The following is a 239,625-nucleotide window of genomic DNA, read 5'->3' on the forward strand; positions in this document are numbered from 1 at the left end:
GACAGTGAGGGGCATGAGGGTCAATGGAAGCTGCAGTAATGGCATATTATTTGCTGCCTTGCAGCAGCCCCTCAGCCCAAGGCTGAGGCTGGCTCATGGGGTTGTCTCTCCCTGTCCACTTACTCCCTGCCTTCATGGGGAGTTCATCCAAGCTGATGACTTTTGAGCTATTTTGTTTATGAGCTATGCCTGGCTCAGGACATACTCTTGGCTCTATGCTCAGAGATATCTCCTGGCAGTGCTTAGGGGACCCTATGGTGCCGGGGATTAAACCAGGGTTCACTTCAAGCAAGGTAAGTGCCTTTCTTACTGAAGTATGTCTGCAGCCATCAAACTAATGGCTTTTAGAGAGAATCTGTGCATATTATTTTCCAGAGATCTATTTCCTTTTTCTTATTTTTCCCTTTGATAGAATTTTATTTTTTTATTTAATTTTTATTTTGATCATAGTGGTTTACATATTGTTGACAATATTTTAGGTACATATTTATAGAATTTTATTTTTAATAATTCTTATTAAAATAATCAAGATTCAGTTGAATTTTAGACATATAAATATCAATACCAATTCCACCACCAGTGGCAACTTTTCTCCATAAATTTCCCCAATACTCCACTCCCCTCCATTACTGCCCCCTGACATTGTGAAGTTTGGTGATTTCACTTTTTTATATAGAATCTTTTTTATATAGTAATATTTTATTTAATAACACATGAAATAGAAATATATAGCATTTGATCTAAAAAAGTAAAAGTGTAACACTGCTTTAACATCTTCAATAATATTTTTAATCTTTATTTAAACACCTTGATTACAAATATGATTGTAGTTGGGTTTCAGTCATGTAAAGAACACCCCCCTTCACCGGTGCAACATTTCCACCACCAATATCCCAAATCTCCCTCCTCCCCACCCCACCCCCACCTACTCTAGACAGGCTTTCCACTTCCCTCATTTATTCACATTGTTATGATAGTTCTCAATTTAGTTATTTCTCTAACTGCATTTATCATTCTTTGTGGTGAGCTTCATGTTGTGAGCTGGACCTTCCAGCCCTGCTCTCTTTTGTCTCTGAGAATTATTGCAAAAATGTTTTTTATTTTTCTTAAAACCCATAGATGAGTGAGATTATTCTGCGTCTATCTCTCTCCCTCTGACTTATTTCACTTAGCATAATAGATTTCATGTACATCCATGTATAGGAAAATTTCATGACTTCATCTTTCCTGATGGCTGCATAATATTCCATTGTATATTAGTACTACAGTTTCTTTAGCCATTCATCTGTTGAAGGGCATCCTGATTGTTTCCAGAGTCTGGCTACTGTAAATAGCACTGTAATGAATATAGATGTGAGGAAGGGATTTTTTCTATTTTCAATGCAGACTACTTTCTGGAACTCCACATGCTTAGACCCAACCACCAACTAGACATCATGACTTAGGTGTGAACTGAGTTTGTCAAATCCACATGACCCCCATCTTATTCCAGTATTCAGTCATTACAATGCCAATGCCAAGTGGACTAGCATGCTGCACATACAAATATATATGTGCATAGAAACCTGCAAAAACCCTGAGATGCCAATTTATACAAATATTGGTTTTAGGGGCAAGAGAGATAGTATCACTAGGTATGGCCCTCCAAACAAACAAATCCCCTTTCAAAATAAAATAATAATTTATAATAGTATTTTGTCTATTTGTTTTGGAATATACATGACATTTTTTTTTTTTGGTTTTTGGGTCACACCCAGCAGTGCTCAGGGGTTACTCCTGGCTCCATGCTCAGAAATTGCTCCTGGCAGGCACGGGGGACCATATGGGACGCCGGGATTTGAACCGATGACCTTCTGCATGAAAGGCAAACGCCTTACCTCCATGCTATCTCTCCGGCCCTATACATGACATTTTTATAGTGACTGATTTAAAACGACCAAAACCTGAACAGTAATAAGAGGTCCCAACCCAGGTCAGACTGTGGTTCAATTCCTGGCATCCTATATGATCCCCCAAGCCTGCCAGGAGTGATTTCTGAGCACAGAGCCAGAAGTAACTCCTGAGTGCCACAGGGTGTGACCCAAAAAAACAACAAAAAATGTCCTGTCAAGCAGTAAAATATTGTCATTGATCTTGGCCATTCTTGCTTTCTAATTTAAATATTGAAACCTTTAACATACCCTCTGAACACTGCTGCACCACTTTCTCAAACGTTTGGGGTGTATGTCCTATAGTCACTTAGTTTAAAATGTTTTGATTTTTTTATGATTTCTTTTTGGACCTTCAATTACTTTGCTTTGTACTGAATTGTGTTCTCCCACGCAATTCATATATATGTTGTGGCCTTAGCCCCAATAACTGCATTTGGAGACAAAGCATTAAAAAGGTAACTAAGTTTTATAATTAAGGTTGATTTTTTTGTTTGTTTGTTTTCGGGCCACACCCAGTGATGCTCCGGAGTTACTCCTGGCTGTACACTCAGAAATCACGCCTGGGTTGGCTGTGTGCAAGGCAAACACCCTACTGCTGGCCCCTTGACAGGACATTTTATGTCATATTTTTTTTTGCAAAAGTGAGTGTGTGACTGTTATATGTGGCTCAAAAAGATTATACTACATAAAGTATTACTGGGAAAACAGGGATGTCACAATTATATGGTGAAATATGGTATCTAAGAAATAGGAAAAGGTAAGTAAATTAAACACAAGATCATAAAAATGGAGGAAGTAGGGCCGGGCGGTGGCGCAAGAGGTAAGGTGTCTGCCTTGCCTGCGCTAGCCTTGGATGGACCGCGGTTCGATCCCCCGGTGTCCCATATGGTCCCCCAAGCCAGGAGCAACTTCTGAGCGCATAGCCAGGAGTAACCCCTGAGCGTCAATGGGTGTGGCCCAAAAACCAAAAAAAAAACAAAATAAAAAAAATGGAGGAAGTAAAATATAAGAACAGAAATCAAGAGACTAGAAGGGCTGGAGAGATAGCACAGCGGTAGGGTGTTTGCCTTGCATGCAGCTGACCCGAGAGGGATCCAGTTTGATTCCCGGCATCCCATATTGTCCCCCAGCCTGCCAGGGGTCATTTCTAAGTGCATAGCCAGGAGTAACCCCTGAGCACTACCGGGTGTGGCCCAATACCCAATAAATCAATAAATAAAGTTAAAAAAAGAAATCAAGAGACTAGAAAGGGGAGAGATAATAGAGTATCTGAACCAAAGCTGATTTTGTGGAACCTGGGGAGACAACTGAAGAAGCTGAAGAACACACTTCGTATACAAGAGTCCCAGGGTCGCATGTTTCCACAAGCTCTGCTAATAAGTTCCTAAGCATCACAAGGTGTGTTCTACAAAAGGAAAAAAAAGATTATTTTTGGGAAAAGACCTATATTGCTGACAAATCAATAGAAAAATAGATGAAGGTCATAGGGTGAAGATACAAATAACCAGCATTCCATGCTGTAAAAAATGTTTGCATTGCTCTGCTCCACTGTTTTCACTGAGGTACTGTGATTTACACTCTTGTTAATGACATATTTCTGTGCATATCATTCCAATACCATACCAGTATACCCATCTTCCTCCCCCAGAATCCTCAGTGCTCCACCACTTCACTGTTATGACAGATCTATTTAGAATTTTTTCTGAAATTGAAAGGTTTGAAGTGGGCTTTTGATTTTGTCAAGAAGCAAAAAAAAAAAAGAGTATTAAGCTTCTTTATACCATTTCAGCTTTCAAAAGGCTTAACAGGTACACTCTACTTTCAGATAGTAGGGGCCACTTGTATTTAGAATAAGAAAGAAACAATAGATCCATCTAGAAGGAAAAGGGTAAGTAATAAATAGCATGATGAGCTTTGTGCCAGTAAATTCATAAAATGTGACACAAGAAGAAAAATTCGAGTATCTGAGGAGTTCTGTATCAATTAAAGAAAGAGAACTAATAAAAACTTTTTTTTAATAAAAACTTTTCCCAGAGAGAACTCATGGTCAGATTCTAGTGTATTAAACATTTAAGGAGGAAACTTTAAGTCTTACACAAGATTGCTCCAGGGAGTGAGCAGGAGGCTGTTAGTGTCCAGCCCTTGCAGGCTAGAGGAATGTGTGCAGTGTGCTTAGGTTCTACTCAAGAAACTGGAGATATATCAGGTAAGGCACATACTTTGCAAGGGGCAGACCAGAGTTCGAGACCTGGCACCACATTGGGTCCCAAGCCCCACTAGAATCGATTCCTGAGCTCAGAGTCAGCTGTGGCCCCAAACACAAGCCAATTTCCCTTAAAAAGGAGCGTGTATCGGGAGAGCCCATAGCAAAGGTCTGAGAAGTCTCAGGAGCCCAGTAAAGAGGGGAGGCAGCAAGTGCTGCCTAGGAGATGAGAGCTCCAAACTTCCCTGAATATTCCAAGGACAACATGGGTGAAAACTGTGAAATGATGGAACACAACCCAAGACGGGTGTCAAAAGGTAGGAGAGGGGGTTGAAGTAAAGCAAATAGGTCAGAAGGATTCATGGACAGAAAGAGTTGAAAACCTGCAATAAAATCTCAAAACAGTGGGAGGGTGAGCAGGCTTCCATCTCTGGTATCTCATATGGCTTCCTGAGCACTGCCAGGAATGAGCCCTGAGCCTAGAGCCAGAACTGAGCAAAGCTAGGTGTGGCCCCCAAACACCTCTCCTGTTTCCAGGAAGCTCATATCCCCAATTGTGTCCAGGAAGCTAAATACTCTAGAGGAAAATGCCAAGAAAATGGAATAGAATTGTAAAAATAATACCTGAGCAAAATGAGAAATATAAGAAAGAGACAGAAATAATATGAGGAGGAACCAAACAAATATCCATAATCAAATCAAGGAAATAATGTGATACAATAGAGCAGATGAGCAATATGAGGAGAGGGAAGAGAGAAGGCAGCCTATGCCCCCTTAGACTTCAGTTGTTCAAGGATTCAGGGATAGCCCGCCTAGAACAGTGTCTGGGAGAAAGTGAAGAGTCTGGTTTCCAGGTCCACTATGCTGGCTTTGTGTCCAGAAGGGGGTTAAGTGCAGTGAGTGTAGGAAAGTGATATCTCAGCTGTCCTACTAATAGCCATCTCCCCTCAAAGGACCAATGTGCTACAGAATTGAACATAATTGCAAGCAATAACTCACCAGATGCTGTAATTCGAAAATGTCAAATTCACTTGACTCAAGCATGCAGCTTTTCATGGTCTTTCTCTCTTGGTCTCCTTGGCTCCTCAGTTCCTGCATTGCACTAGCAATGTAGTGAATATATTGTGAAGTAAATTGTAAGTCCATTCTCATGAATGTACCATAAAGCAAGTGCCATTGTGTAGAGAAGGATCCAATATTTTTCTTGTGGGGCTGGGGGTGGTAATCTAGAGGGGAGAGCTCTTACCTTGCATGTGCTGACCCAGGTGCAAACCTCAGAACCCCATAAGGTCCCCTGAGCTCCTTAACTGTCAAGTGTGGCCCCCCAAATAAAAATATTTGTTAGTTATTATAAGGGGACTCTCAAGCACTTCTCAGGAGGTCTGGAGACCTCATCGGTGATTCTAGTCCTCTGGGCAGGAGAGTGGATGAGAGGGCCTGAGGATGTGATGCTGCTTGTACCCTGCAGTGCTGGGGCCTCCAGAACTGCACCAGGTGGAGCTATGGGGACCATGTGGTGCTGGGAACTAAAGAGGCCAGGTCCATGTCTGAACTGCTTCTTACTACACTGCATTGGCTCAGAGAAATGTGTGTGTGTGTGTGTGTGTGTGTGTGTGTGTGTGTGTGTGTATACCCACAAATGCAGAAAACTCTGTGAATGACAGGTTTCAGTCTCCATAGTGCTTTCTTTGTTTTTATTGCTGCTGGTGGGAAGGCCATACTTGATAGTGCTCAGGGCCTATTCCTTGCTCTGTGCCCATAGTGATCCCAGGTAAACACATGCAGTAATGGGAATTCAGAAGAGGGTCAGCAGGATGCCAGGGAAGGATTCATTCCTGGGGCTCTCTCTTATTCTCAGCTTGCTCCCTTATGATAGTCACTCTCACAGTTGGTCCTTGGTTCTGTCTTTTAATCATAAGAAATTGTTTTCTTTCTCTGTGTTTGATGTTGAATCAGGACCAGTTAGTGGTGGAGGATACAAAAAAATAGAAAACAACAGCTTTCTGAGAACAGTCATGGGGTGTATCAAACATATGGCCTCCTTTTTCTCTTGGAAGTATCTAGAAAAGGCCCTCCACAGGACTCTTCAAGGTTATCATGAAGAGCCTGGAAAAGGACAAAGATTGCCTGACCATGTCACAAGGCTCATACCATTCTTCAAGGACCCATTGCCCAGTGACACTGGCCCAAATGACCTCAAGATAGAAATCCCTCCTCAGCCCATGGCCTTAAAATACTAAGTAAGTTGCTTTTTCAGGAAGCCCTGTGTAAGTCCTCTCAAACCTGAATGTTGGATGGTTGTCTAGCCCTATGAAGCCATACCTTCTCAGGTTCTTAGACCCTGAATATACTCCTTTTCCCCCTGCAACAACTCTTCTCTCTTGAGTAATTAGCCTTCACATAGTCAGCACCCAAACTTGGCCACAGAATTCCGCAAATTCACATAGCCAGCCTGGAGCCAGCCACGGCAATCTGGCAAGCTGACCTTTTTCCTGAATCTGTCTCAAGGTGAATGTGTTTATTTCTAAACTAGGGAATAAAAGAGATAAGACAGAATGTTTGTGAAAACAAAGGAGCATTTAACCTTCACACTAGACTAAACTGATTAGCTAAGACTTCAGTCCTTTTCTTGAAATTTTAAAAAATGCAAACTTAAAATGTATGTAAGTCTTCATTTTAAATTAGTTGCTTATATAATTGAATTTTGAAAAAAAATCTAAAGACACTAAAAATTTTGTTAATAATACTCTTACTTTGTTCAAATAATCTTGCAACTGAAGAAAATAGTCTCACTGACTTTGAGTGAGTAATTTGACCATGAAAACACAACTAGCAATGAAGAAAACTAAGAACAGAGAACAAAAATTTAGTATAAAAATACAAACATCTAGAAAAATCTTCATTTTGAAGGGAGGAGTGGGTAAAGAATAAGGGAAAATGTATGTGTATAAAAATGGTGAGGAAGACAGAAAGATAAAAAGATGTGACATATTTCTTGAACTGCTAAGAATTATTCTGTGCTTTCTTTCATCATCGGGCACTGAAGCATCTGAAGAAATCAATATCTAGGTTATGAGGCAGCTGCTTTCTCAATACTTTGGTTACTAGAGCAACTTGTTGATAGATTAGACAACCTTTCTCATTACTTACCCTTTCCTAGCGAGGCGCTAGTCCAGCACTAACTTCCCGCAGGTACACCATGTAGCGCCCACACATCACCACAGTACTTTCCACTCTGTTCATTGGTGCATGGGATTGGCAGGGATGTGGAGAGGGTCAGCAGCTGGACAAAGGAGGAAACAGTGTGAGTGTCCTGTTGGGAGGAGGTCAGCGGAAGGGGTATTTTTCTGCCCAGGTCATCTCTTCTGTTCTTAGTTCTCACTGCATCTTTGTCTAGCAGGGAGAGGCTAGCTGAATTTGGTGCCCCAATTTCCACAGAAATGGGAAAAGGTATGGACGGTGGGAAATTGGAAGTAACTATCCCCTCTTGCTTCTTCTGATAATGTCTTTTTCCCTTTTGGTCTATGTTTTGTCCCAAATCTTAATAACTCATTTTCATGCTTTGTATGTTTGATGTTGAACCAAGTGAAATTAAAGACGTGGGAGGGGAGAAGGAAGACACCCTTTGAGAAGGATCCAAGGACTCCTCTACCCTTTAGAGAGGAATAAACAAGGCTCGTAAGATTCCCATACAGAACTTGCAGAAGGCTTATTATACTACCAGGTCATAAGGAACAGACTGCCATCTTCCAGGGAGCCACTAACTATGGATGCCAGCTCAGATACTTCTAGACAACTCCCTGCTTTGTCAGAATTATAAAATTTTTAAAATAATTTTGTTTTATTGAAGACATTGTGGTTTATAAAGTCCTTCGTAGTTGGTTTTCAGACAAATGAATCATGGTCAATCCCACCACCATTGTCTACCTCCCTCCACAAATGTTCCCCAAGTACATCCCATACACCCCATACACCCCCTCAGCCTGACAGTATAATAAACCCATTTTAAGTTTAGATTGTTAATATTTGGGTTTCTTGATTCCATATTGTTGCCTTTGGCTTGGATAGTCTGTACTTTTTTTTTAAATCTATCAATGCACCTGAGACCACTTGGTCCCTGGCACCCATCCTTTTATATTTGTGTTTCTCCTCTTCCACTCAGTTTCTTTCCTTCTCCTCACTACACTCTGGAGCCAAGGTGTTCGAGACAACTCCCATTTAGACCATTGTGTTTTTTCATGTAGTATTCTAAATACCACATATAGGTAATATTATTCTGTATACCTATACCACATATAGGTAATATTATCCTTCTTCTGGCTTACTTTATTTAACATAATATCTTCCAGTTCTAACCATGTTGCTGCAAATTGAATGACCGAATCATTCCTTACAGCTGTGCAGTATTCCGTTGTATATATGTATCATATCTTCATGATCCACTCATCGGTTGTTGGAACAACAGTAAGTTTTAATTGACTTTCCCAACCAGCCTTACCTACAGCCCTGACCTCAAGATAAGCATTTGTCATATGTTTCTGAGTCTGTCATCTCCTTCGGTAGCTAGTCTTGAATCGAATACTCCCTCTCACATCAATTCTTTTTTTTTAATTTTTTATTTTGAATTATGAGAACAAAAGATGCAAAGAAAGAGGACAAGGTAAAGTTACAGTGGAAGGACAATCACCCATAACATAATTCTCAGAAGAAGTCCCCTTGCTGAGATCTTAACTTTGAACTTTCAGCCAAAGAACATTAAGATAAATAAAACAGAATCCATGTACAATTACTTTGTCCCTCAAGTCCCCAGATTGTAACACATTATAATATTTCTTAACATCACACAAGGCAATCTAAAGCCATAAAATTTACGTAACTCCTTAAACATTAGAGGCATACTATTTTTTTTTTTTTGGTTTTTGGGCCACACCCGGTAACGCTCAGGGGTTACTCCTGGCTATGCGCTCAGAAGTTGCTCCTGGCTTGGGGGACCATATGGGACGCCGGGGGATCGAACCGCGGTCCGTCCAAGGCCAGCGCAGGCAAGGCAGGCACCTTACCTCTTGCGCCACCGCCCGGCCCCAGGCATACTATTTTTTACATTTCCATGTACATGCATATTAGCTTAAGTTAACCTCAAATTTTAAGTGGTTTTTTTAAGGAGCAGAGTCAAAGGAGCACAGTAACAACGGCGTTAGAGTGGCAATTGTTGTTTGCATAGGCCCACCAAAATATGAGAGGCATGGAAAGGAATATCCTTGGCCTAAATACAAAGAGATCCTACCCCTGAAGTTTCCTGGCATAAGACCAACTCTAGGCTTCAGGCAAGTTATCGTCCAATCCAAGACATTGTCCATAGTGCCAACACACTTTTCACACAGTCTCTGTTGTTGGTATCATGTTTCTGTATTAAAGATCCTGGAATCTGCATATCCTACATTGAAGTCATGATGTGGAGCGTCTTCTCGTTTCACCTCACCATTAAAGGGCAATGCAGGAAGCCCTGTCCTGTAAGCAGGTTGTTGTTGTTAAGTCTTCTCAGTGTTAAGGGAAGTCTCTTTTGAGCAGGTCGATGTCTGAGCAGTGGTAGGGTCTTCTGTGGTAGAGGATTGCTTCCAGATGATGTTATAAACAAACCTCACAATTAAGGGGCAATACAGCAAGCCCTGTCCAGTAAGCAGGTCATTGTTCTTCACATCAATTCTTGTCTCTGAGAGAATGGCCTTTGGGTGACTAGCACCTGCACTTGGGCTCAGCAGCAGTTCTGTGGTCACTTCTGATTCTCAGGCATGGTAACAAGAAAGGGGATTTTGTGAACTGTGAAAGGCTGAAGCCAGATCAGAGTCTGAAGTAGCAACCAAGATATTCAGACACTCGAGCTTAACTGGTTAGCAAATAGCACAGGCTGATTTGTTCTGGAGACCCAAGCAATAGAGTATGTGTATGTGTTTAGAGGTCTATAACAATCTTAGAGTTTAGGAGTCCCTTAGCTAAAAGTTTGGGGACTTCAATCCATTGCATGATCCTATACCTCTAGAAGAGACCAGTTAGAAGCTTTATTACTTTGTGCTTCTCCTAAAAGCAGTCTCCTTTGAGAGGCATTCTTTTCAGCATCTTTCCATGCACCCTGTTTCATTCATGGTATATATGCATTGTGACTTTTAAAGTTGGTTGTAAGTTCAGCGTTTTGGAGAGGTTTCTTTCCTGTCTAGTGGCATCATGTGTTGTCTGTTGTTCTTTTCTGTTTGTTTTTGGGCTACACCCTGCAGCACTCAGAGGTTATTCTTGGCTCTGCACTCAGAAATCACTCCTGGCAGGCTCAGGGGACCATATAGAATGCTGAGGATTGAATCCAGGTCTGTCCCAGATCAGTCGCATGCACGGCAAATTCCCTACTGCTGTGCTATTACTCCAGCCCCCACGTGTTGTCTGTTCTAAGAAGAAAGTTCTGAAAAGCAGAAAGCTGCCCTGGCTTACTGTGAAAGAGCCTCAGAGTTTCTTCCTTTGCTTAGGCAGATCTCCTGAGTCCATTGCTTTACCCCCTCCCACAAATGCTGAAGGAAGAAAGTGGAGATAAGTGGACATATCTAAAATAAAGTGCTCTGCAGGTCAGACAGCAGGTGCTTACAGAGATCCCACCATGTCCTCAGGTGACTACCTTCCCATTTCCACCTCATTTTTCTGACAGTAAAAGGGAGATGCTGCTTCTCTCAACAGAGAACTTGCATTTGGAGGAGGATAAAGAGCACTTTCAGGAGAGGCTCCTGGCATAACTCACTCAGGCAGAAGAAACTTACTGGTATAGGATTCTTGGGGTGGGAACTTGGAGAAGGAACAGGCATTGATCCTAGTAAAAACTTTCCTTTTCCATAATTTTATTTGCCTTAATGCAGCTCACCCAAGTCCACTTACCTGAAAAGTATATATTATTATCACAATTATTATCATTGAGAAGATGGCTTTGCACTGACAGAGGGTAATTTCGCTGTCTATTTCATTCTAGATTGACTCCTGGCATCAGCTGTGATTCTTGGAATTAGGAGGTTTAAAGAACTCACAGAACCTAGTAACAGTGTATTGGGAGAAAGGCAAAATTGGGGGTAACAAATTGATTACCCTGATTGACATGTCTCAAGAAGTGAGTGCATGGATTTGATTGAGGAAGTTTTGTGCTCTTGTAGTTATGGTTGGAAAGTTTATTTTTTGGGGGGCACACTCCACTCCAGTGGCACTCCGGAGTTATTCCTGGCTTTGCATTCAGAAATCTTTCCTGGCAGGCTTGGGAGGACCATATGGGATGCTGGGGATTAAACCTGGGTCTGACCCTGGTAGTCTGCATGCAAGGCAAGTGCCTTACCACTGTGCTATTGCTCCAGCCCCTAGAAAGTATAATTCTTTTAATAACTACACTTCAGTGAAGATTTCTCTCCCTTGAAAAGATATACCATGATAAGACAATAAAACAGCAGGAATCTATACATTTTAAGGTCGAATTATAAACATTCAATTTCCAAAACATATATGTTTTTATGTGTTCAGAGTGATAGTATAGTAGATAAGGCACTTATCTTTCATATGGCCAAACCTGGGATTGATCCAGCACCACTATGGTCCCCTGGCACTGCCAGAATTACCCTGAGCATTGCTGAGTGTGGATCAATTCCCTCAAATATCTTTCTGATTCATCTATATCAGTTCATAGGAAGCTTCCTCATTTTTTTTGTAAATAAAGTTTTATTTAAGTCACCACCCTGCGTGCAGTTTTCATCATCCTTCACTCTGGGATGCCTAGAGAGAGCAGAGCAGGTTTTCAGGCAGGGGTGGAGATGTGGGGAGGGCAGCACATGTAGCCCCGCAGAACAAACAGCTGCTCCCTGAGTGGCTGCCGCATCCTGAGGTCTGTTACTCTTTGGTCACAGCGTGAAGAGCTCCCAGTCTTGTCCAAGAACTCTCTTTGAAATGACCAGTAAGCTTCCTCATTTTTTAAAAGCAGCTATGTATAAATGATGAACCAACAATTATTTTTTTTGTTTTTAGCCTCCATCTGCCAATGCTTAGGGGTTACTCCTGGCTCTGCACTCAGAAATTACTGTTGGTGGGGCTCCCACCTTCCCACCACTGTTTTGTCAACCTATTTGAATTAGCAATAAAATATTCAATAAATGGAGGCATCTTGTTTTAGATTTATAATTTCATCTTTTAAGGGAGGCTACACCTGGCTGTGATCAGAGCTTACTCATGGTTCTGTGTTCAGAAACTATTCCTAGTAGGTTTGGGGGACCATATGGGGTGCCTGATTTTGAGCCCAGGTTGGCTGAGTGTTAAGGCAATTGCCCTACCTTATATAGCATCTCTCCTGTCCCTATATAATTTCTTTTTTCTTTCTTTCTTTCTTTCTTTCTTTCTTTCTTTCTTTCTTTCTTTCTTTCTTTCTTTCTTTCTTTCTTTCTTTCTTTCTTTCTTTCTTTCTTTCTTTCTTTCTTTCTTTCTTTCTTTCTTTCTTTCCTTTCTTTCTCTCTCTCTTTCTCTCTCTCTTTCTCTCTCTCTTTCTCTCTCTCTTTCTTTCTTTCTTTCTTTCTTTCTTTCTTTCTTTCTTTCTTTCTTTCTTTCTTTCTTTCTTTCTTTCTTTCTTTCTTTCTTTCTTTCTTTCTTTCTTTCTTTCTTTCTTTCTTTCTTTCTTTCTTTCTTTCTTTCTCTCTCTCTCTCTCTCTCTCTCTCTCTCTCTCTCTTTCTTTCTTTCTTTCTTTCTTTCTTTCTTTCTTTCTTTCTCTTCCTTCTTTCTTTCTTTCTTTCTTTCTTTCTTTCTTTCTTTCTTTCTTTCTTTCTTTCTTTCTTTCTTTCTTTCTTTCTTTCTTTCTTTCTTTCTTTCTTTCTTTCTTTCTTTCTTTCTTTCTTTCTTTCTTTCTTTCTTTCTTTCTTTCTTTCTTTCTTTCTTTCTTTCTTTCTTTCTTTCCTTTCTTTCACTTTGGGCCACACCAGTGATGCTTAGGGCTTATGACTATGCGCTCATAAATTGTTCTTGGCTTGGGGGACTATATGAGATGCAGGGGGATCAAACCACAGTCTGTCCTGGGTCAGAGCATGCAAGGCAAATTCCCTACCTCTGTGCCATTGCTCTGCCCCCATAATTTCTTCTTATTGATGAGACTGAACATCTTAGTATGGCATTTCTTTCTTTCTTTTTCTTTTTTTTTTTGGTTTTTGGGCCACACCCGGCGTTGCTCAGGGGTTACTCCTGGCTGTCTGCTCAGAAATAGCTCCTGGCAGGCACGGGGGACCATATGGAACACCGGGATTCGAACCAACCACCTTTGGTCCTGGATCGGCTGTTTGCAAGGCAAACGCCGCTGTGCTATCTCTCCGGGCCCCGGCATTTCTTTTATTTAAAGTATCTATTCATGTCTCTGTTTATAAAATTTGAGCAAAATAAATCAGACACAAAATATTTCATCCTGTAGAATGTTATTTATTTGAGGCCAGAGTGATTACAGAGTATAAGCAGAGCCAGAATTAAGTCCTGAGTACTGTCAAGTGTGGCCCCCAAGCAACAAACAATATATTGATTTATATTGCAATGGAGGGGCATTGGAGTCCTTGGGGGAAGGAGGTGGGTACACTGGTGAAGGGCATTATATTGGAGTTTTGATGTGCATAGGAAGCCATCATTAAGAGTATTATAAATCGGGGCCGGGTAGGTGGCGCTGGAGGTAAGGTGTCTGCCTTGCAAGCGCTAGCCAAGGAAGGACCGCGGTTCGATCCCCCGGCGTCCCATATGGTCACCCCAAGCCAGGGGCGATTTCTGAGCACATAGCCAGGAGTAACCCCTGAGCGTCAAACGGGTGTGGCCCAAAAACCAAAAAAAAAAAAAAAAGAGTATTATAAATCAAAGAACCTCAATAAATAAAAAGTTAACAGATAAAATGCTATTAATTTATAAAGTTCAAAACACAAATAGGACTCATCTTCACTGCTAAAGTCAGAATAAATTTAGTTATTTGTTTTAACAGTTTAGTTTATTTAAAGAGCATGTATCACACAGTTGACATAATTGACCATAATACATCATTTCCATGTAAGTTAGAGTAAAATTAATAAAAATAATAAGAAGAAAAGAGAGGAAAATAAAAGAAGAAAAAGAGAATAGAGCAACAAGAAAATTTGTGAAAATCATTGTATTTCATAATGAGGTTATTAAGTCATTGTCAGAAAGCTTTAGTAAGCTCTTGTTGCTAGCTGATCATTCTGCTAGTTCTTTTGTTTCTGAACATTAAGTGGCTTCAGATACACATTGGCATCTAAATTATGATAGCGTTAAACAAAAGTGGGCTTGTCATGCCCTCCATGATTTCCAGCACTATTGCTGATATAGTGGCTTTTGTGGGGCATGGTTTGGCTGCCAGTGCTTCAAGAAGTATTGGGAAGGTGCCCACACTCACTATCCATCCATCTACCACTCCAGGGCTTTATAATTAATAACTAATGCAACACTTACTAAACCTTCTGCCATTGTATTAATGACTTCATTGGTGATACAATAACTTCCACAAATGTGCTTGATACTGTGCTTTTTCCTTTTTCTTTCTTTCTTTTTTTTTTGGGGGGGGGTCATTCCCAGTGGCCTTGTGGGTTACTCCTGACTCTGCCCTCAAAAATCGCTCCTGGCTGTCTTGAGGGACCATATGAGATGCCAGGATTTAAACCACTGTCCATTCTGGATTGACTGCGTACAGGCAAATGCCCTACTGCTGTGCTATCTCTCTGGCCCCTCTTTTTCTTTTTAAATTTCCTTTCTTCTCTTCCTTTTTCTTGTTTATTTCTATTTTAAAGTAACTTTGCTTTAAAGTAAGTTATGCTAAAATAAATAAAGTGACTTATGTTGAGTGAAATAAGTCAGAGGAAAGAGATAGACACAGAATAGTCTCACTCTGTTGGAGACTGTTTGGCATAACTAAAAGCCCTTTATACTAAAATCAAAATGGAGTCTCTGAAAGTCTGAGCAAAAGTGCCTACGTGACAATTAGCAGGAGCTGCCAGCCTGAGCAGCTAGCAAATGTGGCCTTTGCCCTTGGACCTAAAGAAAAGGGGAGTCACTGCATACCTCAGAGCTGGGGGAGTCGACCACAGGCACCAAGATGTTCCCATAAAGATAGAGGCTGGTGGGCCTAGGCAGAGATTAGATCTTATACTTTGTTGCTCTAACACGGTATAGGCCTCATGATTGATGAATGCCAGCTTCGTGATGTACAACCTTGTTCATTTTGAAAAAACAAGATGTGCCTGTGGAAAGTTACAATTATTCCAAGAATGCCTTGCCCCTTTCTCTTTGTTTGGCCTGACTATAAAAGGCTTGCCCCCTCCCAGAATAAACGGACTCTTGATCGGAGCTTTTCACCTTGAGTCTCTTTATCTTCCCAGCCCCTCTTTTCTTTCAGGCCAGAATCCTCTTCGTGACTCGGGAATAACTGTTGTGGTCTCCAGCCTGGACGAGGTCTCTGGGGGGCCGCATCACTCATCTATGGGATTTAAGAAAAATAAAAGACATCATTTTAATAATACCCAGACACCATAGTGATGAAGTCTAGAAGGAATGACCCATGATATGAGGCTTACCACAAAGAGTGGTGAGTGCAGTTAGAGAAATAACTACACTAACAACTATCATGACAATGGTAGTAAGTGAGATAAATAAAATGCTTGTCTTGAATACATGCAGGGGGTGGGGGAGGAGGGAGATAACAGGGAACTGGTGGTGGAAGGTTGCACCGGTATGGGGGGTATTCTTTTTATAACTGAAACCCATCTACAAACATGTTTGTAATATGGTGCTTAAATAAAGATATTATAAAAATAAAAAATAAGGATGATGAGAATACATTATCCACCCACATAAAAATAAAATAACTTTGCTTTCACTTATCTGGAAAAAAATGTATTATGGTCAACTATGTCAACAATGTGATACATTTTCTTTAAATAAAGTAAAAAAGCACACATTCAGCCCAGTGAACTGTCTCTCCTGCCCTAATCTGATTTCATTTAAAAATTGAAATATTCAGGGCCAGGAAGTTGGCGCTAGAGGCAAGGTGTCTGCTTTGCAAGCGCTAGCTTAGGACAGACCGCAGTTCAATCCCCCAGTCCCATATGGTCCCCCCAAGCCAGGGGCGATTTCTGAGCACATAGCCAGGAGTAACCCCTGAGTGTCAAACGGGTATGGCACAAAAAACAAAAAACAAAAAAGTAAAAAAAATTGAAATATTTCCCAGACATACAACCAATTAATCTTTGATAAAGGGGCAAGGAAAGCCTCTTCAACAAGTGGTGCTGGGACAACTTGGTCAGCCACATGTAAAAAAGTGAACTTGGACCTCCATCTAACACCATGCACAAAGGTCAAATCCAAGTTGATTAAAGTCCATATCAGATCCTGAACCATAATGTATATAGAAGAACACTTAGGTAAAATACTCCATGACATTGAGACTAAAGGCATCTTCAAGGAGGAAACAACACTGTCAGAAGAAGTGGAAACAGAGATAAACAATTGGGACTATATTAAGCTGAGAAGCTTCTGCACCTGAAAGGAAATAGTGACTAGGATACAAAGGCCACCAAAGACTTGGAGAAATTATTCCCCAATATCCATCAGATAAGGGGCTAATATCTAAGATATACAAGGTACTAATAGACTTAACAAGAAAAAAATCTAATCCCATCAAAAAATGGGGAGAAGAAATGAACACTTTGTCAAAGAAGAAACACAAATGGCCAAAAGACACATGGAAAAATGCTCCACATCACTAATCATCAGGGAGATGCAAATCAAAACAACAATGAGGTACCATTTCACATCACAGAGATTGGCACACATCACAAAGAACAAGAATAATCAGTGCTGGAGGGGATGTGGGGAGAAAGGAATTCTCATTCACTGCTGATGGGAATGCCGTCTAGTCAAGTCTTTATGGAAAACAATATGGAGATTCCTAAAAAAAACCTGGAAATTGAGATCACATACGATCCAGCTATACCTCTCCTAGGTGTATGTATGTATATATATATACATATATACACATATATACAGATATATGTGTATATGTGTGTGTATATATATATCTTAGGAGCACAAAAAAACAACACAAAAATGCCTTCTGCACACCTATATTTATTGCAGTGCTACTTACAATAGCCAGAATCTGGAAACAACTCAGAAACAGAGTGGCTAAAGATGAGATTGGGTGCATTCAGGTTGGTATCAGAATGGCTAAAGAAACTATGGTATATATACACAGTGAAATACTGTGCAGCTATCAGGAAAAAAGAAGTCATAAAATTTTCCTATACACAGATGGACATGGAAACTATTATGCTGAGTGAAATAAGTCAGAGAGAGATAGACACAGAACAGTGTCAGTCATCTGTCGGATATAAGAAAAATAAAAGACATTATTGTATTAACACCCAGAGACAATAGAATAAGGGCTGGAAGAACTGACCCATAATTTGAAGCTTACCACAAAGAGTGGTGAGTTCAGTAAGAGAAATAACTACACTAACAACTATCATGACAATGGTAGTAAGTGAGAGATATAGAATGCCTGTCTTGAATATAGGTAGGGGGTGGGGGAGGAGGGAGATGGGTGGCATAGGTGGTGGGGATATTGCACTGGTAAAAGGGGGTTGTTCTTTCTTATAACTGAAAGCCATCTACAAACATGTTTGTAATCATGCTTAATCATAATAGTGTTTAAATAAAACATTATTAAAAATAAAAATTGAAATATTTTAATATGATTTATGTAACATGGTTACAGTAGTGTTAATGTTAATGATTTTGATGTACAGTCATCCTGTATCTCACCACCACCAAATCTCACCAATGTTCCTAGATCACCTCTTATCCACCTGTTCATGATCCCCCCTTCCCCTGACTGCTTGGTAACTTCAGGTTTGTAACCTAGGGCTAAGAATTGTCAACATTCAATACTGAGTCCTTATTTTTCTTCTTATATTATGGGTGAGATCATTCAATCTTTGTTCTCCCACTAACTCACTTTACTTAGTGTCCTCCAGTTCAAACCAAGTTGCAGCTAACTATAAGATTTTATCTTTTCTTATGGCTGCATAGTATTACATTATGTATATATGCCATAGTTTCTTTATTCATTCATCTTTTATTGGATATTTGGATTTCTCCCATATTATACTAAAATAAAGATAGAAATGCAATATCTTTGGGAATTAATTTTTGTGTGTTTTGGAGTGAGATGCCAAGAAGTGTAGTTGTTGGATAATATAGCATCTCTAGTTTTGCTTTTTTGCCACACCCAGCTGTGCTCAGGGATTATTCTTGAGTGTGCACTTTGGGATCATTCCTGGCAGTGCTCAGGGAATCATAGAGGGTGCTAGGGATCAAACCTGGGTCAGTTGCATACAAGGTAAGCTCCATAACCTCTGTACTATCTATCACTTGGACCATTCCAGTCTTGCTTTTTGAGGTCTCTTGCTACTTTCCAGAATTTAGTCCATTTTGAGTCTATTTCTGTATATGAGCTTAGAGAGTGCTATGCTTTAATTCTCTCTCTCTCTCACTCTCTCTGTTTATGTTGCACCCAGCAGTGCTCAGGGCTTATTTCTGATTCTTTGTTAAGGATCACAATTGGTGGTGCTGGGTAGACCATATACAGTGCTAAGGATTGGATTGGGGTTGACCATGTGCAAGACAAGTACTGTACCCCTGTAACCCTCTGGGACCTACGGTTGTCTTTTGGCTTGATTCTAGTGGAACTCAGGGCTTACTCCTGGTTCTGTGCTCAGGCACTACTGGCAGGCTTGAAGGACCTTATGGGGTGCTGAGGATTGAATTCAAGTTGGCTGTGTGCAAAAAGTACCTTACCTTCTGTACTATCTCTCTTTTCCCCAAGCTCCTAAAATTATATTCTTTTGTATTTAGCTTTCCAGTTTTACCAGCCCCACCTGTGAAGGCGACCAGTTTGCATCAGTTTGAGATTAACTGTGTTTATGGAATGATGAGCAGCGCTTTAGGGAGCCTGCTCTCCAGAGGGCAGCTGTTTGAGCGTGAGCTGCTTATTAACCTCCTGAGCTGAACCCACATCATCTTGTGTGTGAAATACTGGCTCACTGGGGCTTGGGTCCGCCCGGAACACGCACCTACCATCCGAGGCTCAGTCCCTGGGTGGCTAGAGATACCTATTTGGTGTGTTCTTGCATCATCCTCTCCAGTGTTTCTCACTTACTCACACTTGCTGTTCTTCCCTGAAGTCCCATCAATGGTCCCTGAGGAGGTCAGGAGAGATGAAGTAGAGGTAGTGCCTCTGAGCTCCCTTGAAAGTTGGGGATGATAACAGGGCCCCAGAGCAGTGAGCAGCCCCCAGTGCAAAAAGCAGCACAGGTGAGTGACTCCCTGGGACGGAGTGGAGACTGCAAAGCAAATGTAGCTGTCTGTGCCTCTGGAAATCAACACCTAAAGGTAGCCCTGTCCTGTGTGGGCACAGTTGAAGGTGTCCAGTGTCGTCGATGGCTGGTTGCTTAGGTGGCATCTCCTCCAGCAGCAAAGTCACTCAAGAGAGCCTAAGCTTGGGGATTCTGGGGGTCTGGAGTTCCCTGTCACTTTCTTTTTTTTATTCACTGGGAAAAGAAAGGCTGGAAAGGAAGGTGGTTGGAGAAGGGCTCTGTGGGGCATCCTAGGGTCTGTTCCGTCCAAATACTGTTGAAGCAAGACATAGATCCGTGGGACCTCTGGGTGCTCTGCTCCCTGTCACTTTCTATGGGCCAAGGACTGTAGCTGTAGGTGGGCTCCATAGCCTGGGTCTGAAGCAGGACCCTGACAAGCAGGCTTCCTTGAGGCGGGCAGGCCTGGGCTGGGAGGCAGGCAGCTCAGCATCCCATTAGTTGTATTAAACTTCATTCCTAGCTTTTAGGGCACCAGGGATTCAGCACAGGTGTACCCCAACAACAGGCATGTGTGTGGCCTGTACTTCTTGACAGAGCCACATGCCCAGGCCCCTAAGACAATCTTACAAAGAAGTCAAACTGATGAATAAGACACTGAGAAAAGTTCTCATGCACACACATGTATGCATGCATGCACATGGTGAGGGTTCTGTATCCTTGTCAAGATATAATTTTCTCCAGATTTCACTATGGAAAAGTCACAGAATATACTGACCAATTTTTCCTAAACTGCTCCTGATCTTAAGTATACCTAATCAGTGTTCCAACAAATCTTCTTGTCCACATATATGTATGGCTGTGTGAAATGTCCAGAATGAGTTTAAGGAGTGGCTGGGAACAACTGTACACCTTAAGAAAAGTCGTCAAGTTCAGTGTGCCTTTCCTTTGGAATGCCAGGCTCCATCTCTCTAGCCCTGGCTCTATGTTGGAAATGGTCTGCTTCCCTCAGGGTTATCAAATAGTGTTGTCCATTTTTTTTTGGTTTTTGGGTCACACCCAGCAGCTCTCAGGGGTTCCTCCTGACTCTACACTCAGAAATCGCTCCTAGCAGGCTCGGGGGACCATACGGGATGCCGGGATTCGAACCACTGACCTTCTGCATGCAAGGCAAACACCTTACCTCCATGCTATCTCTCTGGCCCTGTCTATTTTTAATCTCTTTATTCCAGCCTGGGAACAGACACAGAGAGGGAAGCTACCAAGGCAGAGGGCAGGTAGCTGGGCCCTGGTGAGTTTCTGATGAGTGGTCATTCACCTTCAAGGCTAAATCACTCATCTTCCACAATGATTTGTAACTCGTTGACTGTGTAATAAGTATCGATTCTCCTCTGGTTTTGTCTATTGATCTGTCAGAATATAGTCATACTAGCACTATATTTCTCTTTTTATTTAATTAATTTTTTGCCATATGCGGCAGTGCTCAGTATTTACTCAATGATTTACTCAATGATCACTCATGTTGGGACTTGGACCATATGTGGTTCCAGGGATGGAACCCAGGTCAGCTGCATGCAAGGCAAGTGCCCTGCCTGCTGTACTATCCTTTGGATGCCACATTTCTCTTTTTAAAAGAATGTTTGCTGAAAATAAATTTCAAGCCAATAATAGCAAGATTTTTGGAGATAAAGTGATAGCAGAACTCTGACTTCTGATCACAGTGCCTGCCAACCCAGCATCAACAAGGGCAAGGCCTGTGGCTATTGCATAAGCCACAAAAGCAGATGATCCACACACAGTGGTCTGGTATAAGGATACAAGAAGGGAAAGATGAAGAACAAATCACCTCAAACCTTGGAATTTCCATTAAGAAAGTAAAGTGCTGATATTTGTAGTGAGGACTGCTGTGGGTTGAGCTGTGTCCCCTCCCAGTGTCTGTTCTTGGAAGCTTATTTTGCAATAGAGTGTAATAATATAATTTAGATAAAAGAGGAGGCCCCGCTGGGTTTGGTGGCCCTGAGCCCAATGACTTCTATCCTTGTGGAGAGAGGGATACAAGACAGAGAAACACATGCAATCAAAACAGCAGGATGTTGACCAAGGCTGACTCTGCAGGCTAGGGAAAGCCCAGAACTCTGGCCCCAAGCAGGATCTAGAAGAGGCAGAGAGAGATCTTCTCCATAACCTTCAAGGAGGGGGTATGCCTTGGAGATGCCTCAGTTTGGGTCTGTAGCCTCAGAAATGAAAGGCTGTATCCTTATTGCTTAAGTTCCCAGGTTGTGTCAATGTGTCAGAAGGCCAGAGAAAATGAAGACAGATGAGCCAAATTTGCTCTCATGTGCTTTATAGATGGTCCCTTCCTTTTTCTTTATGTGTGTGAGTGCATGTGCACATGTATGCAGAATGACTGGGGAGGGCACACCTGAGAGTGCTCAAGACTTATTCCTGGCTGTTTTTGAGTACACACCCAATCTGTGTGCTTGGGGCCATCACGTGGTGCTGGAGAAGAGCCCTATACAAGGGAAGTAACTTAAGCATATAGTGCTTTCTCAGAAAACACTAATTCCCCATTTCATTACTTCTTTGACTCATTGGTGATGTAAAATGTGACTGTGAATATAGTTCAGCAGCAGAAGCCTCTTCCAGAAAGAAAAAAAGAAAAGTATGTGATCTTATTTCTAAAGAATCTGAAGCTTTAAAATATATGGCATAATCTGTCTAATTTATTTACTTAGTTCATAAATGATCAACAAATATGTTTCAATTTTTCTAATTTTTGATGCATTCACCACTTTGGTTGTGTCATTGTGGGACAGGTGCTTTCATTAGATGCTTGTCTACAGGTCTATTTCCTTTGGTTGTCTTTGCTTCTACTGACATTGAACATAATGAAAATTGAAATATGTAGCTGTTTTACACTCATATATTACAGTATGTTACTGCTAATATCTTTATCACATTACATGATGATTTTGTTTGTGGATAGATCATCGAGATTTTTTTCTTGGGGCTGAAGAGATAGCTCAATAGGTTGAGCACATGTTTTGCATGTAGAAGTCCAGGTCCCCAGAACCACATGGTCCTCTGAGTACTGCAGGCATGAGCCCTGAGCACCATAGGGTGTTACCCCTAAAAACAAACAAAAATATTTATTATCTGAGCAGCACTGAAGTATATAAAACTGTATTGCTCAGTATAGTCACTATACTCCACAAAATATTCATTTCTAGTTGCAAGTTTTTACCCTTTCACATTTCTTTTTGTATAATAATAATTTTTATTTTGACTAAAGTGAATTACATATCTTTCACAGTAATATTTTAGGTACATAGTGACAATGAATCAGGGGAATTCCCACCACCAAAGTTGTTCTCCCTCCACCCCGTTTCCTTTCACATTTCTTTAATTCCCCACTTGCCATTTTCCAGTAATCCTCATTCTATTTTTCTTTTCTACAAATTGGGCTTTCCACATAAGTGATCTCATACAGAACTTGTTATTCTCTGAACTATCCCACTTAGCACAATGCTCTCAAAGGCCCACTGATATTTGCACCCATGACAAATATTATTTCTTTCATGGTGCCAACAATACTCCATCATTTATATTTCCTATATCTTCTGTTCCCTTTCATCCATAAACATACATATAGGTTGTCCCAGAGCATAGCTATTCTGAATAATGCTGCAGTGAACATGGAGGGATCATAATATCTCAAGATATTGTTTTGTTAAAGACATATAAACTGTTGATAATCTGCTAGTTCTAATTCTAGTTTCCTCTTTTCCTTCCATTCCTTTTGCTCCCTCCCATTTCCTCTCTCTTCCTTTCCCTCTCTCTTCCCTTTATTCTCTCTTCCTTTTCCACTCCCTTTCCTTCTCTCTGCTGATATTGTTGCAATGCCCAGGTGCCACCCACATTCTTGGTTGTGGTGTCTGTATTCTGGTTATAGTGTTGAATATGCAACCATGATTCTTGCAGGGGGTCATATACTTTAGTTGTGGTGCCCACACACTCCAGGCTGTGGTGTGACTGGAAATGGCTTCTAGTGCCAGGTATCATAGACAATGAAGCTACCAGTCAGGATCAGGAGAGTAGTCAGGATTGATCAGCCCATGTGGGATCAAATGGTTGACCTCTCTCCTGCAAGGCAGGTACTTTATCCATAAAATATCTTCCAGCTTGATTTTTAAAAATTGATTGAGATTCTGTAACTACTATACTGTTAATGATAGTTTCTCATACATAGAGTCCAATACCATATTCATCACTAGTGTTCAACCCCTCTCTTTGAAGGACACAAACGTCCCTTTCTTTCAACCCCAAACCATCAACTCACTTGTATGCATCAGTTCTCCCATAATGTTCCCTTGGCCTTTTATTACTACCTACCTTGATGTGTATCTTTAAGTCCCACATATGAGTGAGAGCATTCTCCATCAGGCCCTCTCCTTCTGACTGACTTCACTCAACAAATCTTCTCTAGTCTATCATGTTGCAGCAAGTGCATTGGTTGTGTTCCTTCTTAGAGCTATCTAGTATCCCATTGTGCATATATACCACAGCTTTTTGACATGTTCATCCCTATGTGCCAACCCAATTTTTAATCATATCTATGCTACTTTCCACAGAGGCTGGACAAATTTACATTAACAGCAAAGAGTTCCAGGGATGCCCATTTCTGCACATCCTCCTCAGCACTCTCTAACTGCCATTCTAATAGATGTGAGGTGAAATCTTTTTGTGGGTTGGTTTTGCATTTCTCTAATTAGTGATGTGGAGCATCTTTTCTTGTTCCTACTGCAATTTGGATTTTTTTTGGAAAATGTCTCTTCACTTCTTCAGCCCATTTTATTTTGGGGAGGGGAGGGTCTGACCACATCAACTGTGCTCAGGGTCTATTCCGGCTTCAGTGTGCATGGGCACTCCCAGTGGTGTTTGGAGGGCCTTTTGTTTTTGTCTTCTTCAACATTTGAAAATAAAAAATATTTTAGGGCTGGAGCAATAGCACAGGGAAGGGTGCTTGCTTTGCAAGTGATTGATCCATGTTCTATCCCCAGTAGGGAATAGGTCCCATATGGTCTCCTGTACACCACCAGGAGTAATTCCCAAGTGCAGAGCCAAGAGTATCCCCTAAGAATAGCCAGGTGTTGTCCAAAAACCTAAACATAACTTGTAGTTTTTATTCTAAAAACTTTAATTTCCTTGATTAAGTTTATTCTTAAGTACTTTTTTATTATTTTTATGCTATTGTAAATGAAATCATCGTCTTGATTTCTTTCAGTATTTGTATTGGAGAAATGGTGTAGGAGTGGCAAGTGGCAGTCCCTGATTTGATCCCCAGACCATATATATTTCCCTGAAAACCATCAGGAGTAACTTCTGAGTATGGACCAAAGAGTGACCCCCAGGCACAACCAGGTTTGATTCAAACTTCCTTCAAAAATAAAATATTTTATTGCTCAGTTAAAAATGTAACGCCATAGACTGGGAGGTGGTGGAGCAGTTACGACTCATGCCTAGCGTCCACCCAACTAGAGTTCCATTTCTGGCACTGCATGGTCTCCTAAGTACTGTCTGGTGTAGTTATGGAGACTCCAAGCATGGTCTGGTGTGGCCCTGGAGACGCCAGCACCGCATCCTTGCACCCTTGCCCTAGACAGGTGGTGGAGATGTACAGGTGGGTTCTCTGGGCCTCCTAGATAGACCCAGCTTGGGAGTATCTCCAAAAATGATTAATTTCTGCATATGAAATGGATATGCTGCAACTTTGCTGAATGTATTGATCGATTAGCTCAAATAGCCCTTTAGTTGAGGATTTAGGATTTATTATACATAAGATGATATTTGTGAATAACCAGTTTTCCTTAATGCAAGTCTTCTCAAACTTCAAAAAATTAAAAAGGGAATACTCTCAAATTTATTTTATGAACTTAATAAAACACACATAAAAGCCAGACAAGGACACCACAAGAAAAGTAAACTATAGACCAATGTGTCTGATGGATATTAATGCAAAAATTCAGAGCAAATAGTTAACAAAAATGAGCTCAGAAGGAAATAGTACTACTAATATTAATATTACTATACTGCTATTATAAGTGGGCTGCATTTTTGGGCAGCAAGATTGGTCCAACTTATGAAGTCCACAAATGTAGTGTACTCCATTAATAGAAAGAAATAAAAACCTGATCATCTCAGTAGGCTCAAGAAAATCATGAAGCAAACACATCACCCTTCCATAATAAAGAACTTTAACACAGTAGTTTTTTGTTTGTTTTTGGGCCACACCTGGCTACACTTAGGGGTGTGGCTCTGAGCTCAGAAATCAATCCTGGCAGGCTCGGGGGACCATATGGGATGTCGAGAATTAAACTTTGGTTCATCCTGAGTCAGCTGTGTGCTAGGCAAATGCCCTACTGCTGTGCTATCTCTCCGGTCCCTTAACACATTAGGAAGAGAAGGAACAGACCTTGGCATAATCCACATTTTATACAACAATTCTGCACAGAATCATAGGCACTCCATATGGTCCCCTGAGTCTTCCAGGAAGAACTAGAAGTCTCAAACATTTCTGGGTGTGCTCCCCAAAAACAACAACAAAAAATGAAAAAGATGGGGCCGGGCGGTGGCGCTGGAGGTAAGGTGCCTGCCTTGCCTGCGCTAGCCTAGGACGGACCGCGGTTCGATCCCCCGGCGTCCCATATGGTCCCCCAAGAAGCCAGGAGCAACTTCTGAGCGCATAGCCAGGAGTAACCCCTGAGCGTCACAGGGTGTGGCCCAAAAACCAAAAAAAAAAAAATGAAAAAGATTAAAAATAAACAGTCCATGGTACTCCCAAAGTACATCATCCTCAGGGCACCTTCTTATACTTCAAACGTTAAGGCATTTTAAGTGAAAGCATTGTGAATATATCTTACATATCTAAACAACAATTCAACTTAATAGTCACTTTGTCCTTTTACTTTCTGCACATTATATCTGGAAACTATTTTTTAAACGATCAATGATTATTTAAATTTATTTATGCTGATTTTGATAGAAAATATCCAGTTAGTAATGACTGGTTGTTAAACATTATCTATTTTTTTCTGAATCTGTTGAAACAAACCTTTTTTTTCTCTTTTCTTTTTGTTTTAGAAGGTAGAGGAGTTTAGTGGGAAGTAGAGAAAGGACAAGAAATTCCTCATGTGGGGAGGAACTTAGTGTAAGACAAAGTTGTCTTTTATTTTCTCAACATGATGAATGGCACTGATTGTTTATCTAATATAAAACTGACCTTTCATTCTTCGGATAAATCCATTCCATCATGGTTATCCTCATTATGTATTGTTGCATTACTTTTCCTTTCTTTCTTTTTTGTTCTTTTCCTTTCTTTCTTTTCTTTTCTTTTCTTTTTTTTTTGGCCCATACCTGGTGAAGCTCATGGGTTACTCTTGGCTATGAGCTCAGAAATTGCTCCTGGCTTGGGGAACCATATGGGACACTGGGGGATCAAACCGTGGTCTGTTTTAGGTTAGCACGTGCAAGGCAAATGGCCTACCACTTGCACCACCTCTCTGGCCCAACATTAATTTTATTTTTGGTTTTTGGGTCACACTCGGCAACACTCAGGGGTTATTCCTGGCTCTATGCTCAGAAATCACTCCTGGCAGGCTGGGGAACCATATGGGATGCTGGGATTCAAACCACTGACCTTCTGCATGCAAGGCAAATGCATTACCTCCATGCTATATCTCTGGCCCCTGTTTTTTTTTTTTTTTTTTTTTTGAGTCACACCCAGCATCGCTCGGGGGTTACTCCTGGCTCTATGCTCAGAAATCGCTCCTGGCAGGCTCAGGGGACCGTATGGGATACTGGGTTTTGAACCAATGATCTTTTGCATAAAAGGCAAACGCTTTACCTCCATGCTATCTCTCCGGCCCCACATTAAATTTTTTTTGTGGTTTTTGGGTTACACCCGGCAGTGCTCAGGGGTTATTCCTGACTCCAGGCTCAGAAATCGCTCCTGGCAGGCACGGGGGACCATATGGGACGCGGGGATTCAAACCGATGACCTCCTGCATGAAAGGCAAATGCCTTACCTCCATGCTATCTCTCCGGCCCCACATTAAATTTTTTAACATTGAATTTTTTGTGTGTGTAACTATGTGAAGCATGTTGGTCTTTAGTTTGTTTTCATTGCAGCCCCATCATATGGTATTTGGTGGTATGTTGTGCTGTCTTCATGAAATGATTTGGAATGTGGCTGGCTTCTCTATTTTTGGGAAAAAAATTGATGGTATTGGTATGGTTAGCCCAGAAATATGTGAATTTTCTCTAGAAAGTCCATGTGTACCTACTGCTTTCCATTCCACTGCTTTCTTAGGTTTGACTGGCTTCTTCCCCTTGGTAATTGGTGTCATTCAAGGAATTTTTCCATTTCATCTAAATTGTCAAATTTATTCACATGTTGGGGCTGGCGAGGTGGCACTAGAGGTAAGGTGTCTGCCTTGCAAGCGCTAACCAAGGAAAGACCGTGGTTCGATCCCCCGGCGTCCCATATGGTCACCCCAAGCCAGGGGCGATTTCTGAGCACTTAGCCAGGAGTAACCCCTGAGCATCAAACAGGTGTGGTCTCAAAAACAAAAAAAAAACAAAAAACAAACAAAAAAAAACAAACAAAAAAACAAAATTTATTCACATGTTAGTCTTCATATCCTTGGTTACTCTTTCTTTTTTTTTGGGGGGGGTCATACCTAGCAGTACTCATGAGTTACTCCTGTCTCTGTACTCAGAAATTGCTCCTGGTGGGCTTGGGAGATCATATGGGATGCTGGGGATAGAACCTGGGTTGGTGGCAAGCAAGACAAATGTCCTATCAGCTGTGCTAGCACTCCAGACCCCCTGGTTACTCTTTTTAATTTTTTTTTGTTTTGGGGACACACACTCAGTGGCTCTCAGTGTTACTTCTGGTTATGAGCTCAGAAATCACTCCTGGCAGGCTCGGGGGACCATATAGGATGCTGGGGATTGAACCAGGGTCCGTCCTGGGTCAGCTTCATGCAAGGCAAACACCCTACCACTATGCTATCTCTCTGGCTCCACTTTAGATATATTTTATTGGTATTAAATTCTTTGTTTCATGAATTTTTTCCATTTATCTTTTTTATATTTTATTAATACCTTCTATTTTCATTATTTATTTGCTAGTACATAGTTAAATTTTAATTTATTTCTCATTCTATGTTTTTGATTTTCTGCATTTTGTTTCTATTACTTTTTTTCCGTTTAAATTTTATAGCTTAGGTAACATACTGAAAATTACATTGTATTTTTTGCTCTATTGTTGATTTTTGGGTGGGCCATACATGGTGCTCAGGGATCACTCCTTACAGTGCTAAGGGGCCATATGTGGTGCTGGGGATGAAACCAGAGTTGGCCACATGCAAGGCTACTCCCTCAACTATGTCTTTAACCTCAGCTCCAACACTCTTTTTTTTTCTTTGGTTTTTGGGTCACACCCGGCAGTGCTCAGGAGTTACTTCTGGCTCTACACTCAGAATTGCCCCCGGCAGGCTTGGGGGACCATATGGGATGCCGGAATTCGAACCACCAACCTTCTGTGTCTAAGGCAAATGCCTTACCGCTGTGCTATCTCTCCGGCCCCACCTCCAACACTTTTAAGGAAAAAATTCAACTGTTTATCTTTGTTAAATCATCTATTGCTCCTTCAGAATCTGTGAGTTTTGTTTTGTGTTTGAGGTTATTTGTGGTACATACAGACTTTGGCTAATGTTTTTTTTTCATGGCAGTCTTTTTATGTTTTGGGGCCACACCTTACAGTGCTCAGGGGATATTCTTGGTTCTGTGCTGAGGAGTGATCCCTGATGATGCTTGAGGGACCATATAGGTGCTGGGGATTTGAACCAGGATTGCACCTGTGGCAACCTGCCATTGCCAAGTCAAGTGCCTGACTTTCTGTGCTCTCCTTCTTGCCCATAACCTGCCTTCTTGGCTTCTGCACCTTCTCCCACCTCAGTCATCTTCACAAGCAAGAACTCCAAATCCACATCCCAAGCCCTTTCACAAACCGAAACTCCAAATTTGAGTCTCCTCTCACTTTGAGTTGGGCCTTACAGGTGCCGATTTCTGTGCTTGGATCCATGCAGCTTGGGAATGACACCTCAGTGTCCCAGTTTTTCCTGGAAGGGCTGACTGACAAGGAGGAATGGAGGCCCTTGCTCTTCATCATCTTTCTGCTGATCTACCTGGTGGCAGTGGTTGGGAACTTGAGTATTTTTGGCCTTATTGTCATTGACTCGCGACTCCACACTCCCATGTACTTCTTCTTGGCCAACCTCTCATTGCTGGACTCTGCCTACATCTCCAATACGGTGCCCCAGGTACTGGCACATCTGCTGGTGTCAGTGCGGACCATTCCCTATAGGTCGTGCCTTACCCAGATATTCTTCCACCACTTTCTAGCACCTTGGGAGTGCTTCCTGCTCACAGCCATGGCCTATGATCGCTATGCAGCCATCTGTCAGCCCCTGCACTATCTAGTCCTCATGGGCCGCAGAACCCGACTGGCCCTGGGCTCACTCTCCTGTCTGCTTGCCTTGGCCAATGCCCTCACCCACACCATCCTGGCATCGTTCCTCAAGTTCTGCAGGTCACACTTCATCACACACTTCTTCTGTGATCTCCCTCCACTGCTCAAACTCTCCTGCTCCAGTACATATGCTAATGAGCGTGCCTTGTTCTTCTTCAGTTTTCTGGTGGCCCTGGCACCCTGTGCTCTGGTTGTCATCTCCTACATTCACGTTGTGGTTGCTGTGCTCAGAATTCGATCTGCTGAGGGCCGAAGGAAAGCCTTTTCCACCTGCGGGGCTCACCTCACCATGGTCTGTATTTTCTACATCACTTCAGTCCTCTGCTACATTCTTCCAAGTTCTGCGTACTCCCGTGTGCGAGACCGGCTGCTGTCAGTGCTCTTCGTGGTCCTCACTCCCATGCTCAACCCCATCATCTATAGCATGCGAAACAAAGATGTAAAGAGGGCTTTGCTCAAGGTGCTTGGGAAAGAAAGTATTGCTTAGGCATGAGACATCCTTTTTACGCTGGGGAAGGCACATATTTGATGTTTTGTCGAAGATTTCATCAACTTGTTCCATTTTCTGAATTGTTTTTCCCCAGTCTAGCAAAAATTATACATTTCTCTTGCATATTTAGTTTGTAATTCATTTTTTTTTCTATTTGTGTAAGTAAGCCTGGTAGTTAGGGGTCAGGAGATAGATCATGGCGCTTTCCAAGCACCAGATAGATAGGTCCCAAGTTTTGTCTCTGGTGCTACCGCGTGAGCAGATATCCATCCTGGGAACTCCTATTTGTACCCGAAGACTCTGCAAATTATAACCCTCTGAATTGCAACTAACTTGTAGTTACACTGCAGCCAGGAGCATGCTAGTACTACAACCAAATTAGCATGTGTGCAAGCACTTTAACTAAAGGAATGAAACTCTCAGCAACACCACAAGCAGGTGCATGTACAATACAAGTGTCACTGCACCGTCACCACAGAGGGCAGACTATCAGTTTGTGCAGTTACAGAACCCTGTCAAGATGACCGAAATAAAAACCTCCTCAATTCCCCCACCCACCCTAGGAAAGCCATTATCTCATGGTTTCTTTTCAGCTTCCTTTAGAACAAAAATATATGTGCATATATACTTATTTCTCCTAGTTTTGTTTTTGGGTCACATCTGGGGGTGCTCATGGTCTATTCCTGACTCAGTGCTCAGGTTTCTGTCCCAGTGGTGTTTGGGGGACCTTGTAGTACTAGGGTTCGAACCTGTGTTTCTTGTATGCAAAGCATGTGCACTAACCCTTCAAGCCATCTCCATGGCCCTGTATGGTACATCTTTGTCCATATATTTCTTTTTACTACATATATGTATGCATATGACAGTGTATATATAGTGCATCACATTATATTTTCTGGTTCCTGGGATGTAACTTAGTCCCTCACACATTTCAATTATATAGTCTACCACTGAGCCACATTCCCGATCTCATTACATATAGTTGTTTTAAAAAATCAAATCGGACCATTTCTGCTTTTTATTGAAGCATTTCAACTATTAATAATGACCATGATTAGTAATTCTAGTTAAGTTTAATTCCACTACCCTGCTATTTTCTGTTGTTCCACGTATTTTGTGGGTTTTTCCCTCTCTACTCACTTCTTTAGAGCAAAGTTTTAGAATTTCATTTCATTTCCACTTTACCTATTTTTAGAGCTAGGCCAGGACATCTAATGTTAATCTTATCTTATTACATATCCCCTTAAAATAATTAAAAGTAACTTCAATATAATGTAATAAACATTACAATACACCCTCTGTACTCAGGGGTCATTTTGGTTTGAGACACTATATGGTACTAAGAATTAGATCAAATGCGAGTCAACCACAAGGTAAGTGCTTTATACCTGAACTATCTACCTAGTGTGTTCATGTATATTTAAGGTATAAAACAATTTTTAAATTTAATATATAGATGACCAAAAGCTCCAGGAAAAGTTCTTGCCATTATTAATGATCAGAGAATTGCAAATTAAGACTATAATGACTCAGTAGAGTGCCTGCTTTATGTCGTGTGTGAACCCTTAAGTTCAAGCTCCAGTTCCACAACTCATTGCAGAGTGTAATTCCTGGCACTCTTGATGTGATCCTTGAGCTACACGTGTATCCCCTGCACACCACAACTTAGTGTACAAACACCACAAACAATTGCCAGCCCTCCACACTGCAGCCAAATGTAAGCCACTTGGATGCTGCAACAAAAAATGTAGAAATGGAAAAAAATAATGAGCTGTTACCACATACCTAGTAGAAATGTTATTATCAATAAGGCTAAGTAAGTGTTGGTGAGGACTTAGAGAAAGGGGACGTTTGTGTGATTTGGTGGTAACATAAATTGGTGTAACCACTATAGAAAGTTGTAGGACCCGGAGGGAGGTTGACACTAGTGGTAGAATGGGCCCCTATTAATTGTATATCTGAAATTCAACTATGAAGGACTCTGTAGATCACAATTGTTTCAATAAAATAAAATAAAAAAGAAAGTTGTAGGATCCTAAAACAATAGAAAAACCATGGGAGCCATCAAGTCTACCAGTGGGGTTTCTGTGCAAAGAAACTAAAAAACTAACTTGAAAAAACTAAAACACTAACTAACCTGTGGTAATAGTAACATTGCTTATGATAGCTAAGATGTAGAAAGAACTAAGATGTAGAAAGTATTCATAAACAGGGAAATGGGTAATATATACATGCATGTGCAAAACTGAACATTATTTAGCCTCCCAAAGAAGGCTTTCTTGGAATTTTCAACAATGTGGATGGACTGTGAAGGTAAGTGAAATGACTCAGAGGAAATAAAAAAAAATCTAAGGATCTCACTTAGATGTGAAATCCAAACAATCAAATAAAACCACAAAAATTAAAAAAAAATAATAACTGAGCTCTAAGCATACAGAGCTTGATGACCATCAGTGGTTGTCAGAGTGGAGTTAGGGGAGACACCAGAAAGTGAAGAAGGGTTGGTAAGGAAACTCCCACTAAGCTAAGGTATGTCTTATAATATATTACGGGGATTGTAGTTAGCAAGATTTGATTGTCAGCTTGAAAATTGCTGAGACAGGGCCTGGAGAGATAGCACAGTGGTGTTTGCCTTGCAAGCAGCCCAGCCAGGACCTAAGGTGTTTGGTTCGAATCCCGGTGTCCCATATGGTCCCCCGTGCCTGCCAGGAGCTATTTCTGAGCAGACAGCCAGGAGTAACCCCTGAGCAACACCGGGTGTGGCCAAAAAACCAAAAAAAAAAAAAAAAAAAAGAAAAGAAAATTGCTGAGACAGTAGATCATAATAGGTTCCACCACAGAAAAAATATTTATAACTATGTACTAGTAGATGTTGAATAGACTAATTTTGCTTGATATTTCTCAATGTAAAAAATATCAAATAATGATGTTGTAACCTCATAGTCACGTCATATTATAGGTATATTATATATAAATAAAAGAAGGAAAACTAAGTTGGATTCATAATGAATGTCTAATTCTGTATGCTTATTTCTTAATATTCTAACATATACTTACTGTAAATTATTCATAAGCTGCATAGATATTAGACACTTTTCAAGGCAGTCTGGCACTAATGATTATGAACTCATTCATTCTATTCTCTTTATTTTAATTTTTAAACTTTGGGCTGGAGAGATAGCACAGCGGTAGGGTGTTTGCCTTGCAAGTGGTCAACCCAGGGCGAATTCTGGTTTGATTTTCCGCATCCCATATGGTCCCCAGGCCTGCCAGTGACGATTTCTGAGTGCAGAGCCAGGAGTAACCCTTGAGTGCCGCTGGGTGTGGCCCAAAGACCAATCAATTAATTAATCAATCAATCAATAAGGCTTTTGAAAAAAATTTTGGGGTCACACCAGGTGGAGCCCAGGGATTACTCCTGGCTCTGTGCTCAGAAATCACCCCTGAAAGGCTTGGGGGACCATATGGGATGCCAGGAATAGAACCAGGTTCATTCCAGGTTGGTCTCATGCAAAGCAAATGCCCTACTGCTGTGCTATCTCTCTGCGCCCCCCATTCATTGTATTCTTCTATGTTGTCTCGAAATATATATGACCTTCATTAATAACATATTTTAAAAAAAGAATTATACCATGCACCGAATAACTTGTGTACAATTCTTAGCCCATGAATTCCATGTTTCTGGCATTTGTAAAATTTTCACTGTTTTTTTTGTCTTCTATGTGTTCATTTGGGGGGGGGGTTTGGATGATATTCCAGCACTTCTCAGGGGTTACTCCTAGCTCTGTGCTCTGAAATCGTTCCTGGCAGGCTCGGGGGACCATATGGGATGCCAAGGATTGAACCCGGGACTGTTCCATGTTGGCTTCATGCAAGGCAAATGCCCTGCCACTGTGCTATCACTCGGGCCCCCATGTGTTCATTTCTAAGTTACTTTCTTTTTTTAATTATCTTTATTTAAACACCGTGATTATAAACACGATTGCAGTTGTGTAATTACAGTCATGTAAAGAACACCCCCTTCACCAGCACAAGATTCCCACCACCAATTTCCCAGATCTCCTCCTCCCCACCCCACCCACACCTGTACTCGAGACAGGCTTTCTACTTCCCTCATTCATTCACATTGTTAGGATAGTTCTCAGTGTAGTTATTTCTCTAACTGCACTCATCACTCTATGTGGTGAGCTTCATGTCATGAACTGCACCTACCAGCCCTCATCTCTCTTGTCTCTGAGATACTGATAAAATGTCTTTCATTTTTCTTAAAACCCATAGATGAGTGAAACTATTCTGAATCTTTATCCCTCTGACTTATTTCACTCAGCATAATAGATTCCATGTACATCCTAGTATAGGAAAATTTCATGACTTCATCTCTCCTGACGACTGCATAGTATTCCATTGTGTATATGTACCACAGTTTCTTTAGCCACTCATCTGTTGAAGGGCATCTTGGTTGTTTCCAGAGTCTGGCTATTGTAAATAGTGCTGCAATGAATATAGGTGTGAGGAAGGGATTTTTGTATTGTATTTTTGTGTTCCTTGGGTATCTAAGTTACTTTTCTAAATAAAGTTAGCTTTATTTTAATTTAATTTTTATGCTGTTTTTTGGTTTTTAACACACCTGGCAATGATCAGGGGTTACTTCTGATGGTGCTCTGGGGAACAAAAGGGATGTCAGGGTTGAACTCAGGTCGGCCATGTGCAAAGGAAGTACCTTTTCCACTGTAGAAGTGCCCTCCTCACTGTGGAAGTGTCCTCCCCATTGTGCTATTCCTACAGCCCTTAGTTTACTTTTTTACTTACTATATTTTCCTTGCTTGTCTTTTGTTTTATTTAGGTGTTTTTCCTAAACACCTAGATAAGAGAGCTAACGATATTTGTTGTAATTAGACATCGAGTATTTTTGTTTCTGAAATTTGTATCTTTTTTCTGCTGTCTAGAAACAATATTTTCCTGATTGTCAAATTGTTTTTATAGCATTTTCTGCCAGAGATAAGTTGAACATTTCTTTATACTATGACACTGACCATTGTTTCTTTTGTTTCAGAGATTTGCATGAAACTAAAACTTGAAGAGCAAATATGGATTATGGATCAACTTTAAGAGCAAACAGAAGGAGCCAGAGTGATAGCAGAGCAGGCTAGGCACTTATCTTGCACAGGCCATCCTGTGTTCGATCTCTGGCACCCTATGTGGCCTTCCGAGCACACCGAGGATTTGATCCTTGAGCACCACCGGAAAAACAAAACAGAAAAACAGGGCCAAAGAGCTGTACAGGAGTGTAGGTGGTTTTCTTGCATGTGGCCTAGCCCAGTTCAATCTCTAGCACCACATATATTCCCTGGATCCTCATCAGGAGTGATTCCCAAGCAAGCACAGAGCCAGGAATAACTCCTAAGCCTTTCTAGGTGTTCTTTCACATCCTCCCTCTTCCTTTCCAAAGGGGTGTGGCTTGTGGTGGAGCACCTGGGTTCTACCCCCAGCTCTGCAATAAATAAATATATGAAGAGAAAAATAAACATACTTTTTTTGCAATCTATCTTGAGAAAAACAACTATTCACACAAAAGACATACAGAATTGTTTTAAAATTACTTTATTTAGGGAGAATAGCACGGAGGTAGAGCGTTTGCCTTGCATGCAGAAGGATGGTGATTCGAATCCCGGCATCCCATATGATCCCCCAGGCCTGCCAGGAACGATTTCTGAGCACAGAGCCAGGAGGAACCCCTGAGCGCTGCCAGATGTGATCCAAAATCCAAAAATAAAATAAAATTACTTTTTTTTTGGCTTTTTCGGGCCACACCCGTTTGATGCTCAGGGGTTACTCCTGGCTAAGCACTCAGAAATTGCCCCTGGCTTGGGGGGACCATGTGGGACTCAGGGGGATCAAACCGAGGTCCTTCCTTGGCTAGCACTTGCAAGGCAGACACCTTACCTCTAGCGCCACCTCGCCAAAATAAAATTACTTTATTTAAACACTATGGTTACAAATTTGTTCATAATATAGTTGTTTCCCCCCTCCCCAGGTACAAAGTTGTTCATGATTGAATTTCACTCATACAATGTTCAGTACCATTCACTAGTGCACATTTCCTGCCACCAAAGTCCCTGATTCCCTCTTGCCCTCCCACTCCCCTGCCTATGGAGCAGACATTTTTCTTCTTTCTCTTTTTTCCATTTTAGATACTGTGTTTTGCCTTGTTGTTATTGAAGAGGTATCATACATGTTGCTTTATCTACTTTCAGCATCCAGTTCTTGTTCAGAGTGAACATTTCTAATTATCATTGTCATAGTGATCTCTTTGCCCTAGCTGCACTCCCCCACTATTTGTGGCAAGCTTCCTACCATGGACTGGTTCTCCTGGTCCTTATCTCTATTGTCTATGGATAATATTATTATACTATCATTTTTTATATACCACTAAAAAGTCTGATCATTTTATGTCTATCTCTCATCCTCTGACTCATTTCATTCAACATAATACTCTCCATATCCATCCATGTTTAAGCAAATTTCATGACTTCATTTTTTTCCTAACACCTGAATAGTATTCCATTGTGTAGCTATACCATAGTTTCTTTAGCCACTTGTGTTCCTTGAGCACTTGGGTTTTTTCCAGATTCTGGTTATTTTGAATCGTGCTACGATGAACATAGGAATGCAGAAAGATGCTCTGCATGATGTTTTTGGTTATATTCCTAGGAGTGGTAATGATGGGTTATATGGAAGCTCAATTTCTAGTTTTTTTATTATATATAATTTTTATTTTGTCCATATTGGCTTACATATCTTTCACAGTAGTATCTTAGGTACATATTAACATTGAATCAGGGAAATTTCCATCACCAAATTTGTCCTCCCTCCACCCCTATTCCCATCCTGCATCCCATTTCCCCTACTCTCAGCCCCCGGGCTGCTAGAGTAAGTGGTCCCCTCTATGTTTAGCTTACTACATAGTGATCATATATATGTTTGGTCCTGTTACCCTCCCTTATTTCCCCCTCTATTTGAGAGGTGGAACTAGATAGTTCAACTTATGTGGTTTTGTTTGAAGAAGAGAAAAGCAATAAAGTGGGGTAAAAATGAAATAAGCCGAAAATGGGTGTAATCTTTCTAGAGACTCTCAACCTCAGTTTGAGAGAGGACAGGAGAAAAGGAGTTGAAATACCACAACAATACAAAAAGAAATATCAAATAAATATCCAATGAGCACTACAGCACTGAAGGCAAGCACCATATAATTGTCTCGGTCCTGAAATCGAACCATGCCAGAGCACAAAAAAGGAAGAGAAAGATAAAATAACATAAAATAAAATTGAGACATCAACTTCAATATCTACACCAAAACAAAGAAGTCCCAAAATATAAAAATAAAATAAATAAATAAAAAAGATTATTTTGTGCCTTTTTTCCTGCATAGGCATAGTACATATTGGGATTGACTGTAGACTCCTTGTCTGTTCATTTACTCTTCCCTCGTTGCTTTTGTGGTGTATGGAAGACTTCTGCTTCGTCATGGGCAATAAAATCAGGTCTCTGTAATTAAAGATCTTGGTAGCTGCACAGGTCAAGGAATGGAGCTTATGATGAAGTCTTTCTTTGTGGTTCTAGGAGTTCTGTTCCTTCCGTGTCGATTTAATCTGTCTTCTGTAGTTGGTGGTCATGGTCATTGTGCTGCTCCTAGGATGGAGACTGGGATAGAGTCTTTCGTTATGTTTCCAGGAGACCTGTTCGGTTGTGATTGTCTCAGTCAGATCTCTGGAATTAGAGATCTTGTTTGTTGTACAGATTGTAGACCAAAACCTAGGCTAGAGCTTTTTATTGGTCCCAGGATGCATACTGTCCAGTCATGGTTGTAACAACCAATCATCTGTAGACAGCGATCTTGGCTTGTGCACAGATCAGAGGGTAACTTGTCTTCTGATTTTGTCTTATCGTTGGCTGGTGAGGTAGAACAACCTGCTCTGACACCAACTGCTCTGACACCAACATGTGCCAGTTCTAAAATGTTACGCTGACAATGAGGAAATGGGAACAACTTGATCTAAGAGCAGGTTGTTCTATTTCACCAGCCAACGAAAATTTCTTTTTTTTTTGAGGAATGTTCACATTGTCTTCCAAAAAGGTTTGACTAGTTGACATTCCCACCAGCAATGAATGAGAGTCCCTTCCTGAGACATCTGAGTGCATCTGAGACAGCACTGGTCGTTCTTGTTCTTTGTGATGTGTACCAGTGTCTGTAGTGTGAGATGATATCTCATTGTTGTTCTGATTTGCTTCTCCTTGATGATTTATGATCTGAAGCATTTTTTCATGTGCCCTTGGCCATATGAATTTTTTTTCGTTTTTGGGTCACACAAGGCAGTGCTCAGGGGCCACTCGCTCCTGGCAGGCTCAGGGCACCATCCTTCTGCATGCAAGGTCCTACCTCCATGCTATTTCTCCAGCCCCAGATATATGATTTTTGTCTTGTTTTGTTTTGGGGCCACACCCAGTGACTCTGAGGGGTCACTCTTGGCTATGCGCTCAGAAATCGCCTCTGGCTTGGGGGACCATATGGGACACCAGGAGATCGAACTGCAGTCCATCCTAGATTAGATTGTACAAGGCAAACGCCCTACTGCCTGCACCACTGCTCTGGCCAGCCATATGATTTTCTTCTTTGAGGAAATATTTGTTCATTTCTTCTTTCCATTTTTGCATGGGGTTATATTTTTTTGCTAAGCTCTACCAGTACATTGTATATCTTAGAAATTAATTCTTTTTTCAGATGGATATTGGGTTAATCATTTCTTCCCTTTCATGGGTGGTATTTTTATTTCAGTCACCATTTCTTCGAGGTGCACATGCTTCTTAGTTTAATATAGTCCCATTTGTTTATCTTTGCTACCACTTGCTTGAACAGTGGTGTTTCATCCTTAAAGATGCTTTTAGCTTCAATGTCATGGAGTGTTCTGCCTAAGTTTTCCTCTATGTACCTTATGGTTTCAGGTCTGATATCAATGTCTTTAATCCATTTTGATTTGACCTTTGTGCATAGTATTAAAGAAAGGTCTGAGTTTAATTTTTTGCAAGTAGTTGATCAGTTTCCCTAATACCACTTATTGAAGAGACTTTCCTTGACCCATTTTATATTTTTTGTCCTTTTATCAAAGATTAATTGCTAGGGGCTAGAGAGATAGCACAGCAGTAGGGCTTTAACCTTGCACACAGCCAACACAGGATGGACCTAGGTTCTATTCCTGACATTCTATATGGTCCCCCGAGCAATTTCTGAGTGCAAAGTCTGGAGTAACCCCTGAGCACCACCGGGTGTGGCCCCCAAAGAGATTAATTGCTTATAGACCTTAGGGTCAGTCACAATATTTAAGTCTATTCCATTAATCTGTCTCTATTCCAGTAATAATCTAATATCATGCTGTTTTCATGACTACTATTTTATAGTACATTTTTTTTGTTTTTGTTTTGTTTTATACTATCTTTATTTAAGCACCAGGATTACAAACATTTTTTTTTTGGTTTTTGGGTTACATCTGGCAGCGCTCAGGGGTTACTCCTGGCTTTATGCTCAGAAATCGCCCCTGGCAGGCACAGGGGATCATATGAAATGCCCGGATTCGAACTTCATCCTTCTGCATGAAAGGCAAATGCCTTACCTCCATGCTATCTCTCCAGCCCTTACAAACATTTTTTTGTTTGTTTTTTGGGCCACACCCGGCAGTGCTCAGGAGTGACTTCTGGCTGTCTGCTCAGAAATAGCTCCTGGCAGGCACGGGGGACCATATGGGACACTGGGATTCGAACCAACCACCTTTGGTCCTGGATCGGCTGCTTGCAAGGCAAACGCCGCTGTGCTATCTCTCCGGGCCCCCTACAAACATTTTTGTAGTTGGGTTTCAGTTATAAAAATACCCACCTCCCTTCACCAGTGCAACATTCCCACCACCGATGTTCCCCTTCTGCCTCCTCCCCAACATCCTGCCTGTATTCGAGACAGGGCATACTACTTCTCTCACTACCATTGTCATGGTAGTTGTTAGTGTAATTATTTTTCTACTGCACTCACCACTCTTTGTGGTAAGCTTCATATCATGGGCCAGTCCTTCCAGCCCTCATCTCTATTGCCTCCAGACATTATTACCATATTGTCTTTTTTTTTTTAGGTCACACCCATCAGTGCTCAGGGGTTACTCCTGGCTCCAAGCTCAGAAATTGCTCCTAGCAGGCACGAGGGATCATATGGGATGCCGAGATTTGAACCAATGACCTTCTGCATGAAAGGAAAATGCCTTACCTCCATGCTATCTCTCTGGCCCCACCATATTGTCTTTTATTTTTTTTTAAATCCAACAGATGAGTGAGACTATTCTGTGTCTATCTTATTTCCCTCTCCTGACTTATTTCACTCAACATAATAGTTTCCATGTCAATCCATGTATAGGAAACTTTCTTGACTTCATTTTATTTCTGACTGCTGCATAGTATTCCATTGTGTATATGTACCACAGTTTCTTTAGCCACTCATCTGTTGTCAGGCATCTGGGTTGTTTTAAGATTCTGGCTATTGTATAGTAGTTTGAAGTTGATGAAAGTGATGCTTCTTTTCTTCTTCTTCTTCTTCTTCTTCTTCTTCTTCTTCTTCTTCTTCTTCTTCTTCTTCTTCTTCTTCTTCTTGTTCTTCTTCTTCTTCTTCTTCTTCTTCTTCTTCTTCTTCTTCTTGTTCTTCTTCTTCTTCTTCTTCTTGTTCTTCTTCTTCTTCTTCTTCTTCTTCTTCTTCTTCTTCTTCTTCTTCTTCTTCTTCTTCTTCTTCTTCTTCTTCTTCTTCTTCTTCTCCTTCTCCTTCTCCTCCACCTCCTCCTTATTCTTTTCTTCTTCTCCTTCCTTTCTTCTTCTCTTCTTTTTCTTCTCTTCTTTTCTCCTTCTTCTCTTCTTCAACTTCTTTCTTCTTCCTTCTTTCTTCTACTTCCTTTTCCTTCATTCTTCTTTTACTTCTAAGAATTGCTTTAGGTATTTGTGGTTCATTGCTCCATATGAACTTCAGAAGTGTTTGAAAAATGTAATGAGTATTCTTATATGTATTGCATTAAATCTGTACAATACTTTGTAGAGTATTGACATGATAATACCCAAGCCATGAGCAGGGTATATATATCTACATTTCGTTGTGTCCTCTTTTATGTATTAAATCATTGTTTTGTAATATTTTTGTATAGATCTTTAACCTCTTTAGTTAAATGCCACTCCCCCCATACACTTTAAAAGCAGATTACCTGGGACCTGTCCTCTGGAGTGTCCTTCTGGGGGACTCAGCACCAGCATGGGAACAGCTACTGGGCTGGCCCCATCCTCACCTCTTTCATCTCCAAGTGTCCCAGGAACAATCTTGAGGTGCTCTGACTCTGGAGGGCAATAGGTGACCCCATGTCTGCTGGCCTGCAGGGTGTTGTTCTTTTTGTGTCTGGCCAGGGTATGGCCCTCTAATTTGGGGCTCAGTTCAGGGGATTGGGGCTGCTCATCAGACACGCACATGCAGGCCTTCTCTTCCCTGTGCCCCTAGGCTGTAGGGAGGGGGCTCTGACAGACAACCCACTGCAGCTTAGCAAGCCCCAAGTCTTCCACGTAGCAGCTTTAACTAACCCACATCCTTGTCACCTTCAATACTAAGCATGAAGTGAACTTGAGAGAGGCTGCTTCAATTCCATGCCTGGACCTGGGCTAGGGGCTGTGGTTATAGGAGGGAGGTCCTGGGGGCACATTCTTACTGTGTTTAAAAGCCATTGCAAATAAACATAGCAATAAAATCATGTCGTTTTCCAAAATTGACTCCTGGCCTCTAGGGGTGGGGAGTGGGGCTTCAAGGGGTTCTGCCCCAGCTCTGCTTCAGCATGCCAGGGGCCTTCCGTCTGGAACTGCCTGGCTCTGAAGAGGCACACCAGTAGGGCGATTGTGAGAAATCCTGGTCAATCTCACAACTTTGTACATTCCTGGACATGTTCTCGCACCTCAGACTATGCTGAGACTCAGGACCCTGCACCACATGTCTGTATCCTTGCTCGGCCGTGTCTATTTGCAGCAGGTGGGCTGAAGGTCCAGTGCACTTCTCAGCCTGGATGACTTGTCAGTGAGACAGTCAGGCATTCCTGGAGAAGTGTCCTGTCCCCAAGACTTGGAAGAGCTGTTTCTGTGCCAGGGAAGGAGAGCAGGCACTGATGCTCAAGGCCATTTGTGTCAGTACTTTGAATCAAACTACACGATGACAAGTGAATTGGACTAACATGAAATTCAAATTTGCTACATTGCAGCAAAGCATTTAGGTATGTAGGGTGACAATGGTGTTCCATTTATAGTTCTAGAAGAAAATGTAGAGGAACTTTATTTTTATTTTTGAATAAAGATGCTTTTATTATTATTATTATTATTATTATTATTATAATTTTTGGTTTGGGGGCCATACCTGGCAACGCTCAGGGGGTTACTCCTGGCTCTGGGCTGAGAAACCGCTCCTGGTAGGGTTGAGGGACCATATAGGTTGCTGGGAATCGAACCCAGGTTGTCTATGTGCAAGGCAGGCACCCTACCACTGTGCTATTGCTCCTGCACTAGAAAGATCCTTTTAAAACAAATTTTAATTCAAAGAACTGTGATTTACAAAGTGATTGATAGTTGACTTTTAGGCATAAGAACAGCAATCCCTCCCGGTATCAACTCCCTCCACCAGTGCTACCTTACTAAACCCCACCCTTCTGCCTGCCAATTTGACAGGCACATTACAAAATTCTGTGGTTGCAGCTTAGATCTCATGTGGAGGAAGACTTTCTGGAGCCTCTTAAAGGGATCTTGAGAACCAACTGCATGTTTTGGTGAGAGAGTGACCACTGAAAGCATGGTTCTCAACACTGAGCTAAGACAAGCACAATTTGTCCCAAAACACACCTTCATTTCCACCATGCTTATCCCTAGTCATGGGCAAAAAGATGTTTCTTTTCCAACATGGCATGTATTATCATTATGAACATAGGGCATGGAGTACAGTATAAGCAGAGGGGAAATTAGGAAACTTTTCACCAATTGCTGAACAAAACTTTTAATTAGTTCCCAAATGAAGCATTTTGCTCAAGTTTTTAATAATCCTGTCCAATTCCCTGTAGGGCCTTGTTTGCTGGGAAAGCATGTTAATTGGCTCTTCTCTTTATGTAGTTAGGAGGTTTGATGAAGTCTCTGGAGTCAGTAAACCTTAAGCTGGCACAGTCCTATGGGTATCTGGACTGTGAGGCTCTTTACCAAAGCCAATCTCTGTAAATCTCCCAAACTGGGCTAGCCCTGCTGAACTCTGGGGCTCTTACCTCATCAGCATTTCCCTATGGTCCTAGGAACTATCTTGGGCTCCCCTTTCACAGACCCTGCATCTCTCACAAACATAGAACAGTGTGGGGCCTTACTCCACAGGCCAGTGATGCTGTGCAGGTCAAGGCCTTGGTGGCAGAGGGTCAGAGAGGACCTGAGGGTATCGTGTCAGGTCCATGCAATGCCTAGTAGGCATAATATGTGGTCACTAAAGCTGAACCAGGCAAAGGATGGGGGTCAGCAAGGCTTGACCTTATGCACATCTCTCTCGGCTGCCCTGTGGGCTGCAAGCCAACACATCCTCTGGCTGTCCACTCTGTTTATCCCAACAGCCATGCATCCCTAAAAGTCATATGGGTCAAGGTTAGACCTCACAGGCAGCTGGGGTTGCAAACATGTCCTTGTCATCAAGAGATCTTAAGCAGCTCCACAGCCTGGCTCCTTTTGCCCTCCATGAATATCCTAGACCTTCCCTACAGCACCTGAGGCCAGCTTGACATCATGCACAGGACTGGGGTGGGAGAAGTATCTGCACCCGTGAAGGGAGGGACTGGGCTTGCCTCTTCATGCTACTTCTCTTGCTACTTCTTCATGCTACTTCTCATGGTCCTTGCTCAGGGCTTCTACTGGGTCCAGGACTCTGGGTTGAAGACCTGGTAGGAAGTGGCAGATAGACCCTTAACCCAGATGTCTGAAATGTTCCACTTTCCTCAGCCTAAAATCATGCATGGGGTGGGGGGCACTGAGGAAGTGGGGTGGTAGGCCTGCAGTCTCCACCCAAAGGAACCTTGCCCAATACCTCCACTTCCCCTTCCTCATGCTTCCGATTAGGTACTCAGAGGTTCTTACCTAAGTGGCCCAAAGCCTACCTTCTTCTTCCGAATGCACTGGCCCCTTTCCAGCCAGAGTGTGGGTCTACCTCTGCCATGCCTGGCTGTCCTAACACCCTTCTAGGCCTCATCATGCCCACTGGGCCGAGTAACCCTACTTATGGGGAGGTTAGTAGGCTCCTACCCCTTCTGTAGCCTGACTCTGCCTCTCTGTTCTCTGAATTCTCACCTGAGCACTTACCACCCCAGGTGTGTGAGGGTCTCCACCAGCTATATCCCGGAGATCAGGCAGAGCCAGCTGTACCCTGCTCTACATGTATGGGTAGAACCCATGTTTCCTGGCCCCATTCCTACTTCATGAGACTGATGCCCTCTCTTTCTGTCTCTGAGTGCAGTCGTGTGTGCCTGTGTGCATGTATGTGTGTGTACATGTGTGTAGGGTTGTCAGGTTTGGCACAGTGCTTAAGCCTTCCTGTGGGCCTCTCAGCAGCACTCATAACACATTTTCCCACCATGAGAGGTAACACCGGGACATCACAGCTGCCTTTGAAGAGGATAGAGAAACAGCCTGAATGGGGAGCATGCACTACCCACGGGGACTGTCAGAACATAGCAGAGCCAACCCAGACATTTTCATGTTCCCAAGCTGTTTTATTGAGACAATGCCATACTTCTCTACAGGAGCAGGGCCAGCTTCAGGGCAAGCCATTTCTGCACACCCACCTAACCTTGTGGGGTTTGGAACATAGGCAATGACTTAGGAGGCGAGAGCAGTCAGCATTGCTGAGGAGCAAGTTGGGATAATGAATGTGTGTGGTTATTGGAGACACAGTTTAATGCTTGGGGCTTGAACTCCAGAAGCCAGAGGAGTTAATAGATTCAACCTCTAGAGAGAGGCTATTGACCAGTGATGCATCTTCCCATCAGAGATCCAATGCCCCTTTTAAGAATCCTTTAATAGCATTGGAGTGCTCAGGTTTGGTGAGGGGGCATTACTCCTTTGAAATGAATACATTACAATGAGACTCTTGGAAAATCTGTAACATTGCAATAAAAATGGGAAAATTATTGTGTGAGGTTTTGGTTATGGTGTCACACTAGGAAGTACTCAGGGATTAGTCCTAGCTCTGCACTCAGGGATCACTCCTGGTGAGGTTTCAGGGGACCTTATGGGGTGCTAGGGATTGAATTCATTTTTTTTGGGTTTTTGGGCCACACCCGGCGGTGCTCAGGGGTTACTCCTGGCTGTCTGCTCAGAAATAGCTCCTGGTAGGCATGGGGGACCATATGGGACACCGGGATTCGAATCAACCACCTTAGGTCTTGGATCGGCTGCTTGCAAGGCAAACGCCGCTGTGCTATTTCTCCGGGCCCGACTGAATTTATTTTAATAGCATGCAAGACTGTACTATGGTTCTGGCCTTCACATGTGTTTGGTTGCCTATCTCTCCTATCCCCCACTCATTGGTGAGCCCCACGAGGGCAGGGCTGGGTCTCAGGCTTTGGTTCATGCCTGCTGCTTGGGCACTTGCTCCTTGCTGGAACTATTGTTCCCTGCTAAGTGCCCTGCTGAAGAACAGTCTGGACTCAGGGTCCATCTAGCTTCAGGGGGGAATCATCATACCTAACCTGTCCTCCAACTTTCAAGGACCTCTCTGTCCATTTGTGGCTGCAATTAGCCACTGAGGACTGCTGCTGGAGTAACAAACTCACCCTCCATCTGCCTCCAAGGATGCTTTTAGTACCGAGTGGGGGTGAGCATTGGTGATTGGCTTGAACCAATGTACTGGGCTGTGTACCCCGGCTGCCCAGAGCCAGCCACCCTTGAAATGACAAAGAGAGGGAAACAAAGAAGGTTCTGCTGGCCCAAAGGTGCAAGGGGTGCTGGGGAGATACCTGAGGGAGGTGGTAGCCAGATGACGGGGAGTTACCAGGACTTGGTCTGAGGCTGGGCTCCATTTTGTCTCTGGTACTTCAGAGGAGATTTAGTGTTGCTCCTCTCACCTCGTTCACCTCTCACATCACCTTGTTTTATCCCCTGTTCCTGTGTACGCCTCAGTCCCTGACAGTGGGTCTAGGAAGGAACAACAGACCATTCTCCGACACCCTACAACTGTACTTGCTAGGCCTTCAGATTCGCTCCTCTTTTGCATTCAGAGGGTGAGGCCAGGTGTACAGTGAGTGGGCACGACTTCCCCTTTACCTGGCAGCAGACTTCTGCCACTCTTGGCTGTGGCTTGCCAGAAGTCTGTGAAGGGCACCTTTGACCTCCTTGTTCCTTAGGCTGTAGATCATGGGGTAGAGCATGGGAGTGACATTGGTGTAGATGAGGGACACGACCTTGTCCTGTTCCGGAGTGTAGCAAGACTTGGGCCGAATGTAGATGAAGATGGCACAGCCGTAGTGCAGCAGGGAGACAAGCAGGTGGCCGGCACAGGTGGAGAAGGCTTTGCTTCTGCCCTCAGCCGACTGGATGCGGAGGATGGCTGCAATGATGAAGGCATAAGAGAGCAAGATCAGTAGGAAGGGAATGAGCAGGATGAGCAGGCAGACAAGGAACACTGCAATCTCGTTGGCCCGTGTGTCAGAGCAGGCCAGGAAGAGCACAGCCGGGATGTCACAGAAGAAGTGGTTGATCTCGCGGGAGTGACAGAAGGGAAGGAGGAAGATGAGTGTGGTCAGGGTGAGAGAGAGTGCAAAACCGCTGATACAGGCCAGAGCCAGCATGGTCAGACACAGGGGCCTGGTGATGATGAGTGTGTAGCGCAGTGGGTTGCAGATGGCCACAAAGCGATCATAGGCCATGACGGCCAGAAGGAAGCACTCAGCACCACCTAGGGCAATGAAGAGGTGCATCTGCAGTGCGCAGCCCAGGAAGGGGATCCGCTGGCTACTGGCCAGGAAGTTGGCAAGCATGTTGGGGACAATGACCAGTATATAGCAGATTTCAATGGCTGACAGGTTGCGAAGGAAGAAATACATGGGGGTCTGCAGGCAGGAGTCCACCAGGGTGATGAGTACAATGGTAGTGTGGCCTGCAAGGGTGATGAGATGCATGAGGAGGAAGAGCCCGAAGAAGAAGAATTTCAGATCAGCCAGCTCCCTAAAGCCCAGGATAATGAACTCAGAGCTTAGGCTATAGTTTTGGGACCACAGGGCCATTGTGTTTTCTGCTTTCTAGAATGCCTGAGTTGAGGATCAGTTTTCTAGTGAGTTTCCAAGGCCGGTATTCTTGAAGAATACAGAACCAAGTGCTCACCCTAAATCTTGAGAACACTGAACAACAGTATAAAAGGAAATTACACACAGATTTGAACCCTTGCAATGTAAGATGTGTGAGTTTCTGTGCCAGCAGTACCCATCCAGAATCCCTCATTAGCACTGAGGACCATTGTGATCTTGGTGGTTCTGGGCATAGACACTCCCTTCACACTCACACACACTTAACACATACAAATATACACTCACAATGCACCTAGACCAAAATGCACCCACTGTCCCTCCCCCACTCACAGGTTCATAATACTCTTACAGACATGCAAACACATAGTCAGATATGCCCTCCCACACATACCCAGCATATGTTCACACACATACACAGACACATATGAATGCACACATGTACAGAGTCCACTCACATGTGTATCATAGAAGTTCCACACACATTAAAAAGCTGAAATAAAATCACAGTACCAAAACCAAGTCCCTTTGATTTTTCCTGAAAACATATGTCTGGGAGATTTTTGGTCAGCACACATGGGCTTCCTCTCTCCACCAACTCTGATGATGCTGAGGAGCACTAGCAAAGCAATAGGTTGAGTCCAGAAACTGAAGCAAAGAGCATGGATCCCAGGCTTGCACAGTCACATGTGCCTTCTATAGGGCCTGCTTCTATTTCTCGACCCTGTCAGTATGCAGAGGTATGCCCTGGAGGTGGCCAGTGCCCATTGAAGGCTCTGCTAACTCTTTTCAGTCAGGGCCCTAGATCAGCCTTCTAGCCAGGTTACCTGGCAGGTGGGTCAGTGCACAAAGCTTGTCAGGTGCTACCCGTTGCAGATGCTGCAGTTCTAGAGAAGCCAGGATGGAGTAGCTGCACAGGTGCAGGGCAGTGGTTATTGGCCAACAGGCCCAAGCTGGCGGCAAAGCTTCCCCAGAACCACAGGGAGCAGCCCTCAGATGGATTTCCTGATGGCTGTTAGGAAAAGGTGTCCTTGGAGGAGCTGCTGCATCCTGTCCCCAGCATTAAGTAGCCGGGAAGGCAGGTCTGGGAGAGCCCTTGAGGAGAGCGGGCGAAGGCTGTCCCTGTGGTCCACTCACCAAGGGGAGTACCTTTCCTGGGTCACACAATTGGGTAGTAACTGAATCAAATCAAGGTGCAATTACTGGTGTTTTCTTTGCCAAAAATGCAGGCTTGGCTTTGAGAGGGTTAGTTGGCTCCAACCTATTGAAGCCACAGTCCCCACTGTGGAGTCTCCATGAGTCAGTGGCCTCAGCTGAGGTCTTGGCAAGCAGCCATCCTGCCTGGCCTAGGAGGAGACTCAAAGAAGCAATGGAGCAGGGGCCAGAGCAATAGCAGAGTGGATAGGACATTTGCCTTGCACGCTGCAGACCCTTTCATTCTCCGGCATCCCATATGGACTCCCGAGACAGCTAGGAGTTATTTCTGAGCAAAGAGCCAGGAATAAACCCTAAGCACTGCTGGGTGTGGTCCCCCAAAAAGAGGCAAAGGAGCCTCAGAGGGCTGGAGTGGCCTCTTAAGCCTCCAAACCCCCTCACTGAGATTCTGTGCTTTGTCACACTGAGGGGTGAGCATGCTCTGGAGTTGCTAATTTCTAGGATCAAATTCTGAGTGCTCAGAGGTGCCTACCCTGAACCTGCCCTTCTGTGGACACTGTCCTTTCCCACTATCAGCACCTTGGACTTGTGATTCCTTTTCACTTACTGCCTCCCTCTTTCTTCTACAGACTCAGACTTGTCCCATCCAGCTGGATGGTCACTTGGTGCTCCCTAGATCTTGCATCACACAATCCCTTCCCTATGGCAAGACTTCTTGTTTCCAAGATCTTGGGGTCAGGGATAAAGTGGTCTCAACAGTTTGGGAGTTATGTCATCTAATTTGTGGTGGGGGTGGCCTTGGGATTTGGGTTTTACCTGCATGTTCTGTCCCAGGTCTCTCATCTTTGGAGGAGATGGTGAAGACTCAGAGGCCACCTTACTCCCTACTTCTCTCTGGGCATACAAAGACTTAGGGACCTGGATCAGCATCTTTGGATTGTCTTGAAGCAACACAGGAATAGAAATTATGGGGGATCCAAGATCCATTGATGTGTTGTTTACAGTAGTATTTTTCAATTTTTTTGTATAAGAAGGCTTTATTTTTCTTTCCCTTAAATATGTTTCCTGGTTTTGCACTCAGGAATCACTTCTGATGGTGCTTGGAGGACCATATAGTATGCTGGAGATCAAAACTGGGTCAACTGGGTGCAAGGCAAGCCCCTATTATCACTCCAGCCCCTATAGGCCTTGTTTTGGAAGGCCAAGTTAGCTCCTCCAGGTCCCCATTAACATGGTCCACCAGCATTGCTTCCCTCATTCTTGGAGTCTCAGCAGCTGCCTTAGCTGGAGAACACTACTGTTGTTTTAATATAAAGAGTCCTAGTGTTTGTGTGGGGATAGTGAGGCTTTTCTTGGCTAGGCCCAGCTTCTGCAGCCCCTACTGCCTGGTGGGTCTAAAGGTTGCAGGGTGATGCAGAAAAATTCACAAAGCAGGCAGATGAAGTTTCAGGAGCCAGCCAGCTTTATTTAACAGTCTTCTCGTAACAGTAATTGTGGTTGTTTTTTCTTTGAAAATTTTTTTATTAATTTATTTCTCATTTTTGGGCCACTCCTGGCAATGCTCAAGGGTTATTCCTGGTTCTCCACTCAGGAATCACTCTTGGTGGTGCTCTGGTGGATTATATAGGATGTATTCCATACTTCCTTTATTGCCACCCTGGTGCACCCCATTACTGGGAGTGGATTACATATTAAAGACTATGGCAGAAAATGAGAAGATTAAAGAAAATATTACCAAAGATGTGAGATTAGGTGAAATAAGTCCTTGAAGATATTGATGAAATAAAAACTAAACACAATAGCAAAATAACTTTGAACCAAAGAAGGAAAAAAGCCTGTTGTCAAAGCAGAGCCAGATTTTTTTAAATTCACATAGCTATATAGAATATGACAAAGGATCGCTTTTCAGCCTTTTGGCTAAGATCAAGTGAGGAATATGACAAAGGAGAAATGTAATTATTGAAAAACTTCCCAAGTGTAACACAAATACACATGCTAGAGATGGGAATCTCCTCTTCCCTATAGTACAATAAATGAAAGAATAAACAGAAAAAATGAAACACTAAAACTACTTGAAAAATAGTAAAAGAACTTTTTTCCTTTTAATACTCTTGAAAATATTTTTCAGGTGCTGTTAGGTTATACCTTATTTTACCTAAAACAAAGATCATCTCTGGTTTCTTTGTATCTTTTGTTTACAACTGGGTTTTATACAAAACAAAGATTTTTTTTGATGGATTAAAATAATTGTCAGCTTTATTCAAGGGAAACCTTTTCATGAAAAAATTAATTTTCCGAGCCCAGAGAGATAGCACAGCGGTATTTGCCTTGCAAGCAGCCGATCCAGGACCTAAGGTGGTTGGTTCGAATCCTGGTGTCCCATATGGTCCCCTGTGCCTGCCAGGAGCTATTTCTGAGCAGACAGCCAGGAGTAACCCTTGAGCACCACTGGGTGTGGCCCAAAAGCAAAAAAAAATAATTTTCTGTAAGAATTAAAACTTTAGCTACTACCTGCTTATCATTAATAATTTCTTGTCAGAAATGAACCTTGTATCAAGAACCAAGGTCAAAGGACTGTACTTTGTTTTGAGTAATATTTTTTTTTAATTTTTAATTATGAGAACAAAGATGCAAAGAAAGAGGACAAGGTAAAGTTACAGTGGAAGGACAATCACCCATAAACAGAATTCTCAGTAGTCCTATTGCTGATATCTTAACTTTGAACTTTCAGCCAAAGAACATTAAGAAAAATAAAACAGAACCCAGGTGCAATTACTTTGTCTATCAAGTCCTCAGATTATAGTACATAATATTTCTTAGCAGCACACAAAGCAATCTAAAGACATAAAGCTTATGTAACTCCTTAAACATTGAAGGCAAAGTACTTTTTACATTTCCATGCACATGCATATTAGTTTAAATGAATCTCACAAGTTTAAGTGGGTTGTTTTTCTTAAGGATTAGAGTCAAAGGAGCATAGTAAAAACGGTGTTAGAGTGGCAATTATTGTTTGCATAGGCCCACCAAAATATGAGGGATATGGAAAGGAAAAGCCTTGGCCTAAATACAAGGAGACCCTACCCCTGAAGTTTCCTGGCATAAGACCAACTCTAGGCTCCAGGCAAACTAGTTTGACCAATCCAGGTCATTGTCTGTAGTGCCAATACACTTTTATTTTTCACACAGTCTCTGTTGTTGGTATCATGTTTCTGTATTAAAGATCCTGGAATCTGCATATCCTATATTGCAGTCAGGATGGTGCAGAGCGTCCTCTCGTTTCACCTCACAATTAAATGGCAATGCAGAGAACCCTGTCCTGTAAGCAGGTCGTTGTTATTGTCAAGTCTTCTTAGTGTTAAGGGAAGTCTCTTTTGATCAGGTCAATATCAGAGCCATGGTAGGGTCTTCCCTGGCAGAGGATTGCTTCCAGGTGTTGTTATAAGAAAACCTTGGATGTTTCGTAGATAGCTTCCCTGGTTCAGGGGTGAATGGAGGATGCCCATTCTTCTGAGGCCTGTGCCAGGTCATTATATCAATGTTCAGGGTGTAAGGTCCCATTGCACTACAAGACTTATGTGTTCCAATCTCTATTAGATAAGAACTTATTTATATGTATAGCATTTTCCCACTTTAATGTGCCTATGCAAACAAGGAACAATGGCACATGGCATTATCGGCGCATATGGGGGCCATAAGAACAAGTCCAACAATCCCCATGACATGGTTCAATCATAAGCATTAAACTGAGGGACTCTTCCACCAAAATTCCTTATTGAACAGCACACAAAGAGAAGACAAGATAAAAAGTGGGTAGAATCGTCACAGTAGAAGAATATTTAGAAAGAGTTATATCTGTTAAAGAAAATACACATAAAATATTCAAAAGACTTATGTGTCCATTTTATGACTTTTGAAACAGTTGGGGGTTGTTAAATTCAATGCACGACTTTGGTCTGTGATTAGAATTGTGTAGTACTGAAGTTAAAAAGGGTAAATGTGGGGTACAGATAGTTGGGGATGAGAGAGTTAAGGAGTAATAATGAGCTTTGTAGGGGTGTGCGAAAGGGCCGACTTTGTTGGGGCAGGAGGTCGGTCTTGGTGCCTAACAAATTGAAGAACTGAGGGTAAAGAGGGTTAATTAAGGGGGAGATAACGAATCCCGTTTGGGAGATGAGGGAGTAGAAGGGGCTCTGGTGTGGAGGAGGGGAAATATATCAGAGTGGCTATATACATTGTATAGATGAATTGTTTATTGATTAGGCTTGGCAGTCAGAGAGGAGCACTGTATAGGAAGTCACGTCTACATATAAACTGATTTTACAGACCTATTTGAATATTATCCTCCAAATCTAGGGAATTCCATTTTTTCCCTAGAAACAGTTGAGAATTAAGAATATTTTTGGGGGCCGGGAAGGTGGCGCTAGAGGTAAGGTAGAGTCTGCCTTGCAAGCACTAGCCTAGGACGGACCGCGGTTTGATCCCCCAGCATCCCATATGGTCCCCCCAAGCCAGGAGCGACTTCTGAGCGCATAGCCAGGAGTAACCCCTGAGCATCAAACGGGTGTGGCCCAAAAACCAAAAAAAAAAAAAAAAAAAGAATATTTTTGGCTGTTGTTAAAAAGTATAAATGTCGTTGCGCCTGCACACTTTTGAAAATGAATACTACCCTTTCCTTCCTGGGAGCCATGCCGGGAGGTTCTGCCAGCATGGCGTCTGGCAGCCCTCCGCCATGCCAAAGGCTGCTTTAACCAGGTCTAGGAAGGGGGTGCGGGACATGGGTCACCCTAACACCCCCCCTACCTCCTTCTTCCGGTACTCCAGGGCTTTGCCTGACCACATGGCGGAGCAAACCAGTGAGGATCCAAGCCTCTACTAGGGAAGACCTACCACCACTTTGGCAGTGACTTACTCCAAAGAGTGCTCCCAACACCCAGATGATTCAGCAACAGTCTGCATGCAGGGCAGATCGCTCCACATTTAATGGTATGCTGAAACTAGAGGATGCTCCACATCAGCCTGACATCGATGAAAGTAATGTACAGAATTCAGAGTCTTTAAATATAAGAATCTGATACCAACAACAGCTAAAGTGTGAAAAAGTTTCACTGAGAATGACTGGAGTTGGACGGACTGGTTTGCCTGGAACCCAGAGTCTGTCTTATGCCAATAAACTGAGGTGAGGCCTTTTTAGTAATCAGGTCAAGGATTTTTTTCCATTTTCCCCATTTTTCTGGACCTATGCAAACAACGGCGATTGCTACTATCATACCTTTACTTTTTTTTTCCTTTAAGGAAAAAAATACAACTTACTAAACTTAAAATCAATTGTAGTAGAATGCCTGCCTCAAATACAGGCAGGGGATGGGAAGGGGTAGGGGGTAATGTTACACTGGTGAAGGGGGGTGTTCTGGTTATGACTGTAACCCAAATATGATCATGTTACTTAAAAATGTATTCAAAAAAATGAATGAGGGGACTGGAAAACCTGTCTAGAGTACAGGTGGGATAGAGGGATATTTGGGACATTGGTGGTGGGAATGTTGCACTGGAGATGGGAGGTGTTATTTATATGACTGAAACCTAATCACAATCATATTTGTAATCAAGATGTTTAAATAAATAAAAATATAAAAATATATTAAGAAAAAGAAAATGAATACTAGGAAGAAAAGAACTCCTGAATGGGGTCCAGTATGCATAGGAGAGGGATTTCTCTTCCCCACCCTCCCCCCAGAACCCGATTTACCAGGTGTGGCCCTGAAGACAACTCTGGCGTGGGGGGATCTCAGTCCCCTGGACTAACTGGTCAGCCCAGGGGGCCTATGGCTAGCTGTCCTGCCCAGAGCCCCCAACATACCAGTCGAAGACACCCAGAAGTCCTGGCATGTTGAGCCTTCTGAGCCCAGCCCCAGCCTCTGTAGTTTGTGTATGCAAAGGGGAGGGATTTCTCTCCCCCACCTCCCCTCGGGGCCCTATTTACCAGGCGTGGTCATGAAGACCACTCTGGCGTGGGGGGAATCTCAGTCCCCTTGACTAAGTGGTCAGCCTAGGGGGCCTATGGCTAACTGTCCTGCCCAGAGCCCCCAACGTATCAGCTGAAGAGAAACAGAAGAGCTGGCATGTGGAATCTTCTGGGTGTAGCCTAAAACAAAGATTTTTTTAAAGCTATGTGTGTGTGTGACACTCAGTGGTGCCCAAGGGTTACTCCTGGCTCTGTGCTCAGAAATCGCTCTTGGCAGAGACCATATGGGATGCTGGGATTCGAACCACCATCTGTCCTGAATCAGCTGTGTGCAAGGCAATTGTCCTACTTCTGTGCTACATCTCCGGCCCCAAATCAAAAATTGTCTTATATGTAAACCTGGGTGGGACATACTCAGGATAGCCTGAGATATCTTCTCTTACTATGTTCTTACTGTCCCACCTGAGGATGGTCTCTGGAAGGCAGCTCAGGGGAGATATGAGGTAGAAAACTGCAAAACTGTTTTATCCTCAGCCTGGTTTGGATTATTTCATGCAAAACCCTGATTCAGACTGGTTCATTTGGGATTAGAGATACAGTGTGTGAGGTGATTTTACAAGGTGCCAAATCACAGAAGAGAAAAAACAATTTAGTGATTATATAAAAGTAAACACGAGGGGAGTAGAAAGATAGCATAGTGGGTAGAGTGTTTGCCTTGCACGCAGCCAACCCAGGTTCCATGATCAGCATCCCATATGATTCCACAAGTCTGCCAATAGTAATTTCTGAGTGCAGAGCCAGGAGAGCCAGGGACCCAAATGTCCCTGTATGTGGCCACAAAAAGAAAAGTAAACATAATAAAAGAAGCCAGAAAGCATCCATGATGATCTGAATGACAGACAGAAGATTTTGTTTCTGACAATACCAACAACCAAGATAAAAATATGTTATAAGACATACAACAGGAAAATTGAAGATTACTATTTTGGAAACAAAGACAGAGCTTTGTTTTTGTAGGTCAGATTAGCAAACCTATGAATAATTTATCCCATTTGGAGAAGTGGTGTCCAAGGAAAGTGAGCAAAGTGAGGGTAGTGTTTGGGCAGCACTGTCCCATGAAAACATGCACTGTGAGTGAGGTACTTGCCTTGCATGCTACCGACCAGGGTTCAATAACCCAGGGCCTCATACACTGAAGGCACATGCTTTATTGCTGAGCTGTTCCTCACCCTTGTGTACTTCTATTTTGACATACCATTCTGTTTATATTTTAATTGAGATTGTAATAATTCAATCTATTAAATGATCAATGATTAATACTGATACTGCTGTCCTTTGATATAAAGATAGTAAAGAGTTGTATATACTGACCATGTTCTCTTTGCTGTTCCTCAGTAACAGTTGATGGCGTTTAATATATTAGTTCATATATGTTACTTGAGAGCCTGCTCTGTACCAATCAGGGTGGAAGAGTCACTTGGGAGACATCATTGTCTTTTATCCAGAGGCTATAGTTCCTGTGTTTGAATAGTGATGCTTCTGGAGTTCCCTATTGAAATAGGAGGGTCAGTGTGGAAAATTTCTACAGGGAATCCAAAAGATGATCTCATGTGTCTCCAGAAAAAAAAAGGGACCTCGAGTCCCCATGCCAGACAATACTGATGTTCCCAGTTTCCCAATCCAAAGGTTAAGGAACCCCAGGCAGGAGCCCCTGAGACAGTGGTGGAGGAGAGTGGCCTCTCAGGGCAGAGGGTAGCATTATAATGTTATGTGCATGAAACCCTACTGTGAACAGCACTACAAAGCATGATGCTCAAATAAGTCAACAAACAATTGTTTAAAAAGAAAACAATCTAGGGGCTGGAGTGACCGTACAGCATGCAGAGTGCCTGCCTTCTATATGACTAACCTGGGTTCAATTCCTGACACCATATATGGCTCCCTAAACTGTGTCATGAGTGATCTCTGAGCACAGAGATAGGAATAAGCCCTGAGCACCACTATGTCTGGTCAAAAAAAAAAATGAGGCCCAGTAATGGGCCTCAGCAAGTGGTAGAACATCTGTCATATAGGTATAAGGCCATGAATTCTATCCCTGGCATGAACTCACGTTGTATAGTGATGCATCTAGTGGTACCAGTATATGATCTATGCTACACTGCAACCACAGTGGGGCCTTTCCCCCTTGAAACCATTACAATAACAGCAACAGTAACAAAAGAAGAAGGGGAAATGAATAAGCCACTTTCACCTCTCCTCTGCCAACTGTCTCTCACATCCACTTCCTCCTCCCCATAGTCCCAGTATATTGCTACCTAATGTGCAGGGAAGCCAACCTTCACATTCCATTTGGATGACTTAGTAAATATGGAGAGAAATGCATTTCCCAGATCTTCCTTGGCCATCTGGTGTTTAGTTCATCATGAATAAATCTCCCAGGTCTGCAAGGACATGTTCCTGGAGCTGAAAGTTTTTTGTGGAATTGTGAGTGATGTATTATTAAAGTATAATCATTTGAAGATCTTTTGAGGATCAGCATCTGTAACTAGAGGCCCTGCATAAACACCCAATTTGCAGCAAGTTTAGTGTGATATGCCTTTCCTGGTTCTGGATGTTGCCACGGACCTGCATGGAAATCAGTGGTAGGAGCAAGTCTGGCCCCTCAAAGGTCCAGAGGAGCAGGGCTTGTGACCCTGGCCTTCAGTCATTGTCATGCATGTTAGGTACCCAGTAACTGGTACTTTCTACCACAAGAGCATCTCCACCTGTGCCCTGGTGGGAGTACAGGGACAAAGCTTTGGTACTTTGCCCAGTGCCTTGGGCACTGAGGTGTGGGGTGCCTGAGGCAGAAACTCCCAACAGAGGCAGTATGGAACTGCTTGAATAGCTGTTCTACCACTGAATAATGCTGCATTACCATACCCTGCTATAGAGGCTCTATTTAGGTGCTCACCCTAAATCTCATAACTGGAATGAGAGGGAGTTCAGATTGCCTCTCTGACGCTCTGTTTGTCTCCAGCGCAAGTACAGCCCCCAGTCAATCTGGCTTTAGTCTTCATCTGGAGTTGACTCTTGTCAGCTAGTAGAGGAAACTGGGGGCTTGGCTCAAGTTGCTTATCTTATCTCCTAGAGACTCCCAGGGAAGCTGTGGACAAGGACTGAAGTCCTGTGAGTTGACAAGCTACATTTGTGTCAGGAGGCCACATTACCACCATAGCTGCATGCAAGATCACCTCAGCAACATGGTGCTGTGAACCTCTACTTGTCTCCAAGCTTATTTGCTTTTTCTAGGTTTCTCTCTGCTAGTAAGGCCAGCAGCAGTGGCCCCAAATCATTTCTCACCTCCACAAACCAGTTGTAAATTGGGCAGTGGGGATCAGTTTCCTGAGCCATATAGCTCAGGGACAAGTGCTGTGTATATTGCAGTACCACCCAGCTGGAGTCAATCTGAGTCAGCTTGGTTCTGGGTGTCCTCTCCTCATTAGCTCTCTTGACATCAGTGAGACCCCACCAGGGGCAGTGGGGACACAGTCAATGGTTGCAGGGGGGAACAGTTTCAGTGCCTCCCCACCAAGTACTTGGCCAGCTTGTTCCCAAAGGGATGTCCTTTGCACTTGTTCCAGGTGGACCTCAGAATCTGGGGACCAACTAGGCTGGAAATGATGCCAGATATGGAGTAGTCCAATTTAGCCTGTGCTCCTGGGGGAGAAGGCCTCTGGCATGGCTTCTGTCTGCTGCTGCAGCTGCTCAGAAAGCACCCGAGGAAAAGTGCTTAGTGAGCAGATATCCTTTGGTTATCCAAATACCTCTGACCACTGTCATCTTTCAGGTGTCAGATTCCAAGACCATTCCAAAGCTCCCTCCCTAGGACCTTGTTTATACTGACCCAGTGCCTTGGCATGGGGCTGCACCAAAAGTCAGGCTTTAGGTGAGTGATTGCATCTGGGTTGTTTCAGCACAGTTGACACTGCATGGGGTGTTCCAAAAACCCTTACTAATCTCCTGCAATTGAAACCCCAGAAGGTGGAGTGGGGTTGTCATTCAGAAGTGGAAGGGGCTCTCTGGTTTCTGGCACCATCACCAGAAGGGGCCTGTAGCTTTGGAGGTGTGGAGGGAACGTCTTAAAGGCCATGGGGTTGGGGATGTCTCTGCCACACAGGTGCTCTGGAGTGCAATGAGACCCTTTTCCTGCATCTCCAGATTCTGTACCAGGGCAGAGGCAGAAACCTTCAGGTGGGTGGCTAAAAAATGATCTTTCCAAGTGACTGACTGTCCTGTGTTCTTTGTGGGTGCTCTTCAAAGTGCCTCCCCCACCTTTGAGGGTCACATGGCCTTACCAGGTACAGAATATATGAGTACAATCCAGAGATCACAAGGCTCCAAGGCCACCACCTTGGCAGCCTTGCACATGCGAGTTGGCCCTCAGAGGGCAGCAGGCACCCTGTCTGTGATGCCTAATCTAGAGGGAAGAACTCTGGCCTGGCCTTAAGGACCTGGGGCCTCTAGCCACCTATTCTATGCACAGAGCAAATGGACTGATGCTCAGTCCTGTATTGTCCCCAGGAAAGGGCATTTGTAGGCATGCTGCCTATATTATGAGCAGGCTTTGTGGGTGAAGACGGGATAGCAGGACTTACTCAGGGCTCAAGGGTGAACTTGAGAGGGGAGGGCTGCTTCTCTTCTGGCCATGGGGCCCTTCATTTATCAAGCAGCTGCAAAACTGTTTCTGTCTCTTTCTGTTCTCTCCTGTTCTGTTGTATGGAGAAAGTCAAAGGTCCCTGGAAATGGTTGTTTTCCTCAAAGCTAGAGGTCATCAACAATGTGTTGAGCTTGTGAAATCCACTTTCTAAACTACACTAAGTCTCCAGGTCTGTGGCAGGCCCTGAGAATTCAAAGCTTTGTTGAGCCTCGAAAGACAGATGTCCTGGTCCTTGAAGCCCACTGGCAAGGCTCTAGCAGCACATCTGCTGGTGGTGGCCAAGAGGAACAAGAGGTGGATCAGTTAGTCCTTTCTACTCAGGTACTTCAATCTGTCTTTGCACCTGAGATTGAAAGGCTCAGATTCTCTTGCCCAGGTGCATGTGAACTGCATATGCCTCTGTTTCTTCTCTTTCTACTCCTCTTCTTCCATTGGTCAATTCCTATTTATTCTTTCTGTGGCCCTGAGATTTCCTTTCCTCCCTGATTGGCCTTGGTGAACACCTCTTTTCAGTGCACTCACTGGCTCAAGATTCCCTTTCCAGAATATACTTCATGACACAGGGTGTTTAAATGCCCCTCTGCTTTGCTATCACTCTCATCAGACTGGGAGCCCTGTAAGCAGGCACTGTGTCCAGGAGGTTGCTGGTAGGAACCTTGCCAGAGACTGAATTCTTCGGCTTTCAAACATGAGTGTAGAGAAGAGCAAATGGCACAGATGGCGTGAAAGACATTGCATAGGAAGATCGGTGCCAACATCAGCTTCTGTGCTGGAATGTTGGAATCATGGTAAGGAGACATGACCAGACACTGGGCACTGCTAGCACATGGGGGTTCCAATGACAGGGAACCAAATCTCTGGTGAACATCTAAGTTCATAACAGTAATAAAGACAGTAGAGCAGAAAATGGCCTGCACTTAGGGGAGTGTGCAAATGGGAGTTCGACCTTGACAAGTGTTTGAGGGCTAGCAAAGGATCTGATAGGACGAACATCTGGAGGTTTTCCTAACTGGGAGCAGAAAGAAGCAAGCTAGCCACACCAATATTTCATATCTTACCATTTAGCAGAGGCAGTCATCCAGACCCTGTCACTCAAAGAGAAACCCCCCAGAAAAACCTAACAGTACTGAAGAGTCACGTTCTCTAGGTTGAACTTTGATTCCCATCGAGCTCCCAGACAGGAAAGGCATTTCCCATTCCCCTGTCCAATTAGGACAGGGGGGAATCATTTCAGTTGTAGAGATCTGCAGGAAATAATTCACACAGTGAAGAGGTACAAGAATAGATTCAGGAAATCCAGTGCTCAAGCAAGGAATTCAAACCACAAAAGCTTTCTGCTCCTAAGATGGAGTGCAGCTTAGTGGAAGAAGACTGAAGAATGAGCCCCAGCCTTCCCCAGACCCTTGCTTTTATTGACAAGAATCAGGTCCCACCCCAGGGTGGGAGAAGAACACCAAGTAAGGAATGATCCAATATACTATCACCAGGTCACACCCTAGGGTGGAGCACAATTATTGATTAGGGTAGGATCAGTAACCCAACATCTGAGTATCTCATGTCCCTGCCCACAGTGCCTTTGGGGTTAGAGGAAGCACAAAAACACCAAGTAGGGCTGTGGTCAGGTCTCTTCTGGATTTCCTGGCAGTTGACCATTCCCACTTCATCTCTTCCTGGAAAACTTAGGAGCTGTAGGCTTCAGTTCCACATTCAGGGTAACAAGTTCCACAAAGGGTCAAATGGAATTATGCTAAAGCTAAATTGGGCACCATGCTTGATCTTCTTCTCCTCAGTAGAATATACCTTGTTATGGATAAAAATCTTGCTCACCAATTTATTTGGTAAATCCCTGATATTCAGTGAGGTGGTTTGTGGGTGCACACATTCCAGGGTGCTTTTGGGCTTAGTATTCATAGCATATAGTATTGAGAAAAACTATCTACTAAAAACAAAACCATTATAATATATAGTATTCACAGAATTGAGAATAATATATATTAAAACCAAAACCTTAAGAGCTTTTGGGAAAATATTCTGGGGGCCATGAAAATGGGGATACAGTTATTTCAGTAGTTTTCCAAACCAAGTAATGAGGTGGAGTGCATTTAGCTTGCCCTCTGTGCTGCTGTTCAGAGAACTTGGGGGTGATTTGGAAAACAGCCATGCCCGAAGACATTGGCACTCTCTGCTTTTTGGCTGGCCCCATGGACTGTGCTCATAAGGCTCTTGTACCCCTGAAACCTTCATGAAGATAGGAGAACCTAGGAAAAAGGAGGGGGTTCTCCTCAAAGGCGATTGGTACAGAGTAGTTATGTTCTTTATTTAGAATGGAATGTATTTCGAAGACCTTTCTTTTTCTAGCTGTAGAGTTTTTTTCAATTTTTTTTTCAATTTTGGGAAAACAGAAAATATGCCTTGTTATGGATCAAAATCTTGCTCACCAATTTATTTGGTGATTCCCTGATATTCAGTGAGGTGGCATGTGGGTGCAGTGGGCATTTGGGGAGGAAATTGAGTTTAGATAAAATCCTGACTATTGTTTGTACCTCTCTAGAATGGGATTAGTGCCTTTATGAGTAGAGACATCAGAAGGGTCAAGACTTTATCTCTTTCCCTCCAGCTGTCCCTCTACCATGTGCCATTTAGGGCATTAGAAGAAGGTTGTGAATAGAAACTTTCACCATGAACCAAGAATGCCTTAATTTGGCCTTCTCTCCTCAATAACCTGAAAAATAAATGCCTGTTATTAAGTTATGCAATGTGTAATATTTGTCCTAACAGCCAGACTAAGAGATCTACTTTGACTTCCTATGACATAGGACCTATATCATCATGATATCTTGATGCATCTATGCCACAGAAATACTGAGCTATATACACAGTATATTTTGTACAAGAATACTTGCTCAATTACCATGTAGGCACACCCTGGTTTCTTTTGTGTTTTATTGGGGGGGGGCACATTCAGTGGGTTACTCCTGGCTCTGAGCTTAGAAATCGCTCCTGGCAGGCTCAAGGGACCATATGGGATGACAGGAATCAAACCTGGGTCTGTCCCGGGCAGACTATGTGCAAGGCAAACGTCTTAACGCTGTGCTCTCTCTCTGGCCCTGACATCCTGGTCTTTTCTTTAAAAATGAAACCTAAGTGTCTGTCATTTTAAGTAAATCACACTACTTCCAAGATCGGAATATGCTGTAACAAAGGCCAACACTACTTTATATGCCTCTTATTCTTCTGGAACTATGTCCCCAGACATTGAGACACATTCCTTTGATGAGGATGATGGAAACACAAGGTGGGAACCACAAGACTTCTTATGTCCCAGGGCCAAATCAGCCCATTGCTGTTTTTGTACATTGTCAGCTAAAGCCAGTACATGCCCATATCTGCATTTTTGGGCCTTCACAAAAGCCAGTCATTAGAGGGAGAAACTAAAATGTCATGAGGTTAAAGGTGAGGATAAAGGAGAGGAGTAAAAACTGGGAAAATAATACCACCTGCCCCAGAGAACCAGACAGTGATGGGGCCAGTTAAATAGGCTGGAAGCTTCCTCTGGGAAATAAATGTGTGCCGCAGAATGAAATGCCCAGAATGCAGCCCAGGCCACTGTGAGGGGATGTTGGTGCAATAGAGCACTCTGGCATCCAGCTACCTTCACCTGGTCCCAGGTGGGTATGTACCTTTAGTGTAATGTAATGGATTGTCAGGCAGTAAATACTCTGTGACACACCATCTGACAACTAGAAGCCTCTACTGGGCCATCTGCTTAAAGTGATTCGGGAGTGGAGAAGGTCGTCAGGAGAGTTGTGCAGGTCAGGGCTCTCAGTAGAATGGCCACTCAAGACCTCTAGCCTCTGGTGCACTTCTCCAACATCACAGCTAAAGGCAAGACTTTCCAGCACAGACAGCCAGGCTGACCTAGACCTTGGGCACTTGTGATAGACAGTCTAAGGGGTATGGAAACCTTATGACAGCTCCTAAGAATATAATTTACCAAGGACAAAGAACACGAAGGTTGAGAGTAATGAAGAGAATGAAATAGATAAGTTTTATTGTCAGAAAATGACACATTTTCTATTTTTCTCTGAGACATTTCAAGTTTACATAAGGGAAGAAAAATCACTCATAGTATCATTAAAAAAATCAATGGGCTATAATCATGTTTGTAATCACGGTGTTTAAATAAAGATAAAAAAAATCAATGGGGACTAGAGAGATAGAACAAGGATTAAGATGCTTGCCTTGCATGAGGCTGACCCCATTTCAATTCTCAATACCATATAGCCCCTCCACTCCCAAGAACAGTCCGGCATCACTCCTGAGCACAGTGGCAGAAATAGCTTCTGAGAATGGCCAGTTGTGCTTCCCCACCCAATCTCAGGTTTGGAGTGTAAAGTATTTGACGTCCAAGTACAAGGCCCTGGTATGGTCCTGGTGGTCCATTAGCACTGCCAGAAATAGCCCAAAAATTAGCAAATAACTAAATACAATCTTATAATAAAGTGACAAATCTGTTTTCCAGTATCACTTTCAGAAGAAACCACATTAAGTAATAATACATTTTGAATAATAGAGAAATAAGCAAAGACAAATGGAAAAAATAATTTCTGTAAATATTAAGCTCAGTTTAGAGAAAAAAAATATATTCTGACAAGTTTAAGGAGAAAGTGATTAATTAGTGGGGTGTGCTATGTGAGATTTTCTGACTGGTGGGCAAGCTGAGGAGGCAAGCCTCATCTCTTTGGACCTTATTATAGGCCTTTGTAGTTAGAGGTTGATTGCACACTTGTTCTCTCTAAACCGCTGTTTTCATCATTGCTGGTTTCTTTAAGTTATAATGGATAGTCGCAGCTTTGTGTTGTCCCCCTTCCACTTCATTTGAACACTTCTCCTCGTTATATGCTGGTACCTATGGTGTTTGGAGTTTCTACCCTTTTGACCCTTGTATTTGTTCATTGAGTAGCTATATGTAACTGTGGTATCTATTCTATATACATTAAATAAGTGCTATCATTTTGTATCTATCTTTTTTCTTCTGGCTTACTTCTTTTAATGTAATATTTTCTAGATCCATCCATGTTGCTGCAAAATCCATAATTGTATCGTTTCTAACTGCTATGAAGTATTTCATTGTGTATACATACCACATCTTCATGATAAACTCATCTGTTATTGGGCATTGAGATTGGTTCCAAATTTTGACTATTGTGCTGAGAGCTGCAATAAATAGTGGAGTGTATACATACTTTGGGATAAATATCCTTCCTTTTTGGGGATAGATACCCAGGAGTGCGATTGCCAGGTCATATGGCAGCTCAATTCTGAGTTTCCTAAGTACCCTCCATACTATTTTCCATAGGGTAAAACCCCCCAAAATTTAAATTGAATCACCATGAGATAGTTACAAAGTTGTTCATTATTTAGTTTCAGTCATACAATGTCCAATACCCAGTTCATATTTCTTGCCAACAATGTCCCAGTTTCCCTTGCACCTCTATAGCCTACATCTATGGCAGACGTTTTTCTTTTCTCCCTCTTACTTTTTCCTTTTAGGCACTGTGGTTTGCAGTACTGTTACTAAAAAGGTTTCGTGCATACCACTTTACATTCTTTCAGCACCCAGTACTTGTCCAGAATTATCAATTACGTCATTGTCATAGTGGTTCCTTCTGTTCCCTAACTGCTCTCCCCATTTGTGTGGCAAGCTTCCTGCCATGGACTAGTTCTTCTGATCCTTGTCTTTATTGTCTCTGGATACTATTTTTATACTATCCTTTATTTTTCATATCTCGCAAATGAGTGAAATTATTCTGTCTATCCCTCTCCCTCTGACTCAGTTTGCTCAGCTTAATACTCTTCATCAATGTATAAGCAAATTTCTTTTTTATCAATATATTTAAGTATCATGATTACAAACATGTTTATAGTTGGGTTTCTCAGTCATAAAAAAGTACACTCCCCTGTCACCAGTAGAACCTTCCCATCACCAAAGCCCCCATCTCCCTCCTTCTCCAACCTCTGACTTTGAGCAGGCATTCTACTTCTCTCACTCATTACCATTGTCATGATAGTTGTTGGTGTAATTATTTCTCTGTGCTTACCAATTTTTTTTGTGTGTGTGCTCACCAATTTTTGTGGTAAGTTTCTTATCATGGGCTGGTCCTTTCAAACCTCCTCTCTATTGTCTCTAGGTATTATTATTATTATTATTATTATTATTATTATTATTATGGTTTTTGGGCCACACTTGGCGGTGCTCAGGTGTTACTCCTGGCTATCTGCTCAGAAATAGCTCCTGGCAGGCACGGGGACCATATGGGTCGCTGGGATTCAAACCAAGCACCTTAGGTCCTGGGTCGGCTGCTTGCAAGGCAAACGCTGCTATGCTATCTCTCTGGCCCCAGTCTCTAGGTATTATTACCATAATATCTTTTTTCTTAAATCCCACAAACGATTGAGACTATTCTGTCTTTTTCTCTCCCTCTGACTCATTTCACTCAGAATAATAGTTTCCATGTCCATCCATGTATAGGAAAATTTCATGACTTCATTTTTCCTGGCAGCTGCATAGTATTCCATTGTATATATGTACTACAGTTTCTTAGCCACTCATCTCTTGTTGGACATCTGGGCTGTTTCTAGATTCCTGCTATTATAAATAGAGTTGTAATAGGCTATAGAGGGCATTTCTGTATTGCATTTTTGTGTTCCTGAGGTATATTCCTAGGAGTGGTATAGCTGGATCATATGGTATCTCAATTTCCAGTTTTTTTTTTGTGTGTGGTTTTTGGGTCACACCCGGCAGTGCTCAGGGGTTATTCCTGGCTCCAGGCTCAGAAATTGCTCCTGGCAGGCACGAGGGACCATATGGGACGCCAGGATTTGAACCGATGACCTCCTGCATGAAAGGCAAACACCTTACCTCCATGCTATCTCTCTGGCCCCAATTTCCAGTTTTTTTGAATAATCTCCATATTGTTTTCCATAAAGGCTGGACTAGACAGCATTCCCACCAGCAGTGAATGAGAGTTCTTTTTTCCCCACATCCCCTCCATCACTGATAGATCTTGTACTTTGTGATGTGTGTCAGTCTCTGTGGCGTGAGATGGTACCTCATTATTGTTTTGATTTGCATCTCCCTGATGATTAGTGATTGTTGTTTTAATATAAAATAAAATGTCTAAAGTTCACGTTTTGGGTAAGGCCTCCCTGGGCATGGCACCTGTAGCCATGTCAGTGGACGGCTCTGAAGATTGCAGGATAGTGGCAAATATATTAATTCACAAGGAGTCAGTTAAAGTTTCATTGGAGACAGCTTCGTTTATTCTATGGCCCTATGCACTATGTGCAGGTTCTGTGCCATGTCTACCTAACTCATCTCTTTCTCTCATGAGTTCTCTTTGTCTCCATTTCTGCTGTTCTCCAAGCTTCCTTGCTGCTTTTCCTCACCCTTAGGCAACACCTTTTGTTTTTTATTCAAAACCTCACACCCCTCCCAGGTGTAGGTGGGTCTAACCAATCCAGGGCATTAGGGGAGGGGTTCCTTACAAGTGATGTGGAACATTTTTTCATGTATTTTTTGGCCATCTGTATTTGTTCTTTGAGGAAGTGTCTTCATTTCTTCTCGCCATTTTGTGATGGGGTTAGATGTTTTTTGTTGTTGTTAAGTTCTGTCAGTACCTTATATATCTTAGATGTTAGCCCCTTATCAGATTATTATTGGGTGAATAGTTTCTCCCATTCTGCGGATGGCCTTTGTATCCTAGTCACTGTTTCCTTTGAGATGTAGAAGCTTCTCAGCTTAATGTAGCCCATCTCTCTCTCTCTCTCTCTCTCTCTCTCTCTCTCTCTCTCTCTCTCTCTCTCTCTCTCTCTCTCTCTCTCTCGTTTTTTGGGTCACACCCGGCAGTGCTCAGGGGTTACTCCTGGCTCTATGCTCAGAAGTCACTCCTGGCAGGCTCAGGGAACCATATGCGATGCCGGAATTCAAACCACCGACCTTCTGCATGCAAGGCAAATGCCTTACCTCTATGCTATCTCTCCAGCCCCTTGTTTATCTCTTAAGCAAATTTCTTTTTTTATTGTAAGAATTTATTCAAGAGACAAAATTGATTAACATAATGAGGTAAACTAATATAACATAATATAGTGACATAACATAACATATAATATAATTGATATAATAATAATACATGTAAGTCAAAGAGTTTCTGATTAAAAACACAATTTGCAAATTTCTTTTTTTAAAGCAAATTTCTTAACTTCATTTTTTTCTAACAGCTATGTTGTGTAGATGTACCACAAGTTTTTAAATCCACACATCTGTTTTAGGAACTAGGTTGTTTTTATATTTTGTATTTCAGCTATTGTAAATAGTGCTGCAATGAACAGAGAGTGCAGGTGCCTTTTCTGCATTATGTTTTTGGGCCCTTAGGTTATATTTACAGGAGAAGTATTGCTGGGTCATAATAGAAATTCAATTTCAGTTTTTTGAGGAATGTTCATATTGTTTTCCAAGTTGGACCACTTGATATTCCCACTACCAGTGAATGAGAATTCTATTCTCCCTACATCTGAGACAGCATTGGTTCTTTTTTGATGTGTGCCAGTTTCTGTGGTGCCAGTTTTTTCCTTGTTTTTTTGGGCCACACCTGATGACGCTCAGGGTTTATTCCTGGCTATGCACTCAGAAATTGATCTTGGCTTGGGGGATCATATGGGACACTGGAGGATCGCACCATGGTCTGTCCTAGGTCAGCCACTTGCAAGGCAAACACCCTACCACTGTACCACAGCTCCAGCCACTGTGGTGCCATTTTTTTTGTGGTGCCAGTTTTTGTAGTGTGAGGTGATATCACATTGTTGGTTTGAGTTATCATGTTTATTAATAATTTGAAGCACCTTTTTTTTTTTTGGTTTTTCGGGCCACACCCGTTTGATGCTCAGGGGTTACTCCTGGCTAAGCGCTCAGAAATTGCCGCTGGCTTGGGGAGACCATATGGGACACTGGGGGATCAAACCACTGTCCTTCCTTGGCTAGCACTTGCAAGGCAGACACTTACCTCTAGCGCCACCTCGCCGGCTCCTGAAGCACTTTTTCATGTGCCTTTTGGCCATTTATATTTCTTCTTTGAGGAAGTTTCTGTTCATATCTTCTCCGCATATTTTGATGGGGTTGGGTTCTTTTTTTTTTTGTAAAGTCCAACCAGTACCTTACCTTATTTATCTTTATTTTAATCCTTATCAGATGAGTGTTGAGTAAACAATTTCTCCCAATGCATGGAAAGTCTTTGTATACAGGTCATTATTTACATTGATGTGCAGAAGCTTATTAGTTTAATGTAGTCTCATTATTTGATTTTTTCTTTTACTTGCTTGGTCAGTAATGTGTCTTCTTTGAAGATGTCTTTAACTTCAATGTCATGGAGAGTTCTTTTTTTAAAATAAATTTTTCCTGTATTTAAGCACGATGGTTACATACATGATTGTAGTTGGATTTCAGTCATAAAAAATCCCTGGGCTAGAGTGGTGGTGTGGAGCAGTAAGGCATCTGACTTGCTGGTGCTAGCCTAGGATGTACTGTGGTTTGATTCCCCATATGGTCCCCCAAGCCAGGAGTGATTTCTGAGGGCATAGGCATAGCCAGGAGTAACCCCTGAGTGTCACTGGATGTGGCCAAAAACCACAAACAAACGAACACCCCCTTCACCAGTGCAATCTTCCCACCATCAATGCTTCCCATCTCCCTCCTTCCCCACCCCCATATTCAAGACAGGCATTCTACTTCTCTCACTCATTAACATTGTCATGATAGCGTAGTCATCTCTCTAACTAAACTCACCACTTTATGTGGTGAGCTTCACATTGAGAGCCAGTCCTTCCAGCCCTCATCTCTGTTTTTTTCTGGGCATTATTACAATAATGTCTTTTGTTTTTCTTAAAATCCATAGATGAGTGAAACTATTTTGGGTCTATCTCTCTCCCTCTGACTTATTTCACTCAGCATAATAAATTCCATGTAGTGGCCAGAGAGATAGCATAGATGCAGAAGGACAGTGGTTCAAATTCTGGCATCTCATATAGTCCCCTGAGCCTGCCAGGAGCATTTCTGAGCATAGAGTCAGGAGTAACCCCTGAGTACTGCTGGCTGTGACCCCCCTCAAAAAAATAAATTCCATGTACATCCATCTATAGGAAAATTTCGTAACTTCATCTCTCCTGACGGTTGCATAATTTTCCATTGTGTATATGTACCACAGTTTCTTTGACCATTCATCTGCTGAAGGGCATGTTGGTTGTTTCCACAGTGGCTATTGTAAATAGTGCTGCAATGAATATAGGTCTGAGAAAGGCATTTTGTATTGTGTTTTTGTGTTCCTAGGGTATATTCCTAAGAGTGGTATAGCTGAATCATATGAGAGCTCAATTTCCAGTCTTTTGAGGAATCATGGAGAGTTCTTTCTAAGTTTTCCTCTATGTACCTTTTGGATTCAGTCTGATATCAAGTTCTTTGATCCATTTTGATTTGACTTCAGTGCATTGTGTTAGAAAGAGTTCTGAGTTTATATTTTGGCATATAGCTGACCAATTTTTTAGCACCACTTGTTGAAGAGGCTTTCTTTGCTTTACTTCATATTTATTGCTCCTTTATTAAAGATTAATTAATCGTGTGCTTGTAGGTCTATCTCAGGTTATTCAAGTCTATTCCATTGATCTGAGGGTCTGACTTTATTCAAATACCATGCTGTTTTAATTATTACCAATTTATAGAACAAAGTTGGGGAAAGTTATATTTTCCATCTTCTTTTCCCTCAAGGATGATTTAGTTATTCATGGAGGTTTATTATTCCTTATAAATTTCATGAATGTTTGATTTATTTGAAAAGTGTCACGAGTATCCTTATTCTTATCAAAATATGCAATGCTTTGGAAGTATTGCCATTTTAATGTTAATCCTCCCAACCCATGAGTAAGGAATATGATTCTATTTCCTCATGTCCTCTTTCATTTCTTGAACCAGTGTTTCCTAGTTTTTTTTTTAATATAAATTACTTTATTCAAGGACCATGTATTACATAGTTGCTCATACACATTTGTTCCAAGACCAGTCCCACCACCATTATAAAATTCCCTCTACCATTATTCTTGGATTCCCACCCATTCTCAAACCTACCAATTTGGCAGGCACAAAGTCAAGTGTTTTATATTGCTTGTTTACAGGTAAGTGATAATGAACTATTTTTAAAGGATAGTAATAAGAACACTTGTGAAAATTAATGTATCTTGCAATGGAGTCATTATCAGAAGCTTTGCTAAGTGAATTGTTTTTTTTTTTTGCTTGTTTTTTTGTTTTTGTTTTTGGTTTTTGGGTCACACCCGGCAGCGCTCAGGAGTTACTCCTGGTTCTATGCTCAGAAATCGCTCCTGGGGGGCCCGGCAGTGGCGCTAGAGGTAAGGTGCCTGCCTTGCCTGCGCTAGCCTAGGACGGACCGCGGTTCGATCCCCCGGCGTCCCATATGGTCCCCCAAGCCAGGAGCGACTTCTGAGCGCATAGCCAGGAGTAACCCCTGAGCGTCAAATGGGTGTGGCCCAAAACCCAAAAAAAAAAAAAAAAAAAAAAAAGAAATCGCTCCTGGTAGGCTTGGGGGACCATACGGGATGCCGAGATTCAAACCAATGACCTTCTGCATGAAAGGCAAATGCCTTACCTTCATGCTATCTCTCTGGCCCCTGTTAAGTGAATTGTTGTTAGTTGATTTGCTGCTACTTGCTTTACTTTTGAACATTAGGTGGCTTTGAATCCATGTTGATATCTAAATTGTGTATTCTTCCTCCTGGGATAAGGAATGACATTATTGAAAATAATCAGCCATGCAGTCGAAGAATTCCAAGCTCTGTGGCTGATATTGCAACTTTTCTGTGATGTGGTTTTGTTTGCCAGGACTTCAGAAGTATGACGTGGCAGGGGGAGGGTCCTACATTCACTCCAAAAAAGTCCTGGAGTTTTGGTCAGTTTGGTATCTTTGCACAGATCAGTGGTTCAGTGGTGAAGCTGGATCATTGTTAAAGTGGTGGTTGTTGGTAGTGATTGCAGCTGGTGTGGCTTCGGCAGGGTGGGGATTTGGCTGACCCTTTTCTCCCGAGATTGCTGTTTTTAGCTGCACAACCGGTGCACCCATGAGGTTTTATAGCTTTTTAGGCATCTCTTTCAGAATAGAGTGAATCTATAGAGCTGCTCGAATGCAGACATGCTGACTGCATTTGCATGGGTTGGTCTGTAATTATCTTTGTTTAGATCTTTCACCTCTTTCTTAGTTAAGTTGATTCCAAGATTCTTGATTTTTCTGAGGGACAACTGTGAAAAGGATTGATTTTTAATACCTCTTTCTTCTCTCCCATTATTTGTATATAGGAAAGCTATGGACTTTCGCATGTTAATTTTGTAGTCTGCCACTTTGCTATAAAATCCATTGTTTCTAGAAGCTATTTTGTATAGTCCTTAGTATTTTCTAAATATAATATCATGTCATTCTCAAATAGTGAGAACTTGACTTCTTCCTTTCTTATCTGGATGCCCTTGGTATATTTTACTTATCTATGATAAGTATTCAAGAGTTATATTGAATAGAAGTAGTGAGGGTGGGCAATTCTGTCTGTGCCAGATATTAGAGGGAAAGCTTTTAGATTCTTTTCCCTGTTGAGTATAATATTTGCTGTGGGCTTCTGGTAAATTGCTTTGATTATATTAAGAAATGTACCTTCAGTTCTCATCTTGTTGAGAGTTTTTGTCATGAGAGTGTGCTGAACCTTATAAAATGTTTTCTCTGCATCTATTGATATTATCCCATGATTTTTATATTTTCTTTTATTGACATGATGTATTATGTTGATTGACTTGTGTAGCTTAACTCACTCTTGATTTCTTGGATTAAATACTACTTGTCATACAGGAATATGACCTTTTTGATGAATTATTGGATTATAGTTGATAGTGTTTTGTTGAGGATCTTTGAATTTGTTTTCATCAAGGATATTAGCATGTAATTTCCTTTTTTGGGTGGTGTCTCTATCTGCTTTGGTATCAGGGTAATGTTGGTTTCATAGAAACAGTTTGGGAGTGTTTCTTTTTCTCCAGTTTCCTGGAAAATCATGAAAAGGATTGTCAGTAGGTCCAATCTAAAGGTTTTTAATAATTTACTAGTGAACCCATATAGGCATTTGGCATTTAGAAAGACTTCATTGCCATTTCAATTTCCTTGGTAGTTATAGGTCTGGTCAGTTATTCCAAATCATCTTGGCTCAACCTTGGGAGTTTTATAGGCATCCAAGAATTTATTCATTTATTCTAAATTTTCTTGTTTAATGGCATAGATTCCCAAATTAATTTCTGTTTATCATTTTAATTCCTGTGGTATTTTTTATTATGTCCTTTTTATTTAATTTTTAATATCTTTTTATTTAAGTAACATGATTATAGTTGGGTTACAGTCACAAACAGAACACCCCCCTTCACCTGTGTAACATTCCCCCCTCCCAATGCTCCCCTCCCATGATGTCCTTTTTATTTATACTTTAATATATTAGGGTTCTCTTTCTTTATGAATCTAGTAGTTTATCAAACTTGTTTATTTTTCAAAGAACCAGCTCTTGGTTTCATTGACGTTTTGGATTTTTTTTTTATTTCTAGTTCACTAATTTCCTCCCTAAATTTTATTGTTTTATTGTTTTTTTCTTCTTGCTTGTGCTTGAAACATTTTTGGTCATTTTTCAATGTCTTAAACTGTGCAATTAAGTTATTTATGTGAGCCCTTTCTTCCTTCTGGACAAAAGCTTATAGAGCTGTCAACTTTCCACTAAAGACTGCTTTTGCTCTGTCTCACAAATTTTGATAGCTCATGTTCTCATTATCATTTTTTCTCAGGAATATTTGGATTCCTCTTTGTTTGCTCTTTGACCCACTTGTTCAGCAATGAGCTGTTTAATTTCCAGGTATTAGAGTTAATTCTCAAGTTTTGTTTGTAATTTGCTTCTATTTTAAGTGCATCATGGCCTAAAAATATAGTTGATGCAATTTCTATCCTCTTGATTTTATGGAGGCATGTTTTGTAGGTCAGCAGGTAATCTATCTTGGAGAATGTCCCATGCACATTGGAGAAGAATATGTATTCAGCTCTTTGGGGATGAAAAGCCCTAAGTGTATATGAATACCCTTTCTTCCATTTCTTACTTCAAAGTTAGTATTTACTTGCTGAGTTTTATCTTGCTTAATAGATCTATCAAGAAATGATAGAGTGATGTTGAAGTCTTCAACTACTTTTATGTTGTTATGGATGACTTTCTTCAAGTCTATTAACAGTTGCTTAAGTATTTCTGCTGACACCTCATTGAGTGCATGTATGTATAGGAGTGTGATTTATTCATCATGTGCATATCCCTTGATTACTAAGAAATTACCCTTTTTGACTTTTATAACCTTTTTGACCCTGAAGTATATATCATCTAATATTAGTATGTCCACCACAACCTTTTTAAGGAAGTTCTTTGCTGAGGGGTTGTCTCCAACCTTTGATTTTGAGTTTGTGTTTACTCTGAACAGGCAAATGTGTTTCTTTCAGGTAGCAGAATGTTGGCATCAATTTTCTAATCCATTTTACCCCACAGTGTTTCTTAACTGGTTAACTCAATTCATTGTTGTATTATTGTTGTAAAATTTTATTTTACAATGTAAAATATTATTGTTGTAAAATTTTGAGTCATATTTTTGTAGAGTTTTGTGTGTTTGTGGCCTTTCCTTGTTTAAAGTACTCATTTCAGTTACTTTATTTTTGTTTTATTTTATTTTATTTTGGGGGGGTTGGGGGGGTCACACCCAGCAGCGCTCAGGGGATACTCCTAGCTCTATGCACAGAAATTGCCTCTGGCAGGTTCCAGGGACCATATGAAAGAACCATCGTTCTTCTGCATGCAAGGCAAATGCCTTACCTCCATGCTATCTCTCCAGCCCCCATTTCAGTTACTTTAAAGTTGGTGTTGACTACCTCTTCTCCGGGCTCCTTGTCATTCCCTAGCAGGAGATATCTGACGCTGACCCGCCGACCCCTCAAAAAAGAAAAAAAAAGAAAAAAGAAAAAGAAAAAGTAAAGTTGGTGTTTAGTCTATAAAGTTCCCGAGCTATTGTTTATCTGTGAAACTGTGTGTCCTTTCTTCAAATATGAATGACAGTCTGGATAGGTAAGATATTTTTGGTGTTGTGTTAATTTCGTTTTTTTTTTTTTTTCACTACCACACCAATGTCTTCAGCTTGGATGTTTGCCTTTGGTAAATCTGCTGTAAAACTTAAAGATGCTCCTTTGTATGTAATTTACTTCTTTGATCTTGCTGCTTTCAGTATTCTATCTTTGAAATGTATGTGTCCTGAAGTATTTTTATTTGGATCTTTTTTTATTTGGTACCCATTGGGTCTCCAGGATGTGGGTACATGTGCTCTCAATTTCTGGAAACTTAGCAATGATATCTTTTACTGTTGCTTCTTTTTTTAATAGGGATTTTCTTCCTTGCTTTCTGGGACCCCAATGATACTTAAGTTGCTCCTTTTATGCTCACTCCCAAAGTTTTCTTATTAGTTGTTCATTTATTTTAGAATTCTTTTCCATATTTTGTTCTTGTCTGGAGGCGTTATGTACCTTATTTTAGAACTCACTGTATCCTCAGCAGCTATTATTCTGCTGTTGAAGTATTCCAGTGAGTTTTTCATTTGCCTACCAAGGTTATCAGTTCTATCATGTTATTTAAGTTCTCTCATTTTTGCTCTCATATACTCGTGTTTTATTGACTGTTTCATTGTTTCTTTGAATTCCTTGAATACTCTAAACATTTTCTCTCTAAAGTCTCTGGGGGGCCGCAGTCCTTATCACACAGGTCATATAACTGGTTGATAGAGTGGTTGGGTCTTCAGGGTGAATATCTTCACTCACTGAACATGATGAGGTTCTACACTACGTTCTCATTGTGTCCTTTGCAGTCTGGTGGTGTTTCTTGTGTTGTTGTGTACCTGAGTGATTAGACAAAAAGTATAGCTGTGGAGTAAAGTAGCTGTGTACCTCTTAGGCCTGCTTACCTGGGGTGAAATGGTACTTCTGAATCCCAAAGAGGACTCTGATCCTACTTCAGTTTTTTTTTTTTGGCCACACATGGTAATGCTCAAGGGTTACTCCTGGCTATGCACTTAGAAATTGCTCCTGGTTTGGGGGACCATGTGGGAAGTCGGGGGATCGAACCGCTGTCCATCCTAGGCTAGCTTGCAAAAAGCAGATGCCTTACTGCTATGCACCCACTGCTCTGGTCCAATTTGCCTCAGTTTTTTGGGACTATGTCCTTTGTAAGTTTTTATAAGAGTAGAGATTGGAGCTAAGATTAAGTTGATTTTGCTCTTTTGCATACCGACATTTAGATGTTCCAAAATTGTTGAAGAGCTATGAATGGATTGTAAAATTTTTAACTTTTAGTTAGCTTCTGGTCTTATAGAGATTTTCTTAAATACATAAAAAGTGGAGAAAAGAGAACAAAACACTGTCTCAGCCTTTGCATATTGATTGTGTTAGTACCCTCTCTCAATGTTTAACCATCTATTAGCAATTCTTTTTTGGATTGGACTATACTCAGTGATGTTAGGGCTTAATTCTGGTTTTGCATCCAGGGATCATTCCTGGGGGTGCTTAGGGGACTATATGGGCACTGGGGGTTGAACTAGGGTCAATCATTTGCCAGTCAAACACCACACATACTATGCTATTACTCTGACACAAAACTATCCCTAAATAGTAGTTGAAAAATAAAGTTGATAGTATTCTCAGATACTGAGTAAGCATACACCCCTGGGTATGTATATAACAGTCTAGACACCCTATTTAAAGGACTTCCTCTAAGTAAATATCCTCCAAGTAACTTTCCTTCAGTGTTGGATTACTGGTCCTAATCAATATTCATACTCTACCCTACGGTGTGATCTGGTGATGAGATTATTGGATTATTCCCTACTTGGTATTCCTCTAGCACCCTAGGATGTGGCCTAGTTCTTGTCAATAAAGTGAGGGGTCTGAGGAAGGCAGGTGCTCATTTTTTGATCTTCCTCCACTAAGCTACATTCCTTTTTAGGAGCAAAAAGCTTGTGTGGTTGGATTCCTGGCTTGAGTGCTAGATTTCCTGAACCCATTCTTGTACCTTTTCACTATGATGATTATTTTCTGCATAAATATTTTCTTCTAGATCTGCTTCTCACCAGATCCTCATTTTAGAAGCCTGGGTTCCTCTAGCAGATGTCACCCAAACTTGGACCTGAAACTGTAATAGGAAATCAATCAAACAGGGACTCTCTGCCACTGACTGGTGAGATGTATTTTTCATTGCTTCTCAGGTGGATTTCACCATTCTGACCTTTTAAGTTTACAACTCTTTGGTTCAAAGGTGATGTCATTTGCTTTGGTTGAAGGACTCTGGCTTCTCCTCACACTAATTGCAGTAGTGGTGTCTTTCCTTACTTTTTTTTCATTTTGTATGTATCATGAGAATCAAAAAATTTAAGCAGAATTCTCTAGCCTCTCATTAAAATTTGTTGAGGCATGGGCTTATTATTCTAGCCTTGTGTTGAAAGTTTAGGTAGCACATTCTAGTCATTATGAAAGGCCAGTGAACCCGAATATTATAAAGGCATTTATGGGTGTCACATATAGGCAAAACCAAAGCCCTGAAGTTGGTGTTCTGTCCCCACCCTTTTACTGGGGCTATGCTTGTAGAGCCTCTAGCAGTTTCTCTTGGGGATATTGGCTTACAAAGCGAAACTAATTATATTGAAATGTCCCAATAAGAAGGCTGATCTGTAGGATTCTCTCCCATCCACCCTCCACCTCAGCCTTTTAGAGAGTGTGGAACTAATCTGCCTCCCCCACAAGGGATAATTCTTAGGGAAACTAGTAATAACTCAGAATCAGAAATGAATTCTCCCCATAAGGAAAATAATCAAATTTTAAACTATGAAGGTTTGAATATGAATTACCTCAGTAGTTTTAAGAAAGTGTGCCCAGAATATGGTTCTCCTTCTCTGTTTTGTGTTGATTACGTTGGTACCTGGACCCAACAGGACTTTAGCACTGTAGCAAAGATCTGTTTGAGTGCTTCTCAATATTTACAATAGGAGATGTGGTTTACTGAGAATTATAAGAGTAAAATTAATAGTATAGATCAGTTTTGAAGGAGAGTTGCAGGAGTCAAGTTATCTTATAAAATGCTGATAGGGAAAGGACAGTACATAGAAGTAAATAGACAGGCAAGACTTAAAGCTTGTCAGGGAGCTTATATTGATGGCTTGGGAAAAGATTGACTCAGATACTGAGTTCAAGTGTATCTATACAAAGATTATGCAGCTATGAAGCCATATGCAGAATTTGTGGTGAAATTGACAGATGCAATTAAAAGGCAGGCTAGAAATACAGAAATTCAAAATCTTTTGACAAAAACCTTAGCCTTTCACAATGCCAATGAATATTGTTGGGCTATCTTATGCCTAATTTTGAAGAAAGAAGATGTCATGGAATTGATTTCTACTTGCTTGTAGAAATTCTGGGACTTACACTTATCCTCCTCTGCCTCCCACCACTGCACCTATAACAACATACACTGTTCAGAGGCAAACTCCTGGAAATCAGAACATTGGCTTTCACCCAAGGAAACCACCTGGTCCTTGCCCTAGGAGTGGAAAGGAATTTCATTGGGAAGTAAGTGACTGTCTTTCAGTACTTAAATATCTCTCTAGAAAGTGGAGGAGAGGTCCAAAGCATATCTCGCAAGATCAGGTCATATGCTTTAAGTGTGGCAATATGGGGCATTCACGAAAACAATGCAAGTCACAGCCTCTTTTTGTATCCACTTAAGGACCCGCCCACTCGGAACCAAGACTTAATCAATCTGTCTTGGGAAACTAAGTCAGGGGCCAGTCCCTGGACCTTTAAAATCAGGAACCTTTTCATCAATGATTCAGCTTCCCAGCCCACACCAAGAGAACTCCACAATTTAAGCTATTAAAGCCTGCAATTCAGTAAGCTGAGGTTTAGACATTCCCTGCCCAGATGACTTGACCCTCCTTCTAGCTCAATGCCCTTATAAGATTAGGTCTGGCATAACAGGCCATTCCCTCAAGAGACTGTGGCAGTGATTTTAGGAAGAAGCAGTTTAATGCTCAAAGGAATAGTAATACACCTGGGGATTATAGATTCTGACCACTTAGGGAAAATAGTAGTTCTTGTTTCAGTACCCACAGTCTGGACCTTAAAGAAAGGTGAAAATATAGCTCAAATTTTATTACTTTCTTATGTTGTGCCTGGAAAAATCAGATCAGGAAAGGAGGCTTCGAAAGTACTAGTCCTGAGGACTCTCCATTTATAATTTTTACTGCTAAGCTTAAAGAAAAAAATCCAATATTAACTCTTGGAATTCAGGGCAGAAAAAAATTTAAAGGTATGTTTGATTTGGGGGCAGAAGTGTCTGTGGTGTCTTTAAGAGATTGGCCCCAAAATTGGGTCTTACAAAAAATTCAAAACAGTTTTGGAGGGATAGGAAGGATCTTGCCTCCAAATTCTGTTAGCCAGAACTAGGTATTTGGAGTGCATAGAACTGGAAAATCAACAGGCAATATTAATGGCTTATGTAGCTCTGGTTTCTTTTAACCGATGGGGATGTGATTTGCATAAGCAATGGGAGCAGAATATTACATCCCTCGCATAAACACCCTAAGTACGTTAATTAGAGGTTCTTAATTGGGGCCACTGGGTTAAAACACCCAGGACTATTCCCATTGAATGGAAATTCAATGTTCCTATCTGGATTTCCCAGTGTTCCATCACAGCACTACATTAGAGGTGCTTAGAAACTTAGCCAATGAACAGTTGAGGCTGGGACATATTGAAATCCCTGTTCTAATTGGAAATCTCCAGTATTTATTATTAAGAAACCTTCAAGTATCTGGAGAATTTTAACTAATTAAGGTCTGTAAATTATCAGATGGTTTTGAAGGGAAAGATGCAAAATAGCTTACCTTCACTGGTAGCCATTCCAAGAAACTAGCCGTTGATAGCAATTGACTTAAATGACTATTTTAATAATATGTCTATACATCCAAAGATTTGCCTTTTTCAGTTCCTTCTCTTAATAACAGGGTCCCTATGCAATGATTTCAATTGATGGTTTTGCTTCAGGGCATGGCAAATTCACTGTGTCAATATTTTGTTGATGCCGTTTTACGCCCAGCTGGTAAAAAGTTTCCCCATGGATGACATCTTACTGTAGGCTCAGACTCACAATGAATTGCAATGTGTTGATGAATTTGTTGTCAGCTGCTTTCAGGGTTCTGGTTTAGCAATAGCTAAAGAGGGGCCAGAGTGATGGCACAGCAGTAGGGTGTTTGCCTTGCACGCGACCAACCCTGGATGAAGCCTGGTTTGATTCCCAGCATCCCATATGGTCCCCCGAGCCTGCCAGGTGCAATTTCTGAGTGCAGAGCCAGGAGTGACTCCTTAGTGCCACTGGGTGTGGTCCAAAACCAACCAACCAAAAAAAAAACCCCCAAAATAATAGCCAAAGAAAAACTACAGACATTACCTACATTTCAATACTTGGGCTTTTTTTTTTTTTTGGTTTTTGGGCCACACCCATTTGAGGCTCAGGGGTTACTCCTGGCTATGCCCTCAGAAATCGCCCCTGGCTTGGGGGGACCATATGGGACACTGGGGATCGAACCGTGGTCCATCCTACGCTAGTGCTTGCAAGGCAGACATCTTACCTCTAGTGCCACCTTCCCGGCCCCAATACTTGGGCTTTGTATCAGAGTGTACTTCAGTGCATCTTCAAAAGATTTCTATTTATCAGAAAAATCTAAGGACTCTTAATGACTTTTAAAAATTCTTATGGGATATAAATCGAATCCATCCTACCCTTGGAATTCCAAACTCAGAACTTATCAACTTATTTAGTACTTTAGAAGGAATTCTGGATTTAAATGGCCCCAGATGTTTAACATAGAAGGCCCAACTGGAACTAGATTTTGTGGGGGGTTTTGGGTCACACCCAGCAGTGCTCAGGGGTCACTCCTGGCTCCATGCTCAGAAATTGCTCCTGGCAGGCACGGGGGACAAGAATTAGATATTTAATGGATCATCACCAAAAGTCCTATCTTTTCAGGTTCATACATGGAGAGAAGTCATGGCTTTTAATTTTTGCAATCTGTCATTCCCCTACAAGTACTATTGCTCAGCTGTCTGGGCCTCTAGAATGAGTTTACGTACACAACAAGCAACCTCACACGTTTGTGTCCTATTTGGAATTGATCTCTGCACTTATCAAGGCATGACTCAGAACAATTTCCTTGTTAGGTTTTGATCATGAAATAATACTGCTGGTGATTCCAAGAAAGGAAATAGAATGTATATACCTTTCAGTGAGCCCCATTCAATGAGCACTATCTGATTTTTCAGGAGAAGTTTCCTCCCATTATCCTGCTGGAAAGGTCTGGGACTTCTTTTAAGAGGATACAGTTTGTGATATCATTCCCTATACCTCTGCTCCTCCCCTATACCTGACACCCCCACAGTGTTTTACATTGGCAGGTCGTCATCAGGAAAAGCCGGTATTACTGGCCCTTCTCTGCTCACAATAGTGCATACTAATTGTAAGTCTGCTCAACAAGTGAAACTTGATACTTTAAATTATCACATGTTTCAGAGCCATGCAAAGTAGTAAGCAATTCAGCTTATGTAGTAGGATTGTTCCCAGGCATAATTGCCTCTTTAAAAGCTCATAACCAAGTTGTTCATAATTTACTGCAGCAATTACAAGACCTTCTGCAAAAACATTCTGAGCCAATATTTATCACTCACATAAGATCCCACTCTGATCTCCCAGGGCTGATGGCTTCAGTGAATGAAACTGCTGATCATCTGGACATGCCAATATTTAAGTCACCTGCAGAATAACATGCAGTTCTTTATATAAATTCCCATCCTTTGTATGTCAACTACCATATTCCATGGAAGCAAGCCAAACAAATAGTAGATACATATACCATTTGTGCACCCTTGAATAAAAGAATATATATATATAGCTGGGGCCAACCCCCAAGGTTACACACTAATGAATTGTGGCAAATGGATATTACACATGTTGATTTTTCCCCAAAGAAACCCCTATCTTCATGTGGTAGATACATATTCCCATTTTGTATGGGGACTTCCAACAACTTCAGAAGGAGCTAAAGCAGTTATCACCTTCGTACTGCAGTGCTTCTATTCTTGATGGAGGATCTTCTTCAGGACTTGAACAAAGCTGATATACAGAATAGACATATAGGGGCCGGAGCAGTGGTGCTAGACGTAAGGTGTCTGCCTTGCAAGCGCTAGCCCAGGACAGACAGCGATTTGATCCCCTGGCGTCCCATATGGTCCCCCCAAGCCAGGAGCGATTTCTGAGAGCAACACTGCTGGATTTGCTGCAGACAGCCCATTGCTTTGAATGCGGGACTTGGGCAGCACCATTGGCATGTGAACTGCTCATTGTCTTCTCCAGTGGCTCATCTACATAAAGGTCTCATGCTGTATGTCATCACTCTGGCTGCTGCTACTGTTGAAGTCACTCAAATCTTTGAACTGCTAGTCATCTTCAAAGAAGAAGGCAGGCACACCATTGTTGCTGATGTGTTCTCTGTGGTCAATTTTTACCACTTTATTTCACCATAAACTCTTGCTCACAACCGGTTTTGGCTATTGAGAGATCCTTGGATCTGTGAATGCTGCGAGCCATTTTTTCAGACTCCACAAGACTATGTTACTGACTGCAGTTGGGATCCGGAATTTATCTACTCTTCTCAGATTATCTCAAAAGACTTAGGGGACATGTATACCCTCTTTGTACAATTCTTTTTCTTTTTGGTTCTTTGTACACTTTTTAAGTGTATCTCTGTAATATGTATATGCTCTATGGTGTATTATGCTTTCCACTTTTTATTTAGATTTGCTGATAGAAATTCTTAGAAGAGAGTAGAGATAGTACCCATGAAGTCTTTGTGCTTTTGATAGAAATTGGAGGAATTGTTGATTTATTAGCTTCCCTTTAGGCCCCAATAATATTCTATGGTACCATTCCTTTTGCATAGGTGCATTAAAATCGGAAAATATTAGAAACTAAGAGGAGTTATTATCCATTAGGAATGAGGACTCAGTAACTTTTTGCTACAGGCCTTTTGTTCAGGTCTTCCACCTGAACATTTGCCTTGGTGACTTGACTTGTACATCAGATGTTTACCCCTGAACCTTGGGTCCAACACAGTTCTCTGCACCTATACCAGGAATCAATCGTCTACCAGTACAGACCCTGGATCTTCACCAACTGGCCACAGTCTGGTCTCTCCTCTCAATATCTAGAATAATTCTGGAGATCAGAGTCTTTCCTAACCCTGAAAAGGGATATAACAGACCCCCTTCTAACAGGACACTTCTACAGAGGATGAGCGGTACAAGGCCACATTCTGGCTCATCATTTTGATTTGACCTTTGCATCTTTACATTATACAAGCCTAGGTAACCCTGTATTATAGGGAAACATTAAAGGCAGGTTGGCTTAGGAAAATTGGAGATAGTCTAGGTGTGAATGAAACTATCTTGTCACTTACTTGCCCCAGGATAGGCTAACCCACTAACCTACATAAAAAATGTGTTTGAGGAGAACCTTTCCTGGGATCTTGAAGAAAGATTATGAAGTTAAACAAATCAGTGTTCCTGGAGTCTATAGATGGTCTTAAAGCAGGATACTTCATGGGATACCCTGTTTTTAGGCCCAAAGTTTTTCTTTATATTTTTCCAACTTTTGCTGCACCTATGCAAAATATTGCCAACCTTTATCTTTATCTTCAGAGGCATGTGCCCTAATCTTAGAATTATGGGATGTAAATTATTTTGCTTTTCTATAAAGTCAATTAGGGGGAAATGTTGGATTACTGGTCCTACCCTAATCAACATTCATATTCCACCCTAGGGTATGATCTGGTGATGGGATTGTTGAATTATTCACTACTTAGTATTCCTCTACCACCCTATATGTAACCTGGTTCTTGTCAATAAAAGCAGGGGTCTGAGGAAGGTAGGCGCTCATTCTTTGGTCTTCCTTCACTTAGCTGCATTCCTTCTTAGGAGCAGAAAGATTGTGTGGTTGAATTCCTTGCTTGAGTGCTGGGTTTCCTGAACCTGTTCTTGTACTTTTTCAGTGTGTGGATTATGTCCTTCGTCAATATTTGCTTCCAGACCTGTGTCTCGCCAGATCCTCATTTTGGAGTCCTGGGTTCTACAATCATTTTTTTTGGTCCTTGGGTCACACCCAGCAGTGCTCAGGGGTTACTCCTGGCTCAGAAATCTCTCCTGGCATGCTCAGGGGACCATATGGGAGGCCAGGATTCGAACCAATGACCTTCTGCATGAAAAGCAAATGCCTTACCTCCATGCTATCTCTTCGGCCCCTCTACAATCATTTCAGGCACATTTGTTATGGTGTTGTGAAAGTTGTTATATTTTCTTTCCAAGAGACAGTGTCTTGTTGGTTTTTCACAAGGAACATCCTCTTGCTAAGCTGCTTATATGCCTTATGAGAGTTCTGAGTTAGGTGAAACAAAAGCCAGGCTGGTGCTACAGCACAGTGGTTAGGGTGTTTGTTTGCCTTGCACACTGCCCACCTGTGTTTGATCTCTGGCACCTCAGATCATTCCCTGAACACGGCCAGAAGGGATTTCTTAGCACAGAGCCAGAAGTGATACCTGAGCATACTCACCCTCCCCAAAGCCAGTACCTTATGACAGTCCTTCAGGGATGCTCATAAGGCCTGAATAGACAGAAAGAATTCCTTGCAATGAAAGTGAAATCTACCTCTTAAACAGAATGTAGGCTGGGAATGTAAACTTTCATCTTTAAAACTGCTACTGCACTAAAATGAAATGGCATGGATTGCCTCTGTGTTTAAGTGGATTGTTTCTAAATTCAAAAACTCTTGGTTGCTTGAAATGTTTGACTCTGAGTTCTGAAAACACTTTCTGATTATTTTTACAAAATTTATTTAAGTTTCTGGAAGGCAGGGTAGAATCTTAAAGCTTTTACTTCTGCTATTTTTAATAATGTCTCTCTTGATATTTCTACTTTAGTTCCATTCTTTCTTTCTCACTAATTCTTATCTTTCTCATTATATATTTCTTTTTTCTTTCTCTATCACTTTCTTTTTTTTTTAATTTTTTATTTGTAATTATGAGAACAAGGATGCAAAGAAAGAGGACAAGGTAAAGTTACAGTGGAAGGACAATACATAACATAATTCTCAGAAGTCCCCTTGCTGATATCCCAACTTTGAAATTTCATCCAAAGAACATTAAGATTGTAACACACTATAATATTTCTTAACAGCACACAAGGCAATCTAAAGCCATAAAACTTACATAACTCCTTAAACATTACAGGCATAGCATTTTTTTTTACATTTCCATATTCATGCATATTAGCTTAAGTTGACCTCAAATCTTAACTGGGTTCTTTTTAAGGATTAGAGTCAAAGGAGCACAGCAAAAATGGTGTTAGAGTGGCAATTGTTGTTTGCATAGGCCCACCAAAATATGAGGGACATGGAAAGAAATAACCTTGGCCTAAATACAAAAAGACCCGACCCCTGAAGGTTCCTGGCACAAGACCAACTCTAGGCTCCAGGCAAGCTAGATCGTCCAATCCAAGACATTGTCTGTAGTGCCAACACACTTATATTTTTCACACAGTCTCTGTTGTTGGTATCAAGCTTCTGTATTTAAGATCCTGGAATCTGTATATCCAACATTGAAGTCAGGATGTGGAGCGTCCTCTGGTTTCACCTTACAATCAAAGGGCAATGCAGGGAGCCCTGTCCTGTAAGCAAATCGTTGTTGTTGTTAAGTCTTCTCAGTGTTAATGGAAGTCTCTTTTGAGCAGGACAATGTCTGAGCAGTGTAGAGTCTTCCTTGGTAGAGGATTGCTTCCAGGTGATGCTATAGACCAGCCTGGATGTTTTGTGGATGGCTTCCCTGGTTCAGGGGAATGTCCTTTCTTCTGAGGTCTGTGCCAGGTCGTTATGTCAATGTTCAGGGTGTAAGGTCCCTTTGCACTATAAGATTAGTCTGTACCAATCTCTATTAGATAGGATCTTATTTATATGTATAGTATTTTCCCATTTTAATGTGCCTATGCAAAAAAGGAGCAATGCCACGTGGTGTTCTTGGCCCATAAGGGGGTGATAAGAACAATTATGGTTCAATCATAAGCATTAATCTGGGGGACTCTTTCTCTAAGATTCCTTGTTAAACAGCTCAAAAAGAGAAGAAGAAAAGCGGTTAGAATCGTCACTATATAAGACAACATTTAGTAAGAATTATAGCTGTCAGAGAAAAAAACCCAAAATATTCTAAAGAAATACGTGTCCATTTTATGTATCTTGAAACAGTTTGGGGTTGTTACACACAATGCACGGCTTTGGTCTGTGATAACGCTTGTACACTACTGATTACAAAGAGTAATGTAGATTAGAGATGTTTGGGGGGGATAGAGAGTAAAGGAATAAAAAAGAGCTTTGTAGGGATGTGGGAAAGGGCACGATACATAATAAAGATTCTGGATACGAAAAAAGTAACATAACAGTAGGAATACACTTAATATATGAAGTATATTCTGCAGTTCTGCAGTTTTGGGATGCAAAGGGCGGGATTTCTCCCCCGCCTCCCCCCAGGGCCCGATTAACCAGGCGTGGCCCTGAAGACCCACCAGGTTTGGGGGGATCTTGGCCCCCTGGACTAGGAGTTCAGCCCAGGGGACCTGTGGCTAGCTGTCCTGCCCAGAGCCCCCCACATACCAGTCAAACACCCAGAAATCCTGGCATGTGGAGTGGTCTGAGCCCAGCCGTGCCTCTGCAGTTTTGGGATGCAAAGGGCGGGATTTCTCCCCCGCCTCCCCCCAGGGCCCGATTAGCCAGGCGTGGCCCTGAAGACCCACCAGGTTTGGGGGGATCTTGGCCCCCTGGACTAGGAGTTCAGCCCAGGGGACCTGTGGCTAGCTGTCCTGCCCAGAGCCCCCCACATACCAGTCAAACACCCAGAAATCCTGGCATGTGGAGTGGTCTGAGCCCAGCCGTGCCTCTGCAGTTTTGGGATGCAAAGGGCGGGATTTCTCCCCCGCCTCCCCCCAGGGCCCGATTAGCCAGGCGTGGCCCTGAAGACCCACCAGGTTTGGGGGGATCTTGGCCCCCTGGACTAGGAGTTCAGCCCAGGGGACCTGTGGCTAGCTGTCCTGCCCAGAGCCCCTCACATACCAGTCAAACACCCAGAAATCCTGGCATGTGGAGTGGTCTCTCTCTATCACTTTCTATATTGCCTTTTCTTTTCCCTACTCTGGTTTCTCTCTCTCTCTCTCTCTCTCTCTCTCTCTCTCTCTCTCTCTCTCTCTCTCTCTCTCTCTCTCTCCTATTTTTACTATTTCTCCTACTCTTTTGCCTATATTTTTTTCCTCTGCCCCCACAATCTTTCCTTTTGTCTACTTTAGTTTATTTGTCTCTCTGCCTCTGTCTTTGTCTCTTTCACACATGATTCTTCACTTTGCCTAATCCGGTTTCTCTCTTATATCCTTTTTGCCTACTTTCCTCTCTCTCCCATATCCTCCCTTTTAGCCATATGTGTTTCTATTCTCTGCTTGTGTCTCTATTTTGTCTCAGTCTCTGTTGTCTCTCTCCCTCTGTCCTTCTACTAAGGTCACTGTCTTTGCATATTCAGGTTTCTCTTTGTCTTTCTAACCCTGTCTCTGTTAGTTTTGTTGTTTGTTGTATTGCTTTTGTTTGTGGGGGGCACATCTAGCCTAGTTCAGTGCTGATTCCTGGTAATGTACTGAAGGTTCATTCCCAGTGGGATTGGATGCCTGTAAGGAAATCATAAGTCAGCCACATGTATGGCAAGAGCCTTATGGTAATATTTCTCTGACCCCATCTACCTCTTTCTCTGTGTAGCTCGGTACTTCTCTGTGTCTAGTCTGGTTTCATGCTTTCTCTCTTCCAGTTTCTTACTCTAACTGACCTACCCTTTGCTTAACCTGTTTATGTTTGTCTCTGTCTCTTGTCTCCACCCACCAAAAACTATATCTTGCCCATTATGGTTACACACACACACACACAACCTTTCACTTTGCCACTGTGATATCTCTCTGTCACCCACCTAAAAGCAATCATTGCCATTTCTTAATATAATCACTCTCACAAAACACACATGATCATTCAACGTCCAAGTGATTACTTCCACTCTCTTACATGCATATAAGCATAGACAAACAATTCTTTCTTTTATGTATTCTAGTTTCTTTCTCACTTGACCTCTATAACTGTGTGTATGTCAAGCTGAGTGCCTCTGCTTTCCTGCATCTTTCTGATACAAACACACTTAAACACAGTATTCCCTTTCACCTGGTAGAAGTTATTTATCTGACTTTGACCCTCTCTCTCATTCTCTCCTCCCCCCTCTCTCTCTCACACACACATACACCTGTACACAAAGTGCTTCGTTTTCCCTACTCTGGTTTTTATTGATTCTACTTTCCCTGACTAGCTTTCTGCTGCTGTGTGTATTGGTTTCTCTTAGTGGATCTTCCTCTTTTGGTCTCTCAGAATCTGACTTATCTGTCTCCCCTACCCTGTTTCTGTTCTCCCTGTTCTCAGTTCTCTCTCTCTCATTCCCTCTCACACACATATACTCCTCCACACATACTCCCCAAATACACAACACTGAATAGTCTGCAAGATATGGGACTCAGTTTACATTGCAACTCGCCTACTTACCCATAGAAAGAGATTTTGTGCCTGTGATTTGAGAGACTTCCATGGCTCTGGCAGATAATGGCCTCTTCCAGGAAAGCCATGAAAGCCAGCTTTTGGGTCACTGGTGGGACGACTGGGCAGGGAGTTTCCATCCCGAGCTCATCCTTTCCTTCTCTGGTTTATCCAGTGTCATTAAGCAGCCAACTCACTATGCTCATCAGTTTGACCAAGGGGCTATAACTTTTCCTCAGCGTGGTCACCAGCTCCTTGCCTCACTAAATAGTGTCATCCAGTGGTGGGGCTTTGCGTCACTTCTACTACGTCGTGGCACACACACTGTGTATGGTCGCTTCTGCTGGGAAGGGTCATGAGTGTTCTTCAATCTCATCACACATGAGAACCCATTCCGGAAACCACCAAACCAATTCAGGAATTACATCCTTTAGATCCTGTCCCTCTGTGGGCCCTATGGAGAGTTCAGTGCCTTCGGGTCCCTGCCTTAAACTCCAAGGCTGCTAGTTAGTTCACTGTCCCTCCCCAGGATCTGCACCCCATACCACCACCCCCCTGAGCACAGTTCCCACAGTTGTGCCTTCAGTCATCCTAGATGCAGGAAGGAATCTGCCACACCTTCACAAAAGGGGTGTGTGAGCCCCATGACTCATGGGTTTGACTCCTCGTGAGCAAGGATCATAACTAGAGGAGGTGAAGTGTGAGCCCTAGGCAATGTCTGTAGAGAGCAGCATAGCAGCATCACAATAAAATAGCGCAGATCAGCCCTGGGGAGCTCGAATATAAGCCCTGCGACTCAAGCAGTGCCAGCCACAGCAAGCACTCAACTGTGAAATGTGTATGTGTGTGGGTGCTCCTTGGGCCATCCCACTGCCTACTTTTAAGGGCCAGGAAGAGTGGGAGGGTGTTGTGTGTGTGTGTGTGGAGTTGTTACTGGACACCACAGGGCACAGCAGTCCCTCAGGACCCAAGTATTTCCGCGACACCCCACGCTGCTCCATCTTTCTCCCCACTGGGGACAGGAAGATGCAGGGAGGTGGGGGAAGAATCCAGTGTGGAGTGTGATGGTGCAGTGAGTGTGAGAGAAAACGTCTGATGGGGCGGGAGATGGGAGACAGCACAGGGCCAGACAGAGACTGCCTCATAAAAAAAGGTGGTCAGTGTTGGGGTTGAAACAGGGCCAAGGGTCGCCCCAAGAGCGTCAGTGTGCTTGGAGGCCCTGTTGCATGCTGGGATTTCTTTGTTTCGGAAGACATGAGAGTCTATGAGCCTTTGGAAAGAGGAGCAGGCTCGTAGGCACACCTTTATTGGGGGTGCGGAACATGGCCAGGCCATCTGAACCGTGGAGCAACGGCAAAGCAACTGCCAGTCTGCGTCCAGGCCAACGATGTGCATTCCCTGACAGGAGAGACCACTGTGCCCCAATCATTAGCCATCAAGTGCACCCCCAGAATGAGACACCTGCATCCCAACTAACAGCCAACCCACGCCCACGACCAAGTTTGATCCCAGGAATGCAAGGGTGGTTTAACATCCATAAATCAGTCAACATAATACACCATATCAACAAAAAGAAAAATAAAAATCATATGATCATATCAATAGATGCAGAGAAAGCATTCTATAAGGTCCAACACCCATTCTTGATAAAAACCCTCATCAAGACGGGAATGAACGAACTATACTCAATATAGTCAAGGCCATCTACCAAAAGCCAATGGCAAATATTATTCTCAATGGAGATAAACTAAAAAGCCTTTCCTCTAAAATCTGTTATAAGACAAGGCTGCCCTCTCTCACTACTCCTATTCAAAATAGTACTGGAAGTACTTGCCTTAGCTATTAGGCAAGAAGAAGATATCAAGGGCATCCAAGATAAGAAAGGATTAAGGCAAGCTCTCAATGTTTGCAGATGACATGATACTATATTTAGAAAACCATAAAGACTCTACCAAAAAGCTTCTAGAAACGATATATTTATATAGCAAAGTTATTAATTATTAATTAACACACGCATGTCAATGATGTTCTTATACACTAATAACGATAGAGAAGAAATGGGCATCAAAAAAACCAATCCCATTCCCATTAGTGACACACAGCTCAAATATCTTGGAGTCAACTAAACTAAAGAGGTGAAGGTCCTATACAAAGAAAACAACAAAAGAGAGGACACAAGGAAATGGAGACACATTCCCTGCTAATGGATTGGCAGAACTAATATCATTAAAATGGCAATGCTGCCCAAAGCTTTGTACAGATTCAGTGAAATGTCTCTAAAATAACCATGACATTCTTCAAATTCAAATTCTTCTGAAATTCACTTGGGACAATAAACAGCCGCAGTACCTAAATCAATCCTTGGGGGGAAATATGGGAGGCATTACTTTCCCTGATTTTAAATTGTATCATAAAGCAATAGTTATCAAAACGGCATGTATTGGAATAAAGACAGATCCTCAGATCAGTGGAGTAGACTTGAGATTTCAGAGAAAATTTCCCCAGCATACAATCAACTAATCTTTGATAAAGAGGCAAGAAATGCAAAATGGAGCAAGGAAAGCCTCTTCAGCAAGTGCTGTTGGCACAACTGGTTGGCCACTTGCAAAAAACCAAATTCAGACCCCCATCTAACACCATGCACAAAGGTCAAATCCAAATGGATTGAAGACCTTGATATCAGGCCTGAAACCATAAGATATGTAGAACAACGAACAACACGTAGATAAACCAGGCCATGGCATTGAGACTAAAGGCATCTTCGAGGAGGAGACAGCACTCTCCAAACAAGTGAAAGCAGAGATAAACAGATGGGACTATATTAAGCTGAGAAGCTTCTGCATCTCAAAGGAAATAGTGCCTAGGATACAAGAGCCACCCACTGAGTGGGAGAAACTATTCACCCAATACCCCTCAGATAAGGGGCTAATCTCCAAAATATACAAGGCACTAACAGAACTTTAGAAGAAAAAAAATCTAATTCCATCAAAAAATGGGGAGAAGAAAAGAACAGAGACTTCCTCAAAGAAGAAATACAAATGGCCAAAAGACACATGAAAAAATGCTCCACATCACTAATCATCAGGGAGATGAAATCAAAACAACAATGAGGTACCATCTCACACCACAGAGACTGGCACACATCACAAAGACCAAGAACAGTCAGTGCTGGCGAGGATGTGGAGAGAAAGGAACTCTCATTCACTGCTGGTGAGAATGCCATCTAGTCCAGCCTTTATGGTAAACAATATGGAGATTTCTCAAAAAATCTGGAAATTGGGGCTGGAATGGTGGCGCAGGGCATAAGGTGTCTGCCTTGCATGCACTAGCCTAGGACAGACTGCAGTTCAGTCCCCTGGCGTCCCAGATGGTAATCAAGCCAGGAGTGATTTCTGAGCACATAGCCAGGAGTAACCCCTGAGCGTCACCGGGTATGGCTGAAAAACAAAAACAGGAAAGAAAATAAAACCCTGGGCATTGAGCTTCATATGATCCAGCTATACCATTCCTAGGGATATACCCTAAGAACACAAAAATACAATTCAAAAATCACTTCCTCACACCTATATATACCTCAGTGCTATTTACAATAGCTGGACTCTGGAAAGAACCAAAATGCCCTTCAACAGATGAATGTCTAGAGAACCGGTGGTACAAATACACAATGGAATATTATATAGCCGTTAGGAGAGATGAAGTCATGAAATTTTCCTATACGTGGATGTACGTGGAATCTATTATGATGAGTGAAATAAGTCAGAGGGAGAGAGATAGACACAGAATAGTCTCATTTATCTATGCGTTTTAAGAAAAGTTAAGGACATTATGGTAATAATTCCCAGAGACAATAAAGAGGAGGGCCGGAAGGACCTGCTCACAAGATGAAGCTCACCACAAAGAGTAGTGGTGCAGTTAGGGAAAAAAAACTACACTAACAAATATAATGACAATCTTAATGAGTGAGAAAAGTAGAATGCCTGTCTCAAATACAGGTAGGGGTTGTGGGAGGAGGGAGATGGAGGCATTGGTGGTAGGAATGTTGCACTGGTGAAGGGGGTATTCTTTTTGTGACTGAAATCCAACTATAGTTATGTTTGTAATCACGCTGTTTAAATAAAGATATTTAAAAAAAGGAAAGGAGCCTCCCAGGTGTTCGTGCAGAGCCAATCGGTGGGCAGGAAGCCAGGCGAAGTCGTGTGAGCAGGCTCCAAGGGGCGGGGCCAGGAGCTTGTGGCTCCCCGGGAGGAACCCCTCGACTTCTCAGGTCGCTGCCATGCAGGCCCCGGATGGCAACCGTGGTGCGCACCCTGAGAGAGGTGGCCGTGGTAGATGCAGACGTCCCAGGCAGGCATGCACTGGTGGTGGGGCCACGTCTGCCTCCAATGTGGAGACGACGACCACTGGTAGTGCGGCCACTTCTGCCTCCAATGTGGCCGAGGGCGCAGTAGGCCACAGAGCGGGAGCCAGGCCCTGCACGAGCGGAAGCCGCCCTGTCGTAGAGGGCCACGGACTACAGGCCCAGCAGGCCTCGTCGGCCCAAGGGACAGGCAACCACGTCATGGAGTTGTATCCTGAAAGCCAGGGGTTGAAGCGGGCCTGCTGCGTTGAGGTGCAGGGCGGGGGGGGGGGGTCGCTGATTGGGTGGGGGGAGTCCTGGCCTGAGGAACTGGTGGGAAGGCACCGAGGGCTCAGAGGTGATGGGGCCTTGAGGACCCGAGGGAGGTGCGGCCCAAGAGATAGCAACAGACGAGGCAGGCCCAGAGGGGACCAGTGAATCGGCGCCCAGAGGCCATGCCTGCAGCCAACAGGGGGCCCTGGAATGGAGGCACGAGGGTGGGTGGGGTACAACAAGGGTCCGATATTCCTGGTGTGGGTTTCCACTGCCTGGTAGCTCTTTAACCTGGCCGCAGCATCATATATCTGCCATTCCTGCCCCACCTAAATTCTCAACTGGTGCAGCACTACTTGAGCATGATATCCCAGACCCACCGCGGGCCCGTTCACCTGGACTTTGTCATCTCCGGCTGTGACCTGCTTATGTAAGTGCCAGCTGCACAATGGCTGGCGGGGGCGCCCTGGTTGGGGGATGTCCTGGCCTAAGAAGCAAGTGTCCGGATCCACCTCGGTACCGAAGTTTCACTTCCCTCCCCTCCCCTTTCTTCCCCTCCCCTTCTCTCCCTTCATTCTCACTTGCAGAAAAGTGCACTACGCAGATGCTCACCTCCTGCGAGTCTCCGCTCCCGCCCTGTTCATGCTGGTGACCGACATAGTGCAGACCCTGCCGCATTTTGTCAGGCCCTCTCCAGGCAAAAGGGCTTAGCCGCCTCTCCTAGGATTGCTTCTTATGTCCCTGAAATCTTCTGGGGGTGTTCAGCCTTGCAGCCCGTGGTTCACTCTAATCCATATTTGATGTGGCCTTGAGACTTGGAGAGAAAATAAAGTTGAACTCAAGTCAGGGTCGCATCTCTGTGTGTTTTCTCACCGTGTTTCTGTCCCTCTCTCCCTCTTCTTTCCTCTCTTTCTTCTCCTCTTTCTCTCTCTCCCTCTTCCCCCCTTCTCTAGCTCTCCTTCTCTGTGTCTCTCACTTACTTTGGATTTCTACACATCTCTCTCCCCCATCCTGTCCCTGTTCTAGGTTCTCTCTCTCATTCTCTCTCACACACATATACCCCCTCCACAATACCACCCACAAATTCTCAACACTGAATAGTCTGCAAGGTATGGGACTCAGTTTGCATTGCAACTCGTCTACTTACTCACAAAGAGACATTCTGTGCCTATGATTTGAGAGACCTCCCTGGCTCTGGCAGATAATGGCCTTTTCCAGGAAAGCCATGGAATCCAACTTTCGGGTCACTGGCGGGACGCCTGGGCAGGGAGTTTCCATCCCGAGCTCATCCTTTCCTTCTCTGGCTTACCCAGTGTCAATAAGCAGCCAACTCACTATGCTCATCAGTTTGACCAAGGGGCTGTAACTTTTCCTCAGCGTGGTCACCAGCTCCTTGCCTCACTAAATAGTGTCATTCAGTGGTGGGGTTTTGCGTCACTTCTACTACGTCGTGGCACACACACTGTGTATGGTCGCTTCTGCTGGGAAGGGTCATGAGTGTTCTTCAATCTCATCACACTTGAGAACCCATTCCGGAAACCACCAAACCAATTCAGAAAGGACATCCTTAAGATCCTGTCCCTCTGTGGGCCCTATGGAGAGTTCAGTGCCTTCGGGTCCCTGCCTTAAACCCCAAGGCTGCTAGTTAGTTCACCTTCCCTCCCCATGCCACCACCACCTGAGCACCGTTCCCCCAGGTGTGCCTTCAGTCATCCCTGGCACAGCAAGGAATCTCCCACAGCCACACAGCCAGGGTCTTGTGAGCCCCATCACTCATGGGTTTGACTCCTCGTGAGCGCAGATGGTAACTGGAGGAGGTGGAGTGTGAGCCCCAGGCGATGGCCCCAGCAATCAGAAAGCAACGTAGCAGCATCACAATAAAAGAGCTCGTGTATAAGCCCTGCAACTCAAGCAGTGCCAGCCACAGTGAGCACTCAACCGAGAAATGTGTATGTGTGTGTGAGGGGGGGGGTTCACCTCGGGCCATCCCACTGCCTACATTGAATGGCCAGAAAGATTGGGAGAGTGCAGTGTGTGTGTGTGTGTGTGTGTGTGTGGTGTGTGGTGTGTGTGTGTGTGTGTGGTGTGTGAGATATGCCCCAAGTATCTTGAGCCATCCTGCTGCCTACAAAGAAGAGCCAGGAAGACTGGGAGGTTGCGGTGTGTGTGTGTCTGTGTGTGTGTGTGTGTGTGTGTGTGTGTGTGTGTGTGTGTGGTGTGTAGAGTTGCTACTGGGCACCACAGGGCACAGCACTCCCTCAGGACCCAACAAGTATTTCTCGACACCCCACCCACGCCATCTTTCTCCTCAATGGGGACAGAAAGACACAAAGAGATAGGGGAAGAAGCCCGAGTGGAGTGTGATGGTGCACGTGAGTGTGAGAGAAAACGTCTGACGGGGGTGTGTGGATGTGGCAGGCAACACAGGGCTAGACAGGACTGCCTCAAAAAGGGGTGGTCATGACCTGGAGAGATAGCATGGAGGTAGGGCGTTTGCCTTGCCTACAGAAGGACTGTGGTTGGAATCCTGGCATCCTATATGGTCCCCCGAGCCTGCCAGGAGCAATGTCTGAGAGTAGAGCCAGGATCAACCCCTGAGCGCTGCCGGGTGTGAACCCCCCCAAAATGGGGTGACCGGTGTTGGGGCCGAAACTGGGCCAAGGGTCGCCCCAAGAGGGTCAGTGTGCTTGGGAGCCCTGTTGCATGCTGGGATTTCTTTGTTTGGGAAGCCATGATTGTCCATGAGTCTTTGGAAAGAGGGGCAGGCTCATGGGCACACCTTTATTAGTGGGGTGCACAACATGACCCAGGGCATCTGCAGCATGGGGCAATGGCAAAGCAACTATTCCCTGCCAGTCTGTGCCCCAAGCAACAGCCAACGGTGTGTGTACCCTGCCAGGAGAGACCGCTGTGCTCCCACCATTTGCCATCGAGTGCACCCCCCAGAAAGAGACACCTGTGTCCCAACTAACGGCCAACCCACACCCCTCGCTCCATACCAGAGACCCCTGGGTTCTAGGCCGTCAGAACCGTGGTGGTCCCAACCTGCTCCCCTATCTTGATAGAAGGCCGTGGGCTCGGCCACATTTGCAGTACAGAGGGATGCACGGCTGGCCCTCCTCTTGAGCACTGCAGGAGGAGGAATCCCTGTGAAAGGAACGCTCGCCATTGCCAGGGAGGCTGGTGGGAGAGCACACACACTATAGCACGGGCGCTTTGAGGGAGGGCCCTTGCTCAGGGCTGCTCTCCCGTGGTGGGACTGGAGCTGGTGGAGGCAGGACTGCAAGTGAAGGCAGAGGAAGGAGTCGCACAGGCGCAGTGGGGTAGCTGCCCAAGACACGCAGCTGTGCGAGAGGCGGTTGGTGGTGCAGCACACCGCAAGGGGCATCCTGGGTGTCCACGCAGAGCCAATCGGTGTGCGGGAAGCCAGGTGCTGGCAAGTAAACAGGCGCCAAGCGGCGGGGCCGGGAGCTTGTGACTCCCCCTAAGGAACCTCTCGCCTTCTCAGTTCGCTGCCATGCAGGCTCAGGTGTGGTGCGCACCCCACAAAAAGTAGACACAGACATCATAGGAGGCCTCCACTCGTGGTGGGGCTACGTCTGTCTTTTATGAGCTTGGAGGTTATTGAGGGTGGCGTAGGCCATGGAGCCGGAGCCAGACCCTGCAGGCACGGAAGCCTCCCAGTCGTGATAGGCCACATACTGCAGGCCCAGCAGGTCTCGTCAGCCGAAGTGATGGGCCACCATACCTTGGTGTTGTATTCTGGCAGCTGGGGGCTGAAGCGGGGCCTGCATGGAGGGACCTAGGGGTATCGACGGTGGGGGTTGGGGGGGCTCCCTAGAGCCCAGGCCTAAGGAAATTATTTTGGACAGCCTGAATGAGGCGGTGGGGCAATTGAGGGCCCAAGCGAGTTGTGGTTATGGGCAATGGCTGCAGACTAGTCAGCGCCCAGAGGGGGCAGTGAATTGGCACCTAGAGGCCATGGCCACAGCCACCTGTGGGCCCTGGAGTGGAGGCACTGGAGGCACAGCGAGGGTCCAAGCTTGCTGGCGTGGATTTCCCCTGCGTAGTAGTTCCTTAACCTGGCTGTAGCACCCTGTCCTGCCATTCCTGCCCTACCTGAATTCCCAGATGGTGCTGCGCTACTTGAGCTTGATCTTCCAGACCCACCATGGGCTCGTGCACCTGGACTTTGGCATCTCCTGAGTGAACTTCTTGTGTAAGTGCCAGCTGCACAATGGCTGGTGGGGGTGCCCTGGTTGGGGGTAGTGACTTGCCTGAGGATTGAGTGTCTGGATCCACCTCGGTGCCGAAGCTTCGCTTCCCTCCTCCCCATTCGTTCTCTCTTGCAGACAAATGCACTGTGCAGACGCTGACCTCCTGTGAGTCTCAGCCGCCACCTTGCTCAATCAGCTGACCGACTTGGTACAGACCATGCAGCACTTAGAATTTCCTGCTGGAGTCAGTCCCCCTCTTGGCAAAGGGGCTTAGCCGTATATCCCCAGGATTGCTTCCTATGGCCCTGATATCTTCTGGGGGTGGTGTTCAGCCTTGCAGCCCCTGCTTCATCTAACCCCATATTTGATGTGACCTTCAGTCTTGGAGACAAAATAAAGTCTAACTCATGTTCAGGGTCGCATCAGTTTGTTTCTCTCTGTGTCTGTCTCTCTCCCTCTTCCTCTCCTTTTCCTCTCTTCCTTCTCCTCCCTCTCTCTTTCTCCCCTCCTTCTCTAGCTCTCCCTCTCTGTGTCTCTCACTTGCTCTGGATTTCTAATACCTCTCTTCGGGCCAGATGGGAGGTGCCATGAGTAGGCAGGTCCAAAGCAGCAACCCAAATTCAATGCCTTGTGTTTGGGCTCTCAGCCAAAGACTCCCTTGGCCTTTGGTTTAGATGTTTGCCTCCCTCCGAAGGAATAAAGTTTTTTAAGTTTAGACTCCATTTTTTTTCCCAAGGTAATTTTTTCTGGAGTCTATGGCTGGGTACATTTCTGTAAAAGCACTAACTTTTGTACAGCCCAGCCAGGATTAAGGGTTGAGGCCTGGAAATAACTCTGGCCAACATGTCAGGCTTCCTGATTGCCTAGTTATCAGGGCCACCTCTTGTGAATCTTGTTCCACAAGCTCCTGGAGACACAGCTAGGCTCTTCTCATGGCAGATTACAGACTAGCCCTTCAGTAATCCCTGTGCTTCAGGAGATTGTCCTCCCCACCTCCACCTCACACCAGGGGCAGTTACTGGCCATGTTTCAAAAGAATATTAAAACATGGTTTTCAAGACCTGATCCAGCACTCCAGACTTAGCAAGGAATCATGTGCATTCCCAGGAGTCCTTGTTTTTGATCAAAGAGAAGTGGTGGTGGCAGGTGGGCTCCTGGGGCCCAATGGAGAGAGGGTAGGCACAGTAGTGCGATGCTGGGGTGGGAAATATAAGGGAAATTTTATGTGTGCTGGCACTGTTTCTGCACTCTACCACCCCCAGACTCCCCATAGCACAGGGTGTGCTCTCCGTGGCCTGAGGATTGGGTAGTCAGGTGCCTCTGGGAGTGAAGGAATGAGCTTCAGAGAGACCAAGAAACCTTCCTCCAGCTACTTCCAGTTCTGCTGGTTCAGCCATGGCCTCCTGCCATCCTCAGAACCACCAGTTAGAAGCTGTACTTGGTTGGGCTAGTGATCTCTCCTCCTGTCCACAGCTTGGGGGGCACTCTTGTGATTAGTTAGTGTGACCCCCCAACCCCCCCCAAAATAAAATAAAATAAAATAAAACAAAAATAAAGTAATTCCTTCCCTTTGGCCTTAATCTACTTCCAGACCCCGAAAGACCAGCAGGCCTCCAGAGAGTCTGAGAATCACAGGACTGTTTCTGGGACACAGGGAGAAGAGCTGAATGTGGTGATAGGCCGTGAGAGCTGTCCCCACGATGGTGCTGAGTCCCTCAACAATCACTCTACTGGACAGGTTCAAGGGAATCTGCTTTCCAAGGGGTATAAGGAGTGAGTGTAGTGTCCAGACCCAAAGGAAATCAATGGGATTACCTCTTTAGACCTGCCTGCTCATGGCAACTCCCATATGATGCGAAGAGAGCTGTAGAATCCAGAAAAAAATGAGAGACGCATAGGAGAGTGAGAGGAGGGGAGGAAGAGGGAGAGAGAGGAAGGAGAAGGAATAGAGGAAAAGGAGAGGGAGATGGAGAGAGACAGAGACATGGCGAGAGAAACACTCTGAACATGAGTTCGACTTTATTTTGTCTCCAAGGGCACAAAAACATGGGGTTAAATGAACTAGGGGCTGCAAGGTTGAACACCACCTGCCAGTAGATATCAGGGGCTTAGGAGGCAATTCTTGGGAGAGGCAGCTAAGCCCTTTTGCCAGGAGGGGGCTGACTTGGGCAGGAGGTAATTGCTGCATGGTCTGCACTAAGTTGGTCAGCTGATTAAATAGGGTGGAGGTGGTAACTCGCAGGAGGTAAGCATCGGCACAGTGCATTTGTCTGCAAGGGAGAACAAAAGGAGAGAAGGGGAGAGGAGAGGAGGGAAGTGAAGCTTCGGCAGACACTCGCTCCTCAGGCCAAGACAAACCCTATCCCAACCAGAGCGGCCCCTATAGCCACTGTGCAGCTGGCACTTACACAAGCAGGTTACTGCCAGAGGTGACAAAGTCCAGGTGCACGGGTCTGTGGTGGGTTTGGAAGATCAAACTCATGTAGTGGAGCTACAGCTGGGAATTCAGGTAGGGCAGGAACGGCAGGCCCAAGGAGCTGCAGACGAGTTAAGGAGCTACCAGGCAAGGCAAACCAGCAAGCACGGACCCTTTCTGTGCCCCCGTGCCTCCACTCCAGGACCCCCAAAAGACTGCGCCATGGTCTCTGGGCACCCATTAACTGGCCCCCTCTGGGTGCTGCCTCTTCTCTAGCTATCTCCCTGGCTGCACCTCCCTTGGGCCCTCAACGCCCCATCACCTCTGGACCCTCAAGTACCTCCCAAACATATCCTCAGGCCAGAGCTCTGGAGAGCCCCCCAACCAGCGAGGCCCTCCCAGGAACCTCAACGCAGGCCCTGCTTCAAACCCTGGCTGTCAGGATACAACTTCATAACGTCGTTGCCCATCTGTAGCCTGTGGTCCTCGACGACAGGGAGGCTTCAGCACGTAAAGGGTCTGGCTCCAGCTCTGTGGCCTACTGCACCCTTGGCCACATCAGAGGCAAACGTAGCCCCACCACGAGTAGACGCATCCTCCGACGTCTACATGCGCACTACGATTACATTCCTGAGCCTGCATGGCAGCGAACTGAGAAGGCGAGAGGTTCCTTAGGGGGAGTCACAAGCTCCCGGCCCCGCCGCTTGGCGCCTGTTTACTTGCCAGCACCTGGCTTCCCGCACACCGATTGGCTCTGCGTGGACACCCAGGATGCCCCTTGCGGTGTGCTGCACCACCAACCGCCTCTCGCACAGCTGCGTGTCTTGGGCAGCTACCCCACTGCGCCTGTGCGACTCCTTCCTCTGCCTTCACTTGCAGTCCTGCCTCCACCAGCTCCAGTCCCACCACGGGAGAGCAGCCCTGAGCAAGGGCCCTCCCTCAAAGCGCCCGTGCTATAGTGTGTGTGCTCTCCCACCAGCCTCCCTGGCAATGGCGAGCGTTCCTTTCACAGGGATTCCTCCTCCTGCAGTGCTCAAGAGGAGGGCCAGCCGTGCATCCCTCTGTACTGCAAATGTGGCCGAGCCCACGGCCTTCTATCAAGATAGGGGAGCAGGTTGGGACCACCACGGTTCTGACGGCCTAGAACCCAGGGGTCTCTGGTATGGAGCGAGGGGTGTGGGTTGGCCGTTAGTTGGGACACAGGTGTCTCTTTCTGGGGGGTGCACTCGATGGCAAATGGTGGGAGCACAGCGGTCTCTCCTGGCAGGGTACACACACCGTTGGCTGTTGCTTGGGGCACAGACTGGCAGGGAATAGTTGCTTTGCCATTGCCCCATGCTGCAGATGCCCTGGGTCATGTTGTGCACCCCACTAATAAAGGTGTGCCCATGAGCCTGCCCCTCTTTCCAAAGACTCATGGACAATCATGGCTTCCCAAACAAAGAAATCCCAGCATGCAACAGGGCTCCCAAGCACACTGACCCTCTTGGGGCGACCCTTGGCCCAGTTTCGGCCCCAACACCGGTCACCCCATTTTGGGGGGTTTCACACCCGGCAGCGCTCAGGGGTTGATCCTGGCTCTACTCTCAGACATTGCTCCTGGCAGGCTCGGGGGACCATATAGGATGCCGGGATTCCAACCACAGTCCTTCTGTAGGCAAGGCAAACGCCCTACCTCCATGCTATCTCTCCAGGTCATGACCACCCCTTTTTGAGGCAGTCCTGTCTAGCCCTGTGTTGCCTGCCACATCCACACACCCCCGTCAGACGTTTTCTCTCACACTCACGTGCACCATCACACTCCACTCGGGCTTCTTCCCCTATCTCTTTGTGTCTTTCTGTCCCCATTGAGGAGAAAGATGGCGTGGGTGGGGTGTCGAGAAATACTTGTTGGGTCCTGAGGGAGTGCTGTGCCCTGTGGTGCCCAGTAGCAACTCTACACACCACACACACACACACACACACACACACCACACACACACAGACACACACACACCGCAACCTCCCAGTCTTCCTGGCTCTTCTTTGTAGGCAGCAGGATGGCTCAAGATACTTGGGGCATATCTCACACACCACACACACACACACACACACCACACACCACACACACACACACACACACACACACTGCACTCTCCCAATCTTTCTGGCCATTCAATGTAGGCAGTGGGATGGCCCGAGGTGAACCCCCCCCCTCACACACACATACACATTTCTCGGTTGAGTGCTCACTGTGGCTGGCACTGCTTGAGTTGCAGGGCTTATACACGAGCTCTTTTATTGTGATGCTGCTACGTTGCTTTCTGATTGCTGGGGCCATCGCCTGGGGCTCACACTCCACCTCCTCCAGTTACCATCTGCGCTCACGAGGAGTCAAACCCATGAGTGATGGGGCTCACAAGACCCTGGCTGTGTGGCTGTGGGAGATTCCTTGCTGTGCCAGGGATGACTGAAGGCACACCTGGGGGAACGGTGCTCAGGTGGTGGTGGCATGGGGAGGGAAGGTGAACTAACTAGCAGCCTTGGGGTTTAAGGCAGGGACCCGAAGGCACTGAACTCTCCATAGGGCCCACAGAGGGACAGGATCTTAAGGATGTCCTTTCTGAATTGGTTTGGTGGTTTCCGGAATGGGTTCTCAAGTGTGATGAGATTGAAGAACACTCATGACCCTTCCCAGCAGAAGCGACCATACACAGTGTGTGTGCCACGACGTAGTAGAAGTGACGCAAAACCCCACCACTGAATGACACTATTTAGTGAGGCAAGGAGCTGGTGACCACGCTGAGGAAAAGTTACAGCCCCTTGGTCAAACTGATGAGCATAGTGAGTTGGCTGCTTATTGACACTGGGTAAGCCAGAGAAGGAAAGGATGAGCTCGGGATGGAAACTCCCTGCCCAGGCGTCCCGCCAGTGACCCGAAAGTTGGATTCCATGGCTTTCCTGGAAAAGGCCATTATCTGCCAGAGCCAGGGAGGTCTCTCAAATCATAGGCACAGAATGTCTCTTTGTGAGTAAGTAGACGAGTTGCAATGCAAACTGAGTCCCATACCTTGCAGACTATTCAGTGTTGAGAATTTGTGGGTGGTATTGTGGAGGGGGTATATGTGTGTGAGAGAGAATGAGAGAGAGAACCTAGAACAGGGACAGGATGGGGGAGAGAGATGTGTAGAAATCCAAAGTAAGTGAGAGACACAGAGAAGGAGAGCTAGAGAAGGGGGGAAGAGGGAGAGAGAGAAAGAGGAGAAGAAAGAGAGGAAAGAAGAGGGAGAGAGGGACAGAAACACGGTGAGAAAACACACAGAGATGCGACCCTGACTTGAGTTCAACTTTATTTTCTCTCCAAGTCTCAAGGCCACATCAAATATGGATTAGAGTGAACCACGGGCTGCAAGGCTGAACACCCCCAGAAGATTTCAGGGACATAAGAAGCAATCCTAGGAGAGGCGGCTAAGCCCTTTTGCCTGGAGAGGGCCTGACAAAATGCGGCAGGGTCTGCACTATGTCGGTCACCAGCATGAACAGGGCGGGAGCGGAGACTCGCAGGAGGTGAGCATCTGCGTAGTGCACTTTTCTGCAAGTGAGAATGAAGGGAGAGAAGGGGAGGGGAAGAAAGGGGAGGGGAGGGAAGTGAAACTTCGGTACCGAGGTGGATCCGGACACTTGCTTCTTAGGCCAGGACATCCCCCAACCAGGGCGCCCCCGCCAGCCATTGTGCAGCTGGCACTTACATAAGCAGGTCACAGCCGGAGATGACAAAGTCCAGGTGAACGGGCCCGCGGTGGGTCTGGGATATCATGCTCAAGTAGTGCTGCACCAGTTGAGAATTTAGGTGGGGCAGGAATGGCAGATATATGATGCTGCGGCCAGGTTAAAGAGCTACCAGGCAGTGGAAACCCACACCAGGAATATCGGACCCTTGTTGTACCCCACCCACCCTCGTGCCTCCATTCCAGGGCCCCCTGTTGGCTGCAGGCATGGCCTCTGGGCGCCGATTCACTGGTCCCCTCTGGGCCTGCCTCGTCTGTTGCTATCTCTTGGGCCGCACCTCCCTCGGGTCCTCAAGGCCCCATCACCTCTGAGCCCTCGGTGCCTTCCCACCAGTTCCTCAGGCCAGGACTCCCCCCACCCAATCAGCGACCCCCCCCCCCCGCCCTGCACCTCAACGCAGCAGGCCCGCTTCAACCCCTGGCTTTCAGGATACAACTCCATGACGTGGTTGCCTGTCCCTTGGGCCGACGAGGCCTGCTGGGCCTGTAGTCCGTGGCCCTCTACGACAGGGCGGCTTCCGCTCGTGCAGGGCCTGGCTCCCGCTCTGTGGCCTACTGCGCCCTCGGCCACATTGGAGGCAGAAGTGGCCGCACTACCAGTGGTCGTCGTCTCCACATTGGAGGCAGACGTGGCCCCACCACCAGTGCATGCCTGCCTGGGACGTCTGCATCTACCACGGCCACCTCTCTCAGGGTGCGCACCACGGTTGCCATCCGGGGCCTGCATGGCAGCGACCTGAGAAGTCGAGGGGTTCCTCCCGGGGAGCCACAAGCTCCTGGCCCCGCCCCTTGGAGCCTGCTCACACGACTTCGCCTGGCTTCCTGCCCACCGATTGGCTCTGCACGAACACCTGGGAGGCTCCTTTCCTTTTTTTAAATATCTTTATTTAAACAGCGTGATTACAAACATAACTATAGTTGGATTTCAGTCACAAAAAGAATACCCCCTTCACCAGTGCAACATTCCTACCACCAATGCCTCCATCTCCCTCCTCCCACAACCCCTACCTGTATTTGAGACAGGCATTCTACTTTTCTCACTCATTAAGATTGTCATTATATTTGTTAGTGTAGTTTTTTTTCCCTAACTGCACCACTACTCTTTGTGGTGAGCTTCATCTTGTGAGCAGGTCCTTCCGGCCCTCCTCTTTATTGTCTCTGGGAATTATTACCATAATGTCCTTAACTTTTCTTAAAACGCATAGATAAATGAGACTATTCTGTGTCTATCTCTCTCCCTCTGACTTATTTCACTCATCATAATAGATTCCACGTACATCCACGTATAGGAAAATTTCATGACTTCATCTCTCCTAACGGCTATATAATATTCCATTGTGTATTTGTACCACCGGTTCTCTAGACATTCATCTGTTGAAGGGCATTTTGGTTCTTTCCAGAGTCCAGCTATTGTAAATAGCACTGAGGTATATATAGGTGTGAGGAAGTGATTTTTGAATTGTATTTTTGTGTTCTTAGGGTATATCCCTAGGAATGGTATAGCTGGATCATATGAAGCTCAATGCCCAGGGTTTTATTTTCTTTCCTGTTTTTGTTTTTCAGCCATACCCGGTGACGCTCAGGGGTTACTCCTGGCTATGTGCTCAGAAATCACTCCTGGCTTGATTACCATCTGGGACGCCAGGGGACTGAACTGCAGTCTGTCCTAGGCTAGTGCATGCAAGGCAGACACCTTATGCCCTGCGCCACCATTCCAGCCCCAATTTCCAGATTTTTTGAGAAATCTCCATATTGTTTACCATAAAGGCTGGACTAGATGGCATTCTCACCAGCAGTGAATGAGAGTTCCTTTCTCTCCACATCCTCGCCAGCACTGACTGTTCTTGGTCTTTGTGATGTGTGCCAGTCTCTGTGGTGTGAGATGGTACCTCATTGTTGTTTTGATTTCATCTCCCTGATGATTAGTGATGTGGAGCATTTTTTCATGTGTCTTTTGGCCATTTGTATTTCTTCTTTGAGGAAGTCTCTGTTCTTTTCTTCTCCCCATTTTTTGATGGAATTAGATTTTTTTTCTTCTAAAGTTCTGTTAGTGCCTTGTATATTTTGGAGATTAGCCCCTTATCTGAGGGGTATTGGGTGAATAGTTTCTCCCACTCAGTGGGTGGCTCTTGTATCCTAGGCACTATTTCCTTTGAGATGCAGAAGCTTCTCAGCTTAATATAGTCCCATCTGTTTATCTCTGCTTTCACTTGTTTGGAGAGTGCTGTCTCCTCCTCGAAGATGCCTTTAGTCTCAATGCCATGGCCTGGTTTATCTACGTGTTGTTCGTTGTTCTACATATCTTATGGTTTCAGGCCTGATATCAAGGTCTTCAATCCATTTGGATTTGACCTTTGTGCATGGTGTTAGATGGGGGTCTGAATTTGGTTTTTTGCAAGTGGCCAACCAGTTGTGCCAACAGCACTTGCTGAAGAGGCTTTCCTTGCTCCATTTTGCATTTCTTGCCTCTTTATCAAAGATTAGTTGATTGTATGCTGGGGAAATTTTCTCTGAAATCTCAAGTCTACTCCACTGATCTGAGGATCTGTCTTTATTCCAATACATGCCGTTTTGATAACTATTGCTTTATGATACAATTTAAAATCAGGGAAAGTAATGCCTCCCATATTTCCCCCCAAGGATTGATTTAGGTACTGCGGCTGTTTATTGTCCCAAGTGAATTTCAGAAGAATTTGAATTTGAAGAATGTCATGGTTATTTTAGAGACATTTCACTGAATCTGTACAAAGCTTTGGGCAGCATTGCCATTTTAATGATATTAGTTCTGCCAATCCATTAGCAGGGAATGTGTCTCCATTTCCTTGTGTCCTCTCTTTTGTTGTTTTCTTTGTATAGGACCTTCACCTCTTTAGTTTAGTTGACTCCAAGATATTTGAGCTGTGTGTCACTAATGGGAATGGGATTGGTTTTTTTGATGCCCATTTCTTCTCTATCGTTATTAGTGTATAAGAACATCATTGACATGCGTGTGTTAATTAATAATTAATAACTTTGCTATATAAATATATCGTTTCTAGAAGCTTTTTGGTAGAGTCTTTATGGTTTTCTAAATATAGTATCATGTCATCTGCAAACATTGAGAGCTTGCCTTAATCCTTTCTTATCTTGGATGCCCTTGATATCTTCTTCTTGCCTAATAGCTAAGGCAAGTACTTCCAGTACTATTTTGAATAGGAGTAGTGAGAGAGGGCAGCCTTGTCTTATAACAGATTTTAGAGGAAAGGCTTTTTAGTTTATCTCCATTGAGAATAATATTTGCCATTGGCTTTTGGTAGATGGCCTTGACTATATTGAGTATAGTTCGTTCATTCCCGTCTTGATGAGGGTTTTTATCAAGAATGGGTGTTGGACCTTATAGAATGCTTTCTCTGCATCTATTGATATGATCATATGATTTTTATTTTTCTTTTTGTTGATATGGTGTATTATGTTGACTGATTTATGGATGTTAAACCACCCTTGCATTCCTGGGATCAAACTTGGTCGTGGGCGTGGGTTGGCTGTTAGTTGGGATGCAGGTGTCTCATTCTGGGGGTGCACTTGATGGCTAATGATTGGGGCACAGTGGTCTCTCCTGTCAGGGAATGCACATCGTTGGCCTGGACGCAGACTGGCAGTTGCTTTGCCGTTGCTCCACGGTTCAGATGGCCTGGCCATGTTCCGCACCCCCAATAAAGGTGTGCCTACGAGCCTGCTCCTCTTTCCAAAGGCTCATAGACTCTCATGTCTTCCGAAACAAAGAAATCCCAGCATGCAACAGGGCCTCCAAGCACACTGACGCTCTTGGGGCGACCCTTGGCCCTGTTTCAACCCCAACACTGACCACCTTTTTTTATGAGGCAGTCTCTGTCTGGCCCTGTGCTGTCTCCCATCTCCCGCCCCATCAGACGTTTTCTCTCACACTCACTGCACCATCACACTCCACACTGGATTCTTCCCCCACCTCCCTGCATCTTCCTGTCCCCAGTGGGGAGAAAGATGGAGCAGCGTGGGGTGTTGCGGAAATACTTGGGTCCTGAGGGACTGCTGTGCCCTGTGGTGTCCAGTAACAACTCCACACACACACACACAACACCCTCCCACTCTTCCTGGCCCTTAAAAGTAGGCAGTGGGATGGCCCAAGGAGCACCCACACACATACACATTTCACAGTTGAGTGCTTGCTGTGGCTGGCACTGCTTGAGTCGCAGGGCTTATATTCGAGCTCCCCAGGGCTGATCTGCGCTATTTTATTGTGATGCTGCTATGCTGCTCTCTACAGACATTGCCTAGGGCTCACACTTCACCTCCTCTAGTTATGATCCTTGCTCACGAGGAGTCAAACCCATGAGTCATGGGGCTCACACACCCCTTTTGTGAAGGTGTGGCAGATTCCTTCCTGCATCTAGGATGACTGAAGGCACAACTGTGGGAACTGTGCTCAGGGGGGTGGTGGTATGGGGTGCAGATCCTGGGGAGGGACAGTGAACTAACTAGCAGCCTTGGAGTTTAAGGCAGGGACCCGAAGGCACTGAACTCTCCATAGGGCCCACAGAGGGACAGGATCTAAAGGATGTAATTCCTGAATTGGTTTGGTGGTTTCCGGAATGGGTTCTCATGTGTGATGAGATTGAAGAACACTCATGACCCTTCCCAGCAGAAGCGACCATACACAGTGTGTGTGCCACGACGTAGTAGAAGTGACGCAAAGCCCCACCACTGGATGACACTATTTAGTGAGGCAAGGAGCTGGTGACCACGCTGAGGAAAAGTTATAGCCCCTTGGTCAAACTGATGAGCATAGTGAGTTGGCTGCTTAATGACACTGGATAAACCAGAGAAGGAAAGGATGAGCTCGGGATGGAAACTCCCTGCCCAGTCGTCCCACCAGTGACCCAAAAGCTGGCTTTCATGGCTTTCCTGGAAGAGGCCATTATCTGCCAGAGCCATGGAAGTCTCTCAAATCACAGGCACAAAATCTCTTTCTATGGGTAAGTAGGCGAGTTGCAATGCAAACTGAGTCCCATATCTTGCAGACTATTCAGTGTTGTGTATTTGGGGAGTATGTGTGGAGGAGTATATGTGTGTGAGAGGGAATGAGAGAGAGAGAACTGAGAACAGGGAGAACAGAAACAGGGTAGGGGAGACAGATAAGTCAGATTCTGAGAGACCAAAAGAGGAAGATCTAAGAACTAAGAGAGACCGTTACACAGAGTAGTAGAGAGAGAGAGGCAGGGAAGGTGGGAGGGAGAGTATCCAGAGTAAGGAAAGTGAAGCATTATGTGTGCATGTGTGTGTATGTGTGTGAGAGAAATAGAGAGACAGATTTGAGAGATAAGAGAAAAGCAGTATAGGTAATGCATAGGAGAAACAGACTAAGAAATAGCGGATGACTTGACAAAACCAGAGTAGGAGAAAGGAAGTACATGAGAGAGTGAGAATGCTGAGTAGCAAAAATATAAGGAAATAATGTGTATGAGAATATGTATGCAAAACTAACCAGAGTGTGCTACAGAAGTAAGCCCATGTGAGACAAGAGAGATAGAGACTGGATCCAAGAATCTGAAGTGTACTTCTGTAGAGAAAGAATAATCTGAGTAGGAAAATGAAGAACTCTGTGTCCGAAATGCAGAGATGAGAAGCAAAACCTGAATCCACAAAGACAAATACAGAAAGAGAATGAAACCAAAACATGCCAAGGAACAGAAGCCAGAGAAATAGAGAAGGAAGAAGAGAAACACAGAAAGAATTTGTTAAGAGTGGGAAAGACCATATTGGACAATGAAGGACAAAGAAACAGTCACAGATACAGAGAAACACAGAGGCAGGAGAGAAACTACATTCAGATAAGGAAAGGACATGAGAATGTGTGTGTGGTGGGCAGGTTACCTGTAGCAAACTGAAGGCTTCACTGTTCTCTGAGAGACTTTCCTGAATGTACAGGTGTGGCAAACTCATGAGCGATTTGCCCTTGTGTTTGAGAGATCTTAGGCCACAGGAAAGCTAAGTGTGCTCCTGGAGAACGATGACACAGGCCAGACACCATATCCTGTGTAAATGAGTGCATGGTCAGGCCTCCCATTGTCTCCTCATCTTGCTTCTGTCCTGCTAGGACAGTCCCACAGTTGGCCTTGGTGCCCCCTGATGGCTGGACCAAGAGGGGCCTGTGTCCTACACTTGACTTTTCTCACCACAGAGGCATCAGCGATCTGCACGAAGCAGGGTTGTGTGGATGCCTGAGCACGTGGCTCAGTCTGACAGACACGTACATGTGTCTCCACTGGAGATGCTAGGCTCAGCCACCGATTTGGGCACCCTGAAACATTCCATTCTTTTCTCCTATGCCCTCACCTCACCCAAAGCAACTATCGCCAAGAGGGAGTGCTGGTGGTACTTGTAGGAGGCCTCCTGAAGAAATATAAGTTCCCTGAGCCTGTACACACAACCTTTCCCCCTACACACACATGCTCATAGCCGAGAGCTGATGTTCCTCAGCCATCCTGGAAGGCGAAGGAGGGTGAGCGTCTCCACTGACACCCCAGTGCAGGGTGGATGGGGAGCATGTTGCGGGAGGGCAGAGTTGGAGCAAGAGCCCAGGGCAGTAGCGCCAAGGTGAAGCTCTATATCATTCTGGGGGACAGGGAATGCCTCTCCCCTGCCCCACAGACACCTCTTCCTGGCTGGCGGGCACAAGCTGGTCTTTCCTGCCACCTAGCGGCCAAAGCCGCCAACTGCAGGCTGGCTGAGGAATGGCCAGAAGCGTCTTCTTCAGAAAGAAGCAAACCAACGAGTCAGGCCTCTGGCCAAGTGTTCCCCCCACATCTCCTCAGTTGCACTGTAGGAAAGATACTGAGGGGATATCTGTCTATCTGGGTTTCCCCGTGAGCACCTGATCTCAGACACTGCCTCTGACATTCTCAGTGAATCTCTCCTCAGGTCAGTAGCGCCTCTAAGACACCCATTGGCTCCTTCTGCCCTTTCTGTCCTGAGCTCAGCTAGCGCCCATGTCTGCCCTAGAACAGCACACTCAAGTCTGCCAGTGCCAAAGTCAGACCAGGGTCCCTTTGGGTCCCAGTGAGCCTTTGGCTATGGCAAACAGACCTACTTGTCCTATAGACACCCTCTCAGACCTGCCATCCCTTGTTCCTCTCCTTGAGCCTTGATTTCAGTCTGCATCCACCCATAAGCCATGGGAGTCTGAACCCTGTCCATAGCCCCTTTGCACCCTCAGAGCTGGACTGGCCCATACACAGGATACTCTGATCTTAGCTCTGTCCACACCAGGCACCCTGGCAGCCACTCAGTGAGCACAGGGAGGCCCTAGCTCCTGATGCTGAGCCCTACATGAGGTGCTCCAGCCCCTACATATCCCCAGTGAGCGCTCAAAGCTGATCTGTATGGGTCCATTCCTGACCCAAAAGGGCCATGTTGTTAGTTGTGGTAGCCCAATCCTTTAGTTAGCGATGCCCTGAGCTCAGTCCCTAAGTGGGCTCCAAGGAGGCATGTAGCTTGGAGCCATCCAGCTGCCCACTCCCATGCCCCTCTTAAGTGGGCTTTTGCCCCACAGCCTTGGCCTAGCTGCCCACCACCCCAAACAATCAGTTGTGTCTCACCTGTTTCTGTACTTGCTGCTGTTATCACCCAGAGCCTTGGGAATTGCTTCCTTATCTGACTCCCCTTCCTGGTTTTCCCTTTCCTCCCTTCCTGCTCTTCCCCAGGCTGCCCGATGCTCTCCACCACCTCCTCCCTCTGGCCTTTGGACTATTTTTTTTGTTTCAAGTCACTCTTGCTGAGAACATTTTGTGCCTGGTGCCTGCCTACTGTCCTGGCACTCCATTTCTACCCAGGGTCAGTTTTGGCAGTCACAGAGGGATTAACGGCTGTGGGGTGTGAGTGATGACATCTTTCTTCTGTATCCTGGGTGGAGAATGCCAGTGTAAAGTGGGCAGCACTCTTGAAGATATCCATTGCAGGGGTGAAGGGTACTGCCTTGGCCTCCACCCTAGGCTGTCAGAATTTTCTAGAAGGGCAGCGCTGGGATTTGCTGATGAGGTGGCACAGATATGCCCATGGCTGTGAGTTTCTGGGAGTCCCACAGGTCGGCCCACCTGGCTCAAGGACCAATTATCACAGCTGGGCCACTTTGCCCATATTTATTAGGAAACCAATGGCACAGACAAATGAACTCAGGCAACGGAAGAGGCGAGAATGGGTTTCTGGAAGCTGAGCCTGCCAGAGGCCGGGGGGGGGGGGGTGAGAGTAAGGCACTGCTGCCTGGGCCTCTGGAGCCTACTTGGGGCTGAAGACACAGCGGGGGGGGGGGGGGTGGAGACCAATACTGGAGAAGGGGGATGCAGGGGCCTCGGGGGACTGGCCCATCTGTGGGCTGGGAGAGATGCCCCTGAGGATCCAGGGTACCCCCAGGGACAGGCAGTGAGTCCAGATCCCCAGGGGCATGGGGGCTTGGGGGTTGGGGGCTTCAATAAATAGGTGTCCGAGGGGCCGTCAGTCACATCACAGGGCACCAGGGCGGGAGAGGTTATTGCTGCTGGGGGGGTCCTGTGCTGGGCCTGCTCACCCTCTCTCCACAGGTCCCCAAGCAAGGCACTAATGAAGGGCCCCCCTGTGCGACCAGCCCTGGGACCAGGCGAGCAGTGCCCCCGGGGCTGGATCTAGGCAACTTCTCATTCACAGTGCCCTCAGCTACTGCTGGACACGAGGCTCATGATGTGCTCCAGCTTTTGGCACAACTTATGCTTTCGGTACTATGGGTCTCGGTCCAGGGCACTGAGCACCTGTGGAGGGGGCACTGTCCTCCCCATGGAGCTCCCCACTTGCCTGCTGACTGAGCCCCAGGCCCTCCTCTCGCCACCTCTGTACCGACCTCCTGGATTGTACTCCGACCTCAGGCCTATCCCCAGGCTGCCTTGTCTCAACCCTCAGCAGCACCCTGAGTTGACTGCATCCTTATCATGTCTAGGAACCAGTACCTCCTAGGTTGCCATCCTCTGCCATTCCCCAGTAGGCATGGGAACCAAGCAGGGCTGGGGGTTTGGGTGCTTGATTCCAGCCTTTGTTCTGCCCCTGAATTTCCTTATCCAGCTGTCTGGGTGCTGTGCCCACTTAGCTCTAGGACTGTCATTGACATCCTATCTGGAGTCCATCCTTCATGGTTTTCCCAGAGGCCTCTGAGCCACTGCAAGACCCATTCCCCTTTCCAAAGGAGGCTGGATGCTCTGGAAAACTCCACGCGACCTTTCTATGCACCATTTTTCCCACTCAACACATTCTTGCTGATGTCCAGTTGCTGTAGTCACAATCCCTGGTCTCATCATCAGTTCATGTCCTCTCCCAGCACACATTCGGCCCTTCAGCAGTCATTCCCCCAAACCATCAGGGACAATCTGCTACTGACTGCTCCTGAGTGCATGGAGGTGCTCTCTGAGCCTAATCTCATTTCCATAGTCTATTCTCAACAGGTATAACTTCCCTCTCTCCCTTCCTCCCTTATTCTCTTGTTCCTTTCTTTCTTCCTCCCTGCCCTCCATCTCTTCTTTCTCAACACCCTTTTTCCTATTTCTTCCTTCTTCCATCCCTTTTATTCCTTCCTTCCTGCTCCTTCACTTTTATTCCTTCCATCATTCCTTTTCCCCCTTTCCTCTGTCCCTGCTGGCTCAAAGTTCCTTAGGAATCATGGTCTGAGCACTCAGGGTCCGCAGTACCTTCAGGCAGTGCCAGAGTTGGCAACACCACATGGGCCTCCCTGATGGGATCATCCAAGGAAACAAATCCACCTTTTGGTGCCTGCACCCAACCAGTGAAGGTCTGCCAAGCTCAAGACCAAATGTTTTCCTGTTGTGTCATTGTTTCATCACTGCTTATTCTCATGTAAAAAATTTTTGGGGGGTTTGGGTCACACCTGGCAGCGTGCAGGGGTTACTCTGGGCTTTGAGCTCAGAAATCGCTCCTGGCAGGCTCAGGGGACCATATGGGATGCCGGGATTTGAACCACCATCTGACCTAAATTGGCAATGTGCAAGGCAAATGCCCTACCACTGTGCTATCTCTCTGGCCCTCATGTAAGAATTTTAACCTTAGAGCCTTTTCCCTTTGTATTAACTGGTTTGCTTAAGTCTCATTTATAGGAGAAATGTTCTCATATGAATATAGCTAGATATATTCTGATTGGAACAATATTTCCAGCCTTGTAGAAAGTTCTATTGTGCCTTCATCAATAATCTCTCCAGTAGATGTAACTGCTACTTTGTCTTCTATCACAATGAATTAAAATTGTAATAGAACAAAACATTTCTGAAAAGGTGATTAAATGTTTACATTGAGCTTTTACACAAAAGCTCTAAAAGTTTCAAACTGAGAAAAGTGAGGCAGAGAGCCAAAGTGCAGGGGTGACTGGGAACCCAGAGGTCTGGAAAAACAGAGGTCACTGTCGGTGTCAGCACTGCCCTCTCCAGAGAGGCCCACCAGAGCTCATGGTGCTGCCTGGCAGGGCCAAGCTTGACTCTATGCACCGTGCTTGTTCTCCAGGGCTCTCCACATCCCCCTGAACAAGTTCCCAATGAATAGGAGCCAGGGCAATGCATCTTTTTGCCCACCTGCACCCATACTATGCGGTGTCTGTTGCAAAAAAATAACTAAGTTTATAAAACAAATGGCATGTTTAAAGCAAGGAAAAATGTCATTTATTTTGAGAATGAAGAAGTTGAAAACTTGGGGAGGTGTCTGAGTGAAGGGCCCTGAATTTGTAACTCCCTTGTTGGAGTGCTGTGGGCCTCTCATGTCTACCCTTTCTTTTAGCCTGAGTCTTGCTGACCTGTCCTCTGTAAGTTTAGCCTAGTTCCCTCAAACCCAAACTCCCACTACTTTGTGTTCCTGGCTTTGTGTCCCGAAGATTCACTAACTCAGCATCCAGGGCTGCTGAGCGCCCCTATCATGGAGAAAAGAGGGCTCAGGAGAGGTGCTCTGAGGCTGTGGCTGTTCAAGATGGCCCCAGGGCATGTCATGTATGGTAGCATTGAATTGCTGAAGGGTGACACGCAATTGTTTGGGTGAGGAGACCTGCTAAGCTCCGTATGCTGTGTCTGAGTGCTCCTGACCTGGGGTCTGGTAGGCATGACTCCCCTGTCCTCATGAGTTCCATCTTGACAGTAGATGCCATCACTTCAAAGAGATGCTTGAGCCTTAATTCATCCTTGTAAGACTTTATTAATGCCAGGAATGAATAGGAGAAACACAGTTGATAAACATCAGCCTGCCTGTGGGTGCAAAAATGGTTTGAGGAAAGAGTGAAGAGGACATGGGAGCAAAAGCCAGGCATGGGGGCTCATCTGTCCCCTCACCAAGGACACCTGGCTCCTCACAGAAGTTTTGTTCTGGGCCCCAAGGGTAGCCTAACTCCTTATCTTGCACTGTCTCCCAGTACCTGATCTGGAACAGTCTTCAGGAAGGCAAGCTGGGCAGGCGCACCCTGGGTGCTTGGCAGGAAACAGGATTTGGGACCATTTGTGCAGCAAGAAATGATCCTTACTTTCTGTGGAGGCTGAGGGATCTGTCCACCACAGGCTAAGGATGGGCCAGCATGGTAAGGTGCTCAGTGGCCTTTCCAGCTGCTGTCAGTTTGCAAACTAACTGTTTTGTGTTTGTTTCTTGGGGGTGAGGGGCTCCCAAGCTCTGCTCCAGGAACCCAGGGACCACTCCTGATGACTCTTGCTCCATCCGAACAGCCTGACGATGCAGGGCCAGGGATTATCTAGGGGTTCCCCAGCTGCCTGGAGACTCATGATGGCACTTAGATATACTTGAGCCCATGTGCCATTGGGATGAAATCTGGGTGGGCCACACACAAGGCTCGTGTAGATGGCGTGCTGGCTCCTGGCCGTACTACTGTGCTTTGTAGCTGCCAATTCCACAGCAGTTTTATGGACTCGGGACAGAACCATATTTCCAACTGTGGAACCAAGAGCAGAGTCACTTGTTGAAAGAAAACCCCAAACTTGCCTCATCTGACAAGTCACACCAGTCAGTCAAGCATGCGTTGCTTGGTGCAAGAAATCAGTCCTCAGAAATATTTCCTAGAAACAAGACTTGGGGCTTTTGTTCACTGAATAAGTTTCCCCATGCCATGCTACCCATTGTTTTCCATCCCAGCATATCACAGTCCATCTCAGTTCTCACCATGTGGGTGTACAAGCTTTGTGCGCTTGCTTTGCTGGAGTCAGTGTTCTACACATAGGCTCCTTGTGGGCAAAAACAGCTGTGGGCACCATTCAGGGATACCGCAGCCTGCAGCCTTATGTGTCTGCTTGTAGCTCTGCAATCCTTGCAAGTCGCACCAAAGTGGCTTACAGACTCCAGTGTCTGTGTGTGGCACAGTACTGGCCACAGGCTAAGGTCCCCTGCTAGCCCCTGCCCTGCCTCGCTTAGCACATAATTCACAGCACTCAGCACCTTCTCCCCACCTTGCTGAAGGAAGGAGGAAAATAGTATCACTAGACTCTGCTGACTTGAGATCTGAAAACACACAACATGGGCATTTCCTGCACTTTGAGGCAGGTTGATGCCTTGAAAGCCCACATAGAAGCCTGCAGCTGCCTCAGAAGTCCCGGCTCACAGAACTGCTGGTTGGCGCCGCTTCTAGCTGAAGCTGACAGAGCAAAGCTATAGTCTGACTGGCATATACTTGGTCCTGTCTTCTGGCTACAGGTGCTTAGAAGTGCCAGGAAGGGGCAGTATATAACGGCCCATGCCAGATGAGGGACTGTTCTGTGGGTCCCTTCAACCCTGGTGCCTATCAAGTTGTGACAGGCTGAGTGGAATGCTTGCATGCTCGGAACCCAATTGACACGGAAGCCAGAGGAAAGCCTGTGTGTGGGACTCTAAGAATAAAATTCATTTGTTTCTTGGAGGCGGGAAAGCATGCAGGTAGGGTGGTGTTTTTTTTTTCTGTGCCACTCAAAAGCTTGGATCCAGCATAGACAGCCAGGGTCAGTTTGTGCCTTCCCCAAGGTGGCAAAAGCAAAAGCAAGCCAGCTCACCAAAAAGCAGAGATGCAGGAATAGGTGGCAGCCTGGTCATCAGAGGTATTTGTAATGGTTATCAGTGGCTGAGCTCAAGGTCCCTGTCTAAACATCATACAGGACCCTGGCTTGATACACAACTTTCAAGTATAAAAGCACCTGTTCAACACCCCACCAAAGGGCGGGGAGACGGTAGCTCCTCCCAATGCCTGGGTTTCTCACCGTCTTCAAAGGGGACCCAACAGCCAGTTTCATGAAAATCAACAGACTGTGGGGTAAGTTCACAGTGGAACTCTTGGGCTTCCAGCCCTTTATCCAGAGCAGAGCCAGAACCCAGGGCTTGTAGGGAAGAGCAAGAAGTAGCCTAGAGCTTGACTTGCTCCTCCTGGGGCCCAAAAGTCACTGGGCTGCCACACCCATGGCCTCTCTGTGTGTCTGAGAGGATTTGTCTGGCGTGGTTTTCCAGAGTGGGGAGAAATCAGTGGTCAGGAGGAGGAAGACCAACTGGATAGCTGAGGACCGTCCTGGAGAACTGGCAGGAGCTCAGAGTCTCAGGGACAGTTTCATTCCATCACCAATGATTCTGGCTTCTATGTACAAACTCTTGGCAGAATGTTCTCACTGAGTCCTACTCTTAGTCTTCCTGCTGCCTGCACAGAGTGCCAGGCTCCAGGCACTGCTGTGAGCAGCTTTACCCCCCCACCCCCTGCTGTGCCCCCCTTCTCCCATTCATTATGTTGAAACAGGGCCTCTCCCACAGGTTTGTATCAGGGTAAAGAGAGAAGAGGAGTCTCCTTTCGGGGCTCTTGACTGTGTGGGCAACGGGTTGGCACCCTGTGCCCATGCCTCATGCCTTGGACTGCCTCTCATCTGTCCACTCCTGCTTCGTGCTTTGCAGCGCTTGCGTCTTTTGCTCATCCACTTGAACGTAGTCTACTCGGTGCTCTTCTGAGAGGAGTTTCTGAAGAGGGAGAGCAAAGGCTGTCATGACACCCAGTGATGCAATACAGTGAAGGACAGCCCTCAGTGCTGGCCTCCTAGGCCTTGCCTAAGCACACATGCAGCCCACGTATACCATTTCCTCACCCACTTATCCAATTGTGACCTAATGTCAGGCTAGCTCTGAGTGTTATAGCACCTGCCTCCTCAGTCTCTCTTATTGCTTTGCCTAGAGTACCACAGGGGAGGCTGCTTCTCTCTACGTGACCCCAGATGGCAGGTAGCACTAAGGCCCTGACTGCCAATGACTATTGCAAGGCCCAGAGATCTTCAGCTGTTGGGCTGAATTGTAGGGCCCTGCCCCTCCAGACTGACACACTTTGGTTTGGTTTGGGGCCAGTTTTGGTGGTGCTCAGGGCTGACTCCTGGCTTGGTGCTCAGGGCTTAGATAAGGCACCTTTAGTACTTGCAGTTCTTTCATTTCTGGCCCTCTTTTCTGGAACTCAGGTCATGAAAGTCAAGGTAAACAGAATGACCAAAAGGCACATGAAAAATGCTTCACAGGGGCCGGGCGGTGGCGCTGGAGGTAAGGTGCCTGCCTTGCCTGCGCTAGCCTAGGACGGACCGCGGTTCGATCCCCCGGCGTCCCATATGGTCCCCCAAGAAGCCAGGAGCAACTTCTGAGTGCATAGCCAGGAGTAACCCCTGAGCGTCACAGGGTGTGGCCCAAAAAAAAAAAAAAAGAAAAATGCTTCACATCACTAATCATCAGGGAGATGCAAATCAAAACAACAATGGGGTACCATGTCACATCACAGAGACTGGCACACATCACAAAGAACAAGAACAATCAAGCTGGAGAAGATGTGGGGAGAAATGAACTCTCACTCACTGCTGGTGGGAATGCCATCTAGTCCAGCCCCTTATGGAAAACAATATGAAGATTCCTCAAAAAACTGGAAATTGAGCTCCCATATGATCTAGCTATACCATTCCTAGGGATATACCCTAGGAACACAAATACACAATTCAAGAATGCCTTCTGCATGCCTATGTTCATTTCAGTGCTATTTACAATACCCAGATGCCCAACAACAGATGAGTAGCTAAAGAAATTGTGGTACATATACACAATGAAATATACTATGCAGATGCCAGGAAAAATGAAGTCATGAAATTTTCCTATACATGAATAGACATGGGAACTATTATGCTGAGTGAAATGAGTCAGAGGGAGAGAGATAGACACAGAATAGTCTCAATCATCTGTGAGATTTAAGAAAAACAAAGATAGTATGGTGATAATACTCAGAGACAATAGAGATGAAGTTTAAAAGGACCAGCCCATGATATGAAGCTTACCACAAAGAGTAGTGAGTGCAGTTAGAGAAATACTACACCAACAACTACCATGATAATGGTAATGAGTGAGAGAAATAGAATGCCTGTCTCAAAGACAGGGAGTGGGGGAGGAGGAAAATGGGGGACATTGAAGGTTGCATTGGTGAAGGGAGGTGTACTTTTTAAATGACTGAAACCCAACTACAAACATGTTTATAATCACGGTGCTTAAATAAATACTAGTCAAGGAAAAGGAGAGTGGGAGATGACTGGGCTTTCACCATGCTGATTTTCCTGTGTGCGACACATATTTGCACAGCACATGTGTCTAGTACACCCTAGACATCAAATGACTTTTGCCAAACATCATGCTGCCAGGCACAATGGAGACAATGCTCAACCCTCTCTCTGAGGTTATATCTGTCCCCTGCTCACCACTCTTTGGGTACAGATAACCCCCTTGCATAGCACCGTGTGGGATACTATTTGAGGTGCAGGGTAGCTCCCATGTAGGAACTAATCCAAAGCCACTGCAGGTTTCAAAGAGGGGCTTTTGATTACGGATCCTGCCTGGCATGTGGGAACACTTTCCAAAGGCGGATTCTGCCTGGCCCAGCTGTCCATCTATCTTCAAAGCTCCCACCCACCCAACGCAATCACAGGAATTCTCTGCCATCAAGTCTGTGTTACCTGCTGCACAGGAGCTGGTGATGCTGAGTTGAAGTCCAGGGCAAGATAGTCCAAGCTGAATTTCTTCGTCAACATCAGAGAGTTCCTGCTCACATTTCTGTGCTCCTCCTAGGAACCAACACCACAGGACTTAGAGTTCAATGGTCTGGTCAGGTTGCTAAGAAGGCCAGTGAGGCCTTAAGACTGCTGTCAGCAGACAGGACATGATGGAGATCTGGGGAATATCTGTAGACTGGCCCACGCATAGTGGTGGGGGTTACATACGAATCATCCAGAGCGATTTACCCTAAAACCAGCTAGTGAAAGTCTCCCCCCTGAATAATTCAGGTGCAGTGCTAAGGGAACTATGACACCTCCCAGGCAGGAGCCCAAAACGGCTGACGAATACCCCGAGCTGATAGACACTTGTTAAGTGTAAGTTAGGTAAGTTAGGTCACTTACCTGGCATGAGTGAGACCTGAGTTCAATGACCTGACCAGCATCTCCCAGTGTCTTCTGAACACTGCTGGGGCAAGCACCAATCTATTGCCTGAGCACTGCCTGAAGTGGCTGCAAGACCCTCTGAGCATTACGGGGTATGGTCCTTTGTTTTTTGGTTTGGGGAATACACCTGGCAGTGCTCAGGGCTTACTCCTGGCTCTGTGTTCAGGGATCATCCTGGTAGGTTTGAGGGACCATATGGGGTGCTGGGGATTGAACTAGGGTCAACAGTGTATAAAGCCAGTGCTTTATCTGCTATATATTATAGCCCTAGGGTGTGGTCCAATTAAGAAAATATTCTTACAGGGACTCCGGGATATCGCAGCAGCTAAAGGAAGCTTGTGAGCATGAGGATATGAGCTTAATCCAGAGTGTGTCAGTCCCTACACACACAGCCAGGTGAAGCTGGTGCAACCAAACTAGTGTGTCATTCCAGTGTACCTCAGTGATGCCAGCAAATGCTGCAACCAGAATGTGCTCAAGCACTCCAGCTAAATTAGTGTGGCTTCTGCTGAGCACTGCTGAGAAATTAAGCACTGTAAGCAAGACTGTGTATGACTCCTGGTCACTGTAGCAACAATGGAGGGAAGAGAAGAGGGGCAGGGAAAACATCTAGCACATCTATACACATGCTAATAAAGACATCCCAGATGCATTTAAAGATCCTTTGCATGAAGTAAACCCTGAACACTCTGGGTAGCGCCTCTCCACAGCCTTGGCATCCAGGCTCAGCACTAGTGCCTCGAGTCCTGTGTTCAGTTTTATGGATCCTCAGTCCCAAGGTGTAGTTGTGTCTGTTCGGATGGTTTCTCTAGAAAATCATCTTGTCTGTACTTTTCACAACACTACTTGTGTCTCACTTTCAGTGTGTTGCTCTACTAGCTCAATGTCATTCATTTCAGGGGAGCTAAGCCAAGAACAGTGAGTTCTTTCATTGTGCCTATCGGTGCCCATGCCTTGCTTCCCATTCGGGGCTCTCACAAGCACTCATGCCTGGGAGGGATAATTCCTAGTTGGGTACTACAGAACAGAGTTGCTGGCTTATAGAGTATGTGTGTCCTCAACTACAGACACTATGACCCAGCTGCTTTGTAAAGAGGCTGTGGTTGTTCCAATCTAAATATTCTGACCACACCCCACCCAGTTCGGGGTGACTCTGAATATTGTCTGGAGTTTCAATGTTTTTCTGACCTGCAATGGGTAAAATGGTTTCATACTGTGGTGGTGGGATTCTCCATGCCCTTGATTACTAATTATTTGACTGACTGGGCACCTTTTTGTATGAACAGGGTCATTTCTTTTTTTCCCCTGTAAGTTCTTGGTTCATGTTATCTGTGTTGTTTTGGTAATTTTTATATTGAACCCACTGATACTTTTATGACTTTTCCTCATATATTCTGGAGAGTAATCATTTGGAATGATTACTGTAATGTAATGTTTACATTATAAACAACTCATACAGACCATAGTTGTGCTTTCCTTTTATATTTATCTTCATGTATATGTATGATATATGTGTTAGCAATGTAGGGAGAGAATCCAAGGACTCACATATATGAGTCACCTCCCACCTTTAGGATTTCTAACCCCTAGCCTAAACCCTACACTCTAAACCAAAGCCTCTCTCCTTGCCAAGTGGCTTGCTTACCCATATGAGTTCATAATTTGTTTCCACATATTTTCTAAAATTACAAAGCCACACCCCACACATTTAAGGAACAATCCAGCTTAAACTGACTTGAAAATATGGTAGTGCAATCAGGATATAATTCATTTCTTGCTGGTTTTGCCTGAATAACCACCCTTTCCTCAATACTTCAGCCTCTTGTCCTATGCCAGTTCTTACATATGTTTGGATCTATCTTCAGATTTCCCTTAGATCCCATTAGCACATATGTTGACCTCTGTACAGGACTAACCTGTACCAATGGCTGAACCTGTCCATTTACTATGATAAATACCTTCCATTTTGTTTCTTCCAGAATCTTGGGTAATCTTGACCCTTGGACTATCTATATACATCGTAGAATTAGTGCCAAAGTTCCACAAATAATTTATTGGTGATTTAGTAGCATAATGTCTTTTAATATTTTAATAATATTTTAATCTTCCAAGGCCTTGCATGTGACTGACCTGAGTTCGATCCCTGTTATTACATGTGGTTCTCTGAGCACTATCAGGAGTGATCCCTGAGCATAGAATCAGAAGTAGTCCCTGAGCAGTTCTTGGGTGTGGCCCCCAAATGAACAAAACTTTATGAATCTTTTTAACCAGATACAGTGGTCTTTCTTTGCATTTTACTCAGCTCCTTAAGATATTTCAATAATATTTTATTACTTCTCCAGTAATTCTCTTATTTTTTAGATTTATCCCTACATACCTAAAGGCTTGTTGCCATTGTAAATAATAGGTTTATATTTTTATTTTCTTGGGGCCATTGAGATAGTACAGGGATTAAGACATTTGCCTTGGGGCCGGGCGGTGGCGCTGGAGGTAAGGTGCCTGCCTTGCCTGCGCTAGCCTAGGACGAACCATGGTTCGATCCCCCGGCGTCCCATATGGTCCCCCAAGCCAGGAGCGACTTCTGAGCGCATAGCCAGGAGTAACCCCTGAGCGTCACTGGGTGTGGCCCAAAAACCAAAAAAACCCAAAAAAAACAAAAAGACATTTGCCTTGCAGACGGCCAGCCCATATTCACTCTCCAGTCCTATATTTGGTTTCCTAAGCCCCATAAGGAGTTATTTCTGAGCACAGGTCCAGGAGAAAGCCCTGAGTACCACTGGGTATGGCATCAAAATGAAATTAAATTCCATTTTCTGTTTGTTACCACTATAAACAAGTTCAACTGTCCTTTGTGTATTAATTATATATCCATTAACCTTGAAAAGAGTTATACTAATCCTAATGATTTCCAGTAAAATAATTTAGATTTTCTGAATATATCACCATCTATTAATAATAACATTGTTTTTATATCCTCCCTTCAATTCTCATTCTTCTCCTTTGTGCATTCAGGTACAAGGTTGAATAAAAAACTCAAAGAAGTAGACAAAGTTGCTTTGAACTTGATTCCAAAGGAACCACCTGTGGTCTATAATTTAACTCACTTATATATTCACTATATAGATTATGTATTAAATATATTAGATAAATTATAATATAATAAATTATATGTTATGTAATATATGTTATATAAATTAAATATATGATATATCCTTTTTATAAGACTATAGACAACTGTATCCTTCATTTACTAATAGATTTTTCTTAAAAGAATAGTTTTTGATGTTCTTAAAACATCAAATATCTAGGAATTCAAAGGTTGTAAAAACATGTCAAAACCTCTAAGTCACTATTGAAAAAAATAGAAAAGGGAAAAGAACACCATGGTACCGGTGAGATAGTATAGAGGACAGAGCACTTGCCTTGCATGCAGGTGACCCAGGTTTGATCTTAGTACCATATACAGACATTGCAGACCGGGGCTGCCTGTAGTAATCCCTGAGCAGAGTCAGGAAAAAAGCCCTGAGCACTGCCTGGTATGGCCCAAAATTAAAAAAAAAAAGGAAAAGGAAAGAAAGGACACCAGAAAATGGGAAAATATTCAATGTACATAGATTGCAAGAATTAACATGGACAAAATGATCATCTTATCTGCAGTGTTATACAGATTTAATGAAGTTCCCATAAAAATTCTGATGACATTCTTCAAAGACTTAGAACAAACTACTAAAATGTATATGGAATCATAATGCTTCCATATATGAAAAGTAATTTTGAGAAAAAAGAAGATGGGAGGTACTATATACACTGAATTTAAAGTATAATGTGAAGCTACAGTTATCAAATTGTGATTCTGAACTAAAGACAGACTCTTAGACTAATAAAACAGAATATAGAGTCCAGAGATAAACCCTCAGGTTTTGGACAATTACTCTATAACAAAGAAACTGAGTACATGATGTGGAACAAGGAAAATCTCTTCAACAAATGGTGCTGGAAAAAAATGGATGGTAACATGTAAGAACATAAAACTCAATCCATATTTCACACAATTCATAAAATTAATTCTCAAAATTAATTCACAAAATTAATTACTTCACAAATTTTCTGAATAAGTAACTCACAAATTTAATGAATTCACAAATTAATTATTGTATGAATAATTAATTCACAAAAAATTAATAAATTTTTTCCATTTGAAATAAAAAGAAACTAGGCATAAAATAAAGACATCCTACCAAATAGGAGAAAACACTAGAATACAATATATGAGATAAAGGGCTAATATCCAAGATATATAAAGCACTCAAACAACTCAACAGTGGTTGGAGCGGTGGTGCAAGTGGTAAGGCATCTTGCCTGCCTGAGCTAGCCTAGGATGGACTGTAGTTTGATCCCCCAGCATCCCATATGGTCCCGCAAGTCAGGAGCGATTTCTGAGTGCATAGCCAGAAGCAACCCCTGAGCGTCACTGGGTGTGGCCCAAAAAACAAAACAAAACTCAATAAAAACAAAAAAACCATAACCCCATCAAAAATTGAAGGATAATAAACAGACATTTCTATAAAGGTATATGGATGGGTCTTTGGGTAACCAGTTAGCATATAAAAAATATCCACTGTCACCTATTATCATGGAAATGAAAGTCACAACAACAAAGAGATATTGCTGCATACAAATAAGAAACCATATAAAAGAAGAGTAAACCACAGAACCTCAATTAAAAAATTTTAAATTAATTTTATAAAAACCACCAGTCTTGGCAGAGATGTGATTAAAAAAAGAAAATTTCATTCACTCTGGTTTTGCCTCTATGGGCAATACTATGGGTATTTCTCAAAATGTAAGAATAGGTCAAAGCATCCTGGAAGTAACTGGGAAGCTGCACTTAGAAATTACTATCTCAGGCTGGAGCGATGGCACAGCAGTAGGGTGTTTGCCTTAGATGTGGCTGACCCAGGACAGACCGCGATTCGATCCCCCTGCGTCCCATATCGTCCTCCATGCCAGGAGGGATTTCTGAGCACATAGCCAGGAGTAACCCCTGAACGTCACTGGGTGTGGCCCAAAATAAAAAAAAAGAAAAGAAATTGCTATCTCAACAACAGTTCAGTACCCTACAAAGTGTTCGGTGCTCTGTTAGGCCCCAGTTTGGTCCAAAGGTATGGCTACAAATGTTACTACACATTTCTTGACCATGCTGTACTATTGTTCTGGCCCCCTCACTATACATACATACATACATATATACATATATATGTATGATTTAGAAAACTCAAACACAATTATTCAAAAAATGGGTAAAGGACATGATTAGAGCTGAGTGTGGCATGAACACCCTCTGTATACTCCTGAGCACTAGCTGGGATCACACCAAACTGAATGAAACTGTGGTAAAATGCTAAAATATGGTTGAATCTTAAAAATATTGTACTAGGTGAAAGATGATAGACACAAAGGGACAAATAAGATTCCATTATATGAAATCCCTAGAGTAAACAAATTCACAAAAGAGAAAGTGGAACAGAGGTTACCAGGGTTGGGGGTAGGGAAAGGATGAATGAGTGAAGTGTTTAATGGGGACCAAATTTCTGTGTTGAGGAATGAACAAGTTCTGGAAACAGACAATCAAATGATGGTTGTGCAAAATTCTGAATGTACTTGATACCATTCTTCATGCACTTAACTGAACATCTAAAAATGGCTTAAATGGTAAATAACATAGATGTTTATTTAACTACAGAAAAAATAACTCCGCAACAAAGTCAGTGAAAAACACTTATACCAATTAGATTCATAACTTCCTCCAAACTCCTTCAGTGGAAGGGGCTGAGGAGCACTGGCACATCCATCCATGGCAACACCACTGAGCACTGCCACAGGAAGTATATGGACCAACTGAACTCATCATCGCACAGACATGCTGTGAGAGAAACGAATTCATCTCAGAGGTGCCACCAGTCCTAGCGCAGCAGAGGTGGCACTCACCAAAAGACAGAATTAGAGTTCTGACTTCCAGGGCCTAGGTTTGTGGGGAGGGTGGGATCCTAATGAAGTAGGTAGTTGAGAGCAGATTTCACACTGTACTATAATGCATAGAACTTCACCCTGACAGAAAGTCTGTCTCACTGAAAGATAATTGGAAAAAGTAAAATTATAACACTATAATAGAACATGGAATGTGACATATCAAATCTAGAATCCTACTAGAAAAGCTGACCAAAATGTGAAAATTTCAATTTGAAAAAAAACACATAAAGTAATGCTCCTTCATCTAAATTTTCTAACTGTGACTGAAGAAAGGACACATTGCTTTAGTCAAACAAAACTTGCTCACTAGGGGGCTGGCAAGGTGGTGCTAGAAGCAAGGTGTCTGCCTTGCAAACGCTAGCCAAGGAAGGACCACAGTTTGATCCCCCAACATCCCATATGGTCCCCCCAAGCCAGGGGCAATTTCTGAGCACTTAGCCAGGAGTAACCACTGAGATTCAAATGGGTGTGGCCCGAAAAACCAAGAAAAAAAACTTGCTCACTAGTCCCTCGCCTAAATTTTTTAAATAGATTTTATAAATCTATAAATTTTATTTTAAATTTGAGGATAAATTTGGGAAGTTATCACCAAAGAAAAAAATGCATATGAATGAGTAAAATCAAATCCAAATTGATATAGGACTGGCATCCAGAATGATAGAAATAAAAGTTATTCGAAAACACTGAAGAAGAGAAATTCTTGAAGCTTCTAATGACAATAGGAATTAGAAGGGGAATCAACACACACCTGCCTGAGGTTCCTAGTAGCTTCTTTATTGTGTCAGCATTCAAGGCTCTTAATCTAGAACTGGTCTAGATGAAGAGAGAGTCACTGACCCAAGATTATCTCCTTGGCCAAGTGAGCAGTGCTACACCATGCTGTGAATGAAGTGTGGGTCCTTCTCAAAGGCACACAGATCCCAGATGGCCTGCTACGTGTGAGAAGCTCCACACAGCTTTTGGGTTCACTCCCCTTCTCTGCTCTTAGAGACCAAGCACAGCTGCTCAGTATCATCTCTAAGCATTTGCTCCTCAACGTTTCCCAAGGGCCCACGTTAAGTGTGAAGAAACATTGGAACGACCACAGCGGATTTGTATCTGAGTTATTTTCCATCTGTCTATAGTTAAGCACACGTACAACACAGTTTTTTGTCAAATAGAAAGGCAAAACAAAACATGCAATTACTTCTCCACTAGCTTACTGTTTGGCAATTTTTTTTGCCTATTATCTTCATATAGAGGGCAGAACTGTCTTCTCAAAAATATTTGTAATCACAGTTATCTTAAACATTGTTTTTCTTAAATAGCTTTCCAAAATGTCTTCATAGAAGCAGAAATTATCCCTAGAGTACCTTCTTTTTGAATCAGAGAGGGCACAGTTGTAGCTAAAATGCCTCAAAAATGCCAGAGGTCTGGGGCCAGAGTGGTGGAGCAGCGATAGGGAGTTTGCCTTGCAAGTGGCTGACCTAGGATGGTTCGATCCCCCAGCGTCCCATATGGTCCCCCAGGCCAGGAGCGATTTCTAAGCACATAGCCAGGAATAACCCCTGAGCATCACTGGGTGTGGCCCAAAAAACAAACCAAAAAAAATGCCAGAGGTGCTAATAGCTCTTTTCTTTCTCCCCTCAAAAATACCAATTCTTGGGGCCGGAGAGGTGATGCTAGAGGTAAGGTGTCTGCCTTGCAAGCGCTAGCCAAGGAAGGACCGCAGTTCGATCCCCCAGTGTCCCATATGGTCCCCCCAAGCCAGGGGCGATTTCTGAGCGCTTAGCCAGGAGTAACCCCTGAGCATCAAACGGGTGTGCCCCCCCCCAAAAAAAAACAAAATAAAATTCTTGGGTTGAAGAGATAATACAGGGTTTAAGGTCTTGACTTGTATGCAGCCAACCAAGGTTTAATTCATATCACATATGGTCCACTGAGCACTGGCAAAAAGGATCCCCGAGCACAGAGTTGGGAGTGAGCCTTGAGCAGCACGTGGCCTCAATAGAAAAGGAAAAAGCAAATTCAAGTTCTCAATAGATTCATAAGTGAAGAGCAAAGAAGGGACAACAAAGTGCAGGAGGGTTCTCTGTAACAACTATGTCCTCAAAGTCGTGCAAAGAGCTAAATATCGCAGAAGAGAAAGTCAGCTGCAAATATGGATTTGTTCCCAGTCTGAAAACATTGCAACCTGCTATTACAATCAAGGGCAGTCTTTCCCAAGAATACGTTTCCTTTATGGTGAACTCATAAGGATATAGATTGGGGTGAAAGGATGTTAAACATATAGGATTACCATTGGGATGTAGCTTTCTTCCTCTTCTCTTGAAACAGGACTGGCAAAAAATCTTGCAGAATTAAAACCATTTCTTTCTGGAGAGAGAAAGCTGGTTCGGTTGCTAAGAGGAAAAATATAGATGAGGTTAAAGCAATGTCTTACAGCTGCTCTGAAAGGCAGCCAGGAACTGACAGAGCCCCGCGGGGCCTCAGCCCTCCCCTTCACACACAACTTCCTTCCGGCCAAAGCAATTCCTGAAGCAGCTCTGGTCCACTTGGGGGCAGATGGCTTCCAATTCGCACAGGAAATTCTTTCCCTTTGTGACCTCTAAACACTTCTGCCTCAGGAGAGTCAAGACTGTACCTGCACTGGCTTGAGCACCAACCGTTATGCTGCAATGGCAGTGAATGCCAGGGGAGGGGCCCAAACTCACCATGGCACTGTGTGGGTCCTGGTTAGAGATACATGTTCCCGGATGGTAGAGAGGTTCCTCAGGTCAAGAGGAGGAGGCCGCGCTACAAGATAATACAGGAGATCTGTGTGGTTAGGGGCCAAGAAGTCAAGACCAGAATGGAGAGTCCAGCACGTCCAATCCCCAAGAACCAGCAGCCTGCAGAGATGGTGGGGCCAGCTTCCAGCCATACTGGCCCCGGCTCAGAGGGAGCAAATGGTCACATGGTGTGCAGGAGATAACTGATGCCTTCAGTCCAGCCCAGGGTTCTTGATGCTTGCTCTATCTATGGGCCTGGGTGTTGGTCTCCCAATCCCCACCACACCACCTCATGTCCTTTTGTCATCAGGGCTTCTAACTGGCTCTCCTCCAGTCTGCTGTCCTAATGTGCCTTCTGCCTACCACACTTTTCCCCTTCCTCCCTCAGCCAGGCATCCTGGCGTCTCTGTTCTCCCTCTACTGAGGGTTGCAAACCTTTATTCTTTCATTCTTGGAGCCCCAGACTGGTTTAGACCACGGGCTGGGCTTGTCTGCAGTCCTGTGCTTACTCCCCATGGTCTAGCCCAGTGATTCTCCATCTTCCACTAAAGCCACTTTATTTTTTCCACCCTCCATAAAGCCCCTTTCTAATCAACATTGCTTCCTTTTGTGGGTCCCTGTTCCACCAGGAAGCTGCCCACCCCCACCTCTCCACTGATGATGTGACACTTGGCAGTGCCCCAGGGGCTATGTAGGTCATGGTTGAGCAATGCATAGGGCCTCTACACGCTCTGGGGGATGGAAGAGCAGCAGATCTGTGTGGTCAGCAGTAGAGACTTAACCAACAAGCCTCCTTCCCCCTCAGCATCCCGCCTTGCACCCCTCCATCAGTGTTGAACTGCACTGGACTGTGTGTGCAAAGACTGTTTCCCATCCTGCCTTGCAGCAGAGCAGAGTTCACTTTCTGAGTCTGGAACCAGCTTCCCAGAAGCCTCGGGTGTGCTGAGAGGGGTACCAGGGCCCTTGGAGAAGGGGCTTTCCTGCCAGTATCACACCACACAGCAGGCTCACCAGATAGCCAAATCCAGGTTCTCCTGCATCTGCATCTCACAGAAACAGCCCCACAGCCCACACCAGCTCCCCTACTTAGGACACTCCATAGCAACCTTGAACACTAGGACCATACACAGCACATGGGCCTTTGCATTGCTATTTTTTTTACAACAAAATGAAAGGTGAAAAAAAGATCTCATTTGGGTGACCCCCTTTCGATTGTCTGCCAGCCACATTCCCAAGGTCACTGAACATCAAGGGAGTGGAGTGAAGCAGTCTCTCCATTGTTAGATTACAATTTATTTTACCCAAAACAAAGATCATCCCCGGGGGCGGGAGAGATAGCATGGAGGTAAGGCATTTGCCTTTCATGCAGAAGGTCATCAGTTCAAATCCCTGTGTCCCAAATGGTCCCCGAGCCTGCCAGGAGCAATTTCTGAGCATGGAGCCAGGAGTAACCCCTGAGCACTGCCGGGTGTGACCCAAAAACTACAAAAAAAAAAAAGATCATCCCTGGTCTCTTTGTATCTGCTTGTTTACACTGGTTTCACCCAAAACAAAGACTGTCTTATATGTAAACCTGGGTAGGACAGGCTCAGGATAGACTGAGCTATCTGCTCTTACTATGTCCTTACTGCCCCACCTGGGGTGGTCTCTGTACACAATAAAAACATTTCTGGCAGGCATCTTGGGGAAGAGACAAAGTAGAAGACTGCCAGATTCTATGTGTTTCACCCTCAGCCAGATTTGGATTATTTCATGCGTGACCCTGATTCAGACTTTTTCACTTAGGGTTGGAGATATGGCACATGGGATGATTTTACTCTCCATCTCTGACAATGCCTCCCTCCGGGTGACAGTCCCTGTCAGGGCACTTGTGGACTAAAGGGGCCTTTCAAGGCAGACTCTCCTCTAGCCTGATACCTGACAGGGCCCTCCTGAGGCAACTTCTCCCTCTAGCAACAACACCTGATGGCCCCCGCTGAGGCAGTCTCTCCTGTAGCACTGATTCTGCAATTCTCCTGCTTGCAGGCAATTTCCACACACCTGTCTCCCATGTAGAGTTCCCTCCATTTCCCCCATACCCAAAGCCAGTGGAAAAAGAACTTGGGAGAACAGGGCACAGAGAAGGTGGGCATGTATCTGGAACCCCAGTGAGGAAGGGGGTGTGTCCACTTCCTTGACCCCCTTCCCAGCCTCACTGCGAGGGAGAGCCAGCCCAATAGCTGCCTGCAAGTTTGCTCACTAGGGCACTTGCGGGACAGTGCATGCTGGCAGTCAGCTCTGAGGCAGGAGGCCAGGTTGCCTGCCTTCCATGGGCTGTAGCAGGCAGAAAAGGAGCTCACAAGAGCCCTCTGAACTGAAGGGGCTTTGCAGGTTGCACAGGCAGGCCTGGTGCCTTCAGTCCACAGCCCTCCCAAGAAGCCAGGCTCAAGGCAAACAGGAAGCACTCCCTGGTGCCCTTCACAGGGCCTGCCCTACCTCACCCGCACTCCCCATAGCCTGGCTTACATTTCCTTTGAGGCTTGAGATCTCTGTTCACTGGTGGAGGCTCCAGGTCTGTAGGTAATGCAGGCAGGGGGCTTGACAGGCCTCCCAAGCTCATGGGGATGTAGTCATCAGGGCTGCAGCAAGCTGCCAGAGCAGGGGCAACCTGTGGGCCCATGGGCACATAGCTGTCCTCGGCACCAGCTGAGGCTGGGGTAGATGTCGGGGAGAACTGGCAGGGCTATGGACAAGAGGGAGTAGAAGCACTCACAAAGGGTACCATTGCTTGCTGGTACACCACCAAAGATGAAGGGTGAGCATGGCCCTGTGCCTCCAAAACCCTGGCCTGTCTGAAATAGCTCCCTCACATGCTAGTGCTATTAGAGAAGTCCACGACCTTGAGGGGAGGCTGTAGGATCCTCGAAACCAGAGTGTTGAGTCTCCCAACATTTCAAGGGAACAGTTAGAGGGAAGGCCTTGAGCAATTCAAGTGCCAAGCTTACCAAATTGAGGCTGAGCCGCTTGTCCCGGTGCCTTAGGGATTGACCTTCCACATCAGCTGCAAGAAACAAGAGTGGAGTGGGGCTGGAGCCGAGGACACAGGGAGGGTTTGGCCTTGCACGCAGCCAACCTGGTTCAACCCCAAAATCCCATATGCTCCCTGAGTGATTCCTGAGAGCAGAGCCAGGAGTAAGCCCTGAGCATTGTTAGATGCTCAAACAAACGAACAAACAAGAGCGGGGTGATGCAGCATGCATACCTCAGCACCTCAGGTCCTCAGGGCTTCTAAGGACTCTGTGTTATTCCAGGAGCTGAGCAGAGAATGCCCCTTCCAAACGGTTATAGTCTCGGACACAGGCCCACTGAGGAAAGTGAGGCTGCCATGGAAGAAACCTTGACTCCAAGATCTGATAAGCTCAAAACCACAGAGGATGAAGTTATCATGATTGCAGGAACCGAAAGAAGTGGGAACACGTGAGTGGCCCACATTTCTCAGAGCAGCAGAGAAGAGCACAGAGCCAGCCCAAGAAAAAGTAGCCTCAGTATCTGGAGAAAAACAGGGGCTGGTGGTGGGGAGCCAAGGGAAGGGAAGGTGGAAGTCAGCTTCCTCCTGAAGAAGGAGTAGAAGGGCCTATAGTATGCAGGCAGGAGAGGACCTCTCGGCTCAGGAGGGTGTGCGGGAACGAGAAAGCTTGCTAGGTGTCTCTTCTCTGCTTCTGGATCCTGCACGCCACAGAAGTGAGCTGAAGGCTGCCGTGGGGTCATGCTATCGTGTGAAGGCCCTGCTCTACTACTGAGCTATGCAGCATTGGGAGGGCTACTCAGCCTTTTCTTGTCTCCACTTCCACGTCTCAAATGAGACCAACAACAGAAGCTACTTTATAGGAATGCTGCAAAGGGGGTATATGTATCTGGAGTCAGGAAGCACCCAGTGAATCCTGACAAAAAGGGTGAGCATCTTTAATAAAGCATATTGAACCAAGGCTCCGATTACCTTCCCACTGCTGGCTCCGTGTGGATACCAAAGGTTGCAAACAGAGCAAAAATCCTGCATCAGACATAGGGACACCCTGGCGGCAGGGAGCTGAGGGAACTGCTGAGATGGTGGGCATGGGTTGGACCATCTTTTCCAGGTGGCCATCTTGCCCCCAGGGGGCGCTGGAACCATCCCTGGGTGCTGGGCTTTCTGTTTGTAGAAAGGCTAGATTTCAGGAGGGGTGGTGCAGAAGGAGGGGAGGACTAATCAGTTTAGTACTTTTGAGACTACATGGTGGACCCATGGTACATGTGGGGGTTTCCAGGCCCCAGGAAAATGAGTGTGAGTCTTCATCTTACTCCTGCCCATGTAGAGGTGCTTGGGCTGGGGCACCACCTCTGAATGCTGCACACTCTTGCTTCTCTGAACTCAGTCCTGTGTAGTATCTACACCCTTGCTTTAGCACGTCTACACTGACTTTCACCAACTTCAGAGCCCTAGCCCAGGCCTCTCACGGAGCCTCAGACTCCTCTAACAACTGACTTAGCATTTCATTTCCATTGAGCAGGCACCTCAAGACCAACAGATCCCAAACCAACTTCCTGCCTTCCTTCCCATATTTCAACTTGTTCCCCTTGTTACTTATCTTGGTTTCTCAGGCCCTAAACCGGAAAGTCTCCGTCAGCTCCACTCAGGCTCTAGTGTTCATCCAGTGAGGGAGCTGCCACTCTGAAGACACTTGCTGTGCTGCACTTTCTGGGTTCAGCTGAAGACCATCCTAGTCTCGGTTCCCTCTAGAATTGCCATTCCTGGGTTTTCTGGCCTCACCACTGGCCAAATTTGCTGGTCTTAAATCTCTTCTCAAGACAGCAGAGAGCATATTCAAAGCATACCATGTTTTCCCTCCTGTTCCATCTGCTCCCATGGCTCTCACTTGATCATAGAACCTCAGGACTAGAGTTTGAACCACCATTGGAATGCAAGTCCTACATTAGTTTTATTTTGCTGTTGTCTAATGCGCTATCCACCTCCCATTTCGAGGTATTTGCTCAGTCTTATCCTGTTTATAATATTCTTTTTTAAATAATATCTTTATTTAAGCACCTTGATCACAAATATGTTTGTAGTTGGGTTTCAGTCATAAAAAGAACACACCCCTTCACCAGTGAAACATTCCCACCACCAATGTCCCCATCTCACTTCTCCCCAATACTCTGCCTGTATGCAAGACAGACATTCTACATATCTCCCTTATTAACATTGTTGTTTATAATATTCTCGATCCAGATAGTAAAATGGTTCACTCCTTTTTTCCCTCAAGTATTTCTTCAAACCTCATTCAAAACTGCCCTAACCACCCTTTTATACTATTACATCTGGAATCTCCCTTACCATGTTATATTTTTTTCCTTTTTTCAAAGCACAATCACAATGCTCTATACTCATATTCTATTAACTCTCGGAAGCTACAACTGACACAGAACATTGCAAACATTTATAGAATAGAATATACTACTTGTGAATACCAATATATTGCAAAAAAAAGTACACTGCCATAGTTTGGCAATATCAAATTCTGCTTAACAATGAGATTCTTTAAGATCTATTCTCTTCAAAACTTTCAAGTATACCAAGCACACATGATTAACCATGATTACAATGTTGTGTATTAAATCTCTAGAACATCTTTATCTCCTAAATGAAAGGGTCAACTTTAACCAACATCTCTGCATTTCATCCATCTCCAGCCCCTAGTAACTCAACCTGGTCAAAGCTAGAAGATCTCATGTTGCGTGAAAGAAGCCAGAAGAAGAAAGACAAACACAGGATGATCTCACTTATCTGTGGTGTATCTGGATGAGGAAATGTAATGTATTAAAGGGGGTTGCATAGAACACCCTAGACTCCAGAGCCTAGCAAGAAGGACAAAAAAGGAAAGAAATCCAGGGGAGAAATAAGATGAGAAAGGAAAGTGATGAAGAAACAGGGGTCAGGGCTTCTGTTATACTGGCGATATGGGAGAGCAGTATGGTTAAACATTCAAAACACAGAGAGCAATACTAAAAACATGAGATCTAAGCTGAAACCACTAAACTTTGTTAAGTGCCTGTCAAAGTGGCAGGTGAGTGTGGGGGCGTGGAGTATGTAAACATTGTTGGAGGGAAGTTGACCTGGTAGTAGGATTGGTGTTGAAGTATTTACATGCCTAAAACTCAACTATCAATAACTTTGTAAATAAAAGCTATTTAAATAAAAAATTATAAGGAAAAAAATAAGACTACAAAACTGTTATAAAATACATTGAACAAAAGGAAATCATGTTCAAAGGACTACAAGAAAGTTTGAGGTGTTTGGAGTGCTATACAGCAGGTAGGGTGCTCACCATGCATGCTGCTGACCCAAGTTTGATTCCCAGCACACAATATGGTCCCCTGAGCCTTGTCAGGAGTGATCCCTGAGTGCAGAGCAGGAATAAGTCCTGAGCACCACTGCGTGTGGCTCACCTCCCATCCTTCAAAGAAAGAAAGTATGGTAACAATAATTCCTCAACCAAAAAAATAGACATTGTGAAAATAAACTGAATTAAACCCTAGAGTTAGTTAGTAAATAAAAAATTCACTAGATGGTTTCTAAAAATCCAACAGAATGAGTTAAAAATAGGTCAATAGAAATGAATATGACAAAGAAAAACAGGAGAGAAAGAATAAAGCCCCACAGGAGAGGACTGGGAGAGAAAAGAGACAGAATAATTTAAAAAGAGATAATGGAAGGACTTGTGCTGTTGGAGACTGTTAATTCTATATCCCTTTGCGGGGGTGGGGGAGAAAGAAGGAATTGGAGGAGGGTTCTGATACTGAATTGGTTAAGTAACTTGGTGTATCAGTGTCTCCATTTCCCTACAAATCAACATTAGAAAAGGAAATCAAAATACAGAGCTGGAACTCAAAATTCTTGGAACTCAAATATAATTTGAACACAAATTATGTGTGACACAGAAGACTGAAGAGACTTAAATCTATTTGCTAGATGAGATACTGTCCAATTCATGAAGCATTTAAAAAACCAAGTTAGGGGCCGGAGTGATAGCAAGTAGTAGGGAATTTGCCTTGCACGCAGTTGATCCAGGACAAACCTGGGTTCAATCCCTGGCATCACATATGGTCCCCCAAAGCCAGGAACGATTTCTGGGCACATAGCCAGGAGTAACCCCTGAGCATCACTAGGTATGGCCCAAAAAGCAAAAAACAAACAAACAAACAAACACAAATTAGTCCTGAAAAAAATTAAGGGGCTAGAATGAGAGAACAATGCTTAGGGCACTTGCCTTGCATGTAGTCACAGCCTGGTTCCAATCCCATTACCACATATGGTTCCCAGAGCACTGGCAGTCAAAAAAAGTTTTAATCCACACTACCTAAACTATAATAATAATAAATATAATAAAAGCCAAAATTCAGGATAAAGAGATAAAATAATGACAGTAATTAATAGGCATACAAACAGTTTAATGTCAAAAGTATGTATTATTGGGTTCTCAAAGAAAAAATTGTAAAAATCAAGAAGTAATATTTGAAGAGAGATGTTTCCCAACAAGTTTGAAAGATGCTGATCTTCAAGCATAGAATTCTGAGTCCTAAGAGCAAATAAAAGAAATTGAGGCATGAACACATTGTAGAGAAATTAAGGAACATCAAAGAGAAGTCAAATTCTTACAAAGAAACTTAAAAGAATGGCAGTGGGACTGATATATGACTACTCAGCTGCTAAAATTAAGGCAAGAAAGCAGGACAATAGTATTGTGGAAGATATTAAAATTCAGATAAATGTTTGAGATCAAAACACTTTAAAAAGTCATTTTTTCCAAATTAAGACAACAATGAGATTTTACACCAGTGAGGATGGCACACATCAAAAAATACTAGGAATGGTTCGGCTTGCACTGGGTGGTCTCGGCCCCACGGGTGCAAGATGAGGATCGAAAAATGTTACTTCTGTTCCGGGCCCATCTACCCCAGCCATGACATGATGTTTGTCCGGAACGATTGCAAGGTGTTCAGATTCTGTAAATCCAAGTATCATAAAAACTTTAAGAAAAGTGCAATCCTCGCAAAGTGAGGTGGACAAGAAAGCCTTCTGGAAAGCAGCTGTTAAAGAGCTTACAGTGGATAATTCATTTGAATTTGAAAAACGAAGAAACAAACCTATTAAGTACCAGCAAGAGCTATAGAAAAAAACTATTGATGCAATGAAGAGAGTAGAAGAGATTGAGGAGAAACAGCAAGGTAAATTTATAATGAACAGGTTGAAGAAAAATAAAGAACTACAGAAAGTTGAGGACATCAAAGAAGTAAAGCAAAATATCCATCTTATCTATGCCCCTGTTGCAGGCAAAGGAAAGCAACTGGAAGGAAAAATGTTACAGGAATTGCAACAGGATGTGGACATGGAAGATGCTTCTTAAAAATCCCACTGCCGGTCCCAGAGAGATAGCACAGTGGTGTTTGCCTTGCAAGCAGCCGATCCAGGACCTAAGGTGGTTGGTTCAAATCCCGGTGTCTCATATGGTTCTCGGTGCCTGCCAGGAGCTATTTCTGAGCAGCCAGAAGTAAACCCTGAGCACTGCCGGGTGTGGCCCAAAAACCAAAAAAAAAAATCCCACTGCCTAGGGGCCAGAGAGATAACATGGAGGTAAGGCGTTTGCCTTGCATGCAGAAGGATGGTGGTTCGAATCCTGGCATTCCATATGGTCCCCCGAGCCTGCCCGGACAGGAGCGATTTCTGAGTGTAGAGCCAGGAGTAACCCCTGAGCGCTGCTGGGTGTGACCAAAAAAATCAAAAAAAAAATCCCACTGCCTATAACCATTTCTTTTTTTTTTTTTTTAATTTTTTTTTTTTTTTTTTTTTGGTTTTTGGGTCACACCTGGCGGTGCTCAGGGACTACTCCTGGCTGTCTGCTCAGAAATAGCTCCTGGCAGGCACGGGGGAGCATATGGGACACCGGGATTCGAACCAACCACCTTAGGTTCTGGATCGGCTGCTTGCAAGGGCAAGCACCACTGTGCTATCTCTCCGGGCCCGCCTATAACCATTTCTATACAGACATTGAAAATCTCCTTTGGAGAATTACAACTTCTAAATTATTGTTTTGTTATCTTACATAAGTTCTCCTAAAGCAAAGGTTTGAGGATCCATCTACATTACTATCACCAAAGTATAAGTTAGTGTAGGCATTAGATTGATTCTTATTGTTAAACTTTCACTGACAGTCATGTAAGTTTGGAAAAAAAAGAAGTGCATTTAGGAAATAAAATGGTCATATCATCTGAATATGGTATTGGCAACATTGACTAATTATTAACAAAACTTGATGGGTCAATGATAAATCAAATTTTCTTTGCTATAAAAAACACTGGGAGCAATATCTGTTGGTGGGGATTTGATGAGAAAGGAACTCTCATCCACTGCTGTTGGGAATGCCATTTAGTTCAACCTCTATGGAAAGCAGTATGGAAGGCACTCAGTAAACTAAAAATCAATTTGCCACATGACCCAGCAATCCTGCTTTTGGGTATCTATCCCCAAGATAGAAAAACACTGATCCAAAAGGATGTATACATATCACTATTCATTGTAGCACTTGGTACAATAGCTAATTGTTGGAATCAGCCTAGATGTCCAACAACAGATGAGTGGATCATGAAGATGTGGTACGTATATACAATGGAAAACTGCATAGCTGTAAGGAATGATGCAATCATGCAATTTGCTACAACATGGATGGAACTGGAAGATATTATGTTAAATGACGTGAGCCAGAGAAGAATTATTAATACAGGATGATATCACTTATATGTGATATCATAATAACTGCATGAAGAAACACAATGGTTTAAATGGAGTTTTTGAGAACACTCTAGGCCTCAGACTATAGCAAAGAGAAGAAAAGAAATTGAGTGGAGAAGGATAAATACAAATATGAAAGAATGGGGTCAGGGGCCAAGAGGTCTCAGGTGCATTGGTGGTGTTAAGAAATAACAGAAGACTATGGCGCTTCCTGGTGGTTCGACCCAGCCGGCAACCCTCTCGACATCATGGTGGCCTACTGGCGACAGGCGGGGCTCAGCTACATCCATACTCCCAGATCTGTGCCAAGGCTGTACGGGATGCCCTGAAGGCGAAGTTCAAGGCCAACGTTGAGAAGATAGCAGGCAGCAATGTGAACATTGTGAAAGTGAAAAAGGAATGAGAGACCCTGACACAAGCTTGAAATGCAGCTCTTTTTCAGGTGAAGATTATTGAGCATCTGATGACTCTATTGGAAGTAATTTGGTTCCTTTTTTCTTTAAAAACTGGTTAGAGTGCTCGCTTCGGCAGCACATATACTAAAATTGGGACGATACAGAGAAGATTAGCATGGCCCCTGCGCAAGGATGACATGCAAATTCGTGAAGTGTTCCATAATTTTTTATAAAAAAATGGTTAGAAAGAAAGAAAAATTACAGTCTTGTTCAGATTTGACAATGCCAATAAACCGTGATTCAAAAAAAGAAATAAAGGACAGAACTATGAGGCCAGAGTAATGGCGCATGCGGTAGGGCATTTGCCTTGCACGTGCTAACCTAGGACAGACCTCGGTTCGATCCCCCGGCATCCCATATGGTCCCCTAAGCCAGGAGCAATTTCTGAGTGCATAACCAGGAGTATCACGACCCCTAAGCATCACTGGGTGTGGGCCAAAAAGCAAAACAAACAAACAAACGAAGGCCAGAACTAGATAGCCAAGCTAGAGTCAAGAACAATGTAATCATGAGACTCAAACTTCAACAATCAAAACGTAAAATGGGCCCTGTTATGCTGGCAGGCTGGGGGAGCAGGGGGTGACATGGGATGCACTTGGGAAACATTGGTGGAGGGAGGTTGACACCATTGATGGGATTGGCCCTGAAACATCGTATGTCTGAAACATAACTATGAAGAACTTTGTAAATCACAATGATTTCTTTTTTTTTTTGGTTTTGTTTTTTTCGTGCCACACCCATTTGACTCTCAGGGGTTACTCCTGGCTAAGCGCTCAGAAACTGCCCTTGGCTTGGGGGACCATATGGGATGCCGGGGGATCGAACCTTGGCTAGCGCTTGCAAGGCAGACACCTTATCTGTAGCACCACCTCACTGGCCCCAATCACAGTGGTTTCAATAAAAACTTTTTAAACATTATTTTGTCTGAAAACTCTAGAGCAGGAGTCTCAAACTCGGGGCCAGCCAGGCCGTTTGCTGCCCTCCGTACAACATTTTGTGGCCCTGCCTTAGAGGAATCTTTTTTTGGTTTTGTTTTTTTTGTTTGTTTGTTTGTTTTAGTTGTCTGGGTCTCACCCCCCAATGATCAAGGCTTACTACTGACTTTGCACTCAAGGATCACCCCAACTTTACCTCCTGTGGCCCTCAGGTAAATTGAGTTTGAGACCCCTGCTCTAGAGTCTTTTGAAGTGGAGGAAATCCGCCCCCCCTTCCTTTACTTCCCACAGCCAACTGTCATGTAAACTCACTGGTCCAAGTCAAGCTGCTAAAATTAGGGGTGCTTTTGAGATGGGAATGGGCCAAATTCCCATCTAATTGAAGTTTTGGCAGCCACATCTACACCCCACAGCCACTACCATACCAAACAACCCAGCTTCAGTGCTTCATGATTAATCTCTGTAGAGATACCAAATTGACAAAAATTGAAGTATACCATTTTGGGGGTTGAAAACCTTGGTGTTCTCAAAGTATAATATTCTCCATCTCCTGTACTTCTGGAAGCTCCAACAGTCACACCCAATTCCTACAGCCATCGCCATGTAGGCTCATTACCTGAGTTCTACAGATCCCAGAATTCCTGGAATGCATGGCCACATATGCGGCTGCAAAACAAATTCAACTTCCTCAATTATAACGGTCCAGTAGGAGCACACAAAGTTTGATGGTAAAGTAGCACAGAAGCCAACTAATCTCATTAAGCAAAAACAACACAGAACTCTCAATGAACAGCTCAGTAAACCTTCAGAAAATGACTTAATGACTCCATTGTAAGGTGATATAACAATTTTCACAGATTTTATTTTACTGAAGTAATTTTCTTTTTGATTTTTGGGGTCACACCCAGCAGCGCTCAGGGGTTACTCCTGGCTCTATGCTCAGAAATCGCCCCCGGCAGGCTCAGGGGACCATATGAGATGCTGGGATTCGAACCAATGTCCTTCTGCATGCAAGGCAAACGCCTTACTGCTGTGCTATCTCTCCGGCCCCATCAAGTAATTTTTTTGATAATTCAACTAGCTATTTAGTTGTAACAAGCAATAAAAAATAAGCCATTTTGTGCTTGTCAAGGGGACAGGCTTAGGAGGGTGGTAAAAAACTGGGGACAATGGGTAATGGGAAGGTCACACTGGTGGTGGGATTGGTGTTGAGCAATGTCAGAAACAACTGTGTTATGAAAACTTTGTAAACCATGGTTTTTAAATAAAGTAATTAAAATAAAACAAAAATACATTTGGAGGGACAGAGAGATAGTACGATGGGAAGGGTATTTGCCTTTCACATAGGTGACCAGTGTAGGATCCCCACCACCCTTAAGGTCCCCCAAGCCCTGCTAGAAGTGGTACCTGAGCAGAGAGCCAGGAGTAAGCTGAGAGCCCTGCCAGATATGCCTCTCCCCACAAATTATCCTTTTTATAGCCAAAGACAACAGAACTGGAATGTTGGCTCATAGAACTTGGCTTATAGATGAGTGTAAAGGTGGAAAGGCAGGGGCATTTGGGACTTTGGTGGAGGTAAGTGGGTATGTGGTAGTGGATATGGAATTGAAATGTTATATGCATAAAACTACTATTGACAATATTGTCAATTAAATCCTCTAATAATGATAAAATAGAAAAGCCATTTAAAATAACAAATATAATCAGAATTTACCAAGCGTTGACTTAAAAACAAGCCACAAAAAGAATCAAATCTAAAAGGAAGGCATGACTTAGCAAGTGTTAAAATGTCAGTTTAGGACTTGATCATAGCAAATAATACCAACAACAAGTTGGGATTTTTAAAACTAATAGAAGTAAAATGTTATATGACATCACTATATGAAATTGACAGAGGTAATCATATGAAATTGAAAGAAGAAATCACACTTCAAAATTATAAGATTTTTGTATATTTTAGGATGAATATTCATATTCATTTTAGATATCAAGTTGAATATTCTCTGTAAATGTAGAAGGTAACACATAAAAACAGAATCAATAGAAGAATTAATTAAAAATAAAATTAAAGGGATTACAAAAAATGAATTACATGCATAAAAAATTCTGAAATGTGGGACCGGAGAGATAGCATGGAAGTAAGGCATTTGCCTTGCAATCAGAAGGACAGTGGTGGGAGGGAAGGAAAAAAAAAGGAGGACAGTGGTTCGAATCCTAGCATCCCATATGGTCCCCCAAGTCTGCCAGGAGCTATTTCTGAGCATAGAGCCAGGAGTAACCCCTGAGCGCTGCGGGGTGTGACCCAAAATCTAAAAAAAAAAAATTCTGAAATGAAAGTAATTACATTGTATTGAGTAATTTCTGCAACCAAAATGTAACCAAACTAGAGAAGTAAGTGGGAATTTTTCAGGTGTGAAAATTAAAAGACATGACCTTAATGTATATGCCAAAAATACATATTTTAAATAATTTATGAAAAAATTCAAAAATATTTTAACTGAATTATTTGAACTATCACTCCAGCCCCAGTTCAGAGAAGAAAAAGGAAGAAATGGAGTGAGACCCACATTCATTAGATAATTCAGGAAGATAAGCTAATATCCCCCAGGAGGAACAATAGGAGTCAGGAAAGTTTCTGGAAAGAGTCAAGTAGTATTTTTACAAGCCTTTAAAAGTATGAACACCATTCTCAGTGCGTGAACTGAGGGTTGTGAAGACAGGCTCTTGGTCACATTTGGCCCATAGATCACAGACTTCTGACAACTGAAGTAGAGGAAGGAAATAATAAAGATAGGAGCACAAATTTATACAACCAAACCAAATACACAATGGAAAAAATAAAAATAGCCAAAGTTTATTCACTAAAATATAGATAAAATGAGTAACTCCCAGTAAGATTAATATTATAAAGAGGGGAGAACCACATTAGCAATATCAGGAATCAAAATATTATTATTTTATTATAAATAATGTATTGTTATAAAATATATTATAAATTTATTTATTATAATAAATAAAAATATGTATTATAATAAATATTATAATAATATTATATTATTATTACAGGTCCTACCCAAACAAGAAATTATTCTGATCAGTTTTATGCTATTACAAAGACTATGCAAAATGATCAGATTCCTAAACCACCAAAGGAAACCCTAGTTTAACAAAAGTAACACAACAAAAAGGCAAAAAAAAAACTCCAGCTCTCCTAATAAGAAAGTTAACCCTTAACTTGAAAATTTTTCAAGTACCAGGGACTTGGCTCCAGTAGTGGAGCACCTGCTGGGTTTGCATGTACAGGTAAGTGGAGGTTTGCATGTACAGGACCCTGGGTTGGTATCCAGCACTGCATGGCCCCTAAGATTTGCGAGGCACAAACACTTCTGGAGCTTCCCCCCAAAATTTTCAACAAATCAAGGTCCATGCCTAGATAAATACCACCAGCCATCAAAAGGAACAATACTGACCGAACACAAACTCTTATCCAAGAATGAAGAGAGAGAAAATCTTTCTAGTTTGCCTTATAAAATGACAAAGACCTTTTTACTAAAGCCTAACACTAATATAAGAACAAAATTAAGAAAATTGTAGAATAATCTCCTTCAGGATCAAAGATCAAAAGAACAATTTCAAAACAAAATTTGTTTAAAGAAATTCTAGTAATTTATCAAAGAAAATATTCTGCATAATGAACACATTCCATGAATGCAAGGCTGGGTTAGCATTCAAAATTCAACAAATTGTAGGCCAGAGACATAGTACAGGGTTAGGCCACTCACCTTACACATGACCAATTGGTACCTAATGGTCTCTATAGGTCACATGGAATAACCCCCAAGGACAGAGTAAGGAGTAGATCCTGAGCACAGCTGGATGTGGCCCAAACACCACTTCTAAAAAAAATCAACCAATGATATTATTCACAAAAAGAGGCAAAGGAGAGTAATCATTGTGTATGGCTATAAAATGCTCCAATAAATTTGATGTTTAAAATTTTTGCTACCAATATAGGAATATCAGAGAAGGTCCAGAAAGATATCTTTGAAAATCTCTCTCAAGCCACACTGTCACAGTGAAAGTTTGTGGTTAGAGCACATGCCTAGTGTGTGCCCAGCCCGAATCCAGTCACTAGCCCCTCGTGGTCCTCAGAGTATCACTAGGATCCAGTACTTCCTGAATCCCTGTGCCCTTCCATTGAACCAGTACCCTGGCTGGCTGAGAATCACCAATGGGTCCGTTGGCCTCTTGAGAACCACTTGGGAGCACAATCTCCCCACAATAAAAGCAAATAAAAAATGAAGGGTTGGGGTTGGAGAGATAGCATGGAGGTAGGGCGTTTGCCTCGCATACAGAAGGACGGTGGTTCGAATCCGGGCATCCCATATGGTCCCCTGAGCCTGCCCGGAGCGATTTCTGAGCATAGAGCCAGGAGTGACCCCTGAGCACTGCCGAGTGTGACCCCCCCAAAAAAAAGTTAAGGGTTATTAAAAATGTTAGTAGTTTATGCATACCCTCAAAGTGTAAAGGAACCTATAGTTAAGAAAAGCTAGGCACAAAATCGGAATAGAATAGAAAAGAAATTTGTTAAAGAACAGCAAAAAATTCTCCCCAAACCCTCCTTATCTAGAATAAAATGCCACTGATAGTAACATAACAGTAATGAATTCATGCAAGTACATTGCTAAGATAATTAGAAGACTTGGTGAAAACTCCCAAAACTGTATGACCAACAGGTCAGGAGCGAGGTCACCTGGCAGAGAAGACCCGAGCCAGAGCCCAGGAGTGCACGTTTGGCTCCACTGGGCCTGGCTGTCCCAAACAGCGGGAAGACTTCTGGGTGGCGACTGGCATCAATGCAGCTGCATGAAGGCCTGAAGGTGGACAAAGAGTTGTGCTGTCCTGGCCCCCATTCATGGGAACTTTATTGGAGGAGGTCATAGAGAGCCCCCACATAGAATTATATTTGGAGATATAACCCATAGGCCCTGCAGCACAGAGACGAGCTTGGCCCTGAGAAGCACAATGAGCTCTAGTGAGCCTCTCTGGGGAGGGAAGAGCTGATAATTCCAGGGCCCTCTGCTTTCCCAACCCTTTGGGATCCCAGCCACTCCTACACTTTGGCTCTCTGTCTGCCTCACTTTTCTCAGTTTTTTTGTTTTTGTTTTTTTTGGTTTTGGTTTTCGTTTTTGGGCCACTACCAGTGGTTTTCAGGACTTACTCCTAGTTCTACACTCAAGGATCCCTTCTGGTGGGTTCAGAGAACCCTTTGTTTTCTGTTTTTTTTGTTTTGTTTTGTTTTGTGGTTTTTGGGTCACACCCGGCAGTGCTCAGGGGTTATTCCTGGCTCCAGGCTCAGAAATTGCTCCTGGCAGGCACGGGGGACCATATGGGGCGCCGGGATTCGAACCGATGACCTCCTGCATGAAAGGCAAATGCCTTACCTCCATGCAATCTCTCCAGCCCCCCAGAGAACCCTTTGTAGTGCCAGGGATCAAACCAGGGCCAGCTGTGTGCAAAGCAAATGCTTTCCCTGCTGTAATATATCTCCCGAGCCCATTTTTAATACTTTTACACTTTTGGTGCCTTAGAGTACAAGAACATGGCACAACTTAATCATTTCAATGTCTCTCCCATAAGTTAAAGCTCTAGATTTTTGTCCTTTGACCATGCATATACCTACCTACTGGTCTCCTCTAAGATTCTGCTGGCCTGATGCACTGCACACCCTACTTTTTACTTAGACTTTCAATTTTCACTTTGCACCACACACATGTGCCTTAACACACTGGGCCCATTTTCGTCACTGGGTTGCCACTTCCTCCAGGCTGTTAGAAGGAAGCCACAGGTGTAGCAGCCACCACCCCCAGCCTCTGTTGGGGACATGAGGGTGTTCTCAGCCACAGTGACTCTGTTTGGAGAGTCTGTAGCCCTTAACTTCTGTACTTCTGTGCGTGCCTAGCAGCAGCCCAGTGCTGTGACTATTGCAGTGGAACGAAGTACCCTGTGAGAAGAACACTTTCAGAAAAAAGGAGCCCCAGGAATGTGTGGGTGATGCAAACCACGGTTGATGGGGCCTTGGCTGGTGGTTTCTAAGATCAGCATACAACCAAACCCAGAGGGCTGGGGAGATAGTGGTAGGGCGTTTGAATTACATGCAGCCAATCCAGGACAGATGGTGGTTCGAATCCCAGAATCCCATATGGTCCCCTGAGCCTGTCAGAGGTGATTCCTGATCACAGAGCCAGGAGTGACCCTGAGCGCTGTCGGGTGTGATCACCCCCACCCCAAAAAACCCGAACCCAGAGGATGGAAATGGCTTGACAGCTCACTTTTATCCCTAGTGCTCCCCGAAAGCTCATCACACCGGCCATGGGAGCAGAGACTCTGAGTGTGGCCATGTGGCCCTTACCTTTCCACGTTCTCACATGATCTGAACCAGAGACAGAGATCCTTCTTGGCAGCAAGGTGCAACTGGGCCTGGCCAAACCACCCCGCCTGCCCCAGAAGGCCTGCTCATCTGACCGCCGCTCTGAGAGGTGGCTGGGCTTAGGAGGCCGAGGTGGTGGTGTGCTGGAGAGGAGGCTGAGCTCATTCATACCAAAGGCCCGTGGCCCTGGATGTGTATCCACCTTCATGGTGGGGCTGACGGATGTTTCCAGCAAAGACAGATGGTCATGGTGGGGCCTGTTGCTCTCTCTGCTCCACAGGCGGGCTGCTGGGGGCCTGCTGGGAGGGCCCTCCAGAGCCCCATTCCCAGGGCGCAAGGGCTGGCCCAAGTTGCTGGAGGGCAGTGGAGGCAGGCATTCAACAAAAACATCATCACATGAAGTCTGCTCCAAAGAGTTGGACCAGCTATCACATCTGGTAGGGACACTAGGGAAGAGAAGCAGGAAAAGGTGACAGAAATGGAGCAGGCACCTGGCAACTACAGATGCCCCAGGCAGCAGGCGCCATGGGGCAGTAAGGAGAAGAAAGGCCCACACCTCGGTGGGTCTCAGAGCGAGTGCAGGCATGTTTCCTCTACCCTGGCTGCCCCCAACCCACTGCTATGCGCCACACATAGGCAAGTACAGGTTAGGAAGGAAAGCCACAGGGCTTGCTCAGTTAGCACACCCAGAACTTCACACAGTATGGCACTCGATAGGGATAAATCCCTATCCTGACCATGGCAGACACTCATGAGAAGCTGATTTGGTGAGAAAAAGCACAGCTCAGCGACAGGATGGCAAGCGGAGGCAGCCTGGGTTCTGCAGGCAGAGAAGAGCATGCTGTGAGGCCTACCTGGCATGGCGCAGTCTTCCCGTCTCACAGTTGGACAGAACCAGATAATCGGGAAGGAAGGGGAACTCTGACTCACTTCTGCTTTCCTTGAAGGCTCCAGGGCCAGAGCTCAGCTCCTCTCTTGGCAAGGGGGAGCTGAGCACATGGGTGGTGGGCAGAGAACTGGCAGGCGATGGCTGAAGTGAATGGGGGGTGCAAGATAGGCTCTCCACAAAACCTGCTGGAGAAGCCATTTCCCAGGTCAGCATTTCACAATGGCTCTACCACACTCTCACAGTCTCGCCAACAGCATCACAGACGCCAGCTTGAAGACGCAAGTCCCAGCTGCTGTCTATTCTGGGAGAGAAAACCCATTCTCCCATGCTCCCAGGTTTGAAACAGTGTCTGGGAAAGATGTCCCCTGTTCCAGGAGTAAAGTGTTGTATCAGCACTGAGAACCAAGAGGCCCTGGCCTGCTAGCCTGCAGTGGCATTGTCTACACACACTTTATTTAGTACCTGGCTCATCCTGCACTCCATACGGCCTCAGGTGAATGACACATGTGTATTTATTTGCTCCACATCTATTTGTCATGTACAATGAGGAAAACCCAGCTCATGTCCACAGAATACCTCTTGTGGCACCTACTCTGGGCTGGCTCTGGCAATGAGCACATAAATGGAGTTCAAGGAAGGAAGGAAAGGATATGTTCATCCTTGGGAGTCTCCCACACGTGCCCAGTACCTGACAATAGGCTCCTCCAGAGGAACATGCGGGATCCTTCAGAGAAATATGCCTCGAAGTGGGGAGCCTGAACCCATCTGGCAGATGTTCAGGATTCTAGAACTCTAGGGGCCCAGAACTGTCAGGGTCCAAGTAGAGCCTCTATTGTGCAGCTTCTGTGGTTGAGCCATAGTACTTGCCTTCTCCCTGTTTCCAGCTGTGACCTGGGCCATGCTTGAACTGCTTTGGGCTACATTGGTGGAGGAGAGATGGAGTCCCTACCCAGGGAAGTGCAATGAGCCACTGCTCTGCAAAGCACTCAGAAAGGCCTCTGGCCTAGGCCCTCACAGTCTCTGACACTTGTCTGTTACAGGGCTACTCTTGGTTAATCCCTGGGCACTCCACTCCATCACTGGGGCCTGAGTGGGTCCTGTACTTCTGCAGATCCTGGAGCCATGATGCCTCTATGAAGGACGCAGGGGAGAAGGGAAAACTGAGGGGTTCCCAGCCACTCTGCAAGCTTAGTCACATAAACAATGAGATGCTCTAGCTGTGCTGTCCCACGAGGGGAAAGGAACTCGGTGCCCAGCCCAGATTCCCCTTTACTGCCTGGCCTTTCTGGCTGAGATCTCAGCAGGACCTATGCAAGAAGCACCCAGAGATGGGGTAAACAGAAAGGGGGGCTGGAATCAGATTTGGGCAATTCTGTGGCTATACTTGGTGGCAAAGTAAATCAGATTCAAAGGGCTTAGAGCCTAGGATCAGGGCCCGGATTACCACCAAAACCCAGAACAGGAAGTGACTATCAACATGAGGTATGGACTGATTGTTCTACATGTGCCAAAATGGACGTGGAGCAGCCCAAGTGACCCAGAAGTGCTTCTTTTGTGTGAGTTAGAGTGAGAGATTGGGCTTAGCAGTCCACATAGGCACTAGTACATTCATAAGGATGGTAAGGAGGTGGGAGCCTGTAGACTGCACATGGATGAAAATATGGCACGGCCCTGCCACACAACTCCAGAACAGCTTGGCATGTTTCCAGCTGGGGCCTGAACTTTGGGCCACTGGATGGCGCCTTACATGGTGCCCACATGGGAATGAGCCTGGGGCAGCCTGAATCTCACCTGTGCCATCCTGCAGCTGGCCGAGGTTGAGCACCTGGCTGATACTGCGTACCCACACTTGCATCTCCTCTTCAGTCTTGGCCACCAAGTAAAAGGTTCGAGCCGTGGTCTTGACGACAAAAACAAATTGGTTCTGAAACTCCTTGCGCACGAAGCCGGGGCCAGTGTGTGCACACACAGCGCAGTCTCTGAGATCAATGGCACGCAGGGGCTTAGTGGCTCGTTGGCTGCGGTAGTACTCCAGCACATCACGATCCCCACTCATGCGGCCACGCCGCAGCACGAACCAGCGCCGGCGCCAGGCCTGCGTGACAGTGAGCGCAGTATTAGCACCCCTGGCTCTTGCCTCAGTGCCCACCCAGCACCGTGCACAGTGGAAGACAGAGAGGATGACCTTTCTAACAAGAACTAGCACCCAGCAGGATTCTCTCAGTGAAGCACCAAGGGGAGAGATGGGGCACAGGGCATTGCATGTACCACTTGACAGTCCCCTCTGCTCCCTTGTCAAGGCTGTGGAAAGGGGAGTGCAGAATAGGGTTCACACCCACAAGCTAGAGGGTATGCGAGTTTAGTCAGAACATGGATGCCACAATGCATGTGCTCCTGAACTCGCCACTCCTGCCTTCAAATCTCTTATGATGAAGAACTGAAAGGCAGCCTGCTGGTCACTGTCCCATGCCCATGGCATGATCCACACTGAAATTTCTGCAGATTGCCACATTGGTCACACCAGTTATCAGCCTATTTGGTTATTCCTACCCAAAGAAGTCTCCGGCCAAAAGGATGTACAGGGTGGAAGGGTAGGTTAGCATTGTGTGGATGTGGGTCTGGCCTGGGAACTAAGCTAACTGACTTGACATCAGTATATGTCACTCAGTTTCCTTCAGGAGAGACTGTTATGTCTTTTTTAAACAGATTTTTAAAAATCATGAAACACCATGATTGACCAAGTTGTTCATCATATAGTTGTTTCAGTTATTCAATGTTCCAGCACCAATCCCATCACACTGTATACCCCACCCCTGTATACCGTTGTCTCTAGTTTCCCTTTCATCCCCACGCTTGTCCCCTAGTATGCACCAAATAATGTACTTTATCTGGATCATTACAACATATACTCAAACATAAAATTACTCATGCATGAATAATTCCCTTTGGGTGGGGGTTGCTCATGGGACATGCACGTTAGCATGCACCTTGGACATGCACGTTGGTCTGGCAAATGCACATTGGTTGTTTGAGGTGGCACATGCATGCTGGCTTTCCTAGGTTACACACATGTACCAAGAAAGGCCATTTTCGTGCTGTGTCTTAATCTATTTATCTCCAAAATGACTCCATAGCAGAGATACCAAGTAGAGTGTCCTAAACATCTGAGCTTCCAAGAGAGAGGAGGACTGTGCCCAAGGTGGCTTGTGTGTCAGCAGGAGACACAGGAAGCTGTTTGTGTCCCTGACATTTCTAGATGAAAAGGCATGGATAGGGCAGTCTCCAAGGGGCTGCTCATTTCTGTGTCTGCCCAGAGACTCGAGATGAGGCTATACCATCTGTCCCTCTCCACCAGGGCACAGGTAGGCAGCGAGTGAATAGTTTTGAGCTTAGGTGAGGCAGGCAGATCAGGAGGAAAGTGAAGTGAGTGAACTGTGCATCAGGGAAGAAGTGTGGACTCTCTAGATTGTGTAACTGGGGTGGACACATACACAGACCACGGGCAAAGAGCTCTGTCCTGCTGGTCACAAATGCTGGACACGGGATGTCTGGCTAGGAGCCAGTGTCCTGTTGGGGAATACAAGACTGTCTTTACACATGGGTGTCTTGAAAGATGCTAAGCCAAGCCTCGGCTGTGCTCAGAAAAGACTAGGAAAGCACAGGGAACCTGGAGCTTAGCTATGGTAGTGGCTTTGCTGCTAGAACTTTCTGTGGGAGGGGGCATTTGGAGCTTCTTGGTTCCCTACTCAGCCTTTTCCTCAAAGGCCTGTTGCAGTGACTGGAGTGATAGTACAGCAGGTAGGGTGTTGCTTGGTTGTACATGGCTGACTCATATTCAATCCCTGGCACTGGGTATGGTCTCCTGAACCCTCCAAGTGTGATCCCTGGAGCATGAGAATAGATGAGTGTGGCCCTCCCCCAAACCAAATCAAATTAAAACCTTTACTATGGGCAGTGCCCAGAAGAGGTGGCCACCCCACAGAGAAATGCATACACCAGCTCCTTGGCATGTGGCCAAGATGTTCCTCCCCTCTGCACGTGCCCATGCTTGTGTGTCAGCAGGAGACACAGGAAGCTGTTTGTGTCCCTGACATCTCTGGGTGAAAAGGCATGGATAGGGCAGTCTCCAAGGGGCTGCTCAGCTCTGTGTCTGCCCAGCGACTCGAGATGAGGCCATACAGTCTGTCCCTTTCCACCAGGGCACAAGGGATGAATTCGTACCCAACTCTGCTGAACACTGGGGTGCTGCCTCTCCCTGGTAGAGTGCCCTCCATCAGTCTTGCTGCACAGTTCGGAAAACTTGGGGTGTATGCAGATGTAAGCCATCAGGAGTGTAAGGATGTCCCAGGCCCTTAGATGTATGGCCCCGGGATGGAAGAACAATGCCATGCATACCTGCTAAAGAAAATTTTCATTGAAGTCTTGGGGGGACACCAAACTTTCCAGAGGTCAATTGGGGAGGGAAACATGAAGAGGAACTTTGCTGTACTTCCCAAAAAACAATTCTGAAAGAGGAAGTTAAGCCTATGGGGACTCATATTTCAAGTGAACTGCTCTTGTTTCCTGGAAACCGGGTGCATGGCCTTAAATCACATGGGGGCAGCTGGAGCCAGGGGCCCCTCATAGACTGCCAACTACTGGGCTCTAAGAGCAGAGAGAACCAGTCCATAGAGGCCACATCTGTGAGGCAGCGAGTCTTGGGGCTGTGAAACAGGAAGGTCATCACTGTGTGTCCCACATACACGCATGCAGAGGGTCAGTGTATGCTAGAAAGTGGCAAGTGTGTTAAGCAGACCAGTGTTGATTAGGGGAAGCCGCCACATTAGGGGAGCACACAATTGCCAGTTCAATTGCTGAAACTTTCCAGGAAGCAAGAATGGCCAAACTAAGCCAAAAGAATGTATCAGGACAAGTACAAAAGAAGGTATTCAGAGAGTTCCTTGGGGGATGAGCAGAGGGAGGACCAGGACCAGAAGCAGCGGGAGAGAGTCCTTCCCCTAATGCAATTGCTGACAAAGAAAGGAGAATTTGCCTGCACATTTTCTCCCACAGAGATCTCTCAAAGTCAGGGCCACTGCTAGCCTGTCTTACTGCATATTTCCCCCTCAACCCAAGAGTACAGGTGATGAGAAGCACACGGCAGAGTCAGAGCCTCTAGGCAAAGGGGTAGGCCCCATGCCACCCAGCTTCAGCATTTCTTGGAGCAGAAGCCAGGGACCAAAGCACCCCAAAAATGGCAGCAGGGGGAAGCTGTTCCCAGTGCAGTAGGGCTACAGCCAGAACACAGGCACTAAAAGTGTAGCTGGAGCAGTTCATGAAGGCTTTAGACTGGTGCCTTGGAATCTATCACATATTTCACCCTGAAGGTTTCTGTGGCCACAGAAATTAAGAACGCTGTGGGGAAGGTGACAGGGAAATGCCAGGAACAGCCACCTGGCCAGAATTCCCATGGTGCAAATATAAAGGGGCCAGGCCACTCTGTGCATCCAAGGCTAAACAAGAAGGAACAAGAAATGCTTCAGAAAAAGGACAAGGAGTAGAGCCTCCATGGTGAGCACCTTGGTTCCATCCCTGGCTGGCGTGATCCTGGCAGAACTGCCAGGAGAGATGCCCAAGAACCAGTGTGTGTGGTCCAAAACCTCACCCTAGTCATAATTAATGGAGGGCAAAGATGATTGGGGGCAGAGAATGATGCAGGGCATATCTGTAAGGACTGGGCATTGATTCCCACCACTAAATTCAAATAATTCATCATTAATGTTTTGCAAATGTGCTGGACTAAATTGGATTGGTTTTCTTTTGGGGCCACACTAGGTGGTGCTCAGGAGACCATCTGGGGTGCTGTGGATTGAAAGTATGTTGGAGTTGTGCAAAGCAGCACCCTCCCCACTATGCTATTGCTCAGGCCTTTGAACTCAATTTTGGAGCCTAGAATATTGCTCTTGTGAGTGATGATAAAAATTAAGTCCTGATCTGCAGCCAGGCTCAAAACTCAGGGCAGGGCAGAGAATTCAGAGGGAGACAGCACAGTGCTGCTTGGGACCTGGCGCTGCTTCCTGAGGGATTTCTAGGAACCTTCACTAAGCCCCGTCTCCACCTGCTTTCTGTGGCTGGTTTACGGGTGATTTTATTTAGACAAAATGATCTTGGAAAAGATTCCTCTCTGTGGGGCACAGTGTTAATCTCATTTGCAGCAAGGTGAAGCTGAGCTATGTGCAGCTCAGCAAGAGTCTGACCTTAAGCTGCAGGTCACGATTTGGAAGTGAACAGTGGAAACCTAAATTCTTAGGCTGCAGTCTGAACCTCTATGACTGAAGCTGTTGACAGTATTTACACATGGGATCTTCAACAAGTGATAAGGTGGGCCAGGGTAGGATAAGGTGGGAGTGGCGTCCTTCTAAACAGGGCACATGACCATCCTATCTGACTGCCACCTTAGTTAAGGACTCCAGTGCTCAAAACTAAGAACAGCCAGAGACCCAGTGTATGTGGCACTGTTCACAGAAGGTAGAAAGCGGGAGCAAATATATGAAGTAACCGCATTTGGACAAGAAAGCACTGTCTGACTGAGAAGAGAAATGAGAAACCCTGAGAAGTGAATTTGGAAACAACTTGTTGCCACTCAGATAGGGACAGAGCAGGGAGAGTTGAGACAGCCAAAGAAGTCTCTAAAAACACCACACTGTGCAGTCAGAGCCAAATTAGCTGGCAAGTAGAGGCCAATGATGTCCTACAAGCACTCATGGGAGCACATGGTGGGTCAAAGGTCACTTAAAGAGGCCAAACAAATGCTTGCACTAGAAGAACCACTGTCATGCAGTGACCTATTTTCCAAATGCAAAGAAGCAGAAAAAGGGTCTTGCAGTTGGAGAAAGAGTGTAGAGAACTAAGACTGACTGAAATGATGGACTAAGCAGATACAATTTTGCAAACTGCCATTTTACTGTTCAGGATGGAAAAGAAAACATGTCCATATGGGGGAAAGAAAGGGAGGACATAGGCAGAACAAGGTGAACAGTTATCCAGAAAGGGGCATGAGGCTCCCGGCTTACTCCCCAGTACTGTCACATATGCTAAGTGCCATCCCAACCTCTGCCAGTGGAATCACTGATTCCACAACAATAAAGAGAAGAGGAACATTTGAAAAATACAGTATCTAAAATGAAACAATCAAGCAATATATTGGACACCGAAGACATCGTCAGGGGAGCTATAGCACAGGAAGAAACAAATGGAGTCACCAGGAGCACACCAGATGACAGCCCTGGCCCTTGGCTCCAGGATCCAGAAATATGCACTGAACAGCATTATTGGCCAGCAGTCCTTCCCCACTTAGTTATCATTTAAGTTGAGTCACCACAATTCCACTCAATGTCCACCAGATTTTCGTCCACCAATCTTATTCTACACATTGGACACAGAGGAGGAATCATCTGACAGGTGTCTTTCTCCTCCTAAATGGTTGGACTTTGCACAGAAATGTGTATTTTCTCCAAATATCGCTGCACACTAACATGCCTGAGGCATTCCTACCTTTCCAGAGGTAGCGGGCCTTGAAGAAGAAAGAGAGCACTAGAAAGGGGTGCAGAGGCATAGCATGGATGGAACCTGTCCGAAAGAGAGTGCCTTCTGCATAACAACATCTGGAACCATTAGGAGACTGAACTGAAAAAAAATTCACAAATTATCCTAGAATGCACTCGAAGAACAAGAGCAGTCACCCTCCTGAAGCACTCTGTCAGGGACACCGTTTCACCAGTGAAGCCCCACCCTTGCACAGCTTGTGGGTCCCTAGACACATGAGGAAACAACAAGCAAGCATCTTTTGGCAAACCTAGACCTCTGCCAGCCTTCTAGCACCTAGAAAATGGTGGCACCCTCCCCATCCATGTGTGCGGTCCACATCTTGCTGCGATCCTTGCTACCATTCCCACCTTCAAAGCCGAAGCATGTTTGCTTGCTCCACTGGTAACAAAATGCTGGCAAGTTCTACTTTGGAAACATTCCCAAGAAACCACTTGTCTCCATGCGTTCCCCTACCAATTCCTTGCAGGCCATCAAGGTCTTCTCATTTCTTCTCATTGAGTCACACTCAACCGGCCTCAAAAACTAATGGTCAACAGCAGAGTTGACCTTTATTCTTTTTGGGGGGTGGGAGGGTCACACCTGACGGTGGTGCTCAGGGGTTACTTCCGACTCTACACTCAGAAATTGCTCCTGGGGGCTGGCGCGGTGGTGCCAGAGGTAAGGTGTCTGCCTTGCCAGAGCTAGCCTAGGACGGAACACGGTTCGATCCCCCAGCGTCCCATATGGTCCCCAAGCCAGGAACAACTTCTGAGCGCATAGCCAGGAGTAACCCCTGAGAGTCACGGGGTGTGGCCCAAAAACCAAAAAGAAAAAAGAAATCACTCCTGGCAGGCACAGGGGACCATATGAGACGCTGGGATTTGAACTACTGTCTGTCCTGGATTGGCTGCACACAAGGCAAACGCCCTACCACTGTGCTATTTCTCCAGTCCCCGAGTTGACCATTCAAAGCTCTTAGTCCCTTTGAATATGTCATAGCCTCCTGACTCTTACTACTAAGATATCAGCTCTTTCACCTGTGCAGAGAGCCCTGTCAGTCCATCCTGCTCTCGGCCACTCTGACCTTCCATGTGGGCATTCTCCGCCTGACTTGTGAGTCCTTTTCTAAGCTCATCTGGCATCACCAGAATTCACAACTTAGCTGGTCCCTCCTGAAGCTCCTCCTCTCTTTCCTCACGATTCTTTGGGGTGTATCTGTCCATCAGAGATCTTCCCAGAGGCCTTCTTACCTTCATCTCAGGAACTAAGGAGTGGTGGGACTGCACAGTGGGCTGCGTAGGGCCAAGGGTTAAAGCCAACTCTAGAGGAACAGAAATGTCACCCAGTTAACCATGAACTGCCTTCACCACAGATTTCTGTGCTGAGGAGCTGGGCTAGGATGGAGATATGCCTAGTCACACAGTTGGTCCTATTGCCTCTGGCAGGACTCGCTACCAGATCTATGTGAAGCCCAGAAAAGTTGTAGCTACATGCTGAAGACTGTTTTCCAACATCAGCTGGGCAGACCTAAGATGAGCTTCTGGTGGTGAACAATATAAGCTGTGTAGGTTGACACCTGCCATGGATAAGGCTGGGGGGTGAGCACTTCATTCTTGCACTGAATCCCCTTCCATAGACATGAAAAGCTGGTTGGGTTCTAGTCCATCATTACTAGCCATTGCCTTGGAAGCACCTCTTTGTATCATAGACACTGCTGACAGACACTGCTGTGAATCGAGAGACATCCTGAATATCCACAGCTGGTAAGAGGCACCTGATTTCAGCTGCTTTCTGGCAAGAGTCACTGCTGTCCCTTTGTTGCAGCAGAACTGGCCCCTGCCCCTCTGCAATGGTGAAATCCTGAAGCGATGAAGTCATTTCCTTTGCATGTGCACGGGATGGGTCAGCAACCTGCCTTTGGAACCAGCCTGCCCAGCTCTCCCCAATCAACAAACCAACATAAGTGGGAGCAAAGCACTTCGGAGTTTCACTGGCTGCATTGGGCTGTGGGTGTCTGCTCCTCACACATTCTTCAGAGCCCATTCGGGCTCCAAGGGCTCTGCTGCCAGTGGTGGTCAGCCTCCTGCTACCCTTCCTGCATTGAAGAACCTGTGATAAGCACCTCAGGCAACTTGGCCTGGACCAACCTTGAGAGGCTGTGGGATCATGTGGGAAGTGACGTGAGACAGGCCTTGGCAACATTCCACCTGAGAAGAGAAGAGCTATAATGGGACTGCTCTGAGTGCCAGCCACACTCTGGGAAGAATGGTCAAACCTAGAAACCAGCCATAGTCTCCAGCTCCCTCCCAGGGGCCTTAGTGTGTGCAGTCCACACCTACACAAGTAGGTCCCTGCAGTCCATCCAGCATCTCTTGAAGTCCTGGCATAATCTACATGTGAGATAGATAGTCTACACCACAGAGTTGGCAGAGGTCTGTACAGTTACTGCATCAGGAGATGAGAGCTGGAGCAGTGCCTGGATGTGACCAGCTATGAGACTGAGGCAGAAGGAGACAGTCCAGTCTCCCATTGTTTAATCACAACTTCATTAAACCTCAATTCTCTAAATCAGTTTAAGAAAAGGGATTTGAGGGGCCAAGAGGCAAGCAGGGCACTTGCCTGGAACACAACTGACTTGGGTTTAATCCCCAGCATCTGATATGATTCACAAGCTGTACAAGATTCACAGAGCCAGAAATAAACCCTGAGCACCGCCAGATGTGGCCCCACCGTCACCCCTCAATCAAAAAGCTCAAAAAATATATTTGATCCAACAAAGTCCAAAGAGTGCAGAGAGGAAAACAAAGAAAAGGTAGGACACACAGAACTGCCGTCCAGCCAAAGACTTCCCTAGAGACACGCAATGAATCTGAAGGTGATGCTCCTGGGAATGCAGGGAATCCCATGTCACTGGGCTGTGTGGAGGACATCTGGCAAGTAATGGGACACTGGACACCGGCCTGAACTTAGGTTTTCATAGTATTCTCAGGGACCAGGACCTATGACAGAATGGGCCAGGTGTACCCCTCCCCACTTCGAGTTGTACACAAAGCCTAAACACCAATGTAGAAACTAGACAAGTGGCTGCACTAGGAGACCCGATGGAGAGGGAAGAAGGAAAGGACAACCTGGTTCCTCGGTGGTGTGTGGCCATGAAGAGGAGGGCTGGGTCTGGCCTGAATCACATGCTCAGACACCCATTGAGGACAAGGGCAGAAGCAAGTCCTACCCAAGTCCCCAGTCTCATGAAGTGGCCAGAAAATATTATTTTCTTTGCCAAAAAAATGGGAGAGATACTCCCATTTCAGTGCTCATTTCACTAGAGAGAACAAATGTAAATTACCTGCAAGTGAAGTAAAGAGAAAACACCACTAAGGGGGAGGTGCTGTCCCCGTTCACATTGATTGGTTACTGGTTAGACATACTGAGACCGCAAGAGGCCTTGCAGCAGAGCACCTGGTATGGCCTTCCTGTCCCCTACACCTCGGTTGCTGATCCAGGAAAATGCATCCCCAGTGGGCCTCTCCTTCATGGGGGGGGGGAGTGGCTGGGACACCATCTTTGTGCATGCCAATGTGGGACCCTTGTGGGAGGGAAGATGGTGATTCCCTGAGCTCTGCTCAGCCAAACTCAGCTCCCACTCTGCAAAGTGATTTCTACTTGAAAACATACAGGAAGTTTGGGGTGTGTTGATGTGTTGCACCAGGTAAATATCATCAAAGCACCCGAATTCTGGTTAGTATTCTATTTTCAAGAGGGCCTCTTCTCCCCTCCTTCCATTTCCTTGCCAAGGCGACCACAAAAGCTATGGGATCTGGGGGCAGCAGGTCAGGAATTTCCAGGAGCAGGTTCGACTGCTCTTCTCTGTCCTGGCTCTGGGCCACTTGCCCTGGGATTGCTGGTGACCCTGTAGCCTGCTGGCCGGTAACCTTCTGCTCCCTGCTAGACAGAGCCGGGACTTGTCTCAGGCGTGGAATAATTTCCTGTCATTGTCCTGGAGATGGTTTGGCCCACAGGATCTGCTTCCATGGCTTGTCAACAGACGCAGAGCAACCCGGGGTCTCTGCAGACTGCTGGGCCTTGGAAGGAGGAATCCTGAGGAGGAATGTTCAGCAGAGATAAGTGTGCCACACTACATGACATGCACTTGACCTTCCGTATGTATTGTCAACCAAAGTGCCACTGACCACCCTGGCTAGTTGTCAATATTTTGGGGGTGGCAGAATCAGATGTGCGCCTCTTCTGAATCTGATGGGTAGGGCAACTGGTCATACCAACTCCAACTCAGGGCTGGCAGAGTTGATCCTGTGCTAAGTCCTAGGAGAGCAGCAGTAGACTAGAAAGCCAAAGCAGAGAACTGAGTTTGCAGGAAGGCTCCAGAAGGTGTCTACAGGGCACTGAGTAAAAACTGAGCTGATCTCACTAGACTTAGATCCTGAACAGGAGCCTCTTCTGAGCAGAAGGGCACTTGCTAAGGCATGAGCAACTGTGCAGTCTAAGGCACTTGCCTTACATGTGACTGACCTTGGTTTCATCCCTGACACTTCATAAGGTTTTCCAAGCACCAAGTGAAGGGTAGACCCGATAGCCCCTCCCAATGAGTACGGAACCCCAGAGCACTGTCAGAGGGGGTCCTGACACACATACAAGCACAGAGCCAGGAATAGTCCCTAAGCAGCACTAGGACCAAACAACTCCCCACGTGTCAGAGAAGAATCAGTGTTTGAGAAGAACCCCAGTGCTGGGCACAGATGCTGCAATGGTAGTGTACGTGGGCACACTGCATTGTGGCAAAAACGGGGAAGAATCATGTCCTCCATGGCCCACTGTTTCAGCTTACGCACAAATGTGGGGGTCCAGGGCTGTCTCCACAAGATGCTGCTCCCTAGGTGAGACACCCAAGCAGGGCTTTGTGAGAGAGGCTGTGCTTAGATGTGCTCAGCTTGCACTGTCTCTAGCTCAGGAGCCCAGGAGCTCCAAAAGGAGAAGAGAGAGGCCAAAGGAAGGGGCAATGCTGAGATAGGGTGCAGTGGAGTCCCAAAGTTCTACCACCAGCTCCGTGAGCAATGCTGGGTGTGGCCAGTAAAAAAATCAAGGGGAAAAGGTCTCAGAGAGGAAAAGCTACAGTATTATCTTAAAACGATGAGCTCAGAGCCATCTGGCAGGCGGGCTGCCTGCTCTTTCCCCCGAAGTCCATGGATTTGGAAAATGTTTGGAAAACCTGGACTTGTATGCATGGATACAAGGGTCTGAGAATGTAGAGAGTGTGGAAACTGTCCAGAATGTCTTGACCTTGCCTGTGTCTACACAGCTCCATGTGTCTTGCTAAGGGACTGATAAATCTCTAGCTCATTCCATGTGTAATTAAAGCCAATTCTGCCTGGATTTCAGATACACTTTTCAGTCTGGAAAGTCTGACGGCACAGGCAAAACAAAGTGGCCTACCTAGCCCTAGCTGGGAAAACTTTTTGGCTACATGGCCCTATGGCCAAAACCCATCAAGAGAAATGGCCAGGATGGTAGATTCCTACAATGACAAATGGGTGAGGGCAGTGTAGGTGGTAAGGAAGAAGGGGAGAGAAGAAGGGAGCAGAGTCTGAAGAGGAGCCCAGGGGTTCCAGGGCTTATTTCCACAGAAAAGTAAAGGAAAAGGGGAAGGGAAGGGAAGGGAAGGGAAGGGGAAAGGAACTGGAAGGGGAAAGAGAAGGGAAGGGAAAGGGGAATGGGAAGGGAAGGGAAAGGGGAAAGGGAAGGCAAGGGAAAGGGGAAAGGGAAGGGAAGGGAAGGGAAGGGAAGGGAAGGGAAGGGAAGGGAAGAGGGAAGAGGAGGAAAGGGGAGGAAACAGAAGAAGAGGAAAGGAAAGGGGAGGAAAGGAAAGGGGAGAAAAAGGAAGGGAAGGAAAGAAAAGGAAAGGGCTTTGTTCCATCCATCTCATTACTTGCTTGGCTCTGGGCACATCCATCTGCTTGAAGAAAGAATCCTCCATTGTTTATAGTTCAAGGCAAACTCCCTTGGCCTCCTCCCTGCTGACCCCAACGCCCTTCCTCTCCCCCAGGAACACACGTGCAAGGCAGCGTTTCTGTGTGTCTGCGCACATATGTGAGCACCAGCCAGCTGAGCACTCCCTTCCGAGGCAAGGATTCACACTCTGCTTGCTCTACTCCCGCCACATTAGGGGCTTTCCAGGGGTCCCTTTTTGCTTTGGTCTCCCATGAGGGAGATGATGCTCATGGAGCTGTTCTGACACCACCACCACCACCACCCGTTATATTTTTTACATTCTTTGTGCTAACTTCCATAAAGGGAATTCTGCAAAAACCTAAAATATTTTCTGTCTCAGAAAGCTCTTTCAAAGATTTGGAAGTCACATAGGCCAAAGCCAAAGTACATCTCATGTCTATCGGAATGTGTGAGAAGTCAAGCAGAACTCTCATTGCTTTTGTGGCCTGTGTGTCTTGTCAAAGGCTATCCCTGTGCAGTGCTCACCCTTCACTTCTTCACACAGCTCAAGGAGATAATGCAAGGTTTTCATATTTTTCATGTCCCAAAGGTCTAAAATAGTGCTTTAGTCCTTTGGGAGCTGCTGAATCTGTTAAAGGACAGAGTAGCCCAGTCCATCCAGAAACCAGGAAAGGTATTTGGCTTTCAGGGGGCCACAGTCTGCACTTTCCTTTTCAGTTTTCCCCTCTGCTGTCTTGTTCTGAGGTTTTTCCACACCAGCATCAGATAAGAGATGCAGCTTCCTCAAGGGTACTTTGTGCCCGGTCTTTGCCTGCAGCCTCCGTGGAGCTGTTTCTGGTCTCTGTGCAGAGTGGCTGGTTCGTCTGTTGTGGTCGTCTCTGCCTGACTTGGTCTCAGGGGTATGGAGAAGCCTGCCTGTTCCCAGTGTCTAAGTAATTTCGAGAGGATGTGAACCATGGCTGGTCACATTCACAGAATGGCAGGTGCAGAAGCCTCAGAGGTGAGCAAAGGACCATCCATTTCCTTACTTTCAGGTTTATTTTCTAACTTTGTTTGGGATAACAGTTCCAGGCCATAGCCTTTGAAAAGCACATCCCATTGGGCAAGGTAGTGTGGTTCCTGTTTCCACTTGGTGTGAAAGTGTGGTAGGGTAAAGTGTGCTCTTCAGGTCCAAGACCCACAAGCAGACTGCCTGCCAGCTGACAAACTCCAAAACAAGCATGGAAAGGAGGCCAGAGAAGGCAGGGCCTCCCACTCCCGTTGTAGACCAGCAGCTGCCTTTGAGCAAGAGGAGCAAGGTCCTCTCCCTTAGTGTCCATGGAGGCCACCTAAGTCTAGGTCCCCCGAGGGAAAGTGTCTAGTGACAAGCTTTGCTGGGTTTGGGGGTGAAAGGAGCAAAAACCAACAGCACAGTGGTCAGAGGCAGGAGGGGGAGCTGGCGCCCAAACACTCTGCAGGTGGGGGCAACTTGGCAGGCAGGCGGGGTGCTTTGAAGCCCTGGGGCAGGCGCCCAGTGTGATGACACTGCAAGCAGAAGGGTGGGGGAGGGGATGACATGGGGCGCCTGGGCTCTGAACAGGGAAGGGGACAGACTAGTAAACAGAGGGGGTGCTTGGCAAGGGAAGGAAATGCACTTTGATCCCTGTTTCCACGCCAATGTCCGCCCTCAGCTACTGAGACACAGATGTGGCGCCACCCTCGCCAGGCCTCCCAGCATGCCATGGGGCTGAGAACTGAAGTGGAGGGGAAGCCCCCAAAAGTTTCCAGGACTTGCCTTCTCTGAAACGATAACAAATATTGGTCTATACCAGTTTCCTCCCGTCTTGTCGGACATGAATGTAATTGTTGGAAGGTAAAAATCACAGAAACCAGGAAGAAATGAACCCCTCAATATCACCCCAGGAAGGACGACATGGGGAGAGACAAGCTGGCCAAACTCATGCACAGTAAGATCCATAACAAGCCCCTGTAATGGGAAGGGACACATGCAAGTGAGGAAGCATTTCACAGAAGGAACCCTGGTGGATCATCAGTGACAAGATATTGGGGCGTGACAGCAGCATTCCTCGGAGTGACTGAAAATCAGGAAGAAAGCACATCAACCCAAAGGCGGAAGAATCCCAGCATTAGGAGAAACTACCGCCTAGTCAGCACCAATCTCTTAGTCTTGGTTTGTGATTCTGCAAGTACTATTTCTCTGAGTGCATTACAAGGCTACTCGTGTGGGACGTGAACAGAAAGCTAATGATCTTCAAGTACAGACCCATTCTTTGCCTGGCTCCCCCTTCAGGAGGTATTGTATCCTTGCATCTAGGCTCTGTGTCTCCTGATAAACAGCGTATAGATGAATTTGAATCATGCCATTGCTGTGCTCCTGCGGTTCCCACAGGCCTTCCCTAAAGCAAGAAGTCATGATCCAAGCCCAGTTCTAAAAACCCCTGTGGCCTGCACCCTCACTCCCTGGGATTCCACTGAGCTCTCTGGCCCAGAACACTGCTGCTTTGGTAACTCTGCCCTGGGCATCTTGGCTTCTAGGGAAAGGCACACATTTCCCAGCCCGGGTCCTACTTCTGAGTCAGGAGTGGTCCTACCTATGGAAAAGAAGCATCTTTCCATGCCTTCATCATACCTGCCCAAAACTCTCAGGCAACCCTCTGAGCACTCGGGAAGGGCTTCACAGGTAAGAACTCAATTTTTGGGACAAGTATGCTCAGCAGAACAAAGGTCAGTCCTGGCACAGGCCAGTTGTATAGCGGGGAGGGTGTTTGCCTTGCAAGCAGCTGGGCTTGGTTTGATTCCCAGCACCCCAGAAGGTCCCTGAAGCTCTGCCAGGAGTAACCCAAGTATCACCTGGTGTGGCCCCAAGATAAAACGAAATAAAAAGCCTGGCAGAAGACTGCGTGGGATGAGGGGGATAAAGGCACCATCTGTCACCCTTAACAAAATTTCTGAAGTCCTGGCTGCTGGACACACTTGCAGACAGATTACTTTGCAGACCTTCAGCTGACAAAGGAGGCAGATTCAGGCTGCAACTGTGAGCCTGTCTCTCCCGGATGGGGGCCCAGGGTTGCCAGTTCCGTGAGTCAAACAAGCTGCTCCAGTGCATGTAAGGTGCGAGTTTTCCCTGAGCTTTCAGTAGTGGTTATGTCGGTGCTATTCTTTTTTGTTGTTTTTTGTTTGTTGTTTTGGGCCATACCCAGTGACACTCAGGGGTTTCTCCTGGCTAGGCACTCAGAAATCATTCCTGGCTTGGGGGACCATATGGGATGCCAGGGGATCAAACCTCAGTCCATCCTAGGCTAGTGCCAGCAAGGCAGATGCCTTACCACCCCGCACCATTGCTCTGGCCCCTGGGTGCTACTCTTCTGAAGCTTCCAGATTCCTGGAAGAGTTCTTTCATTTGCTCTGGGGGCACATCCAGGGCTCTGCAGGAGGGGAATCAAGAGGTGGAAGACCCATAAGGTGCTTGAGAGCTCTAATTATTCCAGCAGTGGGTGTGGGAGTGAGAGTGTAGCTAGCACTGAGTTTTCAGCTGTTGGCACCCCCTTACTTTCCCACATCACTGCTGCCCTTCTGCTACCTCGTGGACCGCATCTTCTCCAAGAATCTCACCCACTTCGAAACCCAAGACCCCATTTGCCTTGGTCCAACTTTCAAGCCCCAGACAAAAGCCCCCAGTGACTGCTGCATGTTCCCCCACTGCTGCTCTCCGTGGGCTGGGCCTAGGTATGCCATACCTGGGTCTTCTCTCCCACATTCTCACTCAGGGGCCTGCAAGAGCATCAGCGTCCAGAGGACTCTGAACAGGGCTGAACACATGGTTCAAAAGTCAAGAGAGGGCTGAGGCCCTGTGCTCCATCCCAGGCACCACATGGCAAAACCAGAAAACCAAACTCAAAGATGTGCCAGGCAGCCTGTGAGACCAAGTGCCCTGCAATGCAGGCCCTGTGAAGGTGGCATGCTGGACCGGGCTGAAAGCAAAGCAAACAGCAGAGGCGGCTGCAACTGCAGCACAGGGAAGGAAAGAACTCAGCAAAAGTACGGGGGGCGGGGTGGGGAGCCAAGTGCACTTGACAGGAAGCTCAGGGTGAGTCAGCTGGGCTGTGGCTGCCAGATCCTAATGGGATCTCCAGCTGCTGCACGCCCCGGCAGGGGAGGGGCCCTCCACTCCACTGCTCACTGTCCCCACAGAGGCAGGGGCATGAGGCAGGCGGGGCTGGGGACTCTTGAAGGGTGGCTGACAAACGGACCACGAAGCTTGAGGGTCTGTCAGGTTTTCCAGGTGTGCAGGAATGAGAGCAACTCTGAAGAGGTCACACAGTGCTCAGGAGGCTTGTTATGTAACTGGCTTCCTGTCACTGGAAGTGTCCAGATAACAAATGACTGGTCAAAACCCTAGCCAACATTTAATTCGATTACCATTAACATCCTGTCAAATCACTAATGTGCACAGGGCTGCACTGCAACTGGGCTTGCCTTTTTTCACATAGACCTTGCAATGAAGCAGTCAGCAAGGTCCCTACATTCATCTAAAGTCATTCTCATATTGGTCCTGTCTGTCTGGTCCGTTTCTAAAATCCCTTTGTCTTCCAGTCTTCCTAGACTGATCACCAGTCCTGCCAGCTTGATTTGCACAATGGCTTGTATACCCTCTGCAACAGTTCTTTAGCCACCACATGATGCACCCAGTACAGATCAGGGCTTGGAGATTCTCTGTGCTTGCCACCACTAAAGGGTAATCACTGGTATTTGATGCACTGTCCTTCTAGGTTTCATTCATCAAATCAAGGAATTGCTTAAGCAGAATTGAAGCCTCAGAACTGAAATGGAGACTTTTTTCAAGGTGTTTAGATGATCTCTTGACACCCACTGAGAGACAAAGGAAGTAGTTAGCATACTGGGAATGAAGGCTCAGGTCACCTCACCAGCCCAAGAACACTAATCAGCTGACGTATGGGCTGGGCAAAAGGTAAATATGAATCCAGAACTATTATCCGTAGGCTCCACCTTGCTCTGAGAATTCAGAACATTTCTTTGTCCTTTCTCTCCTATTATTTATTTCTAGGATGTATGGGAAAGGAAACTTACAGTTTAGTGAATATCTCACATAATCTGATGCTGGCTCAAGAGAGTACCAGTGGAACTATCAAACTGTCAGGCAATCCTCATCCGCTGTGAACAAGAAAGGAGGAACGGGCAGTAATAGCAGCCGATTTTTCACCAGGACCAGTTCTGGGTTTGTGGTTTAGAGTGTTTTTTCCTGGCTGCTTAACCTCAAAGTTGGTTCTCCAGACCTCTTAGCATTTCTGTGAGCTGGAAATGTATTTAAGCTCTAAAAGTTAACATTGATCCATGGTAAAATACTGAAAATTAATCCTCTAGTCAAATAGTAACTTAAAAAAGTCAGGGACAAGAACACTTATATTAGATAAAATAGACTTCAAGCTAAAAAAGGAAACAAGTCAGAAGCAGATGTTTTATAATGATCCAAGGATCAATTCACTGAGAAACTCAAATAGTTCTGTAACACAACAGTAGTAGAATTTACCTCCAATGTCATTATTGGATTGGTCAGTCAAAAACAAAAACAAAAAAAATCAAGAATCAGCTTTTTAACCAGAAGTTGGCAGAGCTGTGATCAAGAGACATACACAGAGATATCCATCCGCCCAAGCCAGTGGGTACATGGATCATTCTCCAGGATAAACCACATGCTGGGGGTATGAGACAAGTGGCAATAAAGTCTTGAAGACTCAAATCATGTCAAGTATCTCTTCAGATCATAATGCTATAAAGGTAGAAATTAAGCATCAAAAGAATGCTGGGAAAATAGCAATTGGAGTCTAAACAACAAACTATAGAATAGCCATTGAGCCAAGGAGCAAATCAGGGAAGATGTAAAAGAGTTCCTGGAGAAACAGCGATACCACAGTGGGTAGGGAATTTGCCTTGCACAAGGCCCAATTGGGTTCGGTCCTTACCATTCCATATGATATTCTGAGCACTTCCAAGAATAACCCCTTAGTGCAGTCAGGAGTAACCCCTGAGCACCACCTCCAGTGTGCCCCCCAAAGAAAAAAACCAAAACAGTTCCTGGAAACAAACAAGAATGAAGGCATGATTTAATCAGTGGAACACAGCAAATGCAGTACTAAGAGGGAAGTTCAGAGCAATATAGGTGACATATCAGGAAACAAGAAAAGGCTCAAGGGCCTGGAGAGATAGCATGGAAGCATGGCGTTTGCCTTGAACGCAGAAGGACAGTGGTTCGAATCTCGGCATCCCATATGGTACCCCCAGGACTGCCAGGAGTGATTTCTGAGCGTAGAGCCAGGAGTAACCCCTGAGCGTTGTTGGGTGTGACCCAAAAACAAAAAAAGAAAGAAAGAAAAAAGAAAAGGCTCAAGTAAGCAATCTAACCTCACATCTTTTCTTTTTAACCTCACATCTTAAGGAACGAAGAAAAGAACAACAAACAAAACCAAAGTCAGTACAAGGAAAGAAATAATAAAAATTGAAGCAGATGGAAAGACAGACATCTTAGTAACTTCCCCCCAGATATACCATTCAAATAGTTATTTATTCCTCTTGCCCTTTGGCCTGCTTAAACTTCACAATTATGTATTTAATTCTCAAAATAATATGTATCTGTAGCTATTAGCTGACATTAATGCAGATGATTATGGGAAATAGCTGACCTTTTGGGAAGGAAATACTTTAATTACACACATATACATTACATATCTATAAAATATATAATTTTGGCCCAGAGAGATAGCACAGCGGCGTTTGCCTTGCAAGCAGCCGATCCAGGACCAAAGGTGGTTGTTTCGAATCCCGGTGTCCCATATGGTCCCCCGTGCCTGCCAGGAGCTATTTCTGAGCAGACAGCCAGGAGTAATCCCTGAGCACTGCCAGGTGTGACCCAAAAACCAAAAAAAAAAAACATATATATATATATATATAATTTTATTTGAAGAAAAAATTTCAGGATTTACAAAATAATGGGCGATTAGTAGGACACATAATTTCTTTTTCTTTGTTTTTTTTGGGGGGTTTTTTTTGGCCACACCCGGTGACACTCATGGGTTACTCCTGGCTATTCGCTCAGAAATTGCTCCTGGCTTGGGGGACCATATGGGATGCCGGGAATCGAACTGAGGTCCATCTTGGGTCAGCCGCGTGCAAGGCAAATGCCATACCGCTGTGCAATTGCTCCGCCCCCTGGGACACATACATTTTATGAAGAAACTGCAGCTTCTTTTCTTAGTATTTGAATGCCTTTATAGTTTAAACATATAGTACTAAGGTGGCATATTCCTACAATTAAAGATGGGTTCTCAAGAACCCAGAAACTTGAATGATAATTTTAGGATATTTTAATAAAATTATAATGGCCCAGAAATTGGGGCATAAATAAATGACATAATACTTAATTTTTAATTTAGATTTTTTTTTTTTTGGTTTTTAGGCCATACCCGATGACGCTCAGGGGTCATTCCTGGCTTGGGAACCATATGGGAAGCTGGGGATAGAACCCAGATCTGTCCTGGATCAGTTGCATGCAAGGCAAATGCCCTACCACTGTGCTATCGCTCTGGCCCCTAATTTACATTTTTTTCTTTCTTTTTTTTGTCCCCGCTGTCCCTCTTCCTAATTTTGATTTTTTTTTTTTTGGTTTTTGAGTCACACCTGGTGGCACTCAGGGGTTACTCCTGGTTCTGTGCTCAGAAGTTGCTCCTGGCAGGCTCAGGGGACCACATGGGATGCCAGGATTTGAACTGGGATCCGTCCAGGGTTAGCCGCATGCAAAGCAAATGCCTTACTTTACTGCTGTGCTAACACTCCAGCCCTAATTTAGATTTTTTAAAAGAAATTCCTTAATTGAAGCACAGTGAGATACAGTTTCAAAGTTGTTTGTGATTGAGTTTCAGTCATACAATCTCCAATACCCTTCACCAATGCACATTTCCCGTTACAAATACATGATATAGTACTTAAAATACTGAAAACCAACAAAGTTAAGAGCTGTTAAGCAAAACTGACAACTCTTTAGCAAGGCTCACTAATATAACATCGATCAAACTATGAAAATTATAAATATAATAGGAGAGATTTTAACAGATACTACAGAAATCCAAGGGCTCCTAAAAGACTATGGGGCCAGAGATGTAGCTTGGTGGTACAGTGTGTGCTGTTAAGTGTGAAGCCCTGTGTTTCATTCTGGGGGCACTGCTGAGAAAGAGAGACACTACTAGAAATATCTAGATGCCTATAAATTGGACAATCTTATTCCTAGACTTACACAACCTTTTTGAATTGAATTAGCGCTTTTTCTCTTTTTCTTTTTTTCACCTGTGGGCCACACCTGCTGATGCTCAGGATTTAATCCTGGCTCTGCACTCAGCAATCATTCCTGACAGTGCTCAGGATGGAACCCAGGTCAGCCACATGCAAGGCAAGCACCCTTCCTGCTGTACTAGCTCTGGCCCCTCAGTACTGAATTAGGAAGAAGTGGAAAGCTCTACCAGACCAATTACAAGGTAGAAAATTTGAAATGCTGATCCAAAATCTGTCCTGAAAACAAAACACCAAGCCCAGAAAGTTTCAATAGTACTATCAAACTTTCAGAGATAACTTATTCTCCTTAAGTACTTCCCAAAGAATTAAAGAGAAAGGGATTTTCCAAAACACATTTTATGAAGTCAATATTGGTTAGATGAAAACACTACATGTGGACATCATATAAAGAGAAAACTGTAAACGAATGTCCCTTATTAGCATAGATGTAAAGATCCACAATGAACACTTTGAGAACTGAATTTGAGACTACATTAAAAGTAATATCATATCCAAGTGGGATTGATTCTAGGGATAAAAGAATAATACAACATTTGAAAATTCATTAATATAATACACTGGGGCCAGAGAGAAAGCATGGAGGTAATGCATTTGCCTTGCATGCAGAAGGTCGGTGGTTCGAATCCCGGCATCCCATATGGTCCCCCAAGCCTGCCAGGAGCAATTTCTGAGCATAGAGCTAGGAGTAGCCCCTGAGCGTTGCCGGGTGTGACTTCCCCCCAAAATATAATACACTACTTAGTCAAAAGGAACTATAAAAACCATGTGATTGGAGGAAAGCGCAGGGAGATAGTTCCATAACTTAAAGCACTTGCCTGGCAAACATGAGGTCATGAGTTCAAAGCTTGCTGCCATTGGTATTATTACTCAGGCAATCATGACAATTAGTTTAGCCATGATCTCTGGCTATAAGGGCTTGAATGTGGTTCAGTGGCCTAAAGCACCCAGGACAGGTGTAAGGCCAAAATAAAATTATTAGTGCTACATCGTGAGCTAGTGCAGTTCTGAGACTCCTACAGTCTGGGAGTTCCTGCAAGGGGGAAATCACATGACCACAGCAATAGATACAGACAAAACATCTGACCAAGATTCAACATCTGTTTGTGATAAAACACTCAACAAAATGGGGGCAGAAGGAACATACCTCAACATAGTATTGGCCAAAAACAACAAACTCAGAGTTAACATCCTATTCAGTGGTGAAAAACTGAAAGCCTCCCCTCTAAAATCAGGCACAAGGCAAGGTTGTCTACCTTCAACATAGTATTGGCTATCCCTGTCAGAGAAATCAGCAACAAAAATAAATCAGAGGCATCATAAGTAGAAAGTATCAAAGTAGAAAATAAGAAGTTGAACTTTCAGCTTTCAGATGACATAATATATGCACTTAATTAATTAATCACTTCACAAAAATCTATAGGAACCAATATAATAAAAAACCAGGCCACAAAATCAATACATAAATATATGTAGCTATTTATATGTAAACAATAAAATAGAAGAGAAAGAAATCAAAACAATTATCCTATTTACAATTTAAAAGAACAAGTGCCTAAAAAGAGGTGAAGAATTGTACAACAAAACTATAAAATATTGTTAAAACAAGTAAGACAAAAAATTGAAATATATTCCACAAAAAGTAAATGAAAAAGTAAAAAGCAAATACTCACAGACTATTGGAATTATGGTCATTTTTTTTTTTTTGGTTTTTGGGCCACACCCGGTGTTGCTCAGGGGTTACTCCTGGCTGGCTGCTTAGAAATAGCTCCTGGCAGGCACGGGGGACCATATGGGACACCAGGATTCGAACCAACTACCTTTGGTCCTGGATCGGCCATTTGCAAGGCAAACACCACTGTGCTATCTCTCCGGGCCCGGAATTATGGTCATTTTAACATTTTTTTTTCAGTCGAACCAAACTGCTAAAATTATCACCATATCCAAACAAGTTTACAAATTCAATGCAATCTATCAAATTTTCAATGCTATTCTGCAAGGAATAAAACAAGCATTATTCAACTTTGCATGAAACTACCAAGATAGCAGAGCCTGAGAGATAACACAGTGGGAAGGGCATTTGTCTTGCACATGGCTGACCTGGTTTTGTTTGGTCCATAGAATCCCATATGGTCCACCAGGTCTGCCAGAAGCGATTTCTGAGCACAGGGCCAGGAGTAACCCCTGAGAGTCACAGGGTGTGACCTCAAAACAAAACAGTAACAAAAAATCAATTAAAAATTACCAAGATTCAAAATAAAAATTATATTAAAAAAAAGAAAAGAAAAGACCAAGAGCACTGAGAGACAGATAGCATGATGGTAGGTGAATAAAGCAGCAATGTATTTCTAAAAGTTTGTAATTATAGTATTGTAACATTGCCAAAGTAAAATATAGCACATAATGTATAAATAAATTATCATCTTATTATTGTATTCTAAATAAAAATACAAATTATTTTTCCTTTAAAAAACACTTTATTATTTCATAATAAAGTAAGTATAAAATAAAAAAAATTACCAAGATTCCATGTAGTCCAAATTCTGAGAAAAAAAGACAAGGACATCACATTCCCTGACTTCAAATAATACTAAAGAGCTATTATAATCAAAACAGTGTGGTACTGGAATAATATACAGGAATGGATCAATAAATAAATCCATACATATATCACTAACTTTATTACAAAAAGCCAATGGAGGAGCCAGAATGGTGGCACAAGGGGTAGGGCGTTTGACTTGCATGCGCTAGCCTAGGACAGACTGTCATTCGATCCCCTGGTGATCTATATGGTCCCCCAAGCCAGGAGTGATTTCTGAGCACATAGCCAGGAGTAAACCCTGAGCATCACCGGGTGTGGTCCCCCCCCCAAAAAAAAAGCCAATGGAGAAAAGAAAGTCTCATGCAAATTGTGTTGGAAAATCTGGATATCCATTTGCAAAGTGAGTGAAAACAGGGAGATAGTACAGTGAATATGGTATCTTCAGCCACCAAAGTTCGAACCCAGAGACTACATATGGTACCCTAAGCATTGCCAGATGTTATCCTTAATCTGAGAGGCAGGAGTAAGCCCTGAGCATAGCCAGGGTTTACTCCTGGCCCCAAACCAACAAAACAAGACTAAAAATAGACCACTATTTCTCATCATACAAGAAAATGAATTCAAAATGGGTTAAAGTTTTGGATGTAAGATATGAAATCATAAAATATAAAGGAAAAAGAGGTAAAATAATTCACATTGGTTAGGACTATTCAGGGACTCAACTCAAACAGCAAGTTTAACAAGAGATGGGGTGGGGAGAAAGTGAGAAGGAGAGAGAGAGAGATATAAAATAATCAAACTAGGGCCGGGAAGGTGGCGCTAGAGGTAAGGTGTCTGCCTTGCAAGCGCTAGTGTAGGACAGACCACAGTTCGATCCCCCGGCGTCCCATATGGTCCCCCCAAGCCAGGGGCGATTTCTGAGCGCATAGCCAGGAGTAACCCCTGAGCGTCAAAAGGGTGTGGCCCAAAAACCAAAAAAAAAAAAATCAAACTAAAAAACTTAGAAAGAAAATATCATTAAATCAAAAAGATATCCTATTGAATGGGTTAAATATTTTCATCTGACAAAGGGCTCTTATCAAAGGTGCCCATAAAACTCAACAGCACAAATATAATGACCCTGTTCATACGGACAGGCGGGTGGACTAAAGTGTTCATATATATATATATATATATATATATAAAGTGGAAACAAAGTGTTCATCATCACTGATGATCAGGGGAATGCAAATCAAAATGACAATTATATATTATCTCACACCACTGAGATTACACATATCAAAGAGACTGGAAACAACTAGTGTTGGGGGGGATATAGTTGGTATGTTGTTAAAAAGAAATAAAGCCTTATTCATTTTGTCTGGTCCAGTATCTATGGAAAATAATATAATGATATTTGAAATTTTTCAATACAACTACCACATGGCCCAGCAATTCCATTTCTAAGTATCTGTGTCAAGAATAGCAACAAAAAAAACACTAATCCAAAAATACATATGCAAAGCAATGTTCACTGCATCATTATTAGCAAAAGCCAAGATCTGGTGATAATCTAATTGCCCAAGTGGGCTAGAGGACCAGAGAGTACATTGGGTAGAGTGTGACTCAAAAACAAAACAAACAAAAACAGAGTGATTGTGGGTTAGGAGACTGGAGAAATTGTACAGCAGATAAACCTTGCATGTTGCAGATGGGAGTTCTATCTCAGGCACCCTATGATGTCCCTTAAGCACCACCAGAAGTGATCCCTAAATGTAGAGCCAGGAGTAAGTCCTAAGCAGCACTCACTGGGGGGACCCAAAAATAAAAAATAATTATGCGTTGGATAATTAGTACCTGCTTCCTTCCACTGATGCTCACATAGAGTTAAAAAACATAGACTTTTGGGGCTAGAGTGGTGGTGCAAGCAGTCGGGCATCTGCACATAGCCAGTAGTAACCCCCGAGTGTCATCGGGTGTGGCCCAAAAACAAACAAACAAAAAACCAAAACAAAACACAACAACAGGGCCTGAAGAGATAGCACAGCGGCGTTTGCCTTGCAAGCAGCCGATCCAGGACCTAAGGTGGTTGGTTCGAATCCCGGTGTCCCATATGGTCCCCCGTGCCTGCCAGGAGCTATTTCTGAGCAGACAGCCAGGAGTAATCCCTGAGCACTGCTGGGTGTGACCCAAAAACAAACAAACAAAAACCAAAAAAAAAACACAACAACAACAAAACACACACAAATAAATAATAAAAAACAGACTTTTAACCAACACATATACTTTTTTTAAAAATCTGTGAGTTATTGCTTTCAAATTGCAACCATGACTGTAAATTGTGATCAGCACAAAGATCCCCCTCTTCAAACATACACTGAAACTGAAGGAAGAAATTAAAAGGTTAAAAATGAAAAAGTAGGGGCCGGGCGGTGGCGCTAAAGGTAAGGTGCCTGCCTTGCCTGCGCTAGCCTTGGATGGACCGCGGTTCGATCCCCCGGTGTCCCATATGTTCCCCCAAGCCAGGAGCAACTTCTGAGCACATAGCCAGGAGTAACCCCTGAGCATTACCGGGTGTGGCCCAAAAATCAAAAAAAAAATGAAAAAGTAAGGGGCCAGAGAGATAGCATGGAGGTAGGACGTTTGCCTTGCATGCAGAAGTACAGTGGTTCGAATCCTGGCATCCCATATGGTTCCCCAAGCCTGCCAGGAGCGATTTCTGAGCTTAGAGCCAGGAGTAACCCCTTATCACTGCCGGGTGTGACCCAAAAACCGAAAAGAAAAAGTAAGTCTCATAATCAAAAAACTGATTCCGGCTCACTCTTCAAAACGCGTTCTCCCTTGAACATGTAACTCACTGGCTTGTTTCTCTCTGCTTCCTTTTTCCAATCTGGAGAAACCTGTGTTCTCTCTTGAACACATACTTCTCTCTTTCTCTCTCCTCACATATAAGAAAGTTTCAATAAAATCTATCTTGCTTCACACACAAACAAAACTCTAATTCAGAGCAAAAATAAAAACCCACAAAACAGAAAAAGCAGCAGCAAATCTAACCTGCAGGAGAAAGCAATAGCTCAAACTCACAAAGACAAGAAAACTTTGGGAAAAGTTGAAATGCATTTTGAAATCATAAAGACTATTTCATAAAATTATATGTAGATAAGCTGGATAGCCAGGATGAAAAGGACACTTTTCCAGAAAAAGTGTAATTTACCAAAACTGACTCATAGAGCTGCAGACTAAACAGATTAATTTCCACAGAAGGGAGGGAGGGAGGCAGGGAGAGGAAGAGAGAAAGAGAGAGAGGCAGAGAGAGACAGAGAGAGACAGACAGAGAGACAGAGAGAGACAGACAGAGAGAGAGAGAAAGAGAGAGAGAGAGGGAGGGAGGGAGGGAGGGAGGGAGGGAGGGAGGGAGGGAGGGAGGGAGGGAGGGAGGGAGGGAGGGAGGGAGGGAAGGAGAAATCTAAACACACAAAAGCACTAGATGTAGTTTAGGGGAAATTCTGCCAAAAGTTTAAAGTGCTGTTAATTGAAACTCATTTAAAGTAGTCTAGAATATGGCAAACTTCCAATTTTTATATGAACCAAGTTAATGTTTATGCCTAAATGGACTAAAGATTCTACAAAAAATAGTCCAATTTAAAGCCAAAGACCAATCTCACTTATGGGTAGGTATTGATGCAAAAATGGAATATACAGTATTAGCACTCACAATTCCATAATACAAGACAAGGCATATAGTTTTTTGGCTGGGGTTTACTCCAGAAATGTAATGGTAGTTCCAAATTACATAATATATTAATAAACTTTGTGGCTTTATCAGATTTGATTTAAAAACTCTATCACCAATTGTATGCTGAAAGATGCATAAAATTAATTAACAATAATTTTGAAATATTATTTAGATGGAAGCAACATGGGCATACATTTTATGAGTCTAATGATTTTGTTTACAAGAGTATATGTTTCTATTTAAGAATAATGTTTCAGTTGATAAAATTTTGGTAAAAAAGGGCCAGAGTGATAGAACAGTGGGTAGAGTGATTGCCTTGCATGTGGCGATCCCAAGTTCGATCCCTCGGTAACCCATGGTTCCCCAAGCCAGGAGAAATTTCTGAGCATATAGCCAGGAGTAACCCCTGAGTGTCACCAAGGTGTAGCCCAAAAAACAAAGAAAAGTGGTAACTTTACTAATATTACTGACACCCTGCCAACTACATATCAGCAGTCCTATGGAACCACTAGACCAAACTTGAAAAAAATTCACACATATAAGAAACAAACATATTCAGTAGACCCAAAGTTTCTATTGGCCCTGTTTTTCTTTTCAGTTGCTGCTGCAATGATAGTATTTGGTGCTATACCCAGTGGCATTGAGTCTGGAACCCAAGGCCTCACACATGCAGGGCGTGTGCTCTCCCACTCGGCCCACAGACCAAATCCTTCCTCCAGCCCTTTGGTGGTGTCTGTGTGTGCACAGATGCAGGTGTGATAGGAAACAGGAGATCTTCCCCGTGACATTTCTCAGCATCACTGGTTGCTCTCTTCACTAGAGAGATGCTCTCCAGCACATCCCACAACTAATTCATCTTACAGAACTGAAATGTGATACTGATAATATCTGGCCAGCCCACTTCTGGGTGTATAGTTAATGGAAATCTAGATCTCAGAAGATCTCCACCGTCACACTTACTGCAGGATGATTTGCAAGAGCCACAGTATAAAAGATGGTGCTCACTGGCACATGAAAAGAAAAGAAAAGCTGTGGTCAGAGCCAGTGAGATTGCTTCAGTGGTGGAACATGAGCTGAGCATGTGGCAGGTACTGAGTTCTATTCCCAGGACCACAGCAGCCTCAGGCATCACCATCTGAGCACTGCGAACTTTTGCCTCCACTCCCAAATGGAGCACATTTACATAGTGGAATGGCATTAAGTCTTAAGAAAGAAGGTAATGGGACTGGAGAGATAGTACAGCAGGTAGGGCAATTACATTGCACGTGGAAATCCCAGAGAAAGGAGGAAGTGAAGCAGTAGTAGTAGTGGTGGTGGTAGTAGCAGTGGTGGTGGTGGTGGTAGTAGTGGTGGTGATAAGTAGAGGTTATGGTGGTAGGAGTAGTGATAGGAGTTGTGATGGTGGTAGCAATAGTAGTGGTGATAGTCGTGGTAATAGTGATAGTGGTGGTTGTAGTAGTAGTGGTAGTGATGGTGGTGGTGGTAGTAGTGGTAAAAGTAGTGTGGTAGTAACAGTAGTGGTGGTGGTAGAGATAGTAGAGGTGGTGGTGGTAGTGATGGTTGTAGTACTAGTGACATAGTAGTGGTGGTGGTTGTAGTAATGGTGGTAGGAGTAGTGATGGTGGTAGTAATAGTGGTGGTGGTAGTATTGATAGTAGTGGTGGTGGTGGTAGTAGTGGCCGTCATAGTAGTGGCAGTGGTGGTAGTAGTGGTGGTGGTGGAAGTAGTGGTGGTGGTGGTAGTAGTGGTGGTAGGAGTAGTGATGGTGGTAGTAATAGTAATGGTGGTGGTGGTAGTAGTAGTGATGGTGGTAGTATTAATGATGCCAGCGCTGACAATATGGATGGGGAAAGTGGAAAGCAAGATCTGTGTACACAGGATCAAAGCAACCTGACACCAGTTCTGGGTTCTATGCAAGGTATCTCATGGGAAGGCAGAGTCTGGAGGAAACAGGAGGCTGCTTTTCCTTGGGGCCAAAGTTCCCAAATTTTTCTTCCCATGAGGTAAAGCAAGGCTGTCTTTATCAAGACCACCAGTTAGACCTTAGCCATTGCACTGGACCCAGAAGAAACAGATCCATAGTCATTCTCAAGAGTTGGAGCTGCAGCTATTTCTGGTGATATGAATGCATGTAACCCAGAAAAAACCTCCCAGCACAGAGATGTGTCCTCCAATGCACACAGATATAATGGCCTGTGAAGGAAAGGGCAGGGCTTCACTGGGGCCCCACTTGCCTGCAGACTTGAGGCTCCTCGCCCAGAGGTCAGTCACATCTGTCCAGCCCACTGTGACTCCCTTCATGCCCCAGCCCCAACACAAAGGAGCAGGAAGGCATCGCTTCCACGTAGTTCAGGGGAGCCCCGGGGCCACCGCACACGAATCTGTGTTAGCAGGGGTTGCTCATGAGGGGGAAGCTGCAGGCTCATCCTGGGTAGGGTGTAGGGCAGCTCAGCCTCTGCAGACATCCTGCTGGCTCCTGACACACCCTGAGATCCTCTTTCCTTCCTTCCTTCTTTCCTTTTTTCCATTGTTCTTCCGGCAGTGCAATTACAACTCAACAAAGCTCCACAAACACATGTTGGCTCTAGTTCTGTTTTCTGAGGAACTCAGGCCAAGACAGAAATCAATCACCTGCCATATACAAACAACAGCTAATTGGTTGAGATGATGGAAAGAAAGTCCTGTTTATAGTCATCACAAAACTGAACAAATGTGTACAGACCAATGTGAAGAAAACTTGGGAGCTTTCCCGTACACAGAAAGACTCCATCTGTGGGCCAGAGCTGAGCATATGGTTCGCATGGGGAAAGCCAGGGTTCGAACTCTAGTACCACAGATTCATGCCCCCCCCCCAGAACCAGGGGAAGTAGCTTCCCACCATAAAACTGAGAGTAGCCCCTGAGCAGTAGGTATGGACTCCAAAAAAGAAAACAAAACAAGTCTCTGTCTTATAACTATGTACATATCCCTCAGTTTCAAAATCTCACAGGGACCCCCTGACAGCAAGAAGAAATTGTGGAGTTTGTGGGAAAGAACAAAATTCAAACAGCCAGGATGAGGGCATTCAGGGGACCACATACCTCACATGTGTGACTCCTGGCTTCCATACCCTGCACCCTATTACAAAAAGAGCCAGGAAGTGGTCAGGTATATGTCCTGCATATAGTCAAACCAATTGGATTCCCAGTACCACATGGTGTTACCCCTCCTCAAGGTTAAATGCTAATCTTACCTGATACTCAGACCAGCCCACAGATGGGAGGGGTCTGTTGTTGATCATTAAAGTGGCCTGGGGAGGGTTTAGAGGAGGCTCAGCAAGGAAGACAGCATGGAGAGATGAGAGACAGAATAGATGCAGGAGCAGGAAAAAGGCTGCTTAACTTAGAAGCCATGTGAGATATGCACATGGTGGTTAGGACCTAAATAAAGCTTCATATCTCCTGACTTCTACTGACTGGCTGTGGATCATTTCCTCCCCGTTACCCTGAACCTACAGACTGAAAGGGGCTTCAGGCACTGTGCTGAGCCCAAAAAGGCCAGAAAGGCCTCACCATCCATCCACCACCATCTAAGACTCTTAATAATTTAATTAATACAATATCATGGTACCCTCCTACATGACTGGGTGTGGTCCTGGAGGACCTGAGCACTACTGTTGCCCCAAGAATCAATAGGTATAGCCCCAGACCCACCAGAACTCCCTTTTAAATGAAAAGGGTTCCAGCGGGGGAAGAGACAGTACAGGGGTTAACACCTAGACAATGTGCCTCACCCTGATGTAAGCCCAAGCAGCATATGATATCTTCACATTTCTCCAGGGAAAGTTACCCTGGTGGGTCCTGGCATCTTTGGGCCCTTCTGTTAACGGGCCAGCCTGACTGGGCCCCAGCATTCCTGAGGACTGTCAGGGCAGGGAAAGGCTCTGAAAGCTGTGCAGAGGGACAATAGCCACAGGAGTGGGCTCAGGTCACCTGCCAGGTGGGCAGTCAAAGAACCACAAAGAAATAATAAGGACCCTGGATAGTTGGAGGTTCTGATGGAGTGTATGGTCATTAGCGAAGAAAACTAGACCATGGGAAGAGAACAGTCACACAACACTCCAAGAAATCTGGGCTGGGTCAGCCACGGTCTGAACACATCTGACCAGAAAGAGAAAGCTGGTGAGAACGGGCAAGTGCAGGAAATCATTTAGGTTCAGGAAATCACACCGGAAATGGCTGAGTTCCCGCTGAATGAAAGCAAAGCAAACTAAAGCCACCATAATACCATCTCTCACCCATGACATGGCAAAAGCCCAATGCTAGACAACATGCTCCATTGGCAGGAAGGCCAAACAGGACACTCGCCACTGACATCTGATGTGCAGGGCCACAGAAACACAAGGGCCAGCCCTGGAGAGAGCATCTCTATGCCTGCACAGAAACAGAGGGGCATGGAACAGCTTGCAGCTTGGGCTGTGATATTCAAAAGTGGAAGCAACACAGGTACTCAAATAGAGAGCTGGTAGAATAAATGTGGTACAGCCACACCAAAAAGTCCTTTCCAGCTGTCCAAAGTGAGGGGTTGGAAGACAAGTTCCTTGAGAGTATAAATTTGAGATTATCAGCATGAGCTGAGAGCATGCCCTGGGCAATCTGATGGCACTACTGTCTGGAACATCCAATGTGACAACAAACTGGCATACAATGCCCCACAACCACTCGAGTGCCAGCACCAGTGGAAAAGTAGGAAAGCACCCCAACAAGGGTTTGAGCACCCCACCCAGGTGTGGGCCAACCTCAGGTCATCAAAACAAGAGTACAGTGAGGGGCCAGAGAGATAGCATGGAGGTAAGGTGTTTGCCTTTCATACAGAAGGTCATTGGTTCAAATCTCGGCATCCCATATGGTCCCCTGAGCCTGCTAGGAGTGATTTCTGAGCATGGAGCCAGGAGTAACCCCTGAGTGCTGCTGAGTGTAACCCAAAAAAAAAAAAAAACAAAAAAAAGTAGGGAAAATAATGATCTCTAATCACTAACATGAAGAAAGTTCTAGAACTTCTTTTTGATTTTGTTTGTTTTTGACTCAGACTTGGCAATGGCCAGGGTTTACCTCTGGCTTCCATATGGGATGCCAGGGATCAAACCCAATTGGCCATGTGCAAGGCAAACACCCTACCCACTCTCTATCAGTCTGGCCCCTCAAGGGTTACTCTTTATAGTGCTTGGAAAACTATATGGGATGCCAGGAATCAAACTCAGGCCATGCGTTCTCTTCTCTCTCTCTCTCTCTCTCTCTCTCTCTCTCTCTCTCTCTCTCTCTCTCTCTCTCTCTGTCTGTCTGTCTGTCTGTCTCTCTCTCCCCCTCACGAGGACCAAGCAACATTCAAATCTCCAACACATGTTTTTAGCAGGAGCCACCAGGCTACTTGTTCCACCTACTCTGGATGGAAGTTTGAACCCATTTCATCCAGGCCCCCTCCCACACCTGGCAACCATCAAACTGTTCTCTGCATCTAGAAATTTGTTATTTTTTGTGTGTATAAGATTCCACGTGTAAATAAGATGTTAGTATAACTATTCATCTCTATCTGACCTATCTCAGCATCACGCCCTCAAGGTCTAGTTGTGGTGCACCAGTGGCCTCTTATTCCCAGATGAATAGCATTGGCCATGGACCATTCACCCACTGATGGGTGAATGTAGCTTAGCTACTGTGCACTAAGTAGCCAGGGACATGGAATACAAGTAGAGTTGAGGGAGGAGTTTAATTACCCAGAATTTGGGTTGCTGGATTATATGGGTTTTTGTTGGCTTTTGGGTCTGTGGGTGTGTGGCACTATGTGGTGCTGGGGACCAAACCCAAACTTCTTGTATGCAATGTTCTCAACCCTTTAAGAATTCTCCATCTCCAACCAGCAGCAGCAGAAACAGCAGCATAGAGAGAATAAGTATGTAATCATTGTTTTACTACAAAGGCCCATAATAATTTACTAGGGATCTTATACATGATTACAGGTAAAGATTATGATGGGAAATTACTGAGTCCAACGGAAACATTTCAAAACATTATGTTTGAATGCCTTAACCTTACCACATTTGAAATAACCTCTCAGTTTTTCTTTCCATAGGGGTTCCTGGACACAAAGGGTGAACATACTACGGTGGTACCTCAGTGCTCAGTCACACAAAGCACCATACTCAGCTTGAATCATGAAAATGGCAGGATAAAACTCTTTAATATACCCTTTATCTCTAGATTATGCCTTCTTTTAGGACCTGAAGCACATGACCAGCCAGATCACTAAAGTAACAACCGTGACCTACAGATTTTTACTGTAGGGCCTAAGCATTGAACACGTTCAAGCAAACTAACATGCCCTTGCTCTTGTACCCTCTGTTCTCATTACTTCGTATTTTTGTTGTTGTTGTTGTTGTTTGATTGTTGGTTTGTTTTGTTTTTCCTTCTCTCACTTCTTGTCTCCCTCTTCTTCCACCTTCTCCTCCTCACTATCATCAATTCAATCTATGTCAAATAAAAACCACACGGTTACCTCCTCTATAGGAAAGGAAAGCTGACTTATAGGGTGCTGTGGACAATACTGCAAAGGATAAACACCTATATAGATAGACCTCACTAACACAGTGGTCAGTACTTGAGACATGAAACCTATACATATACAAAAGTTGATCTTTTAGTTTCCTTTCCTTACAAGTACTATACTTACCTATCTTTCTGTACTCAGTGCACCTCTTGCCCTCCCCACCTCTCTACATTAATATACTTCTAAGCTAACTTCTATATGTTTATATGTGGGCAGGAGCACACAGAGATAGGAATCCTTCTTAAGGGACAAACCTAAACCAGAAACAAACCATACCTATACCCCATATAACCCCTCCCATATATTATTCCCTCCCCCTCCTCCAGAAATCCGACTATCCCTTCACCCCTCAATCCCACGCCCGATATCCCCACCACATTGTAACTCTTCACCCTCAGTTCTTAATCCATTAGGCATCAAGACCAACTTCCTACCCCAACGAGCCAGTACCCACTACCCAAGTGAAGAGACACACACTCAAGCTCTCAACTCGTTCCCGGCAAGAAAATACAACCAACACCCTGACTGACTCATGCAGTGTGGCCCTCCTAATTACCTCTCCCTAATGGGGACTGTGGCTTGATAACGAAACTAGCTCTAAAGGACCCCCACTGCAGGAACTCTACCCAGGACCTCCCTGCCTGGTCCGCACACCTCACAAGGAAATCTCAAAAGACAATGGGGAAGCCTATACTTTCATCATAAGTATAGACCTATATAACACTACCTCTTACCCTGTTTCTCCCCAAATGTAAAATAATCTCCTGTTTCACTTCCTCCCTTTTTGTTTTTCTTTCTTTCTTTTACTTCTTTTCTTTTTTTTTCTTGTCCATTTTTTTGGTTTTGTTTTGTTTTAGTTTTTGTTTTTTGATTTGATTTGTTTTTGCTTCTTTTGGGTAACTCCAGGCAGCGCTCAGAGGGTGCTCCTGGCTCTATGCTCGGAGATTGCCCCTGGTGGGCACGGGGGACCATGTGGAATGCCGGGATTTGAGCCACCGTCCTTCTGCAGGAAGGACAGATGCCTTGTCTTCATGCTATCTCTCCTGGACCCACTTTATTCCTTTAATTATGTATTTTATTTAATCTTTAAAAAAAAGAAACTTTTTTTCTTTATATATGTGTGAGCATATATATTTTTAGTTTTTGGCGTGTGTCTGTTTTCTTCTCTCTCCACCCCCCAAAATCCACCAGCAATATAATGTAGCACCACTTCTTCCTGCAAAGACATATTAAACAAAGGGGAAATTTTACGTGTAAAAACAAGCTCTGATCTATTAGGGATAAGAACTCATACTTCTTTACAACACAGGGACATCTCCCACCCTGAACGTATGTCATGTGGAACCAACTAAGACTCCAGGGAACTAGACACCGACCGTCCAGCCTTGACTCCTGGATCCCAGACATAGAAATGACAGAGTTGTCCACAACAGCTCCAGAAACCAAATCCCCTCCAGGGCATTCACAATGCTGCTCTGATGCCAACATGCGCCAGTTCTAAATTTAAAACCTGACAGCGAGGGAATGGAAACAACTTGATCTAAGAGCAAGTTGTCCTTCCTTATCAGCCAACGATAAGACAAAATCAGAAAACATGTTACCCTTTGATCTGAGCAAAAGCCAAGATCGCTATATACAGATGACTAGTTGTTACAACCAGGACTCGACAGTACGCATCCCGGGACCAACAACAACAACAGCAACGAAAAGCTCTAGCCTAGCTTTTGGTCTATGATCTGTTCAACAAACAAGATCTCCAACTCCAGAGGTTTGACTGAGACAACCGCAACTGAACGGGTCTTCCAGAAACAGAACGAAAGACTTTATCCCAGGCTCCATCCTAGGAGCAACATAATGACCAAGACCACCAATTACAGAAGATGGATTAAAACGACACTGAAGAAGCAGCCTAGGAGCAACATAATGACCAAGACCACCAATTACAGAAGATGGATTAAAACGACACTGAAGAAGCAGCCTAGGAGCAACATAATGACCAAGACCACCAATTACAGAAGATGGATTAAAACGACACTGAAGAAGCAGAACTCCTAGAACCACAAAGAAAGACTCCATCATAAAGCTCCATTTCTTGAGCTGCACAGTCACCAAGATTTCTAGATACAGAGGTCTGATTTTACCATCTAAAACGAAGCAGAAGTCTTCCATACACCACAAAAGCACTGAGGGGAGAGTAAATGATCATGCAAGGAGTCTATAGTTAATCCCATGACAGTATACTTCAGGGGTGGAGAAACCCTGTAACTCCTAGGCCAAGGGAATTCCCTCTATAATATCCCCAATACTTAATGTGCCTATGCAGGGGGAAAAAGAAAAAAAAACACAAAATAATCATCTTTCCACACATTTATTTATTGATTGATTTTTTGACGTCTTTATTTTGGTGTAGATATTGAAGTTGGTATCTCCAATTTTATTTTATTTCATTTTATTTTATTTTATCTTATTTTTCTCTTTCTTTTTGCACTCCGGCATGATTTGATTTCAGAACCGAGACTATTGTGTGGTGCTTGTCTTTATTGCTGTAGTGCTCACTGGATATTTAATTTAATATTTCTTTCTGTATTGTTGTGGTGTTTCAATTACCTTTTTCGTGTCCTCTCTCAAACTGAGGTTGAAAGCCTCTAGAAGGTCTCCGCCCATTTTCAAAGTATTTGACTTCTTTTTATAATTTTTAATTTTTTTATTTTTTCTTATTTTGTACCCCATTCTATTGCTTTTCTTTGCTTCAAACAAAACCACATAACTCGATTTATCTAGCTCAGCCTCTTAAATAGAGGGGGAAACAAGGGAGGGTACCAGGACCAAACAGATAAATGACCACTAATAGTTAAGCTAGACAAAGAGGGGTCCACCTACTCTAGAAGCCTGGGGGGCGATGGTGGGGTATATGGGTTGCAGAAAGGGAACTGGGATGGGGGGAGGACAAATTTGGTGATGGGTATTCCCCTGATTCAATGTTAATATGTACCTAAAATACTACTGTGAAAGATATGTAAGCCATTATGATTACAATAAAAATTAAAAAAAAAGAATTCTCCATCTCCAGACTGTCTGTTGAATTTTCTTAGGAATCTCCTTCCACAGATGCTGCATTGGTTTCTCTTTCCATCTCCTCTTTGTATAGGGGTCCCCTTCTCTATAACCCTCAACACTGGCTGCTTCTAGTCTTTTGGATAGTAGCCAATCAGACAGATGTGAGAAGACATCCTAACACAGCTTCAATTCCCAAGTGACAGTGATGCTGGGCCACCTGCAAGCCTGTGTGCATGAGCAGCCCATGGAACAGGATGGAGCCTCTCCTCGAAGCAAGGGAGGAAGAAGAGCCCACAGACAGATTTATTTACATTTATTTATTGGGAAGGTCTCAAAAGCAGTGGCTGGGGAAACTTGAGGCCATTCCTGGCAATATTTGACTTAGCATTGCTTGGGTCTCATAATACTGAGGTCAACAAGACAACCCTATGGTGCTTGGGGATACCTAATGTGAGTCCAGGAATCAAACCTAGTGCCCCTGCACACCAGACCTGAGCTCAACCATTTGAGTTAGCTAGCTAGCTCTTTGACTCTTTCCTCAAACTGTATAAAAATTCTAGAAAGATTGAAAGAAAAACTAATAAAAATGGTTACTGAATGAAGGCAGAGGGGAAGGTGAGCTTTCTCAAGGTATATTTTAAATAATTTTCTATTTGGAAACATAGGTGTTTCCTAGACAACAAGATATGTTAACCAAGTCATGAAAAATCATGGGTACGGGGCTGGAGAGAAAGCATGGAGGTAAGGCATTTGCCTTGCGTGCAGAAGGTTGGTGGTTTGAATCCCAGCATCCCATATGGTCCCCCAAGCCTGCCAAGAGCGATTTGTGAGCATAGAGCCAGGAGTAACCCCTGAGCACGGCTGGGTGTGACCCAAAAACCAAAAAAAAAGAGAGAAAAAAGAAAAGAAAAATCATGGGTACATCGGCCATGTACCAGAAAGCTAGCAATTTTGGAAGAAGTGGGCAGGCCAAGCCATGCCTGCTGCACCCATCACCCAGAGTCACCATTTTGCCTATGGCAAATCACCCTCTTGGGGACACAAATATGACCAAATTTCAGATATGCCAGTATTTGGGCTGATATCACCAGGGCTTTTAAGAGTGAGTGCAGGCATCCCCCTCCAATCTTTCTTCTTCCAGAAGTCCTGGCATCTGACTACACGCACCTAAAAGTCACAGTATCAGAAACAGTGCTTTGAATTTCTGGACAACTTCATTTGTTTGATGTTGTCATACCTATGGGAACATACCAATTTAACAGAATGGATAGCTAACAACAAGAGCTTACTAATCCTTCTGTTATTGTATCAATTACTTCATTGGAGATACAATAATTTTTACAAATGTGCTTGCTTCTCTACTTCTTTGGTTTTTCTTTCTTTTTTTTTGGTTTCTGTTTTTTGTTTGTTTGTTTGTTTGTTTGTTTTTGGGTCACACCCTGCAGCATTCAGGGGTCATTCCTGGCTCTACACTCAGAAATCGCTCCTGGCACGCTCGGGGGACCATATGGGATGCCAGGATTCGAACCACCGACCCTCTGCATGTAAAGCAAATGCCTTACCTCTATGCTATCTCTCCGACCCCCTTTCTTTTTAAAAAATTCTTTCTTCTCTTCCTTTCCCTTTCTATTTAACTTTGCTCTCACTTATATGGAAACAACTGTATTATGATCAACTATGTAAACTATGTGATGCGTTTCCTTTAAAAAAAGGTATAAAAAAAGAAAATGTTTAAGAATTGACTGGAAGAGGCCGTAGAGATAGCATGGTGGTAAGGCATTTGCCTTTCATGCAGAAGGACAGTGTTTCAAATCCTGGCATCTCACATGGTTCCCTGAGCCTGCCAGGAGCGATTTCTGAGCATAGAGCCAGGAGTAACCCCTGAGCGCTGCTGGGTGTGACCCCAAAACAAACAAACAAAAAGAATTGACAGGAAGATCATCTGAACCAAACTGCTTCTTAATAGACCCTTTTAGGGACTGAAGATAATTTTGTGAATATAGGCTTTTATATATGGGAAGATGTTCAACTGTGATTTTCCACAAATTTCTTTGCAGATGATTAAAGTAGATCTGTCAAGTCTACTGGAAAAAATAGATGTTCAAACTCATAAAGCAATGCAATAAAAAAGTACAATTTATCAACCTGACCTGGCAACATATCTGAAGGGAGGGCAGAGATGCCCTCTGATGCACTCTGGTTGGAAGTGGAAAGTGGCAGAGTCAAGCATAATTGCTCCTGGCCACAAAGGCATCATATTTATAGCACCAGACACTGAAAGCAAACAAGCATTAGTGCTTGTATCTCAGTACAGTGAAATAGGATTAAGCCGTTAAAAATAATGAGGCATGGAATCTCAAAAAAGATGCCAAGCCAAGCCAATGCAACTCCAAGGTACACCAACCTTTTGTACTAAAAACTCCAGAGCACCCTTCGGAGGGTGGCAGGTTGATAATAGTTCCAGTTGTATAGATCTTGGAGTTCCTGGAGTGACACCTCCAAATTCCACATACTGATAGCCCAGTAGTAGCACAGCAAATTAGATGGGAAAGCAGCATAAGAGCCAATTAAGCTTAATAAACAACAACAAAATTACAATACAGAAGGCTCAACTAGAAACAAAAAGCTCAGTAAATATTCAATGGCTTTAATGACCCAGTTGTGAGATATAACAATTTCCATAAAGTTTCTTTTACTGAAGTGTTTTTTTCGATAATTCCATTAGCCATTTTGTTGTAACAATCAATATAAAGAATTTGGTGCCTGCCAAGGGGTCAAGCTAGGGTGGTGGGTGGAAAATTGGGTGAGGAGAAGTTTATACCAATGGTGGGATTGGTGTTGGGACACTGATTCCCTTTAACAATAGTATTATGAACAATTTCATAAATTACAGCATAAGATAAAGGTTTCCAAGTTTGACATAGGGCTAGAGAGATAGCACAGAGGATTAGGCACTTGCCAGTACACAGTCAACTCAGGTTCCATCCCCAGTCTTACATATGGTCCCTTGAGCACTGGAAGGAGTGATTACTGAATGACTAGTCAAGAATAATCCCTGAGGGGCCGGGAAGGTGGCGCTAGAGGTAAGGTGTCTGCCTTACAAGCGCTAGCCAAGGAACGGACCGCGGTTTGATCCCCCGGCGTCCCATATGGTCCCCCCAAACCAGGGGCGATTTCTGAGCACATAGCCAGGAGTAACCCCTGAGCGTCAAACGGGTGTGGCCCCCCCCCCCAAAAAAAAAGAATCCCTGAGGGCCCGGAGAGATAGCACAGCAGTGTTTGCCTTGCAAGCAGCCGATCCAGGACCAAAGGTGGTTGGTTCGAATCCCGAATCCCGAATCCCGGTGTCCCATATGGTCCCCCGTGCCTGCCAGGAGCTATTTCTGAGCAGATAGCCAGGAGTAACCCCTGAGCACTGCCGGGTGTGGCCCAAAAACCAAAAAAAAAATAATAATCCCTGAGCACCACCAAGTGTGGTCCCACAAATAAAACAATGAGACAATCTTATACGTATTGCTTCAGAACTCCCTCCCTCAAAAATATTAAGACAGTGGTGATATAGCATAACGATGAGTACTTGCCTTGCATGTATAACCACGTGAAATGCCCAAGGTTCAATCCCTTTCACCACTACATATACAAACTACTACATATATTTTAGCTATACATACACACACAGAGAGCATGTGCGTGTTAAGGAAGGAAGCTAAAAGCTAGAGTGCAGCATGTTATTATTTGTCTGTATATTATTATACAGACAGACCTGTATGCCCATACAGAGACAGTGTATCTGGAAGGAAAATACAGAATGTAGTTGCAATGCCACAGCTTGGGCACACCATGAGTGGCTGGAAGGGAAGTGAGGCCAGGAAGGTACTCTGAATCCTAACACGTTTAGCTATTTGTAATTTCTTATTAGGTCACTGCAAAGGACAAAGTGATCCATAATGGGGTTTCAGAAATACAATGTTTCAACACCAGTCCCTTTACCAGTGTCCACTTCTGTCCATCAGTGGCCCCATTTCCCTCATACCCACCCACTCTGTGAGAGGCAGTTTTGGATCCCTTATGACACTGTGTTTTTCAGAATACTTGGCTACCTCTCTGCTCCTCTCTTCTCACTTCACTGTCCTAATGTTCCCTTTCCTGTCTTATCTCTCCACTCTCCATGGTATGTAATCACTTTAATTTTTTTCTAGACCACACTTGGTGGTGTTCAGGGGTTACTCCTGCCTCTGCACTAAGGAATTACTCCTGGCAGTACTTGAGGGACCATACAGCGTTCTGGGGATGGAACCCAGATTGGTAGTGTGCAAGGCAACTGTCTTACCTGCTGGACTATTGCTGAGGCCCATATGCCCCAATTTTGAACTGTGCATATATTCTTTTAAACTACACCATACAATACCAAGCTTTTTCTTTTAAGAATATGACATCAAGGGGCCGGAGAGATAGCATGGAGGTAAGGCGTTTGCCTTTCATGCAGGAGGTCATCGGTTCGAATCCCGGCGCCCCATATGGTCCCCTGTGCCTGCCAGGAGCAATTTCTGAGCCTGGAGCCAGGAATAACCCCTGAGCACTGCCAGGTGTGACCCAAAAACCAAAAAAAAAAAAAAAAAAAAAAAGAATATGACATCAAAAGGAAACTTGTACCACCGGAAAGATATGAAGAGGGCAAGAAGCAGGGTAGAGAGACACGTGTCTGATTCCTCCCTCGATACTAAATCTGAAGCAGCATAAGTAGCCCGGAGCACATGGTATGCAATACCTGTATAGAAACAGAGGACACTGGCCATACATGTTACTCATGTCCACAATAGGACTAAGATGGGATGAAATGGTGTCATGGAATGCTCCAAGTAAAGTTCATATCTGACACTCTGAGATGGCTACTCAAATTGTAAGCATTATGCTTGCTCACTGAATAGTGGAGATCAGATGCAATAATAAAGACACAATTAGGGATGGTAAAGAGCTCAGAGGCAGAGCACAAGGTAAATGAATGAGACCTGGTTACTGTCACCAGCACTGCTAATGTGAAGGCTCCATTTTAATCCAAGAAAAGGAAAAATAGAGAACAAAAGAAACAAAGACAGGTTAAACAGAAAAAATCTCACAAAATAGTAAATAATCACCCAAATCTTTCAGTACATTTTATGTAAATGAAATAAACATTATGCACTTAGCAAAAAAAAGATGCAATAATTATATTTATAAAAGAAAAAAGTCAGTTTCAGGAAATGTAATAGCATTAGGGATAGAAATATTAAATAACAAAAGGCGTGTCATTCTCCAATAAAATATAATTCCAAATGTGTTCAACTAACAATAGCACACTGAAATTCATGAAGCAAAAATAAAATAAAATTGGAAGGAGGAATACATAAATTCATTAATGCAAATGTAAAATTTCACCCTCCTGTTTCATAGTAAAACTAAGAAGAGTGGAGGCAGAAGCAATGGTTCAGCAGGTAAGGCCAAGTTTGCCTTGTATGCAGCTAACCCAGGTTCCATTCCCAGCATCCCATATGGTCCCCTGCTCCCACCAGGAGTAATTCCTGAATATAGAACCAGAAGTAACCCTGGAGCACTGCCAGGTGTGGTTCCAAAAAACAACAACAACAAATCAGAAGAGTAAATATACTGAACAACACTATCAGCATCCTGTTTGGATATAATATTTTGGAGTGCTTTACCCAACAGAAGTAGTTTTTCAAAGACACATGTAATTTCACCTCATAAAACTACATTGAAGAATGTAATATTAAACATTAAAATTCTAAAGAACAAATTATTAAGAGTTTATTTTCGGGGACCAGAGATATAGCACAGCAGTAGGGTGTTTGCCTTGCACAAGGCTGACCCGGGATGGACCAAGGTTCGATTTCTGGCATCCCCAAGTCTGCCAAAAGCGATTTCTGAGTGTAGTGCCATGAGTAACCCCTGAGCGTTGCCAGGTGTGGCCCAAAAACCAAAAAAAAAAGTTTATTTTAAGAGTATTAAGGAACTTAACTAGAAATTAATATTAGGGAGCGATCCCAACCATTTGAAAATTAAACAAAAAATTTAAAAAATCCTTACATTGAAGAGGAAACCCCAGGGAAGTATTAGAGAATATTTTGGAGAGTTGAATAGTTTTTTTTGTTTTTGGGCCACACCCGGTGGTGCTCAGGGGTTACTCCTGGCTATTTACTCAGAAATAGCTCCTGGCAGGCACGGGGGACCATATGGGACACCGAGATTCGAACCAACCACCTGAGGTCCTGGATCGGCTGCTTGCAAGGCAAATGCCACTGTGCTATCTCTCCAGCCCCAGAGTTGAATAGTTTTATTTGTTCAGTTGGGATGTGGTGGGTCCTGCCTAACTCTGAGCTCAAGAATCATTCCCAGGGGCCGGAGAGATAGCATGGAGGTAAGGCGTTTGCCTTTCATGCAGGAGGTCATCGGTTCGAATCCCGGCGTCTCATATGGTCCCCCGTGCCTGCCAGGAGCAATTTCTGAGCATGGAGCCAGGAATAACCCCTGAGCACTGCCGGGTGTGACCCAAAAACCACAAAAAAGAAAAAAAAAAAAAAAAAGAATCATTCCCAGTGATGTTCAGGGGACAATGCTGTATTAGGGGTCAAATGGGGTTGACTGAATGCAAGGAAAGGGCATAAATTCTTATATTAACTCTCTGGGAATATTTGAAGGACTTGGATGTGACTCAGGAGTATAGCACATGTCCTGCAGGAGTGAGACTGTGTGTTCAATCCCTAGTGCTGCAAATAATAATAGTTATTATTATTATATAATTATAAAGCAAATTTTAAAACATCAAATTTTGAGGGATGGACCTAAAGCAATCATTAGAGGGAAACTTATAGTATTAAATGTTAATATTTAAAAAGAAGGGACCAAGGAATGTGGCATAGTAGAGTAACATGTGCCTTGCATGTGTTGAGAGTCTTAGATTTAATCCCGCCAAAACAAAAAAAAGAAAAAAGGAAAGAGCAAAGGTTACTGGTAGTAATTTTTATTCTCCTTTGCCTTAAGAAACTACATAAAGGGGTGAGAGGAGAGTGTGTGTTTGTAGAGACAGACAGACAGACAGACAGAGACAGAGAAACAGAGGAGAGAGAGGGAGAGATGGAGAGAGAGAGAGAGAGAGAGAGAGAGAGAGAGAAGCTCAATAGGCTAAGTACATGCTTTGCATACGGAAGGCCTGGGCTCAACTCCCAGTACTACAAGGTCCTTTCAGCACTGATAGGAGCACAGATCTGGGAGTGGCCCCTGAGCAGTTCCAGGTATGACCCCCAAAAAGAAAAAGAAAAGACAGAAACTAGGGGCCGGGCGGTGGCGCTGGAGGTAAGGTGCCTGCCTTGCCTGCGCTAGCCTAGGACGGACCGCGGTTCGATCCCCCGGCTCCCATATGGTCCCCCAAGAAGCCAGGAGCAACTTCTGAGCACATAGCCAGGAGTAACCCCTGAGCGTCACAGGGTGTGGCCCCAAAAAAAAAAACCAAAAAAAAAAAAAAAAGACAGAAACTAGATAAAGGGAAAGAGAAAACTAGAGAAAAGAAAAAAACAAACCTAAAGCCCAGTATAAAAGATACAAAAATAAGGATAACTCAGTAAGATTGAAGCCTGAAAAATATATGTGAAAAAGGATATATGTGAAAAAGGAGACATCACCATAAATTTTACAGGTATTAAAAATCATAAAATGGAAATACAATAAGCAAATTTATGACTATGAATTTAAGAAGTATGGCAAAAAAGGGGGCCAGAGAGATAGCATGGAGGTAAGGCTTTTGCCTTGTATGCAGAAGGTCGGTGGTTTGAATCCCGGCATCCCATATGGTTTGCCGAGCTTGCCAGGAGCGATTTCTGACATAGAACCAGGAGTAACCCCTGACTGCTGCTGGGTGTGACCCAAAAAGCAAAAAAAAAAAAAAAAAAAAAAAAGAAAGAAACAAGTGTGGCAAAATAAAGAAGATCCTCCGTGGGAGGCAGTCAGGAGGCACTGGTGGAAGGAAGTGGACTCTGGTGGAGAGAATGGTGTTGAAACAGTGCATGAAACCCAATAAGGAATGACTTTGTCATTTCATGTGACTAAATAAAAAAGTAAGATTAAAAATAGAGATCCTTGAAAAAACAAAACTCATTTTAAAGAAACAAAATTTGTAGTTAATAAATAGCCCCCCAAAGAAAACCTTCAGGTTCAGATGGTTTGAATGGTGACTTGTGCCAAATTTTCAAGGCCAAGAAATACCATTTCTGGGGGCTGGAGTAATAGCACAGTAGTAGGACATTTGTATGAAGCCGACTCAGGATGGATCCAGGTTTGATCCCCAGCATCCCATATTGTCCCCTGAGCCTGCCAGGAATGATTTCTGAGCGAAGTCAGGAAGAACCCCTGAGCGCGACCGGGTGTGGCCAAACAACAACAATAACAACAAACAACAAACAAAGAAATACCATTTCTGCATAACATTATTCATAAAATGGAAGATGAGGGAATACTTTTCAATTCATTCTATGAGACCAAGATTATACTAATAGCAAAATCAGATGACAGCATGAAAGTGGAAAACTATAAGCCATTATTCTTTTTTGTGTGTGTGTGATTTTTGAGTCACACCCGGCAGTGCTCAGGGGTTACTCCTGGCTCCATGTTCAGAAATTGCTCCTGGCAGACACGGGGGACCATATGGGACGCCAGGATTCGAACCAATGACCTTCTGCATGAAAGGCAAACGCCTTTCCTCCATGCTAGCTCTCCGGTCCCAAGCCATTATTCTTCATGAACAGAAACATAAATATCCTCAGCAAAATATCACAAAACCAAATCCAACAACATGTAAGAGGATAATTTCTCAGTGTCAAGTGAATTTTACCTCAAGAAGTCAAAGCTGAATCAACACATGAAAACTCTATCAAAATCACTTTAATCACACTTTACAAAAGAAAATGCATAATCTCTTTAGGTAAATCCGGCAGGTATTTCATAAGATCAAATTCATTATTTCAAAAAAGTCTGACAGAGGCCAGAGCAATAATACAGCAGGTAGGGCTGCCCCAGGCCGACCCTGGTTCAAACTGTACCACCTGATATGGTCCCCTGAGTACCTTTAGGTGTGATCCCTCAGCACAGAGCCAGAGTAAATCCTGAGTGTGGCCCCAAAGCTAAACACACCAGCAAAGAACAAAGTAGTAATACAAAAGAACTTCCTTGACTAGGCAAAAGGCACCTATAAAAGTGTATTACTGAGTTACATAAAAGGTGGCACACTGAAGACTCCCACATAGGCCCAAGATGAGGAAAAATAAAGGATGAGCCATTTGTCACAGCAACAGTGCTGCAGACTCCGATTCCAAACAAGCAAGGCTACTTGTAGCAGTTGAGATGGCCAACATGCAGAATGAAAAGAAAGCAATCTACTATGGGTATGGAAAGGCACATGGAATTGCCAGAATTGCCAAAGTAATCCAGAAAAAAAAAGAATTAGAAAGCTGTCTCTCAAATTTATTATAAGGCTCTGGTCACCAGAATGGAAGGCATTCACAGAAAGATGAAGAAGACTGTATTAAAGCATGCCAGAGCATGGAAATGTTGGCCTGCAATTGCTTTAGTCGAAGGTGCAGTATCATTTAGTAAAGACAGTCTTTTCAATAAGTGATACTAGGAACAAATTACATTAGTTTTCAAGTAAATGAAAAAAAATACCTTTAAAACTTATACCTTTGGGCCAGGGATGTAGTTTAAAGAGCTAAGAACACATAACTAGCAGGAACCCCAATTTAATCACTGGCACCACATTATCCCCCTGAGCACCACTAAGAGGGATCCCAAAGCACTAAGCTGAGAGTAGCTCTGGGCATTGATCAGTGTTGTCCAAAAATAAACTCCCAAACCCTAACACTTTTTGTAAAATGTCACTCAAGTGGGTCATTGAGATAACGCAGATCATGTCAAAGATAAAGCATGAAGTTTTAAAACTTTTAGGAAAAAAAAGAGAAAACAGGAAAGATTCAAGCTAGGTGAAAAATTGTTAAGTCTATGGGGCCAGAGAGATAGCACAGCAGACTGAGTTATTGCTTTGCATGCCACTAACCCAGGTTCAAGTCTCTGACACTCCATGTGGTTCCTGGAGCCCCAAAAGAGTGATCTCTGAATGCAGAGTCAGGAGTAAGGACATCTTAGGTGGTCACCAGTGCCCCTCCAAGAATAATTCCTGAACTCAGAGTCAGGAGTCACCCTTGAGCACCATTGGTGTGGCCCAAAAACAAAAGGAAGAAAAAGAATTCTTAGGTTTAACCCTAAAAATTAGACTTGATCAGGGCTGAAGCGATAGCACAATGGGGAGGGTGCTTGCCATGACTGATACCTAGGTTTGATCCCTGGCATCCTATATGGTTCTCTGAGCTCCATAAGTGATTCCTGAGTATAGAACCAGGAGTAAGCCCTGAGTACCATCAGGTGTATCCCAAAGAAAAATAAGAACAAATTGGACTTAATTAAGCAGTTCCACAGGAGCTGCTATAAATAGAATGAAGAGACAAATCATAGTGATAGAAAATATTGCAAATAATATATCCACCAAAGAACTAGTAATCAGAGATAAAAAGAGCACTTGGCATTGTTTCAAAATTTTATTATCCTTGTTATTGGGGCATTATTTAAAATTGGGAAAATTAAAGAGAGCCATATGTTCATCAACAGAGAAATAATTGAGTTTGGTTACATCAAATTATTTGCTAATGGTTTAAAACAGACGGGTGGGAATCTATCCATTCTAACCTGGAAAAATTATCCAGGATAATAGTTGAAAAAGCAAAATTGCAGGACAATTTGTATAGTATGATCTCATTTGTGCAAAAAGAAAATTATATACTTTGTAGAAATAGTTCTAGCATGATACAAAACTGCTAACAGTTGTTATCCCTGGGGAGGGGAGGAGGGGCGCACAGGAAGGGGAGGAGAAAGCGAAAGGGTTCCTTGGATTCAATCTAATGCATTTGTAAGAACTAAATCGTTTATTATTTGTGACAGACACACCAGCACAGAAGTACCAAAAGGTCAAATATATCAAAGAAGAGAACCGTGATTTTAAAACAACATTCCTGTCAGATTGGTTTGCCCCACGGATTCAAAAGAAAGAAGTACAAGATCGCCTTGGTCTGAAAGATGCACCGAAAAACAACAGTGGTTTTCATCTGTAATGGAATGACCAGGAACAGACAGTGCAGAGAGCTGTGCTCTTCCCATTGTCCTCTAGTGCTGCTGCCTTGCTATTATTAAGTGTGTGGGACTCTGGGCGTCTTGAGCGCAGCGATCAAGTGTCTCTCCTCTGTCTCTCTATCCCAGGACACAGGCCAGGTTCCGAGTGGGCGCTGACTTCATGAAAGGCAGGAAAGAAAAGCTGCTACTGCAGAATAGATCTGAGTTCAAGGTGGCCTGGAATCAGGGCGCTGCCCACGCCCCCGCTGCACTGACAGGCGCTCGCCATCTAGTGGCCCCATGGCATGCTTGCAGCTCTTGGAGACCAGAGGGAGCGCACTGGGTTCTGGGATGGGGGGAATCTATTGGGGGGGGGGGGGGCGCGTTTCAAGAAATGACCCCTGACTGACTAGCTAAGGTTCTTGTGAACACAGCTCCCCATCGTGTGACGTTTAAAATTGAGATGCTTCTAAATTCCTATGTCGGGGTTCTTGTGCCACCAGCCTCCTGAAAGCCCCAAGAGCAAAGCCCACGCGTCGGCCGCCGCCCCGCACAGCGGTCAGGGTTCCCCGCTGGGGACACTCAAACCCACTGTCCTGTGCCCGTGTTCTCGGGACTGCGGCAACCCCTGTACACTTCGCCCTCCAGCTGCACCATATTTGGGCATCTTCTATTGGAAAGTGGGGACCACTCGCTCAAAGGTGTCTGCCTCGGCAGTGGGCCACCCTCGCGAGTGCGGGCCAGAGCGGCCCCCGTCGCGCGGCTTCGTCCCACGTTCAGAATCCTGCCCAGAGTTGGTGCGCGTTGGCGGCGTCGGGGCACCCGCCGCTGCTCTGGGCATGGAGCGGGGAAGCTCAGGGATTCCCCCACGTCCACACCGCTATGGGGAAGTCGGTCCTGGACAGGGACGCTCGGCGGGAACAGCCCTGCCATGCACCCCCAAGGACCTCAGAAGGACGCGGCGCTGGCACCGGATCCCAAGCCAGTGCTAATTTTACTAGCTCCTACCCGCCCGATGCGCCCACAGAGCCTCAGGTTTCCCGCAACCGCCACCACCTGCACGTGCTTGTGATGTGAGCTGCGGGATAAACGGGGTCGGAGCTGAGCCCGCGGCTCAGCGGGGTGCGAGTATGGGGTGGCTGGGTGGCCCCGGCCGGCAAATCAGGGTCCGTTCGCTCCCACCGCAGGCGTTTCATTGGGGCAGCGGGGCTGAGTCGGACCAACGAACATCCAACGGAGCGCTTCTCCTGCAAAGAGCACCTCCCCCCCGGCAAAGAGGCCTGAAGCCGCGAACCCCAGGCACGGGTCTTCGGCAAGTCCCGGCGGCCGCGACGGCCCAACGCCTGCTTCAGGGTCCCCCTGTTCCGGAGGCGAGCGGACCAGCAGGATGGGCGCGCGGTGTCCCGAGGCGCCCCCAGACCCAGACCGCCCGCAGGTCCCTCAGACGCCGTCCCCGCCGAAGGCTGCGACTGCTCGCGCCCCGGCAGCTCCTGCACCCGACGTGCGCCCGCGTCCCAAGCCCCGCGCCCCGCGCACTCACGTAGCGCTGCAGTTTCCGCTCAGGGGGCGACTTGACGAGCCAGCCCGTGCACACGGCGTCGCCCGCGCTCATGGTGCCGCCGCTTCCTCCAGCTGCTCGGCCGGCCGCCCGTGGCGGGAGGAAGTCAGCCGGGGATGCCGCGGGGCGGGTCCAGCGCCGCCCGCCCAGCGCCGCCCCGCGACCCCCGCCTCCAGCCACCTCCCCCCGGGGGGGAGCCAGTGATGGTGCCCAGGCCGCCCCTTCGAGCACGCCGAGCTGGCGCAGGATGGGGGGCGGCGGGCCAGCTGGGAACGGAGCGTCCTCGGGCTGCGCCCCGCGGACTTCTTTCTGGCCTGTCCCCGAGTGCGAGCCCCCAAAACGGAGCCGCACCTGCGGCATGGGAGCCCGCGAGCGCCCCCCAGCTTCCGCCCTGCCTCAAGGCTCGCTGCTGAGGTTCCTGCACTTGCCCAGCTGCTTCCCGGGAGCCAATGCAGCCACCTTGACCCTGGGGCACCACTCGGAGGTCCAGACGTCTGACACCTGCGCTGACTCACCACACCCTTGGCCTAAGGCCTTTAAAGCGCTGCTCAGTAGGCCTGCTCCCCCCAACCCCCACAACCCATTTCTCTCGTCCTATAACCTGGGAGCTGTCAACGACTCCAAGGGTGTCACACCAGGAAATAAAGGGACCCTTGTCCCCAGCGCAGACAGGCAGACAGGACTGGGTAGCTGCGAGGGTAACCGAGGCACGTGCCTGCGTTCCCGCAAGCCCTCCCCTGCCTTTATAGGAGCTTGTCTGGTGGGGCTCGGTCCTATACTCGGTGTCATCAAGGGGATCCAGCCTTCCATGCAGAGCTGAACGGAACTTAGACACGTGCGCGCTGCCTGCCAGCATGCAGAGCTCCATCTGCATGCACCAGTCCAGGTCTCCAACAGCTCCTGTGGCAAGCCAGATAATCCAGGTTTGGATGATTTTGGTTTTCACCTTTCCAAAAAGGGGAAGGGAGAAGAGGAGTGGAGAGCACCAAGCCCTCAGCCTCACTATCGTGGTGTTCCAAACATACATTTTTTTCTCTGCCCCCGTTCTTCCAGCCTTCAGTCCCAGAGAGACCCTTGCAGACTGCTGGCTGCCCTGGGGACTCCAGAGTCAGACACTTCAGTCCCTGAAGACTCAGTGAACACGGTTCCCAGCACATGTGTGTCCCAGCCACAAACCAGGGCCAAGCACAGACCTAACCTTGGTGGACCCTGACTTGCAGTCCAGCACAGCGGGTGAGGCTCCTATTGTTGAAACAAAAAACAAAGAAAGTGTAACCCAATGAAAGAAAGCCGAGTAAAGGACTTCAGGGAAAGTTTTGAGGTCCACACACACACTCACACTCATGCACACATGAGAATTCACACATGCACATTCACATACATGTATGCACATACTACACACCCGCACACACACACTTAAACACACATGCACACTAATGCATACACATGCACATCCAGGTACACACATATTTATGCACACTCACACATATGCACAATTATGCACACACTTGCACACACATGCATACACATGCACACACATCTTCACACACACTCATGCCAGCTTGGCTGTTCTCTCAGACCCCAAGCCACATCCCTCCATGGCTCTAAGCAGGTCAGGCCACACAGTCACAGGGGTGCTACCCTTTACCTGGAGTAAGTGTGTTGCACCCCAGGCTCTGTGTGGGAATGGGACCAGAGGAGCAACAGAGTCTGTGGCCAAATGAGATCCAAAAAAGGGTGCAGGAGGAAAGCCCTGATAAGGAACGAGAGGAGAGGGGCTCCCACTTCCTCAGATGAGTGCAGAAGGGGGCACAGGGCCTGTACATCAAAGGCCTCTCCTAGGGGAGCACAGGGAAGCTATGGTTCCCCCTGGGGTGCCAGGGATCCAGCTCAGGTTTCACCCAGCACCATGCAGGCTCTCCCACCCAGGACACAGCTCCCTTTAGAGCCTGCAGCAGCTCCACGTGCCCCCCACGCCCCCCCACTCACAGCATGCATGTCAGTGGCTGCACCCCTGAGGACACAGCCTCAGTGGGTGCCTGCACACTCTCACAGGCACTCCCAGCTCTACCACCAATGAGGCATCTGTGCCTACACATAGATGTCATCCTAGGGTGCTTTGGTGACTGCAAACACTAGCCCAAGCCCCATCTGATCTGTCCCCGATGGCCCTGGAGGGTCTAGGGCAGGCAGATCTCCTTTGAAAGCATCTGCTGGGAAGGCACAGATGGGCTCCGTATCTGGCACATAGAACAAGGAATGTGAGAAAGTCTGTGTGCCTTGTGGGCAGAGTATAACAGCCACGACCGTCCATTCCCTTTGCCCTGGACAAGGCCGAGGTAGTGGAGGAAAGCAAGGTGTTTCCCACAGGTCAGGGCCGGAAGCAGAGAAACAAACATTTGTCCCTGCTTGCTGGCAGACTGGGGCATGAGCCGTGTGGTGATTGAGGCCATAACCTCTGCTATCCATCCAGGCCAAGCAGGAAGGTGGAGACTGTGCTCAGGACACACTGCTCTCCCTTTCAAACCCACAAAAATCCTCCAGCTCCAGCCCTAGCGAAGTTTCCAGGGGCCCCACCCACACTCACACCCATGGAGTAGCAGCAGCAGCTTTCACTTTCCTTTCAAAACCTCCAGGCCCCTGCATCCATAAGGGTCAGCCCCATCACCATTCGCCTGTGGCTTCCCCACTGACTATTTACGGATATGTTTACTCTTTATTTCGCAGGCTCAAGAGCAGGAAGTCTGTGAACATTCATATCCACTACAAAGAATTTCTTTTATAGCTATATTATGATGAGCATATTGTCTGATATCTCGCCTATTCTGTAAATGGAAGAGAACACCAGATAAGAACACATCTGTCCTGTCTCTGGGAATAGGGCAGAGAAGACAAATAAGATGTGTATTGTGCCAGGCCAGCTAGGAGGGCTCTGTCCACCTCATCCTCTCCTGTCCCTTCTGTGCTAATCATCTATGAAAACCCTACAGGAGCACCAGGGTAAGTTCAACCAGGGAGATCTATTTTCCTGGACAGACAGCTCAATAATTCTGTCTACTAGGTAAGTGACTTCACGACCCTCTGAGAGGTCAACATGGAAGTTATTATCATCAGTGATAGTCTGCTTCCTTTCTTATTCAAGATCAGAAATTAGGGGCTGCAGTGATAGTACCACAGGGAAGATGCTTTACCTTGCATGCAGTGGGCCCAATTTGATTCCTAACTCCCCATATGCTCCCCCAACACTGCCAAGAGAACTAGGATTAAACCTTGAGCACCAGCAGTTGTGATCCCCAAACCTAAAATAAATAATAAAAGTTGGACATCAGGGGCCAGAGAGATGGCATGGAGGTAAGGCATTTGCCTTTCATGCAAAAGGTCAGTGGTTCGAATCCCGGCATCCCATATTGTCCCCTGAGTGTGCCATGAGTGATTTCTGAGTGTAGAGCCAGGAGTAACCCCTGAGCGCTGCCGGGTGTGACCCAAAAAACAAAACAAAACAAAAAAACAAAAACAAAAAAAATGTTGAACATCAGTGTCATTACTATGATTCCAACATCATCTACAATTGGGTTTCTGGCCTGGGGACCATGGTAGGCATGTGCCTTGCAGGACTGAGGCTGCATTGTCACTGGGAATCCCTGGCCACTACAAACAGGTTGTGACGTCTGGCAGCAGATCAAAGCAAAGGGAATTGGAGGGGAAAGTAGCAGAAAATTGTTGCTGCCCATCCAAGTCAGATGCCACACCTATTGTACAAGAAAAGGACAGTGCAAACAAACACCCGGTAGCCTAGGCCATCAGTTTACGAAGCATTCATCTGCTCCAATTTACAAAGGTTTCAGAACAATTACTGAAACATCACTGAGCCCACAAAGATACTGTACCACAGACCCAGCTTTGATCCCCAAAACCCCCTAGGGTCTGTCAAGCCCTGCCAGGAGTGATTCCTGAACACAGATCCAGGATTAAACTGTAAACACTGCCAGGTGTAATCCAAAAACAAACAAAAATGGAACCAGACACCATGCTGTGAGAGGATTAAGCCCAGGGGTTCCAGGTGCTGCTCATTTCAACCCACCCCATGAAGAAGCTAAGCAAAGACAGGCAGGACATGGCTTGAGGGTGAAGCACATGCCTCTCAGATACAAGGCCCTAAGTTTTTTTTAGGTTTTGTGGGTCACAACCTGGTGATACTCCTGGGTTTACTCCTGGCCCTGTGCTCAGAAGTGCTGGGGATCCAACCGAAGTCAGCTTTGTGCAAAGCCACCGCCTCAACTCCTATACTTTTTTGCCCAAGCACCACACTTGTCCCCTCCACCCCTGTATGTGGCCTCAGTGTCTCCTGTGATATGTCCAGTGTCCAGCTTTTGACCTCTCAAACCACACAAAGATACACAAAGGGCATGTCTGGAGAAGACAATCAGTGGTCCCAGGGGCAGAGGGGAGAGAGCCAAGTGGCACAGACATAGGTTACAACAAAGGTTCCAATAGTACAGCAGGTAGGACCATGCACATAGTCAACCTGGGTTCGATCCTCAGCACGCCATATGGTACCCCAAGCCCACCAGGAGTGATTCCTGAGTGCAGAGCTAGCCAGGAGTAAGTCATGAGCACTGCTGGGTGTGGCCCCAAACCAACCCAAAGCCAACTAAACTTTGAGCAGTTTGTGAGTCTGTTGAGTAGTCCTACTTACTGGAAAGTCCTGAGGGCCCAGGGATGAAGCTAACTGATGAAACATAGACCTTCCAAGCAAGGCCCTAGGTTCCAGTCCTGCCACGTGGCCTCTCAAGCACCCGTAGTCTGTTCCCCACAACAAAGAAAGACACTTTTCTCCTTTTTTCATTTTAAAGTATTGTATTATTTTCTTTGACTAGACTACAAGTGTTTCTTGTTATATTTGATTCCTATAAAATATACTTTGTCAGGGGCCAGAGCTATAACACGGTGGTAGGACATTTGCCTTGCATGTGGCTGATCCAGGATGGACCTTGGTTCCCCGGTGTCCCCTATGGTCCTCTGAGACAGGAGCAATTTCCGAGCACATAGCCAGGAGTAACCTCTGAGTGTCACAGTGTGGCCCAAAAAGAAAAAAAAAAGGTACGCAGAGATAGTATGGAGGTAGAGCATTTGCCTTGCATGCAGAAGGACGGCGGTTGGAATCCCGACATCCCATATGGTCCCCGAGCGTGCCAGGAGCGATTTCTGAGCGTAGAGCCAGGAGTAACCCCTGAGTGCTGCTGGGTACGCCCCCCCCCCAAAAGAAAAAAAATTAAAATGTACTGTCAGTGATATTTGTCAGAATATCATATACTGATTCTGTAGAAAACCTATATTTTCCGAGACTGTATTGTAAACATATGTTTTTTAGTTTTTGGGTCACATCCGGCAGTGCTCAGGGGTTACTCCTGGCTGTCTGCTCAGAAATAGCTCCTGGTAGGCACGGGGGACCATATGGGACACCGGGATTTGAACCAACCACCTTTGGTCCTGGATCGGCTGCTTGCAAGGCAAACGCTGTGCCATCTCTCTGGGCCCTTGTAAACATTTTTTTGTTTGTTTTTGGGCCACACCCGGCATTGCTCAGGGGTTACTCCTGGCTGTCTGCTCAGAAATAGCTTCTGGCAAGCACGGGGGACCATATGGGACACCGGGATTCGAACCAAACACCTTTGGTCCTGGATTGGCTGCTTGCAAGGCAAACACCACTATGCTATCTCTCCGGGCCCCCTTGTAAACATTTTTAATGAATAATTTTTTAATTGAATCACAATGAGCTACAGCTACAAAAGTTGTCCATAATTGAGTTTGTTATGTTCCAATATCCATATCTTCACCAGGCCACATTTCCCTTCACCAATGTCCCTGTTTCCCTCCTTCTCTTCCTTTACTTGCCTCTATAGCATTTTTCTTCTCTCTCTTCATTTTTTTCCTTATGGTTTGCCACACTGTGGTTTGCCATATTGTTACTGAAGGGGTATGAAGCCTATCATTTTACCTTCTTTCAGCACCCTGCTCTAGTTCAGAGTGCTCATTTCCAATTCTCATTAGAAGACACTTATTTTTAAAAATAACAAGAGTAGGGCCCGGAGAGATAGCACAGCGGCGTTTGCCTTGCAAGCAGCCGATCCAGGACCAAAGGTGGTTGGTTTGAATCCAGGTGTCCCATATGGTCCCCTGTGCCTGCCAGGAGCTATTTCTGAGCAGACAGTCAGGAGTAACCCCTGAGCAATGCCTGGTGTGGCCCAAAAACCAAAAACAAAAAAAAATAAATAACAAGAGTAGATCTGCTAAGAGAGTAGATCTTAGAAGTACTCATCACAAGAAAACAAGATTTTTGCTGCTGTAAAACTAGAAACAATTCTATAGTTATATATTAATAAAGAATAATAAAAAACAATGGGGGCAGAACCAAGTTACAGCAGAAGTTTGCTTTGCATAGGGAGTGTCTGACCACCAAAGGCCCACTGAGCCCTGCCAGCTTCAAAAGGAATCCCCGAGCACCAGTGGGTACCACCCTCAAACAGTAATAAAATGAATGAAAAATTTAAAAAGTTAAGCAAATTATCTCAATGGGAAGATGATATAAGTGTTCATAGATAATCTCAAATAACTGACATGAAAAAACTTGCCTACATGGGCTATGCCATTTGCAGGACACAGGGCTTGTACGGGCACAGAAACATCCAACATTCCTTCCTCCAGGTCACTTTTTGCACATGTCCAAAAGCAACTCACTAGGTCTGAAGTCTTTTCAACAGAGGCTGCACAGCTGGACACCATCCCTACACCTTCCTCCCAAAGAAAAAGCTTGAAGCACAACCTTATAGACAAATGAGCTCCAAGGGGAACAGACTTATGTAAAATGCAAAACTCTTGGAAGACAATATAGCATATCTTAAATTCTTATGACCTAGGACCAAGTTCTTTAGACAGGTGTCAAAGGTACAATCTAAAAAGGGACAAAAGTGATATATCGGACTTATGAGAAGGGAAGTTTTCACTCAATAAAACAAATTTATTAGGAAAAAAACCCTTCATGTTACAAAGGAGTAGCATAAGCAGGCTCCGTGGCAGAGTGCAGGCTCCTCCAGTCTCTGAAGAGCAGGAAACAAGCTACAGACTGAGAGAGATTGCAAGTGCGGGGCTGCCATATGGCTATGGTGATGCTTTCCTCAGCGCAGGACATTGGTGGCATGACTGTGATGAGGCTTTTGCAGCCAGCACGAACACGGGCTGGGTGAGGGCTCTGCTGGATGAGTGGCTGTTCTCCAAACACCTGTCACAGACTTGTTGCTTTCTCTAGTAGCTCCCCTAAATAGTGTGTGAGCGGCAGTTTCTAACTGTCCCAACCCCATTATAATGGCAGGTAACCCTGTTTCTTTGGGTTTCTTTCTTTCTCATTGGGTGTGGAAAAAGATTCATACAAGGACTAACTAAAGAAACTCTCAAAAGTTCAATCTGGACAACTTCATTTGATGCTGCCATTCCTAAAGGAACACCCCAATTCAACAGACTGGACATATAACAATAGCTTACTAAATCTTCTGCCATTGTATTAATTGGAGATTTTATTGGAGATACAATAATTTTCACACATGAGCTTACTACTGTATTTTTTTTCTTTCTTTTCTTCCTCTTTCTTTCATTTTATTGTCTTTCCATTTTTCAAAAACTTTGATTTCAGTTATCTGGAAGCAAATGTATTATAATAAACTATGTGATGTATTTTCTTTAAATAAACAAGGAAAGTTCATCTAAAACAAAACAATGGTAACATATTTAGAAAACAGGCAAAGGAGAGGCCAGATAGACAGACAGACAGACAGGTAGGTGCTTGTATGTGGCCGACCGAGGTTGGATCCCTGAGTCTGCCAAGAGTGATTTTTGAGCACAGAACCAGAAGTAATCCCTGAGCATAGGTGTGGCCCCAAAACAGAAAAAAATATTAGTGCCATTACTGCAATGCATATTAAAGCTGTAATGAGACACCATCACATATCTATCAGAATGGCCCCAAATTTGTTTTTATTTTGGTCACAACCTGGTGGTGCTCAGAGCTTAGTCCTGGCTCTGTGTTCATGGATCAGTCCGTGCTGGTTCATAGACCATATGTGGTGCCAGGGATCAAATTCAGGTTGGCAGGGTACAAGGCAAGCAGACTACCAGCTGTAATATCTATCTCTTGGGCCAAGATGAAGATTTCTGGCCCAAAGCAAGGAGCAACCCTGAAGAACCCCCACATCCCTTGAGGGGAGGGGAGAGATCTAAAGTCAGGGGCCAGAGTGCTAGTAGTGGGTAAGGGGTGATTCAGGTTTCCTGAGACCCTATCTGATCCTATAAGTCCCATCAGGAGTTATCCCTAAGCATAGAGCCAAAGTAAGCGCTCAGAGCAGCACTGGTGTGGCCTTGCCTCCCTCCAAAAGAGAAAACAAAAATATCCTAAAGCCATGAATCAGACCAGAGCTAATATGGGGTAAGATGCTTGCCTTACAAGAAGACAACTCTGGTTCTGGTTCAGTCCCTAGCAGCTTTATGTCTGCCCCCATTGTGGGCAGTGCTGAGGAGTGGGCCACAAGCTCAGCAAGATGAGGTCCCCCAAACCCACAAGTGCCTCATTTGTGGTTAGGGCCAAAGAGTATGGAAGCAAGTTTCTTGTTTACACTTGGGCTTATTTTGATCCCACACACCATAAGTTTCCCCGGCACCATCAGGAGTGATCCGAGTCCAGCCAGATTTATTCCCCAAACCAAACTAAACTCCCAAACGTGTCACTAGTTGGGTTTCCGATGTGACTTTTTAAAAGGTTGGAGTGCACGAAAGGCATGAGTTTCCATGCAGCGGTCGGGTTCAACCTGGACCGGCAACAGCCTGCCAGCACCACCCCAGAGAAGAGTCGGGGTTCGGAGTAGAACACCGAACCGGAAGGCTGAGGGCTGGGCCGGTGCCACTACTTCCTGCCGGTCCAAACGCCGCGACCAGTGAGTGCTGAGCCCGTGACAACTGTGTCCAGGGCAGGGGGGAGCCAAAAGGCGCGGACCGGTCCGAGTAAAACTGTCTGAAATGGTGTCTCGGGCCCGTGGAGGACGAGCTCGGCGACTAGGAGCGGCGACAGCCTTTCCTCTGGGCTCCTCGGTCGGGGCCTTTCGCCTGGGGACCAGCAGCGGCTTCCGCGCCGGGTCCGTCTGAAAGAGTCGGCGGGGCGACACACGCGCTCCGGAGCCCGAGAGGTTCCGGGCGAGCGGTTCCGGGCGAACACGAAAGACGCCACACAGCGTCCCGCCCTGCTGCCGCTGGGGGCGCCTGAGACCCAAGGCGCAGGCGCGCGTCCAGGCGCCGGCCAATGAGCTTCCGCGGGAGTCTCGCGCGCTCGGCTCGGCCCCGCCTCTGTCCCGCCTCGCGCCGCACGTAGCAGCCGTTGCCGCGAGAGGCGGTTCCCAGGGGCGCGGTGTGACGGAGGCGCTGAGCTCGGCGCTCCTGGGCCGCGGTGCACGAGGTGCGCAGGCTGTTGGGCAACATGGCGGACTTAGAAGGTAAGGCTCGGGCCCCGGCCGGGACAGCCTGGCGGCCCGACAGCCGGCCGGGGAAGACGGCCCAGGGGTGTGCGTGGGCTCCGGCTCCGGCCCGGGTGACCCGGCTTCTTCCCCGAGCTCCGCCCGGGTGAGCGGTGGCGCCCGGGCACGGTGACACGCGGCGCTGGCGCACGCTGTGGGCTGGAAGGGGCCGGGGGCCGGCGGGGCTGGAGGCCCTGACGGTGGGAAGTTGTCGGGCGGGCCGCGGCTCTGCCCGAAAGTTGCGGCGCCGCCACGGCCACGTGGTGAAGCGGGATGGAGACACGTGCGACTGCCGGGTTGCGGGGCCCCAGAGCTCCGGGCCCGGCCCTTCTCGCCCTCCCGACTCTGCGCGGTGAGTCTCAGTGCCTGCGCTTTGCCTCCTCAGTGTGTGCCGTGCCCAAGAAGCACAAGAAGAAAAAAGAGCGCCAGTCCTTGCCCGAGGGCGAAATCGCTGTGAGTACAAACTGGGCCACTTCCACCCAGAAGCAAAACGTTAGGTCCCGCTGCCTCGCTTGGTGGTTCTTTGGGTGGAAACGATCGCCGTGCCGAGATAGGCCTTGGCCAGCGCCTGCCTGCCGGTATTTCCCTTGCCCCTGGGAAACTTGGTGCCCCCACGCTCTGCCCTTCTCTCGCTAGAGCCAAGAGAATTCTGTGCTCAGACGAATTTCGTTTGAATGGGGCCGCTAACAGTGTTTCTCTCCCATGGAAGGAAATACAGCTTGCTGAAGACTTTTTTATCAGACCCGAATCCAAAGTGGCTCAGTTGGACACATCTCACTGGCCTCTGTTGCTAAAGGTAGGTGGTAGCAATTTGGGTCTGTGTGGGGCGGTTTTTTTGAACAGTGAACACTGAACAGTGGTAAACACGGCTTCAGGGACTCATCCCGGGTACCCCAGTGTTCCAGGTCAGAATTGCCCCTTCAGATTATGTACTGTTTGGCTATTCTGTGGCTTACAACTTGAGTTACGAATGCTTCAGTGCTCCAGGTCTTGGTCTTTAAATCCAAATTCATTAGGGTTAGACATGGTGTGACTTGTAGCCAGACGGACATTTAACCACTGTGGGACTGTTTGCTTAGAACTCTTGGGAAGGCAAGCTGAGGGTTGTAGGCGAGGAGCCACTGATGGTAGCACCTCCCAACAAGATCATAGACTGCTCCGTGGGGTTGAAGGGTCACAGGTGACTTAATGGGCCGATTAGATGTGGTCAGGATCACCCTGTACAGCATTTTAGTGAGCGGATTATCTGGATCCAAGTACAGAATGTACACACTCTTGAGCTGGTTCTTCCACTGAGAGAGCAGCTGCTTTTTGTTATAGGCCCTGGTCACCAGGTAAGCCGGACTTGAGGTCTCTGGGTACAGGAAGTTCATGAAATCCACTGTTTGTGCTGAGTCCCAGGAGGTGGCTAACTAGCTGGTTTGTGGCTCAGGCTTTCAGATTAGGGGTGAGCCTAGGAAGGTTCTGGGAAGAAAGCAGGCCACGGAAAGAAGCATGAGCCTCTGAAATCACAATTCTTCCTTACTTGGAAATGTGTGCAGGGAGGCTTAGTTGTTTCTGCGGGATGCTAGAAAGTCTCTAGAAGAGTGGTCAGGTTGGTCTTACTTGAAACTAATATGGGCATTTTTCTAGCAGGTAAGGAGGTTGACCAGTCTGTCACAGCAGTGAAGTGTGGGAGCAGAACCCCAGTTTACAAACTGGGACGTTAGCTTGTCGCTGAATGGTGTTGCTCTGTTTGACAGTGCTAATGGCTTAAGTATGTTTCTCCTGTATTGTGTGCTTGTTTTCTAGAACTTTGATAGGCTGAATATAAGGACAGCGCACTATACTCCTCTTCCTTGTGGTTCAAATCCTCTAAAAAGGGAGATTGGGGACTACGTTAGGTAAGTATGGGAGAAGCAGTGCCTTTCAAGCTCTTTTCACTTCTGCTGCTTTTTGTTGGTTTGGAGGCCACAGTTTGTGGTGCTCAAGACTTAGTACTGGCTCTTCACTTTCTCCTGAAACTTCCCTTATTTCAGTGGCACTATTCTAAGTCTGTTACCTGTGCCATGACCAACACTTTATTTTAGGCTTCTATCAGCTTTTTATTTGTGAATGGGCCAGCAGCATGTCATTTCTTTTCCATTCTAGAACAGGTTTCATTAATCTCGATAAGCCCTCCAACCCCTCTTCCCATGAGGTGGTAGCCTGGATTCGACGGATACTTCGGGTAGAGAAGACGGGGCACAGCGGTACTCTGGACCCCAAGGTGACTGGTTGTTTGATCGTCTGCATAGAGCGAGCCACCCGTTTAGTGAAGTCACAGCAGAGTGCAGGTTGGTGAAAGCCTCTGTGCACACTCTCTCTCTTTTTCTCCCTCCCCCTCTTTCCCTTCTGCAATTGTGTTCTTGGAAGTGATTTCTCCTGGTGGGAGGGGTTCCTGCTCAGGTTGACTCTGGCTTGCATGTGCCTCTTGCCAGGCCCTTGCTTCTTTTTGTGTCAAGGCAAGGCACATGTGACCCCCGCCACTGATGCCTAGTCCTGACAAGGGCAAGGTGAGGCTCGTCAGGCTCGTCAAACTCTTCACTCTTAGCCTCCTGTGCATTTGAGGGGTATAAGGGATGAAATGTGCGAGTGACAGTGTGATGGGAATGGGTGCACTCAGTGGGCTGCTTTCCTGCCACCCAAGCTGGGTGTGATGTGTGATGGGAAAGCGCCCCAGGGGGCAGGGACAGGAAACTCAGCGGCGCACCTGCCTGCTCTTGCTCACTTTCTAGGCAAAGAGTATGTGGGGATTGTCCGGCTGCACAATGCTATTGAAGGGGGGAGCCAGCTTTCTAGGGTAAGTCTGCCTGGAGGCCCCTACTCTCTGGGACACAGCTTTCCTGCGGAACACAGGGGGTCCTCTGATGTTGCCAGACAGGCTAAGCCTCAAGAATCTTGGCTTTACTTTCAGGCTCTGGAAACTCTGACGGGTGCCTTATTCCAGCGCCCCCCACTGATAGCTGCAGTCAAGAGGCAGCTCCGGGTACGCACCATCTATGAGAGCAAGATGATCGAGTACGACCCTGAGAGGAGACTAGGTGGGTCTCTGGGCTGGGGTGTCCCAGCCACACCTGCACTGCCGCAGAAAATCACTCTTTCCTGTCTTAGGGATCTTTTGGGTGAGCTGTGAGGCCGGCACCTACATTCGCACACTGTGTGTTCACCTGGGATTATTGCTGGGCGTTGGTGGTCAAATGCAGGAACTCAGGAGGGTCCGCTCTGGAGTCATGAGTGAAAAGGTAAGTAGCAGGGCAGTGCTGAGGGGACTGGGCAGCCAGCACTGATGTCAGCTCTGCAGGGCTTCTGTAGCCTCTGGGCCTGCTGGTGGCACAAACCAAAGTGTTGAGTCTAGTTCAGGGCTGACTTCCCTGTTCTGGTAATTGAACTTTGGGACAGCAAGACACGGCTAGGGGAGCAGATGGGCTGGTAGCAATTCTCTGTTCCTGTCTCTCCCGGCCTACAGAAGTGCCAGTAAACAGTGAAATGGAATGAGCTGTGAGTGTGCAGAGTGAATGAGAGAGATTGAGGAGACTGTAGTTTTCACCAAGCAGACAGAATGCTGCTTTGCTCACTATTAGGCAGCCAGGGACTGAGCTTGAGAGGTGCCACTGCTTCATGTCACCTGTGACTTTCCAGGACCACATGGTGACGATGCATGATGTGCTGGACGCACAGTGGCAGTATGACAACCACAAGGACGAGAGCTACCTGCGGCGAGTCATTTTCCCCTTGGAGAAGCTGCTGGCATCTCACAAGCGGCTGGTCATGAAGGACAGCGCGGTACAGCTCTTTTGGGGCTGCTGGGGATCCGTGACTAGGTTCTGCATGGTTGAGGGAAGCATTGGTGATCAGCATTGGCTTCAGTCACAGTCTTGACTACTGCAGTGCCATGTAGGGTTGTGGGGGCTTGGCGAAACTTAGGGTGGTGACCAGATTCCTTTAGAAATTGGTCCCAGAAGCCTGGGGCCAGGTCTGTCCCCAGTACCTCGTGTTCCCCTACCGCACACACACAGACTTGGCTCCAGGACTCCTGTAATTGCTGTGTCTGCTTTTCTCCGAGGCCTTGGTTCCCCTTTGTGCAGGACCACTCACGAGGCTACTGTCTCTGTAGGTCAACGCCATCTGCTATGGGGCGAAGATCATGCTGCCGGGTGTGCTCCGCTACGAGGATGGCATCGAGGTGAACCAGGAGATCGTGGTCATCACCACCAAGGGAGAGGCCATCTGCATTGGTGAGGCTCCTAGTGGCTGTCCGGGGAGCTTTTCTCCCCTCTGGCTGGGGTACTAGGTTGAATTGGGGTCCTGTTAGGGGATGTCGGCCTGTGTTGTTGAATTTGCTGTGAGTTGTCTTTTGGTTTTTACTCTGTAGTTGGGTATTCCCCATTGCTGCTGAGGGTGTGGTGGGCCACTTTCCACAATCTCAGTGGTAGGGCCCTTGGGGGATCAGGCACTAGGCAGGCCCTGAAAGCCTGCACCTCACTTGCTAACTTAGGGGCTAGAGAGGCTTTCTTCCTCCCAGTGAAGTGGTTCTTTGTAAGTGCACCCTCCATAGAAGCAGTTCTATGATAAGCTGGGTGCTGTATATGGATTGGGGCCCCACTTTGGTTTGCAGCCTTGTCTATAGCCATTCTCTGAACTTGTCCCTCAACAGCCATCGCACTCATGACCACGGCGGTGATATCTACCTGTGACCATGGCATCGTGGCCAAGATCAAGCGAGTGATCATGGAGAGAGATACATACCCTCGAAAGTGGGGCTTAGGGCCAAAGGTCAGTGGTGCTGGATGTGCGCCATGCCAGAGCATTGGTCCAGACTGCTCTCCTGCAGGCCCAAGGCCAGCTGCCAAGAACCCGTTAGGGTGGTTGTATGGCCCCATTTGGGCAGTGTGCATGTTGTGAGGGTTGTGCCATGTGCCCTCTGGGCTGTGTGCTGGGGACATGCTAAGTGGTGGAGGCGCCCACTGTACATAGGCACTGGTCTTAATTTGGGATCCTGCTGTCCGATTACCCTCCAGGCGAGCCAGAAGAAGCTCCTGGTAAAGAAGGGACTCTTGGACAAGCACGGCAAGCCCACTGAGAGCACTCCTTCATCATGGACCCAGGGCTACACGGATTACAGGTGAGTGGGTACAAGTCAGCCTGTGACAGCAGTGGTGACTTCCTCTGCCTCACTTTTGCTTGCTGGTGCCTCTAGACTTGCCAGACAGGCACTGAGTAGCCCCTCACCTCTGCTTCCTGCTCTCTCTTGCAGCCACTCTGTGCAGAGCAAGGAAGCGTCTGGAGTGGTGGCCACTACCTCAGTGATTGCTGACGAAGGAAAGACCCAGAAGGTGAAGGGTCAGAGTTTTCATCCTTACCCTGTGCAGAGGGCATTTGTTTCCTGGATGATCGGAGTGACCCACTGGGGGGGCCTTGGTTGAAGTAGCTGCTTTGCACTGTGACTGAATTCTGACATGATTCCTCTGTCCACCTCAGCGAAAGCGTGAGAGTGAGAGTGATGGATCCCCAGTGTCTCCCCAGACGGCTAAGAAAGAAAAGAAGAAGAAGGCCAAGAAGGCCAAGGAAGCTGTGGAGACTGTGGACCAACCAGGAGACGGGGTATGTAGAGCAGTACCCGTAGGGCTCCTGGGGCCTGGCCGGCAAGCTGGCTTGGACAGGGGTGGGAACTCTGGCCCAAACTTGCCCAGTGCAGCCCCTTTCTACCGGCCCTACTGACTGCTAAATGTGTTTGCTCTATTCTCCAGGACAGTAATGGGGTGAAGAAGAAGAAGAAGAAAAAGAAAAGCAAAGAAGTGGTTTCCGAGTAGCGAGGCCAGCCCGGGTCAGAGCGCTGGGCCTCGGATGCCGGGAGAAGAGACGACAGCCTTACTGAGAACAGTTCCTTTGGCAGTTTGGGGGAAAGTGTGATGGCTCTGAGCACTGCGCTGCTGCCTATCTGGTCTGCCATGGCCAGCCCACCCTGTTCTGGTGGGGAGGCACCCTGTGCACACACATACCCCTCCCCAGTTTTGATTGAAAGTTTGTAAAAATGAGAGGGCCAGTGAGATGGAGCGGAGCCCTTGGTAACCCAAAGAGTTGAACTTGATTCTGCTCCTGACTGGGGTGCAGGAGGTGTCTGTTCTCCAGCATTTCATGAGGAACATAAGCCACATGTCACCCCATCTTCCTTTCAGGTCTGGATCTGGTGAGAATTTGGGGTCTGGTCTGCTCTTTCCAGGTCACTCTGACTGAGCACCCTGGTGCACCTGCCTCTGTGGGGCTGTTGGTGTCATCCCCCCAAATCCAGTCTGAAAGGAAGAAACTGTTACTGGGAGAAGAGTTGTCATTTCTACTTAATAAAATTAACTGCAGTTTTTTAAGTATTCCTGCTGAGTTTGCTGATGGTCAGTGAAGCCAACACTCTAATCTTGAAGGGCTCTGCAAGCAGCAAATGCTTTGTTAGGCCTATAACCTGGGGGACCTGAGAATCTAGTACATCTGAGGAGTCTCACCTAGTCTAGGTGAACTGAGTCAGCGAAGGAGCATGAATGGGAACAGTGCCTCAGAAAAGTGCTTGTGCCCCTGATGTGTAAGGTCTCGCCCAGGGTATCTACATGTGGTTGCTCAAGTGAGGGCTATGTGTAGTTCTGGAGCCAGCTGGACATATGTCCTGAAAACTCAGGGGTAAGTGACCCAGGCATTTCAACAGCAACTTTATTGCTCTGGAGCAGATGTCATAATAGCGCAGCATTTTGGAAAGTTCAAAGGCTTTCACAGAGGAAAGGGAACACCCGGTGAGTTGCAGGTGAAGGAGTGAAGGCTTTGGAGAATCCTGCTTTTCCTCCCTGGGCACCTGGCTGGTGCTCCTGTGGAATCTCAATAGGCTCCACGGCCAAGGAAAAGCAGGGCGAGCCCTTCTGGAGGCCACGCAAGAGGCTGGTCTACTGAGAGGTGCAGAGAGCAGGTGGCTGGTGGAGAACTAGCTGAAGCGAGGGGGGTGGAGGAGCCCTGGGGCTCACCCAACTCAAACTCAGTACACCCAGGAGACGGGCACCCACTGTGGGGAAGTGCATGCCTTCTCAAAGGCCTCCTGCACTCTGGTCAGGGTTTCATCCACGCCGTTGTTGACCAGCGACAGGTCAAAGTAATGTGCGTACTGGCTGCGGACGGCCTCCGAATCCTTTTGCAGCCGCTGCAGGCTTTCCGTCTGTGGAGAGAGGGTGTGGAGGCCATGGTTGTCCATAGAATGAGGGCTGGGCAAGTCCACACCTGTGCCTGCCTGAGTGCTGGAGTCTGCAGGGCTGAGCTCTCTTCCTCTACTAGTCCTGGGATTCCTCTCCCAGCTCCCACTTGCCATGTAGTCTTGTAATTTCTCACCCAGGAATCAGCAATGGTAAAGCAGGGCTAACTGCCCCTCCCTCCCCTCAGCCTCTGGGCTGACTGGGCTTGCTCGGCCTGCCTTATAGGTGCGCGGTCACCCACTCTGCTCCTGGGAGCTAGTTGCCCATAACAAATCCCTACCCTTTTGCCTACCTGAGTGCCTTGGTCGGTGGGGGCAATGAACACTATGAAAGGAGAGAGTTCAGCTGTGCGTACCATCTTCAGGGTCTAGAGGGAAGAAGAGAGCTGCTCAGCTGGGGCCCTGTGCCTACAGTCTTACCCAGTGGGCAAGCCTGCCCTGCCCACTCCTGGCACCTGAGGCTCCACATCCAGGATGGCGATCTGGCCCTGTTCATGGATCTGGAGCACCGTGGCAAATTTGGTGCCGAACATGTTGCCTTGGTAGCTGCCGAACTCCAAGAATTCATTGGCCGAAATGCTCCGTGTCATCTCCTCGGTCGAGATAAAGTGATAGTCCTTCCCATCCTCCTCGCCCTTCTTGGGTGGCCGTGTGGTATCTGAACAGGATGGGCCAGGAGCTTATGGAGGCTGTCCCCTCAAGGAACCTGAATGGTGCCCTAAGCCACCAGTGACACCTACTCCCTCCCAGGAGCGGACACTACCCTCAGCCCAGGACCAGGTCCTCCACGCTTGCGAACCTGGTCGCTAGCACACATAACACATGAGCCACATGTGACACAGGCAGTTCCTCACCCTGCTCCCCACTGTTTAGAGGGCCACCAGGACTGCATTTAGTTATAGCAAGGGTTCTTAGCCATGGGTCCCCAGGATCTTCCAAGGGGGACAAGGGTTCAAAACTAAGTCACTAGCATGAGCCTATAAGGCCCACAAGGAGAAGCGGCAGGAAAGGAAGCAGATTTGGAGATTCTCTGGGGAGGTGTCTGGTGGCACAGCCATTTGCTCTGCACTTCCAGCTCCAAGGGAACAGGGCACCTGAGACGTAGCTGTCAGGTGAAGCAGTATTAGCAGTATTTCCCAAAGGGGATATCCCAGTGGGTGCTGGACCATCCAGGAGGCAACAGGAACCTCGGATGCCACTGGCCAGGGGCACTCCCTGTTTATAGGGGATGGTGGAGCCTGTGCTCTAGTGTCTCCTGCCAAGCGCTGGACTCATTCCCTAGCCCTACATGATCTCACAGATACAGAGCCACAGAACTATGACACCAAGGGGCTTGGCTCCTTCCTCAGCTATGTGTGGGCCCGACAGCAAGGGTGGACACCTTGTCATAATGCCAAAGGCAACAGAATTTGCCAAGCTACCCTAGATTTGGGAGCCATACCTGGCGGTGTTTGGGGCTGAAACTGGGTCTGCCGCATGCGAGACAAGTGTCTTACTTGCTGGCTGTTTGGAGGCCCAATTGTGGGGTTTGTTCAAACTGATTTTGGTTTGGGGGCCACACTTAGGTAAGATCAGGGCAGACTAAGGTAAGATTAGGGCTGACTAAATGCCTTACTCCTTTCTCGGTGTTCATTTGGTTTTTATCGTCAAAGGCTACAAAGTGAACCCCGATCCCAAACACTTGTCCCTGCTTTTCTTTGGAACCCCAGGGCTACTTACATGGGGCAGGATACACAAACTTGTCAGGGTTCTGGCGGATCAGAGCATTCTTAATGTGGCTGCGCCCCACACCACTGGCTCCTACAGAGGGAAAGAGGAACTTGGAAAAGAAGCCAGATGGCCCCCCATCATGGTGGGGGGGTCTGTCTCTTGCCCTGGGGAGACCGCATTCCACCACATGACATCTCTGATGGCAAAGATCAGGTTTTCTGGGGTGTCATGGATTCTCTAACACCATTCCCCAAGGCACCTGGTGTTTCTGCTCACAGGAAGGCACTGGGATGCCAAAGAGCCCAGATATGGGGTTTGCCCCCATCCACTACCCCACTGCCAATAGAGGACTTTCACAAAGCATCTGAAAGAGTCTTTGCCAGCCTGCTCAGGACCAAGCTCCAACTCAAACGAAGGGTTCATCCCCTTCAGTGGAAGGTAGCTCCAGACTGGGTGCTCAGGAGGCAGGACACAGAAATGGTGAAGCATTACCTATCAGCACCAGAGTCTTCCTCTTGAATGCAGGAAGGCGGACAACTTCCTCGTAGGAAACCACGTCCAACTGGTCAAAAACTGGAGACAGGAAAGCAAAGCAGGACTAAGGATATGGATAGCAGCCTCAAGTGCTTTGGAGCCACCACAGGGCCACACAACCCCATTTCACTTAGGAAAAACTCTAGTTGGCAACAAAGCAAAGCACAGCTGACCTAACTGTGCCCAGAGGGCCTGCTGGACAGTAACAGAAGCTACACCACCTGGCCCTATAGTCTTGCCCGCTCTCCATAGCCCCTTCCCTGAATGCAGAGGGACTCTGAATCAGTTCTTCAGACTCAACATTTCCTCATTTGGAAGTCCTCAGAGTCTCTGCCTTTGAGCCAACCATTTTCATATTTTCTCTCAGTTTCTATTTCCAATCCTATTGCTTTCTTGCTCCAGCCCCCCAAAGCATGCTATTTGGCCCTCTCAAGACAATTTCAACACATTTCAGTAACTCAGCCCAAATGTTTTTGATCTCTAGGGTGGTGGCACCAAACTAGTTGTCGGAGAACTGCTACACTGTCAGCACACCAGCCAAAATGGCAGGAGACAACCTGCCAATTGGCCAGGCAATTGAAAAGGTCTTGGGGGGTCCTACAAAACATTAGGACTCAAACTGCCTGATGACCACCCAGTAGCACTTCTAGACATTTATCTGAAATCTATGAAGACATCATTTTATTGATTTAATGAAAGCTAATTATATGGGCTGGAGTCATAGCTCTCGCCTTTTTTTTTAACTTTATGATTGATTGGTTGGTTGGGTTTTGGGCCACACCCAGAGGCACTCAGGGGTCCCTCCTAGTTTCTGCACTCAGAAATCGGCCCTGGCAGGCTGGGGAACCATATGGAATGCCGGGAATTGAACCGTGTCCCTCCTGGGTCAGCTGCATGCAAGGTAAACACCCTACTGCTATGCTATCTCTCTGGCCTCTTAGCTCTGGCTTTGTACACATTTGACCTGGGTTCAATGCCTGACAGTCCATAAGTTTTTTTTTTTGGTTTTGGGGTCATCCCCAGCAGCAGTCAGGGGTTATTCCTGGCTCTATGCTCAGAAATTGCTCCTGGCAGGCTCAAAGGACCATATGTAATGCTGGAAATTGAACCCGGGTCTGTCTCGGATCAGCCATGTGCAAGGCAAGCGCCCTACTGTTGTGCTGTTGCTTCAGACCCCCATATGGTTTCTTGAGCAGAACATACCAGAAGTAAGCCCTGAGCATTTCTGGGTGTGACTCCTAAACCAAAATATGAATTCTATGTCTTGGTTTTCTTGGGACCACCACATCTGGCAGTTCTTGGGTGCTACTTCCCACTCTGTGGAAAGGAGTTCCCTCCCACCAGTGGGGGACCATGTGGTGACAGGGACCAAAGTAGGGTTCTTGCTCACAAAGCTCACATTCCAGCCCATTGAGTCTCTCTGGCTCCCCAAATACTCTTTTCCAAGCTTGAGGCACCTCCATGTTTTCTGCAACACTGTTTATAGTAGCCAAGATGTGGAAATAAATGAGTGTGGCCAACAGATACCATGGGCCACAAATAGAAAAAAGCATGTCATATGCAGTGGAGAGAAATGTCAGGAAGTGGTGGTATTCATTTGTTGGACAGAAGTGAATAAGGCAGGACACAGAGTGGTAAGGCATCTGCCTTGTCAGTGCTAGCCTAGGATGGACCACAGTTCAATCCCCCGGCTTCCCATATAGTCCCTCAAGCTAGGAGCAATTTCTGAGCACATAGCCAGTAGTAACCCCTGAGCGTCACCAGGTGTGGTCCAAAAAAACCAAAAACAAAAAGAAGTGAATGAGGCAGAGAGAAACCTTCAAGGGGTAGGAGGGTAAGTCAGTCACTGATGCTCGGCCTTTTCCATCTTTGTTCCCACAACAGCAGAGGAGAGGCAGGATCTCTTCTGGCCCACGTGCTGCAGGTATGACCACTGTGACCAGAGACAGGCCAAGGAGGCACTGCTCTGGCACCCTTGTGGGTCCTCTTCCAACTTGCTGGAGGGAATGCACATCAGCTTAATGGCACCATTGGGTATGAGGGCCAGCAGCTTGAGCCCACTGATGTGCTGCCTGGGAGGTGAACCAGGGGAGGTGTGAGGGCCCCCAGACTGCTCAGTCCTACAGTTGACCACTCTGGTAGCCATAGCATAGTAAGGCCAGAGCCCTGAGCTAGGGTGGAAGGTGAAGACAGCGGGCAAGCTCTCAGGCACTTACTCAAGCTGTGCTTGGCCAGGTACTTGTCTTTATACTTCTTCTTCTTTCCGAAGGGGCTGCAGCTCGGTGACTCACTGGGAGCAGACTGTGTCACACTCGCCACTCGCCTGTGGAAAGGGCTAAGTCAGCCTTCAGCAGCCACATAGAGGGCACAAGGCAGGCACCCCTCTCTTTGTATGCAGTTCCTCACAACAGACCCAGACCCCACCACAAGTAGCGTGATGCTATTGGTGTGCCCTATATGGTCCTGCCTCAGGTCCCTGATGTGCTGCAGCCCTGTGTCCCCTTCTGGCTACAGTGCTACAGGCTGTCTTCATGGCACACACTCTTAGCCTCGTGCACCCAGTTATCTTGGTTTGATTTGCTTTGGGGTCTTTGGGCTTCACTTGGCAGTGTTCAGGGGTTAAACCTGGCTCTGGGCTCAGGGATTACTTCTGGTGGGGCTAAGAGGACCATATGGGATGTGAAGAATGGGACCCACATGCTGTGCCAGGCAAGTTCCATCAGCCCTGTATGGTACCTCCAGTCCAGTTCTGACTGCACCTGGCCCTGAACGAACACTTCTGGCTTTTGGGATGGCCCTGCCAGTGATCACCAATGCAGAGTGCATGATTCTGCGCCCACTGGAGGATGGTGTGACTTAAAGCTGTGCTGAGAGCCCGTGAACCCAGGTGGCTCTGAACACTGGAGCTCACACACATGCCCAGCCCACCAGAACAGCTCACCACTCCTGCAGCTCAGGAGAGGGGATTAGTCCCGCCGACTCGGCCGATGAGCCCTCCACCAGCCCCTGCCACCAGTTGCTATCATCCTTGTTGATGATCTGGATGATGTCCCCAGTCATGAACTTCAGCCCCGCCTCCTTGCAGGGGATTAGGTTGTCCTTCTTGGGGTCATAGTCAAACTGTGCCCGCATGAACATCTGTGAAGAAGGCAACGAGTCCACTGGGGCAAAAGAGCCCAGTGCATCTTCCAGCACTTGGGGCCCAATCCCTGGCATCATACAACCACTTAGCATCCGTGGGTGTGGGTCTCACCATAACAACAACAGTAGGACCAGGGTGGGAGGAAACTGAAGAAGCTAAAGGGCTCATGGTTTGATCCCTGGCACTAGAAAGACTCCCCCAACCAAAGCAATGATAGTAACAATGACAGCAGTGACAATCAATAACAATAACCAATCATAGTGAGCTAAGGCCAGGGTTAACAGATTTGAGAACAAAGCAGCCACCATGGCACACTTCTAGGGTGCTGTGACCGTCTTGAATGAATGTCAGGCATCATCAGTGCACCCGAAGTGTGAAAATGTTGCCACCCTGGACCCTCCAGGCCACTTTTATACCCATAGTTCCCAGGCAGAAAGAAGATATGCCCTGCCACATTCTTGACAACATTGGACTACTGCAATGGTCTCAAACTCCAGAAGCAGGAATAGGAGCGGTGTGGCCCTCTACCAACTCTATCCTGCATAACCACAACGATTTTATCCTTCACACCTGTACACACTATGGCCAGACTGAGAGATAAAATTTTCCAAAATGAGCACAATCCCTAAGTAAGGCTGGCATTTAAAAATCAACATTTATTCCTGCACAGAAAACCAAAGACTACAAGAAATGATGTGAATTTCCTACTGGAGAAAGGGAAGATTACCAATACAATACCAAGAAAAGGAAGAACAGAAACAAGTGGAAGAAAACAGCTGGGAGGCTCCCCAGATCATTACTGGTTCCTTAATGATGCATAAAATCCAACCCCGTCTCCAGGTGGACTTCTAGAGAAGAACCATTGGCAACAGGACTCAGACCAACCATAGCAGTATAATGGCCAGCAAATCCCTCAAAACCACCACTTCCCAACACCCAACTAAAAAGTAGTCATGATGGAGAAGCTATGAAGGAACATACCCCATTTTTCAAAACCTTCTCTCCACTTGTGTCCAAATGCACACTTAGAGCAAAAACTAGCCCCACTAATTCAAAGGGAATCTGGGAAACAAGGCGCTTCCTGGCCCACTGAACAGCCTCGGGAACAAAGGAAACAGGCAGTGGACACAGGTCAAAGGACTTGCCTGACAGTGCAGACACCAACATCCCTGCAAACCTTGACAAGGGCCTGGTCTCAGGAAGGGCAGCCAGAGAAGAGCAAAGGGCAACAACGCCTGAGGAAAAGGAAGTCCAGGGGACCCCTGAAAGCCATCTTGCTCTCAGCAAGGAGGCTAACAGCTATGTGAAAGGTCAGCCAGTGCCAGTAGGATGAAGGGGCCTCTGAGGGGTTCAAACATACCAAACACGTGTCTTAAGACCTGCAGCCTCACCCATGTCAGCTTCCTTGAGTCAAGCTCACAAAGGGTTAAAATTCAGGCTGGGCCTATAATAGCCACCTGGGCCTTAGGCCAGGCATTTGCTGTGCGCTTGCTGGATACTCTCGCTGGTACCCTGGTGTGCTGGGCCACACGAAGGTCCCCAAAAGTGTGCTTCCTAAATTCACTAAGAAAGGAAACAGGAAGGGGCCAGAGAGTTTGTGTAGCATTTGCCTTGCATGTGTCTGACCTAGGACGAACTGCAGTTCGATCCCCTGGCTTGCCATAGCCAGGAGCGATCTCTGAGTGCATAGCCAGGAGTAACCCCCGAGTGACACTGGGTGTGGCCCCAAAACAAAAAACAAAAAAAACGAAAGGAAACAGGGAGGCTGGAGTGATATGTGGCCAAACCAGGTTTGAGCCCTGGTATCCCATAGGGTCTCCCAATCACCTTCAGGAGTAATCCCTAAGTGCAAGAGCCAAGAGTAATCTCTGAGGATTGCCAGGAATGGCTCAAAATTCATAAAAAAATTTTTTAAAAAAAGAAATAAAATAAAAACAAGCCAAGGAAAGAGCTCAGAGAGCAGCAAAGGGCATGTGCCAGAATCTGAGTTTATCCCCACTACAACATGATCCCCCAAGTGTAGCCCCATAGCCCAACATCACCAGCCTGAACACTGAATCCTTGGCTGAAGTATTATGCAGAGAGACCCAGAGCCTCTCCAAGCCAGGCAGCTGACATGGCGACTCGCCCAGCACTGGGTTCTTCTAGAAATACCTGAAAGATTCCAAATACCTGCTGAAAATTCCTACTGCTCACGTATCTTATTTGGCATTCCCTGATACCTGGAAGGACAGGGCATTCTTTCATAGTTAGTACCCACTGCATTTCCCTCCTGCCCAAATCATAACAGAGCAAAGGCTGCCACGTACCTGCAGAGCAGGAAGCCGGTTCTGCAGACTAGGAATGACTTTCAATGAGATGATCCCTTTGGTTTCTTTCTGTTGAAAAGCAAGGAGAAAGAAAATGGGCAGGAAAGCAAACTTAGTTGATGTGGGGGGTTCAAAAAGCCACTTCACCCTCAAAGTCTTTTCTCCTCAAATTCCAACATGGAGACTTGGAACAACAGTGAATGTTCTTGCTTACACCCCATGACTCTGTGCTTGAGCCACGAGGTTCCCAGCTGCCCTAAATTAGAGCCTTTTCCCCACAATGATGAACACACGAGACCCACACACCAACTTATTCCTATTAGGTGATTCCCTGATGCTTTATATTTATAATTTAAAAATGTGTTTTATTTGAACTCCCACCAAGCCATGCTTGGGGCCCATGAGGTCTCGAAGATTTAAAGTAGGACACTCACTTCTATTCATGTACTCCAGCGAGTTGAGCTCTTTCTCCAGAAGTATCCATATTTCTGTACTTCACTGACCTTAGGTGTGGTCCCCACTCTGCCCCTCCATTTATCTGGGGAGTCTCTGACACCCTTGGTGGCTGTTTCCTAGGCAGTTTTCCATCACCTGGTTGACAGACTTCTGGGCACTGCTCCAAGAGTCCATCCTTCCCACTTCTTCCCCAGCAATGCTCCTACAGCCCCTGTTATCTGCTTCAGCAGGCCCAAGTGAACCCACAGCCTTACATCTTTGCAGTTTCAGTTTTCTAAAATACAATACAAAGTACAGATGTGGAACCATCTGGTGAGGCCCTTTAGTAAGTAGCTTCAAAATATTTTCCCCAAGCTCTTGCCTGTTCACTTTCCTTGGAAATCTCATAAATGGGGCAATATGCTACTGCTACTTGACTTCAGCAGTGTCCTATCAACTCCAGCTCCTGCTTTAGGAAATGGGAAAGGCCAGGAAAGACAGGTTAGCAGCTAAAGTGCTGGCCTCCTATGTGGCCAACCTTTGTGTCGAGTATGGTCTCTCGAGTAACACCAGGGGTCAGTCTTGAGCACAGAGCCAGGATTAAGCCCTGACTACAGCCAGGTGTGGCCCCAAACACCATCCCTGCAACCAAAGAGGGTAGTGGTGGGAAGAAACAGAAGAATTAAAACACAGAAAAAAGAACTTTTTTTTTAAAAAAAAAAAGAAAGGGGGCCAGAGCAATAGTACAATGGGTAGGGTGTATGCCTAACATGCAGCTGACCTGGGTTGGACCTGGGTTGGACCCCTGTAACCCCATATTGTCTGTCCCGAGTGTCAAACCAGGAGTGATCCCTGAAGACTGCCAGGTGTGCCCCCAATTAAATTAAATCAAATTAAATTAAATTAAATCAAATGAGAAGAACAATAAATAAGAGGGAAGATGAAACCCAAACTGACAGGAAGAAAGAAACAATGGGAAACAGATTGGAGACCTGTGGAAGGCAAGGGAGCTTGAACTTCTACAGGAGGGTAAAGGGCCCGGATGAGCGGCTATAGCAGGGTTGGGTGGGTCCAAGCCACAGTCTGTGGTGTCCAGGAGGCCATGTTAAATGCAGGAGGGTTCTGTGACCCGTTCTGGAAATGGCCACATGAGCAATGGAGCAAACAGCACACTTCAGGCTGTGCCGGTGGGAGCGAGCCACCATAGGGGCTCACTGGTGCATTCACAGTCCTGCTACAGGGCCTTCTGTGGAACCACACCTGATGATTTCTTCTGTCGCCTCTGGCATATTTCCAGCTTTCTCTTCTGAATTATAAGTAATGGCCCTTTGTGTGACCTGAAGTCTTTGCTTTTTGGGTTGTTTGGTTAGTTTGGGGCCACACCTGGCGGTACTCAGGGTTTACTCCTAGTTCTATGCTCAGGAATTACTCCTGACAGTACTCATATGGGGTGCTGGAGATCAAATTCGGGTTGGTCACATGCAAGGCCAGTGCTTTTCCCGCTATATATGGCTTCGGTCCCCTGACCAGAACCCTTTAAGCGAGCCAAGAATCAGGGCACAAGCACAGCCCCAGGGAACTGGCAGCTTAACTGTGGGGCCAGTGCTGGAGCTATGGGCCAGGGAAAGATGGTCTGCAGCATGGAGTCTTTGCTGTCACTACAGAGGTGTTGAGAGCAATTAACACACACACCTCCTTGGGGATAAGGGCCTGTTGACACCTCATGGCCACTCAGACAGACACTCTGGGTACTCTGGCTTGCTTGAGCCTTTCCTTGGGGAAGCTGAAAATGGTCACTCATGGCACACAGTAAAGGAGGGCAATCAGGCCCCTCAGGCGCTGTGATGCTTTCCCTGAAAAAGGGGCTCGGCAATACCCACCATAGCCTTTTGTAGCTGGTCCACTGAGTGGTTGGTCACATTCGTGCCATTAATCTCCAGGATCTCATCCCCCACATGAAGTGACCCTGTCACAAGATGGAGAAATGATTGAATATGAGCCATGTAAGTGAAGACACCCCAGCACAGAAGTGTGAGCTGGGAAGCAAAGGACCACTCAGGAAATAAGTAAGTCTCTGGGCTTAGTTTTTTGATGCTGGGGATGGAACCCAGGGCCTGACCCACAAACAATGGGTGTTGAACCACTGAGCAGTTTTTGAGCTCTACCTGGGGTGACCCTACGCTTAGTGCTCCCAGAGCAGGCACTCAGCTCTTTAAGCTCTCTCTGCACCCCTCCAACTTAAAGGGTTGGAATGATTCAGGCAGCAGAACCTCTTTTTGAGCTGTGAAAACTTGCCACCTGAGGAGTCCCAGATAGGGCTTAGTGTGGCATGAAGCAGTGACAAATACAATGCTCATCAGTTGCCCCCAGAGCATTGGACTTTCATGAACACTCCTGTTGTCTCAACACTGACCTAAGTGATGACCTAAAAATAGTAGCCGCCTTAACACGAAGGAAACAGAGCTTGTAATGAGGCAAGGTGGTGGCATGGAGCAAGTCCTCCTAAGATCTCACCTAATCTTTGCAAACGGCCACTTCTTTTTTTTTTTGGTTTTTCGGGCCACACCCATTTGATGCTCAGGGGTTACTCCTGGCTAAGCGCTCAGAAATTGCCCCTGGCTTGGGGGGACCATATGGGATGCCAGGGGATCGAACCGCGGTCGCGAGCTTTCCTTGGCTAGCGCTTGCAAGGCAGACACCTTACCTCTAGCGCCACCTCGTCGGCCCCGCAAACGGCCACTTCTAGGCACAGAGTGTGTTGGTATGCACACAAGAAGCACACTGGTAGACTAGAAGCTTTTTGTCTCTCACCAGTGCCCAGAAAGGGGAGCACTGCTGGTTGACGGTGCCAGGACCTAGCCCTTTACCTTGTCGGTGGATCATGCCACCATGTAGAATCCGCGCCACAGTGCATGACTGCTTGTCATTCAGCTTCAGGGTGATTCCCTGCAACAGAGGCAGTGCACAGTCAGAGTGGCTAAGCCTGCCCACAGTTCAGTTTTCTCTGAAGGTCGCCTGCTCTCAGGGGGCTGCAGCTGAGCACGAAGGTGAAGCAGTGGGCAAGGCTGCAACAAGGTATTACCATAGGCTCCTCGGTGACCTTCTCGAACTGGATGAGTCGCACCTTCCGCATGTCTTTGGTCTGGCCTGGGCCCCCTGGGGCAGCAGATCCGTTGGTGTACATGTCCTCAGTCACAGCATTCAACTGGTGCGACACAGCCTGTTGGGGACAACAGAGCAGCAACATGAGTGGTTTCTGCCAGTCAGTCGTTCCTTCTAAAAGGATACATCTCCTTCCTCAGCACCCTCTCTCTTGGGACAAGGCTGCATCTCTGTCACCTTACAAACACACAGCACAGACTTTCCTGCAGCCCCTGCTGGCCACCTGTATCCCACAGCACAGGTTTCATTTTTTATTTTTCTTTTTGGTTTTGGGGCCACACCCGGCAATGCTCGGGGGCTTCTCTAGCTCTTTTTTTTTTTTGGTCCACACCCGTTTGATGCTCAAGGGTTACTCCTGGCTAAGCACTCAGAAATTACCCTTGGCTTGGGCGGAGTATATGGTACACCAGGGGATCAAACCGTGGTCCTTCCTTGGCTAGCGCTTGCAAAGCAGACACCTTACCTCTAGCACCACCTCACCGGCCCCGCTTCTCTGGCTCTTTACTTAGGAATCACTCCTGGTAGGCTCAGAGAACCATATGGGATACTGGGGATTGAACCCAGTCAGCTGTGTGCAAAGCAAATGCCTTCCCCTACACTGTAGTGCCAGTGCTCCAGAGCACAGATTTCTGACTGCCAGCACAAATCAGAGCCCAGGGACTTCTGGGAAGGGGCAACCCTTACAGCAAAGATTGGGAGAGGTGGTCTTGCATATGGTCAGCTAGTGTTCATTAGCTGGCACTACCTAGAGTACCCTGAACCAGGAGTGATCCCTGAGCAAGAGTAGAGTCAGGAGTAAGCTTTGAGCACTCCCAGGTGTGACCTCCAAACCAAAACCAAAACAAAGATACAAAGAATATCTATCAGGACTGGAGCATTGGGGTCCATGATAAAAAACTAGTGATTAGCACCCCAATCTTGAACATAAGAAAAGAGGACAACTGCCACTGATAAAGGGCCAACTCCCACATTATATATTTGGTGGGAAACACAGCCCCTAAGTCTCCATTGCTTTAACCTGGCCTCCTCTATATGCCAAACCAGTCCCCCATAGAGTATCAAGTGCTTGGAGCAAGCAAGTTTGAGAAAAAAATCTGATTGCCTCGGCGCCATGGAACAGACGAAACTGTGTGGCCGAAAGGAAGGGAGAGAACATGTGCTCAGGGACCAGGCATGCAGCCCCATGGAAGAGCCTCTGACCACACATGAGGCCTCAAGTGTGCTCCCCAATAGGGTGCCCGCACTGTGAGCAGCACAATTCAGTGTGTGAACCCTGGATGTGGCAATAGCAAAGGGAAGGCAAGGGGGACATCTGCTCACTGTATAAAGCAGGGGTCTCAAACTTGCGGCCTGCGGGCCATTTGCAGACCTCCGTACAACATTTTGTGGCCCGCGGCCGGCCTTTAAATATCGCAGTATTCACGGTTATTCGCTTACCAAATAATCGCAATAAAAATCGCATTAGTAAGAAAAAATCGCATTAAACATTCGCATACCCCAAGCAGTTCCGTTCGGGGTATGCAAATGTTTAATGCGATTTTTTCTACTAATGCGATTTTTATTGCGAATATTCGGTAAGCAAAATCCCTTATGTGGCCCTGCCTCACCCCGACTTTGCCTCCTGAGACCCCCAGGTAAATTGAGTTTGAGACCCCTGGTATAAAGCCATTCAGGATGGCCAAGAATAACACTCTGAACAGCAGGGAGACTGTCCACATGCCAACCAAATGTCAACTGTCACCCAAAGCCTCCTGGGGAGTGTGGTACTGTGGCCCCAGAACTTTCCTCGAGCATGAGGAGCCACGGCAGCCTTCAGAGCAAGTCTTCTAAGGTGACCCATAGCTGGGGCAAAGAACCTACACAGTGGGAAAGTCCAAGTGGAAACCTCAGACTATCTTTCCTAGAGGCAACATGGGTAGCTGGAGAAGAAAGGGTCAAGGGAGGACTCCACTTGGTATCTGGGTACAAGAACTGCAGCTATACCTGGGGGTGACCCACATGGAACTCACCTGGGTACGTACGTCATTGTCCCAGGATGTTCATGGACGCCACCTAGTGGCTGACATTATACCATGTCTACTCATCTACTTCGATCTCCACACCCATCTTGTTCCTTTCCAGAGGCCTGACCCAAGGCCTAGCACAGATGTCCCCAAACTAATATGACCTACTGCCCACCCCCTGTGCAGACAAAATTCAATTGATTCCTCCAGAAACCTATGTTCTTTAAGTGAACAAGCAGAAAGTATGTGCTTCCATTGGTCTCAAGGCTACACTTGCCCCCTGAATTATTCCAGTTCAACCCTGGGAGGGTAGAACCACCCACTGGGGGAAATGCTGATCTGAAGAGAACAAGGCGAGCTTCCCAGAGACAGGGAGGTCTGGGGAGAGGCATGTAGGTGTCAAGTCTCAGACAGCATTCTGGGAGTCATGCTGTGGGGGGTAAGAGAAACTACTGCCCTGGGAGGTCACATGACCCCATCACGTGGCAGAGCTCTTCCAAGAATAGTCTAATGCCACAGCTTTTGCAGCCTCTATGGAAGATGCCAGGAACCTTGGCTCATGTGGCAGAGCAAGTGCTCTGTGAGAAACTCAGAGTTGAGACTGAAACCCTCTTGTTGGCCACAAAACATGTGGCACTCGCAGACATAGACAATGAGATGGGACTTCTCAAGCTGATGTTGGGGAGCAAGTGTGCACCCTCAGCCTGAGAGCTCTGCAATGCCCCAGTGGATAAGGAATTGTGAGAGAAATATCTAGAAATATTCTCCTGTCTGCTCCACATTGCCTTCCTTTCCTTCTGGCAAAGGAAGGCTAGGATTCCTCCAAGATCTCCTGGCACAATGAAGGGGAGAAATTTCCTAAGTCATTGTGGTTAGGGCCAGGAAAATAGGACACCAGGGAGGGCACTTGCCTTGCACACAGCCAACCTGAGTTTGCTCCTCAGAATCGCATAGGGTCTCTGAGCACTGTCATAATGGATCCCAGAGCACAGAGCCAAGTGGAAGCCTTGAACACAGCTGGGTATAGTACTGAAACAAAAACTGGCAAGCGGGGTTGGAGAGATAGCATGGAGGTAAGGCGTTTGCCTTTCATGCAGAAAGACGGTGGTTCGAATCCCGGCATCTCACAGGGTTCCCTGTGCCTACCAGGGCGATTTCTGAGCATCGAGCCAGGAGTAAAACCCCGATCACTGCCAGGTGTGACCCAAAAACCAAAAAAAACAAAAAACAAAAAAAACAAAACTGGCAAGCAGTACTTGAGGATACAAGCTCATAGAAAAACGAAGACCACAGGGTCAAATACAGGGTACAAAGGGGTAGGTTATAAAGGAGTGGGGCACATCCTGGCATGTGCAGGGGCTCTGAGTTGCAACACCCTGCTTGCCCCTCCCAATAGCCCAGGTGTGGCCCTGAGGGTCTCCAAGCAGCCAGTTGCCTAGCCACACCAGGTGTGGAACTTAGAGGAAAATGCACACAGTAGGAAGGAAGTCAATGTGGCTGAGAGATTTCAGTCACTTTCTGGAAGCTCCACAGAAGTTTGAGGAGCCCAGGGGAACGTGCTGGAAATGTGCTGGAAGCGCCCTCTAGAGGCCCTGCAGCAGGAGAAGAAACAAGGGCTTGTGCCTGCATCAGGCTGCCAGCTCCACTGGAGGGCAGGAAGAGGGAGTGCCAGGCTGGTGCACGTCTGTCCGGGAACACCCAGCCCTGTGCTGAAGAGGTAAAAAAGGAGTCCTTGGGTTGCTTCCCTGCTGGCCTCAAGACCTCCAGGGACCTGGATGTGACAAGTGAGGACAGATGTCAGATCCGCAGCCAGTTATAAAAATGTTAGAAACACTGGTTGCTAGATGCCAAGGGCTGCAGGAGACAGGATGCAAGGCAGTGCTGTGACCAATGATTGGCAGGAAAAGGATGCTGCGTCCACAGCCTGAGGAAGTGTAGGAAGAACAATATGTAACTGAAGTCACCGACACAGCCACAGTGGCCAGGGAATGGACCTGAATTCTGTTCTTCTCCCACAGTTGGGGTTTAGAAGCAGGTGCTGTGTAGTCTGTCTCCTCGGTATTCTCTATTTGGAGCCCAGCTGTGCAACTTGGGCACATGCACACATGCTCCACGTTGCTCATGCCCCCGGAATACCATGATGCTCACACACATCTGGCTTCAAGCACAGAAAGCTCTTGAGTTAGTAAAAAGAACACATATGATAGAAATATACTGGCTCCTGGCTGGAAGAAGCCATTCAAAGGGAGACTGTCTTTGGAAACCACTGATGCTGTCAAGACTCAGTCCAGTTCAGTTACAGGACACAGGACAGAGCAGAGACATACATCAAAGCAGCGACCAAAGTCCAGAAACAGTGGCAGACAGGCCAAGAGCACTCTGACAAGGAAGCCCTTCAAAGGAGGAAAGGTGACCCTTCCTATCATGCGGGGGCCGCCACTTGCACTTGCATAAGCAAAAAGAACTCAGATACAACTTTACTCCTTAAAAATGAACCACAGAACTTAAGTCCTGTGCTAAGTTTCTCCCCACATGGGGAGTTCCTTTCCCTTTCTCCTCTTCTTTCCACTAAACTTCTGAACCTTCCAAAAATTAAACCACAAAGCATAAAAACCCAAAATTTTCAGAAGACTAGGAGAAAAATCACCAGGATTTCAGGCAAAATGATGCTTATTCCTGAAAATGGAAGAGCCTGAAGAAAATCGTGGCTCCTTTCAATTGGGGAAATTCTCATTCTGTGAACAGCAGAAAGGTGAGGAGCCAAGCCATGAGGACAATGCTGATGAACCAAACAAGAGCCCAGTGGTGCACCCAGGGCTCTCCAAACCCTGCCACAAAGCCCCCCAGGTTGGGAAACAGTCTTGTGAGAACAGACACAGCTGGCTTTTGAGACGGCAGATGAAAGGAGAGCCAGAGAGAAAGGCATATTCTAACCCTGCCAGGCAGCATGACCCATGTGGGGAAAGCACTGAGTGCAGGCACGAGGATGGGTAAACTGCACCTCACTGCCAGTGACAGTGTTTAGGATATTCCTGGGAAAACAAAGGTGGATCTTCACCCCCAAAGCTCCCTATGCAGAGAGCACCCCAGACAGCAGCTAAGCAAAGGCTCTTGGGGCGCATAGGAAGCCACCAGAAAAGCGGCCTTGACTTGAAAACAAGAATTCTTGTTCTCCAATAAATTATCTGCCCTGTTTGTAGTTTTCCCTTTTGGAGTTCTGTTTGTTGGTTTTCAGGGCCAACACTCAGTAGTGTTCTGGGTTTATTTCTGGCTCTCCTGGAGGTATTTGGGATCAAACACAGGGCTGTGGAACAGAGTCAACATAACAGATAAGGCAAGTGACTGGCATACAGTTGACCTGAGTTCAATCCCCAGCACCCCAAGGGTTTCCTGATCCCACCAGGAGTGATCCATGAGCACAGAGTGAGGAGTTAAGACCTGAGTACTACCACATGTGGTCCCCAAAACAAATATAAACTAAATTAATAATAATAAATTAAAAATTGAGGGCCAGCTGCAGGCAAGTGCCATAATCTCTGTATTAATGAACTGCAGCTTACTGTGTATACTTCCTGAACCAGAGAGATTGTACAATGGCTATGGCACTGACCTTACACATGACCAACTTCAGTTTGGTGACCGGCACTACAAATGGTCCCCCAATTCTGGCAAGAGTGATCCCTTCAAGCAGAGGCAGGAGTAAGATCTGAACTCCACTAGATGTAGCCCCCAAACCAAGCCAAAGCAACCAACAGAGAAAGAAGCCCTTTGCCACACATCTGACCTTCAAGCATGAATGACAGCTCAGGGGCCAGAGATACTCTGCTGTGGAAGGCGCTTTCCTTGCCTGCAACTGACTCAAGTTTGATTCCTGATACCCAATATGGTCCATCAGACCCCTCCAGGATTGATTCCAGAGCATAGAGCCAAGACTAATCTCTGAGCATCATCAGGTATGACCCTCCCAACACAGAAATGACTCAGAAATTTCCTTGAGCAGGACTTACAAAGCCCTTCTTCATTCTCACTCATATGCCAGGGCTGAGAAAGCCAGAGGCAAGGGCAAGAAGGAACTCTGTATGTTTATCAGCAACTCCCATGGACAAGTGTCATGTGTAGGTAAGGAGAACAGCCACAGGAAACATATAGTCCAGGCAGCTGGGCCTGACTGCTTTATGGTGTGCTGTAATGGGCCATGGATCAAGCACTTATGACGGTCACCTGAGTTTATAGGCCCAATGTTCCACATGAGACAGATTAGAGAGTCCAAGATTGTGGACCTAGAACAATTTATGGCTCTGCCCTTACCACATATTCTTCTTACTCAGCTTTATTACCAAGATTGCTTTTTACGCGTCAGCCTTTAAATCAAGGACTCAGCAAAGATTTCCAGAGGCTGAACATTCCAGCCAGAAGAGTTCAAGAGTTGTTTTCCCCGAGATAGGTCTTTCCAGTGTTCTTACCCGCCTTGTCCCCTTGGCCATGACTGAGTCACTATCACACTCAACCAGAAGTTCAAATGATGACTAAGGAAAACCCCCACAAAACTTCCAAATGTGAACTGAAGAAAGACCTCCAAAGCAAAAGCATTTTTTCTCCTCTTCAAATATGTTCCTGAGCCCGGCCCCCTTCCTGAAACCCAGACTGGTCCATCAGCCCTCCCCCAAGGCTATCTTCAGGGTAACTTCCAGTCAGCTCAGAAATGGAGGCCCTGCTGCTCCATCTCCTCCCCATTGTGGTCCGCTGCTCAGCACTCCTGTCTCACGAGAGGCAGGGTTGCGTAGATAGATACTGTACACACCCACAAATATGATCATGGAGTCACAGAGACTCACACAACACACAAACATATGCTCAAACACATTCACACACACACCAACTCTCACAGTTACACTCAGACTCAAATCCCTCACACAAGCACACTCAAACTCAGACACAACAAAGGGGATGCCTGCATTCAGTGTGTGGGTAGACTAGATGAAAAGTTGGTCATTTAGGGGCCTCCTCCAGGCTATTTTCAGGAGCCAAAGAGAATAGAAGTTTCACTAATCTGTAGTTTCAGTGCTTGCGACCCTGGGCCAGGCCAAATCTCCACCTCTGATGCCTATGCAAGGTCACTCTGGAGATGGTATATAGTGACTTTGCCCTCTCTCCATGAATGGTGAGGAACCCTTGTTGTTTCATGGAGCCCATAGGAACGGCACTCAGAAAAGGCAGCCCCAACGGTCCATCTCCCAGCCAGCGTCAGCAAGTTTTGGTCTCTATGCTGCAACTTGACAAAGCCAATGGTAAGGCACAGGCAGGAAGTTCCACAGTCAATGAGAGACATTGCTGAGCTGGGAAGGGGAACACAGCTGCCTTCTAAACCAAGCAGTTGTTCACCCATTCACTTGCCACCTAGCAGGCTTGCACCCTGACTCCTGCCTGGTAGAGCCCAGATGTGTCACACTGATGGGCTCAGTTCTGTTGTGTGTCCCCACAGGCTGGCTCATAGATCCAAGCACAGCAATGAGAGGAAGCCCATGAACAGCCTCTGTGGCCCAGTGCTGACCTGACATCAAGGCAGAGGAAGGGTGCAGTGAAGTAGGTCGGGGGTGCAGTTGGGTGGGGTACACCAGAGTGGGGAGGAAAGGGCCGTGCATGGTCACACTGGGATCCCAGACACCCGGCCTTTAACCCAGCCGTCCGGAATGGCAAAGCTCACAGACCCCTGGAGGAAACATCTGCGGCAAGCCAGGCATGGTTCAAAGGGCAGAAGCAGGCGCTCAGAGGAAGTTGGAAATAAAAGATGAAAAACATGCTCGGCAGGGGATGGGTGAGAGGGGTGAGGAGAGCAGAGAGCCTGGCGCCAAGCAATCAGTGGAGAGCAAGTGACAGTGAACAGTGCGCGTAGGAAAGAACAAACATTTGTTCAGCCTACTGTCAGGCTGTGGGCCAACTGCTTCCACATGGTGCGGAGGACCGCCCAGCCGAGGTGGCACAGTGGTGGCATAAGGAAGAGTTCACTCTCCGCTGGGGTAAGAGCCCAGGGCACTTGGGGGGCAAAGCAGGAGTGGTGCTAAGAACAACCCATGTGAGGCATGAGAGAGAGCTGAGTTGCATTGTCTAGCCAGCACCTAGAGGGGCTGGCAGGAGCTTGGGATTTTCAGGTACTCAGCTGACTGCAGCCTGTAGCCTGCTAAAAGACAGAGACCCAGCCAACCCTCCAAAGATGCTTCTGCAAAGTGTCTTACCTGCTTTTCCGCCTACTAGGACACACAGGAAACACTGTGGCTCCTCACCGCGCAGCACGAGCCAAGTTGCTAAGCCAGAACCTGCACACAAAAGCCTGGATCTTGTGGACAATGCCTTTCATGCCAACCCCACCTACCCCTGTTGTATCATCACTATTTGGAGGTGTTGGAGGTTAAAGGGCATGAGGTGTCCGCCCCCAGGGCGGTCCCAGGGTGTGCTCCCTTGAGCACAGCACACCCTGGGGGCAGTGTTCATGGCAGGTCCACAGGGAACTCTAGGCAAGGTCATAGCTGGCTAGGGTGCTCTGCTTCCTGGTGCTCTGCTCAGTGCAGAGCCAGTGACAGAAGGCTCCATACCTTACCCTGCTTGTGCTCTGTGGGTACTCGCGTGCCCTCAGGCCAGGTTTTCTTCATGTAAGTTTTGTGGACACAGCCCTGGTAACACAATACAGTCCATGATGCTGATGTGTGCCCTCTTACAGCCAAAGACACAAAGCAGGATCAACAGAGAAGAAAAGAAAGTGAGAAACCAGGAAAGCAAGCAGCATGCCTCAAAGGTTTTCTGGTTCTCTAATCTGGACTGCTCCTTCCTGTCTCCAACCCTGAATGCATTTTCATGGTACAACCAGCCTGAAGTTGAAAAACTCACTTCATTTTTGCCATCCTACAATCCATAGGGATTTCTTTGGTTTTGGGGGCTTGGAGCTACATTTAGTGGTTATTGGGGACTCTTTTTGGTGCTGGTTCAGAGCACCATGTGTGGTGCCAATGATAACACTGGGGCAGCCTTATTCCTTGAACTCTCAAGAGGCTTTACTCCTTGGTTTAAGCAACACACATGGTTGCAGAGAGGTGGGGAGTCTCCAGCACTGAACTGTCAAGTGACTTGATCTTGGTAGGTCTAGAGCTACTGGCAGCCTCTCTGAAAGTTTCAGTGGTCACACTGTGGGTGGGGTCAGGGACCCTTAGTTGCCCAACCAGGAATTATTACCCTCAAGAGTGTTAAGATTAGATAAGTGATTGATTGGGAAGCACTGTGCTTGACCACATCTAATTTACTACCAGAGAAGAACACCAATCTTCTCTAAATCAGACATAAGAGAAGTCAAATCTGAAATGTTTAGTGACCAGCTTCTCTGGTCTGAAAAACAAAGTCCTCAAGGCCCTGGAAGGTAAAGGGTCAGGCCAGCAGATCCAGGGACAGCAGGAAAAGGATTAAAACCAAAAGACTTTTATGGCAAGAAAGGAAAGTCTACCATGCTGTCCTTCCCTGAAAAGAAAATTGCAAAAGGGAAAGTCCTTCTTCAAAGGAAGCAATCAGGTCCAAGCCTGGAGGAGAGTTCTTTTTCGGACAGATGACAACAATCTGGCCCAGCCAGATTTGAGCTGTGATGGACAGTCATTGTGGCTGCTCCAAAGTGTGTTCAGAAAATTCAGCCCTTGTCCCTGCCTCTGCACCTCATTTCCTTCTTGGCAGAGCACGGGGCCTGTGGGGAGCAGGCAGGTCATCAACAACACCAAGTCTGTCCCACAGGCAGACACTCCTTAACATTCCTTTTCCACTTGGACCCAGTGAATCTCCAAGTCATGGGGAAGAAGCAGTTTCGGTGCCAACAGCAGACAAAAACCCAGGGTAAGAGCATGTATGAGTGTGCCATGAAGAAGGCAAAGAGAGTTCCTACAGTGCCTTTCCCCACGAGAGGGCTAAGCAGTCCATGGGAGACATGACACCACTTCAGGCATGGCAAAACTTGCATGGCATCATAGGGCCTATACTTGGCAGGTAAACCTGGGAGGAGCCTCAGCTCCTTTCCTTGAATTTTATTTTCTTAGTGAATAAAAGTGGGAATGGAATCACCGTAAGATAGTTACTCAGTTACTCAGTTCACGAATGAATTTGTCATCCGCAGCCCATCCTTTCCCCAGGCCCAGCACCTTGAGAAAAAAAAGCTCCTGACTGCTTCCACCAAATCCATGCAACATAAGCACCTCACACAGCACTCCCTGGTTTGGGGCAGAGATGGACAGGCAGCCCTTTGGGAGGCGTGAAGGGTCCTGGGGTAGTTGAAAGCAAGATCCACATACCTGCTACCCTCTGAGCTGCTCCGTGCTCTAGAGAAAGCAAAGTCACAGAGTGCCCAAGCCTGGCCAGTAAAAGGCAGAGTCCAGAGTTGTCGACAGGGCACAAGGAAGTGGCAGCTGGGGTAGAGCCACCCCAGACAGTCACATGGACAGTCTCCTGCCCACCAATGTCCACCTTGGCAGAGGGTTTTGTTCTTGCCTTTACCTCTTTTTGTTAGTTTTGAAGCAACCTCCCGCCACCACCATCAATGGTGCTCAGGGCCTTCTCCTGGCCCTGTACTTAGGGATCACTCCTGGCAAGGCATGAGGACCTTATGGTGTCGAGGACATCCCAGATATCCATGTGTGAGCAAGTGCCTGTATTATGGACCCTATTTCTCTCCAGGAATTAGCAAATTCTTATCTTCCTCCTTTTGCGAATCCTTTAAGAATTTTATACTGGCTCTACCCTCAGGAATCACTCTTGACCAACTTGGGGAACAACTCGGATTATATCCTTGGTATCTCATATGGCTCCCCAAGTTGACTAAGAGTGATTCCTGAGTGTAGAGCCAGGAGTAAATGAGCAGCATCTATGTCTCCCAAAACCAAAAGAGCAAACACAGCCCACACAAATTGCTGTTCACCTGAGACTGTGCCCACAGAGCAGTGGTAGAAAGAAGGGCCTCTCCACATCTGGGCTGGAGAGATAAGACAGTAGGGAAGGGCACTTGACTTGCACATGAATGGACCAGGCTCCATCCCAAAGGGTCCCCCTGAGCAGCACCAGGAGTGGTCCCTGAGAACAGAACCAGAAGTAATCCCCGACCATGGCTGGGTGTACCCTCTTAGAAAAGGCTTATGTCTACTACCACTCCCATGGTGTGCTGACAGGAGCATAGAAAAAGGCCACAAATTGTGGGTCTCCTCTGGTACGACTGCCTGGAACAAAGGCAGATTCCTTCACAGGATGTCTGGGGGAGGGCCAGAAGGGAACTTTCTGGAAGACGTAAATGTTCTAGACCACAACTTTTGTGGATACTTACATCATTGTAGGCACTGGTCAAATTTCATTAAACTGCATATATTTGCATGCCACTGAGACTTATACCTCAAGAAAAACTGCCTACAATACAGTTCATAAAGACATTTTGGGAAGAAGTAAAGGTTCTGACAGTGGACTCACTGTGGGGCACAGTAACACTGGACACCCCAGATTGTTTTCCACTCTGATTCCTTCCTGGTGCACACTCTGCTGCCTGACTTCCCATTTGCACTCATGAGCGGTGGGTGTCTTCCCCAAACAGCCACCCTGCCTTGCAACATCAGCCCAGGTTGGGGCCTTCAGCCCCAGGACACAGACAGGTGTGAGACTGTGTGAGGGGCACAGGAAGGTGTGGGGGGGGGCGGGCGGGGGGAGCTGGGCTGTCTTGCCGCTCTCACAGAGCACACTCTGCCTGGTGCAGTACTTGGTGAATTTGGCCAACATTCCCGAAAACTGTGGATGAGGATTTGGAAGTGCAAATGCTGAGGCTGCAGTGCCCAAGAGCTAGTAGGGCAAGCACCTTCTAGGAAAAAAGGATTGCCTGGCGTTCTCATCTCCCCTCCCGGGCCTCCAGCTGGAGGGGTGCAGCTGGGAGCCCGACTTCACCCCGCAGGAGCTCCGCCCAGGGACCCGGGATGACCCTTGTCATGTGGACCCCCAGCACCGGGCGACCATGATGGCAGTGCGGAGGCCCAAGCGGAACTCCAGACAGGCAGCTCCCGCTGTGGGCGAGCGTCACCGCCGTCGCCCCTCGGGGGTCCCGGGCACTTCCCACGAGCCCATCTAAGGAACCCAGTCTCTGGGGCTGCTTGCTTCCAGTCCTGCCATCCCCACTTCCTCTGGGCACCCAGAACTTGCCTTGCCCCTCGCCAGCGCTCTCCCCGGGCCAGGCCTCGGCGTTCCCGCCGGAAAGGGCACCAGGGTCCCCGCACCCCCGCGCCCCAAACCTCCCCTAGCCCTTCGGGCCCCTGCGGCCTCCACCCACGGGCAGGCAGGCGGCCGGGGCGGCGCCGCAGAGGGGCGGACGGCCTGGCGCCAAGTCCCGCCCGTTCCCAGCCTTGGGCCGCGCCGCCTCCCTCACCTCGGGCCGGCTGCGCTTCTGCAGCAAGTGCTCCAGGTAGAGGTCGGAGAGCGCAGTGCGCATGCTGCCCCCGCCGTCGCCCTCGCTCGCCTTTAGCGTCATCGGGCCGCAGCGGGGCGCAGGCGGCAGGAAGCCTGATGGGCAGAGTCCGGAGCTCGAGGGCCAGGGCCTGCGGGGCGGCGGCGCAGGCAGCAGGAGCGGCGGGTTCAGCGAGGCTGGGCCCGTCACCAACCCGCAGGCAGCTCGCAGGGCGGCCGGGGCGGAGCCAAACTCCGGCCCGCCCCTGCCCGCCCCTCTCCTCCAGCCCCAGGAGCTCGACCCAGAAACCCAGGCGCGCCCCGACCTAGCGAATATGGCCCCAGGCAGACTGTGCACGCGGGTACCGGGTCCTTTGCGTGTGCTACGGACTCCGGCTACTCCCGGGCCCTTTCTTCTGTCTGCATCCCTAAAGCCATAGAAGCCATGATTTTGAGAAAGGTTTTGTAAGGCATGGTTTTTCATCTTAGGGCTTTGGGGAAATGGCAAAGTTCCTCACGAAGCACTTTCAGGCATATGATGTTGGTTTCAACACCAATTCCTCCACAGGAAGCTTCCAAAGGCACTTTGCTAGGGGCCGGAGCCATAGCACGGAGAGGAGGATGGGTGCTGGTCTTGCACACGATCCACCAGAATTTAATCCTGGGCATCCTATGTGATCTCCCGAGTTCCCCAGAAGTGAGTTCTGAGCCTCAGAGCCAGGAGAAACTTCAGAGCACCACTGGGTGTGGTCCCCAAACAAAACAAACAAAAAACATCCTAGCAGTGATTGTGGCTGCCAGCATTCTATGCATTTCAGACAGGCCGTGGTGCAATTGGAAACGTGTCTTGCATTGGAAACAATGCGAGGATTGCCACCACAGTCTTCATTTCTCCCTGAACTCCGACCCCCAGTACAAGAATCTGTGATCTGTTATCACGTCTCCCGCTGTTTGTGCCTTTGTTTTCTTTATCTTCCCCACCTAAGTTGAATCCAAGCATCTACCATTTGAGAATTCTTGGACTTATTTCACTTTGCCTCTGGCAGCTCAAACCCCACCCA

At 45.8% G+C, this 239,625-nt stretch overlaps 5 protein-coding genes, 2 non-coding genes and 2 pseudogenes across 7 annotated transcripts; 6 read left to right on the plus strand and 3 right to left on the minus strand.

Annotated features, from left to right (window-relative positions):
* Positions 1 to 29,687: 29,687 nt before the first annotated feature.
* Positions 29,688 to 30,623, plus strand: LOC125998958 (olfactory receptor 139-like). Its single transcript, XM_049766974.1, has one exon. The coding sequence runs from the start codon at positions 29,688 to 29,690 to the stop codon at positions 30,621 to 30,623; it is 936 nt and encodes a 311-aa protein (XP_049622931.1).
* A 16,385-nt stretch (positions 30,624 to 47,008) lies between these two features.
* LOC125998959 (olfactory receptor 10V1-like) lies at positions 47,009 to 47,971 on the minus strand. Its single transcript, XM_049766975.1, has one exon. It carries the CDS (start codon positions 47,969 to 47,971, stop codon positions 47,009 to 47,011), a length of 963 nt encoding a protein of 320 aa, XP_049622932.1.
* A 69,626-nt stretch (positions 47,972 to 117,597) lies between these two features.
* GAB3 (GRB2 associated binding protein 3) lies at positions 117,598 to 198,089 on the minus strand. The gene is made up of 10 exons (XM_049766976.1): positions 198,018 to 198,089; positions 149,286 to 149,589; positions 147,460 to 147,676; positions 146,588 to 147,051; positions 131,968 to 132,023; positions 131,489 to 131,705; positions 128,927 to 129,008; positions 128,512 to 128,614; positions 119,721 to 119,828; positions 117,598 to 117,711 (listed from the first exon to the last, which is right to left on the minus strand). Exons 1-10 carry the CDS (start codon positions 198,087 to 198,089, stop codon positions 117,598 to 117,600), a joined length of 1,737 nt encoding a protein of 578 aa, XP_049622933.1.
* Positions 136,911 to 137,403, plus strand: LOC125998659 (probable ribosome biogenesis protein RLP24; annotated as a pseudogene).
* On the plus strand, positions 138,993 to 139,291 carry LOC125998664 (ATP synthase subunit epsilon, mitochondrial-like; annotated as a pseudogene).
* LOC126000150 (U6 spliceosomal RNA) lies at positions 139,301 to 139,407 on the plus strand. The gene has a single exon (XR_007492514.1). It is a non-coding gene; the product is annotated as a U6 spliceosomal RNA (small nuclear RNA).
* A 9,412-nt stretch (positions 198,090 to 207,501) lies between the features above and the next one.
* DKC1 (dyskerin pseudouridine synthase 1) lies at positions 207,502 to 213,662 on the plus strand. The gene is made up of 15 exons (XM_049766728.1): positions 207,502 to 207,568; positions 207,975 to 208,042; positions 208,299 to 208,385; positions 209,381 to 209,472; positions 209,720 to 209,904; positions 210,346 to 210,410; positions 210,525 to 210,651; positions 210,722 to 210,852; positions 211,250 to 211,393; positions 211,725 to 211,845; positions 212,265 to 212,383; positions 212,629 to 212,732; positions 212,865 to 212,943; positions 213,089 to 213,256; positions 213,358 to 213,662. Exons 1-15 carry the CDS (start codon positions 207,553 to 207,555, stop codon positions 213,418 to 213,420), a joined length of 1,569 nt encoding a protein of 522 aa, XP_049622685.1. The 5' UTR covers positions 207,502 to 207,552; the 3' UTR covers positions 213,421 to 213,662.
* Positions 210,946 to 211,078, plus strand: LOC125999688 (small nucleolar RNA SNORA36 family). The gene has a single exon (XR_007492169.1). It is a non-coding gene; the product is annotated as a small nucleolar RNA SNORA36 family (small nucleolar RNA).
* Positions 213,663 to 214,277: 615 nt separating the features above from the next.
* Positions 214,278 to 238,797, minus strand: MPP1 (MAGUK p55 scaffold protein 1). Its single transcript, XM_049766675.1, has 12 exons — positions 238,548 to 238,797; positions 226,045 to 226,182; positions 225,830 to 225,908; positions 224,843 to 224,928; positions 222,528 to 222,596; positions 220,018 to 220,214; positions 219,293 to 219,399; positions 217,035 to 217,115; positions 216,552 to 216,632; positions 215,288 to 215,490; positions 215,126 to 215,200; positions 214,278 to 214,799 (listed from the first exon to the last, which is right to left on the minus strand). The coding sequence occupies exons 1-12, from the start codon at positions 238,647 to 238,649 to the stop codon at positions 214,623 to 214,625; spliced, it is 1,395 nt and encodes a 464-aa protein (XP_049622632.1). The 5' UTR covers positions 238,650 to 238,797; the 3' UTR covers positions 214,278 to 214,622.
* Between the last annotated feature and the right edge of the window lie 828 nt (positions 238,798 to 239,625).

The sequence above is a fragment of the Suncus etruscus genome, chromosome X (genome assembly GCF_024139225.1).
Source record: "Suncus etruscus isolate mSunEtr1 chromosome X, mSunEtr1.pri.cur, whole genome shotgun sequence".
Taxonomy (NCBI): domain Eukaryota; kingdom Metazoa; phylum Chordata; class Mammalia; order Eulipotyphla; family Soricidae; genus Suncus; species Suncus etruscus.

Coding starts and splice junctions, on each gene's coding strand:
- DKC1 (XM_049766728.1), top strand. Junction 210,411..210,524: donor GGGGGAGCCAGCTTTCTAGG/GTAAGTCTGCCT, acceptor CTTTACTTTCAG/GCTCTGGAAACTCTGACGGG. Junction 211,846..212,264: donor GGGAGAGGCCATCTGCATTG/GTGAGGCTCCTA, acceptor GTCCCTCAACAG/CCATCGCACTCATGACCACG.
- LOC125998959 (XM_049766975.1), bottom strand. CDS start 47,971: ATGGCCCTGTGGTCCCAAAACTATAGCCTAAGCTCTGAGTTCATTATC.
- LOC125998958 (XM_049766974.1), top strand. CDS start 29,688: ATGCAGCTTGGGAATGACACCTCAGTGTCCCAGTTTTTCCTGGAAGGG.
- MPP1 (XM_049766675.1), bottom strand. CDS start 238,649: ATGACGCTAAAGGCGAGCGAGGGCGACGGCGGGGGCAGCATGCGCACT. Junction 220,215..222,527: donor ACCGGCTTCCTGCTCTGCAG/GTACGTGGCAGC, acceptor CCTTCTTCACAG/ATGTTCATGCGGGCACAGTT. Junction 219,400..220,017: donor TCTCCTGAGCTGCAGGAGTG/GTGAGCTGTTCT, acceptor CCCTTTCCACAG/GCGAGTGGCGAGTGTGACAC.
- GAB3 (XM_049766976.1), bottom strand. CDS start 198,089: ATGAGCGCGGGCGACGCCGTGTGCACGGGCTGGCTCGTCAAGTCGCCC. Junction 128,615..128,926: donor AGGACCCACACAGTGCCATG/GTGAGTTTGGGC, acceptor TTTTCCTCTTAG/CAACCGAACCAGCTTTCTCT. Junction 119,829..128,511: donor AAGAAAGCTACATCCCAATG/GTAATCCTATAT, acceptor GTTGGTTCCTAG/GAGGAGCACAGAAATGTGAG.